The sequence below is a fragment of the Amphibalanus amphitrite genome, unplaced genomic scaffold (assembly GCF_019059575.1).
Source record: "Amphibalanus amphitrite isolate SeventyFive unplaced genomic scaffold, NRLGWU_Aamphi_draft 000198F_arrow, whole genome shotgun sequence".
Lineage (NCBI taxonomy): Eukaryota > Metazoa > Arthropoda > Thecostraca > Balanomorpha > Balanidae > Amphibalanus > Amphibalanus amphitrite.
The window spans coordinates 452,617-655,639 of NW_024881693.1; the positions used below are offsets into that span (position 1 = coordinate 452,617).

Sequence of the window (203,023 nt, forward strand, 5' to 3'; positions counted from 1 at the left end):
TTTTCTCATTTCATATGTGAAAGAGCATGCCGCATGCTAATGGTTTAGGTTAAGCTTGTTGAAAATTACAAAAGTCACGTTTTCCCTTTCCTCGAGCATTCCGAATGTATAGCAAAAATAAAGAAAAAAAAATGGACGGTTGACAAATAATGTCCGGACGAACCGGTAGGAATGCAATAATCGCCAACTGAAGTGGGCAAGCTTTAGGTATCTATACAGCTAATTAGGTGTCTTGTAACTAACGTATCCTTTAATCTCAGCACGGCGTCTGGTAGCACGACGACACGGGATTCGACAGTTGTGATCAATAAAACGATTCTTTTGGGGCTTTGAATGACGCCACGAGTGCCACGGGCACGCGCACAAACCACTCTTTAATCTGGACCACAGACCACTCAACCATCGCAACACATGGACAACAGACTTACTGAGAAATCAGATTTACATACCTTATAGCCTTTTCTGCGCAATAATCTCACGACTCCATCGTGCACTGCTGGCAAAAACAGCCCGAGAGATTTAAAAATGGTTTTTGAATTTACGGTACTAAATAAAATACCTATTGGATGGAACAAAATTACGTTAGTCTAACCAATGCAGATGTCAGATATTCTCTCTAGCGCTGGCTAACGGGACACATAAACTTGGAACAACTTTTAAATTTTTCTTGGAATGCGTGACACGGGCTGAAGCGCAGCGAACCCGAGGAACCCGCTGCGCTGTTGGTTCCCAATTAAAATTTGCGAGACAGACATTCACGGCAAGACCGTCTCATCCATCTTTCCCAACCGAAGCTTGAAACCAGCAAACTGCAGTTTGAGTGCCGATCTTGAATCTTGAATCTTGATCTTCGGCTTCCCAGCCTCCAATAATGCTTGTATATGGCCGAGTCGCGGAGCTGTTTAGGCTCTCACCTTGATCGTCCCATTGCAGATGGTAGAATCTCGCCCGATCGGCCAGAGCCGCGCCGGCGAACCGTCTCCCGTGCGGGCGCTGTCCAGTCCACTAGCGCCATCTACTTGATTGCAAACCGCCGACTCGGAGCTCCGCTCGATAGATGGCGTTTTTAGTCGCCGGTTCTCTTGCCGTCGTCAAGTGGTGGAACGGTCAACGGGGAACGATCATTTGTGTTTGCATCTTCAATCCTCAGGGCTTGAGCGAACCGATCAGCAGCCTAGACCATGATTTTCCGATGATTTCCTGTCTCGAGATAGCAGTCAAACCACCCGATAACCACCGCTGGAGGCTGGAGCCAACACTTGGACAGAGCCACCAAAAGGACAGAAAGGAGCTCACTCATCCCCGAGGTGACTGGGTGGCCCCACATCTGTATCCCCCTCCCCAGATGATGGGCTCAGCGACTGGCCACTGGGGCGCACCAGAAGGTCGTCCACTCAGCCCACTGATCGCATTCCCTCTTTCATACCATCCATACAAACTACCTTCCATGGTCTTGAAGCGTTCTCAAGATCGGAAGGGTTGAAAGTGTGAAACCAACAAAACAAACCAGTGGCCGAAGATTTAAGTACCTACCTACTTGAAAGGTCATAATGGTGAATGCTGAGCGACACTTCCCGCATTTTTGGCTCAATTCAAGATTGAAGATAAGATCATGCCGTTGCATGTTTTTCAATAGATTTTGCTAAAATGTCCAAATATACCTAGCTCGCGCTGCAATCGACTCCGATTAAATCTCATTTGTTATGCCAATTATGCCGAAAATCCGGATATGGGTTCAGGCTTCACCAAAAATACAACTCATTTCTGAGTTCTGCAGTTTGCTCCACTCCAATAGGAATGGTAAACCAGTCTTTTTTTTTTGCTCCGCCAGCCTAAAGCCAGTCTGGAGCCGGGGGTCATTACATCTGGCAATTTTGGCCAGGAACAAAGTTTTACGTTAAGCCGGTTTATGTGAACCCGGAAGCAATAGCAACGTGGGAGCCTATCCTTAGTGTGTGTGAGCAAATCTAATGGGGGAACTTACTTTTGCCGAAGTGCCGAAAAAGCCGGAACAAAACACAGATGAAGAAACGGTAACATTTATTTACATCACATATTCATACACTTGTGTACAGGGGCGTAGGCAGGGGGGGGGCCACTGGGCCATGGCCCCCCCCTTGGGCGCCGAAGGCGCCCTTTGCGATTGGAGGGCGCCGAAGGCGCCCTCCAATCGCAAATGCAATTGTGATATAATCGAATCGAAAAACAATCGCGACTGCAGGGCGCCCTCCAATCGCGAATGTGTTTACAGGGAAAATACGGATGGAGGGCGCCCTCGGAGGACGCCCATTCCAAATACGCCCTCCAAATACGGTTGGAGGGCTCCCTCGGGCGCCCTCCAACCACATTTGTAGGCTGTAGCTCTCTAAGCGTAACGGTGGTCGCCTATGTAAGCCGCTGTCCTGTAAATAAGCGCCCTCTCACCCGAAGGCGCCCTCCTGTAGGTCGCCACCCTGCTACACATTGCCGCCCTTCTGCTGATCGGCGTCCTCATAATTATTGGCGCTCTCCTACCTATTGAGCCCTCATGTGAAATTTTGAAGGCCGCCTTTCTCCCTTTTGGCACCCTCTTGTTCAGTGCCGCCCTCCTACCTGCCGTTCCCTAGTCCTTCCTGTTGAATGTTAATCGGGGCCCTCCTCCTATTGGCGCCCTCGTGTAGATCGCCGCCCTCCTAACCACTGGCACCCTCCTGTTGATCACCGCCCTCCTATCCACTGGCACCTTCCTGTTGACCAGCGCCCTCCGCACAGACGCCCTCCTGTTCGTGTCATCCTCTTGAGCAAAGGCGCCCTCCTCACCATTGCCACCCCCATTTTAATCGTCACCCTTCCGCTCATTGGCGACTTCCAGTTGATGACCGCCCTCCCACCTATTGGCGACCTCTTGTTGATCGCCACCCTCCTATTGGTGCTCTCCTGTTCCTCGCCACCCTCTTACCTGGTGGCGCCCTCCTGTTGATTGTTGATCGGCGCCCTCCTACCTATTGGTGCCCTCCTGTTGATCGCTGCCCTTCTATCCATTGGCGCCCTCCTGCTGCTCGCCAACTTCCTACCTATCGGTGCCCTACTGTCGAAACTCGGGATGTTGATCGGGGCTCTTCTACCTATTAGTGCCCTCCTGTGGATCGCAGCCCTTCTACCTATTGGCAACATCCGTTGATCGCTGCCCTCCTATCATTTATTTACTCCTTTGGCATGTTTTTCAACTTAGTCGTTCTATTGCACATAGTTGATGTCTTGCCTGTGAAAACTGCCACAAATGAACGTGCATTCAGCACAATGAATGAAGTATCTATACCTACCAAAACTATCTACGCTCTACGATGCATAAAACACGTCTTTGGTCTTAACGGATTGATCCTACTTTACGTGCATCATGGCATCTGTATGGATTACGATTAAGTATTGTCAACAGGTTCGGGCGCAACAGCAGGCATCTGAAGTTTCGGTGATTGAAACTGGTTATGTGGGTACACTGTATGCATCTGTGAGAAGGCTATGAAGGCTGGTCTGAGGTAATTTGGATGATGTTTACGCATCTCGCGCTCCGGTATCAATCCGATACGGTGATCTGGTGCGTAGATATGCCACCGCCAATAAACTTTTATACATCGACACCCATGAGCCAAGCTTTCTGTACAGTTTGTGTGGCAGCGGCCCGACCAAACCTTAGGTATTTTTTACACCTTCAAATTTGGTAAAAGAGCGAGAGGAGCTTTGAACAGTGATCGTATAAAAGGCGTGCCTAAAAAGCGGAGGAAAAGGTTGTTTTCAAAAATTTCGCGCGCCTTCGGCGCAGCATTTCAAGAACACTTGACCTTTTGTGACCTGGAGTATAAAGAATACACACGATGCAAAATCAATGCAGCACGACCTATACGAGGTTACGCAAAAAAAAACTGGTGGCATGGTAAAAAACGCCTCCCAACCCCCCAACCCCCACTGAGCGATTTTTTATCTCGCAACCGTATGGCGCCCTCCTTGGGTGAGGTGGCGCCCTCCAAACCCTTGGCCCCCCCCTTCGCGATTTTTTAAATACGCCGCTGCTTGTGTAAGGTGTCAGTGTACTGGTGTGGGGTGTATTGGTCAGGGAAAAAGTCCTAAATAACAAAAAACCTGACGCCTATATCATAGAGCAATTTAAAGTGCAATTGCACATGCGCAAATTGCACATAAAACGCCAAACATAATAATATAGATTCTGTGCCGTTCTCCCTTCGCCAGGCTATGAGAACTCCCAGCTGACGCTGTTAAATGTGACATAAACCAGCCTCCGTTCGTCCCATTTGTAAAACACTCCTGCGTCCATACGTAAGCACGTGATGACAACTGAAGACAAACGCAAACAAGCATGCAATCACTTGGGCCTCCGAGAAGCCGGCTTGTGACGTGCCGATGTTTCGGCTCTGTCTTCGCTCGGCCTTTGTCACACAGACTCTCCCTCCGCCCCTCCCCGCTCCTCTACACCAGCCCCCGTAAGTCCCCTCCCATCATCACCCCTCCCTCAGCAGCACGGTATCTCCCAGCCCCTTCCAGTCACTGAACTAAACAAATGACCCGTCACACGCCTGACCGAAATCGTACGCCCCCAACACAGCACCCGTACAGACACTGGGCGAGGCCTTAACCTAGCCAAGGCCGTTACTTTACTAATGAGGCGTCTGACGGCTCACAAACTGGGCGCTCTAAACCAACACAACTGACAGAGACCCTCCCAGAACCCTCGGCCGGGGCGCGGACATCCCCGATTTGTCCACCGAGTAGGACTGGTTGGCAAACAGGGCAGACAAAGACGCGGCTACCCGACGAACTTAGCTCTTACGGCAAGGTGTTATTGTGGCCCTGTTATGATAGCCTCATGGGCACGTGTGTGCACTTTGTCCCGTTTATCCCCGTGCTAATATTTGACGCACACGCTAGTGGATGGGTGCGTGTAAAAACAGCGGCGGAAGGGCTGACAAGACAGGTGGGACTAGGGATGATAGCCGGTGATAACTGATAACTGGTATGTTTGTAAGCTTCCAAATGGTAGAGAGAGACGGCACCAAAAATGAACATAACCGGCGCCCATGCTAAGCGGGATTGGGTGATGGCCTCGGGCACAGCTGAAGCTCGTGCATAGGCACAGTCTGCACAGATCTTATACCGGGTGGCCCCCCCCCAAAAAAAAACGTTCCGAACTTTGGAGGCCTATATCTCAAATTCGAGTGCAAATAACGAGCCAAAATTTTCATCAAGTTTGCGTCACTTCTTTGCACATTGGTATGCCAAATTATAACACTGTACCATCATTTTCAAGCCAGCAATCTTATGTTGAATCAAGTAAGACGTTTTTGCTTTTTTTGCCGTTGTTGAACGGAAGTAATGATTGACTTAGACGTACCACGTTAGAAAAAATACAAAAAATAAAAAATAAAACGGCTTGAATGATACCAGCACGTGTGTTGCTATTTTATATATTTTTGTCACACTTATGTGCCAAATATTCAAATACTAAGCCAATGTTGTGTTAATGGATGCCATTCGTTTCAACACAAGTCCTGTTTCGAGGCGAAGGAGTGGCACGGTGCATGGGTTACTGCTGATCGCCCTCCCTTCAAGAAGATCAAATAGTAAATCGACCGAATAAGGAAAAAGGCTAGAGGGAATGTGTCACCCTGAGGCCTGAACCACCAATGAGACTAGTTGCCAGTAGCAGTCATCGTGGTGCCGAGATGGAAGTGGCCCGTTCACTCACATTTTTAGTAAACATCAGAGCAAAAAAGTGATTTTCACATGGCATGCTAGAAACACGAACCGTTTAAAAAGTAATTGACCGAATAACATAAAAATCATACCATTCACTAAAAATATATGTCGCATTGACTATTGAAAGTTTCAATGTTTTATCTTTATCACTTTCTGAGAAATATTGATTTGAAATTGGGAACGTTTTTTTTCTGGGCCACCCGGTATAATATTTTGATTTAGCTTTCGACATAGGCGACAGGCAGGAAACGTTCGATAAACTGCAACAAGAGCCCTTTGATTGCAGTGCAGTCCCATGGGTGACAAATAGGACACCAGGTCACGACAGCCTCTGCCCACTGCGTCCGTGAGTCTGATGTAGCCACTGTGAAACCGAACGCTCGCGTCGCAACTGGTAATTGAGTGGTCCGTGGTCACGAGGCGTTCACAATGCCTCGGGACTTCTCGTGAGATAGGTATATTTCATCGTCGTCAAAACGACAACCGGCCACTGAAACCAATTCACATTGCGTGAAACTTCTCGAATTGAAAAGAGGATGAAATAATTATCATAATGTCAATGAAAAATGGTATCCAGATGGGTCTCCAAAAAAAACGACGATTAGGATATGATTGAATGACATTATGACGTCAAAAAGTTGCATCAATAGGTAAGCTGAGTCTGCTCGCATGCCTCCGTCAACGACATTCAAAGCGCATACATTAAACTAATCCGTCTCAAGACACGTGCCTCTTGTCTTATTACGTCTAACTAGGTGAAACACGATTCGGCTTTGTTTTCCTGTTGTCGCTCGCCAGCTTCCAACACTCGGCAGTCGGTTCTAGATTATGGTCTCACATGTCACCCGCGCAGTGACACCTGCGCGGCGCGGGACCCCGAGCGAGATACGCCTCGTCCGGGCCCCGCAGGCGTGGATCACGTGTCTTCCCTCTCCGTACCACCCAGTCCCCGCGCCCCTCCCCGCCCTCAGGGGGGGGGGGGCAGACGCCGCACCGTCCCGTCCCTACCGCCCGCGGCCGATCACGTGACCGGTCGTGTTTTCGCCCGGTAGTGCGGCGGTCGGCCGGTCGGTCGACGTGAAGAACCTAGCAACCGACACGTGGGCCGGCGTCACCCTCCCAGTCCGGCGGCGTCCCTCCCCCTCTCCCCTCCCCACCGCCCCCGGGCGGGCCTCGCCCCAGGGCAGAGGGCCAGGGGACGCGAGCGAGAGGGGCCACGAAAGGCGCGGCTAGCTAGAGGATTGATCCATGTTATTCTTAGGTTATATTCTCTTATTTTGTGTAGACTGAAAAACCTCCAAGCAAAATGTAGCTTCAACAAATAATGTTGAGTTTGACAGCATATTTTGGTCGGTGGATGATTCCGTATTTAGTGCTTGTACCTATATGTATAAAGAACCGTAGACGAAGCTATAAATTTAGAAACTACAATTTGTGATCCGTAGCCCCATGGTGTCTATAATGAAGTTGGCCCATTCAAATTACAAGCCGAAATTAGAACAAAAACGAGATGGCGTAACCATGCATCCAATGCAGACCGAAAATCTTCACAGCTGAGTATCCTCAAGCACAGACAGCAAATTATCCTAAAAAGCCGGCCTTCCTCGCAGTTTTAAATCGATTTAGATCTAAACCTGTCATGACTCATGGAAAAGTAGATATGTAGAACTAGGCAGAAAAGTAGATGCCACAGTCAATCGGGTGTAAGAATACTCGTAAAACACGCACCTTGAAACATAACCGACCTAAACTGAGGTTGAACAGCCTTGCTTACCTGACAAAGACAGGGCGCATATAAAAGTCTGCGAATAATTCCAGAATGAGGATTGTGGATACTCACCATGTCTGTGGCGAAAGTGAAGAAATGTTCAACGATCCAAACATTTGAAGAGACAGCATAGCCGAAGATGTTTCCTTAGAGAGCAGCAACAGAGTCGATACATCTGTAAAAAGTTTATGGAATGTAAGGGTAAGAGATAAAAACGTTGTTTCAGTACTGTAAGAATCTCAAGGGCTTTTCTTACCAGAGCCAGTAATTTTTTTATAATTCATAATTCCCGAAAGTGTTCGAAGCAGGTTGCACCTGATGAGGATGTATATTTACCATGTGTTTTTATTTACCTTCTCGGCCGCCTCCCAAATGAATTCGAATTCGTCTAGTTCAACATGAGCGATACAACTCAAATGATAAGATAAAGATATTCTACTTAGACCAATAAGAATCTAAAAATATCGGCTTATTGTTCAGGTATTGTTTCTTTGTATACCTAAGACTATGAAAGCACTGTCTCCTAGAAAGATACAAGCATCTTTCCTTGATTCGTATTGGAAATGTTATGCCTGAATGTAGCAAATGGTCATCACTCAGCTCTGTCAGCACCCAGCACCTTGCTTTGGAGCCAGGGCTGCACATCAAAACTTCTTTCCCACAGCACGCGCTTTCACAGATTGGGTAGTACCAGCGCGGCATGATCTGATGAACTCTTATCAGCACGCTGTCCAGCCTGTCCGATTTTCCCACCACTTTGGTCCCTGGCTACCCCCTCCCGCCCCCACCCCGCGGGGCAGACGGCGCGTCGGGCGGCGACTTCAAAGGGGCGCGCCGTGCGAACATCAAACACCGGCGGCACCTCTAAGCGGCCCGCGCCACCCCCTTACCGTCCCTCCCCCTACAACCCCCCCCCGCTGGAAGGGTAATTAGCGGAGAAACACACGAGGGGGCCCGGGGCCGTCCGGCCGGCCGGGCGGCCGGACCGAGGGACACCCTCCGTGGCCACGTGCGACGCACTCTGCGGCGGTGTATGGGTTTGTTTTGACGCGGGATTTCCGGGAAACTGTGATGGCGGCTGGCAGAAAACGATGATTGGAGGCGGCACCGTCGGCTTACCACAATGGCCGCCGACCAAGGGACGTGCGGCGAGTGGTGTTCGCTCGGGCTGCGTCGGTCGGGGACCGACCACAGGCTCGGGCTGGCACGGCGGCGGCTCGGGTCGGGAGGTCATATGAGTTATATGACGCACACGGCTGGGGAGAGGGGAGACGCTCGCGGGAATCAGAGACCATGGAATTGGATTCGGCTGACTGAGATCACGTTCCGTGCGACAGCTCCAGAGACGGACGGCTCTTTCATCAGTAATTAATTAGGTCATAAAACAGACCCAGAAACGTACCACGCACTTGTTCATTCTTGGTGTAAGTTATCGACTACTGTTTCCGCAACAAAGCAACGCTGGAGCCGGTGATGTGATATGCGAGTTGAGAAAGAAAATTAGGCACACTTTATAATAACACCGGTAACAAATCAATAATAAAGAGCTTCCATACATTTTGTAAGATTGCCAGATCGCTTCGTCAAAGGCGCGTTGGCATCGTCGCATGGCATGACCTGTGATCCCACTCAGCTCTTGCCTCCCCACACGTGGTTTACCTACCGAGGTGGGACGGCCGTTTGGGGGCCATACGAACAGCACGACCGCCGAAATTATGCGCCTGCAGAGTCATGAACGCCAGCCCTGGACTCTACTCTGGTTGGCTCGTTCACTGGTCATCATTCAGATAGAATGTCTGAGACAGGTCGCAAATAATGTTAGCAAGCGCGATGCATCATTATTTCAACGAAAGAGACCCAATACACGCTGAAAACAGCAAAACCGCTTCCCTCGAGCAACTGTAAGTAACGATTGGCCACTATTCCCGAAAACTGCTGGTATGGGGAAGGGCGCGACACCCAGCAGGGCAGTAGCGGCGGAACACCTTCGGGGGGGGGGGGGGGCACTGCCGACTTTTGGTCCCATTCTTTCCATGCAACGCCCGTAGGGCTAAAGTTAAAATGCCAAAAGCAAAGGGGGGGGGGCACGGTGCCCCGGTGCCCTCCCCGTTCCGCCGCCTATGCAGCAGGGCCCAAATTTCCTCCATCTGACCACAGACCACCGTTAAAGCATTATGCTCGCTGACAGACTGGACGGAGAAGTCTCCGCCCTAACCGAACCAATCGCTCTGTGTCAGACATGCCACCGTGCCTCCGACACTCCAAATTTAATCACATTCCTGCGGTTTGTCATCTTGTCGACAAAGGACGCGGCACTGGGCCGGGCAGACTGCCTGGCGCCGGGCGTGCCCCTCCCTGACGGCGGCAGCACCCTTCCCGCCTCAGATAGTGTTCCCAGGGCACATCTGAAACCCATCCATCTCGTCGGCCCCGCCCAGCCCGCGCCGCGCCGTCACACTGACCGGTGCCCGCTCGGGTCGGCCGAGGGGGCATCTTCGGTACCGGTCCATCGGTCAGAGGTAATGCTTGACGTGACAGGCCACCCACGGCCCGGCCCGGGGACACCTGCTGAGCACGCTCCCCGTGTCCCCACGTCCCCCTACCCGCCCGCCCCGGAGCGGGACGGGTAGACAGCGGGGCGTCGAAGGGACCCCCGTCCCCCGCCCCACCGGTCACCCCTTCCGGCTGGGAAGGTGCTCCGCGGTGTGACCGGTCACAGGAAGGGACGGGATGCAGAAGGATTGAACCGATAGGAGACTGGGAAGATTTGACACAGCTGGTGACTTGCGGTTAACTTCACTGTGATTGTGCATTGGATGCTTTGGTGATACGAACCAAAGATGCTTACGAAGGCTAGAAAACAAATGTCAAGTCTCAGCATCAAGCGAATAACTGGGGCAATTTTTTTCTCTCTCAGATAAATAATCACAACAGACGACAGGGATCAGTTTTCTGGAAAAGTCAGGCTTCAACTCGGTTCGCCCGAGCTCAGATCAAACAACGATCAAGTCTGCAATATCAACATCAAACTCGAATACCCGTCATACCTTTACCATTCACTGGTGAATCCAGGGGGTGGGGGCATTTGATGCAAATGCTCCCCGCAGCGCCCAAAATCGACGAATAGCTGCCTTTTTCGAAAATAAAAAAATCACATATTTTGTTGGGAAAAGTTGAATGTAAACTGCACAGCAGTGTGTAAGGAAGCGAGACCCGATGAGTTTTTGGATTTTGAAGAAATTTTGGAGGGTATGATGTCCCTCCACAGCGTCCAAGAACCTCTTTCTGGATCCCCAGTGTTTTCATTAGCAGGCAGTAGGCACAGATACGGGCCCACTTAAATCATTGATTATAATTTATTCTGTCTTATTCCGGATAGACGCACACACCAACATGCAATTGCAAATGGTATATTCACTCAAGAGTCAAGAGTCACACAGGAAGGAACATATGTCCCTCCGATTTGACCGCTTAGATGGCTGAATCCAATATGTAAAGATTAAAGCAGCTTAATTTAGTTGGATTTCTTATTTCTCGTAATGAAGGTGTTCGACTCATCCTGTCATCCCGAATGAGTCTCAAATCTCAAATATCCCTCCTCACCAGGACTGCGGAGTCAGAGTCTGAGTCGAGAGTTGTGATCGGAGTTGGAGTCAAAATAGGAGTCGATTTAGGAAGTCGCCCGGAGCCGGAGTCGGAGTCGGAGTCGTCTAAAATCCATCGACTTCGCAGCCACGCCAGGTCTGCGGAGCTGGAGTCGGCCGGAGTCGACAATTCTGCTCGGAGTCGGAGCCTGAGTTGGCCTTTGAAAGCCGGAGTAGGAGTCGGCCTTGGTTTTTTAAAGCAAGAGTCGGAGTCGGAGTCGCCGAAAATCCATCGACTCCGCAGGCCTCCTTACTAACGAGGAACTCTGAGCTCACTGGTTACGGCCCTTTACGGGCTTCTCTACACATAGGTAGCAGGCTTCCTCATCCGCAAGACACCAGAAGCGACACCTGACAGATACATCTAGGCATAAGATCACAGTGCACTTCGTATGTCTTAACATTGGTCGTAATTGGTTGCATTGGTCGTACCAATGCGTTGCATTGGTACGACCAATGCAACGCAGGCTTGATGCTCGATGCGAATCAGAAGCGGCAGGCATTGTCCAATTCCATACCGGCAAACGTGGGCCAAAATTGCCGATTTACCGGTATGCATAACCGAAGTGGTGTGGACGCAACCTTCATCTTCGACATAAAAAAACGTTTTAATTGAACTGAGCACTAAACACATCTATTTCGATGTTAATAAACTCTTGCCGAAGCTCGAAGTCTCCCGCAATCTAAGCATTCAACCGCAGGAGGGTTCGTATGCCGACTCCATTCTGAAGACTCTCCTAGGGAACGGGACCAACTAGGAGGGGAGGAACGCACAATTAGCTCATCTTCAGACTCCATACAGCGCCATTCACCCAATGTTGAAATTTGACATCTGGCACCAATTGAAAAAGTATGATCCCGTGTCGTGCTCTGCTGCTGCGACAAGTGACCACCAACTAATTTGTTTCGTTCGATCACAAGGCACAGCCCTGGCAAACTCATGTGGGATTCAGTCCCTCCTCCCCAGTCCCGACATCTCATAACGCTGCAGAAGCGCTGCAACAGGCATCTACTACCCACTACCCCTTGCGCTTATCAGTAAGCCCTGCGGACTAACCTTCCAATTGGACTTCCATTCCATATTGATATTTGTTGAAGCGCTTGGACTACCGGAACAACGCAAAACACTTCCTGTAATGCTGCCTTTCTCGGTAACCCCTAACAATCAATATGACAACCAATGCAATCCCAAACATGAATTTGTTTTGAAACTAGGTGCTTTCCTATCTCACCACCGAGGGCGCAAGGTGACGGGACCAGCCGGGCTCAGGTGTCCGACCGTGCGGCTAAGCTCCGCCCACCGGTCGCTGATTGGCTGGCGCTGCGCCCGAGACGGCTCGTGGGCCAGCGCCCCGGGCGTCTCGTGCGGATGGCTACCGCTAGGGTGACAGATTCCCGTGTGAAATGCGTTAGTATCGTTGACGTGTTGTTGAGCGTCGGTTGGTCTTAGCTATTCGTTAGTGTTTCAACGGAGGGTGACCTGTGCGGTTGGTGAACTACGTTGGGTCAATTGCTGGTAAGTTCCTTGTCATTCGGGTATAGCGCCTGGAGGCCGCGTTTGCCGGTCCCTGCACGCGGGGCCCGGGAAGCATGTTTTGCAACTGTGGTCATCCAAGGCTCAACCAAGGATAATTGATTTCTCTTGTCTTATTAGCTGATGTGTATTTTGGCATGGACGATGAAATTAAGGCATCAAAATGCCATTTTCGTACTAGCCAAGCCTATATTGATATTGTACTTGTGTCACTTGGATACCATAACTGCTATTTCTTAGGGCTGCGGAGTCGATGGATTTTAGGGTGACTCCGACTCCGACTTAGACTCTGGCTTCAAAAATCGACTCCGATTCCCGACTCCAACTCTGACTCCGACTCCGGACGGTTCTATTAAAATACATATGATATTATAATGGATGTTTTTTATCTTGCCTGATACGGTCTCTTGCGCGTTCCAAGGATTTTCGTTGCAAATATGCATTAGAAATGATATGCAGAATTAAAAAGTAGGTTCTGGGGAATTCACCGTCTTCAGCTTTTTTCGCTGAAAACGTTCGTCCAAAACAGCAAAATGCATAGACCCGGGAACAGGGGGGGGGGGGGGCAGCGGGGGCGCTTGCCCCCCCAACTTGGGAGCCGAGGGGGCGGCGCCCCCTCAACATTGAGGCAGCGAGAAAAGATCTTTCCTCCCTTTTCCGGACTTCTTTCCTTCTTGTTTCTTTTATGCATCTAAACATCAACACACGGCATTTTCCTTGCCATCTGAATGGTTTCTGCTGATACAATGTCGATTTGACAACATCTGCTATTGTCATCCCGCTTTGATTTGGGCCTGACCTTGGCCATAAGTTTGGCAGGCCAGATTTTATACTGTACCAGCTTGAGTCAGCTTTGAGAAATACATAACGTACAACGGTGGTAAAATCGTTGCTATAGGTATAACACAGTTTACCCGCTCCGGGTGAGATGGAGGGGTGTAGGGCAATGAGTGCACTGACGTGGCGCCCTCGGAGGGCCGGTATGGGATTAAAGCTCAGCGACACTAAGGGCTTATGTGGTGCCTTCAGTTATCGGTAGCACCCTCAGAATCACCGGCGTAAGGGCCCTCAGAGCCGCCGGTAAGGGGCCTTTAGAGGCACTGATCATGGTGTGGGGCCGCCATACACTATGCAGGTGCCGGTGTGGGCGCTGAGGTGCTAGTGTGATTCTCTCAGAGGCGCCGGTGAGGGTCCTTACAGGCGTTGCTGTGGGCCCTCATAGACGCTGGTGTGGAGCCGTTACAGACGGGTGTGGGGTCTTTTGAGCTGCTGACGCGAACCCTCTACAAGGCGGCAGGAGGTTCTCAGTGATCGGCAAGGGGCCCTTAGGCCGGCAGAAGAAGTCCTGTGGGGTCCTTGGAGACCGGCATGGTACTGTCAGACGCCGGTGGGGGCCCTCAGGGCTCAGAGTCGCCGGTGTGGGGCCCTCAAGTCACCAGTGGGTGGCCTTTAGATGCGTAGGTGTTGGTTGGGTCCCCAGAGCCGCCGATATAGGGCTTTAATAGGCACTGGTGTAGGCACTCGGAGTTGGGGGTGTGAAACGCTCAGAGGCACCGGTGTGGGCCCTCATAGGCGCCGATGAGGGCCCCCACAGTTGCCGTTATGGGGCCCGCAGAAAAATAAGTGTGTGACCATCACAGGCGGGAAATGCCCCTAGAACTGGCCCCTCATAGGCCGGTAGAACTCTCAGAGGCCAGTAACGGGCCTTTGGAGACCACCGAGGGGCCCTTTAAGTCTGCAAAAGGCCCTCAGAAGCCGGCGTGGGGCCCTTATGGAGATCTTAGTGTGGCTATTTAGGGTCCATGAGGTGCTCTAACGAGCCCCATGGGGCCCTTCTGAGTAGAAATATGGCCATCGTTAACTCTCAGCGGTCAAATGGCGCCGCAGGGCCCCTCGGACCCGAGGGTCCCTTTGAACCCGATGGGGGGGGGGGGGGTACGTGTCCCCTTAGACTCCTAGCTACGCCACTGTTTCATATGCATCATGTCAGGCATTTTAGGCTCGCCCCCCCAACTTGAAAATCGTTCCCGGGCCCCTGGCAAAATGACCTTTTTTCCCACAAAGTCTAACTTCGAGCGCAGTATCGTCATTTAAACAGCTGCAGTGCATGACGCTGAGCCATGCAGCGTTAACTCCGACTCCGACGAACTGTCGACTCCGACCGACTCCAACTCCGACTCCGACTCCGCAGCCCTGTTATATCTGATCACAAAGTGCGCTAATACCCCTATAAAGTTGTAAATTTGCGGAACCGTTCATCCGACAAATACCTTTGACCCTCCCGTCCCTTGTGGTGTGACCTCTGTTCGTGCTGAAACTTGCTGGTTTTATAATAACCGGCCTTAAAATGACATTGAATAGCTTTGGAATGCCTGTTTCATGCAAAATAATATGTCTGTAATGATAGGAATTGATTCAGTGTGGCATTTTATTCAACTTTATAATCGGACATTGTGGGTTTGACGACTTTTTGCCCCACCAACTTCCCTGGAAAAGCTCCACCCATGCGCAGAACGGATCTTAGCACACAGCTCGCGCGCCGATGCTCCTGAATTGGAAGCACGCTGATTGATTTCCTGCACGTGCCCATACAAAATCACTACCGGATGCACTTTGTTTTTCGTTTCCGGTGTCCCGTCAGCTGATGCCTCAGTCAGCTGTTGTCAATCATTCGTGAAAGAACGTCGGTGGTGGGGGGGGGGGGTGCTCTGTTGCCTGTTGAGTGTTTGGCTAGGAATCAAGTATCAACCCTTTTCATCATCTGCGAACTACCGGTTTCTGAATAACAGCTGGTTATCTTTCGTTTTTTATTTCGTTTTGCAGGTGCTGAACGATGGCGATGCTGCCGATGCCGATGGGTCCCACTCCCGGTGGACCGTTCTCATACGGCTACCCCCCGAGCACCTTCTACGGCGACTTCCCCGTGTTGGAGGTGGGCGGCCTGCTGCCGCCGCCGCTGGACCCGCTCTACTTCAACTTCATGCCGCCCGTCTGCGCGCCGGGGTTCTTCCCGGCGCGCATGGAGGCCGTCCAGCCGCCGGCGGAGCAGTACGGCGGGGTGCTGCTGCCGCCGCCGCCGCCGCCGCCGCCGCCGCCGCAGACGGCGCCGTTAACGGTCATGCTGACCAGCGCTGACCGTGCCTGCTCGCCGCCGTCACCACCGCCGCGGCAGACGATGGCGGTAACGACGATGCCGTCGTGCCTGCTGACGCCGCCGTCATCGATGCCGTCGTGCCTGCTGACGCCGCCGCCGACGATGCCGTCGTGCCTGCTGACGCCTCCGAGCACTCCCGAGCCGGTGGTGTGGGTGCGGCCGCGCCTGGCGCCGGCGCCGGTGGCCGACCCGCGCACTCTGGCCGAGGTGCACAGCCCCGGCTGCGTGCAGCAGTGGACCAAGGGCCTCCGGTTGGGTGAGTACAGCCGTCCGCCCGCTCGTCGGGCCGGGTTGGGGGTGACAGGTCGGCGTGGGGTTGACTGTTTGAGTTTGTTGATGATCAGGGGTTGTGGTTGGTGATCCAGGGTGTCATACGGTGCTGTTTCAATGCTCCACTTCAGCCGGTTTTACGACGGTGGCCTCATACACATTTGGTGTGATTTGGCCATTCATCAACTTTGCATGGTGTGTGAAATTTTTTGACCCTGTCTAGTATCTACATTAGGTCAGGTCACCAGGGTATGTTAACCTTCGCCCGGGTGTGTGTGTGTGTGGGAGGGGGGGGGGGCGTTTTTGATTACACCTGACTAGTTTTTTTTGCAAGTGTTAAGAAAACCGCGGCGTGCATCGCCCGAGAAACTTTGTTTAGTTTATGATACACCAATTTCGCATCGTGTGTATAAATATTAACCCCAGGTCACATGAGGTCATGTCACCAAGTCAAGTTATCTTACAATGCCTTTAAAAAAGTGTGATTCAGTCATTCCTACAGTATACATCCCAGAAGTTTCGATCTCAAGCTATTGCATGAGGGAATCAGTACCAACAATATGTTTCTCTCGGAATTTTGATGCCGGTGCCCTAAGGGTGAGGTCAATTTTGTGACCTCGCCATTATAAGTCTGGGGGAAAATTGAGACGCTCCTCATTTGGCCGAAAACACTCAAACATCGGGACCCAGATGAACATGACCCACTGAACAGGAAAATTGCACATGTGACCCCGTGGTCACCCATGAGGTCATCTTAGGTCATGAAATGTCTACAACAGTTTTTTGACTAACTTGAGCTAGTAATATGCTAGAGCGCTCAATTGAAATTCCATGAATGTGTTCAGCTCAACAATGCAAATCGAGTGACATGTAACATGACCTTTTCCGTAACCTTGGCCTGAGGTAATTTTTTTTAAGTTGACCTCTGTTCATTCGACGCGTCTCGACGAGTCAAACGTGATGCCGGTAAAATCAGTGAATACAAGCTCTTAGTCCTAAGCTATACAAAAACCTTTTTGCGCTTAAACGTTTAATTTTGAGTTTTTGTGCTCTGAAGGCTAAGGTGAAATCTGAGCGCAACACACAGAAAGTCATTTGAAAAGGCTATCGAATGCGCTTTTCCGCAGCGCTGTAGCTCTATTGGCTCCCGACTTATGCGCCGGTTTGTGAAAAGGTGTTCAAATGGGGAACAGGAATTCGTGAAAATTTTACATTCGGCGACCTCGAGTGACCTCAGCGATCACCTGATCACAAATGACGTATGATTCTGAAAGATCTTGTAGCGAGTTATATCTTGCCTTTTACCTTGTCTTTGTAGCTCGTTAACCTTCGGAGATGATAACCCGGTGACTGGTGTGGCCAAGAAGGCCCCCCACCCTGGCGAAGTTGGCTGAGAGGCCCATTCGGTCGCGGGTTAGGTGGCCATGCCTCTATAACACTTCTTGAGTCTGCAATTTCTGTAGTTTATCTCCCTAGCCTTAATTGGGGAATGGCATGGTGTAATCGGTGCCAACAATTTGTATATCTCGGAACTTTGATATCGATGGCAATATGTCAGATAATTTTTTTTTCGGCTTCTCCATTATAAGCCAATAGGAGAAAATTGAAATCTTCTTTCGGAGGAAAGTCTTACTTAACACTCTTAAACATTGAGACACTAAATCGGAAACTTGCAACCGTGATCCCCTATTATGCCCCTGAGGTTATCTCAGGGCATGAGATGTCTCCAGCTGTTTTTTTTTGTCAACAGCTTAGATAAACTTTACGAATCGACTGATACGCGACATGACCTTTTGCGTGACCTTGGCCTTAGGTCAAAATTGTAAGCTGATTTTTCCCAGGTCAACTTATAGTTAATTATGAACAGTCTCTACGAAGTCGAACAAAAGAAACTCGATGTCGCCGCCGTTAAAATCATGGTGATACAAGCTTGTTGTCAAAAATTAATTGAAAAATAACTCCCGCCAAAAAGAAAAGAAAAATATATTGACGGGAGGTCAAATGCAAGAGCATTACTCAGATTGTTTCGAATGTGATTTTCAGCAGGGCTGTAGCTAGGTATTCGTTACTAAGTGATGTGCCAATATTACATTCTTTTTTTTTTAAAGTTTGCCTTGGGCCAGAGCGATAGTAGCCGTTTTCACGACGCGCTTTCTGGCGATTGCACCAAATTCTCACCAAATCTGCACCTAATCTCTATTATAACAAATATCTTCATATGATGAGTTTATTTCATTGTTTCATTAGATGACAATGTGTGATGATATGACGAGGCAGGTATACAAGCAATCATAGCTGACTGCTTCTTAGAAACACAAAGCCTAATTTCACCAAATCTGAACCAAATCTGCACCTATGTAATCTCCACCAAATGCGAACCAAATGTCCTGTGAAAACGGCTAATATGACTTGGCCATCATGACACAATGAGGTAAATATGGAGCTTGTTTTATAGCGCTGGCTCTGCCCAACTTCATACACCTTGCTTATCAATGACATCACTCGTCAAACAGCGTGTTCGGCGCCCCGTCTCCCGCATTGCTCTCGGCTGCAGACATTCAGAGCAGTCTCAGTGCATCGATTGGTCGTTCGATAGCGCTGCAGCGCTGTCGTCAGGACCAAGTCGGCGACAGTGCGCGTCAGGGAGTCCCCGACGAGTCCCGTCGTTCACAGGCGGGTCAGATTCACTTCCTGCGCACTGGCGGCGAGATATCGGCGCACTGGCGGCGCGCCAGCCGGCCGCAATGGTGCCGATGACGTAGTGAGCGGCTGAGCGCCTGTGTTGTCCTCGAGCAATAATATGGTGATTCGGTCCTGGTTTATTTACTGTTCCCGGGTTTGCTTTCTTGTTTTGATATTGCTCTTATAAACCGGTGACAAAAAAGATCCAGTTCACCTAATGCTAAATCATATTAAATTGTTATCCGAAATTTATTACGTGGGCAATGGGTTTTGGAGCTATGACCCACAGAAGGCAAGTGTTGGACTGACTTAAAGGAAATAGTTCACTTTCCTGAAATTAGTATTTTGCTATGGATTCATGTTTTTTTATGCTCAAAATGATCAGAAAATAAAACAAAACGTTTTTGCAAAAAGGATTATTTTCTATATTTTAGTATAAGAAGAACTATATTTTATATAAAATAATGTTTGACGCGGAAGCTTATTACGCGTTGACCAATCATATTGCGTAGGACAAACCCATCGGCTGTAAGCAGCATTCTGATTGGCTGACGATGACGTGACTGCATTCCTCAGCAAGGCACGCATTCCTCTGCAAGGCACTCTTTTCGGAACGAAAAATGGAATATCTTCGTCTAGGGTGATCGTTGGGCCGTAAAAGCTTCTGATTTGTGCTAGTCTCAGCGCAAGCAACAAAACTGCTATTCCAGTTCCAAACCCCATGTTAAAAGTGAACTATTTCCTTTAAGATTTAAAAAAAAACATTTGTGTAGATTGAGACATGCATTTTTTTCTTTATAAATTGTGTATGTGTATGTAAATTGATTTGCAACGTTGTTTTGAGCGCAAGTATTCCTTTTGCAACATTAGCGGCACATTGACCGCAAACTTTACGACACTGGGCCTCACCCCTCTCCATTCCTTCCATCCCTACTCCTCCCTCCGAGCGACCCGGGGGGGCGGGGGAGGTCAGCACGCGCTGTCTCCCCTCCGGCGGTGTGTCGTGGTGTCACCTGACACCCGTACTATGTCAGCACTGAGCTGGCGCCGGTGCCGTGTCGGCCGCGCCAGAAATGGCCACGGTCAACGGCGGCGGCGCGACGGGGGCGGGTCGGGTCAGATGAGCCACGGCACGGCTGTGCGTTGCAGGTTGGCGTTGTCCCGTCAGGATGGCAACAACTCGTGATTATTGGGGCAAGATTTGCTGGAAATTATAGCATACTTTGAAACAGGGAGAGGGAGTTGGGTCAATGACCTGTTTTGCAATGTTGTCATATACGGATGTCCGCCGTCTGCTCGGAATCTTAGATCGCCCTTCAAAGGCTTGGACGTACGCATCAAGCCGTGCGTGGGTTCCAATCGTTCAGAATACTCAATTCTAAAAGAAGTGCAAGGTCGTGACATAAGTGCGAAAATAAAACATTTAAACTATTTTGAAATTTGATTTGTCGCTGTCTGTACCATTGCCATTGACAGCAGGTCACTCAAATCACCTTGCTAGCAATGTTTATATACATTATATACATTATTATATATTATGTATGTTGCTCTACACGGAGCCTCCAATTCCTCACCTCACCTCGCTTTGCGGCCTCATCGAATAGCCCTAGGTGCATGAAGGGAAGGGATGGCGTCCCCCTACTCTGACGAGAGACGCCTGGGCGCTGGCCGTACCACGCTAAATCACCGCGCTGGTAGCACGCCGTGGAAGATTTAGGGGGTGGGTTCAGGGTGTCGACCTTTTGGTGAGGGCGGCGTCTCGTCGCTCCCTCAGAGGTCGGGTGGTGTGCCCTGTTTCACGGGTCGAAACAGACCGTTTGGATCGCCTTAGTTACATGGTGAGATCAGGTTGCCAGTATGATTCAATGGGAGTCGATATGCTCAGTGGATAAGGACCGTGAGAGTCGCGTAGTGTACTGTGTAGGCTGAGTCGCTGACTCTTTGTACGGCCAGTAGCTCATTTGTTGAGGCGTGGGAACGGTGTAATAGTTGAAATGTGAAGCTTTGATAGCACATACGGTTTTAAGGTGATTGGGTGGGGTTTGACTGGACAGTGTTACACTGAATTCGGGGGTTAGGGTTAGTGGTGCCAGTTTTAGGAAATGTGTGTCCAATGTCCGTACAACGCCCGGAATGTTTGTCCAACAATATCGAAGCCAGACATTTTCCAAAGATGTCCGAAAACTACGCATTAATTTACACTCCACACTGTTATTTAATTCGCTTTAAAGTTAATATTACCAGCCCAAAAGCGTTAATCATGTCGATTAATGATATTTCTATTCGCCAATCAATATTATACCTATACGATGCTTTTTAATTATTTTAAAAATGCTGAGGTGTAACAAATGACCGTCCATTGTTATCCAAAGCCTGCTGCCTTTGTATAAACCAAATTTCGAATTGGATATTGGCCAAAGTCGGAATTCCGAAGGTCTAAGTTCCGATTGGCACCACATAGTTAGGATGTCTTTGTCTTTCTGCGGTGCACCAGCTGGCGGTCGGCTCGGCCAAACATCCCCCAATATCATGTCTTCATACAATCCTGAAATGGTTAAAAGTGTGGATGGTTCAGACTTGTCATCAGTGGACGCTATTGCAATTTGCTATCGAAATAATGACGTACAGCTATCAGCCGTTCTCTGATACAAACACCCAAAATTTCTTATAGTTCGGTACTCCTCGTTATCTACCTCATTCAGTAGGCCACACATCTGACGTATTTAAGAGCCGCTTTCAATAACCGAAGGTTTGTTGTCAATAGTTAAAACACTATTCTTTAGAATTGTGTTTTTCTATTGAAAAACAAATCTGAGTTCCCTGACAATTTGGCAAATATCAATCCGGACGTCCTCCCCTGTGGCTGCTTTGACCAAAACTCAGCACGACCGTCCCCAGTTCCCACCGGGGTCTGATTGTTGCCGTGCCGTCACGACCCTCACAGAGCTCCGTCGTCACTATGTAGTCTCTCGTGCTGTCTCATGGGCGTCGTTCGGCCTCCCCCTCCTTCCCCTCTTCCCGTGGCAGTTTGGCTCGGCTCTGTCGTTCCCGGTGACACCCTGACCAATGACTGCTCCCGACTCTAAAATATAACGCTCGGACAGATTTGCGATTTACGTGATGATCTCCTCCAGGGGACTGAGGAGGTGGGGGGGGGAGGGGGAGACTCGCTCCTGTGGGGGTTTTAGGATGGTCTTCGTCGCTACTCAGGGGAAAGTTGGTAGTTCGTGGTCCAGATGCAGCAACAGGGGAACTTAATCGCTCTTTATCTTGGGGCACATGATTACGGAGCGAGCGAAGCGAGCGCAGTCTTTCCTTAGATTAACGGAAATTTCTGAGTATGAGCGGCCGGCCGGCCGGCCGGCCGTGCGGACGCTTTTGCGAGGCTTATATCTCAGCAACGCAACCACTTGACCCGATTTACACGCGGTAATTTTTGTAGGGTAGCTTCATTCCTTCTACCAAGTATTGGACTATTCCCGATGCATGTGGGTGACCCCTTATGCACGTGCCACGTGCAAAACGAAGAGGTGTCAGTTTTGTAATTGTTTCAATATCTCGGTAACTACTTGGCCGATTGCGCTGAAAGTTGGCATGTAGGTAGGCACCCACTAGGCAATGCATATCCATGTGCCAGAGTTGGGGTGCTGCTGCACGTGCGCACGTGCAGGGGGCGTTTCCAGATCTCGAGAACGGCTGGACCGATGGCGCTCAAAATTTGGTACACGGTTAGGGACCAGTTAGTAGGGTGCCGTGCACAAGTCAGTTGGGACCCATTTTGCACGTGCGCACGTGCAGGGTGCCGCTTCCAGATCTCGAGAACGGCTGGGCCGATTGTGCTCAAATTTGGCACATCGCTAGAGACCGGTTAGTAAGGTGCCGTGCACAAGTTAGTTGGAGGTACCCCCTCGAAATTTCGCACGTGCAAGGCCCACCCTCTCGCTCGCTCTGTTAGTCGCCCCAAAAGGCGTTATACTGGTAGTACTTACCTTTTCTTTCTTTGGCTGAAAATAACGTTTCCCTGTGAAGAGTATAATATGTTAACGTTAAGGTCTCGCCGTATTTTTTCATGCAATTGCTATCCTTTAGCGCCCCACTCTAATGTAATGTAGTCGCTAATGCTTAATGTCTCTGCTAATGTGCTCGCCATTATTCTGGTGTCGACGCCTGTCCGTTTAGCCATCCACACCCGGCACCTGTTCAAATGATACATGCGCTCTGCCCGCACTGGGCTGTTTTTTGGACGTTGTGAGGGGAGGAGCCCCCTCGTTCCTGCGAGTTAGGAACAGCCCGGCTGGTGGCGGTGGCGGATATGTGGCGCCGTTTGACGGGCAGTCATGTGCGTGCTCGCCTCGGATACGCATGGCGGTCAGAAATTGCCAGGGATGGTGAAACAGCCACGCAACACGTGCGGCTGTTTCATAGTGATAGGAAGGCGATGGAGCATGGATGACGTCATAGCAGAGCGGATAAAACATTGTAAATGGTTGGGGAGTTGCCGGTATAAAGCGATTTGAAACTTGCAATGGGGGTACCTACAGTGTCTCTCCCTTATCCTCTACATACAGTCGTGAAATGGTCTCAAACTCTAGCAACAGCTGCTGTAATGTGAAACCGAACACGTGCCATGCACAATGCACAGTGCACAGTGCACACTGCTCAATCCACCCCCACCCCCAGCAGCTGTTTTTAATGCGCTCATCGCTAATATCCGGGAAATCATGATGACACCACATGTGTAGCTGGCCGCTGACCTAACGCCATGCATCTCGAGCCGCGTCCGGTTCTGGGACCGCCGCGCCGCCCCGCCGTCTGCGACCCCGCCCCCATCCCCGCCCCCGCCGGGGGACCCGGAAATTACCTCCGTGTGTCGCCCACATGGTCCACAGCAGAGCACAGGCCTAGTTTACACAACACGAGCTCATGGCTGTCCCGCCGGTCCCATCGAGCTCCGAGCGACGCTGGGCCGTCGATCGTCGCTGGTCTCCGAGGCGAGTCGCTACTGAGCCTGAAATCAGTGCGTCTTGCTCCGGGCGACAGCGAGGTGCGCACGTGGTCCATCTGCTCGCGATTTTGTAGCTCACTGATGGCCACTTGTCCCTGTTTGTCAGCTGACATGAGTGGGTCTTTGTTGTCCTTTGGGATGGAGGCCGAGCTGTTGGCTGGAGAAGGTGGTATTGCTGAGGAGATTGGCGGCCCCGGTAGGGTAGGACGCCTGGATGGGGGAGGAGCGGGGGAGGGTAGGTCCTACCAGGCGGGATGGTGGGGATGGGTAGGGAGGTGGGCGCAGTCAGCTGGACGCCGCGCTAATGGCGTTTGGGTCGGGACGAGGGTCGTGGGGGAGGGGAGGTTAAAATACTGCCGGCCTCACGGGTGCGATATTGGGGCCGCGCCGCGCCGAGGGTAGACGTGGGGCGGGTAAACAAGGCGGATGGTGTGACATTGGGGCGGGGCGCGACGGAAGTCGGTCCGATTTAGGGCCATTTGGGGCGGGCTGGCCGGCCTGTCAGCTGGCAGTCGAGAAGGACTGAGAAGGACTGGAAGTCGACTCATGTCGCTGGGACATGACCTATTGACCTAAGTCATCTTGGAATAGATGCGCATTGCGCATTACAATATCCTTCTTTCTCAAATAAGCTCCATACACCCCACAGATGCTCTCATCTTGCTTCAAAAAGGCTCTACTTAAAGGTAGTGTGCCAGCTTTCTTGGACCGTATGGAGTTAATGGCCCAGATAAGGAGAACCGGATTTTTAGAACTTATCCATACCTTCAAAACTCATGGAAACGTCTTAAATTCTTCAAATTTTGAGTACCCCAGTGCGAAATTCGCCCCGACGGGTTGTCGGTCGTACCCCAACCACATTTCACACCACTATGAACAATAAATGCACACACTGAAATCGCTATTACCGATATGCTCATCCAATCAAGTTTCGATAAACCCGTTCATCATCATCTCCTGCGGTTTCGAACACGCCTGTTAGGTGGCTTCTGATGCTCGTCGAGGTCGGAATTTCCAAATACGCGTGGTGCGTCGGGCCGCGCGCTCTGACTTCGGCCAAGAAAAATGCGTCAGCTGATCATTGTCATTTCTGCCACTTGCGTGTGGTGAAATGGGGTCATAACTTATAAGACGGCTTTTTCATATCAATTATTTCACATAAAATCATATTTCAAACCATAAATAATGTTCGACAGCCAAATAAAAGAAACAATACCAATACGGGCTTACAGTTTAAGGCTCGACATTGTGTTGTCTACGATTAGACAGCTGATAACTCATTCCCGTACGTCGTATGGTCGTAACACTATAATGACCTTTGCTTATTGTCACAAGTGCGCCGCATTCGCGATTGTTGCCCGACGCCTGTTTGCAGGTGAGCCCACTACAGTTGTTATACATATCTAAAAACCGAAAAACTTTTAGGCGAAAAAGGCACTATTCCAGGCCCATTTTTGTTTTTTTTTTGCGATATTAGGTAAAAACAGAAGCTTCTTATCCTAGGAAAAATAAAATGGGAAATCTTTCAAAGGTGGCACACTACCTTTAAATTTACATGGCATCAGTAAACTGTTTCCTTTGCTGTATAACGATCTTCCAGCCTCATATATTGCTACTTCCCATGCATGATCATTGATCATTGAGACCACATCTGCGCAGATAAGCTCGTATGCGTTTCAGCTCAACTTTACGTGCGCTGTCCTGCCGCCGGCCGCCTGTCCGGCGCTCTCTACTGTGACACGTAGCCGGGCCGAGACGCCGCACGGAGAGCATGTCTCGTGTGTCTGCAGCTGCAGTCTGAGCCGGGAGTGAGCTGGACAGTAGTAGCCCCCTCCCCCTCCCCCTCCCCCTGCCCCGCTCCGACCGACCGACCGTCTCTTTGACACCGGACGCCGCGCCGCCGGCCGCTGCACTGGTTTATGGTCAGCCTGTTGTGATCCGGGCCGACTGACTAGGGCCGGCTGGAATTTCACGCGTCGCCGAGGCTGGGAGACCGAACAATGCTTGTTTTTGTAATCGAGTGACGATTCTATCAGCTATCCTGCCAATGTGTTCTATCAACTTACTATCAGCCATAGCCGCGGGGAAAATGGTCATTGATAAGCAATTGAGACCGTATACATGTCGGCCTGGAATTGTAGCATAGCTTGGAGCGTTGAAGTGAAAGTGACATTGCCGTGCTGATGAAGATACTTTTCATATGTTGTTATTTTATCCACCAACACTCTTTGTTTAACTGTCTTTTTGCTAAAAGCCGTCCAAATTATTGCATTTTCATGTGCATGTGCTCCTTGTAATTGCTCCTCCATCATCGGTTGGTCTGCCCATGAACGGTTTCTGTTGGTTGTTTGTTTTATTCTATTCTGCTCACTAAAACTTGTACTCATAGTGCACTGTTTTTGTTCATTGTGTACCTTCCGCTCCGTTCCCTATGTCCTCCGCGCTGTTCACTGACACTGACCACACGTGCCCCCTCCGCCCACAGACGACGCGCTGGTGGCGGTGCACGTGCGCCACGAGGGCTACACGGTGGAGCCGGCGTTCCCGGGGCCCGTGCCGCGACACCTGGTGACCGACCCGGCTGGCGTGATGCACGTCTGTGTGCCCATCAGCAGCTTCAAGTCGCAGGTGGACTAGTGAGTACCGCACCGCGCCGCCGCTCCGCGCGACGTCCTGGAATCACACCTCCGTCCTCTAGCTCAGCCCGCTCCGACCGCGCCTATTAGTTCGGTTTGCGACTTGTGTGTGTGGTTCGCCGTACACTGATTTTATTTACGTGATCCGTATTGGCTTTGATAAGCTTGTGGCCTGTGGGACTGGGTCCGCTTCTCTGGGGTAGTGGTGCCACCTGTGATAGCTAGCGCCATCTGTGGCGTTTTGTTACGGGGAGCTCGGAGCCGGCCGGTACTCTCAACTAGTGGCGCCATCTACAAGGTCCCAATGGAACTATCGATTGTCAGTGGATGCCGTCGTGCTCAATATTTTCCAAGAATCACCCCCACACCACACCTAGGCTGTGAAGTAGCCTTATGCGATGAGCTACGCTGATTTCAGCCTTTTTAACAAAATGGGAGCAACAGTGGTATCTGTTCCGTGACCCAACGCGAGCGACCAGAATCTTTGGTTTACAAGTATTTCGGTCCCAAAATGGTCCATCAAATGTTCGACTCAGTGACATGATCCATCCATCATGGTCTGTTAAATAGTCAATTCTCTATTCACTATTTTAGCCTGAATGATCGATTTCCTCGTGACCGATTATCCATGCATTGGAGCGATACCTATTAGCTATCGTCCCGATATGGCGTCCAGATACCAATCGCTACCTGGACAGCAATCCTTATTCCTTGTTTTTCTGTTCGCATATCACGCCACATTTCACCGTAGCTACTAGCTACTGTCATTGCTCATGCACCAATTTTTCTCTTCCACCTCTTTAAACTCAACAGTACCTACAACAATGATAACCACTTCCAAGTTGCGAGGGCATCATCGTGGTTCTTTCGTCTTTCCATTCGCCAAAGATGGTCGTCGGCGTTACTAACACTGCAGTTCCAGCACCGAGCCTCCATGCTCGCTGGTTTCTCGGTAGCCGAATTCGTGCTCGCTCGGTTCCCGGCAGCAGAGTTTTCGGTGGCTCTGCACGTCATGCGACACGCGATATCTGTTGTCATACGGCGCTGGGCGCTTGATAGTGCTAGCTCCATTCCTGCTTCCCTCCCCTCCCCCTCCCCCTCTTTTGCCCATCTTTTCACTCTACCGTTTCCTTTCTTACTGGAAATGGTCTTTTTCTCGAGATAAGGCTTGCAATGAAATAATTAGCTAGGTGAGGGGCGATACAAATAGTTTTTACCCTGATGTAGTGGAAGTGCGTTTGCTTTTTCCTGTTATACACCATCGTAGGGTCTATCGTACTCTGATATTGTGAATTGCTAGCGTAGTGCTGTGCCCCTGATTAGACCCAGCGAGTGGGTGTGAATTAGAGATGTCAATCGGATACCAACTTTTTAGTATACCGATACCAAACCGATACCAACTTGGTATTTGGTATTTTAATCCTTATGTGTTTGGTATTTTGTTGGTGTCATGAACCCTCCCTTATGTATAAAAGGCTAAGAACTTCGGTAAAAAGTTGGTATTTCCCTCATGTTCCCAAATTGGTTTGGTTTCGGTATTTCCCCGCGGTTTTGGTAGGCATTTGGTTTGGTTTCGGTATTCCAATTTAAAATTTTCCGTAATTGACATCACTAGTGTGAATAGAGCTGCTGAGTATCGCTCCGGCAGTTGGGGGAGAGTAGGGGAGGGGAGGGGAGGGGAGGAGGGGGAGGGAGGTGCAACTGACGGAGCCGTGTTGACTGGACTATGTCCGGTACTGGGATTATTGACAAATGACAGCCCGGGATGAGTGGTCACCCGGTCACCGGATACAGCCCGATACAACACTTAACAGAAATTCACTTTTATCGGCGGTGATTCTTCGGACTCCATGCTCTTGAATCACTGCCGGATCATCAGAAATATGCACTGGTATCTATAGATCTCGGGGTTTTCTATCTGCAATGACGCTTGACCTCGTTTGTGGGTTATTATGCCATTATTATCACATACCTATTTTTGCGACTGGCATCCTAATTCCTAATTAACCTTGCTTATTTGACATAACAAATCACCCTACATCACCAAGTTTTCAAATGCCACTGTTTTCTTTTTGCGCCAAAGTTCTCATTACACATGACTTCCATTGGTTTGCTGATTTACCGGGATGTCCGTACTAATGACGTCCAATATATGTATCTTAAGCCATAGTCGTGGACCTGATTCTCTCCCGGTTCATAGCATGATCCTTGACCTTTCCCCGGTTATAGCTCACACCTACCCGATTCAGGTCGAACTCGTATGCTGCTGCTGGTCTTTGTATCACTCAAATCACTGCCGTTGTTTGGTCCCGCCCTGTTTCCGATGTTGCGCTGTCCTGGATCCTGATCACGACCTTGCCGGCTGCCCTGGCCCAGTTGATCTCGCTGTCCTGCTGCGGGTCCGGCTCAGGCTGACCGGTGGGTGCAGCAGGAAGGATGCGATGGGCGTGGTGGGCGCTGGCGGGGCGGGGCGGGGAGGGGAGGGACAGTCCCGGGCGTGGCCGGGCCACTGCGCGTCCGGCTCGCCCGCTCGCGTCAGCTAATTGAGCGCCGAAAGGTGCCGGCTTCGGTGCCGGGTTTGGAGCCGGGTTCACACCGTGCGCCGGCCGGCAGCAGATGACGATGGAGCTATTACGGAGCCCCGCCGGCCGCCGCGCGCGCTCCAGATGAGCGCCAAATGACCGAACCGTTGACGTAACATTCCTGACGTAATGGCGCTGCAGGCCATGAAGCCGGATCAAGCACCCGGTAATTGCCCTTCGTCTGGTATACATCGTTCCATCTCGATAACTGCTGCTAAAGAATGCTTCTCTCACGTCACGAATCTCGAAAAAAGAGTGAACGATCACGGTACAGTGGGGCAGTGCATCATTTCACGGACGTAGCGTTAGAAATCAGATCGGCACCGGACTGCAGACTCTGCCAATTAACCGCAGATCCTCACCATCGTCTGTTTAGGGGTTCCGGCTTAAGGGGCGGTCCACATGCAAGGACAGTTATTGGGCAGTGCTGGCTGAACCCACCGACTCCTTTCTGATCGGTGTGGTGCGGTGGAGCGCGTTGGTTTGGTGGCGCTAATCCTCCGGAGGCGGATCCGCGCCGACCTATCGGTGATCGCCCCGGCGCCAAGAGTGACGTCATAGACGGCGGGTGACGTCACCAATTTCTGGCACGTGACGTCACACTGCAGGTGCGGTCGTGGGGAGCTGTGGGGAGGGAAAAACGGCTGTCACTCGAGTCGCGTGACCGACCGGCCGACCGGCTGAGCTGTCGGCCGCTGTCGCCATCGTATCCGCTGACACGCGACGTTCCGCGACAGTCTGCGCGATTTGCCGTGCATTGCAGGACTCCCCAGGGTCACTGGCTTCATCGCGTGTCAGCTCTCGTCGGTCAGAGATTCTCATGGTGCTACAAACAGGGCAGCTCTGGGCGCGGTGCTGGGCAGAGGGCCGTGGTTTCGTCCGGCCAGGGCGGGGCGGGCCGCACGTGGCGGGCGCGTGGCGGTCCCGTTGCAACCGCTCCGGGCTTTCCGAGATCTCTTCAGCAGCCGGCTGCACTAGTCCAGTCCGGAGCGACTATTTTAGCTCTCGTCTGGCGTAAGCTAGCGGACTTGCTGGCAATGATAGTGCTGAAAAGGATTAGGGCATCTTTTCCCGGGATCGGGCCTCGGTCAATTCGCCGCCGGCCAGTTCTTCTGATGCCGCTGGTTGGTAGGTACTGAGAAAACATATTCGTCTGATGCCACTCTATCGTCCAATGAAGCTTGTTGTGGGCGGGCGATCATTCGAAAAGAGCGTCGCGTGGGTCATTTTGGTGATACATGCGAAACGGAAAGTTTGTTTTCGATTAGGTTGTTGGTAGTGTGGCTGGATTCAGCGTACTGGCCGGCGGGGGAGTGGCGGTCCACGGATAAGTTATTGTGGCACTGGTAGTCGGGGGGGGGGGGGGGGTATGTCACGGCGTGCAGTTTATGATGGCCGAACAGTGCACGGACATTGCCAGGACAAGCCGCTGCGGGCAGGGCAGACGTCGTTTCTGAGTAGGAACGTCCTTACAACCGTTACGACGTACCGAAGTTGTACAGCCTCTCTTCGAAAGTACCACGCATCGGTGCATCGGATCCATCAAGCCCAACCGAAAGAAGGCTGCTAAAATTAAGTCACCGAACCAATTGACCTGCAGGGACTCAATTGGGGTTCATTGGTTCGGTGACTCTATTTTAGCAGCCTTCCTTTGGTTGGGCTTAATGGATGCGGCGTACCGATACGCGGTACTTTCAAGAGAGGCTGTACGGCTTAGGGGCTTCCTGCTGGCGTTTCATCCGTCGCGCTGAAATGCCGACATACATACTTTGTTGTCGACAGAAAATTGATGCATGCTACATTTTGTCATTCATGCTTTTTGACTCGTGCTTCGGGGCTTTCTGGTAATGGCTAAGTGATTTTTTGTTATTATTTCAATATAGTTATTCGGTGAATAGAAAAATACAGAGCACTTAATTCAAGACTGACTGAATTGTTCTGAGCACGGAATGCGCCACCATTGTTTCTCTCTTCGGCATGCTGTGACACTTCAGGCATGATTTCTGCCACTTCCTGGTGGGCGTTTAGTCACATCAGGTAATTCGTGGTCTAAATCTGCACGGTGACGCAAATAAATTTCCTTGTCTGTGAGGCATTTAGACGCTATCCTACTCCGGGGAATGAGGACGATTCTGCGACATGGTCTGTAGCGTTTCCCTGTCGTAGCGGTCGGCGGCTCATCGCACACGTGTGGGCCGGCTGGCGGCTGTACGGTGAAGGGGCGCGGTCTCAACACCTGGCGGTTACTCACGGGTCACAGACTGACTTCCGTCTGTTCCGGCCGTCGGTTATGATGGCATAGATGTCACTTCCCTCCCGCATGTCGACTTTTCCCATGTGTCGCGAATGAGTAAGCATATCTCTCGGTAGTAGCGGTTTTCGGGTTTGAAGTCCTGGTGCAAAGTTTAGAGCCGTGCGGTATCTGATGCTGCTGACTATGTCTAGGCTGGCTCGAACAGATAATGCGAATCCGGAATGCTGCAAAATGAGTTAACGGATGTGATACCAAGTTAATTTTATGTAAAAAAACATCCTGTTACTGAAGAGATGACTATTTCCGTTGCTGGAAACATTGACAACGTTTTGATCAACATCATTATTCGCCACTTTATCTATGCTGCTTAACGGTGACGGATGTGTACACTGTGTGTTGTTTACCGGTCTCGGTCCGGACCGCTCGGCACCTGCCCGTTACTCACGGGGCAATTCCGCCATCAGGCGAGTTTTCTAACGGCCGGGGTGACAGACACGAGAGGGGGCTTAGCCAGCTCCTCTGCTTATCCCTGATTCAGATAGCATTGGAGCCACCCACTCGCTGACTTATAACTCCGAATCGCGTGGGTGGTGGTTGACATGCTAATCCACCTTCCCAATAAATAGTCTTGGGATTTTCTGTACGCAGTCGGCTATTTTTAGTGCTCAAGGACCTGACATGCTCTCGGAGCTTTTCCATGGCGTCATGAATGCTTTGCATAGTGATTTTTTCCAAGACTGCGGTTTCGATAAGTCTCGTTGCGTATGTAGATTATTCATACAGTGACGTAGGGATAATTGGCAGCGATAAATTAAGCGTCGTAGCGTCCTTTCAGAGTCCTTTCACCACGAGCTCGACATTCGTGAGCTTGGATCGAGCTTATCTGCTGACATGCTTGGAATGCTGCGCACTCTGAGCATTGTTGACCACACCAATCTTCTGGCCGTTTCTTTACTGGCCGTTCTTTTAAGAATGTTGTGACACCGTGGCGGTTGGAATGTACGCAGGCAAGCCATCCCTACTAGTGATGTCAATTTCAGAAAACATATGTCCAATGTCCGTCCAATGTCCAATACTTACGTCGACTTTCCGTCCAAAAATGTCCAAGCCAGCCATTTGTCCAAAGATGTCCGACATCTACGCAATAGTTTACACTCAACACCGTTAATTAATTTGCTTTTAATGTATCGTTACCAGCTCAAAAGTGGTAATCATATCGAAAGCTGAGCTTTCTAATAGCCAATCAATGCTAAACACGATTACTTTATAAAAATGTTGAGGTGTAGCAAGCGATTGTCCAAAGTTGTCCAAAGTCTGCTGTCATTGTCCAACCGAATTCCGAATTGGACATTGGACAAAATCGGAATTCCGAAGATTCAAGTTCCGATTGACACCACTAATCCCTACCAACATGCGTTATAACTGCTACTTATTCATTGGCCATTCTGCCGAAGTTGCGTGTTAACACTCATTCTATGGTCTGAGGTTTGGTTCGTGGTTTAGAATTTCTTCATCGAGGCTCGAGCCAATGGATGAATTGCGGAAAAGGTGGTGAACGTTTAAGTAATGAAATTATAAAGGAGAACTGGGATCCAAGATGGAGCTTCAAGGTGGAGCAGGGTGGATCTATAGGATTGATTACAAGCAAGATAAAACGAAGTAAAAAAGTCGCTGTTCGATGCAGCCGGAGTGCTCTGAAAATTCAAACCGATTATCCAGGGTTGGCCAATTTCAGTCAGGGACTGCATTAAACCGGTTTAAACTATGGTTTAACCTGGCTGGCATGAACTAGTTTATGTCACACTGGTTTAAACCACCTAACCTCAGGATAATAAAAGCCACTTAATTGAGGTTGTTTTGTCGTGAAGTGATTGTAATGTGGCCACACGATGCTAATTTTTATCATGAAAACTACATCTTGTTTACTTAATTCATGAAAAATTCATTAAGAGATAAAGAAATATGTTAGGAAAAATTTTGTTTTATTATAGCATGGGGAAAATATCGTGACAATGATAGATAGTTAGTACGATGACTGCATAGCCATACAATTTTTAAAACAGCTGATGCAATTGCCATGATACTGCTTAGATCCACAATTGTTTTTATTCCTTACCTACCCGTAGAGGGGAGGGTTTGGTGCCGCCCCGACGGCTTTTCCAGATTGTAAATACAAATTGGGTGGGATTTTCATAGGTCAGGGCCCGGGGTCGTCAACCTTTCTTGAGGTGCATCAAATTGGGTGGGATTTTTTTTTCAGTCAATATGCAAGGTAGAGGACTTGCAGTTTAAAGGAAAATAGGACGCTGGGACAATCAGTGCCTACCTACTCAAACAACATTGGCACCTACACATGCCTTAACAGTATACACCAATCATCTATCAACACTATCAATGAACATTTGGTTTCTAGCTGCTGATTATCTCTAATTGAGATGGATCTGTTTGAAGTGAAAAGCTATTGTGCTTGGCGGGCATTTTCTTAGCTCGTGAGCTTGTTTGTTATTGATGTTGGTTATGTTCTGACTTTTATTAATTTATATCGGTTTAAACCGGCCTAAATCCTGCGACTATCCCAATGAAGTCACTAAACCTTTCCGGAATCGTTTACCGAAAGTTGCCGCAGTAATAGGTACCTCATTTCTTGTTTTTTCGCCTCCGCTTACTTTTATGAAAATCGCTTACACTATTTAATAGCACTAAACGAGTAGCACTAAAATCACCATGATCCTTACAGTAGTGTCTTAGGCAACAAAATCGTTCTCAACAGTTATATAAGTTTGTCATTGACATGAAGTAACCGTGCCAGTACAGCTATGACTTATAGGTGCTCATTACACAATCACCTTGCGGTCAACATGCCGAGCTGGCTAGCTAGAATAGTCGTGGAATCAAACTCATTACTTGTCATAGGTCTCTCAGCGCTGTGATTTTTTGTACCTTTTTACGCACACAGGCTCCAGAACCGGTCTGATTATGCCTGGTGTAGCTTAGGATGAGATGGTCCTGCTCGGACCCGATGAACCCAGTATCGGGACCCATCAGTAACTGTGGTCCAAACTCATCTCGGTACGGGAGGTTCATTTGTCATGCGTATGTAATTATGTTCAATTTACCGATCACTTGTTATTGCAGTCCCATAGTTTGGCAGGGGTATTTGACCCAACTATTTGTTTTTACTTTAATTAAGTTTTTTCTTTAGAAATATTGTTTGCTGTCTCGAAGTCGTCCTTATACCAAGCAAACGTCTTATTGGCTAAATTTCAGCGATTCACTGGTTCGCTGTTGAACTGTTCCTAGTTTCTCTCTCACTGACCATCCCCGTCTGAAAGTGTAAGAACTGAACATCGCTTGGTTCATGTGATCTCTCATCTGAAAGTGTAAGAACTGAACATCGCTTGGTTCATGTGATCTCTCATCTTATCTCGGTAAGCTATTTAGCATGCGCGGTGGTTCATGCATGCTCTCTGGGATAATCCGGGCTCAGAGCTCAGCTCAGACGTGAGGCGCCGACATTCCTGTCTCGCAGACAACGAGGAATGCAGACATCGGCTCCTTTTTTCTTTCGTGGGATATGCTTTTGTGTTCTCATTACATTACATGCGAGTCACCTACGCGCTTATTTGGAGTCCGTAATTGTTGCATGACATTTTTTGGTTGTTTTTTCCTTGCGATCTACATTAGCCTCTTAAAATGCAACTCGAGACATTCCTCCTGGAATCTAGAAGGTGTTTACAAGTAACTAGGTATGTATTTCTGGATGGTTGTTACTGCTCACTGTCACTAGTTAGGTCACCGAAGACTGAACCAAAAATAATGTAATAACTTTGTTCGTACTCATGCTGTATCTAACATTTTCTAAGTAAGATTTTAAAGCTGCTAATAAATGCGCCTTAAAATGGGGTGTTTTGGACTCTGCTTGTCTTGTAATTGTACGTTTTCGCCAGTTCTTTCGAATTGATTTGGTACAGGTCACGGCCAACTGGCCTTTCTTCTGTATTTAGCGCTACCAAAGCGACCTCACTTGACAGGGCTTTTCGGGATCCGAATTTGCCCATTCCATGGACCACAAATTGTCCAATTATCATGGGAACCCCGCACGAACGCACGACGGGCCGTTTAATCCGGCCGGTATTACCGCTTTGAGGCAATGACCAGCGCGTTGCCAAACCGATAGAAGTAGCTATGTGCGACCAAACGTGGTGTCGCGCCGGCGGGCTAACTGGTCGCGGACAGCGGTCGCGCCGTGGGCTGCAACTTCCTCGAACCGGGCGGGCGGCTCGGAAATTCCCCACCGGGGTCCGCCGGGCGGCTAGGCTGTGCCGCCGCACCCGCTGCCGGCCGGCCGGGCGACGCGGCGGCGCGCCGGCGCAGAGCCTCCTCCTCCTGCGTGGGTGCCGGCGGGCCGAGTGGCCACCCTCGTGCCGGACATGAGCGCCGGTCCTGGAAATTGGGCAGTCCCGGCCGCGGGCGGCGGCGCCGGTGGCCGGCCGGCTGCTGCCCGTGGTCGCCGCCGACACTCTAATGACGGACCGACCATCGGAGGCGTCGGTCGGAGCGGCGCGCACACGGCGGCACCGAGACACCTCGTGCCGCTGACTGACTGGCGACGGCCGCCCACCCGGGAGAGCTGCACCGCGGCACCAACGGACTTCAGCGAGTGCGGTGTTGGTCGTCAGACAGCGCCGACTCCTTGTCAGCTCGGACATCAGTGCGCTTCAAGTTAGAGCCACCCTCTTCAACATCTCGTTCTCTTCATCTTCTATTGTGATCAATCTAGCTGTGATATCATCACCATCCGGCTGGACCTTCTCTGTGCCCATCTTCTGAACATCCAGGACTCTCTTCACCGGCTTCGTCGGTCGGCTGTGACGTCGGTGCCTGCCTCTCGACCAGCGCTCAATGGGCATGGCTGAGCCGCGACGGGCCTTCGAGGTGGGCTACTACGTGCCGCCCAGCATCCATCCGGACGACCGATACGGGTAGGTGGCGTACTTGGCGGCTCGTATTTGGTAGGTAGGGGGTGCTTGGTTCTTAGCGATACTTGCGTCGCTTTTCCTATGGGACTTCCTATAAAAATGGTATGATGTTGACAGGCTTATGTAGGTGTGCTGAGTTTATACTAGAGAATACGGTAATTGTTCTGCTCGCACAGTTGAGTGTGGAATAATTTCTTCGTTTGGTGGCTCGTTTAGATGATATAGTCAGCTGAAAAATGGCTCCGCACAGGCTAGGGATATGGGTAGTATCGGTATTATTACATTTTGGGATTCCTTATCTCAGGGCTGTTTTTTTAATGACTAGAGGAGATAGATCGAAATTATATACCAACTTTCTACATATACCTATGTCGAAATTGTGTACCATCTTTCTGAACGTCATCTGATTAACTTATTAGTCGCTTTCTTCCGAAACAATTATTCTAAGGGTAGGTACATGCATGCATCGTATGCTATTATTGATCTGAAATGACATTTTAGCCGTCTTCGACCTTGTTAAAGATATCATCATTGCTGGCCGCAGTAAAATTAGCTGTTAAATGGAACAATTAGGCTCTCACTTTTTAAAACATTGTTCCATGTTCACAAGGAAATTACTGTGTTTGAGCTGCTTATATTAAAGTTTCCCTGTGGTCGCCAAGGAATGTAGGAGGCTTGTGAATTACACGTATTTCATGGTCCATTACACGAATAATTAAAAAGTATAATTGAAGTGCATTATATCGGTGCGGATCCTAAGCGTATTTCCATTCTGTTCGGGCCATTAGCATCATGTTTTCTGGTCTCCGAAACTGTTTGTACGTCAGTCATTTATCCCTGTGTCCACGGTGAAGGAGAACATCTCTACGAGTGTTTCCCAATCCGGACTGTTTTCTCTGTCCCGGCGAACAAAGAACGAATCGTAACTCCTTGGTGCCTTTTAGTTTGTCTTGCCGCCATAAATTTATTGACACTTCCCTAGACAAATATGCAGTTAATATGCATCACATTTTTTCGTGGATTTACCCCCGAAAGGCGACTATGACGTACGACCACCATCGAAAACTGTTCCCAGGCGACCCCTCTTTCCTGCAAGACACGCTCGTCTCATTGCCTGTTGATGTCGCGGAATTTATTCAACAACATGTTATTACTAACAAAACATTACAGTCCTAATTCGCTCAAGGTCACTCACGCCAGTTTTCCGGAGATAAGAAGCCTTGAGTGATGAGCTTTCTTTGCGTACTCGTTTGCGGCCGGCCGGCACTCACGATGTCTGGTAGATTGCGGTGACGACGTATTGTTCCCCCGAAGCATGTGATGTTTACGGACTATCCTTGTGTTGTTTACGGGGTATCTGTGTGTATCCGGGTGACAATATCTGAGACGACGCAGCCATCGCTTGCTTCTGTTTGAAAGGAATGATGTCACATGTCACTTGACACGTACAGAATCCACTACCATAGTTAGTCCAGTCGCCAAGACACGAGTTTAAAGTTTTTTTTTTTTTAAAGGTTTCATTTTCTTTTCTGATCATTTTGAGGCGCGATTCCGGCCAAACATGGTCTCGAAAAGTAGGTCAGTCAAAGGTCACTAATGTCAGGGTCATTAAAATTTCAGGGTAGGTGTTAAGTTGATAACGCGAGGGTACTGAAAGTTTCGTCGCGATCGGCCGCTTTTTACGCGAGTTATTCGCGAAAAACCGAGGGGGGTCCGTTTGCCCCCCCCCTATACGGGCGAGGGTTAATTCGTAATTCGGGGAATGCTGTGATAGTGTGATGTATGCCAAGTTTTTCTCGATATATTGTTAACTTTTGGCTAAGCATTGTTATATTATATCTTAGTGCTCTTTTGCTGAATATACCTAACAGCTCGCCAGCAATACCTACTTTTTACATTCTTGCTACCACATTTAATACACTTAATGCGTAAGTTGTTACAGTTGATTCGTAATAATAAGGTAGTACAGTATTCAGTAAATTTGCATGAACTGTTAACCCGCGCCCCACTGGGGTCTGTGTATAACACGCCCCACTGGGGGGGGGGGGGGGCTGTTCATAGCCCCCTCCTAACTCCGAAACTACTGGGCCGATCGTCAAAATTCAAACGGCGTCTGATAGCCCCGGAAAAAAACTGTCGAGCGAAACCTAATTTCATTGACCTCGAGGTCACCGATGACGTCACAGGTCAGGTCAAAGTAAAACTTATCGATATTTAGCTTGTTCACTTTTTGGGCTCTGGCTGCCGTCGTACAAGTCAGATCAGGCTGATTTTTGGTTTACACACTCGTTGAACAGATGCTTTAGATACGCTGAGGGTACGAAACTTGTACTTTGATTTTCAGTTCAGGGCCAGGTCATCATGGGTCACGGAAATCGTATGTCATAAGTCGGTCACGTGACACATGTTTTATGGTCCATTTAGACCATAGATTTCGAATTCGGTGTCGCTTGTGTCATTTGAGGCCATTTTCATCTGAATATAGCTGAGGTCAGGTCACTTACAGGTCAAAAAAGGTCAAATTTCAAAGTTGAAATTTTTTAACAAAAACATGTCTATCGGATGCAGTTTGAGCTCAGGAACACGATGGTGCTATTTATATTGATCTACGACATCAAATTCGTACAGAAAATTGATTTGAAAAATTTATAATTGTGAAGTTTCTGCTATAATGCGTATAACTTGGCCATTTTTGATGATATCTGGCTAAAACTTGCTAGAGAGTCATAAGCATGTGTTCTATCATATAAATTTCGGTTTTAAGTCAAAAAGTTAAAAGATGATACAAATTCTGAATTTTCATATATATAATTTTCGAAATTTTCAAAATTTTGAAAATTCGAGATAGCAGTTTGATAGCGCAGTCCATTCTGAGTCCTCTCATGCAAAGAAATTGGATCTAGCTCAAAAACTGAGCTCTTGGGAGCGATTCCCGTGGTTCAATGTTTTGCGTCGAAATCGGCCGAACATGACGTCACTCTGACGCCATTTCCAGCCGACCTATGATAGATACGAAGTTCAAATTTTGACACAAGGTGTCAAATTGATGCAGCCGAAGGTACTGAAAGTTTGGCGGCGATACGTCAAACGGTTTAGAAGTAATTGCAGAAAAACGGGAGGGGGGAAGCCACTGGGCTTCTATGTAGGTAGTAAAATTGAGCTCGGCGTGAAGTGCGCACATACAGGTATAGCGCATACGTACTGTATGTATATGTCACGCAGCCAATTTTTGTTCCGGTGGGTTTTAGCTTAATTAATTGGCTGCAATTTCAAAACGAGGCGTGTTTTGAAGCAAAGTTTGTTATTTTTGTTCTGTTGCTATGTGATTGATCCGCATATACATACTGTTTAAATCCCTCAAGAAGGGCGGGCGTTGCTTTAAAGCCACTGCTGCTCGTGGACACGCTCGGGTAATATAGTAAAAAGTATCCGCTAGATTTTGTGTTTGCGGAAACATGTCCAGAAATCCCACCTTTGAATAGGTCACCCAGATCGCATCGGCATGCTCTCTGACATCACGGCCTAGTTATGCTAGCGGTTTTATAGTTGTAACAGCTAACGCCGCGTAATCCCCAGTGCGTGCTCGACGCTGGTCTTTTGGGACAGGAAGAATGTTTTGTACTTACCGGCCATCGCCAGATATTAATGGGTTCTTATCGTCTCAAGATAACATGTATGACACGGCATTCTTGGAATCCCGTCCACTGGATAGCCCAGTCCGAACTGCGCTATTGCCGCATGCCACCAGTGCTCTGCTGGCCGACCGATCCAAAAACAGTCGGCATTTTAATCGCCTGCGGGCTCTCAAATTGCGCCATTTCAGGGATAACCCGTCGGAGGACCTTCCCATTGGTACAGGGAGCGTCTCTGCAAGGTTGGACGCACGTTCGGGGCGTTCCCGTGCCGGACTGTTCTTTGGGGACACTGACCGATCGGAAAACTCCATGAGGGTCGGTCTCCTTTTGTCAGCGGGGGCTTGTCAAGCTGCGCAGTGAGGTCTGTAGGTATGTCTGCGTGCCTCGCGACACACGCGAGCCACATTCCTCACAGAGAGTGGCACTTGGATGGTCTGTCGTCCCTGCAGGAAAGTGTACCTACGACCGAAGCGATGTAAATACTTGTGTCGATCGGCGGAAGATCGAGGGTGTGCGCGTCATGTGGTGTCTGCTGGGTTAGAATTAGGACGGTGGGTCATTAGGAGGTGCGTCACGTTTAGAATCAGGGATAGCAACTTGTAATTTATGCATTTATCAAGCATATGTATACCAAGGCATTTTTACTGCGAGTTCGTTCAGTAAGGGCAGTTCATTTATTGCGATTCGGCATCCTGAAGAGTGAAGAGCCGACCTAATTCGGCTCTCTGATGTGACCCACGTCCCATCTTCCTCTAAGATTCTCTCCGGGAGTCGTTTCTGACATTTCCCCACGTGCAGCAGCAGACCTTTACGACCCTCATTGTCTCATCTGGTGGAACTGACTCTGAGACCTTATTAGCCCGGACGGGAAGCCCCGAACGTCGGCACGTGTGCTGCAAGATACTATTTTTAGCATTCTGAGGTGGTTAAAAAACGCAGACGGAGTGTCTACCGGTCGTAAAAAGCGCATGTGCTAAGGGGCGTAGTGGGCACTGCGGAGGTACTATGCTCCAGGCGAGTTGACCGACATTGAATGTCATGCAATGCGTTTAGGCTAGGCGAATATAATCTTGGACCGTGTTTTGCGATATGGAAGAGATTGCCTTGAGTTTCTCACTTGCCCTTTGACGCTCCCGCGGATAATCCGTCTTATTTTGTCCCGTTGTGAACCGATTCCCTCGCGCTCTGCATGTTCTTGGGTTATCGTAGGTGAGCTTTAGCTTATTTATATGTTGTTGCCGCCCTTGTCGTGTGACAAGAATATCGTGTGAGTCATGGGTACCGTTTGATGATCGGATTTTCCGTGACTATTTTGGGTCACCTAAAGTTCTGCTTATGTAGGTCTTCTACATAGGAGGTGTTACGGGTGCCTACGCGACTATGTTGCATATATATTATATTGCACACATGACAATTAACCCGCGCCCCGCTGGGCTATTCAGCCATACGCGCCCTGCTGGGGGGGGGGGGGGCAGATTCTGCCCCCCTCCCTGTCTAACTTCCGAACCGATGGTCGTAGAAAGACGGGGAAAACGGCAATCGAAAGCTCTCAACAAGGCGGATCTTGAGAGCCCAAATCTTTTTGCTTAAGTAGGTCAGAGGTCAGGTCAAGGGTACAAAATGCAAGTTTCTACAGTATCGGCCTTGCACCGTAGTTGCCGAAGAATGGACTGAGACTGATTGCCCAAAACGTGTTCTTAGACTACCAAGACAATATTCATTGCATACAATGTCATTCAAATGTCAAGGTCAAGGTCAGGTCAGGTCAGGTCACCAAAAACCAAATATAGAAAAGGGCATGTGCGACACAATGTTTTATGGGTCATTTTACTCAGATAATTCAATAGGCACACTCAATAAGTGATGTGGACCACCTCTGGATGAATTTCAGGTCGAGGTCAGGTCAAGGTCAGGTCAAGTGAGGTCAAATTTTGAAGTTGGTTGTTAAGGCCTAAAAAGGTGTCTGTCTGATGCAGTTTTCACGGCGAATCGAATGGTGCTATTTTTGTTTCCGTGCGAGGTCTAGAACTTAAAAAAAAGTCATTTTTCAAAATTTGTGTGTGTCATGACGTCATAAAATTTTGAACAACTCCCACATTTTTGAACCGATTCTTCTAAAACTTGGTATGTAGGTGCACATAGACCACTTCGCTGACATATGTTCCGTTTTTTTTCGATACACTCAAAATTTTGGATTTATAATTATTTTCCCAAAAAAGTCATTTTTTTTTAATTGGGCCGAAATCCAAAGTTTTCAAAAAACGCAGATAGCCATTTGATAGACAAAGTAGAATCACGTATAACCTTTTTTGTTACGTCTTGATTCCTTTAAAAATGAAGATGTTAGCGGCGTTTGAAATTTTGCCGTTTTTGAGGCGAAAATGGCGAACATGACGTCACTAAAACGTCAATTTCTCAAAACAATTCCGACGGATTTCGCTCAAATTTTCAGGGAACGTGTCAAATTGATGTATGATAAGGTACTGAAAGTTTGACGTCGCTGGCGTAACGCGTTTAGAAGTTATTGGCGAAAAACGGGAGGGGGGCAGATTCTGCCCCCCCCCCAGCGGGGCGCGGGATAACGGCAAAGCGCCGTCACGTGCCATTCTCGGCCCTGAGTAGCGCTCCACCATAAGACTTTGTCAAATGTTCGTATGGCCTTATTCCCGGTCTGGTTAGCTTCGCCAAGAGGTCAGCTCTGAACCTGACCGTTGCTAGTTGAGGACTGTTCAGGGGCGGCGCCACGGATTTTTGCCAGTTGTGGCAAGCCTCTGTATAAGGGGGCTTACTCTTCGCGTAAAACCTCTGTTTTGACACAGGAACCTCCTATTTGGGCTCAGGGGCCTCCTGTGCGGCACAGGGGCCTCCTGTGTGGGCACAGGGGCCCTGTGAGGCCATATGGGCCTCCTGTGCGGGCATAGGGATAGTTACGGGCCCTGGAGCCTCCTTTGCTGGCACAGGGCCTCCTATTTGGGCACAGGGGCCCTATGTGAGAGCACAGGGCTCAGGGCCTTCTGTGCGGGCATAGAGGCCTCCTGTGTGGCGACAACGGTCTCTTAGAAACTTCCCCTGTGTAAAAGGGCCTCATGTATTTATAGAGGCTTCGATCTGTTCATAGGAAGGGACTCTTTATCTCCTTTCAAGTTTTTTTTTTAATTAAGCAAGCTTAATATCTTATCATATTAAGTTCACTGCCACTGTTGTTAACGTAAGGTTCTGTGTGTCGCTGGGATAGAGGGAGGGGGCACTCCTGGTCACTTGTGCATGGGTGGCGCACTGGCGGTGTAGAAAATAAAGCAAGGGCGGCCATCAACGCATGTAGTGTTGAGGTCATAGGGGCTTGGAATAGTTAAGACTAGTTATGTGAGTCTTTTTCGTCGGGGATGTTTCAAATTTGTCTCATCTCAGGGATGGCAATGCTACCCCTGCCTCGCGGCAGGGTGCCCCTATGGTGGCACTGGCGCCGCCACTGACTGAGTTTAGGGCCCGACTGGCCTCACAAGAGGACCAGTCTGCACCGAACCAACCAGACCCAGCGTAGGACCAGTCTTTGTTTTGTTTTGTTGGGTTAGGCCCTTTCGGTCTGGCAAGACCATTTCAGAGCCGGGAGGATGATAGGATAAAGGGGGAGACATTGGTCTGGGCAGGCACCCTAGTGAGTCGCCGGGGCTGAGCCCGTCCAGAGGACAGGCCACCCAGCCCCAAGGCACTCACTGCACCCGGCTACGGGGTGCGCTCCCTCGGGAGCAGCGGTGCCGCTCCAAGGGAGCAGCCCGCATGAGATAAAGTTACCTGTCCAGCCCGGAGGGGGGTTGCGGCGTGGAGGAGAAGGATTTCTGTATCCTGAGGATAGAAGCACGGAACGGTCAGGACCAGTCCGGACCGGACCCGCCCCAGCGGAGGACCAGTCTGCACTGAGCCAGCCCTGCAGCGGAGGACAGTGTCTGGATCCGGGCGGAGAACAGACAGACAGACCAGACGTGTGCGGTGTAGGCGCAGACTGCAGTCAGAGCTCCGTGAGAACTGGAAACCGGCCGCTGGAAGGCGGACGCGGCGGCGATTTTTGGCTGGCCAGGCGGCGAGACCCAGCGCCCCCTGGTGACGGGTTTCATATCCGGGCAGACAGTCTGAGCAGGGCTCTTGGACACCGCTGCTGGGGTGTGAGCGGTACACTGTTGAGAGGGGAGCGGCGGACGGAGATGGTATCTTAGGTGTTCTCTCTGCACTCTTCTGGGGGGAGGAGCGATAGTCACTACAGAAAAACCGCGGTGCAGTGACGGATCTAGGGGGAATGTTGCTGTGACGGATCCTTCAGCTAATCACGGACACCGCAGTTCCGTATGTGCTTTCGATCAGACGGGCTTGCGCCGCTCAGCACTACTTTATTGGAAAGATCAGCAGTCCCACGATAACCTGGGTCTTCATTGATCATACGTTCTAGTTATATAAGCTACGCCCAGTTCCCCAATTTGCCCTCGAGCTGGAGGGGCCAGAACGTCATCAGCCATTTGAAGTGCGTGCCACTAGTCGCTTGTTTCTTCTGAGGGGAGAAGCGGCGCGTGCTACGGACCGTTGCACGGTGCGATGAACGGCCGTGTCGTGTCATGGGTAGTTGTGTACCCAGTTGAGTCGTAGACTGTATCGGAGTCGCCATTGAAGTCGCCTTTGAATCTTTTTAGCGCAGTTTATTTATAAGAATGAAGGTTTGGAGACACAGGCGCTGCTGATCCAGGCCGCTGGATGTTGCATTAATGAGTGGGGTTCGGGAAAAACGCGTCTGCGCCTCCGACTTGGAGTAGTTCCAATGTCAAGCGTCCATGCCAATCTGCTGTTGACCGTCCGGTCGTGTATAACTCATGACTCATTCATGACTCGCGCGACTCAAAGTCGGGAGATACATTGACTCAGTGGCTCATCGGGCCGTCCCCGGGGTGGGGGCATGACAAAGGCTACGCCCCCGTTCCCCTGCCACGGCCAGCTGAACGATTAGCCTACACCCTGGCTGCTGAATAAGACGTCCAATGAACTTGCCGCCATAACTAGGCCGATTGGAACTTCCGGTCCGGCCGGAGTCAGCTGATAAGTGTGATGTATTGGCGATGGCCGATATGCGATCGCTTCTGCAACGGATGAGGCTCTAAACCGCGGATGATAGTCGTGATTATCGGCGATAAATGGCCTGGCACCTCCTGCTAGCGTCCGTCCACCATTTAGAGCCCTGCTATCAGATTATTTACTTAGATTATTATTTTTTGGCCCGCCTTGGAGCCCAGCAACAAGATGGCCGCAACATCGCCTTAGCAACCGTTCTACATTGAAACTTTAACACAGGTATCCGTGGTTCATTCTTTGGTTGGACAAGCTCTCACTCACTCACTCACTCACAGGGCTGCGGAGTCGATGGATTTTCGGCGACTCCGACTCCGACTCCGGCTTTCAAAAACCAGCTCCGACTCCGACTCCGGGCAGAATCGTCGACTCCGACCGACTCCAACTCCCGACTCCGACTCCGCAGACCTAGCAGGGCTGCGGAGTTGACAGATTTTCGGTGACTCCGACTCCGACTCCGGCTCGGGTTTCTAAAATCGACTCCGACTCCGACTCCGACTCCGGTCACAACTGTCGACTCCGACCGACTCCGACTCCGACTCCGACTCCGCAGCCCTGCTCACTCACTCACTCACTCACTCTACCTGCCCCGTTCGTGATGCTCTGCTTCCTGTATCGCTGGTGATACGGGCGTATGCTACATTGACTTCGCCACGCCGCAATCTGGACCAGCGGTAGGTGGCGTGTTATAAACTCCCACGGCCAGGCACGTACCCAGGATTTCGCCCAGGAGGGGGCCACCTGCTTTCGAAGGGGCCCCCCAGGTTCCCCGGGGGCCCCCGGGAGTCATGAAGAACCTTTCGATGGTGGGGGGGGGGGGGGCATAGTGGGTCCGGTCTCTCCTGCAGACGTAGGTGAGAAAACGCCACGTGTGTGGGAAAACGCAATTCAGTTCTTTACAACCTAATGTAGCATTTGGTTGTGATTTCTCGCGTTCAACTTCATCAAAATCAATTAAAACGGTCTCTGTAACGGTCTAAGCCTTGAGAAAATGTGGAAAATTGGAAAGTAAAAATATTTTTGCTTGAGGAGTGTGCATGAAACGCACGGCATTTTATGAGCGAGCGCCTCAATTACTGAACATCCTCCAATTCCGGATATGTAGGTATATAATATAATAGTGGGGAATAAATGTCTCGTTATCGGAATTCCACTATCTGGCAACTAGCCCTATGTAAACGCGGCTATTATATGTTCCACTAGGAATCGAGCGCAATTGTACTTTTAGCCAGAAAATGAATGTTTGGGTAATTCTGGGACACTCTGTATTAATTGGAGGAATAGGACTTAGGAGGAAATGCGATTGCAAATCGACCCACATCCCTGTGTTAGCCAATGACGCCTTTGGGGCCAAGGTTGGGGGTATTCAGTTTAGCCTTTTTGTTTTTCTGTGATATCTCCGGCACCGTGAAAGATATCGGCTCCTTCAGATGAGTGCCTACTCCAGTCACTACTTATATCCAGTAGCCAGTAGCCACTCAGATGATTTGGGATCAATCAGGTGATAAGCGTACTTTCAGACGACCAGGGGCCCCCAGTCGACCAGGGGTTCCCAGGCGACCAGGTCCTCCAGATGACTATTGGCCCCACTGCCCCAGGCGACCAGGGCCCTCCAGGCGACCAAGGGCCAATGCGATCAGGTCCCCAAAGCGATCAGGGGCCCCCAGGCGACCAGGGGGCCCCCATGCGACCAGGGGGCCCCATGCGACCAGGCCCCCGGCTACCAGGGGCCCCCAGGCGACCAGGGGATCCCAGGCTACCAGGGGCCCAAGGCGACCAGGGTCCCCGAGGCGACTAGGGGCGACCGGGGGCCCCAGGCAACCAGGGGCCCCCATGCGACCAGGCCCCCCGGCTAACAGGGGCCCCCTGGGCGACTAGGTACCCCCAGGCGATCAGGGGCCTCAATATCATGCAACCAGAGGCCCCCCATGCGACTAGGGCCCCCTAGGCGACTAGGGGCCACAGACTATCAGGGGCCCATACGACCAGGTCCCGGGCTATCAGGGCCCCCTAGGCAACTAGGGGCCCCCAGTCGATCAGGGGCCTCATGCGACCAGAGACCCCCATGCGACCAGGGCCCCCTAGGCGACTAGGGGCCACAGGCTATCAGGGGCCCCCATTAGACCAGGCCCCCGCTACCAGAGGCCCCCTAGGCGACCAGAGGCCCAGGAAACTGGGGGCCCTTGGATGACTGCAGGGGCCCCTCGGGTACCCAGGGCACATAAATGAAACTTTATCATCAATTTTTCTTCCGAGTAAAAGACGTTTTATCCAGTGTTTAAAAAAATATCCTGGGGCCTGAGGGGCCCCCTGAGCGCCTTCGGCGCTCAGGGGGGGGGGGGCCTTGGCCCCCGTGGCCCCCCCCCTGGGTACGTCACTGCCCACGGCGCTGCTGTAGGCATTCAATTTTCCTCTATTCTTCATCTCAATGCCTTAAGCGTGTTTGTCTCGGCCCCACGTTTTCGTCTTCCCGTGCGTGTTTGACAATTATGGCTTGAGTGCTTGTCATTATCGTTACATCGACACTGCAATAGTTTGCGCTATGGAATGGAAAGTGTATGATTCTGACGCTTCACGCTGGGTAGTTTCTTCGCCACAGCCCATCCCGTGTCTCAATCTCGGGGTCTCGGCGAGCGCCACCCCCCCCCCCCCCCCCGACGCCGTCCCCTGTCTCAGCGATAAGGTCACGGCGGGTGTTGTCTCGCGGCGATGACGGCGCGGTGACGGCTCCCTCCGCTGCAGTCTGGTTACAGCCCGTATGTTTTACGAGCGGTGGCGGCCGAGACTGCGGCGCCGCATGCACGGACGCCGATTGTTTCTCACTGCAGATTGATGGTGTGGCCGGGGTGATAATTGCCACCATAGCCCGCTGCGGTCATGGAGCGCACCACGGTTAGCAGGCGCGCTTTGAAGTCGATCCGCTGATGAGGCTGACGAGTTACTTTCGGTGGCTCGAGCGACTGGGAAATGATATGCCGCATGGTCACAGCACAGCGCTCCGGCCGGACACAGATATACGATGTAATGATGCCACTTCAGGTCGCGCAGATGGACGGGGAACTGATGTCGGCAGGTCTGTGTTGGGGTGTTTATTTGTGTGTTCACAGCCCATTCGAGTATTGATGAGCGGAGTGGTTAGGAGAGGGGATGTCTGACAGTTTGAGCAGTGGTTAACTAGCTACCGCGCGAGGGGAGAGCGCTGATGAGGACGGGAGGAGGGTAGAGGCGCCGTGCAGGTTTCCGGCGGGTGCTTTGAGCACCTGTCGTCAGGGTAATGGGCGGAAGCTGTTGCAGCGAGTTTGTGTTGTCGCGGTGTCTATGATCAGCGGCGGTAAAAACTGACGGGAGGGACGATCAGTCACTCGCCTTTGTCACGCCGCACGGCTGTCTGTACTGTGTTAGGACCCGCCTACTTTGGCCGTCTAGTGCCCACCCACCGACCCGTCCGTCGTCCGTGTGGTCAGGTGCGACCGAAAACGGCACCGGTTTCGTAACCAAACCGATACATGAATGGATACGAGCACCGGGATTGAAATGTGACCGAGACCGGCCGGCGCCGACACCTATCCCCAACGCTGGGAACGACTAGACAGCGTGGCGTGCAGTGGTGTATCTGCGCCGGTAATCACCTGGGAGACTGGGAGGGTGGGTGGCCGCGGCGGTGACAGGGCCGGCGCGGCGTCCCCGTGTCCCCTCCGCCGGTGGTGGCGGCGGGTGCGGGTGGTCCGCCGGCCGGTGACGGCCCTGCAGCGGCCAGCGACATGCCACAGAGGCCGCCGCGGCCCGTCTGGGACCGACACGCCCGGCCGTTTTTGGGTGATTGCAGACCTGTGAATGGACTGCCGGGCGCCTGGCAACGGAGGACAATGGCACGGCCGGCTCACTATTCACGGTTCATCGGCATGAAATCGGGATGGTATTTGACGTGGAGGGCTGCGGTCTGCGTCCTTGCATGCACTCGCCGGCGATCTGGCGTCCCAGACAGGCATGTTGTCACTGGATGAAACAATGGCCTGTGGCTAGAACTTCCTGTGTGCGCCAAGTACCATTTAATTGATAAATATCCTGAATTGATATTACCAGACAAAGGAGGAGACTCAAATTTTCTCCAACATCCTCCAATTACTGCAATCGTATGCCTGCCTGTACTTGAACTTTGCTGTTACACTGAACCCCTTTTACACCGTCACCGTCATGCTCCTGGGAATTCGTATCACTTTCAAGCCGTGTGGTGTAACATCTCTCATCCGGTCAGCCCACCTCTCATCCGTCACATCTCAAACTTTTTAAACGCCCATGCTTGTCCTCCCCCCCCACACCACCACCACCACCACCCTCGTTTCAGCACGTTCTTGTTCTGCGTGTTCTAACCGCGCCCTCGTTCCCCCGCAGCGGCATGTACGTAGTCTGGGTGACCGCCTTCGCCGAGCTGTTCAACCGGACCGGCCAGCACTGGGCCCTGGTGCCTCAGCCTCCGTCCACGCCCAAGCCCAGCCACATCTGGCGGTGCTTCAGCACATCAGCCAAGATCCGGTTCAGATGCGTGAGTGGCCTGAGGGGTCAGAGGCGGGAGAGGGAGGGCTAGAGGCGAGAGAGGGGTGGTGTGGAGGCGGGAGAGGGGTGGGGTGGAGGCGGGAGAGGGAGGGTTAGAGGCAGGAGAGGGGTGGGGTGGAGGCGGAAGAGGGGTGGGGTGGAGGCGGCCATTAGGCAGCAGGAGTTGTGACATCGTTATTGACTTGTATGTGGTATGAGAAAGTGAGCTAGTTAGAATAATGTTACTTTGGTTGTCAGATTTAAGATGTGGGCAGCACCAGTGACTACTGACTACTTATGAAACGTGTTGTGAGCAACTGTTGTGCTTTTATTTTAATAAGCTCTATGCCCTTGTTCGCATTCCGTTGTTTTTACACCGTGCCTAATCGTGACCGTTTCTTGTCGACAGGACACATGCCAGAACGCCTGGACGTCCATGCACGGCCAGGTCACATTCCAGTACTTCCTGCATAAGGGACCAGGCGCCGGCACCGTGCTCTTCCAGCTGTACGGACAGAAGTGCCGCGTCTGCGTCCGTCAGCGGCAGCGCGACCGGGCCCGGGCGGCCGCCGCCGCCGAGGGAGCCGGGGTAGCGGCGCCGCCGACACCGCCGCCAGAGGCAGAGGGCGCCACCGCCGCCGGGCCTGCCGGGGCTGTCGGAGCTGTCGGCGGACCTGCGGGAGCTGTCGGAGCTGTCGCCGGGCCTGCTGGGCCCGCTGGAGCTGTCGGCGGACCTGCCGGAGCAGGTGCCGCCGCCCCGGCGCCGGCAGAGGAGGAGGATGACGTGCCCTACTCCAACCCGATGTGGTACCCGGACGAAGTGCGGCGGGTGAGTAACACGAGCACGAGAGCTGATCAGTGCCATTGCAGTACAGGGTGACCCCAAAAAAGCGGACCCCAAACTTCTGATAAGCCTCACACCCGTATTTTGTGCAAGAATAGAATGAAACTTCGGTGGCGAGTACGCTGATATGTTGGCAATAACATACCAAAAAAAAAAGAATCTTCCAGGGTATTTCTTCTTTGTACTGCATTGTTTTAAATGTTGTGCCGCAGATTTACCGCCGTGCTTTTTCGTGCATTGCCTTACCAACAGCATGAAGTTGTTTACGCAGACAGCTCAGCTGCACGCTTCCTGGGGTGTTCTGAATGGTTTGGAAGGTTGCAGTGGGCTGCAGTAATGTTATCTACCGTCCCGTTTTGTTCTTGAAGTGGCATATCCAACCCAGTGCTCTGCTCTTAACCCGCATTGAAGCGCGAATGTGACCTTCGGGACGCAATTTGGGCGTCACGGGACCCCCTTTAGGAGCAGAATAAAGGCTCGGATGGACCAAATTTCGAGCTATGTAGCAGGGGAAGGCCCCAAAGCAGCTTTGCACCTCAAGAAATGCACGGTTCCAAAATGCAGCCATCTCGAAGAACTGTTGTAGAATCCAGAGCTGGAACTGACCTAGACAGGGTTCCCAAATTTTGATGATGTTGCCAACATTTCGAAGTAACTGCCATGTAAGTTTCAATAGATTTAGACAAGAGTTGAGAAAATGACAGAGCTATCGAAAGTTGGGGGCCCGTTTTTTGGAGTCACCGTGTATTGGAAAGGTGGCGGTGTTCTGTGCGTATGGTAGTTGGGTGGGATTGGGTGTGTTTTGTCGGTCAGCGAAGGCCTGCTATATAACACATAACTAGACCTGTTTTTGAAGCGCACCGGGGATCGGCAGTGGTGGACGGATGGCCGGAATTTTGACGATAAACAGGGCCAGTCTAGACAAGAGCGACTATATCATTCCATACAGCATGGACCATACCGAACCCTGTTGTGTTGAGATCTGCTTCTCAGTAGATCAAAGCGAAGTGACTAGGGGACGAGGAACGTTATAACTGAATAAGATAGATTACGCCTGGCTAGATGTTGCTGACCCCGCACGTCGTCCATTAGCCATGGTTAGATCCGTTCACTTCAAACGCCAATCGATCTGCTGAGCTAACGGTGAAAGCTTCCAACTGCCAGCCAGGTCAAGATCAGTGTCACGCACGCGGATTACGGTCGTGGGTGGGAACTAGCCGCTCGGTCGGGGGCGGCCCCACACCCCGCCCCCACCCCCGCTCGAACCGGACATCCCCGTGACCCGGAACCTGTCGGCGGGGGCGGGGCGGGGGCGGGGGGTGGCGCCGCACCTGGCCGCAGTAGTGGCACGTTCGGCGAACATAGCGGAGACGGGACGGGGGCGGCCGACGCCGTCCGCGGGTTTTCCCGATAGTGGGGTAGGTCTGTGAGCGCCGGCCGCCGGCGGCGCAGCGCGCCGTGATACAGTGAAAATGGTCTGATCGTGCCGGATCAGGTGCCCAGCCCGACTCCGTGGCACCGCCGGGACGGACAGGCGGTCGAGGTGGATGGTTGGGCACTTAAGATCTTTTTGTGTGTTGTTCAAGGGGTTTATCATTGATATTTGTAATTTAGAACATTTGGCTGCATTAAATGTTCATGCTGGTAAATTTTCATGGAATATTTAATGTTTGGTGACAGCCACCATGCCACAACTTCCGACGATCAAAAACGCATCAAGTTGTACCTACTGACTCGCAGTTAGTGAAGGGAATTTTGCCCTGTGAAGTCCGCAGGCCAGTTCCGTTTCGCCCGACCCCAATGAGCGGAACGTTTACCGAACCGTGAGACAGCAGTCAACAGGGCAGCAGTCTGAAGTCCGTGACAGGGCTCCCCGGGAGTTCTGTCACCGTGACGCGCGGGTCTAGTGTGTTTGTAATCTACTGGATGCTCTTTTAGAAGGGAGGGGGACGTATGGCGAAACATTTCTGATTCGTAGCGCAGTTAAACAGCGGGTACAGGAGGGAGAGGCTTCAGAGGAAGAGAGGAGCGTTGCGGAATATGCGGCAGACGTTTCACGGTAGTAGACGGAGCACGGAACAAGCCGCTGTCTATGGTCGTAGCTGGTCCCTGTTTTGACCGTTTGGTGTCTCGATGTGCTGCGTATCTGCCCTACCAGTGACCGTGTCTTCGTCTCTGACCGCTCCCTCCCTCTCCATCTCCAGGTGCTGATGGAGCTGTACTGCCAGGTGAGCAGTAAGCTGTACCCGCACCTACCACGGCCGCAGCCGCCGGCGGGCCACCAGCGCCGCTTCGGCCGGCCGCAGCAGGCGCACGACCCTGCGCTGTGCCAGGGCTGCGCGGCCGGCACCTGCCGCATGGTGCGCCGCTGAGAGGACAGGCGAGTGAGGACCGTGAGAGGGAGTGCGGAGACAGATGCGACGAGTGATGGACCGCGGGGTGCGAGGGGACGGTGCTTCACTAGGCGTTAGAGAAGGTGTTCCTCCGCGGGGGTATGGTGCGTTTCTTCTGCGAGGGGAAAGTTTTCCGGTGTGTTTCCTCTGTGTGAGGGAAGGTGTTTCCTGTGCGGGAGGGAGGTGTTTCCTCCGCGAGGGAAGGTGTTTTTCGTGCGAGTGGACGTTGTTCCTGCCATGTTTCAGTAGTTTACCGCGCCTGAATCTCTTCAAGTTTGAGCTGATTGACCAACAGTGGTTTTATGTCTGCAAGTCTTAGATTTTTAGACAAGAAGTTTTTGTTTTTGTTTGCGACGCCAGCCTGCGCCGATCATCATTTTTATAACCCTGTGTACAATCATATTCATTATTTATCGGTGTGTTATAATATATGCGTGTGTGGTTTGTTTTCACCCTGCGTGTTTTGGTGGCGACGTAAAACGAAGGGGCGGCAAAGACGTAGATGAAGGAGACTAGAGGAAGGTGTCAGCGTACTTTGGGTAAGACTCAGTTCGCTGGGCATATTTCTAAGTTATCTACTGGACGCTATTGCTGACAACACGCACCGGCATGGGAACCTTGTCACGGAAAGGAGCTGTCATCATCGATATTCCTTAAATGTAATGCGTACACTGTTCGAGTTGAGTTCGCTTCACCGATACCCACGGTCGGTAATTGTTTGACCTACCACACAGCCCCGCGGTCACGTCCAATAGCTGGCTACTCTCACAACGCTTAGGAAGTAGCCGACCTTCTGATCTGAAACAATCGTCGTGCCAATGACTAAATTTGCCTTGCCGACTGCTTACTTCTTTTTTAACTCTGTTGGCAACAGCGTGGGCTTTGTGGTACATTTGCTGCTGAATGGAACTCGGCAGGACCCGGAGACGGCTTGGTGATATCACCAGGCACATTTTATAGACAGTATTATGATCGAATCGCGACCTCAAAATAGCGTTTGATGCAGCTAATCGACAAAAAATACTGATCACCTTACTGGTACATGTGAGCAGCAAAGGATATGGCGGAGGATGGAATTTCATACACCTATATTTTACGGCCGCGATTCTCGCAACAGCAATTCACTGCAGCCTCAGAAACAAGCGACTCAGTAGGATATCCGGTGGACGCAGCTAACTTGCTTTCTTAGATACAAGCCCGTGCGGCTCTTAAAGAGGTGCATTCAATGTTCGCGGTGCCAGATCAGGCTGAAAGAAGTGGTCTTCAGGGAGGGGGGGGGGGGATTCGCGGACGTCCTCCCAGCCGCCATGCTATTAAATCGCATTGACAGTGCCTTCTGTGTCACGCATGTCGGCCGATTTTGAGATTATGAGCTCAGTGCCGCAATAGGTGCTATGCGTCATCTTTAACGAGCATAACGTAACCAGCTAGGCCGAGACCACTGGAGGGCGGGGGGGGGGGGAAGGCAACAAAAGGTCAAGTATTAACACTTCAATTTTGTATTCATGTCATTGTAAACATTGAAATTACGAAATCCATGTCAGAAACATAACTAAAATTCAACACTGCCGGGAATGTATGAAGGCGGCGCGACTTGACAACACACAAACATCCAACATTGTAAAGTACAACAGTAGGCGTGTTCGAAGACAAGTGACAACCGTGCCACGGGCCGGGTGACTTTCCTCTGAACAATGTATAACAACCAGACGACATGATTGTTTTCCCCAAAACGCTGCCCAGTCCCCACCCCGTTTACCACCACCCGTGTTCATATGCACACAGACGCAACACACGATAAGGGTAGAATCACCATATATCAGCATTCTCACAAGATGCTGACAAGTAGCGACTTGATACGTCGCGCACGGGGTGGATGTTTTAATAACGGTGAGCTCTCAGAAACTGTAGAGGAAAGGAACTTAATGAGGTGACTACCTTGGTCAATCTGGAATATGCGTTTCGAACCATGATTGTGCTATCGTTCAGGTTCTTGCCTCCATAGTCTGCTTGATGAAGGAACGTGGGACACAACCCCCGCACACGATACAGGTACAGAAGAAACACGGGAGCCCCTCCGTACCCCTCTGTGGGCGTCTAAAGATGGCCACACATTGTGCTACGCGGGCTGTGCCTTAGCTGCCCCACCCTGTGAGACGGTTATATGGCGAAACAACAACCCGCCCTGTTCAAAATAACAATAAACTTAAATACTTCATACACAAACAAATGTGTCATCTGTCAACTTCATCCAAACACGTGGGACCACCAGCGGCCCACGAACACAACCCACAGACTGGACCCTGTGTCACACCTCTGTTCCCACCTCTGGAGCCAGTCTGACCCACCTTCCATGACTTTGGTCCACCGCCAGTGACACCAAGTGGTCCTATACCGCGCGGGTCGGATTTAATAATCACACACCAATTTTCCTGTACCGCCACGCCGATAGATCTAGCGACTGAAGACGCAGCAGCCGGTGCCGGCCCCAGAGCAGCCACAGGAAGCCGAAGCAGGCGCACGCCAGACTCTCGATGTAGTAACCGTCCAGAGTGGTGGTACAGAGGGCCGCCTCGCCTTCCCCGCAGTCCTGTAGGGGGGAGAGGAGGGTTAGACACCGCGGACCAGTGCTCCATTTTTCAGACTTTTGGTGGCAAATCACACCTAATGGGGAAAATATTTTCATCCCTAAAACACGAATGACCGACTTTACTTCATCTCTGAAGAGTTTCATGTATTCCCAACAGACAGTTCACATGCCACTTGACAGTTGATGCACTCACATCCTTTTGTTCCACACCCTGTCAAGATCCTGACATGAAATCCTGGCTTATCAGTTGGCATAAAAATTGGCATTAGATCATTTTGCAAAAATACTTCAGTTATTCACTTTCTTTTTTCTCATCCTAGGATTTTTTTCTTCATCGGCACGCCCAACCAATATCCAATTTTAGAACACTGCCGCGGACAGTCTGCAGTGGAGACACGACACGCGCGAGGCACCGCGGGGTCATCAAGTATGACAATAGGGATTTCTGGCGAATACCAGAAGTAGTATGTCATCTACAACCGTGAGCACAATTTTCGCGGTATTTCACCTGTGGTATCGATCCAAGCGACATTGCGGTTTACGTGAGGCACCTCAGTTATATAACTCACACTGGTGGGAAATATACTACCGAGAAGGAGCTATCCAGGCATCGAAAAACTGACCAAGGCTATAGCATGGTCCGTAACCCGAACTGACGGCCGTCACAGAAGAAACAGCGTTTCGGGAATCGGCGCACGGTGTGGCTAACAGTTAACCTGGCACCGCCTGGGCTATTTCCGTACCCACGACAGCCTGGGGGGGGGGGGGGTCGGATCCGACCCCCCCCCCCTGTTATCTCGAGAACCAATGGTCGTATCGAGCCCCGCGAGGCGGCGTTCGAAAGGTCTCTACGAGACCTTCCCAAAGCACTCTTAAGATTTTAAGATTGAGGTCAACTTTGGGGCAAGGTCAGGTCAAAGGTCAAATTCTGGGGTTTTGCATGATTAGGCTTACGGACAGCGGTATCGATAGCTGCTGCTCGAAACTCACCAAAAATGACCTCAAAGGCCTAGTGAAGGTACCATGAGCGTATAGGGGTCATACTAAGTACGGGTCAAGGTCAGGTCAGGTCACGAAAGGTCACGGATTTCACTTTCTGCTACATGGACGTGCGACACATGTTTTATGGCTTATTTTTCACGCCGAATCCGATGGCAATGGTTATATGTGACCCCAAGTCACTGTGCTGGTGATAAGTGTGCATTGAAAGCATAAAAAATCGTTTATACCATACATAACTAAACGAGGGCTGAGAAAAAAGGTCATTTTTTCAACTTTTTATTTTTGACATAAAAATGCACTTTTCTAGACGAGCTTTGTCCCAGGAATCTAGTGGTGCCATTTGTTTTCACATGCGATGTTCAGAAGTGCCTCTAATTCACGAAAATGCTTATGACGTCACCATGCCCTATGCATGTTGAAGCTATTTTTTTACAATTTGGGGGTCAAAAATCAAGATAGAAAGTTGAAATTTGGGACATCTAATGTTCTAATAGAGCTCTATAACATGTATTCCGGTTTTTTTTGGAAATTCCCAAAATTTTGGATTTTATTAGCTGTTTTCCAAAAAATGTAGTTTTTTGAATTTTTAGGGGTAAAAAACGCATTTTATGGAAAATCCGAGATAGCCATTTTAAAGAACTCGTTGAGTTGCGTCTATTCATGTCCTTAATTTGCAATTTGCTTCAAACCCTGATTTTTTGCGATTTTTTTAAAACATTTACCACTTTTTGACTAAAAACGCCATGTAGTTACATCACTAAAATCGATATATCTCACAAATTTTTGGAAATTTTTTCTTAACAATTACACAGAAGACGTCAAATTGATGGGGGAGAAGGTATGCCAAGTTTCAAGTTGATAGCGTAAGCGGTTCTTGAGTTATTCAAGAAAAACGGAGGGGGGGTTCGGATCCGACCCCCCCAGGCGGTCGCGGGTTAACCCGCGCGGGGCTGGGGGGGGTAAATTTTACCCCCCCCCTCGCGAATTTTTGCGATATCTCAAAAACGGCGGCGCGCAGCGCCGCCAAACATTCAGTACCTTTTCTTACATCAATTTGACACGTTCCCTGAAAATTTGAGCGAAATCCGTCGGAAAATTTTTGAGAAATTGACGTTTTAGTGACGTCATGTTCGCCATTTTCGCCTCAAAAACGGCAAAAGTTCAAACGCCGCTAACATCTTCATTTTTAAAGGAATCAAGACGTAACAAAAAAAGGTTATACATAATTTTACTTTGTCTATCAAATGGCTATCTCGGTTTTTTGAAAATTTTGGATTTTGGCCTATTTTTTTTCAAAAAAACTGACTTTTTTGGGAAAATGATTATAAAATCCAAAATTTTGAGTCTGTCGAAAAAACCGGAATATATGTCAGAGAAGTGGTCTATGTGCACCTAGATACCAAATTTTAGAAGAATCGGTTCAAAAATGTAGGAGTTATTCAAAATTTTATGACGTCACGACACACAAATTTTTTGAAAAATGACTTTTTTGGAAGTTCTAGACCTCGTACGGAAACAAAAATAGCACCATTCGATTCGCCGTGAAAAATTGCATCAGATAGACACCTTTTTAGGCCTTATCAACCAACTTCAAAATTTGACCTCACTTGACCTGACCTTGACCTGACCTCGACCTGAAATTCATCCAGAGGTGGTCCATATCACTTATTGAGTGTGCCTATTGAATTATATGAGTAAAATGACCCATAAAACATGTGTCGCACATGCCCTTTTCTATATTTTGTTTTTGGTGACCTGACCTGACCTGACCTTGACCTTGACCTCTGAATGATATTGTATGCAACGAATATTGTCTTGGTAGCCTAAGAACACGTTTTGGGCGATCAGTCTCAGTCCATGACTCCATTCTTCGGCAACTACGGTGCAAGGCCGATACTGTAGAAACTTGCAATTTGTACCCTTGACCTGAACTTGACCTTGACCTCAAACTTTAAATTAAGTACATGTTTTTAGTTGTTCGTGATGAGAGCTTTCGATTGGCGTTTGAATTTTCCAAATCGGATCATTAGTTCGGGAGATAACAGGGGGGGGGGTAAAATTTACCCCCCAGCCCCGCGCGTTCGGCTGGAGACCCCAGCCCCGCGCCCGCGCACCAACGAGGGTCCGCGCCATCTTCGCACCAACAGAGGGGCGGGGGGGGGAGGCGGATGCCTGGCAAGCTAGCGACAAGCGGTAAACGGCATGGGATACAGACGCACAAAGTCTACATTTTTTACCGAGGTCATCTTCAGGTCAGGCCAAATGTGACGTCAGGTCAGGTTCAAAAAGCAAAAAATAACGGCGCTAAAGAAAAGGAGTTTTAACGAAAACTCATCAACCCAGGCAAAAATTAATAGCACCATCGTGATCCTCTCGTCAATCCGCATCGAAGCATGCAATTTTGACCTCGAAGGTCAAGATCGACGGTTGACCGTGGGTCACGTGACCAAGGTCATCATGGATATCAATCGATGCGCCTTGACGACCTGAACACAATGAGACCATTCCCGGGGCTGCATCTCAGCTTTTCTGTTAGGAGTTATTAGCAAAAGACGTTTGGTGACCTTTGATGACGTCACATGACCTTACAGTTGACCAAGAGCACACAAGACATCACAGAAGTCAATGTCAGTCATATATAAACTCATCCATTGCATAATTGGCCATTACGACGCGTTTCAGTGGAAAAATCAGGCAGTTGATTTTATCCCCAAATTGACCTCCTGACCTTAGGTCATCGATATCATAATTCCGAGATAAACAAGCTGTAGCTAACAATCACCTTGCGATATCCCGCATTTTCAAACCACTCGGTCATCTACTGTAGCGCTGACACGGTAACAAAGTTGCAAAAAGTGAATGAAGGTCGGATCATTCTAAGTGGCCTGGTGACCTGAGCTTGAAAGTTAGACGGTTCAAACTTGCATACAATGTGTAAAATTGATGAACGAATAGTCATGCCAAATTTCGAGGCGCTACGCGCCGCGGTTTTTCCACTAATGATAAAAACCTCTGAGCACGGATTACGAGAGTATAGTACGTCTTTTCTTGAAGTTATCTTCAAAATAACTGCTGGAGACCTTACATGACCTGAGGCGAGCTGAAAAACACGAAGAGGGGTCACGGGAGCAGTTTTCCAACAAAATTCCGACCAAGGGGTGCCGAGCTGTGATGCAATTTTTACCATTTCAGCTCAGCCAGGAGAAACAATGCGCGTTCCACTTCCGGTAGCTATTCTATCACCGAAACAAGGAAATTTGACTAGAAATCAAGATATTGACATTCTTTGGACAATTTGCTATCGATTGAGTGCCATAAGAAGTTAAAAATCCAAAATTCGTTGCTTAAAGGGAGATAATGAGCTTTCTTTTTTCTTTAATAAAAATTACTCGACATCTATACTATTTCTACTGTAGTTTCTATAAAATATGAAAATTTCCTAGCACATTTTCGTATGTGAAAAAGGTTTTTATTTTTGCAAAAAAGAAGCAGTACTTGCAGTACTTGTAACACCCACCGAAATGCGTTGTCCTTCTTGTCCTTCTCTATAAAAAAGTCGCAGTATATGGCGCTTTTGTTTCAAACAGCGACGCTTGGGTTTTTGTTTATGTTATCGCCTTGTCGTTGCTTGGTTGTAAGGATTCTAATTTGAATTAGAGTTAATTCGGTTTAGAATTAATTAGATTCGTACATAGTGCCTACTCTTCTTTGTTTCCAAGTATTATTTTGCGCCACAAATGAACGGCATGCGCCAGAAACGCAGCCAAATCTTGCGATTGCGACTACGAAATTCATTATTTTGGCCTCAGAGCCTGAAGCGAAAAATACAAGCATATTTATTTCAAAAAGACTTCAGGTTTGTCGAACGGTGTTATGAGAATTTTGATAACAGTACTGCATAAGTTTTTCAGTGATGCCGCAAAAGTGTTGTATCTATCTTCTTTTATTGTGCAGTCGGCGGGACCGATTCAAAATTGAGTCGTTGCTACTAAAATAGCAGCATATGGCCTCAGATGATGAACAGGAAAAATAGTTGCGTAAATTTAGACATAAACAACCTCCAAACCATGAATATCTTTTGAAGGCACTATAGACGACCATTAACTAACTAGATGTGATGAAGATCAAATGTAAGGAATACGCTCATTTTACAAAATTACATGCAAGTACCAAAAAGTGATGTAAGTACTTATTCAACGGTCATTTTCAGCGCTCCCCGCTAACGTGACTTCAAGTTGAGATATTTGCGGCAAGGTACCGCATTGAGCAAAATGGTTTTAATTTACATTATAACTTGTTGTGTTTTGTCAGAAAATGATCCTAACTCAGATTTTGTGGAAAAAGGTCATTATCTCCCTTTAATTATGCAAAATTCGCTTAATTAACATTTGGCCACACTGTGCGGCGATCTGGATAGGCGTGACCGACTGCCGCCATTTCCAATCATCATCAGTCACATTGGCGCGCCCAGAAATGTCCCTCCGCCTGGTCACGGTAGGCACTAACGGCGCCGACTACGCCGGCTAGGAAAGCCCGGGAAAGGCACACCGCGCGTGGCACACAATTTCAGCGTCACCCGTCCCTGAACACGGAGAAACACTGACAGCGGCGGAAAGGCGGCCATTGTGAAAGGTCGCCAGAACGAGAGGCCGAGCCGGGGCGGGACTGGGGTTCACTGAGGGCCGAGGGGAACCGTGGGGTGTACCGCGCGGGGGCGGAGGGTGGGGAAAGGGGGAAAGGTGGACGGCGGGAAGGCCCAGTGGCCGGCTTTTCGGGGCATTCACCGTGGCTGTCCACCCCGTTCAGGCCCTCCGAACCACCCACGCTAGCCAGCAGAGCGCCAGTCTCCTTGGCGACTGTTATATAACTAGCTGCGACTCACAGCCGAGGAAACCCAGAAGTTCAATAACACAATGCAACACACACAAAAAACTTCACGACAAATTCCTTGGCTATCCATGGCATACCACAAATACTATGGATAAAAGTGCACAAACCGGCCACTTAATCGAAACCCCGGATTATATGCCATTGGTCCCCAGCACAAAAAACCTTGGCATGCACACTATTCCACAAAAGCCTTTTTCAGCATTCACCAATAATTGAGACTAGGAGTGCAGCCCCACCACAGCCGACCCTCCCACCACCCACCACCGCCCACCAGTCTCGCACAGCGGACACTCTGTCCCCACTCCTTACCGCGTTAGTCGAACAGCCGAGACCGGAGGGACACGTCTTCCAGGTGAGCTGGTCCACCATCCACAGCATCATAGTGGCCGGCCAGTTACCGCCTGGGGGTGAGGACGGGGCATGGGTGGGTCAAAGGCGGATCACGGCAGGTCAGACAGTCAGAGACATGTCATATACAGGTCAGAGACGGCGCCGAGCGAAGGGGAAGTTAGGCAGTAGGCAACAGACAGGACGGTGGATTATGAGCCGGTCGCGCAAATGTTATTGGCTTGACAGGTCACAGAATGGGCAGTGGATCACTAACAAATAACAGGTCACGGATGGGTCTCAACAAATCGCGCACAGACTACGGATGGATCAGAGACAGCTCACAGCCAGAGCACAGACGGACAACAAATAGTTCACGGGGAGGTCAGATAGGTCGAAGGCGGATGAATCGCAGGTGGATTATAACGTGTCGTGGGCGTAATGTGAATGGGTAACGGGCGGGATCGCGGAGAGGGAGAGGTCATACAAAGATAATGCCACAATTACACCGCACATTATAAATCGTCACACAAAAATCCTTCTGCTAACCCACAACACCCTTCCTATCTCCCGGTCAGCCCCCTTCAGTCCTTCACTCATACCTTCTCAATTTCCCCACTCTTTCTACACGTCATCCTTCACCTTCATCCTTTAGCTCTTACCCCCTGAACCCTCACCCTCCGCTCTATCCCCCTCTCCTCACCGAGGTTGGTGACCGTATTCAGGAGCGTCATATAAGTCCCTCCGACAGCCGGGTCCGAGATCCGAGCGAAGAACGCCATCACTGAGACAAACATGGAGTAGAGCGCCACCTGGTGCAGCACGAACACAACCAGGATGAGGCCGTAGTAGCTCAGCGGGAACGAGGCGTCCTCCAGTTTGAACAGGGGCGTGACGTACACCAGGCCGGCCATGATGAGACCGAACAGCAGCCTGACGGGGGAGGGGGGAGGGGGGTCAGGGAGATAGGGCGGTATAACACCACGGTGCAGGGCCTTTCACGATATTGGGTCGTGGGATCGTTTAAGATTGGGTCAAAGACATTTGTGCTGATTTTAAACACGGATATTTTACTCAAGTACATGGGTTAAAAATCCCTGAGCCCAAGTTTAAGCTGTCAATATCGTTGATCAAACTCAGCACAACACATAATATCCATACACACTCAGAATGAGATGCGAGTCTTATAGCACTCAGTGAAATATCACAGAGACATGCCACGTCACACATAACACACGTAAATGTTCCTGTCTCACATTAACTCACCTACGCCTGATCGCACGTGTCGTTCCCTCCCCTACCACCCTCCCCTGCTCCATACGTGACTGACCTCCAGGGCATGGCGCGCAGGAAGAGGCTCATGGGTCTCGGTCCGGCCGTGTACTTGCTGATGAAGAAGGGAAGCAGCACCTGCAGCGGGCTCATGGGCACGGCCATCAGCGCCAGCCGGTCCTTGGGCACGCCCGCCTCCACCAGCTTCAGACCGGTGACGGCGTCGGCAGCCGAGAAACCGATCTGAGGGACAGCCGAGGTGAGGTTATCTGGGTGTTGACAAAAAAGAACGATGGTTGCGATTGGCGCTGTACGGAGAGTGGCTCGAATATAATGACTAAAAACCGTAAGATATAGTTCAGCCGCACGGCTAGCTTAGTGTCGGCAAAAGGTGCAACTTCATCGGTGCCATTATCGTATTCACGCCCCACGCCGGGTCGGCGATGGCTTTTAATGAATAATGAAAATTTTTCTTCCTTTCTTCCATTGGATAGTTGCTAGACCAGATACGCCAGTCGTTTCTGACTGGTCAGGCCGTAACGCATGAGCGATTTGTCGCAAAAGGTCACGGTGACCAATACCGGTAGTTTCTGCCAATCATACTGACTGTCTCGTCACGACGGATATAGGTCAGAAAGCGCCCAGAGAGGACACTGTCACTGGGACCGTGCCACTCAACACGAACTGAGATACAGAACTATCCCGCTGATTAGGATGCATGCTGCATGTACTGCAGTCTGTGCCCTACCCTATCCTACCCAACATACTTAGCTTCTCTATCCAACACCCCCATCCTGACCCACTGTAACTCAACCCCACATTCTCACCCTATCCCCTCTTTCTCACCTTCACAGTGAGCAGAATGGCGATCAGCGTGCGCACCGGCTTCAGACTGGTGATCCGCACCAGCTGTGAGTAGGTCTCTCGCACGTCCAGCTCCGGGTCACGCGTACCGTCTCGGTTCAGAGGGGACTCGTGTTTGAACAGAGCCACCGCTGTGGTCGTTAGGAGGAACACGACCGCCCAGAAGAACATAAAACCTGGGGGTGGGCGCGGGGTGGGGTCAGCTAAACACGGCATCACTATCGATAAACCGGCGGTATTGACGAATAACTTGATGTGGCTATAAGAAGTGACAGCCAATGCTATTTGACTACGCAAACCCTAAAAATGAACCAATTACTGATGAGCAGACAGACGAGAAGTAAAAGCAGAGTCACGAAACAGAGAGCAAGATAGGAATACTAAACAACACCCAGACCCACACTCTCCAAGTCTCTCCACTTACCTGAGAATGTGACTAGTCCCTGAGCCTGCGGCACCGCGCGCAGGTACTTGTTACAAAACTCGGCCGACTCCAGAGCTATAAACACCACAAAGCCGAGGAAGTAGCCGGCGCTCTGCCCAACACTATTACAGGTACTCGCGTGTCCGACGTTCCTCTTCTGCAGGATCGTCAGCGCCCATCCGTCCACGGCAATATCCTGCGTGGCCGCCAGAAAGTTGAGCGAGAAAAACACCGTCGTCAGCTGGGCCACGTTCGGCTTCTCGTGCTCACCACCGATCAGCGACTCCGCTCGTGACGAGAGCACCAGCAGAAACAGGCCGATCAGATACTGCACGGGCACCAGCCACGACTTCCTGCGCCCGAACCGGGACACATAGCAGGCGTCCACGATGGGCGCCCACAGCAGTTTGAGGCTGAACGGCCAGAAGGCGAAACTGAACTCTGCCTGCTGCGAGTAAGTGACGCCGCGGTTCTGCAGCATCATGGGGATGGCGGCGGCCAGGCCCAGCGGGATGCCCTGCAGCACGTACAGCAGCAGCAGCAGGCAGATGTTGGCCACGTCACCGCGCAGACCGCCGCCGCCGTGAGAGTCCGACTTGTCGTGCCCAGCGTCGGACGGCGCCCCCGCCATACCGTCCTCACCCACACGCTTCCTCATTAGGTGGCAGCTTGGGAGGTGGTGAGATTAACTCAGCTGGAATTGAGAGAACAGAGGGCAGTGGTGAGGTCAACTGGTGCCTGTAGAAGATGGGCCTCTCAAACAGACTGGAATACCAACTACAGGCCTGAAAACAGGTGTTACAAGAGTCAAAATTACAGTGACACTTTCATTAAAGTAGGTGTGTGTTTAAGTAAAAAACAAAAATGTCAAATTGGGCAATGCATATTCCCAATCCCCATAAACTACATCTATATTGTTTAACTTATTGTGCTTGCACTATCTGCTTGTCAATGGCAAATTTATTGAATTAAAGCTGAGGCAACTAGAGGCTAGAGTTTGAATCAGACAACTTCAGCTCATAGAAGTCAGTGATTATTGACTTTAAATAATCATGTTTCATAGCTAAACTGGGACTTGTGCTTAGTCAATCCTGAACCTGGCTACTTGAACCTGGTAAGTACCTATTCTGAGTGTCCACTCAGTGAGATAGAAAGCCTAACAGCCTAACTGGTGAACACCATAGATAGGTGTAACCATGGGCTTATTTCAGATTGGGAAAGAGGAATGCAGATGACATTATACCACAATAAGCACTCCTTTATTGTTATGGCACCAAATAAAGGTATAAATGCAGATGGAACATAGAAATGGAACATATGCCATTATCTCATTGGTAATACAATGCCAGACAATATCTTGATCTGTCAGCACAAATATTCATCAATTAACTTCTCTTGTAAAACTTCCACATTGGCTATAAAGCCTAACTAACTAGGGATAGGATGTGTAAGGTAAGGTTAGGTAAAGCCAGGTCAGTTCAGGTTAGCCTAGGTTATGTTTATTTTAATTATTCTGGTTGAAGATGGCTGAACAAAGGCTTGTCCTAGAATCTCAAAGCAAATTAATAATGCTTAGCTCTGAACTAATTCAATATCCAAAATTCAATCAACCAGCTAAGAACCTATTTTCCATGACAGCCTTACTAGCTCATCAACCTATCAGCTGTGGTAACTAGGGTGTTGTTTCACGGCAGAGCGCTGCAGTGCCTGCGCGCGTCGGCGTGTTGGGTTTCCATGGCAATATCAACAAACTTCACTCTGACGCTAAGCTATGACAAAACGCTGGCGCACCGCGCCGCCAGCACCAGCAGTACACTAGCAGCATTTGCACTCAAATTTCTGTTCTCTTTGTACTTGGTTCTTTAGGACCTCTGTTCGAGTTGCTTCGTTTTTGGTTATGTTTTCGTCATTTGTCATTGGTTTGTTATGTTTTCGTCACCACATCGTCATTCAAGTGGCGTCAGGGGTATGCCCATGGATGAAGTATTTACTGGATTGGCAACTCTCCCTCGATTCGCGACCAAATATCGCAGTGCGCATGCGCCAACTCCAGATAGGACGCCGGTGTTTGGCGGCTATGCGTTCCAATGATGGGACGGGGTGGTTGGGTGGTTTTTGAGCAGTTTATCTTCGAAGTTCAACTGATAAAGGATAACGGCACTGTTTTTCATAATCTTTATGAGTTGAGAAGGATTTAACTTTAACACGGGGAGGGGCCGACGGGGAGGGGGGCGGGTCGACGTCGCCCCACTCTGACGGTTTTTTTCGCGATTGATCGTATGGCGCTGGGGATAAAGAGCTGAAACTTGGAACACCAGGCCTTTGATTCAAGCCGGATCTTGTGAAATCAACCACATTTTCAGGTCGGGTCAGATCACTGACCTATGACGTCATACGTAAACCTCTGCCGTTCTGCACGGTCCTAAAATAGTTCAGTGCTGCAACTTCGCAACGCCCTCAGTGCCAGACGATTTTCACTGGAAGATGAAACTTAGCAGGGCTGCAGAGTCGATGGATTTTCGATGACTCCGACTCCCACTTCTACTCCCACCCCGGGCAGATCTGTCGACTCCGACCGACTTCAACTTCGACTCCGACTCTGCAGCCTTGCCAGGTCTGCGGAGTCGATGGATTTTCGGCGGGACTCCGGTTCGCAAAATCGACTCCGACTCCGGCCCCGGTCAGAACTGTCGACTCCGACCGACTCCGGACTCCGCAGCCCTGCTCCAAAGACCTCTTTACTTGTATATATTGGATTTTTCTTAAAGGGCACCTGGGGTCAGGTCGCTAACATCATAACATGACCTCACCATTATAAGCCTCTATGTCATTGCGGGGAACTATGGAAACTGTTATTTTGGCGCCGGAAATGATATCAAATCGAGTTAGCGAGTCGCAAAAGCCATCAATGGACTCAGGAAGACCATTGAATCGAATAATAGGTATGCAATACAACCTCCTTCAACCAACTTCGTGACCTTAGTGACTTTAATCTGACTGACCTTGACCTGAGGTCCACACTCGAGTTGACCTTAGGTATTCATCCACCAAGCAAAGAATATAGCATTTGACGTGCTGAAGTAAGAAGAGCCCGTTAGTGCGGAAATCGCGGCTCCGAGATTATTTTATAGGCGAAGTGATTTGTTTCTTTGTTTGTTTTGTTGGGTTAGGCCCTTTCGGTCTGACGAGACCAGTTCAGAGCCGGAACGATGATAGGCAGTGGCGGTGAGACAACTTCAATTAAGGGGAACTGCCGACTTTTGATCCCATTCTTTCCATGCAACGCCCATGGGGCTAATGTTAAAATGCCAAAATCAAAGGGGGTACGGTACTCCCCCCCGTTCCGCCGCCTATGATGATTAGAATTAGGGGAGACATTGGTCTTGGCAGGCACTCTAGTGAGTCGCCGCCCGCCGGGGCTGAGCCCGTCCGAATGGACGGGCCGACCAGCCTCCCAAGTAGGTATAGGTCTCGCGAGATTAAGCGGTAGGTTTTGCACTTTTACATTTCCGGTTATATCTCAGAAACTAATCGATCTACGATGAAGCCATTTTACACGATCATGGCCGGCTTGTTACCCAACAAGTCGATCGCATCTTCAACACTTAAAAGCTTAAGACGACGAAGATATAGCCTGAAGTACACTAAATTTTCTAGGTGCAAAACCTACCGCTAAAACCCGCGAGACCTGTACGTATGTACTCTATGCACCCGGTTACGGGTGTGCTCTGGCGGAGCTGCCCGCATGGGATAAAGTTGCCCGTCCAGCCCGGATCAGGGGGTTGAGGCGTGGAGGAAAAGGATTTGACTATCCTGAGGATGGAAAAGATGGAACAGTGTGTTATCAAAAGATGGTGATGCGTGCATTTTACGCCGGCATAAGAGCTTGGCGACTCGTATGCACGTCCTCTGCCGAGACAAAATGTTCTTACCCCAATGGTCCGATTACTTCGTTGAGGACAATATGGACTTACTGGACGTTCCCGACACCATAACTTCGTTTTAACGCACCGCACCCAGCCGTTCAATCCCCAAATTCGATTGATCTTGGCCCGCAGTTTACCACAGGGATTAGCGCCCAACCCTCCGCCGTCCTATCTCACCAAGCTTCACCACTCCGCCGCTAGGTGGCCAGCCGTGGTCGCTTACATCAAAGGCGCCGACGGAGAGTTGCCGATCCAGGAAATCTCTAATCCATGGTATGCCTTAGCTTTCAGTGTGCTGCAGCGCGTGCAGCGTCGGGCGGCGGTGAAACAGGGCCCAGTTAACAACAATACCTTTACAAAAAACATAACTATGAACTTAGGTACCTACCAAAGGCAAAGGCAGGCGATATCAACTTGAATAACACAATCGATCACTGAAGGCAATATCAGTATCTCTAGATTACAATGAACATCAATGAACTAGAACCACAACGAAATAATTATCACAGCCACACGCTCCAAATAAAAATTTAATTGAAAATATCTGATGCGGAAGTCGTATCAGTGGTCTGCTAAAATAATGCTACGTAAACAAAGCTCACCGCACGAGACAACGCACTTCAAATTAGTGTGTGACGTGTTCATATTTGCTGACGTCTTTTTGTCAAAAATGTTTCATTTAATCCCTTAACTGGTAAGTTTTATTCAATTTAAGATCATAAACTCTCAAAACATTATTGTTTATCTTTATCAAAGTGCAATTTTTAGTTAAAACATCAAAACTACACAAATAGAATGCTATGATGTCTGATGACGTAAGCATCTTGATCATCATATGAAATGAAATGTAGGTAAAACTCGATTGTCTCTTACGCACCATAAACGGAGCAAATGACCACAACGGCCAAAAACTTGTAACCACTAAAATAAAAGGATATATTTTACATGTCTTATTGCATTGCTGGAATACAGTGTCAGCTTTCAATGACATTGACACCGCGTTCGATGTCTCTCGGGCGACGAAAATTCTACGTCGTCCGGCCAATCCCGTTCCATTCCCGCAGCCAAGCCCCCGCTGACCTTGAACGGGATTGGCCGGACGGCGTAGAATCTTCGCCATCCGAGACATCGAAGGACGAAGGCGGGGTAAAATAATATTGATCAGTCACAAATCAAGAAGCCGAGTGCAGCTTATAGTTTAAGCCTTACAAGTCAATGATAGCTTGTCATTCACAGTGTGAGGTTTGAGGGTGGCAAATAAACGAGTCTCGACAGAGGTCGTGTCGTGTAGGCAGCCGTTCCTTTCCACATGGAGCAAGCTCCGAATGTCGCTGAAAAGCACACGCTCGCAATACCTACACCTCACAATAATGTTGGAACGTTTAAGCGACGGATGTCTACAAACGACAACAACATGGCATACTTGGCTGTATTCACGTATACAAATAATCATCGGTATCTGTACAGTCGGCTAATCAATAAATACTAGCTTTACAGCTGACCAGGCGCTGCTGTCACCAGAAAAGTTACGTCACAGTTCTCCCGGCCCACATTCAGTAGCTGTCGCCATTGACTAGATTACATCCATGTTCGCGTCTCGTGCGCTCTCGTTTCGCCATACACATCTCTCGATTCACTCGGTGCGATCGAACATAAATCGCATCTAACCAACCTCGCCGAAATCGCTCACACAACAGGCAGCTCTCCGCTTACGTAACTGGAAATTTCTGAGACCGTGAAATCTCCCGATCGGGAGAGTCACAAACGTGTTGCCTCCTGGACCCAGCACGCTCGTCGTCAACTGGCAGTGCAACCCAAAGCAAGCATTCTGAAACAGGGCGACGGCAGTGACACCAAAACACGCGACATCGCACGGCGGTGTCCGCGCGGCTCTGAGCAAAACGGTAACAAAAACGAAGCAACTCGAACTCAGTTTGGCACGTCCCTGTCGGCCCGACGTGAGCCGCCGCGCCTGGCGGCACCGGCGGCCGCAACAAAACGCCGATAAACATTCAGACCCGCGAGCAACCGAACACTGTCCCGTCGACAGGGAATTTGGACATCACGAACAGTGCAGGGCACAGCACGCTTCCTTGCGCCACCCCATCGACATTGCATAGCTGGGTCCCTTCTCTGGGCAGTCAGGCCCTCGCGGCCGGTCACAGCTCCGTCAGTCACCTCCAAACCCTCGCAGGTATCACTGGCAGCACCAGCGTCACCAGTAGGGTCACCAGCAGGGTCACCAGTGGTGCCGAGGTCGGCGCGGCGCTGCTGGTCCGGCTGGAGGCCGTGCACCCGCCGCACTGGTAGCTGCCGCAGAGGTCACACAGACCGTACCGGGACAGCTCCGAGACGTCGAACATGGCCGACGAGCGGCGCTCTGAAACGGACCGACGATAACCGGTCAGCGGTCAGCGGGGAAAGGCTCTGGCTGTTGGAGGAGTGCGGACTTACGCGAGTTCGGCATTCGATTCTCGCTCAGAGTATAGCATGTTACCGAAATGAATCGGATCGTGATACCAAGATCAGTTAAGAGGAACATCGACGCTAAGGTCCAAACAGACTCAATAGACTTACTGGTAAGAAATTCACTTTACTTATACTAAACACGAATCAGTTTTGAACAGTCAACGTATCCGTCTCCGTTCACTTGCATGCATTTACATGCATTCACAAACATATGCCGTTACGATCGTTTATAATCACGACACCATCAGCGGCGAAACGGTCCGTCCGCCCACAGTCACACACTGACCGGGCTCATGAAGCGGGTACGCCTCTGCCGAGAGGCTGCGGGACATGTTTGTCACGGCGAACCATCGGACTACCGTGATGCGCGCGCACACCGGCGCTGAGACCAGCTGGAACGAGACAGACACAGGGGTAAAAATGTCACTGCTATTATATCGATGGAAGTCAATTTATGGCTAAAACAACCTTTTTCCCGAACGCATGTTAATATGTCTCTGGACACTGGTGCCTGGTGCAATAATTGATTTGAGGACCCTGCATATGCGAATCTGATTGTTTCGCTGTGTTCATCTGAATCATCATCGATGAGGACTGAAGTCTGAACTAAGCAATCATTTCTTATCTTCTAATCAGTTATCCCCCTTTCCCCACCCATTCTCCCATTCTCCATTAATATATCTATCCACTTTTCCATTCTCCCTCCCTCTCTCTTACCGAGCTGAAGACGAGCTGCAGTCGATGTGCTGCGGTGAGTTCCGCCGCCACCAGTCGCGGCACGGCCCCGCTGTGTACGTACTGACGGAGTGCCGCCGCTGACACGCCGTAGCCCGAGGGTACGTCAGCGAGTACGGCCACGGCGCCCGAGACGCGACGCTCAGATAGGTCGGAGAGTCTGGGAACGGGGGAGGGGAGAGAGAGGTTAGACAGTCCAGTCGTGTGAAATATACTGGCGAAAATGCGCTTTTCTGAACTTAACTCCACATAAGTTGGGCGTTGGCACATAGTTGACAACTCGTTCACAAAAGTTAAGTTTAAGTAGACGGTTCATACGAATACACGAGTCTTGTGGCATGTGTCATGACGACCAAAGCCCAAAGAAAATATTCCAATACGATCACATTATTTCGACCAAGATCAGCTTCCACAACCCGTCTCCGGGCTACCGACCTGACGCAGAGTCCGATGGTGACGTGCGATCCGTTCGGACTGTGGTGACCCGCGTCCACGTCCAGCAAAATGTCACCCTCCTCCTTCCGAGAGAAGAGTCGGTACTGAACGCTCAGCTGAGCCAGGGCCACCCCTGACCCGGTGAATCGCAGCTTCAGACCCTCGCTCGGGTCGGTGATCTGCGGGGGAGGTAACAGGGAGGTCAGGATGAGGTCAGACCCTCGCTCGGGTCCGTGATCTGCGGGGGAGGTAACAGGGAGGTCAGGGTGAGGTCACGGAGGTCAGACGGTCATATACGGTGACTTGAGTTGTGAACGTATGCAACTATGTAGACAGCTGGTGAGGGAGCTTTTTGAGGAAATTCAGTCTCAGATATGTCGTCAAATACCGGTCAGCAGATGCGTTCCGTTGCACGACAAAAAAAAGAGTCGGACCTTATGAAGCGCAGGTATTCTATTATCGACAGTCGACATCGAGACTGTTCAATGCCTAAGCACATCGAAAGACGTCTCCCGAGCCTCAGCAAACCGTCAGCGGCCGGCCCACCCCGCTCAACCAACCGGTACCATATCATTCAATTTGCCACCGACCTGCAGCTCCTGCCGAGCGCCGGCCGTCTGGTCGTGCGTGTGTAAACTGTCCCTTCCACCGGCCGTCTCCACGTCCATCTGAATGTCCGCCTCCTTTTGAACGTGCCGCGCTTTGGAGTAGTCCATCAGCGCTTCCGTCACCGCTAGGGTGTCCTGAAAACAGGGAGGGAGCCAAGGGATCAGAAGTCTTTTAAACCATACAAAAAAAAAGAGATAAATATAAAGCAGAGGGCTGTTCACGGGCTCTGTGTGCGGTCGGACCGCACACAGCCTCGAAGCTCCGCCCACTGCGTCCCTACGTCAGCCTTCCGTCACCGCACACAGGCACAGCGACCGCTGTGGCCGGTCGGGACTGGCCACAGCGGACCCGGTCCACCGCACGCAGCCGTGACGTCAGAGCCGCCTACCCATCCCCTACCCCCACGCCTGCTGGACGCACCGCACACACCGCACGCAGCAGTGTGCGGTGCCCGTGAACCTGAACATCCCTCAGGTTAGCCACGTGTCCACAAAAATTGCTATCAGTGACGAACAAAACAGCCTTTTCGACCTTGAACTACTTTTCGACCCCTCTCACTCACTCCTCGATAGTATAGTGGTGAGTATCCCCGCCTGTCACGCGGGAGACCGGGGTTCGATTCCCCGTCGGGGAGCTTTTGCTATTTCCGTAGCACCGTTCACGAGGCCTCCGTAATCGCAAACACAATCCGTAATAGTAGTTTTACGTAATAGGTAGTCGGTAGTTTTACCAATCACCTTTTCTTATATTCGTCCCATACCTTCTGTACGCAAGATGTTTCGACAAGTAGTGCTTTACCCAATGATCCCTCAGCCCGCTCCAGTCACCCACCATGTATCCAATCCAGCCGAAGTCTGTTGCCCTCCTGGCCTGTAGCCAGCGGACGATGGGCTCCGTGCGGTGTTGACCCAGGGCCACGTACGCCCTGAGCGCCAGCGCCGTGGTCAGCACGTTCTCCGACTCGCGGCTGAAGGTACGCCGCGGCTGCAGGTACGGCACATGCTCCTCCAGACGGTAGGCCGGCAGCGGGTGCGGCTCGCGACTCCAGTACATAAACTCGCCTGGAACGTAGGGAGGCACGAATTAGCGACCGAAAGACGAAGAAGGCTAAACGAGACGTCTCTGTCTAGATATTCATTGAAAATACGTTCGAATGGTCTAATCACTGCACGTGGCCACAGTGGAAAACAAAGACGTAAATACCACACTTCTCTCGGCCAATAACAAGCGAGAATAATTAATATCACAATTGACAATTCATTGAAAACGGTCAAGCAACAACAGCCTGACAGTTGTATGCCCTGCCAAGCCTTATGTCCCCTGCAAAATGACATAAACATGCACTCCCTCTCCCCGTCGAAATACCCCTCTTCTCAATGACCCATCCCACCTCTATGACCCTCACCCCTTTTCTCCCCACTCACCCTCATCCCTGAGCTGACTGGAGAGCAGCTCCCGCGCGTCGCTGGCCGCCCGGCCGCCGCCACCAGCCAGCGCCAGGGCCGCCAGTGCCGCCTGCAGGGCTGTCAGTGAGCCACGGACCCGGACAGATAGCAGACCGGTGGCGGAGGCCACGCCCTCGGCCAGACCCGGCACGGCCAGACGCTGCCGAGAGGGAGGAGAGGGCAGGTCATGGGGAGGTGGATAGATCGGCCCTTGGAGACAATAATGTACAGGGCAGCTTGATTTGGAAAGGCACAAAGATCATTCATTTCGACCTAAATGCACTAAACTGGGCTTGTCGGGCAGACTGACGCTACTTTGATTCTTCACAAGAGCATTGTAGATGCAGAATTGCGGAGCGAAACATCATTCTACTCTAGACCATCAATTGTCGTTCCCGATGGCAATAAATCGGGATTGTTCGAAAGGAAATGACACAACTCTCGTATCAAGGCAGCTGCTGCTGCTGATCACTGCAGTAGAATAAAAGCGCCACGCACCTCCAGTGTCTCTAAGCCATCAGCAATATCCGCATCCTCATCCTCCTGCAGTTTTGCCACCTCGGTCAGCGCCATCAGCGCGTGTGACGTCAGCATTACGTCACCGGTATCATTGTACCGCTGGTCAGCCGCCACGGTCTCTTCTCGGAACAGACCAGAGCTCTGCTGCGCCTGCAGCAGCCACCTAGCGGCGCTGGAGAGAACCTTAGTGTCGAGTAGCGACCGCTGGCGGCGCGGCGATCGGCGCAGTTTGGCCAGAGCCAGCGTGGCATGGGCGGTCATCCAGATACTGCCCGGCTGGTCACTGCTGGGGAAAACGGAAAGGTGACGGTGAGTTCACTAAACGTCCCTCTTATGATATACGGCAAAGAAGACCTCCAAGGAGTGGGTGGGTGGAGGCGCGTTCGGCTTCAACGCAAATGCCAGCTATGCGTAAAACGGTTCCTTTACACTAACAAAATTCATTTTCTACTGCATATTCACACTCTCAGAAAGTTTCCTCACGTCATCCCAGGAATTTCAAACACTCATTGACAAGTGTTTGCAGCATCACACACATTTCACAACCCTCTCCCTCTCCCCCACCTGTACAGCGCGAAGCCGCCGTCCGTTCGCCGGAAGGTCAGCAGGCTCTGGTAGGCAGTGGAGAGTCGGCTCATCAGGGCGTCAGCGCGCGGCCGCTCCGGCGCCAGGTACGTCATCTCATAGAGCGTCATCAGCAGGCGGCTGAGCGCCGCGTCGGCGGTCCGCGGCGCGGTGGGCAGGTCCTCTGTGGAGCAGAAGGGTAGGAGAGATCCGTGTAAGACGCCCAGGGTCGGTAAGAGGCCCCATCGCTTTTTTACCAAACCAATAATGTTATTTATTTTTTAATGTTCTTGTAAAGCAGAAGCCCTCTTGAAACAACAACTCACGAAACCTGAGGTATCAGGTGCGTCGCAGCGACTTTTGGTAAGCCTGTTTCTGTTTTTGCCCCTTTACTTGCTAGATATATGCATCTTTATCACCCTTATATATCTGAAAAAAAAACAATGGCTATCAAATGCAATCTTATCTCATCGAAATTGTCACATGCTAGCTTCAGAATAGACCATGTTCTGGTGCGCTGCAAATGTCTCATAAACCATAAATATTGTGACGTTAAAACACTGCATTTTTTAAGAGGCCCTCCCTTCGAGGATGATAAAACGCCCCCCCCCCCCCCCGATAAAAAACGCCCCCGATGCTAAAACGCCTGCACCTGCGGCAGGCGTGGCATTCTTTTTTCAAGGAGTTTGTTTTTGTTTCTTTTTTTTCTGTTTCCTTTCTTAGAGGTAATAGGTACAATTTTCGTTGGTCATCAGCGTTTGGTTGTGCTAGTTTTCGCATTGTGTGAGCGCTTTGGAAGTGTTATTGGTTTCGATAACACCGTATTTGCTTAGCTTTTCGAAATAAAAGGCCTTGCAGCTGTGTTCGCAAAGCGTCTTTTACAAGTCGACTTGACTTGTAAAACGCCCGAGGGGTAAAACGCAAATTTATTTCTTACCATACCCATAGTGTAAGAGGCCCTTTTGCAACTTTTTCCAAAATGTTAAAGTTTACGGTTTGTGTACCCCCTAGATTCATTTTGAATGCAAATATGTATGGGAAAATGATGCATGCACACAGCGCATGCACACGTTAGCTCTTAAATATTATCAGTTGTCTAAGAATAGCAACTGAGCTAAAGGGGGGGGGGGGCCTCCTGCACCACTCTCCCCTAGTATTCGGCAACTTAGGAGACAACGGTTCGTGAATATAACTGTGCTTGGTTGTTGAAACGTGCACATATGTGGGACGAAGCTTGGCTTGGCTCCGAGACATGATAAAATATTGACTTAAACATTACAGCATAAGATAAGCAAACCAACGCACACCGGCAAATCACTTCAATTACAATTACAGTTAAAATATTATCGCCAGGTCCCGCCCAGCGCCCACTCTGTACCGATTTCAAGTGGCATTCACCATCCCGTCTCAGTCCAATGCCGTACCTGCATCAGCCCACGGTCCGACCACACCGCCGGTGAGTGATATGGTGGCGTGGTACGAGTCGGGTACCACCAAATGGGGACGCGGTACGTCCAGGAACTGGTACAGGTACGGCCGGGCCGTGACGTCCGCTAGTAGAACCGTGTGCTCCTCCGAGGGTACGCCGGGTAGCTGACGGGAGGGAGGGGGGGGGGGGGTAAGTCTCTATTTCCATGGAGGGAAAGATCGTCAGAGGAGAGGGCAGATGATGTCGGTCAAACCGAATAATTTATCCCATTGATACTTTTGACGAAAATATCACGACTTTTGAACAATATAAATAGATAATGCTGCACAACCGAAAATATACCGACTTATCACTAAATACTCCGTGTTTAACGACTTAACGCATGCCGGCGACCATTAATCAGAGAATAAAGAGAAGAGAATAAAGAGATTATTAGAACATATTTCTAAAATTACCTGATTTACCTACCCTTGTCGCTTTATTTAGCAAATTAAATATTACAGAGCAAACAAGACAAATATTCTACGTCGACCCGCAATCACAAAGCCCTTCTTCCCCTCCCACCTCCCTCCCCGCCCCATCCTCACCCTGACGGAGACCGTCTCCCTGAGGAAGTGTTTGACACCCTGGTGCTCCGTGTAGAGCGTCACGGTGACGGTGCCCGTGACCAGCGGCTCCACGGGCAGCGTGACGGTCCTGGTCTGCCGGGCTGCCAGCGCCACGGCGGTGCGGTGTTCTACCAGGGCGTCATCCGAGCGGCGCACGCTGCCCGGCTGAGCGGACCGGTACCGGTGTCAGGGCCGGGAGTGAGGCGGAAAACTGAAGATCTTTCCTCATAAATCTCATCTTCTTACATCGTTAGAAGTCGTCAACGATACGCCATTACAAATGCATTCCTACGAGTATAATCGTAGGTACCGTTAGCGAGGGTGAAAAGCTGACGCTAAACCTTACGCTATCAAATGCCTTCGCTACCAGTCAAATAATCTTGCGCTGAAAGGCCAAACTCCACGCATTGCCCTGTGTGAGCTGATTATTCACAGGGGCTCTAACCTGTTTTCCGAACTCTGCCAGACTGACGAAGCGGTAGCGGGGCGACTTGGCCAGCACCAGGTTGACGGTGACGCTGCTGTTGGCCCTGCTGCGGAGGGTGACTATCAGGCCGAGCTGCTCCCCGAGCACACAGGCGGTGGGCAGGCTGGCGGCGGCCTCCAGCTGACGGGTCACTGAGTACTGGAGAGACGGGGAGGGAGAGTTAGTGGTACATTGCAGAGTACCTAGAAATGGAGTTGAGAGGAAAGCACTGGAACACCGCGAGTACTGGCGAGAGGGATGAGAGGAACAAGTGGAGGCTATACGGTAGCAAAATGTAGGCATCTCAGGTCAACAGATGCGTTTTTATCGACGCACGTCGGTAGGACTCATTACCAAGTGGTCATAAATTAACCAACCATTGGAACCGTACATTACTAATAACACCGATCCAACTGTCAAAAACCAATGTGAGCAAAATACTGATAACAGATCTGATAAGACATCGAGTAGCTATTCCTGTGACTACGAGGACACACAGCTCCTTCTCCCGTCACCCCGTGCCAAGTCACCATCGTTCCCAGCGGGACCAGACGTCTCTCACGGACTCCTCCCCTACCCGTCCCCGCCAAACTCTGAGCCAACATCCACCGACGACCGACGGGCCGACGACCGGCGGTCTGTCGGCGACCGTGACCGACGAGCGAGCGGGGGAAGGGGGGGGGGGGAGGGGAGAGGGACAGCCAGGGTGCGCCACCGCAGCCCGCGGGTAAACTACTTAGACGGTCGCGGCTACCAGAGTCTTTGCGATACCAAACATTAGCAGGTTGGTGCGAATTATTCGCTTCACATGGCAATGGAAACAGAAGATATCAGTGCGTTTTTTCATTTATTCATAAGCTTTCTCTACGATATGCATTATAGATAATAGCTGGTAGATTTATTATCTGTCTGACATTTATCTGTCTGATATACTTGACATCTATGGTGGCTTATGGTGCAATACAACATGATGACGTGCAGTGATCAGTCTTGTTAAAAGGCATAAACCTGCAGACGTGGCACTGCAAATTCGAAAGCTTGTTCACAAAACTCATATCACAAGCCTTCGGAAACCAAAACTAAATTCGATTAATTCCCCCCATGAACAACCGAAAAACAATAAGCTATAATGAGTTCCATTGACGCGACGTAATGATTAATATAGCTAGTACCTATTATATAGTTCACATTCAATCACATTCAAGCAGCTTCATGGCTGGCTGTGATGCCAGCCTCGCCCGCAATATCTGTACATCACGGCGTTCTCATCACGGCAATGTGAATCAAAGCGCTGTGTAATGTGTATGTATCTCGGAGCACTGGATCAGGGCGTCTCGGACATCTTGAACTGCGCCACCACGATGATGTAGGTGGCGATGGTGGACCAGACGCTGAGCAGGGTGGAGCGCCGCAGACGGAACAGGCCCAGGTCGCCGACCGTCTCCAGGTCGTGCTCGATGTTCCTGAGCAGGGGGCCGACCGTGCCGGCCAGCTGCGGGCGGTGCCACTCGAGTCGCAGCAGCAGCCGGCGGCCGGCGTCCAGCCGGTTCAGCAGCTGCTGGCAGGTCTCACACGGTCCGCCCATGGAGACGGCCGCCAGTGGCAGGTAGCGCAGCAGCCAGCCCATGTCCTGCACAGTGGAGAAGAGCAGCGCGGCCAGCATTACCTGCGACAGCACGCCCACCGCGATCAGCATCGTCAGCTCCGGGGACATGGCCGAGCACAGGCTGGTCATCACGTCCGACAGACGGCGGTGCAGCCGACCGAGCCGACGCAGCTCGGCCTCGTCAGACAGCGGCGGCTCGGCGACGTCGGCGGCGGCGACACCAGCCTCAGTAGCGTCCACAGAGGTGACACCAGCCTCAGCGGCGGCAGCAGCTGAATCAGCAGTGGTGGCGGTGTCAGCGGCAGCGGCGGCGGCGGCCAGAGCCTCCAGTCTACCGTTCACCAGCTGAAGACCGTGCGCCAGCAGCAGCCCGGCCAGGATAAACTTCATGGCGACAAAAGCGACAGATGAGATGTTGAAGAAGGCGAGACCAAACGTCAGCGCCAGCCACCCTGCGCACGATTCCTTATATGCATCGGCCGGCGGTGTTGTCACTCCGCACATCCACAGGGTGGCATGAATCTTAGTGGCGAAAAAGCTGACTACCAGGCCAGCAGTAAGGGTCCACATGGCCGTGCCGATGCTGTTCGGTCGCAGCCACGAGGTGACGGGCTGCGGCAGCAGCTCCAGCTCCTTCAGAACCCGGGAGAGGTCGGACATCACACGGCTGTAGCGGCGCCGGCCCACGGCCAGCGACAGCACCACAGAAACGTACATCAGTGCCTGCGGGATGCCCATGAAATTCGAGTGAAACAGTGATGTGAAGAACGGTTTCCCAGCGTGCTGATCCTCTTGGAACGATCTGAAACCCAAATAGATGTAGAAGAATCCAATGCTGGAGTGTACGACGAAGGCTAGCAGCGCGCCGACGACCGGAGTCCAGCCGCGGCCGGCCGACAGGCCGACGGTGCTCAGCAGGCGGACGAACGAGCGACAGGCACCGGACGGCAGCTCGAGGTCCTCCTCGTCGGCACGCTTCGTGTCCCCAGGTGCAGGACGGCCGGCCGGCGAACCCCGCTGCGACGGCTCCACTCGCAGAAAACGAATCTGCATTTCGGTTAGAAAGTTTCACCAAAAACAAGGCTAGCTTTGTGTCGAAACGGCTTCCTCCTGTTAAGCCGCGTTCCCACTACGACCGTTCAATATCGTAAAGTAAAATAACGGGAGAAAACCGGCAAGATCGGCAAAATCACAGCATGCATTTTTACGATCTCTGCCGGTGGTGGTGGGAACCGGGTATTTGACACGTGTTTTCGGGTGGAGGCATTTGTAAGGTTTTGAAAGTTTGCTCCCCATGTTGGTTGGTTGGTGAGGTCGCCAAAAAGTTGAACAGTGTTCAACTTTTTGAACGTTCTTGAAGGTTTGTGCAGTTATTAAATGACACTAATAAGCATTTTTAGGCAGTGCATAGAGCAGGAAGCCATTTTTGGGAAGTTTCTTGATATTCAAAGTGAGACGTCAAGCAGCAAGGCATGAAAGGTGGTGCATTTTTGCGGATAAAAGCTACATAACTATAATTATATACATAGATGTATAAGGCGAGCGCTAAGTAGCGATGAATAACTTAACATTTCGGCAGATTTACCGTAGGTCTAGTGCAATTTATTATTTTACCTACCATCAGCGCCTGGAAATAAGAATCCTACAAATAATTTCATGCCACTGCAAATGCGGCGCAAATAACAAACGTTTATTTACATCATCTGACAGCGATACATGCCGTAGCAGCACTTGCTCTTGTGAAACTAAAGGCAGAGTTTCTGACCATCGTGGCCACCGGCGTCGTCGCTCACTTATGACCTCAAGCGGTTCAAGACACGCAGCTTCCGCCGTCGGATCGTCACTGAGGGCCTCATTCGAGGCTCAAACAAATCACAGTGTCTTCTGGATCAAGGCCATCTGGATCGCGCCATGTGATTGGGACTACCACAGATTGTCATTGGGCTGTCTGGCCTTGTTATGCACATCGCATGCGACTCTTGAGCGAATGATCCTCGCTAAGTCAGAACAGGTGCGACTTGCACTTCTGATCTCCCTCTTTTCGTAGCAACGCTCCGCAACTCAGAATATCGGAGACAGATAAAGAAGCCATCCGGTTGCGCGCCAGCTACCAAGAGTTGCATCGTAGATTCAGGTAGATAGGCCTGGGATCTCAAACGCTTAGGCCAAGCTCTCCTCTGGAAGACCGCTGCATTGTGATGCCACGCCACACTGCAGAGCTGTCAGACAAACGTTGACAGTTGCCACCATCTGCTGTGAACTGTGCTCGAATACACTCGCTTGTCTTCATTGAGCACACGGCGTCAGTTTCCTTGCTAAACTCATAAGTGCTTCTCGTCTGTTCAGTTGATATTATAATTGCCTTTATAATACAGTTCTAGCATGGCCTGACGAGATGGCGTAGTCACATGACGATGGTGACATGAGCTGTGGCACTGCTGTAAGCTGAATGCCTGCTCCGTATAGGTACTTGTAGGTACTCGTATACCTAAATCGCTGAACCTGTGTCGACAAATTCAGTTGTATTGCAGCCTGCTTCAACTTGCTAAATGTTTTATCGAGGGTTGCCATAATAAACTGATAGGAAATCATCGGAACTTGCAATTTATCGGTTACCGCTTCCCGAAGGTATTCACAGCAAAACCACAATGAGTTATATCAACTGCACACATTTTCGCTTCAAAAGTCAATAGATTGTCGTTATCACAGCTGTGAATGCTTTTCGCTGGCTTTGTTGATATATTTTCTAATGCTCGCGTACTTTTAACACGCTAATAAATTTAAAAGGCATTCTAATTTTATCATTCATTCAGTTGCATGGGATCTTTTACCACATCAGTCATCAACTACCTATAGTCTGAACATTATTTTTACAATAGCTTATTGTGCCGATCCCTCCTTCATCATCGCTCCTCTCAACTGGCTTTGTCCAAGCCGTTTGCCGATGTCTCACGATGTTTCCCCATCTTGCCCCGTATACCAGATCTAGGGAAGTGTTCAACTTTTTTAGAAAAGTCTCTAGATCAACGATCTCGGCCGTTTGCTCCCGTTCTTGCAATTTACGATGTTGAACGGTCGTAGTGGGAACGCGGCCTTAAAAGTTTTAAAAATGCCAGCAGCGTCACTTCAACAGAGTTAACCGACGTAGAGCTTGCACTAGACTGGTGAAACTTATGATGGGTTCGATATTCAATACCTCAGCAGCAGCAGCGACGTTGTACTTGTCAACATGCCTGCTCTAGTCAACATACCTGCTCTAAGGAGCATCACAAGAAAACGTCAAACAAAAAGGACAGCGTGCCTCCGCCGTGCATTGAATGTCATGCCACCGTCGACCATTCAGAGGCTTTATAGTGTTTGCGGTCAGCCCATAGCTTATGGGCCATAAGGCCATGTGCACTTCAAAACGGCTTAGTTAATTCGATGGAGTTGTATATCTTTAATCTTTTAAGTGTCTAATCGCTCTTCAGTTCCTAAAAGCAACACTGCTATTCGCCAACAACTTCGACCATCTAGCAGCATTCAGCAGTGCCGATATAGCGCAAACAGTGGTTTGGTTCTTTGTCTTTACGCGAACAAGAACTTGAACTCCAACGTTAGGTTCAAGTAGCATCGTAGGCATGTATAAGAATTTTGAATTTGGCACATATTCTGCACTGCGGATTCTGCAGTGTGAGGGCAAGCCCTCTGAAGCCGGTGAAGTCGGTGCCAATCGTCTCCAGATCGATGTATAGTCCATGGCCTAATTACGGAGCGAGCGAAGCGAGCGGAGTCTTACGTAGAATAACGGAAATTTCTGAGTATGAGCGGCCGGCCGGCCGTGGTCACGATTCTGCGACGCTTATATCTCAGCAACCACTTGACCGATTTACATGCGGTATTTTTTGTAGGGTAGCCTCATTCCTTCTACCAAGTATTGGACTATTCCCGATGCATGTGGGTGACCCCTTATGCACGTGCCACGTGCAAAACGAAGAGGTGTCACTTTTGTAATTGTTGCAATATCTCGGTAACTACTTGGCCGATTGCGCTGAAAGTTGGCATGCAGGTAGGCACCCACTAGGCAATGCATATCCATGTGCCAGAGTTGGGGTGCTGCTGCACGTGCGCACGTGCAGGGGTCGATTCCAGATCTCGAGAACGGCTGGACCGATGGCGCTCAAATTTGGTACATGGCTATAGGGACCGGTTAGTAGGATGCCGTGCAAAAGTCAGTTGGGACCCATTTTGCACGTGCGCACGTGCTGGGTGCCACTTCCAGATCTCGAGAACGGCTGGGCCGATTGTACTCAAATTTGGCACATCGCTAGAGACCGGTTAGTAGGGTGCCGTGCACAAGTCAGCTGGAGGTACCCCCTCGAAATTTCGCACGTGCAAGGCTCACCCTCTCGCTCGCTCCGTTAGTCGCCCCAAAAGGCGTTATACTGGTTCAATATACCTACCCTGGTATATTGAATTAGACATAAGAGTATGGTCTACCACACAATTTGAGAGAGAGAGAGAGAGAGCAAGTTAGCTGATAGATGTGCACAGTAAAACGTGATTAAGACCCCTGCTTTCCTCGTCAAAAAGGCTTAAACATCTTGAGATCTTCACATAAATCCAGCAACATTGGTAACACTTGTCGCTTTATCATGCAAAAAGTCCATTTTCGGTCGTCGCAACTTGTACGGACATTCCACACAAGTTTTTGGACCTTGCAAAACCTGTACGGACACTGTCCGTAGTGGTGGTGACGCACATGCGTAAACAAAGTTTTTAGTCCGGATTTATACTATGATATGCATAAAGTTTACCGCGCATGTGTATTGGCATACATAGCTCAAACGCCTTGCCTTTAAACATGCTAATTGCACCACTATAGCAGCAAACATTCCAAAGTCCGTGTTCTTCTACTGGTAAACTTTTCTTCCGGTCTCAAGAGGATATAACATAGCACCAATCCACTCTCTGCGCTTTACCGCCACCGTTTGATAGATGGTGGAAGTTGGACCTTGTTGACGAATAGCAGAGTTGCATTCGGGAACTGAAGAGCGATTGGACACTTAACGAACGACTCCATATCGTCTTACTCATGTCGTCATTTTGACGACTTGTTGAGCACTTAGCTTATGGGTAGAACGCAGACAACGCCACACCTGGAAATGGTCGACGGTGACATGACCTTGAATGCACGGCGGCAGCACGTGGTCATTTATTGGTGCTGCTGACGTATTTTATAACAACTCATCATAAGTTCCACCAGTCCAGAACGAGTCATACGTCGCTTAACGTCATTGAAGTTGCGCTGCTGGCATTTTTAAAACTTTTGGACAGGAGGAAACCGTTTAGACACAAAGCTAGCCTTGTTTTCGGCGAAAAAAAAACATATGACGGAAACATTTTGACCCGTTACCTTTCACTCCTGTCCCCTGAGCAGTGACTTCTGAGTTCTGACCTGATGACCCCCGCCCTCCGATTACTGTCTTCGGACCTACAACTCCTGATATCTCATTCCTGAGTGATGTTGGACCGCGAGCCTCGTTTATCTAAACCCTGATCACGTCTGAATCTGCCGCACGGATACGGTGTTGTATTTCTGCGTGCCATTTGACACCGTCTCATCACAGCTCGAGACCGAATCCGATCGCCGGCGGGGGGGGGGGAGGGGGGCAGGAGGGGCACGACGCGAGCGGTGATTGGCTGACAGGTCAGTAAGACGACACCCTGAGGGCACAGTTTGTCTGGCCGGCGCGGCAGAGGAGGCTCCGTGTCGCTCAGTAGTCGGGGAGCGCTCAGGAAAGGAAGACGGATGCCCGCACGTTTGTGGAGACGGGTGTCCTTTCCAGGTAAGTGACTTCTGTGGCACTTCAGCTTATCATCTTTTTAGTGTCATAATTATTTTGATAGAATAGAAATAAAAGTGAATAGACGTCCAACAATTGTATCGTTTGCCCTACCTTTGCCGCCGTGTGCACGTAGCCGAGACCGTTCTCCTCGCCCACGCCGATACTGGAGACGGTCCACTTTGACGTCACGTTCGGCCCGTCCGCCTGCACGATGATGTGCCCGTTCTTGCCAATGGTGACGTCGCGCCATAGCCAAGTCGGCATGAAGTCCGACAGCACCCGACTCCGCCTCCGCAACAGGAACTCGTCCACGCCAGAGTGAAGACTAGAGTCGCCTGCAGACAGAGCGCCAACGACTTTAACTCCCGCGTGGTCTAGTGGCTAGGATACACGGCTCTCACCCGTGAGGCCCGGGTTCGATTCCCGGTGCGGGAACGCGTTTTGACTTCAGCCAAGTTTTCCTCCAGTGGAATATGAACTGAGAGCCGCATGGTCAGAGGCAGAGCACAGGCAAAAAAGCAATACCAAAGCCCTCAACCCACAAAATTCCACACCAAACGGAAAGCTAACCAACAATCGTGCCTGAGCAGAGTGAATTGCTAACCACAAGCTATCACCACTTCCATTCAACTCACACCCTGACTCGTCGGACATATCGTCACAGTCGAAGCGGCCGTCGCAGCGGGCCGAGGTGGGGTAACAGCCGCCCGCCCTGCAGGCTCGCCGGCCCCCCAGAGTGCAGGGAGGTGGCGGCGGCCGCGGAGGAACCCCGGCATCCGTGAGCACAAGCAGCTCCGAGTCTCTGGAAAAGGGGGTGAATGATGACTGTCAGGCGACTGGTGATGATGTTAGTGCTAGGTACCCCCTCAATGCTGCGCAATGTACCACCTGTGACGTTGACCTTCAATGGAGATGTCATTCCAGACTCAGGAGTAGTTAAAAACCTCGGTGTTCAACTTGACAGGCATCTAAATTTTGAGGCTCAGATAGACAATATGTCCCATAAGTGCGCCGGTATTCTGATAGCCCTAAGTCACGCACGTCACGTCATACCTAGACCTGTGTTAAAGGGCATCACAGAAGCTCTAGTGTTATCCATTGTGCGCTACTGCATGTCGGTGTATGGGTCTTGTACTAGCACACAGCTGCACCGTGTACAGAAGACCATCAACTTCTGCGCACGTGTCGTGACCGGGAAAAGGCGATGTGATCACATCTCGGGTGCCATATCGAGCCTCGGCTGGCTCACGGCCGAACAGTTGGTGGCTTACCATACCTTGTGTGCAGTCGAGCGGACGATGAAGTCAGGCCATCCGGACTTTCTTCTTAAGACCTTCGGACAGCGAGCCCACCAGCGGTATGATCATAACACCAGGCGAGCGGACTCGTTTACCCTTCCGGCCATCCGTGTGGAGGCCGGCAGGCGGCGACTCTGTTACCGCGGTGTGTCGCTGCTGAACGACAGCGGCATTGAGCCTGGCACTTTGTCTTTCCGGGCAGATGCCAGGCTGTTCGCTGGATCTCTCTGATTCACGATATCGTTTCTGGTGCGAGTGTATGCATGGTATGCGAATGTTTGTAGTCATTTCCGTGTGCCTGTTCCAACTTCCCATTGTATTACCATTCAGACGCGAGTAAGTGAAAAGCCATGTAATCGTGGATCTTATTCAAATAAATCTGTTCTGTGATGACTGATGAGGTCCGAGGTTGGATGAACTAAATCGAGGGCAAAGGTACCTCGAGGGCATGAAATTTAGAGCATGAGCTTGAAACAGAACGTTATGTTGTGCGAAGTAACCAAAGGAGCATTTTTGGGAGGACAGCTATACATGCGCACCAAACAATAGCACCGCACCCGGATGGATCATGGATGAGATTCAGTGTGATTGATATCACAGATGAAGTCACAAAAAGCTCCCCGACGGGGAATCGAACCCCGGTCTCCCGCGTGACAGGCGGGGATACTCACCACTATACTATCGAGGAGTGGATGAAAGCGGTCGTAAGGGGTTTCAAATCCAAGACACCATTTGAGAAATGCGTAATTCAGTAATTGCCCTGAATATCTTACGTAATAGAACTATGACATCATTCGACAAGCTGTTTTCTTACTCGAGCGTTTCGTTGAAGCCAAATGCTGTTCGGTGAGAGGCCAGATGAACGGTAGGGCCGGGAAGGCCGTCGTCCGTCGTCCACTGATGAGCAAACTCGCCGCTAGAGGCGCTGTGGTCGAACTTCTGCATGGCTCGCATCAGCTGGGAATGGACACAAGACGGCGTGAGCGTTAGTTGGCGATGGCCGGTGGCAAGCGCCTTTGGCGATACCAATACATAAACATCTGACATCAGCCAAGAAGATTCGCTAATAGGCAGGTAAAATCAGGTCATGTCATGATGCCATATCCAGCCCACAACATTCAAAATGGACATTGGCCGTTTCTGATAATCCGGATGCGCAACGCTCATGATCCGCGCTGAAGCAGGTGCGCCCACATACCTTGAAGCTGGAGACGTCTGTTCCGGCGGCGACCTGGTAGAGGTGCGACTGGAAGGCGGCCAGGCCCACGGTGGCCCCCTGGCGACCTTTGACCGACACCTCGACCCCGAACCGGGGCTGGTTCGGGTGCGTGGTGCGAGCCACCGACACCGTGAACTGTGGAACCGGTTAGAGCGGGCGTCAGATGGAGAGGTAAGAGACAGCTCGATGGGGAGTGGGCAGGGGCGTCGCCACGGATTTTTGAGTGGGGGGGTCGGGTTTCTAGTCTTCACCCGATGGGTAGGGGTGTTTTTTTTTTTGCCACACTTCCCAGTTTTGTGCGTGCGTATGTGTGTGTGCGCGTGTAACAAATCGGCGCGCAGCGCCGCGAAATTTGGTATAACCTATTAGGTAGGTATACCTACCTACATCACTTGCGTAAAAATTATCACTGGTCACTTAAGGTCAGGTCGCCATGTCAAGTTCAGTTATACGGTATACCTCTATCAAACTTAACCCTCTCGCCATTCTTGTAGCTTTTCTCCCATAACTTCGAAATTTGGTACACTGTATACCTAATGTAAGGGGTTATAGGTACGTGTCAGCAATTCATGATTCTGAGGATTTACATCGATCTGGAGGCAGGTCAAATACGTGACCTCATCATTAGAAAATAATCAGAAATTGGAAAAAGCACGAATGCCTCCTGCTTTCAAAAAGTTCGTCAGAAACGCAAAATATCTTTGGAGCCATGTCAAATCAGCTCATCATTGCCAGGGACAGGGTGCAACTTATGGCGAGTGATGACTCGAAAGGTCATTAGTGGAAATGTCCATCGATGGCCACCAGCATTTGTTTTTTTCTACAACTTTTGACGAAGACGCGGTAGAGCGATGACAGCACCTGGAAGGTGTTCACTGTTCAGCTCAACAACACGGATCCATTCATATGCAGCAAGAGGTCCTTTTTCGATCAGGACATAACGTCGACCTGAGGTCGTTTTAACGTTAATTCTGAATGGTCAAATTTTAACTCATGTGACGCGTCTCAAAGAGATAAACACGGTGGTGACAACTGACAAGACAACGTATGTAAATACCATACAAATTCACGGAATCTTAAGTTATTGCAAAGCAAATGTTTCGGCACAATCTGTCCAGTTAGCTGCTTGCCTTCTATGGGCAAAACATAGACCTGAGATGAAATCTGACGCGAAGCTAGCGAAAGAGCGTTGAAAGAGCTATCGAATATGCTTTCTGCTTCACTGTAGCCCTTCTATTGGTGGGTTCCCAGTCGCTAACGTATAACGTATACTAAAGTAACGCTGAGGTATGCTTTCGACCCCTGATCGATCTAGAGGTTTGCGGAAAAAAAGAGCATGCTGCCCGTGACGAGAGAAAGCCGATGATACCCATTTACAAGGTTTCGGGTCATCTCAGGACTCACGTCATCGCCAATAAGTAGGGAAACTCGGGACCTGCTAGAACTTTGTGAATGTAAGTTGTGATGGTTTTTCGAGGTTCTGATTACGAATGTTATCTTAGTTTTGAACGAAGATGAAGACTCCATGCATTTGGGGTAGATCAGGTCAGGTCAGATCGACCAGTACCTAATAGTGGATGACCACCACCGATTGCTTCCTAAGTTCCTAACATGTTATATGTATAAGCAACACAACTACTTCTTAAATGTTCAGATGGGCGCTAAGTTCAAAATCAGCTCCAAAAACTATCCTATACCTAAATTAAAAGCATGTTATTAAAAAGTGAACCAAGGTCATCTTTATTTTAATCAGGGATATCGATTTATTTTTAAGTAGGTGATTAACTCGAGCGCACCGGAAGTTTCGTTGCAATCGGCTCCTTTTTGCGCGACTTCTTTGCGAAAGCCCGAGACGGTTTCATCTGACTCCCTTTCCCCTACATGTGCACTGTACAGCTAGTTGTGACGGTAGCCATAGGGCTGAGGCTAGTTTGTAGTTTTGTAGTTAGGTACTGATCCGACGAATCGACTGCGACCATTTTTTTTTTTTAACGATCAGACGAACGCTCGGGGCAGTTTTGGCGCGTCCAATCCTTTGAGGGATAAAAAGGTACTAGAATGGTGGCTACTTAAAAGTAAGTATTGTTGTGCTGGTGTTCCCCGCCCACAGCTAATTGAACTTTAGGTAATTGGCTAATTGGCTTTAGGGAGCTCTTCAAGCGATTCTGAACAGTGGCGGCGGAAGGTAATTTTGGATGGGGGTGCAAAGTTTTCCTAAGGGGCCCCTCTGCAAGTTTTGGGCCCCCCTCCAGTTTTTTTAGTGATTATTATTGATTCATGAAAAATGCAGATTTTGGAAAACTATCCCCATACACACAAGTTGTGTAAAAGGTTTGAAATTGCAGTGTATCTACTATCTACCTATCTCAAATAATGAAAGCATAAAGAAGCAAATGCAGCTAGTTGTTTATCGGTTAATCTTTTAGTCTAGTCACCACCCGCAGCGTCTCAGACCACTTTTCTGGATCCGCAGTGGACCATTGAGTGCCCTACGAGACCGTTCCAAGAAGACCGTGTTTAGAACCCCCTTGGAAACCGACCACATAGAGACTCCTCCAGTCCAGAGACCTACATGACTCCCCAGACTGAATGAGCCCTCCGATCAGGGTCGGTCCCTTGAAAGTTGCTGAAATGTTTCAGAAGGCAGTATAGGCTCGAAAGTCTTTTGAGGGCTCTCAGAAACCGGCATCGGACCCCAAAAAAGCCTGTATGGAGGCCCTCCAAGTCCAAAGCCGGGATGGAGGCCACAGGAGCCGATGTTTAGCCTAAAGAGCCGGCATGGAGGACTAAGTAGAGGAAAGGGGTCTCAGTGGGGCCTTCGGGGGCAAGCGTTTGAGCCCCAAAAGTATGTGTGGGGTCTGAGAGGCATGTAAACCTCTGGGGTACGCACGGGGTCCCAGGAGCTCGCGTGTGAGCCCTAATATTCGGCTGGCGGCTACTAGAACCAGCACGGGGATTCTTAGAAGCCGCTTAGTCCCACATTTCATGGGTCATGAGTCCCAAGAGTCGATGTAGGGGCTATAAAAGCCGGTGTAGGGCCCATGGCCCTATAAGTTCCGACTTGAGACTCTCAGAGGCCGGCAACGGGGCACCAAGAGCAGATAAAGTGCCTCAACAAGCCGACATGGGGCCTGAGAATCAGTGTGGAATTTCAGGAGCCTGCGTGAGCTCTCGGAGACCTTCGTATTTCGTAAGGTCCACAAAGGTCGTTGGATCCTCTGAATCTCTACTCTGTGGGGCCCTCAGAGGCCAGCATGTCTCCTGGCACCTGCCTGCGTTGAGTTGAGACCCTCTGAGGCCGTCGTAGGGTTCTTCAGAGGCCAGCGTTGGCCCTTGAAGCCTTCGTTAGGCCCTAGAAGCCGTCAAGAGGGCCCTCAGAGGTCAGCATGGCCCTGGAGCCTGCCTGCGTCAAGGCCCTCAGAGGCCGTCGTGGGGCCCTCAGACGCCAGCGTGGGCCTTTGGAGCTTGCGTTGGGTCTTAGAGACCATCGTGAGGGCCCAGAGAGGTCGTCGACAGGGCCCTCAGCCCCTCAGGGACCGTCCTGGGGTCCTCAGAAGTTGTTGTGAAGCCTTCGAGAGGATCATCAGAGGTCGTCATGAGGGTCCTTGACCATAGTGAGGGTCTTCATGGGCCCTCAGATACCTTTGCAGGGCTCTCAGAGGCCTTGGTAAGACCGCTAGAGACCATCGTTGTTAGGACCCTCAATAGACCGTTGTAGGGCCCTCAGATGCCAGCATAGCCCCTGCAGTCTGGCTGTGTTGGGGCCCTCAGAGGCCGTCGCTGGGCCGTCTGAGGCCAAATGGGCCCTCAGACTTGAGTTGGGTCTAGGGCCGTCACGAGGGCCCTCAGATACCGTCTTAGAGGCCCTCAGAGGCCAGTGGGGCCCCTGGAGTCCTGTGGGACCCTCAGCGGTCGTCATGAGGGCCCTTAGTGGTCGTGACGACCTCCCTCAGAGATCATCGTAAGGGCTCTCAAAGGTCGTCATATAGGGGCCCTCAGAGGCCGTCATATAGGGGCCCTCAGAGGCCAGCGTAGCCCCCGGAGTCTCTTTGGGGCCCTGGAATCTTTGTGGGACCCTCAGTGGTCGTCATGAGGGCCCTAAGTGGCCGTTGTAGGGCCCCAGGGGACAGAGGTCGTCGTGGGAGCCCTCAGAGATCGTCATAAAAGGGCCCTCTGAGGCCGTCGTGGGGGCCCTCAGATGCCGCGTGGAGCACCAAACACGGCTCGGGACACTTCTAGGTCGGTATGGGGGCCCCAAAGACTAGCATGGGACGCTCCTGACCATAATTGGACATCCCGGATGATTCCACATCAGTGTTCGTTTCCCGATCACTGGTTTTCAGGAGAAAATGTATTGGATGGTGCGACGGGCCCCTTGTACGGATTTTGGGGGTGCAAAAAGATATGTTTGCACCCCCATGTTCTTCGATGGGGGTGCAGCTGCACCCCCTGCACCCCCTATTCCGCCGCCACTGATTCTGAATCTGATTACGGAGCGAGCGAAGCGAGCGCAGTCTTTCCTTAGATTAACATAAATTTCTGAGTATGAGCGGCCGGCCGGCCGTGGTCACGCTTTTGCGAAGCTTATATCTCAGCAACCACTTGACCGATTTACACGCGGTAATTTTTGTAGGGTAGCTTCATTCCTTCTACCAAGTATTGGACTATTCCTGATGCATGTGGGTGACCCCTTATGCACGTGCCACCGGCCACGTGCAATACGAAGAGGTGTCCGTTTTGTAATTGTTGCAATATCTTGGTAACTACTTGGCCGATTGCGCTGAAAGTTGGCATGTAGGTAGGCACCCACTAGGCACTGCATATACATGTGCCAGAGTTGGGGTGCTGCTGCACGTGCGCACGTGCAGGGGTCGATTCCAGATCTCGAGAACGGCTTCGACCGATTGCGCTCAAATTTGGTACACAGTTAGGGACCGGTTAGTAGGGTGCCGTGCACAAGTCAGTTGGGACCCATTTTGCACGTGCGCACGTGCAGGGTGCCGCTTCCAGATCTCGAGAACGGCTGGGCCAATTGTGCCCAAATTTGGCACATCGCTAGAGACCGGTTAGTAGGGTGCCGTGCACAAGTCAGTTGGAGGTACCCCCTTGCAATTTCGCACGTGCAAGGCCCACCCTCTCGCTCGCTCCGTTAGTCGCCCCAAAAGGCGTTATACTGGTGTATTTGTTGGTGTTGCTGACGCCTGCTTCACTGACATGAAAGCTAAAAAAGCATACTCAGCATCGCAAAAAGTGGGGGGGGGGTCGACACCCCCAGTTTTCAAGAGTGGGGGGGTCACGACCCCCCCGACCCCCCCGTCGGCGACGCCCCTGGGAGTGGGTAAGAGGCTGATGTCTGGTAGAAATTCAGCGCAGCAAAGTAGAACCGGAGGTTCAAGCGATAACTTGATAAAGCCATCCAGGAGATGGATAGCAAACACAGGAGTGGGAAGACAGACGAACGATACATCATACAAGATGTCGATTTCAAGACTCGGTGTTAAAGTAATACCAGCTAGCGGAACGTTTAACCTCACAATACAACAAAATAAAACAGCCTTGATCGACTTCGAAAGCGGAATGCCTCGTTCTTTTCACGTAACACCACAATTGAACGTAAAACAGCCTAGAAAAACCGTTCACGACTGCTTGAGTGAATGACAGCTACCCGATAACACTGCTCATCTGAAAAAGGGTTCAATGTTCTACTACAAAACACTTCCAACTCCTTTTGTCGTATCTAAGTCCCTGACCTCAGTCCTCCGGTCGGAGAAGAAGTCCTCGTACCACACACGACTGACGTATCCGCCCACCCGGCCCTGCCCCGAACAAATCATCCAATCGTATCCATCACCCTCGATGGGGCCACATGGCACCCTACGACTCCCTCTCTCCCCTCCTCCCCTCTGTCACGGCCGGCGGTGTTACAGAAAATGCCCCCACGCAGCAGCTAAACGCTCCTTCCGCGTCAAAGACTGGCGCCGCCGCGAGGTAAATCGAGCGACAGAGGGCATTCTTGGTATTGACAGCAGGAATGTGGCAGTTCAAAGGAAACGGTGGCGGCGGTGGCGGTGGCTGTGGAATGAATTACAGGCCGTTCCGGAACAGATAATACCCCAGACGCTATGAAGTTGTAACACAGCCATTGTGGTCCTAGACCGGATGTTGGAACAGAAGGGAGCGAGAACCTACCTGGGGGATACAAGAAGGGCGTCATGCACAATAAAAGGAAACAGAAGAGCGAGCAATAGGAAACCGCAAAAGTGTCAGAAAGATGAATACCGAAGAAGACCATTGAGACACAAAATCAGGCGCAGCAGAAGGCCAAACTCGATACTACCTTCTACGACATCCACCCTACAGCCGTTGAAGCACAAAATATAAATGCGTTTGGAAAAATTCCACTCACATTATTTCTGGAGAGTCCGGAGACGGGGAAGCGGAGTGTGTCGCTGACCACCTGGCCGTACGGGGTCAGGTGGAAGATGAGCACAGTGGCCTCTGGCGCCATCTGGGGTGTCACCGGTATGGGGAACGTGTGCAGCGGCGCCTGTGGGTCAGAGGTCAGGTCACGGGTCAGGTCATGGGTCACAGGGGAGGATGAGAGAGATTGTCAGTTTTGGTGTCATCGTCCCAAGCTGAGTCCTGAGACGTGGTAGAAGTTAAGATTGGAAGAGGCGCTAAGGTTTGTGGATAAAGTTCAGTTGTTTACGTGTGTGGAGGACGACGTCAACTGATGCTGAATAATGTAGATAAGTGGCGAAGTTTGTGTTTCGTCGCGACGCGGTAAAATGTCGTTGCTTCAAGTTCAGCCGCGGCATCAACAACTTGAGAAAGTCTCATTCCAACCACACTGCATTTTAAAGTTGGCAATAAATTTGCTATCAGTCAATTATCGATAAAGTCAAGTGGAAAACCGCAAACGTTAGCTGTCCGCGGTATTCGGCTTCCTTGACGAACACCAATCTCTGTAAGCTATTGGTTGGTGAGCAGTTAACGGCAAAACGCAAATACCAGTGAGCTCACCTAGAAGCATGCAGTATATTCTGGAGTAGGCCTACTGACCTTCATTTTGACGAGGCCGTGGTCCAGCAGGATGCCTTTGGAGAACACCACGTAGCGGAAGTGGTCGATGAAGAAGTTGCAGCGCACGTGTAGCACCAGATATTCGCCCACCTGAGAGGCAAACAAAAAAGTTCTTTTTTACACTGAATGACAAGGAACTTGAATAAGGGAAAGGAAAATGTTAATATGACATTGATATAGGTTCTACAAGACACATGGGGCACAGGTTCCGGCGTGGATGAGCTGACATCAAACATTATCGATATCAGGAGTCATAATGCGAACGAATATTGCGCTAGTAGAAGAAAATGCACGGAATTAACGAAGCAATAAACTGAGGTGTCGCAGCGCGTGACCCGTCCCTGTCAGATCTGACATCGCCGGAGTGATGGGTTATACTCGGAGTTGGAAATTCAACTCGCACGCCACGGCCGTGAGTGGGCTGTCACAGCCGCCAGCCTCGGGTGATTTACGGACGTGGTAAAACACGGGACGACCCAGATAATACAGAGAGCCTCCCTCGGCGATACAACTCGACACACGGAGAACTTGATAATCAGGAACGGCCGAACTTCTGAGAGGCTTGGAAATTAGATAAGCCCAAACGATGTTGTGAAAATAACATCAAGTTCACAGAAGTAGAAACTAAAGACACAAACTTCCAAAGAAGCGTTGAGGCGGTTCAATAATATCGTGCAGCTATTTCAAAGCAACTTAAGAATTATTTAGCTACTCTCTTCAGCAGCAAAAAAAAAGGAGCAAAGCACAGCAGATCAAATAACCAGTCGACAGCATCCTATATCCGGATGTCTAATAACATCAAATCAAGAGGTCCCTAAACCCGCAGCGTCCCACCTTAGGGAAGTGTGTGGAGGTGGCCAGGTGCAGGTGCAGATTGGAGGGCGTGTGCACAGCAGCCGCCACCGCCTCGGCACGGGCCGTCTTGCCGCGGTAGTCCTTCAGAGAGGCGCTCAGCCGCAGGTAGCGCACGTGGTCCATACGCTGGTTGAAATCTGCAACGGTCTCATCTGTCATACCGACCCCAAATGGAGCACACGTGCGGACAAAGCACGAGCGTGCCACCTAGGAAGAGGAGATAGGAGCTAAATTCGCCTGACATACCACTGAAATAGCGACATAGTTCTGGTTAGATCAAAGCCAAGGCGCAATAGCATTACATCATGGAATCAACTATATCTGTCGCCAGCCGAGACGTTAAATTCTGGTCATGATTACCAGCTGGTTAGGAGCCGCTTCTCGGGTGACATTTTTACGTGACACTTCCTGATTTACGGGGCACCAGGAGGAGACAATGATTCAGCCGCTATCCTCACGAGTGTTCGCGGCGCCACATCAAATTCTGCCGGCGTCTCTCAGCGACGGCGTCTTCAGAATAATGCCAGACACAAAAGCGGGCGCTCGGTTTAGCAGCCCGGAAGCAGCGCCAGGGGCATTCCACGTCAAGTGGGACAAAAAATGATCATTTTGAACCTCACCTCCTCCGATTTTTACGAAACTTTGTGAAACTACTCATCTATATGTGAAAAGAATGGAGACATATTTTTGTCAAGATTTGACGTCACGTTTCCGAGATACACGTCATCAAACATTGACTTAGGCAAGGCACATTATCATCTTTAGAGCGTCATAAAACCATTGAAGTTTTAGACATATCACCACGAGACAAAGTGTGAAATGGAGGGAATAGGTCAGGCTTTAATTTTAGGATAACAATATTGACGTAATTAACTAATTAGTGAACTTAATTAAAATTCAAAAAATAAATTTTGATTTTCTGAAAAATGGGTACCCTTCGATTTTGCTGATTTTTACATATTTTATTCTCCTATAAATAAGCTACATCATATAAAAAATCCAGAATGGGCCGACGTCTACGTAACTCTCTTTTGGACTTCGGAATGTCTGGCACTCGCGTGTTTCGTTTTAGCAACCAAGAAGAGGCGCTACCCGGAGATGCTTCTTTCTACCCCAACCAAACCAAAGCAAACCCAACCTGACCTGACGTGACCTGACCTAATCTAACACGCGTAAATATGTACAGCCCTCACGGCAGTTGCCCACTGGCCAAATCCTACCTAGATACGAACATTAGCCCTCACGACAGTTGCCGGCTGGCCAGATGCTACTTAAAAAACAAATGCGTGTTTAGCACTTCAGGCTGACCCGCTGCAAGCCAGCGACCTTTAGATTTCGAGGTGGGTACACTCGGCACATTTACTACTAAGCCACGAAGATAGCTGGTCATCGTAAGCCAGTTTTTAATGATGAAATTGGGCATTCTCCGGGCAGCGCCTCTCTTTGGTTGCAAAAAGAAAATACGCCTGACTCTCCCAGCGCTAGGGGAGAAAAGCCCGGTTTAGCCAAAAAAGGTACTTAAAAAAACGGAATTTGAATTGTAGGCGGGGAACTTTATCGTGTGACAATTTCATGGTCCTAGATCAATATATTCAAGATCAAATGAGGTTAAACGTGATCAAATTTGCTATAGTGACTATTTTGCGTTTATACCTACGCCCATAGCTCTAAGAGATACTGGCCGATTTTCCTATTTCTTCCTTTATACGACATTTGTAGTGTTATGAGAATCTCTAGTTAATCTTACCATAAATTTGGCAGTTAGTGGCTTGCTAAGAGTAAGATGTCGCCGGCAGAGGCGGGGATCGGCCGACGCGGGAAACGTCATAGTCACATATTGTGTTTGCACCCTAATAATTCATTTTTACCAGTTGATTTTCGTATTTATTTGAACATTAGATTGCCTGTACATTTTTAAGCCTTCACACAAAATTTGACACGAATCGATCATAATCAGCGGTAAGAAGCGCGGTGCAAAGATGGAACCGTCCCGCGCCGGCACAGTCTACCATTCAGGCGGCAACGGCCGGGGCCGGCCGCCGAGCCGCTCCGACAGGAATGTTTGACTTTACACCGCTATTACTAGAAAAGTTGTGGACCGATTTACCTATTTCTTGCGCGGGAGGATTTGCAATTCGATTCTGGACAGATACTGAAAGTTTAACGTTAATGTAATAATTATGTCGTGAGTTATTGGCGATAAACTGGTGGGGTTAGCGAAATCGGCCCCTTCCACCGCCCGTGCTACGTTGCACTACTTGTTGCTGTATCATCCAAAGTTATCGTTGGCCCACTCTAATTTTCTCAGCACCTGTGCCTTACGTGTAGTGGAAGACAATATCTAAATTTGAGCGAAATCGAAGGGTACCCATTTTTCACAAATTACATTTTCAGAAATAAATTCAAAATAAAATAAATTCAAAATCACCGAAAAATGTAAAAATTGTCAAATTTTACTAGCATTACTCCTTATGTACACGTTTCAGTTTATTTGAAATTAACCCATTAACGCCCGTAATTCCCCAGCGAACGCACACGAATGCCCATTTGCCGATTTAGAGGTAATGGTCCCCTAAGGGTACCATGTGAGTTTGGTAAATGTGCGAATTCTAGAAATATCCTTTTTTGAAGTGGTACCTTTTGGTACCACTGGGCGTTAGTGATATCATTTTTTCGCAAAAACATGCATTTTAGCAGCATACAAGATATGTTGCCAAGAAGACTTTGCAGCTCATTCGTGAAAATTGGAATATTAGACGACATACTGATCGGCAACATTATGGCAAACGCTCGCCGCTTATGTTTTTCAAGTTGTCAGATTATGACGTCATTACTGCATGCTATGCCTAACTGCCATAAACGTCAATGCTATTATTCACCTGGTGGTGGGTCAGTCTAATGAAAAATTGTGCTGTTTCAAGCAATGCTGCGGAGTTGATGGATTTTCAGTGACTGACTCTGACTCCAATTCAGACTTTTACATTTCGACTCCGACTCTGACTCCGACTCCAGGCATGATTGTCGACTCCGACCGACTCTAACTCCTGCTCCATCTCCGCAGCCCTGGTATATCTGCAGAGTCGCGGGATTTTCGGCGACTCGAACTCCGGCTTCGGCTTCCACAATCGACTCCGACTCTGACTCCGACTTCAGTTAAAGATATCGACTCCGACTGACTCCCGATTCCGATTCTGCAGCCCAGGTTTCAAGGCTTGTAGAGTTGCTTACTTTCCTAAAATGCACAAATATCTTTATACAAATGACAAAACAAACACCACCCTACAATCTGTTTTATAATTTTTTTTCAAAATTATGAAAATAAACATGAAGTTCATAGTCAAGATCCAGCACAGTCTGTGCTTACAGTTCATGCACTGCAAGACACGCGCTATACCTACCTACCAAATCTAATCCAGCAATCAACGAGACAGATCTTCAAAAATGGACTTCAGCCGGATTGTGCAGTGCTGGTTGCGCTGAGGCACACGTTGCAGCAGTCAACACGTCATGCTTCTAGGCTCTAGCCGTTATACTTCTCCATGTACGTCTCCGGGCAGAGCGCCACGCGCCCCTTGCCACAGATGACTATATGTAGTGACAGCCGCATAAGTACAATGCAAGCGCCAATTCATGGCGGAGCCCACTCTTATCCAGTGTCTGCATCAGTCGCGGCGTACGCAGCATTATCAGGTGCACGTACCAAGCAGGTCTGCAGGAACACGTCTGTCACTACCATCAGGATCAATATTTCCTTCGTATACTACCGCACAAACTGCACTGGGATGTGACGTCGTTACCCACATCTTCCTGAACAACATCAACAGCCTTTCTAAACAAGACGATCTCAAAACCATGCCCCTCCCCCTCCCCCAAGCAATATTCATTTGGGCCTTGACCACATCTCTGCTTGGCAGGGATACCCGCAATAATAATAGCGATTACAGGGCAAATATCCTATCCAACATCAATGTGTCACGTCAGCGGTGAATAACTTATCAGCAATGAATGCACCAGTTTCAAGCGACGAGGGCGACGAAGGCACTCCCCTCCGAACTCTTTTTAGATTCTGTTTGCCGCAAACGGCACACCGTCCCTGAGAAACGTTACACAAACGACTCTCAGCCTACACAGGCGCCCCTTTTTAGCATAGAGACGTCCCCTTAGGTTTCATAGGCATCAAAGGCGCCTCTTTAGACCTAACAGGCGCCCCTCGTTCCCACTGAGGCGCCCCTAAGGGCTTCACAGGCGCACCTCTTTCTATAGGCCTCAGGGGCGTCCATCCTTAGGGATGCAGTGGCCAAGCTTTCTTATGGAAGCTCGAATTTGACCTTCATGGGCGCCCCTTTTGCATGGCGTCGCCCTTTCTGCGTGTTGGCGCCCCTACACATACTATAGGCCTCATGGACCTCAGAGGCACTCCAGAGGCTTCACGGGTGCCCCTCTTTCGCATGCAGGTGCTCCTTTGGGCATCGAAGTCGCTCCTATGGACATGCTCATTTGCATTGAAGCGCCCCTATGAACTTTATAGGTGCCCCTCTTTCGCATATCGGCGCCCCTATGGCCTCACAGGCACCCCTCTTACGCACCCAATGTCTTTAGGCGGTGGCGTCCCCTTGAGGGATGGCGCCCCAAATGGCAATTTGTCCGCATCACTCCGTTGAGCATTGTTACGCGTCTGCACAGAACGCGCACGCATGAAATTGCGAAAAAAAACGCTTAGCTTAACGCCCAGTGGTACCAAAAGGTACCAACAAGAATTCTTCCCCTAGGGACGCCAGGATTCATGACGAAACATCGGATATTCTGCTTAACTGCAGCTGCGAGTTCTTCATCTTTAATGTAAACACACTTTGGCCAAAAGAATATTCACAGACATGCAAATACAAACGTTTCTTTCTCCTAACGTCAGCCAATGACTGTGGCGCCTCGAAACACTCCTCGCTTTTCTGCACCTCACATGAAGTTCTTTGTATCAGCACGTTATTTTCATCCAACAGCATACCCGGAAAGGAGGCGATTATCCAATGACAGCATCTATGTGGCGAAAAAACGTATGGTCTCAAGTCAACGCAGCGGGCCAAAATGTGCGTTGGTACCTTTTGGTACCGCTGGGCGTTAATGGGTTAATAACTTCAAAAATGTTGAAGCTATAGAACTTTCAAGATTGCAATACACGTCCAATTCTGCTCATAAAGCAGAAGTTTAGCGACTTGTATCTCTGTAGCCCGAGGGCATATGACAAAATCCTTTCACTCTCAGAGGTTTCACCCAATAGCCAATAAGTATACCAAGTTTGAACAAAATCGCAGAGGTGGCCGATTTTGGCTGTCCCGGTTGACATGGAATGCCCCGCCAGTGACTGCGCAATATGTCAAGCTATTCTCCTTTCACTATAAAATTCTGAAGTGGAGATTTCCTAGACAGAAGACAAGCAGCAACTAGAAAACTCACCCCGCTCCTCATACAGAACGACCTCCACCTCCCAGACGCCCGGGTGGTTCGGAGACATCTGAGCACGCCGCTTCGACATCTTGAACCGCTTGCCGTCCCTGCACGGAGGTCCGATCCGGAACGTTAGCTCATAAACGAAACAGTCTGCCTTTTGCTGAGTCATTTGATGACAGCTTGTTAATCAAATAATAAAGAAAACATTCATTAGGCGGCAAAGACGTCAGGACTATCACACACACTACATATATGTAAAAATAACTGAAATTACCAGGTGAGACCGTCAGCTCTGCCGGCGCACTAACCTGAAGACCAGCTCCGGCTGGACGTCCAGCCGGTGTCGGACCAGCCGCTCCGGACTGAGACGGGAGCCGTCCGTCATATGGGCCACCAGCTGACGACAGAGGTCATGGGTTAGGTCATAGGTCACGTTATAGGTCACCGGGTCGGGTAAACGATCAACTATGAGTGAGGAGTGGTCGGTAATATGCAACACCAGGCTGGCGATAGAGGTCGCAGGTCTGGTGGGTAATCACAGGTCAACAGGTCATGTCGCAGGCCAACGAGCCAGATTACGTGATAGCAAGTCTGACAAAATCTCAACCGATACATTAAAACATGATAGCTTGCTAAATGCTCAAGAAGACAGTGTAATCGTAAACACAATGGCACACAACGGCAATGTCATAGCAGCGTCCCAATATTTGTCGATTTGGGTGAGAGACGACATCCAAATGAAAACAATTTTCAACTCTCACTTCAAACTTTTGAGAACAATTTTCCACTCCCAAGTTCAAAAACAAAGAGCATCTGCAATCTGGCATGCATAGTCTTAAACTTCATGGTCATACACACATGATTTACATCCTTTTTTACATCCTACCACATTTGTGTGGAAATTAATGTTACGAAATCCTCCGTTCTCCGTTATCCCTCCGTTCTTGCCACTTCCACGTGTTTCAGCTTCACCTGACCGCCAATTTTCCACTCTCATCTCCCTGTCTACTGAATAATTTTCCTCTCTGACACCCAAGCTAAAATATGATTTTAGGACACTGTGTCATAGCGGCGCCTAGCGGTCGTGGTTCCGATTTCCGGTCATTCAGGGATCAAATTGCTTCAGAATCTGCACCAAACCCACCGCCATAGCAGAACAATGCCCCCCCCCCCACCCCCACACACACACATTCTAACGCCCACCAAAAATACAAAACCGATCTAGCCGAGCGACACTAAACACTGCGCCATACGCTCTCTGAAACGCCGGCGCGCCTGTCCGTCCATGAAACCCATGTACCCGACATCCAATGACCCGCTCCGTAATTCAGCTCTGCGACTCCGGGGCTGACGGGTCGCGGACTCATCAATCGCTTCTGACACAGATATGTCCGGCGGGCTGCGACTGGGCGGCCCCCGCCATCCTTTGTCGCAATGTCGGTCAATGTAACGCCGAATGGATAATGAGATGGCTGGTGGGAAACGATCCGCGCCTTCGTGAGAGGGTATGCAGGAGAGGCGAAAATGTGCGACTGAAAGATGCACGTCACTCGTCAGTACTTTTTGTAGCAACTGACCTAAAGAAAAAAAATGGCAGTGGCAGGCAAAGACCGTAAGTGAAAAAACACACACACAAAAACCATCCACGCTGAAAAAAAACAAACAACAAGCCCCAAAACCGAGACCACGCCTCAAATCAAGCCCCCCACTTGCACAAATCTATCGCCCAGCCTTCTTCCTAATCTGACTCACATGTGCCCTGAACGGCATGTGCGCGCGGAACACCTGGCTGGGCCCGCCCAGGAATTTCAGCTGGATGGTGTCTCCGTAGACGCGGGTGGCGCTGTGACCCTGACCAGTGACCTGCAGCTGGTCATCCACTAGCTGCGCCGTGACCTTGACCTCGGAGCCGTCCAGCGGCTGCAGCAGCTGCAGCAGCTGAGACATCGGCACGGACGTCTGGTGGCGGCCCGAAAACTGAAACGGAAGAACGAGGGTGGCCGTCGTGAGGGAAACGGGCGGTTACAAGGCACTAACACAATGGTGCATTGGAAACGCATTCAGTCGAAATAACGTACATAGTTTCAAAGAACGTGAAAAGGAACTAAAGCCATAACAACTTCGAAATATTTCAACTGCCTGCCTTTCGCCGTCCTCTCAGATTCAGGCTCCGTGATTCTAAGCTTCAGAATCCCTCCCCAACATACACCGCAATGTCCTTGCCCTCCCAAGCAGACCCACCCTTACCGAGTGGATGGTCTCGAGGACGACCTGTTTGGCCCTCCAGCCGACGTGTCGGTGCAGCGGGGCCGCCTCTGCCAGCAGGGTCAGCTGACCCGACACGGCCCCGCCGCCGGAGCTGTAGTCGGCCGTTACAGTGACGTGCAGGGCCGGGTCAGAGGTGCGCAGCAGCGCCGGCGTCTCCACCAGCACCTGAGGGGAGGGGTGGCAGGGTCATATCAGAGGTCAGTTCTGGGTCAGTGCGCAGCAGAGCATGTTGAAACAGAGCCTGGGGCTATCGCAGGAGTGGCAAGGTCGTAAGCCAGACCATAGGTCGGCTGGGGTAATAGAAAGCACATGATCAACAAACAAAAATGTTTCAGAATATTAAAAAATCCTGTTTCAACGTTTGGCATTGTGGCTGTCATCGTGGCGAAAATGGCTCACCATTCTACCATTGGAAAATATATGTAAGTTAAGTCTTTCATTGAGTTGCTTTTTCTATTGTTTTTTTCCCAATCAACCGTTGCTTTCAGATCACAGTTTTGTCACTGAAATTAGGGCCGCTATCACTTCTTGCTCTGCTAATTTGTCGAAGGCAGAAACAATTTCTTCGTTCCTTCCAACTTTCGTTTCAGCCGTGATAAAAGATTTGGCGGCGTATCGGCTTTTCATAGAATGAAAAATGAAAGATATTTTGCCCCCAACGGAGATGTGAAAGGCAACAAAAGCCCAAGAGGTTCACATATCAAATGATGCGTCGGCGAAATATAGCAAAAGACGTTGAGAAGAAGAGCGACATCTGCTGAAAAGTAAAAATCTTTACCTTAAAAACAGCAGTCGGGGCAAAAATATTGCATTAATTTATCAAAGCTGTCATCTCTTGACACAGACATCACTCAACACAGAATTCATTTCCGTAAGGATTTCCCAAAACACCAAAAACGGGACGGACTTTCCGATTAATATTCAAAACGGCGCACAAACTTTTCTGGCACATCCATCCGCAAGACAAGACCGAAGGGTACGTAACCAGCTCTTCTTCATTAGTCTTTTACTGTTTTTTCTTTTCTTTTTACTATTTGCCTTGTTTTAGCCGTTTCACCTCACAAATGATAACCCATCCATACACCACTCACACGCTGCCTTACCCCAATGTGACTTGTCTGAAATTTGGGTGACAACAGAGTCACTTACCTCAAACTTTGGCGGCTGGTAGACCTCCACCAGGAAGGGTTGCTCCTCAGTTTGACCGCGAGCCGTAACACGCACCTTCCAGCTGCCCTCGACCGGCTGATCCCCCAGCGGGTACTCGGCAGACACCAGGCCAGTGTTCGACTGTGGGAGAGGTCAGAAAAAAAGGTCAGTCAGGTGAGGTCAGTGTGGGCACTCGGCAGAGACCAGGCTCGTGTTGGACTGTGGGGAAGAGGCCAGAGTCAGGTCAGTCAGGTCAGCGGGTACTCGGCACACACAAGGCCCGTGTTGAACTGTAATGAGAAGCAGAAAAGGTCAGTCAGGTCAGCGGGTACTCGGCAGACACTTAGCCCGTGCTGAACTGTGGGAAGAGGTCAAGGTCAGGTCAGTAGGGAGTGTTTGGCAGACGCTAGGCCAGTGTTGGACTGAGGGAGATGTCAGAATCAGGTCAGTGCAGGTATGGGCAGACACCAGACTCGGGTTGGACTGTGAGGAAAGGTCACAATTAGATCAGTCGGGTCTGTCGAGGTAATCTGCAGACACAAAACCCGTGCTGAACTGTGGGATAGGCCAGGTCAGATCAGCAAGAGGTCAGATCGGTGGGTATTGCAGTAAACGGACAAGAGACTATTGTAGCATGGAGTGTCGGGTTATTGGAATATTGAGCGCTGACCAGGTCAAATAAGGTCCCACACGACTGATAAAAAACACATAGTTTGGTCGTGCGATGATTAGAATCAGGTCAAAATCGAAACGAAACATGGTGCTCGTCCCCAACGAAAACAATGGCCACACGGATTCTTAACCAGGTTAACATGATTACAGCACCTCGCAATTTAGCCCCGCGCCGGTAAACGATTAACAACAAAAACAGTCGTGGTCGCATCTGTCCGTAAAAACCCTGCTGCGCGGCCGCGATCACAACGGCGGGCTACCGTTTCCGCCAATATGAGTACAGGGGGCACAGCGCCGGTCTGACGATGGCAAAAACGGCGCAGCGGTGACGTGATAAAGACGGCAGATGGCCGTAAACGCGGCGCAAACAAGACCAAAGTGGCGTCTTCCGCGCGACTGCGGTTACCGAGATCCCAGCCCCAAATATTATCCGCCCCGAACACGGGATCGTTCTGAAATGCCGACAGATGAGTGAGACATTACGGTGGTCATATCGAGGCACGAGGATGGAGTCACATTAGGCTACGAAGAAACGTCACTGGTAATTTACAGCCGGCCTTGCAGACCGACAACATCCTACGTGAAACAGGCTGTCCTTCCGTCTGTGGTCTCACACTTGACTGATAAATCCTTACTGGTAGACACCCCTCCACGCAGCATTTCCTATAGGAGGCTCGAACATAAGACACCTTACTATACAACTTAGCAGCTCAAACTGAAGACCGTATAAGGCCTCGGGTACCTCAAGCACCTTCCATATCAGGTCTACAGACTTCAGACCCCGACAGAGACACAAACGTACGATCATGTCGACCGGCAGGGCCGAGCCCCACGGAACATCGTCATTCGTCACGTGACCGTCTGCCGTCTGTCTCCTCACACTTGGTCGTTAGTCACGTGATGTTATCTGTGTACCAAAAGGGCATGAGAGCGACGGCCAACGGCATGAGAGCGTCGCTGGCCGGACTTAGGGTCGTTACGGAAACGAATGAACCGCTTCATTCGCTCACCCAGGACATAAATTCCAGGCTCTAGAGTCGTGGTTTTTGTGTCTCTCCTGTCCCAATCGATGAATCCTCAGCACATTGCCGCTTTTTATGCAAATAATCCTCGTTTATTCCACATGTTTATGGTCCAAAACCTTGACATCAGGGAAACAAGGTGTCTAAAGATGGTGTGACAACAAGTTGATGGTAGTTGATGACCTAGTGAGTGTAAAACCTGACAGGGAGGTCTAGAAGTGTCTGTCGGCCCAGGGGAACATTTCCGCAACAAACAACGCTGAATGCCTGGGGAATGTTTGCAAAGTGACCTCACGAATACTGGGTCGATTGCATTGTGCCACTAACCTAGTTTGGTGTAAGTAAAGAAAACTTGAAAAAAACTTTTGCATTAATGTTTTCTTCAGCTTATTGTCTGATCATCAGATACACAAAATGTTCAGAACGAGTGCATGTTTTTGAGAGCATGACACTGTAAACCGTCCATCTGTAATATGTCTCGAAACCGATGCACCTCAGCGTAAGCTCACACCACCAATCTCTGACCTCCTGCATAATCTACACGTCCAACCTCAGCGATCCCAGCGCCACCCCATCCTCCATGTCACTGTTCGTCACTGCCGTGCGTGGCCTATGTAACATCGTATTCAGCCGAGGTCCCGCCCGGGTCCCGGAGGCTCGACACGCGCCCGGGCTCCGGGCGGACCAGCCGCTGCATTTTTAACACGCAATTTAGGCCCGGGGCGGTGTGGGCCTTGGTGGGTCGGTATCGTGCTACCATCTCTCTTCCACCCCCCCCCCCCCCCACCACCACCACCACCATTTCCAAGCGAGGTAAAGTCAGTGGGGGCGGGGGGCGGGGGCTGGAGTTGGCTACGGTTAGTTACCGAGCAGCAGATTTGTACTTGTAGGCACTACATTAACAAGCTTTGTTATGTTGATGGTGGACGGTGGTGTAATGAAAAATGCTTATTTTGTAACTAGACAGTTGAGTTTCGGCCTTTGTCTAAGCTTCCATAACGTATTATTCCTCTTCCACAGTAAAACCCGCTGGAAAGGTTAGGATCCACGGTACGCTTATGAATTCATGAGTGAATTGATGAATGCTGAGGGCGAGGTCTACTTTGCCTCACCTGTCATCATATACTTATTGTAGGGGAAATTGGGGGAACGCCGAATACTTTTTTTCTGACGCCCGTAGCACGCAAGGTAGACAACATAAGCTATTCTTGTTGGCGTCATTCGAGAGGCCAGTCTTTTGTCTTTCAAACATAGGGGAAGCCGGGGGAAGCCCGGGCGCGGGGGAAGCCCGGCCACCCCGTTTCCGGCTAAATTATTCACAATAAAATGCTCAACTGTTTGTCCTTTCAGCGTGGCAGCTAAGGTAACGCCAGCAAAAAAGTTAAGGCTAACAAAAATTGCATATTGTTAAAGTTATAGAGCAAAAATGATATTTTAAGGGTTTTTAGCTAAAAAGTGAGATATGTTGCACTGTTAATGTTATACCATACAGTACTAATATTTATACGAATGTTATGTAAGGACCGTTTAAGTGTTTGTAGTGAGGGGTGACGAGGCTGGCTGGCTTAAGTATGACATTTTTTCGAACATCGCTGTTCTAAAATAAAAATAAGCACATTGGGGTAACCCCGGGCGAGTGGCCAAGCTTACCCCCAACCGAGAGCAATACCACTAAACCACTGTTTTCCATGAGATAATAGGTACTGAGCAGGTTTCGTTAACTTCTAGATCAAAGATAAATTTCGAAAATAAACATGTTATCATAGACAAAGCCAGTCATGTCACTTAAGGTCAACTAGGGTCAAACTACGTTTTTGCAGATAACGCGACAGACAATGAAGCTAGAGCTTCAAAAATGGTGTCGTTGTGTTCTTCTTCATCAGCCGAGTCGAATGATATGCAATATGATGCATTAAGGTAAAAAGAAAAATAAATTTTAAGGAATTTTGAAATACACATTTTTAATCAATTTTGCATCACGATTTTCATCGACCTGTACTGTATATGTGGTAGACGCTAGCTAAAATACCAGTAGTGACATAAACTCTAAGATGTCCAGAGCTAATCAGTACCTTAATATTTCACTTTCCGTTAATATTTGGAAGACACATAATGGTTTCATCAACTCGTTGTAAAGCGCTGGGGAGGTGGCCGGCGTTACCCCTATGCCAGGCTTACCCCAGAAAAATCAACACTTTTTTAAAACTCGATTTTCTCAACCTTATACTTGTTCCACGAAACCGAATTTTTGGGAAGACACGGCCAATGAACTTGGCTAGCTAACAGGATATCAAAATTTTACACAGCACGTATGGTATGTAATAAAAATGAAAAAGAGCTTACTATGCCGGGCTTCCCCCGGCTTCCCCTACCAGGCGCATTTGATGAATTCGCATACCGTTAAGCGCAAAAACTAAAAATATCAAAGAACTGACTTTTTCGGCGTTGCCCCGGACTGCGGGGAAAGCCGAAAATGGGATAAATGATCTACGAGGAATGCAGACATTGATGTTTTGCCAATTTATCTCAAACTTTATCCAAAATTCATCAAAGCTGACACGCGTTTTAAGAGCTTGAGGACGCTTGGTGCACACTGGAAGTTATAATTGTGTGATATAATAAAAAAAAAATGCTAGGCAAATCATTCCTTATAGGTAACAGGCCGTTGTGCCGGCTGAAAGTGTAATTTGTTTGACTAAAAATACGCGTTGCTATTCTACAGCAGTAAAGTCCACGTAGCGTGCTTTAACGTGCGTAATTGCACGTTTTCGGCATTACCCCAGCCAGCCATACTTTCATTTGCAGGCCCATAACTTTTAAACGTGCTGTATAAATTTCAAATAGGCAGCACACTTATGCAAAGACATGCTGAAGATTACTTGACCGAATTGGCCAGACAAACGGTAGCATAATGAGTAAGAAATGCAGCTTCAAAGGCGCATGTAGTACAAGGGAAACGTACCTTGAAAACGCTTTTGGCGCCCTCACAGCCGAAGTATTCCAAACGACAACTCGTAACAAACATGCGATAATTGTAGTCACTTAAGCTTCAGAGCATCACTGAGACGTGGCAACCATGTCGTACGGTTTTAGAAATATCTCGAATTTCGGCTTTGCCCCAACTCCGGCATTGCCCCAACTTCCCCTATTGTTTTGATCTGTCCTTGAATTCCATGGATGTGCCAAATGATCAAAACGAAAAAACTTCCCGTGGGAAAAAATGCGGCAGATAAAAATGGGAGATTTGCATGGACCATCATACGCGCAGGTGCCGTTCCACCAAAAGCAGATTTATGCGGGGATTATCCTTCGGATAACCACCACATCTGTCTCCCAGCTCCCGTTTTGTGCCGAGACCAGCTACGATGGGCCATCATGTGTCATTGTGTCATTACTTGTCGCACGGGACTTTGCACTCTACTGCAATGGTCTCGTGCAAAATACGTGTAGTGTCGTGTCTGTGATGTTGCCGCTCCAGTAAGTCCGGTCGCTCCCACGAGAGTGTTATTGTCAGGGTCTATGGGCGAGGTGCTATGGCCAGTTCCTGGCATTCAGCCTAATATAGGATAGGAAGTTATGATGCATGCCATGTGACATTATGAATTCATGATACTGTACCGCTATGCTCTTCGATACTGATACAATTGCAGCAATTTTATTACGTTTAACCCGCCGCAGAGTGAAGAGTTACGCCCATTTTGGAGCATGGACAATGCATAGCCAGCTAACAGATTGAATCGCAAATCACGCATTGAGTTTTATCACAACAAGAATTGTCACATTAAGGCAATAATAATGAAACCATTATCGGGTTATGAAAAAACGACGCTACTTTCCACGTCAATATGCAGCCTCAATATGGAAATGAGGTTGCTTGATTGAATCGGGATGCACTTTTTGGCGCCATAAATGATTCATAGTCCAAAAATCTATGTAAACGGCTATGTAGCTAAGCTCAGGGACATAACCACCATCGCATACAGGGACAAAATCGGGCCCAGTATCGTGAAACAAATCCCACAAAGCGCCGGTAAGCCGCTGGCTGATCCTGCGTCAGAGAAATATGACGCTTTGGCGCACCAGCTCCACTCCTCGCTAACCAAGGCCATATATAGCTCGCTAACCACAACCAGTGTCAGACGTGTGGAAATTGTGGACAAAGTTTCAACTTTCAACTATCTGTCGTGAAGTAGCACTATAGATTCCTGTAGTTTTGTTTCGAGCTTTCAGCATCGACATCGACCAGCCACATTTGTCAATGTTCAGGTTAAGTATAGCACAATCGCGGGGCCATTTGACCGAAAACAATTTTCATTATTCTCATGCTGGCATGAATCAACAATTGATCCACCGTTTCTACCACCACCCCACTCGGCCCCGAGCTCACCTGCAGTGACGGCCATCGCTTCATGATGATGCCGTTCGGATCCAGCAGCCGGACGTCTGCCGATGACTTGAACGACTTGAGATCGGTTCCCAGCAGTACCACCCGGAACCGGACTGGAACATACGATAGACGGGCATCGGTTAGATTTGGCGAGTCGAGTCCTGACCCATTACAAGCAAAAGGCAGGCGAGGCAAAGTTTCAATAATAGAACTGGAGCCAAAGAAATGTGAGTGAAGCAAGGTCGCTTGAAAGAACGTTAACGTGACCCATCAAAGCGCGACTGAACTGTACTTTAAGTTTGATGCTCAATCTAGGAGCATTCTGCATATCACTAGCAAAGTTCCACTTAGCTATCAAAAATATTAGTGGACCGTCTCGTAGAAGCTGTACAAATTCATCCGCTCGGGGAAAGCAGTGCGGGGAAAGGACCCGGTCACAGGTGCTCCCTTCAAGCTGGCAAGAATAGCATGTTTTGTGGCCCATCCCAGACGAAAAACGCCGCCCCTTGTTTACTTTAGCTTCCGTTGTGCTTAATGGTGTTGTGATTTCGGCACAGAGTGGTGATCGTTTTCGTGTAACACGAAGCAGCAGTAAATATTAAACGCTCTGCTGAAATTACGACACAATGCATCTAAAAAAATGGTAGTTAATTAAGGATCTTACACGGGATTCAAAGAACGTCAAAATCTGCACCTTATAAACAAAGTTCCCTTTCAAACCATAACTTTACGCCATTCTCCATAACACATACGCAACAGCAGCAGCTGAGGCAAGCTGCACCATCTTCTTAACACACACACCCTGACCTCTCGTGGCATCCAACAGGCATCCCATCGATGCACTGCTCATCAACCGGTTAAACTGTGAGGCGCACGGCACGCAGGGTATGTCAGCAGTGCGCCAGATTCGCCACCGGCAGCCCGGCCCGCCAAGACCGCCGAGAGTGCGACTGTAGATACTCCTGGCACACTCACTTCCGCAAGAGACACTCTGCGTGACGTGTGCTGCGGCGTCCGGGCTCGATTTGGCTTTGAATTCAGCCCTACATCTACATAGTGTGCTGCATCTTGGTTTGTTGAGCTCATAGGCATTTTGAGCTCCAGTCAGGAGTCAGGGCTATACACACAAACACAAGTTGATCAAAGACATCCCAGTTTTACGTTGGACAGTCTCAGCAATCAAAGTGACGAATGAAAATAAAATCACCATCAAGGGTTGGACTTTTATCTCGAACCAGCAGACGCTGGTCTGCCACGGTAAATCTAGTGATCAGTCCCGAGTATTTATCCGCGAGGATGGACAAAACTGGTACGAGCGCCACGAATAAGCAGGTGGTGGGAAATGATTGATGATGCGTGCGTCGTGCAGACCGGGACCAGGCGGTACCCCACGCGAAACGGGTCCACACTGAAAGGGCCATCCATGACCGACCTAATTGGTTCGTTTGGTTGGAGCCCTGCATGGGTGCTGATAAAAGGGCGCCGTTAAAAGAGCACGTAACGTCACAAACAGCTTTTGAGATGTGTTGTCAATTGGGTGAGCGCAGTGAACCTTGTCTGGTGTAGAAAAGCCAAGCGATCGTCCCGTCTATTTAAGGTTACGTGGAACAACGGTCCCAAGAAACAGCTGGTGAAAAAGACACAAGAGAACACCCGCTACCCACGGTCATGAACTTCAATTAGAGACGATGACTTTCACCATGGCCAAATGCTTCACCCTTCCTCTGGCGGTCTGGTCCCATGGGTACCGGTCCGGCCGCTGCCCCGCCACCCTCCCTCCTCTGACCCCAGCTCAGTCCGCCAGCTGCGCCAGCGCGCGGGGTGTGTGACCCCTGCGACCCCGGCGGCGACCGGTGTCCCCTGAGGGCACTCGGCACCGCCCCGGGCGGTGGCACCGACCGGCCAGCCCCAGCGGAGCGGCCTCCCCGCGGCCGCTGCCGGCAAAACAGGCCCGCGGGCGGACAGTTGTGACTCCCATAGGAGACCAGCGGCGCCGCTTGTTAGAGGGAAATCCCGTAAAGGAGCGATGAACAAGGAAGAGAGACAACAAACATGGTAAGAAACCGACAGAAGAAAATGAAATTCCTCCCGGAAGATTGGATATCCAGTACTAAAATCTGAAACAAAAAGTATACAACGAAATACCAATATGCAATAAGTTTTGAGGATTCAACAAAAGTCAATTCTGCCTTCTCGAAAAAATTCAACTTGAAGACCATAAAACCTTCCAAGTCTTACATGGCGTTAGGTCTTGAAAGCGATGAGCGCTGATAACTTCCTCCCTTTCCCCTCCAATCACCCATCGTACCATCGTCAGCCTGCTAAGTCATTTTTAATTTCTGTCTTTTCTCTCTCTTCTCGGTTCCTCCAACTTCCCGCTACGCCCCACGCCGTCGCACCATCCCGAGCACGCGCCTGTCTCAGGCCGCGAGTTCAGCATTCTGGGTAAAAACACGTCCCTCCCGGCGGCGTGTGCGTTAATTGACTCTCGGGAGTGATGGCGGCCATTACTCGCCTTCCGAGGGCGGCAGCGAAGAAGTCATCAGTCGACTGGGACACGGCTCGGGTGGACACGCACCACTCCAATGGGAGTGTTGAGCCCCCTTACAGCGGCGGGGTGGACCGGGCAGCGGGAAAAGGACGTGAAGGAATGGAAAGGAAGGAGGATAAACGTCAAGATGGGGTGTGAGTGCACGCAGACAAGAGACATAGCGGCGCAGACTACGGCAAGAAACTGGTTGAAACCTCCAGACAAGCGACCCCAAAAGAGCCATCGATCTGCCGTTATAGCAACAATTCCGTCATCCCAGCAGAAGCCAAACCCTATCGATCCGAAATATGCCATGAAGTCAGAACATCTGAGCTGAGAGGCAGGAGCGGGGCAGTTCTACGAAGATAACGCCAGAGGGGATAATCACAGTCTCCAGAGGGTGACTGATCAGGGGAACTCGGGGTCAACAGTGCCGGTGGGGGTGACGATTACAAACCCCTCAGGGCAGCTGCCGATCACCGGAGCAGGGGACGAATCGGCGGGGACAGTGGATGGTTGCAGATAAAATATAAGTGACCACTGCTGCATAACACAGTTGCTCTACACGTGTATTGGCTGTCCTTTTCATAGAAGGGAAAAACGATCCAAGAGAAGCGTCATTTTAAATACCGAAGTTCTGAACCAGACAGCATCAGCCATCATGACTCGAATACTGATAACAGCGCTCCGTTTCAGCTTCACCAGTCTCAAAACGGCACCGGCGGCGTACTCGCTACCCCTACAGAGAGCGCGACACAGGCCTTAAATCAAGCGACGATTCAACAAAGCTGTCTGGCTACGTGACTGAGAATCTAATGGACGGATTCGTCTTTCAGAAGGGTTCATAAGCCCTTTGGATGACATCCTGCTGGGTTATGAAGACATCTTCAGAAGCCATCTTCTCGGTTTCACGATAGCTTCAGCCCCTGCTGCTACAAGACACATGCAGACTTTGGTTGAAGGAGAAACGAAAACAGAAAAAGAAACGAAAACAACGAAAACACTGATTGAAATGAAAATAATACAAAATTGTAACATCATAAACAACTGTTTGAAGTTATATCAAAACGGATAACGAACATCGACTCCATACAGATGACAGAACGAGTGTGAGTAGCCAGATGGACCGAAAAATGAACGGGGAAGGGCCATGAGGGGAAGGGAGCCCATAAGGGCAGACAGGGGCGGCCAGCACTGGGGGAGGGGGGGGGGGGGTCACTCGTGCGGCACGTGGCACGTGGCCGGCTCAAATTTACGTGGCACACGCCGGTAATCAGCGGACGTCCCACTGATTTCCCCTCCCGTGCCCCAGTCGACCACTACCCCCTCCCGCACAGGAACAATGCCGGGTAATGGCGACTGAAGTGCCGACCGGCTGGGGTCGGCTCGTAAAGAGGGGTCTGCTCGACAGACTGTGGGCCCCGTGTGCCATGGACACTGGACAGGGAAGGGCAAACGTGAAACAAACGAACACTGATCGGCAGTCGTTTGTTCAATGGGCGCAATTTCATCAGCGCAGCACATGGAGCAATGGGTGAGTGATTCAACAGCGGTGTTGAACGAATGAGTTACTGCAGCAGCATCGCATCACAATCTTTCAAATACCATCCTGTGTCCCACAAGCTCGCTCCTGAGCAGGGCTCGTTCACCCATGACACAAGAAATAAACTCGACGAAAGTCATGAACTTCAAAGGTTTATCGCATCCGTAAGTAAAATAAATTCGCTAACGGTGAGCGCACCCAAAACTTCCCTCGCGTCAGCAGGTGTGACCGGAATTTCCGGTTGCGTGATGCCGCGTGCCAGTGACATTTATCGAATAGCGCGTGGGTCGGCCGCGGAAATCGTTTTTGTCACCTTAGCAACCACAAGGGCGTTCTGAGGGCCAATAATTCCATGACATGACTGCACCAATGAGTCCCAGGGCCCAGCTCATATGCATAGAAAAGCCCGTAGGCTAGTGTCACTTTATCACTTTGCAAAAGTGCCACTTAGTTACTCAAAGGACACTTTTGATGACGTTGGTGAGGTGTGTATTGTGTAAGGGTGGCTATAAGAACCCATCTGTCGGGTCACCCTTTGCCATACTTTGTCTCACTTTTCCAGCAAACTTTTACTTTTTCCACTTTTCTATGTATAATGTATATGAACCAGGCCCTGTCGTCTTGACCCCGCAGTCAGCTCCTCACCTGTCTGCAGCTGCCGGTAGACGGGGCTGTCCATCTGCACCAGCATGGTCAGCGAGCGGGCCTCAAACCGCAGCTCGGTCTGGTTACGGAACAGCGAGCCCTCCAGCTGATCCGGCTCGTTCCCCTCCACGTGTAGACGGTACCGGCCCGGCCCGCTGTTGGACGGCACCTGACGAACGGTAGGTCAAGTCAGCTGGGTCGGATAATGACAAGGCGTAAAGAATAAGTTACAAAGTTGGGTCTGGCTTTCTTTTTGTTACTTGCGCGAGTGTGTATCTCAAAGAGCAGGCTAAGCATGATCAAGTTGGGATTAACCACACTTCCTCATATCCTCTGTAAATTTGTAACATACGTACACAAAGAAGACGTTATTGGTCAGCTGCTGTCACTTGTCAGCGGCCAGCCAGCTTCATTTAAAGACCTCGCAAGGAATTTGCGCAATCACTGTTCTAATCCAAGGCTCGGGATTTTTACCCATGCAATTGCAGGTATAAAGGCCTAGTTCACTGACAGAACAACTACCGTTCGAAGCCCCATTGCGGGTAGGATCTGAAGCAAACACACCGCGAAAACAGCGCATTCATCACCTATGACCAGAAAATTGGTCAACATACGTGACGGTCACACGCGGGAAGGCTGTGGCTTCTCGTGGTGAGAACGCGGGTGGTTCAAGTGGCTAGGTTGCCGGCACAAAGGGTCACGAACCTGGCCTGCGTGACACAATGCATGAACAATGCCCTCTACTGTAGGCACGACCCGTAGCGGTTACAGCGGGTACACAAGTCACGTGACCGGTAGCCTACCGCAGGGAGACATGTCTGAATTGTCTGAGCGAATTACCGTTAACTAGATGAGGAAAGTTCCTGACACGCGTGATCAGCCAAAGTCGTGTATCTGTATTTTATCTGGCGATACAGGTAGCTGAGGTAGGACACGCGAATGACATCAACAATCGCAGGCCTGTTGTGAGACTGCATAAATAAATCGTTGATAATCCGGAGGTTCAAGGAAATCGAGTGAGAGTGCCTAAACGCCTGGACCGGGGAATTAAAGAAACGTACAAAAAATAGGTATGTGCCTTCTAATGTTCAACAGTCGTTAAGCGTATCTACTTCATTTTATATCTTACGTATAATACGTATTGTCGGTTGCGTACTCATATGCAACATGCATGAAGTTGTGAACAAGGAATACCTCCCCCAAGTTATTTACAGCAGCGTCTTTTTTCAGCAGCCCTATTTCATTACAACCAACAGAAACTAGAGAAATAAATCAGCGATTGGATGTAATCACCGAGCACACACGACAACAACCGGACAAAAGAAAATATACTCGATAGATAACAGCCTGCCGAAAAGCTACGAGCAGCGCTCCCAAACGGAGGCAATAAACCTCGTCTCTAACCGAGATGAAAAGAGCTCGCAACGAGGCGTACTTCAGTCAACATTTCCTCCGAACAGCACCACTGAAACGTAATAAAGAAGACGCCCGATTGAACTAGGATAGGACACTGTAATTTGGTCATTTTCGCAACATTTTTCCCAGTGAAACGTCGACAGCTAATACACTGCGCGATGTGGAAGAACATAAAGGTCTGAGAGTAAGCATACCTATTACCTACCAACCAAACTGTTTGAAAGCTGATTTCCATAATGTGGCCCTAAACATGAATAATAACATCGCGCTAGAAATGTTCCTCTCGGCACTGACCCACAACTCATGCGAGTTTATGCCTCAATTCTTGTCCTCAGTCCTTTATCATAGAGATGGAGTACCTATAACTGAAACAGCTGGCATCAAATCGATAAGAAAATAAGCGAAGTGGAAGCGTTGATGACAGACAGAAACAACTCATTTGACGTTTGATTTAGGTACGAAGTTTCGACAATTGTTGAAGAGCGTTGGGTGAATCCTTTAGCAATACATCGCCTCCCAAAGTTCCCAATGCAGCCGCCTAGACCGCTCGGCGCTACCTACCCCTTCTCCACATCCCCCTGCTCCCCTCCCTCCCCACCCCGACCCCAGCGGTGGCGGCGACGGGTGTGTTTCCGGGTCGGAAGGAAGCCGTCGGTCGCGGCCGGCGGCACCTCTGTCGGCACACACACCAACAAACAACGCGATCACCGCTACCGACCGCTTTCCACAACACAGAGCGGCCGCGCCGCGCGCGCGACAACACGGCCACCCGCTCGTCGCATTGTGCGTAATGCGCGTGTCGCCCCACCGCCGGGGGAGCCGCACGCATACGGGCCGCTCTGCGCTGGCACGCGCCCGGAGCTATGCGGCGCGTTTGAGGTTAGGAGTTGTGAGAAGCGAGTGACACAAGTTCAAAGGATGTGGAAGAAAGGCGTTTGTAACTGACGAATGTTTTCGATGGTTTGGAAGCTTACAAGATCGGAATCGAAGGATGGAACAAGATAACAGCATCCAACAGTGCTACACAAGTGCACACGATGTTCTACACTTCTACAGTTCAGATTCAGGCAGGCAGCTGCACCACTGAATCGTTCACCCTTTATCCAGCGTCCAGCGAGGCAGCGTGATCGGTGAAGGCTGCCACCCGGGCTTTTGAATGCATTTTAGGCATAATGCGGCGACGATTGATGAATCATCGTCTATCCATTAGCGCACCTCCCCGTCCGCACAGGCAGCCGCCCGCCGTCGACTGCGGCAGCCCGCGCCGCACAGCCACCCTCCCAGACGGGCCGCATTGAACCGTCAGGCCGATCGGGCGCGCGTCGCCCGGCCGATTGTTGGGCCGCGCACCGGATTATCCACGCGTGCGCCGCATCTGCCCCCCCCCCACCCCTGCCCCCTCCGGAGGGGGTCTGTTGTCCGGCCGCGGCGCCAACGGAAGCCGCGCGCGCGCCGCGCGGTTGGCTCACCCCTTCCGCGCCGCGGCGCCGAGCGGGGATCATGGGCCGCTTAGCTCACCAGCCGTGTGGTGTGATCCCACCAGCCGGGTATCGGGCGGAGGGTCGAGAGGACTGAGACCGCCGCCCCCACTTGGCGAAAGGCTGACGAGGCGTGCTGAGAGAGGGTGAGAAGGGTTGGACGCGGCGGGTGATTGGATGAAAATGATAGAGACGGTATGGGTTCGGTGGTGCAGAAACGTTCATTGATTGAAAGTTCCATCTGCTCTTGCAATGCCTCTGAGTTATACATGTAGCTACCATTGCAATTTCATGCATAAAACAAGTTTCCGTCGGCCTGGGGATTTTTTTTTTGTTTACTCATAAATATTTTTTTTTTGAAAGAACATAAAATTGTTGCGCGCCAGTAAAGTGGATTGGTCGGAGAGTCCAATGAGCACAATGAACATCTAAATGTGACAAGATCATTAATTTTACTTACACCACTGCCCCGCTACTGCACCAGCAAGACCACATTCATTCCTCCCCATTGCATCCGAAAAACGCAAACAATCTAAATGCCACTGGGGTCCAACGCAGAACCTTCCCTTGCCAGACTCGCGGGTGGCCAGGATCACATTATTTGATAAGACAGACCGCTGCTAAGTGTTTTTCTCTGGCGCCTGTGCCTCTTATGTCTTACTGATGCAGATCACCAGAAGCTGTAATGGTTTAGAGTGAAACTATCAAAGCACATAATCTGTAGAGCAGGATGCGCACAACATTAATTTCAGCAGTCCGGATGGAATGAATAAGATCACAGTGCGAAAACAGCGTGCAATGTTTAATGGCAGGGGAACGATAAAGTAATCGGTGCACAGAAGAAGGGCGTGCATTCCTAATATTATTCGCTCATTGCTAAGCATAAGCAGGACCACACAGCGTCCCATCGCCAAAGACCAAATAATAATTGATAAGCTAATCGTGTTGCTCTTACAACAACGGTAACTTTATTATAATGATGAGAGAATAATAAAGGGCGAACGGAGACTGGTTGTGAGATTGATTATCGTGAACCGACTATGAGAAGCATGGAGACGACTCAGCCACCACTGCTGTTGACTGAATGACACTGGACTGATAGCGATTACCGAGTCCGAACACCCTCCCCCATTTAATATGAAGAGGATTGTGCCTCGCAACCACATCCACTGCAGTTCCAATCCAAAACCCACCGTACTACAGCACTATCGCTGCCTTATTTCCCCATCCCTCATTGATGCTGTCTAAGTAATCTAATTGTCTAATCTAATTCACACTCACCGGTATTTCGAGCAGGCTCATGCTGTTCTCGGCACACTCTCGCTGCACGCCGCTCAGTCGCACCGAGTCCCTGAACAGGGCGGCGCGCACCACCACTGGTTGTCGGTTATCCAGCACGTTCACAGAGAGGCGGTACGGGTGGCCGGGACGCACCACGCGGCTCGACAGAATCAGGTACCGCCTGAGGGGACAGAAGACAGGGGTGGTGGTTAGCAACTGTATCTGGAGCGACAGGGGCTGGGTGTGACATGACGCAAAGGAGCATACTGGAGATCAACATCAGGACACGACAATGAAGAGGGAGCAATTGCCCTAAAAACATTGGATGAGACCAAATATTAGTTCTGTATGTGGGCCTGAAACAATTCAAAAAGCTCCCGCAAGAAAGCAAGCCAATTACATGCCGCAGTAAGCAGCTTCAGAGCGAAGCAAAAACCTCGATACAATACGCTCCGGCAGTTTGCAGTAAGCCCGTAAGATATTGTCTATTAAAATTGCAAATAAAAGTTCACAATGCACCTGTCAGGAGCAATAGCTACAGCTGTCACCTCGTGGGGTTTCTAATCTGACACTGAACATTGGACTGGCAGACAGCTGACCGAATCGTTCAGCGTCTTTGGAACAGTCGAGGCTTCGACACCGAAAACGAAGCCCCTGATAACTCTTTGAGGCGCCAGTAAGACTGCGTTTTAATAGCACGGCTTTCAAAACCACGAAAGGCTAAATATCGAGTTATCTAGCCCGTAAGTGGTTCAAAGTTGGCCACTCTACTAACCCGCGCCCAGATGGGGTCTGCCGAGCAACGCGGTCTGATGGGGGGGGCCATTTTGGCCCCCCCCTCAGATCTCGAGAACCACGCAACATAGCGACAAGCGGTAAACGGTGTTGGATAGCCCCAACGAGGAACTACCTTGTGACCCAATTTCATGGACCTCGGTCAAACCGATGACGTCACAGGTCAGGTCAAAGGTCGAATTTTCACCGTTTACAGGCATTTCAAGAAATGCGTTGTAAAATCGTGTAAAATGCATTTCATTGAAAATCATCGATGGGGAAATGTTCTTCAAACACATATTTTGCTATTTGAGGTCACTGATACCAGGTCAGGTCACAGAGGTCAGGTCACTGGGGGGTCACAATATGAAAGTGTCGTGTGATACATGTTTTATGGTCCATTTTACATGACAAATGCGATTATGTGGGTCAGACAGACTTTAGGGCTAGCTTAGGTCACGTTTTGGTCAAGGTCAGGTCAAGGTCAGGTCAAGGTCAGGTCAAATTAGGTCAAATTTCAAAGTTGATATTTTTGCATAAAATGGGTATTGATTCGATGCAGCTCGTCACGGGGAGTTCAATGGTGGTCTCTGTTTTGCGCTACGAGGTCTAGAATTGCTAAAAATTGAGTTCAAAAATTTGACGTCATCAATTTTTAACAGTTTTTTCGCTATAACTTGGCCAAAAAAAGAGGTATCGATCTAAAATTTTGTATGTATATCGAAGAGCGCAGGGACTATCACATATATTCCGGTTTTTTTCGAAATTCGAAAAAAAAATTTTGGAAATTTTTTGAGTTTTTCTAAAAAAATCATTTTTTTATTTTTTGGGGGTCAAAATCCAAAAATTTCGAAAATCCGAGATATCAGTTTTGTAGCGCCGTCTTTTCTCTACACAACCACATAAAGAACTTTAAAATTGCTTGTTAACTGTAGAATTGGTGAGCGTTTCAAGATGTCATGTTTTTTGCTCATTTTTACTCGAACATGACCTCAGTTTGACCTCAATAACTCCTGACCTGAGGTGACCTGTGACTTGAAATTTTGTGTGAAGGTGTCAAATTGATGTCCGGTAAGGTACCCAAAATTTGGCGGCGCTGCGCGCCGCCGTTTTCTCGCTATTTAAGAAAAACCACAGGGGGGGGGGGGCCAAAATGGCCCCCCCCCATCAGGGCGCGGGCTAAATTAGTCTGGCATAACTTCCTGAGCTGAACCTCAAACAACTCAGAATATCAGTCATCCCACACAGGACTAAAAGTTACGCACAATTCGTTCGCGGAAAAGTGAGGTTAAAACCCATATCAGAACTTGATGACGACGAAACTTTCACAATTTAAATCTACTCTGTAGGCTAGCTCGTAGCACCATTTGTCAAAACCTGCAGAAACATGTCACACAGTGTGATGTTAACGTGACTACGCGGATCACCCATCATTCTTTTCCCTTGTCACTCACATCCCACACGCACACGCAGCCCCGCGCCCCGAGTGAGCCGACTCCGGGCCGCCAGATTGGGCCAACTGGTCGCTTCCTCTCCGGTCGACTGGCCCGCCCGGCAATGAAACTATTGTGCCGCTGATGCAGTCGGCTCATCCGGTCACCGACTCAGGCCACCATCAGGCCACAGTGTACGAACTTACAAACCGGCAAACACTCGACTCTGTCCTGCGAGATTCGGGGGTGTATGTGGTTTGTAGTGCCGTCGATAGATGTCGTACTCGTAATGTTGCTTAAGTGCGCCTTATTCTGATTCTAATACGAAAGAAGAGATGAAGAAGAGATGATGAATACGAAGACAAGATACGGGTTGCAGTTTCTTTTTTGAATCGCAGCATACCACGTCAGAGCCCTTCCCACCTATACACTATACACATTAAATCCGGTCCACATGAGACCTGCAGTAACGGATGTCACACCCCTGGTTCCGGTCCCTCGGGCCAGGTGAGGATAAAAGAACTACCCCGGACTCCCCTGTGATCCTGAAGGGCGGATTGGAGCAGGAACCCGGGTTATTTATTGGCAGAGACCGCCGCCACAGCCGGCTTAGATATGTTGAGGACACCCATGGGACGCGAGAAAGGGCTGAAAAGAGGTGTAAAAACGGCAGGTGTGGGTTCCGTGTGATAATGCGGATGCCAAACGAAGGATTGAATGTGTCCTGAGGCACATTATGAACACATGGACGGGTAAAAGGGTATGGTGAGCACCACATCACAGACGAACCATGAATAATAAATATTCAATTACTTCATTCTTCGTGTAAGCATCAATCGATTTACACGTCATTTCATAGCCTTCAACGGATCAAGATTATTGCATCGACTCTCCCCCTATCCAAGAACCTTCCATCAAATATCGCATCATATCAAAACATTCCTGAGCAAATCATAGCTCCCCATTCCTCGCCAATGAAATTCTCCCCTTTCCTTTCGCTTGTAAATTGACATCACAAAGCGCACTTTCGCTCCCTTTCTTCCCTGCACTTTGAGCCAAACTAACCGAAAAGCGCCATTTTTCAGGAGACGCGGCGCCCATTCGAAGAGCTCCAATACGCATCTGGGGGTGACTGCCAGCCCTCTGCCCCGTTCCGGGCTGATCTAATCAGTTTGTGAACGTTCTGGGGCCTGTCGGCTACTCGCTCTGATTCCAAACAAGGCCTGAGGCCACCGCCCGAGGACGAGCCCGTTGGAACGTCGATAGTCAATCAATGGGTCGCGTGAGAACAGACCACGGGGTGTATTGATGTTTGGTAAACGAGCGGCGGACTTTAATCTTAGCGTTGGGCGCCTGATCTTAAAAGCCACGGGACTTTGGTACAGATCAGAGTGTGCTAAAATATAGCTTAATATGCAAGCACGAAATAGCGATGTGTTAGCAAGCACAGCTGGAATGCTGCCACAAAACAGCACTGATCAATACTCTGATTAATGACTAGAGACAGCTACGGCATATCCAGGAAAGATCTGTGATATCCCGTTGATCATTTAATCCGGCACCCCATCCCGAATAACAAAAAACACTCGCAGCTCTTCCCAGCACAGTGCGCCGCGAACCATTAGCGGTTCACATTACCGGTAATGACTCGGAGGTCTCCCTGCCGCAATGGCGTCCATAAAAAACTCCGCCGCCACAGGCCCGTCACTGCCACACATGTCCCCGCTCCCCTCTCTCATCCCCCTCCCTTTGAGAGCGCCGGCCGGCCCTGACCTATCTCTCAGTCATCAGAGTTGTGCTCACACCGAGACAAGAGCGCCGTGCCGCCAACAGCAGTGCTGCCTCGTCTGGACCGCAGCCAAACAGGAGCATGTCTGAAGGGTAAATGGAATGGAGTTCGATCGACATCCGAAGGGATAAAGTATCAACTACATGTTTCGGGAACAATTGGGTACAAATTTGTGCTACAACAAAGCATTGGCATTTGTTTTGCCATAAAGAAATTAAGTGAAAATGTTTAATGTTGCCTAATGGAAATTCGGACGGCTCGGGCAAACAACTTAGGAACATAAAATCGAAAAACAATTCACCGGCTAGAAATAAAAACACACTTATCCAAATGTGAGTGGAAGCAAGCGTCCAGGCGCAGGTAGCTGTAGGTTGATAATGAACTGAGACCACCTGCATTTCTGACCTACCGGATCAATTGATCTTGTTTGTGCGATCGCTGAGGTCAACAAATCACGACGTTGCTTTGTTTTGACGAGTCCGTTTGAAACAACATTTCAGTGGCATTGCAAAAACAAACAGCTCGTCAAAAGCTCGTTCTGGCCATCGTTAAAGCGGTATTCCGGTGTACCGTTTACAGAACATAGCAAGCAGTCAACTGCATGACACGTATAAGTTCCGATTCATTTGACGATACCCTCTGACCATTTTAAGAACTGTGTGAAACCTACCTAAAAAACCACAGTCAACCAGAAACAAAGGCAAAAAAAAAACATCAATCCTAACGACAAAATAGCAGCATCAGCGGCAGCCACTCCGTCCCCGCTCACCACGCCCAATAAATCTCCCATCCCGACCTGACCACTGTCCCGCCCACGCGGTGCCCACCACCCTCCCCACCCCTTGGGCACCCACCCACCCCGGCACCCCGTCTCAGCCCTGCGGGGGGCCCGGCTGGGCAGCGATGGAACCAGCAGCGTACGCTACGGGACACCGTATTGATCGGCGTGGAAGAACCGAGCAGCCGCTGCCACTGCCGGCGGCCAATGCCGCCACAGCGCCGGCTGAAGCCAGAGTTAGCAGAGCCATTCGCGTTATTGTTAGAAAATGGTTACCGAGTTCCATTAGAGAAGCAGGGATGATACGACGGAAATAGTGGTTTGATGGGATAAGGGTGAGGGTCACAGGGAGCAGAACATCATCTGTCTTCAGGTGAAGACAGATGAGCACGGAAGAGAAGTTTTCTTATTAGACTTCCCTGGGCTGGAGAGGACCTAAAGGTCAAGTGCAAGTTTTCAAGTGATTGGCCAATGGCCATGGGTATGAATACGAAAGTTAAAGCCAACTTAGCACCTCCGAATAAAACATCTCATAGATATTGCCTCGAAATACGCAGACGATAACCGTTGATCACTCCCCACAAATCGGAGAGCAAATGCCTGATCTCTGACCAACAATCATCAGCGCCCCTCTACGTCTAAACGAACCCCTCCTCCCTCCGATCCTCTCAGTCCACACCACATCCCCGGACCCCACAGGGACTCCACAAAGGACTCCGCCAATCCGCAGCACCCCGCTGGGTCCCCTCCTGGGCCCTGTTCTGCCGGCAGGCCGCGACAGACGGAGACGCAGCGGGTGACGCTGCCGTAAGTGCCGAGGAGATGGATGGCATCCGCGAGCTCGCAGGACCCACCGCGGCGGGACACGCGCGGTGTCGCGAGCGGAGTGTCACAGTGGAGACGCATTGCGTGTGTGGAGTGAGTGAACAACAATGTTCGGCGAAGGCTTATTTACATATGCACAGATGTGACACCTTAATTGGGACGTTTTTTTTTCAATCATTTAACTGATAAGGAAAAGGCGCTACATCATGCGCTGAGGGAGAGTTGATGCAAGCTAAGGCGGTGACCTCGATCAGCGAAAGAAATGGTAGCGACATCCCCAAAGGCACTCCACGAACCCATAAGCACTTTTCGGCTCAGTCACGACCAACTCACCGATTTGGGGATCCTGGCCATTAGTGTGAGATTGGCAAACCTCAATGGATGGCCCGACAGCACGCAACAGTGACAAAACGGTGGGGCTGCGTGACAGGAACCGGATTTCTCGGCAGATATTACCGGCTAATCAGCGCGCCAGTCCCCATAGTTCGACCAACTCCTGCCTCAGACAGATTGAGACGAAACGATTTGTGCTGAGCTTTGTCAAAACGTTTGCTAATGGGTGGCCGTTAGACGTTCATGGGCAATGGTCAAGTTCCAAGTAATCGGTCAAACTCTGTAAAGGGCATGATTTCTAAAAATCACCCAGAATCAGGCTATTGGTCACCGGCGTGATGCACACAATTACTCTGAAGAACGCGCTATAGCCACAGTCAAAAGATCATCAATAAACAATACGCATTTGTTTATATGTAAAGGACTTGGAGCTGCTTTATCCCCAATTTCCGTTTTCATGTCAAACTCAAACTCTCACTCACAGAGTCTCCAGACTGTCTCCCGGGTCGCGGTACTCAGCCAGCGCTGGAGACAGATCGCCGATCCACGCGACCCATGTGCTAGACAGATCGCCGATCCACGCGACCCACGTGTCCTCTATCGCCATCGCCCATAAAATCTGGCCTGTATTGCCAATTGGCCCGGACGTTATCCCCATTGGCCTGAGGTAATGACATTGGCCGGGCGATGGAGCGAGAGTACGGGACGATTTTCCGTGGTACGGAAGGGAGGTGGACGAAAGAGCCTCCGGTGGTCTAAGAGCATTTTTTAAAATAAATACACTTATGCAAACATGTTTTGAATTCATCGTACTTATTTCCGGGGCAAAAAAAAAACGCTTATAAAATGCAATGCTTCGGGTTCATCTATAAGGAACGAGACATCCCCGGGTCTTCCGAGCTGTGTTTACGAGCCTGCAGTATTGGAGTGAATTTACAGGACTACATCCGTGGCTGATATTTCCCCAACATGAAATTGAAGTACAGCAACAGATTGGTTTTGAAGTTTTGCACCGACACTGGAGACCTTGCGGCAGAAACGAAATGAGCCGGACTTATTGGATATTGGATTATTGGAAAATAATCGGAGGATTTATGAGAAGATCAAAAGTTTCATTACCGTGAGATATTGCAACAATTCGTGCTCTCCCGGACGGCCAGCGTAGGATATTTCCGCAGATATAGAGGATATAATCATTGTTCTCGAGATGATGGCCTCCTCTTGAATAAGGTCAAGGGTGTGCTGTCAAGGTCTGGTCAAGGGCTTTGGCACCGCTCTTATGACAATGCCCATAAGATTGGACTGTATAAGTCTGCCGAAACCGCAAATATTATTGTTTACACCTTTCCTTGCTCATTTGCTTGTTTGGCAAAGCTTTGAACTTCTGCAGTTATGCCAAAAAGTAGTAAAAACTTAACGTTCGCACATGCTTATCATTTCCAGTCACGCCAACCCGTGATGAGAGATGCAAACAACAGCCATTGGTGGCCACCCGGTCGACGGAATAGCCCCGGCTTCTTGGACGCCCAGAATTCCTGCCGAATGTCCCCTTCCCGGAACCCCCCGGCGGCCTCTGTCAGATATGCATCTGCCGTCATCCCACACCACCCAGCATCCAATAAAGCGGCCGACGGTGACAGACGACGCTAATCAGGAGCAAAAGAGCGCGCGCTCCTTGTCCCCACTTATATCTCATCTAAACAAAGGGACCGCCCCGCCGCGAATAAAAACGAGCCTCTCGGAGCACGAGCAGTATCGATGGAGCATCCCCGCACGGGGTCTTCAGGCAAGAAGCTGCCCCCAGGCGAGCGCGGTAAACGAACCGGAAAACGAACACAGGCCAGCTGGGGACGCGAGATCAGCTTGGCACCGCTCACTATGCTCATTCGCGCGCGACACAAGCTCGATCGGAAACGCAATCATCGAGAACTTGCGTCTACGCGCAGGCGTTAATTGCGTCAACAATTATCGACCCCTTCGTGGGGTCCCGCGAGGGCCGACCGGCCTAAGAGGGGATCGTGCGGGAATTCAGACGCGGCTTTCGACGAGGGAGACGAAACCATTCAGGAAAAGTACGCTGTGTGAGTAAGCTTTCGCGGGGTGAAGCAAACACAGCTACCACAGGATACCGAATGCGGTCCACTGGAACCCCGTTTTCTACCCTCCCGTCGGTTCGGCACGCGTCTTCTGACGGATCCCCGGCTGTGTTCACGTTTAGCCTCGGGCCTCATCGATCACGACCGGACGTCGACGGAACAGCGGCGGCGGCACGACGGGAGGTGCGCTGGAGCTGAGGTGGGACGGCGGTGGAGAGGCGATGGGACGGCAGAGAAGCGTCGATGGGACGGGTAAAAACACTCTGAAGCTGTTTGGATAGACGGGGATGTTTAAAAAGATGAGCTTGGTCGATCGGTCTATGCCGGGTGGATATGGTGATATTGGATTGGCAGGACAACATGGTAGAACTTCACAACATATCGATTTTATCTATAAAGTGGGGAACTTTACGACAGATTAACACCACCCCATTCCAAATGACACCGCCGTAAAGAAGCCACCCACCGACATTTCGACTTCCTCCCAGGGTGACCAAAGCTGCCAACTTCACTCAAAGTTCCCCAGCAGCTCACCCGTTGAGAAGTCACCGCGTCGCATGTCAGCTATCTCGGTATTTGAGGAGCACTTCCTCGATAAACGCAGGGGAGCGCAACTGATGGGCCTGGCCATGACGATCGCGTGAGGGCGCCGTCGTCGGACGGGACGTTACCGACTATTCCAAATGCATCCGGAGCCGTTCAGAGGCATTCCGGAGCCATTCACAGCCCGTTCCGGAGGCGTTACGGGCTCGTTCCTCCTGGTCGGTTTGAGAGCAGTGAGGATCTACGGCCGATCTACCCACTGACATTGGCGGAAGCTCTTGAACTAGCTTGGCTACGCATGCGCGAGAAACGAAATATGGACGCCGAGGTCTGTGCGTGTGAGACTGCGGCTCCGAATTTTGAAAGCCCATAAACTTTCATCTCTACTAAATTCCTAGAAACTTGAAAAGGCCACAACACGATGCAGCTATAAACTACGCTTTGGAACTTGTAGAGCGACGCTTTCCAGAAGGCAGAGGCGCAGCGCATCATCAAGGAAGCAATTAAATCAACTGCACGTCCCCGGCCGCCTCCCAGCCTCAATAACGAACGGCTCCGGGGTTTTCATTACGGCAGTCAGTCCACACACCGGAGATGAAACCCGATCCGGGGATGTGGTCTCATCAAGGCGCAGTAGACATCGACACACGCCAGTCTGGAAAAGCTTCAGAAGACAGTCGAGGAAGAGAAGGAAAAATAAGAGCGAAGCAGAGCGATGGCGACGGCGACCCCGGCGGCGGCGGTGACAACTGACAGCAGTGGTGGCGGAGGCGGTGGCGACTATCCCAAGCGATTAGTATCGCGTTCAACCCCTCGCCCCCCCCCCCCCCCCGTGAGGCCGTCAGCTGTCGCGAATGGCGCGTGCGCGCGGCGCCGGCGCGCCGAGACCAAAGCGGCGCGACGGTGACAATGGCGCGACGCTCGGCGGCCGCGGCTGTGGCGGACAGGGGCGGCGGCGGTGTGTCCCCTCCCCTCTCGGCAGACTCGCTTTGTAAGTACGAGCGTATGGCTGCAGTCCGGCCGTAGCTGCCATTCGTAGCATGGGAACAGCTACAGGGCCGTGTTACGGAGAAGGGAGGTTATCACAGGGGCAGCGCCAGGAGTTCATTGTGAAGTAAGAGGTGGACCAAGTACCTATTTAACGATCAGTCAGAATTTAGTCGATCGACGATCAGTGCCGATGCTGGATGATTCAACAAACGCTGCATTTCGATTTCATTGAACAAAATGTATTCTATTGACCAGTCGCTCATCGCTAGGATGAAAAGACTAAAGGTCCCTCTCGCATTCTCCTTCACTCCGAACCGAAACCGCCTGGCGGAGTGCCGTGAACGCAGGGGTCCGTCCGGCGACAGGGGACAGGAGACAGGGTCACGCCAATCTGTCCCCCTCCTGACAGCGTTTAAATAATTCCGGAAGTGGCGTCCACGGCAGCGGGGGAGCGCCCTGGTCAGTCGGCACGTGCCGACGAGCGGCCATCATCATTACTCCCTGCCATCTATCACGGCATCAGGCGTCACCCTCGGGCGTCGAGCAGGTACTAACAGGTCACGTGATAGGTAGCCCGGGGGCAGTTTACGGAGGGAAACACGGCAGTAACTGGCCACGGTGCTGTGGTCAGCGAATACAAACCAAAGCGCAGGTCGACCAGCTCTATCGAACAGATACGTGGCCACTGGCCATAGCCGATTCAGCAGAGCCAAGGATTTCGGCATCGTTTTATGGGTAGAAATGGGTAAAAAGACGCTTACCCGGTAAGCAATATAGAAAGTGATCATCATGGGAGGCATATGGGAACCGCTTCGAACAAAATCATGGCGACGAAAGGATATGCGCGAACATAAAGGTATCTACGGATGCAAAAAAAAAATGTCGAACACGGTACCAGGTTTTCAAACACACGACCTGCATTGCTTACACATAACCTCCAACAACCCTTACGCCAACAATCAACATCGCGTTGCCAGGAATTCCCATGGCGTCCAATCACCTGCACGGCAGTGGAATGTAGCTCGGTTGGCGCGCGGTTGCTGCTGAGGTCGATACGGGTCGCCCAGGGTTCGGTGCTTGTCCCACCCCGACAGCGTCACCTCACGAAACAGGTCGGCGGTCGGTGACGGCGCAGTTTAAATCGATGTTCCCGTGGGGGAGCGTGAAAACGGTGCGTCGTGCTTTGAGGGACAATGGAAGGCATGAAGTGGTGGCGACTCGATGTCAAGTCGGCCAATTACCGCTAGTACTTTGTAGTGAGGAAGGGTGCCAGCGTGGTGTAGCTAGAACTGTGAGCCATTTACAGTTGATTTTATTGTAGGACAAACTCCCGACTCGCTGCTTATAAATCTCTTGCACGCCCAGAGAAAAAAAGATTTTAAATCAACAATCGAAAATAATATGACAATCAAAGTTGAGGTACATATAGCTTTTCAGGAAACATCCATAAATTATTGATTAATTGGGATATTAGACGGTTGAGACAAAACCAACGCATCTGCGAGCTCCTCCCCTTCACCGAAAGTTATTGGAGCTCACAAAACAAGGGAATCTTTGACGTTTAATCATAACTTTCATTCCAGTAAATCCTCGCTAGTCCGAAAATCCGACTGTTATCGAAAGTCACTGTCAGACAGAAATTCCCGACTAGCGTCGCTTTTCGACAACACCCTCAAATGGTACGATCAAAAACAAATTGGAAAGCGGCGAAGCCCACCACACCGATCAGAGAATCCACCGCGATCCAACACCTCTCCTCCGACCCCTCCCCACTCAGCACGCACGCGACGCACACCTGCCTCTGAAGACCCCCAGGGGGAGGGGCGGGGAAGCCCCATCAACGCACGCAGTCCGCTAGGAGCCCGGCAGCCACAACTACCGCCGACTGGCCACACGCACACGCACAATTAGCAACGCGATATCCCGCACCAGGGGGACATAAACCCGACATAAGTCCCGACACATGGCAGAAGGGGCATTAGGGGACGGCTGGCGTGCCGTCGGGCATCTCTTGGGCGTTGACTACCGGTATGTGAGTACCGGTGTACACCGACGTATGACTGAGCTTTGATAATAAGGACAAGCAACTTAGGCGTCTGACCTGTACTAGAACCTGAGGGCACACCCCGTTGTTTTATACAGCGTCACAGATCAGCGAAAGTGATGTGGGTTACTGCAAATTAATGCCGCATTGGTTTTCAAAATGTATGTGTTATTACGCACAATGCGTAATACGACTGTCTACAATATTTCTTACGTGTACATTGGTCAGAAACTGAAACAAAAACAATGCTTATGCTTATTGGTTCATGAATCATGATACAATTAAGGTTTGAATCCATTGTTCAACAGGCATGTACTGAACAACATCATTTTAATTGAAATGGCTCCATCAGCCTCAACCGATGTAATTATTTTCAGTGAGATTAATGCCCTATCCTCACCTCCCCAAGAGCAATTTTAACGAGCGCGGGATGATAAATGGCTTCAAGGGGATCGATAACAACCGAGGAACACCATTAATTAAAGGGTGCGCCTTCCTTCTCCCACGCCATAATGAACTAATATTCCGGGTAGGCCTCCTGTCAGTCATCGCGAAAATAAATGACAGCACAAACAGAAACATCTTGCAATTATAAAACAACAGGAACAGGGGACTGTCGGTGAAGGGTTCCAATTAAAATGATCGTGACGGTTGTCGGTTCGCCTGAGAATAGTGATGGCGAGCGAGAAACAACCAAGTCAGTTGTGGATAAGAAAACAGAATCGAGCGTTGCAAACTACTGATCGTGTCAAAAATGATAATTACATATGTAATAAGAATCTATGTTTTTCATCTAAAACGAGAAACGACAACAAAAGACGACAACAAAAGATCTCTTAACTTCAGCAACAAGCCAGGCAATCGACAACCATCGCATCCATAGCTAAAATTTCGACGCGCACCTACACAGAAACCTCCCGTAATGCAATCATTCCCACATTACACCTTTCCTAAGCAAAAAGCCTCCTTCCAGCTGCCGTTCGCGTGTCATCTCGTCATCGACTGCCCCATGAGTACGAGGACGTGCTGAAGCCACCGCTGCCATTGACGGTGAGGGAGGAGCTGACAGACACAGCGCACGCGAGAGATCCTCGCCCGCGAGTTCGGGGGGTGGGGTCCCATCTGCACGCGCAGCGGTGTGCACACTCGCACCGCGAGAGAGCACACACGGGAGAGAATGGAGGGAGGAGGGTGAAAGGTTGGTGGTGATTGTGTGTTTTGGACACACATTGTGTTGCTGATCACTTACAGGGCGGGGAAGATGCTATTATTGATAATTGGGTGGAGACGATTTGATGCGGTGATGCACGTCTTCCTTGGACGTTGTTGAAGCGTTGGGGAAGATGACTTGCAGCTAAATACTGTAAAATTATATTTAATTAATATTTTCTTCCAATTAATTAATAATTTTCGATATCGCAAAAATTAACCACTCCAGGACCTAATCAGTTTCAAGTTCCGGCAGCCACACGGCGGAGCCACACAATCCGAAGCCAAAGTAACTCACTTCATGGCTCATAACACGGAGAAGCCGTACTAACGCTGCAATTTAATCAGACCCACAGAACAACTCACTCACCCATCCCGTCCACACCGGCGCACCCTCCTCCCCTTCCAGTAATAACCACCAAGTTGCAGACAAGCATTGTCCCAACCTCACCGCGGCACCGGGGCAAGACCAGGGTCTCCTATTACAAACGCGTGCCGCAAAGTTGCAGGCAGCACACTCCATCCACGCCAGGGGTTCGCGACTCGCTGGCAGGGCTGCGTGAGGACCACGCACGGCTCAGCGTCTAGAAAGAGGCTTGAGGCTTCTGGAGCTGGCGGAAACGGCGCTAGTGCGTGCGCCCTTCCGGTGCTGGGTAATCTAATCAGACTGAGTCGCGCGCCGGTCCGGGTGGGTTACCGACACCATTTCCCGCTACCGTTCGCCTGCTGGGAAGAGGACAGAGAAGAGGAAGAAGGAGAGGGAGGGGATGAAGGGAGAGAGGCGAGAGTAGTAGCACAAGCGACCCAGGCAATGAAGGTAATGGTGGCAATTGGGAGAGACAGCCCAGAGAAAGATGCATTTCCGGGAACGGGTCGCGGCGGGCACACAGCTGCAGCCGCGTGGTGTGTGTTCGAGATAGGCTCCAGGCCAGCTGCAATGCCCTCGCGGCAGATGCATGCTTGTGTTTGCCATATTTGTGGGTCACGACTTGGGTGGTCAAAACAATTTCATTCCCGATGAGTCTGAAATTCTCGTAGGGAAACCCAAGAACAACAGAGCCGGAAGACCAAAGCAGCCACCATTTGCTAATCTGGAAATCAGAAGTGTTTACCACATTATGCACTATAAGCAACAGGCAATGACAAGAAGCTTTCCACTTGTGAACACCACGACCAGAGGGCATGAAACTGCCTGTAATCTGTGTTTAATGAGACTACAAAAGCCACGGTTGGAAATTACCTCCCTCACAGTTATCCCAAGTCCGAGCCTGACAGACGTCGTCCGCGAGTGGGCAGACCCGCCCTGACCAAGAGCTCTCGGACGTCTTCACGCTCCCCAGCGCGTGGCCGAGTGTCTCCGCGCCTCTCATGTGTGTCCGAGGGTGGGCAGGGCGCTTTGCGCTCGACTTCCTCCGCACAGACCATCCCACTCCGCGCGGAAGGCCCTCCGCCGCCACACGACCTGCGGAAGCCCGCAAACCTAGTCGGAAGTAACCAGAGTAGCCGAGGGTGCTCCACCAAATGACGCACCGGCATCGAGGGTCCACAGAGAGGGCCTGGATGAGTGGAGGGTCACTGAGAGGGTCCAGTGGCCGCAGAGGGTCCCCGGACCGCCCAGCGGGGAGGCGGGTCGGCGCCGCCCCCGCCCTCAGCTCTGCGGCGGCGGGCGGCAGCGCCAGTTGACGGCACAATGGGGAGCTTTGTGCGCGCCCGGGCGGCCCGGTTTGCTCAGAGGGTGAGAGGCGCGGGCGTGTTTGCTTCCGCCGCTGGTGGGCCGTCAGAGAGGCCGCGGGAGACCCTCGGCTGTAATTGGCGACCGGCAGCCGGCCCGGCCGACGATCTGTTGCTCGTTGGACGCGGGTAAACAGCGGGGAGCAGCGTGATTGGAGGGAAGCGTGTTGACGCCAGCGAGCTGCCGCCTTTGTGAGCAAGAGCTGAGAGCACTTTGAACACATTTGGGAGCTCTTGTGACAAACACAGGACAAAGAACGCTATGCAGCTTCGCGCTGGACTGATTCTGTTCAGAACCGGGGCTACGCAAAATTACCTCAGCTTACAACCAGCATAACGAGCTTCCAGCCAAACAAAAGCATAGCTTAATCCTCTCATTTGCTTATCCAAACAGCAGTTATTAGCTCGGCTTTGTTAAATGCCTCGGGAGGGCTGCTTTGTAAACAGACCTCCGGGCGAGCCCGAGTGCCTCATCTGAGCCACCTATTGATCACACAGTGCCACTGTGGCCCCCAGAGCACGTACCCAGCGAACTCAGTGGAAGGCCATGTGTATTAATATCTGCTGTGTCACCTCGTCACAGGCAAACGCTAGTGACGGCAGCAACTGGATAGAACAGCGACCCTGGTTCGAGCGGAACGGATGAGGTCACGTTCAGAGCTTCAACATGTGAGCCGTGTAAACGTTATTTTAAAGTCGCATTGGTCGCGACCTGACATATTTATGCTTTGTGATAAGCATAAGATGAAGACATCGAGTTTGTTGAAATCAGACATGTGCATTAGAGTTGCAAAATTTCCCTACCGCACTACCGGCATGCCGGTAATTTTTAACTACCGCAGGTTTTTTCGTGGTATCTGGCATGTCTTGCCGGTAGCATGCCGGTATTTTTGATTTTGCACAAAAAATTATCAGCATATGATTCAAATTTTGGACACTAAGAGGCTATTGAATTGTAATAAGTTGGACAATGGGTGGCTGCTGGGTGGGGCGGTTACTGAAATTGCCAAAATGTGGCATCTCATGTAGGGGTAAGCCAGAATCAAGAATGCAGGTTTTTTTAGCATGCCGGTAATTTGGCGGTTTTTTTGCTTGGGGCGTGGTAGCATGCCGGTATCCCAGAAAATGTTTGTGGGGCGGGGCGGTGCCGGTAGCAGCCCATTGGGAAAACTTTGCAACTCTAATGTGCATGGATCCGATAAAATGGATCTGGGATCTGATCCCACGGATCCTGATCTCGGATCCGACGGGATCATAGATCCAGCTCTGTAATTTATCGAGAGATCTGTAGGGATCACAGATCCGAGTCTCATTTTTTTGCTTGAGATCCAGTGAGATCATAGATCCTCACTTATTTTTTGTCAACACATATATCCCAAAAAAGCACTTGTTTCAACTCACAAACGTTCTGTTTTAGTGATTTTATGTGATCGCACGTCATTATCCTGAGTTTTGTGTCACTTATTGGCATATAAAGCCTTTAAAACATGGTTTCAAATGTGGTGCATGGTGGGATCCACTCAGATCATAGATCCATGTTCTAAATTTATCGTCAGATCATATGAGATCATAGATCCAAGATGTATTTTTCACGCCGGATCCGGTGGGATCATAGATCCCAACCTGTACTTTGCTTCGAGATCCACTGAGATCACAGATCCATCACTCGGATCCATGCACATGTCTGGTTGACATTCGGTTTGACGTTACTGTTCAAAGAAGTAATTTTTCCTGATTACGGAAGCCGACTTCAGTGACATTCATTCATCAACTAAAGGTCCTGAGAAGCTTACTCCATCTCTTTGCCTCCCTTCCGAAGCAGTTTCAGCTCAGTTCCAGCAACTCTGCCAAGCATGCCCCATGTTCCGTACCCCTCCCCTCCCTCCCCATCGAGCGACATTGCCCGAGGGTATCACAGATTGGCACCGCTAATGGGTGTCGTGACCCGGCATTTAAAGCGCCACTCCCGAGGGGGGGGGCACTCAGAGGGGGCGACATCGAGCCGCCGGCGGTTCACGCACGGGGAGGACCGGGGGAAGGGGAGGTAGCGTGCAACGACGGCTCAAGCTATCGCGCTACCGAGAGAAAAGGTGTCACTCACTGACTCCATGAATATAAATCATGATTTAGATATCGTGTAAACTCCTTGCAACTTGCACTCATTCATAAGTTCAGGTCACAAGCCCTCACAACTCAGTCTGTTTCGTTCAATGATGGATGTTTTGGTGGGACACCGCCGTACTGCAACGCACTATATCACATCCCGGCAATAACTGCAATAAACATCACATGCACAGGATGTTCACAAAGCACAACATACGGTGCACACCAACAGCTGCTGCTATTCAGCTCTAAACAGACCATAACATACCCGGTTTTAATCAACAAACAACCACCGCCAACACAGTACCTACCTACGCATAGAATGAAAGGGCGTTTCGTAGCTTTTGTAGACGGAATAGCTGTTTATTTTCTATCAGCATGCGCCGTTTCAACAATTCCTTTATAAACTCTGAACTAGTACGAAATTAGTCCCAAGCAATGCATTTTTATTACGAATATCTACTTTCGTCCGACTTTGTTGCCTATAGCTCCTAGTGAGGACACCCAAGCTCGAGAGCACAGGCAGCAGGCAGCAGTGTCCCTGGCAATGTCCCATGTTTGATTAACGGCGATATCGGCTGAGCCGATCCAATAAACACGTGCACCTATTCTTAGCCGTCCCCCGCCCGCCTGGCAGCCAACCGAGCCGAAAATCCGGCCGGCGCCGCCGATACCGACATCGATATACGGCGCGTCTCTCCCCACCTCCACCGAACTCCCTCAGTCTCCCCCGGCCGGCGTCTTCCCCAGCGCGCGCCAAATCGGCGCCGATCACGCTAAATCATGCAGGAGACGGCATCTGAGTGGCATCTGACGAATGGCGGGGGCGGCTGCCTCCAATATCGCCTCCAATTGCCGCCGAGCACGCTCCACTGGAATAATTACCCGCCAGGAGGTGATCCGTCTCTGCACCCTCCACTGTGCACCCGCGAGCCGGTCGCACCCTCCCCGGCACCCGGCCGCACCCTCCTCGGCACCCGACCGCACACGGGAGACGTGCTCAGTAATGCGAAAATGAGCCACAGACAAGGCGTAAGCCGTAAGGAAACGAGGAGACAGAAAAAGGCGGCTAGTTGACATTTAACAAAAAAGGTGTCCAGAATGATTTGCAGGTGCTGGCAGGCGGCATCGAAGTTGAAAAAAGCCAACATCACTGCATTGAAATCAGGGGGAGGCACTCGCCTTGGCCGTATATGGGCCAGAACAGGGGGGCGACACGGCTATTCGCGCAATGTATTAATTTATGGGCCGCGCGGGGCCTCGCGATGACGCGGCTGGAGGCAACTGCTCAGCGCGCTAGGATACTTCTGGCGGGGCGGGGCGCTGAACGGTGTGCAATGAATGGGTTATGGTCGGGCCGACAGAGATGAGGTATTGAATTTGAATTGACATCAGCAATCGGGTGGGGAAGGAGAACGTTCCTAATCGAGCTTGGGTTGGGGAAAGCCGAAAATATCGCGATCGGCTCATAGCTCAGACAGGGCCGGGTGCCGTACCATGTGTTGTATACATATTTAGGCGGGCAGACAGAGATGAGTTATTGGATTTAAATTCACCTTACCATCGGTTTCTGGTGGGGTTTGAAAATGGTTTTAGTCAAGCTCGGAGTGGGGCAACCCACTGGCGGATCCAGGGGAAGGCATTTGGGGCAAATGTCTTCCCCCACATTGGCAGCGCCCGAAATCGCTTTTCGAGAATCAAAGAAAACTTCACAACTTTTCTGAGGAAATGTTGGTTAATCACACTGCACAGCAGTGCGCAAGGAATCGAAATCAGAGTTTTTTTTTAATTAATTCCGAGAAACCTTTTTGGGGTAAGCCCCCGCAGTGTCCAAGACCGCTTCCTGGATCCGCCAGTTGTGAATAAGTCACGGTCGATACCGAGCTTCGGCGGGACCAGGCGCTGTATACGTTGTTCTTTCAAAGAAGAGGTGGACAGACACCTAGCCCCACATCCTACTGCTATGCCCGTGCTTCTGTGGGTGAAGCACTAAAGCATCACGGAATCCCACAGGACCTGCGAGTCGACGAGGTGGGCCGCTTTGGCCGCCGGGTACTGCAGCTCCCTGGAGTTGCCTGGGACCGATGGCAAAACAACAGCTCCGGCGGTGCCCCTATGGGCCGTAGTAATTAGCGAATTCCTGTAATGTAGAGATCATATCCTCAATAATCTCCATTACCATTTTATATTCCTAAACAGTATGACAGAACAATTATGCTTGCCTACGTTCAGGCATTACCTCTGATGGTCATACGTCCAGTACAACATGTGTTGTCTGTCAAACAACAATCGACGACGGGATCTCTTCTCATTATCTCTTAAGCCATCGGTTGTCAATTCACCCACCCCGTTTCCCTAAAAATAGACGGTCAGATTCGGCCTGGGTCCTTACGACCCCTCTAGATTCGCCAGAGACGGGATCGGATCGCCGTTATTGCACCCGTCTTAGTGTCTTTAATACTATGACAGCTTCGACCACGGACTTCGGACGGGGTGATCGTTCCACGAATGTACGAACCATCCAGGCCTAGAGTGCATCGAAGTTTAAAAGAATGCAGTCTGTAGATCAATAAACATAACAATGGTGGTATACAACCACATTAAAATATCTCCCCGGCTCCCGCAACGTTCCAACGCCCCTCCGTTATGCATTCGCCTTGTGTGTCCGCCGAGCCGGCTTGCCTCCAATGACGTCATCGGCCGGCCGGCGGCGTTCAAGGTCAAACGGCTGGTGTCCTTACCTGGAGTTCTATAGCCTTGGGCCAGAATGTCTAACGATTTCCGCCATGTTGTGTATACCAAAGTCTTGAAAAGTTGATCACTGCAATCAAACTGCAAGCATGAAGCAGCAGCACTTTTGAGTAGTGTACCTCTCACTTAACTGCACCTCTGCTACCGTACATGCAATTTATATTTCTGGTATACACAACATGGCGGAAATCGATAGACAAAAACAAGTCACCAATGCTCCTTCCAGTATATATTAGAGTTCAGTGATTGAAATGCATCCTGTTTATCAGTAGGACTAACACCTCATATTCATCAGCAATGTTTGAAGCACAAAGGTCCCAATGAGGAATGCGCAGAGCCCTAATAAATTGTTCCAAAGCTCGCCTTGGTTACTCATTAGCACTCCGGCAGCACCCTAACCTCCGCCCCAGCTGACACCCCGCCGCTGACCTTCGACCCCTGCTGACCAACACAGAGGGGCGGCCGCTATTCCGGGCTGCATTCCAGGGGCACGTGTGACCGGGGCGCACCAACAACCCATCCCTCACACCGCTATCACCCACATCGCCCCCACCCCCGGCCTCTCCCTCCCCCGGGCGGCGACCGCGGTCACAGTCGACCCTCGTCGGCCGGCGCCGCGCCGGCGGAGGCCGCCCGTCCGTCGCGTCCGACGCGTCGGAGCCGTCGGGCCTCGGGGACGTCGCCGCCCCTCCCCTCAGCCGAGATCGCGGCGTCGCGTGCCTGACGAGGCAGAGAGCGCGGTCCGTCCGCCGCAGACAGTCAGCGCCGGCCACTGTTTGCGCTCCGTTTTTGTGAGAGCGTCCCGAGGTGCAAAAAGGCCGCCATGGGGGCCACTCGGGCGGTATTGATCCCGAACTTCCAGCTGACGGCCCCAGTCGAGCGGATTCAGGGGGTTTCGCGAAACTCGAGGCCCGGGGGGGCAGCTGGGTACGGGATACATACGGGGCAGCCGGAGGAATGCATGCTCAAAGGCTTCCAAGAGCTCAAAGCGTTATCTCTCGGACTTTGGGCGAATAAAGATCGATGCAGTTCTGTTGAATCTAGCTTACAGGGGGCTTTCAGTGCAATCGCAGTATTAAAGGAAATAGTTCACTTTCACGAAATTATTTTTTTTGCAACGATTTATTATTTTTTATGTTCAAAATAATCAGCAAAGAAAATAAAACCTTTTTATAACAAAAGATTTTTTTCTCTATATTTTGATATAGGAAGAACTTTTCAGTTTCTGTAAGGCACACGCGATCCAGTATGAAAAGAGCATGGGTCCCGAAAATTCTTCAGAAACAGAGAAATTATCGCAGCCACCGGCATTTGGGCGATCTGCTCGATCTAATAATGTTCCCCTGAATGTCCTAATTGATCAGTACGAGAATTTCTCTAGAGTTCCCGTAGATAATTTCTCTAGTTTCTGAAAAATTTTCGGGACCCATGCTCTTTTCATACTGGATGGAAATATATGCAAGGCACACATCCTCAACGCAAGACACCTTTTTCGGGACGAGAAATAGAATATCTTTGCCTAGGGTGATCGTTGGGCTGTAAAAGCTCCTGATTTATGCTCGTCTCAGCCCAAGCTACGGAACTGCTATTCCAGTTCAAAACCCATGTTAAAAAGTGAACTATTTCCTTTAACTAAACCTGAAAAGATTTGGACGTAACAGACAGACCCTAATGGACGCCTTTACCGCACTGACTGACCACACTGCTGCGCCCAGTGCAAGTTCGGAAAACCACTCAGTTGCATCATTTATCATCCCAAAATGTCCGGATACACATTACACACGGATACAAATTTAATCGAAACCACACCAATCACAGCTGGTTGTCATTCAAACTTAACACAGGAGGACATCAAAGAATTCGAGCAAATCATGCTGTGTTAAACGTGTCAAGAGTAGACTCCATTAAAATCAATCTCCACAGTTGACAACTACTTCTTATGTTGTTCTCTGTTGTCCCTAGACACCAAGACACGGAAATAGGTCCCAAGGAGTCCCTACTCCCAGGACCACACACCACGCCGAACAGTCTCAGACCGCTCGCCATCAGTTGGGTCCGGCTATAAATTGTCACTAGACAGCACCTGTGACAGTACAGCTGAATGTTTCACCCGGACGGAGACAGCTGAGATTTCCATCCTGTACTGTCGCTGACCGGACCTCCCCATCTCGCCGGGACACGGGCGGCGGCATAGTGTGGCCATGGCTGAAATTAGAACAGACATTTTCTGAACAGGGAGGAAGTCTGAGGGGCTCTTTCCCGGGCGATTCTTGATGAGAAAACACAAAAATTAATCCACCATGTCTCTCACCGCTCGTAAGTCATGACCTACAAAGAAGCTAAGTTCCAAGGAATGACTGGCTGAAATCCCTTTGGAATGAGCTCCGGTCTGACCCCGGCTCCCCGTAGCACGTATCTAACACGGCTCGTGCTACTGACCGTGGCCCAGCAGGGTTAATGGAAATTGGGAGCGTCTGCGCGGCATTAGCACATTATTAGCCATCGATCGACACTGGGGCACCGCCGCAGAGCTGGGAGTGGTTTATACCAACAGTCCGGCGGATATAGGTCTGTCCAAGGCCATGGGGTCTGCCGGCAACAGTCATTGGGGGCGCCTCACGGTATGGTCAGGCAGAGGACCACAACCAGGGACCAATGCGTCCCCAGGGTAACATTTTTGAGGTTCTACCCCTATTGCCCGTGGGGTCGCGGACCACATTTGGCTGCCTAGAGGTTCATGTTTTGACGCGCGAGAGGTGAAAGGATAGCAGGGAAAGGGTACCCGTGATATGACAACCTAGCTGATAGTAATTACATTTGCCATGGTCAATTTCGGGTTTCCCAAAGGCTGCAAGCGATCCCGTAACGATAAGCAAAACACTTTCAAATGTTGAGATGGTCGACAGCACTGGAGCAAAATCTCCTGAGCCTTTTAAAATCCCACCCAGTCGTATCGATTTCCGTTGCAGCTTCCGGCTTTCCAACGGGAAAGTTGACAAATGTCCACACGATGTGACATTGCACGCAACATACCATAAAAGCCCATCAGCTTGCAGGTGCTGCAACATAGCGTGAGCGTAACTATGGCAACGTGTCACGTCGTTATGGCAACAAGGTGCAGTTTGCAGCAGAGATCAGCGAAAAAGCTGCCGAAGGGACTGTCACCGGGGAGGAGGGGGTTAGACATCCGAGGGGAGTCGCAGGGGGCCAGGGGACGCCAGCAGGGTTTCCACTAGTGATGTCAATCGGTTACCAAAATTTCGGTATACCGATACCGAACCAATACCGATTCGGTATTCGGTATTTTATACCAAAAGCATTTGGTATTTTGTCGGTATTATTAAAGTCAACTACTGTCATAAAAAATTGAAAACATTTTTTATAAACCTTCTGAACTCAAATTTGATTTGCTAAATGACATTGGATGAAGAAAAAGGACAATCATGACACATTTCTCCCAAATGCATGTGATGTCACAAGAAATGGGCAAACACATTAACTGTAACATCAAACACATCAGTCTACCAATGTTAAATGGCAAGTTATCAGTGCTAGCAAATTCCAATACCATGAGGATAATCATCTTACAAAAAAAAAAACTAATGTGCAAGACATAAACATGTATCAATGTTTAACTCACTGTATACTGGAAAGCATACTTCAACTACCTTACTCAAAATTTCCCAAGCATTCATTAGTAACAAATTTGACTTTGTTTTGATGAGTCTGTGATTGATCTTGACCTTGTCTTGCTCTCCATTTCACTGCAATGCAGTTACATTATCCAAAAGCCAAAACCCTGTTTTTTATAGCACTAGCTTCACCATTATCATCTAATATTGAAGGCAGCATTTATCACTTTATCAGCACCCCACAAATTCTCAACTTCGCTCAACTTCAAAAAGATCCTGTGGATAATTTATTTTCTTTAATTAGTGTTCTCTTTCCTGCTCTCCTCAAGAGATAGAAATCGCTAGCAATGTAATCAAAAGCATTCCTAAAATATAATTGGGTCTTGGCTTGATTCGCAACTAGCAGTTTAAAAACTGAACACAACTAAGAACTTGATGATGTCGCAGCTGCGCCAAAACCCGATGTACCTCAATAGCTAATTAAAAATAATTGAGCAAATTTGTTTTTCTGGTTCTTCATTTTTTATCAATAACAGCCTACAATCTTTCTTAAATTAATTTTAAGATGCCAAAATATAAACATCATATTAATAACGTAAGTGTTCTTAAGCAAAAAAGGAAAAAACTTTGTTAATTCCGTGCGTTTCGTGCCTAAATGCAAATGGCCGCCGCCTGCAAGGCTGTTATTTATAGGTATCTTGAGGCTGCCATTGTGGAAGAGATGCCACGTGACACGTGTCAATGATTCTGTAAAATTATGAACATTTTACCTAGCTTTCATCACGATATCATTACAGTGGTGTCTGCTATCTATCAGTGTGCCTCGTAAGTAATTATTTATCAAGATTTGTTGTGTTAAACATTTGTTTATGATGAAAAATTGGCTGCGTCACTATCGTCACCATCGCTACTTGAGTTGAACTGTAGGTATCATGGATTTTGTTTACATTAATGGTATAGCCCAGCCCATTATTGTCATTTGGTTACCATTTTTGGATCATGATAGGACACGTAACCCTGTCTTGACTGGACTTGAATTGAGTGACTTGAATTGAAAGGACGTTTGATGGTTCAGGCATGGATGAGATTCAGGGTTCAAGTTCTTGTCCTATATCACCTCATGCAGATGACTTGAATCCACATCCCAGTTAAGTTACTGACCTGAATTTTTGTTCATAGTTACACAATACAGTTATTTTTTTTTGCAGTGCAATTAATTTAGAGATTTCCTGACTTGTTTTGGTTGCCTTATTTTAAAGTATTACTTTTCAATGCTTATCATTTGTTTTGAAAAAGTTTGAAGCATTTGTTTGATGATTCCCTGAATTCGGTACCTAGTCGGTATTTCACCCTATTTCTGCAAATCGGTTCGGTTTTGGTATGCTCTCAGTGGTTTTGGTCGGTATCGGTTTGGTATTGGTTTCCAAAATTTCTGAAATTGACATCACTAGTTTCCACAGACAGGGGGACCGGACAGGGCGCACGAGGGCATGATTAAAGGCGCGGCGTGCGACCGCCTCGATACGCTGTCGGTGGGGGGGGGGGATGGTGGGCGTCCCCTAACGTCCCCCCTCCAGCCCTGCCGAAAGCCGACACCGTTGCAATCGGGCACACGCCGGACGGTAGGGGTGGGGATGGGAACAAGGTAGGGGTGCATGAAGACCCATGTGTTGGTGCATGGACTGGGTGGATTGGGGCCGGGCTCGGAGCGAGCCAGGAGTTGTTGTACTATCGAGAGCATTTTATGAAAAAGAGTGACGCTCTGACCTCAAGAGAACCAAATTCTCGAAAATGATTTTAGTAGTCGGAAGAGCAAAACATGAAAGACTACAGAAACATCTCTCTAGACGATATGCCCAGATGCACCGGTGATGGATCAACAGCTTATTGATCAGACGGGCTTCACTCCACTGAACTTCCTACGAAATCCAACCTACATCATCCAATATCTGTGCTTCATCACAGAACTCAGGCTCTAAACCATCACAGACGACACCACGCCGTCCGTCCGTCGAATTCGACTATCGGCGTGACGGACCGGGTGGGCGGCGGGACCGCCAATTAGGCGCCACCGGGGAACGGCGGACCATCCGTCGTCACCGGCCTGCCGTCATCCGCCCAGGAAATGGCGCGTGGCGTCATCAGTTCGACACACCTCGGGCGTTTTGGTCATCAATCACAGGGAGATGAGGCCGAGTGAAGAATGTATCGAGGGGATGAACAGTGACTGTGACGCGTGCGTCACATTTCTCACATTTTAGGCTAATTATCAGCATCGAGTTTACGTAGTAGGTATCGATCTGACGTCCAAACTAGCACGTCTAATTATTGAGGCCATGGTGGCACTAACTCCACGTGAACAGGGGGAGCGCTACGGCCGGTGATCATGAAAATATCACATAAAACCTGCGTGATACCCGCCAAACCATCATGTGCGGCGAACATGATCCATTAATTATGCACACACATAACTATCCTGTGTTGAGTTTGTTTTAAACTACTCAAGAGCCGACATTTAAATAACTAGAAGAGCGCGGCTTGTGAACAGGGATGATGCGCTTTTGAACGGTAACTCATACAGGGGATTTTAACAGACAGACCACGACACGTAATAGAACCAACCACATAATTAAAAAAAAACTCGATAGTAAAACGAAATTAGTTAGCACTTGATGGTGGACAGCAATGGAGAAAACGAGGTAGAATTGATAAAACCGGGTACGAAACATCATTTTGTTTTCCTTCATAAATGATAAAAGTTCGCCATAGATTACTCAAGCCCGATTACCGCAGCCTGATTTCCCAAATCATCAATCCAGCCTTTCCACCCCTTAACAGTTCGTGAGCGGGGTCGTTACCAGTCGTGAATTCATCACGCGGCAGTTCGTGAGTCGTGAGTTCACCACGGCTCGGTAAGCTCAGACAGGCAGTCGTGAGAGCTGCGGCGCGTGACACGACGCCCGGCGGTCCGTGACAATCATCCAGTAGCTGCATGTGGCATGAGGGTTGTGGCGTGTGGTCTGAGGCGTGAGGCGAAAGGCATGTGATGTTGTGGCGTGAGTTAATGCTATTGTGAGGGTTCAATGAAGGGCAGGTGACTGATGAGGTTAGGATACAGCCTGACTGTTGTGGGGTTTATGAAACGGATAAGGAAAGACAAAACTCGATTTGTGCAGAAGTTGACTAGAGTTCTAACTTCTACACAGAGGGAGGAGTTTCGTGGAAAATTGTGCTTGTGGGGATAATGAAAAGCGTGTGATCTGTAGCACTAAACCATGACGTTACTGACCGGCAGTGACGCATCTTGCATCTGATAACCAGATTTAGATAACAGTTTTTACAATGCTTTAGTCTGTAGTACTCTGTACAATATCTTCCTTGAGGTCTTCCACTAGTACATACCTACGTTCCTACATCTAATTACGTGTGTCCTGATTTAATTAGTATCGCTCTACTGCTGTCAAGTGTTCCAACGTTCCGGGCAGGGGTGGTCAACCAGTCGTCACACCTCATCGACCAACAGCGTCCAGGGGTGACTGACCAGAACTCCACCGGCACCACCCAGCAATAGTCTGGCATCAATAGCAACCTGTTTCGATAATTTCATTTCCATGGTAGAAAGCAAGGACCCAAAGTTATCAAATATGAAAGATGATTTCATGGGCACACTTTTCCAGGCCGGTCAGCTACACTTTTTTAAAGAAATTTTGTCCGACTGGATGAAATTCTTTTTTTTAATGTCCGAAAGGCTTTAGGCCCCGCTAAGCAGTGCTTGTTGCGAATAACACCACAGACCCACCAAGGAAATTGACCTCGATATCTAAGATCAACCAATCTCTATGGAAAAGGTTTCGAATTCTGAAATGAAAAAGTCATAATGCAATCCGAAACGTTTAATTAGGTATAATCCAAAAACAAACGACCAAACGACATTGATAACAACGCTCAGCCCCACGAAGAACGCTTCCTCCGTCGCGATCACTTGGTCATACTCCACGAGCCGTGCAGCACCGGCAGTGAGTCGTCGGCGTCTTTTCCGGCGTGGGCCCGCCCCGTGACCTTGGGGTCAGCGCCGCAGGGAAGCGACCACTTCCCTCCGGGCTTGGTCGGCCGAGCGAGGAGGAGACGTGGGGACGAGGGGCGAGGGAGGAGAGGGGGAGGGAGACCACCGATGGGTGGCGGGGCGGCACAATGCCACAGCCCGCACGAGGCTGAGGGGTGCAGTCGCAGCGAGCGGCCGCGAAAGAAACGAAACACCTGGGATAGGGAGGTCGCAGTTATAGCACCATAAGATACAAACTAAAATCTTATGTTCGCATTAAGCTGAACAGTGAACAACAGTCCATGCGGCCAAGCTGACGGGCCTTCGCGATTCATCTGGCCACGTATGCAATGGAAAAATATGCTCCCACGCGATCTATGAAAAGATCAAAGCAGACATCACAGAGCCAGCGGTAGTTTAAAAAGCGTCCATGAGCCCTTCATATAACATCCCCGTAAAACTAACTCGGCAACCCTCCTGTAATCGACAAAGCCAACCTATCCAACTGACTCCAACCTCCACGACGCCGCCCCTCCCCGGCTGGGAACGCTCCAGTTGCCATCTCTGCCCGTCCTGGCCCCGTCACATAGATCTCCAGCCCTGCGGCGTCCCTATACATTACCAAACACGCCCCCAGTCGGCACACCTGGATAGATGGATGGCCGGAGGGGTCGGGTCAGGGGACTAGGGGAGTAAAACAACGAGGGGCTGATGTTAGAATGAAACACGCTACAGGGGTCAGTATAGTCACAGTGATATTTTAGGTAGGCAAGCACCTATGCCTACTACCCACATCCCTTAGGCTAAGCAAGCACAAAAAGCGCAACTAGTTAGATACGCAAACTTGGAGAAAAAAAAAACGATGCGGGAACAATAGTAGCATCTCTCTGAGCTTTCCTGCAACCTCTCCACTACCAGCAACATTCACGATAATCTTGCAACTTCGAAACAACCGCGGCAAAAAAAAAACTGGCATTCAAAACGTCACACCCCTTACGGCATCAGCCCGAGCGGGAAGTAGTAAACCGCGTCAATGAAACACGCGCATCCCCGCACGGGCGACTGAACAGCTGTCGTCCAGGATTAGCGATCGCCCCACGAGGACTTCGTCTCCTCACCACAGATTAGCAGCGGGCCCGGGAAACCGGCCTCGAAAATAATCTGTCCTCATAAATTGTGGCAACGCTTTGAGGAAATGGTTTTCCAGCGGTTTTACGAGCTCGCTGATCGGTGACAGGGTGCAGATGTGGGATGGTGATCAGAATACGACTTCGGGAGAAGAACGAGTGAATTTCGAACGAGGTTTGACGAAGAAACTCGTGTTCCACTGCGGAGAACCCCGTCGGGCGGCGTGTGTTCCATCTGTTCCTGTCTATCCCCATCTGTTCCTGTTCCCGCTCCGATGAGGCCGTTTGACATCCGTGGGAGCGTATTGAAAGGGAGAGCCGGCCGTCGCGCCGCGCCGGTCCAGTCATGGAAATACGGACAGAGGGACAGAGGAGAGGGGAGAGGGGTTAGAGCGTCAGCCAACGAGAGCCGTGGCTGACTAGTCGGATAATCCATAATGGCTCGACTACATGTCGTCATCTGCGAGTTGGAGTTCTCCAGATCGCTATGGAAACGATGTCTTTCGTGACCCCATGGTCATCAGAGATGCTGAAATTTATCGCGATAAACTGATGCAATCATTTTTCGTTCGCGATAGCAGAAAGAAACGATAGAGGAGAACCGCAAAAATTGTTCGTGTTATAGTTACATGTCAGTTTTCAGCATTCTAGAAGCCAAGCCATTTTGTATTGCGAAAAAAAATTGTCAAATGAAAAATGATGAATTACAAATGCCAGCATGCCATTCATTCCCTGATATTGTGATCAGGAGCCGTGCCTTATGTTCATTTTTCAGTCAGCTGGTCATCCCGACATCGAGCGGAAAACATTGATTGAATAATCAATACACAGATTAGCCGGGCCAGCAAAAAAGCATCATCCGACCAGCGGGCCTACTCCAGAGACACCCGACTACTCATCGCCGGGCCGTTAGGGAAATTGGACAGGGTGAAAAATGATAATTGATTAATTAGTCCTCACGTGCGGTCACCTGTCATCTTGATATCCCGCGCGCTGCCAAGAACAATATCAAACAGCGATTTTTCAGGTCCAGACGCAGTGGATAACATCTAGCGAAACAGGAACGGTCATTCGAAGCAGAAGTGTAATATCCACAGCTGCCCCGGAAATAGTTAAATCGTGGGCAATCTCCAACATCCAATATCCCACATAACTATCTAGCCCGCTCTTGGAGTTCAGGAGTTCGCGTTGCGAAATGAAATGGCTGGCCCTTCCTTGCCTGCCCGTATTACGGAAGTGCAATGGCATAAGCTTAGGCTATGATATATATGCAAGGAAGTTCGCATAAACAACATAAAGCAGAGATGAAATGAATGTGTATAGCAGAGTACCTAGATGCAAAATCATGGAAAATATATTTTCTTCTAGTAGAGGGAATCTGGACTTCTAGGCATATCTGGCTGGATAAAAGGAAACCAACTAAGCAGAGCTCTCCCAAGGGAATCGCAGCCAGCAAACAAAAACGTGTCCAAACGGAGAACCATCGCAGAGGGAATAAGAGCCAGAGGCAAAAATAAAGGTCAGAGTGTGCGCTCGATAGAGAGAGGAAATGGCGAGACAGAGAAACAAACAGGATATAGGCCCAGCGCGACTGCGGGAACGAAAAACAGAGGCAGAGAGCCCAACAGGCTAGCACTAATGGACGGAAGAGATGGATGCCACGGCATGCAGGGCGGGAGTGACCGAGACCCAGATAGGCGGGGTGACAGCGACAGAGCAGCGTCCATGGTAAGCATTAGCAAAGGTAAACGGGTTGTGAGGAATCGCAGTCCAGTAGAGGAGTTACAGTCCAGCAGAGGGAGGCGGCGGAAGGATACATCAGCGGTCGGGACCATGGTAAAAGGAAGATAATTCGTATATGATGTAAGATAAAAGGAAGATATCATTAAAAGGAAGATATCGTAGCATGCATCTGAAAACCTAACAGGGAATAAGAAAGTAGAAATGGTGAAACAAAAACAATCTAAAAAGGCAATTTTTTTATACCCACGTCCCACGTAAAAAATACTTAATCATATATCTGGATTGGACGAAAACATTGACCTGGCCAAATCGGCTTTGCCACAGTCCATCCCCTGAGCCACGACGCCGACCGCTGTCCGGAGACAAAGACCGAAAAGTAGGCCGCGTCGGCGGCCGAACGGCGCGTCGAGGCCGACGATGGTGTGCGTCGGGGCCGACGGGGAGATAAAAACGTCGATGTAGCCGCATCGTCGCGGTCCATCGGTGTCCAATGAGAGACGAAGAGTTTTTGTCTCGGCGAGAGAAGGACGTGTGAGAAGCCACGAGCCACACATACGAGTCTCGTAAAGCCGGCCGGGACGATAATGGATTTGGAGCTGACGAAGTAGGTAGTTGAGGGGGTGGTAAGTGCGGGGTGGAGCGCTGAATAGGAGGCGAGTCGGAGGAGATGATAAGACTCCAGAATTAGAAGGAGGCCAGGCCCGGAATAGAGGTAGGTCGTCGCCAAAGGATGATTTCGGAAACTACAATCCAGTAAAGCAAAATTGGGTGGGACAAGTGAAGGAAATGAATAAAGAGTGAAATGAGATTGAAAATAAATGAGACAGGTAACGAAAACAAAACGAACAACAATGACCCAGCGAAATACAGCATGGGTAATGAGTAGTGGTGCATGTCAGGGCGACCAACAAAGCATGTCCATGGTAAATGGTTAGTGCACAACAGCAAATTATAGGTCAGTGGGGCCAATATAGGACAGCCCCATTTGTGATGATTAACAATGACGTATTTTTCGTCTGGAATTCGGACATGGCATGCAAATCCACTGACAGCGCCACGCGACAGGCCGAATCACAAAAAACTCCACTATCAGTTATACTTACACCAAAAAAAGTATGTGCTTAGCCGCAATGACTGAAGCGAACAATTTCCGTCTACGTAAATCGGGCAATCTCGTGTCCCTGCGCCCCATGTTCGGATAGCCGGTGCTCTAATCCAACGAGAGGCTTACGAAAAGGCCCCGAGAGTTGAGCGGACGGTGACTCACGGCACTTCAGACGCGTGCAAGTGATAGCGGGGAGCGCAGTGGATGAACAGAAAAACCAGCGGAGGGTCTACCGCCCTCCGCCTCGTCTGTCGAGTGGATTCAACGACAATGTGACAAGCGGGCGCGTCGCTGGCGACGGAGGCGATACCGCGCCGCCGTCGGCCGCTCGCGTCGCTCTCGACACGCGTAAACACGCACAGCAGACGTGAAAAATGCCGCCTGCCGAGCGTCGAATCAACATCGTCAGCACCCGGCGCTAGTTAAAAACGACCGGGACGTAATGGATGTGTTTGCCCCCGGGCTGGCCGGGCTTTCGCGGCGGTGGGTCGAGGTTTGTCGAGTCGCGGACGGCTGTTGCGGGTCTGTCGTGGGAAGAATAGGTCGATGATGTGCCGCAACCGCGAATTATAGCGGAAATGACGATTTGAGCTACCGGAAATTTGGGACAATGTGATCTGAAGACGTCGTTAGTGTAGTTTAATGACGGCACCGTAAGCTTAGACTAGTTGGAGGAATATTAGCTACCTAAACATGGGAGAAAATATTGGAGTGATTTGCCCATCAGGTTCATCAGGGCCATAAATAGTTCACCTTAAACGCCGTCTTTACGATTGTGGAGCCCAGCCACAAAAGCTGACCGACCGTAGATCTTGATCAGAGTTTGATACTACCGCAATTCGATAACTCGGCGACCCGCGGTGAAAAGAACCCAAGGTTTACTGCCGATAAATACATCTTAGTCTGACAAGTTCACGGAGCTGGCCGACAGCCCGTTTATTTTGGCCCACTCCGCCCTCCGACGACCAATACGCCATGGCTAACTTGTACAAATCTTGGACATGAGCACATCAAAGTTCAGGAAACTACCAGCCAACTTTTACCATTTTCGGGTGTTATGAGATTCGTCAGCCCGGACAACCCAGGAAGAGATCACGCCAAACTTTTCGAGTCAAGGCTTGGCAGCGACCATGGACCAGTCTTTCCGTGGATTAATCTCGCAATTGCTGTCTCATGAGCGATTTCATTGATCATACAGGCTGTGGACTGTGGATCCCTTACCCCTGGGCAAAGCCAAGAAAACTTACATCAAAACCTTCCGCCGCCTTCAATCAGGTCAAATCTTAAACTCTCCAGAACACCACCACCAACCATGTCAACACTGGTCTTAATGCAAATAAGTCCAAGCCCATAAGGTCCAGCCCGTCACGTCCAGATTCCCCTCAGTCCCATCAATATTTCACATTCAGTCGCTACTCGCTGTGCCGACCAGTTGTGACCCGCCAATCTCTCTCACCGGCAGTCGGTGTTTCGGCCAGTTGTGACCTGACAATCTGTCACACCGGCAGTCGGTGTTTCGGCCAGTTGTGACCTGTCAGCCCGGCCGCCCGGCCGCTGTCACCCTGCTGTCCCAGGCTGACATTGGCACTAATTACTGTTTGTTGTGGTTGCTGCCGCCGCCTCTGTTCTGGCTGACACGAGCCGGCCCCGGCGGATGCGACAGGACTGAGGCAGGGGAGGAGGGGCGAGAGAGCAGCGGCTGACCGCCACTGATGCTAAACGGGCTCTGATGAAGCTTGTCGGCGTCGATAATAATGCCAGCCATCAGTAGCGAAGGTGTAAAAATAGCGAACACCTCGACGATGTCAAGCCTGACTCCTCTTTAATCAACTGAACAGGGGCAGAAGGACTGATGAGAGGGGTCAACGATGCGCCGGTGGGAATTTCGGGAAGGGGGCGTCCGTGGCAGTGGGGATGAGGAAGGGGACGGGATGGGGAGGGGAGCGGCGTCCCGTAGTACGCGGCAGCTGTTCAACACGACCCAGAGCGTCCGGCACACACGGCACAAACGGGGGCGCTGAGAGAAGAGAGGGGGACGCACGGATTGTAAACAGAAGTTGGGTGACGAGTGTGGCGTACCCAAACGCACCATGTATCGGTCTAGACATGAGAGAGGCGTGAATCAACACAGCCATGTGGCGGTTGCATAACGTAATGCACCGCTGCGAGCGGGAATTTTATGTTGTTTTTATGAACATCGACAACGGTATGGAAGCCTGGAGTTCCATCTGGATCATCTCACGATCAAATGCAGATGTCTGAGCCCCTAATCCGAGTAGATTCGCCGATTGGCGGCTAACATGTGTAATTATGAGTTGGTGAAGAGAAAAACAAGAGCGATTCGGGACTGAATCACCCGACTCTACGAGGATGTGCGGTAATCGCTCTCGATCAGTCGTCCGTTACAGAAACATCGGGTCAGGGGGATCAACTGCGATCACCGGCCGAGCCTTTAATTCCAGTCCTCCAAAAGAGAGCATCTCAACCGCGCAGGCGAGCCCCTATCAGACCGATAATGATCCGTCTTTTACCGCCCTAACAGCCGGTCTCGATCGATCCATCACAGGGTCCATCCCGGTCCGAGGCCGGGCAAATATCACATACATCACCATGCAGCAGGCGCATCAGTCACTGCCAGTGAGCCAGGGCGCCAGGCGCCACTCACACAACCGCCCCAGTCTTCAACCGGATAGAGCTCAACTTCAGAACGACTTCTTTGACCGTGATGTCACTCATGATTCACCGACGAGCCAACTCTCTGCGACCAGCGTTGACATCCTTAGCACGATCAACCAGGGACACGTAGACACGGGTCGCTTTGTTTTCCATCGGGGACACTGCTCTTCATCCTGCCCCCTGGGGTCGCGGAGACAGGCCCAGCCGGCAGACGGCCCCATTGTGACGTGATAAAAACGCCGGCGACCACCGGGCCAAGCCGCCACCTGCCCGCAACTAATGGTCGTGAGCCAGATCGTCACGGACCGTCAGAGGGCGTCAGACAGCGTTACGGGGCCGTCACGGGGAGCGCCGTTACGTTGCGGACCACCAGAGGCGTTACGAAGGAGTGGAGTCACGCCCACCTAATGAGGCTCGATATTGAGGCGTGAAAAATAACGGTGGCATCTGATCCAGAAAATCGACTGATTTTCGAACATAGAAATAGCGCCTATGCTGTATTTTAAGTCCAACATATAACGCTAAGGTAACGCAGCACATGTGGAATGATTCAGCAAAGCAGACGTTAGTACACAAAGTCTCATCACACCACCACATTCCTCAAATCGCCCAGTTAGTTGAGCGCTGACAGGCTCGTGACATACCACCCCACACCCCGGTTCCCCGTCCCGCCCCATAATCACCCCACGACCAAGCTCCGTTCACCGGTTCAACCGACCACGCCGCGTTGACCACACAGTTGGCAGCGGTCACACCGACCTCCGGGTGATGACGGCGACATTTGGCAGCCCTGCCGACACCATCTGGCAGCCGTCTGAGCGCCGGACATACTGGCAACACTGGCGCCGGCATAGGTAACGCGCTCGGCTCGGCCCGGCGACTGACTGGGGGAGATAGCGCGTGCGGTGATGACGTGACTGACACGCCCGAGATGAGCGGCCAGATACGGACGCTGATGACTTTCTGGACGGGTCGAATAACACTAACAGCGAAAAAAGTTTATTCGAGAGAAAAAAAAATCATTCGGATGAGCTGGTAAAGTGAGGATCATATATGTTGCAAAATTGCAGTAAATCAAGCTGCTGACTGAAAGCATATCATCATGGACAGTTAAAGTTGAAAATTAAGCAAAACTCTCCTTCCTTCCGCTATAATTCAAATCAATTATCTACAGGCAATATAGATGTCTCGATAGGTATTTACATGGGTAGTTAGGCATTTAACCTGGTGATCGCCCACGGGATCTATTTTAAACCAAAAACATAGCTGACCACCGGCGATTCGTCTTGGAGACAGGGACAAATGGGCGGAGAGCTGCCTCGACTCGATAGTCCCATACCTAATCAGTATCAGTCTGGAATTACTCGGAAGGCTTTCCAAGGTTTCATTCCTTCAAAACCTCCGTAACCATCAGACCAAACAACCCATTACCGAGCCAACCACACAGGATAGACCAGACAGCACATCTCCCGGCCGCGGTCGACTGGACCCGGCCGAAAATCGATGTACCGCGCCGCCCAGCCGACCGCCAGGCGCCGGTCATATCCCTGGGCTACGACCCAGTCAGCTGGTCATCGATGACCTCTGGAGGTCACTGAGTCTCGGCCGGGGGCGACAGGGAGACGCTGTATGTAAGAGGGTTCCGTCTAGAGCAAATACCTCTGCCACAGACAAACCCAGCCTCATCTCTAGCCCCAGCTGAGCCGAGCAGCCCCAGCCAGACCAGACCCGGCCAGCCAGTCAACACAGCTCCGGCGGAGACTGCAGCAGCCCTCGCTCCTCCCTCTCCCCGTCCTCCCTGCCTCTCCCCGACTCTCAGCTCATCGATTTTCAATCCTTACGGTGACGGGGCACGCGGCTGGCCCCTGCGGGAGCAGCCAACCCCGCCCAGGTGTTGTTTGATGATAGGGAAGGAGGGAGATGGGAGAAGACCGATAGGCGATGAAGTGATCGGGAGAGAAGTAGTGATGACCACGAAATATATCACCTTCTGTCGAGGGAGTCATTTTGCATGAACACAAATCATAGACTAATGACATGCTGAAAATGAGAAGTTGGTTCCATTTCGGTGAGTCCTGTACACAACGATACTGATACAGGCAGTGTCAATGTCTTGCCGTAATGCCGCATCCTGAGCCAATAAGTATACCAGCTGCAGGAAAAGGTATAAGGACATGATCCCAGTACCTTTACCACCCTATGGATGCCATAGAGGCCAACCCACCTCCATCCCACCCCCAGGCCAGCCGGTCTACCTCGCGCAGATGGGCCTGTGGTGTGGGTGTGGGCCGTTCCACCACCACCACCGCCGCCTGTGTGTGGTGCGCACACAGCGGCACGTGGCTGTTTGTCATGTGATCCGGTTACAGACGCCACAGCCGCCCCGGGCAGTATGACTGCCCGTGCCCCTCCCCGTCACCCAAATATACGCCAGGGAAGACCTATACCCGGAGGAGTGCGCAATGGGTATGGCAGAACTGATGCTGTTATTGGTGAGAGAGGTTATGTACGGTACCTAACGTCATTTTCAGACTGCTGAGTGCGAACTTTTGACTCAATTGGTAATCAAGTTTAAAAGAATGCTATTCACTTGCAACACAAGTTGAAGTAACGGCATTCCAATAAATAAATGGAGGCATGCTTAATCAGTGCAATGACGTTCAGCCCAACAGCTCTCATGACAGTTAATCCCAGAACTCAAAATTCAAAAGCCTCCGACTCCCGAATTCCAAATGAACACCAGCGACGGCCCTGGTGACAGGTTTTCATAGTTCTGTCACAGCTGTAACCATGTCACCACCCGGCTGTCATCTCCGACCGACGCGGCGGCGACAGCGCGGCGTCGGTGGCGACGATTGGCCGTCGATGACGACGACATCGCGTCGGTACCGTCGGCATGCGGGTACAGGTGCTGAGGAGTGGAACCTAATCGCTGTCACGTGCACAGTGTGGGGTCCGAGAGAGGCATATAGCCGGATGGGAAGAGGAATCGAACGCAGGAACCGAATACGGGGCGAATAGGTATGTGCGTGGAAAAACGCAATGGGCCTAGATTATGATGCAGCACAAGCCACGGCGCTTTTATTTTCCGAGTAATAGATAGTAACATTCAGAAGGCAGAAGGAGTCCAAATCGGTAACAGCTCTATTGTTTTGTATCGTCATGAGAGATTGTATGCAATGGCTTCATCGTGTTCAGGAAATGAAGCGAAATGCGTTTGTAAAACGTGAGGCTTTCCTTTTTCAAGAAAAGACATGAGCCTGGCTCATGTAAATATGATAAATCCATTTTTGAAGACTGACTTTACAGGTCGGACAATGATTCCAACTTCCGACACATGTAAAAAAAAATGCAGGGCCAGACACATGGGATGCACTTGATCGTATTATTTAGAACAGCACAGGAAGCGAGCCCCAGCGGAAGAGACCCAGGGATCTCCGTGTGGTACTCACGCCGGCTGGCCGGGGATGCGGTGTGCCTCGCGCGTCAGGTCCATAACCTGGAACCCGGCTGGAACCACAAAGTCGGCCTGCGCGTCCGGACTGACGAGGAAGTTGCCCTCGCCGTCGGCGTCGCTGCCCCGCCAGCCATCGTCGTTTGTGACGAGAGAGGCGGCAGCTGGTCCGGCAGAGACCGCGGCGGCGGCGGCAGCGGCGGTGGTGGAGAATGTGGTGACGGTGATACAGCACAGCACACACAGTGGTGCAGCCGGCACCAGCCGCATCTGTGGGGAAAAGGGGCGTTAGTGTGAGAGCGAAAGGAGCCAGTGGGTGAGCTAAAGCTGAACTAGGAACATGTAGGCGCTAACGGCAATGACAAAGTTTGGGTAGAAAGACGAAAAATGCGAGTGAACATACGTCTATCGACAAGCCTGAAAGGTCGATGAGCAATAGCATGCCGGTCAGGGCAGCTTGACACTGAAGCTGGACAGTTCAGAGGCTTCACGATTGGGGGCCTCGCGGACGAGCTGTTCGCTGCAGCCTGAGCGTAAAAATTGCAGCTGGAGCCCTGGAATCGTTGTTGGAGGCCCGGGGGTGGGGGGAAGGCATTTGGGGCAACCGAATCCCTGCAGCGTTCGAGTCACGTACGCCACTTGCGGTCTTCCTACCTTAAAAAACCTAAACGTTTGCACGAAAGTCTGCCATCGATAGTCCATCGATAGATATGTTCAAGAACATTTTGATTTTTTTGGGGGGGAGAATCCCGCGGCGATCGGCATTCTAAACCACTTTTCTAGATACCTGCGAAAATCGCCAAGTTATTAGTACACAGGTGGTGGGTACAGGAGTGATTTGAAGGTAATGCTCAATTTTCGTCCGCCGTCTTACAAGTTACAACATAGGAACAGGAAGTCGCACCATGCTAGGAAATTCGAATTAGAACGCGCACACCCTCCACTCGTTGGTGCGAACGCGAGCAGCATCTCGGAAAACGTCTATCAAATTTCAGATCGGCATGTTTGGACTCTGCAGGTCTGCTTTGATGCATGTGTCAGTTGACAGTTTGCATAAGAAAATAACACACGACACACAAATACAGAATACCAAAATAAAATGCAACCGATCCGATCCCCAACTGTCCCACGTGATCAACGGATATCATAGGAAAAGCGCGCGCCTGCACTGACCTTGAACCGAATTTCCGTGCTCCGTCTGTCCGGCAACTAGTTCGACACAATTGCCCACAAATTTAAATCACTGAATGTTCCATCCTGCACTTCCACTCTCAATTTCCGCGTCCGATCCACTCTCACACACCCACAACAACAACCAACACCGACGACGGCCGGGCAGCGACTGCTTTGATTTCTGCTGCGCCGGGAGCGCCGCGGCGCGCCACGCGCCACACCGCTGCGCGCCAAACTCCAAGCCCCGCCCACTTTGAACGAGCGCAGCCGGCGGGCGCCGCCTGTCGGGGGATCCCACGCTGAATGACAGGATGAACGCGTGTGAAAATGTGCTCGCGGTTCGCTCAGTCCAGATCGGTCCCAGACCCACGGGCACCATTCAGTGGACGGTGCACACCTGTCCTTTGTGGTAGAGCGATAGAGAGCCGAAAGGACCGATAGAGAAAATTTACTCGTATCGTATTAGCATAAGTGGGATTTGAAACGGTCTTTATTCATCATGTAGGCAATGATCATTGATCGTGGCCCGTGGGTCGTCCGTTTGAGACGGTATAATATGAAAGCGGCATAGGGATAATTTGATGAAACAAAATAAAAAAGAAGTTATCCGTCACCATGGCATCTCGTAATCCGTGCTGGATAGGACAGGGCCCCGGGCATATAGGACTTTAGACTTATAGGATTGAAACATATAGGATTGCATATAGGATTGAAAGGTGATTTGGTGACACCTTTTGTTGGACGTTGGCAGGCGCGCACACAGGATTTTTGAATGGGGGGGGCACGACCTTCGAACTGGGCCCCCCATGCCGAAGGCCCCCCCCCCCCCCCCAAAAAAAAAATACGGCCCACGGGGCTATATTTCGGTTGGTTTGAAGCTTGAGCAATTGGTTTGTCAATGCATGGTAGGTAAAACAATTATTTCGGTACCAGCTTAATTTTCAAAACATATATATTTTTACGCTAGCATGTTTTTTAGTATGTTTTTTTTTCGCGGATCCCGGATCCGCGAGTCACCCGGGGGCCCGGGGTCAGCTCAGGCAAGGATGTATCCTGGACCTTTCGATGAGGGAGGCACGGTGGGTCCAGTCTCACTGGCAGACGGGTCTCTTTAAAACGGTCTTTGCATGAGAAAATGTGGAAAATCGGCAAGCAAAAGTATCATTTATGCCCGAGGAGTGTGCCTAATGTACACTAATGCCTAATTTACATGGTATTTTACGAGCGAGCGAAGCGAGCGAGCTCCTCAGAGTCACCGGTGTGTGGCGCGCTCAGAGGTGCCAGTGAAAGGCCGTCAGATGCGCTGGTGTTGGGTCCTCACAGGCGCCGTTGCGGGGTCTTAGGGCTTAGAGACACTGGTGGGGCCATCATTGGCATGTGTGTGGCCCTGCAAAATGGCCTGCAAGTGGAAAGTGGCCCGTCATAGGCTGGCAAGGACACTCGGAGGCTGGTAAGAGGCCCTCAGAGTCACTGGTACGTGGCCCTCAGAGGCGTCGGTGTGGGGACTCTCAGAGCCGCCGATGTAGGCCCTTAAGATGCGCTGGTGGGGGTCCCTTGGAGGTGGGGCGAGGAGCCTCGCAGTTGCCGTTGTGGGTGCCTTTAGAAACACTGGTGTGGACCGTGTGTCTATCACAGACGGATGTGGAGCCATAGCAGCCAATCCCTCGTTGGCCGTTATTAGGGCCCTGAGCGGCCGGCGAGGTCTCTCAGAAACCGGCATTGGGCCTTTATGAAGATAATTGTGGCTACATAGGAGCCAATAACGTGCCCCCACAAGCCCTGTGGTGTCCTTCCGAGTTGAAGTGCGGCCAGCGCGAACCCTCTGCTACCAACTGGCGCCGCAGGGCCCCTCGGTTTCGAGAGGAACCCTAAACCCGAGAACGGGCACGTACCCCCTCGCTCCCTTGCTATGTCACTGAATCCAAGTGATTAGGGACCCTTTAGGTAATCAGGGGCGTTTCAGATGACCAGGGGTTTTCAATTGATCAGGGGCCCACCAGGTAACCATGGGCCCCTCTGGTAACCAGGCGCCCCTTAAGTAACCAGGGACCCCATCAATAACCAGGGCCCCTCAGTAAACGGGGGCCATTCAGGTAAGTGTAGGAGTCCCGCAGATAACCAGGGCCGGCGAGGTTTCTCAGGTCCGTTTTTTGACAAGGCTCTTATTGACTCAGGTGCGAGCCCTTTGCCATCAGCAGAGGGCCCTTTCAAGCCTTTTGAGGGCCGTTTAACGTCTCTTGAGTTCCCATTGAGGCCTTCTAAGGGCCCTTTGAGCAGTCGAGGGGCCTTTGAGGCCTTTTGAGGGCCTCTTGACGTCAGCTGAGGACCGTTGGACGCCAGCTGAGGATCGTGTTTTTGGGCCTTCTGATGGCCATTAGACGCCAATGGATGACCCTCTGACACCAACTGGGGCCCTCTGACACCAGCTAAGGGCACTTTAAGTTTGACGCTAGCTCAGGGCCCTCTGGCATTAGCTGGGGGGCCCTCTGACGCTAGCTCAAGGCCCTTTGACGCTCTTTAAGGCCTTTTGAGGGCCCTTGAGGTCTTCTAAGGGCCCCTTGAGGCTTTCTAAGGGCCCCTTGAGGCTTTTTGAGGGCCGCTTGACGCCAGCTCAGGACCGTTTGAGACCTTCTGATGGCCATTTGGCACCAGCTGGGGGCCCTCTGTCAACAGCAAAGGACCCTTTAGAGCCTTCGGAGAGCCGTTTGACGCAAGGGCATGGCCCTCTGACGCCAGCTCAGGGACCTTTGACACCCTTTAAGGCCTTCTGACGTCCGTTTGACGTTAGCTGAGGGCCCTTTGAGGCTATCTGAGGGCCCTTTAAGGCCATCTGAGAGTCCTTTGAGGTCATCTGAGGGCTCCTTAAGGCCATCTGAGGGCCCTTTGACACCATCTAAGGGCCCTTTGACACCATCTAAGGGCCCTTTGACACCAGATGAGGGCCCTATGACGCTAACTGAGGGCCCTTCGAGGCCATCTGAGGGCCTTTTGAGACCATCTGAGGGCCCTTTAAGGCCATTTGAGGGCCCTTTGTACACGGTCTTCGGTGGTCTAAGGATTAGTGAGAGGCCCATTTGAGGCGGCCTTCGGCCGCCTCAAATGGGCCCCTTCCTTCGAGTTGGGCCCCCCAACTCGAATGGGGGGGGGGGGCACGGGCCCGTGTGCCCCCCCCTTGTGTGCGCCCTTGGACGTTGGCTTATTCGGTAATTCGCACAGCTCGTTTTCCCTAGGAAAAAGCAAGTTTACCAGTTAGGAAGGGAAATCAAATAAAACAAATATTTCCAATCTTCAATGAAAAACTGAAAGCCTTCCCCCGTTCTCACTCCCCAATAAACGACGACTGTCAGGGAATATTCGTACAGGTGCTGAGATCTATAGTAGACTCACAACGCCGACGCTTGGCTGGACGCTTGGTGCTGACGCTAGGTGGCGACGAGTGTTGTTGATGGTCCATGCAAGATGAATGAAGACGAATCCTGGCCAGTACCACCGCCACCGACCAATTATGGCCATTGAACACAACACATGTCCCTTCTACGGAGTGCCAAATATGCTGAAACTTGAACATGTTATTTGCTGCCACAGTAATTCAAGTTAACACGAACTTAGTCATCTCTAAAGTGTAGGGTTATGAGCTCAGCTTTCATGAATCTTGACTCTTTCGTCCGAGCATCGCTGGCAAGGAAGTAGCCCAGGGGAGTTCCACTGAGGTCACGACGAACTAGTGGAAATGTTTTGAAAGATATGTTCCCGCAGTGTCAAACATGAAACAATATAAGCAAGCATCGTTATCTTCGAATATAGAACGATAAAGGTGATTGAATATAAAACGATTTGTTTAAGAATATAATAAAAAAAAGTAACCGTACTCTCATAATTAAAATCAAAAATCTTAAAAAAGGCCAGATAATCTCGAGGAGCTTTCGGCTTAAGATTTTTGATTTTAATTATAATGAGAGTACGGCTACTTTTTTGATTATATTTTTAAATATGCCTCTTTCTCTCAAAACAGTGCTCACAACAATTCAGAGTAAAACGATTTGTTTTGAATTTAATTGCTAAAATGTGTTGGCCCGGTCCAAACAAAATCGGCAATTTCCTTATCGCAGTGCAGAGCAGTGATATATAACTTACATATTCTAGTGAGCACATAGGCGGCGGAACGGGGTGGGCACCGGGGCACCGTGCCCCCTTTGATTTTGGCATTTTAACCCTCGCCCGTATTGGTGTTTTTCCAGCCGCGAACGTATAAGGGGGGGGGGGTCCGTTGGACCCCCCCCCTTGTCGTTTCGCCCCTGATCGAGCTAGAACTTCGCGGAAAAAACGAGCGTGTTGCCCGTGACGAGAGCAAGCCGATGATACCCAATTTTAAGGTCCTAGGTCATTGGTTGACCTTGCAGGTCAGGTCAATGACCCCAAAGGCGGGAAAATCGGGTCCTGTTAGAACGTCGTAAAGTGTGGCTGCTATGGGGTTTTTCGGGGTGCTGATCACGAATATCATGTTAGTTTTGATCACAGATAATGTCTTCATGTATTTAGGCCAGGTCGGGTCAGGTCAGGTCAGGTCAACCAGTAAGGGTATTCGTAGTAGGTGGCAACCGCCTCTGACAGCTTCGTAACATGTTACGAAGGCACCAAAACTACTTCGTAAATGTTCATATAGTTGCTAAATTCGAATTCAGCTCCAAAAACTGGCCTAGAAACATGTAAAACTCGAAAAAGTGAACCGAGGTCATCAAAGGTCAATGACCTGACCTGACCTTCAGGTGACTTTGACACCCACCCTAATGCATGGGAGCAACATCATATCATATGTTTCAACGCTTGAAACCACGAAAAGACTGCAAACGCGCGGCTAATGCGAGCCGACATATACCGAATCTCGATTCCAGCCAAACATGGTCTCGAAAAGTAGGTCACAGGTCAAAGGTCATTTGGGTCAGGGTCATGACATTTTCAGAGTAGGTGTGAAATTGATGAACGCGAGGGTACTGAAAGTTTCGTCGCGATCGGCCGCTTTTTACGCGAGTTATTCGCGAAAAACCATGGGGGGGTCCGTTCGACCCCCCCTATACGGGCGAGGGTTAACATTAGCCCTGCTGCCCTATGGGCGTTGCATGGAAAGAATGGGACCAAAAGTCGGCAGTGCCCCCCCCCAGTGCCCCCCCCCCCCTCGGCAGTGAAGGTGTTCCGCCGCTACTGAGTGAGCACCCTCAACTTACCCCCTAAAACATCGGGATCGGTTAACCACAAGGCTGTGCGTATTCATACACCCACGAGCTCGGCATGTTAGTACAGTTATGACGGCAAATTTCCCGGAAACGGCAATGTATATCCTCGTGGCAGTGACAGTTCATTAACCCGCGCCCCGCTGGGCGCGGGTTACCATACCATATGCCCCCCCCCCCCCAGCCATACGCGCCCTGCTGGGGGGGGGGGGGCAGATTCTGCCCCCCCCTGTCTAACTTCCGAACCGATGGTCGTAGAAAGACGGGGAAAACGGCAATCGAAAGCTCTCAACAAGGCGGATCTTAAGAGCCCAAATTTTTTTGCTTAAGTAGGTCAGAGGTCAGGTCAAGGTCAGGTCAAGGGTACAAAATGCGAGTTTCTACAGTATCGGCCTTGCACCGTAGTTGCCGAAGAATGGATTGAGACTGATTGCCCAAAACGTGTTCTTAGACTAGCAAGACAATATTCGTTGCACACAATGTCATTCAAAGGTCAAGGTCAAGGTCAGGTCAGGTCAGGTCAGGTCACCAAAAACAAAATATAGAAAAGGGCATGTGCGACACATGTTTTATGGGTCATTTTACTCTTGGAATTCAATAGGCACACTCAATAAGTGATATGGACCACCTCTGGATGAATTTCAGGTCGAGGTCAGGTCAAGGTCAGGTCAAGTGAGGTCAAATTTTGAAGTTGGTTGTTAAGGCCTAAAAAGGTGTCTATCCGATGCAGTTTTTCACGGCGAATCAAATGGTGCTATTTTTGTTTCCGTACAAGGTCTAGAACTTCCAAAAAAAATCATTTTTTAAAAAAATTGTGTGTCATGACGTCATAAAATTTTGAATAACTCCCACATTTTTGAACCGATTCTTCTAAAAATTGGTATGTAGGTGCACATAGACCACTTCTTTGACATATATTCCGGTTTTTTCGATAAACTTAAAATTTTGGATTTTATAAATATTTTCCCAAAAAAGTCAGTTTTTTGGAAAAATTTTGGCCAAAATCCAAAATTTTCAAAAAACCGAGATAGCCATTTGATAGACAAAGTAGAATCACGTATAACCTTTTTTGTTACGTCTTGATTCCTTTAAAAATAAAGATGTTAGCGGCGTTTGAAATTTTGCCGTTTTTGAGGCGAAAATGGCGAACATGACGTCACTAAAACGTCAATTTCTCAAAAATTTTCCGACGGATTTCGCTCAAATTTTCAGGGAACGTGTCAAATTGATGTATGATAAGGTACTGAAAGTTTGACGTCGCTGGCGTAACGCGTTTAGAAGTTATTGGCGAAAAACGGGAGGGGGGCAGATTCTGCCCCCCCCCCCCCCAGCGGGGCGCGGGTTAATAACTCCTCACGAGACATGCTGACGGCCGGGGGACGGACGGCTGGGTGAGTCATGGTGCGGCGCCGAGACAGCCGGACAGGACAGTTGTTATACCTACCTTCTTATCGCCCCGGGCTGTCGACAAGAGCAGCTCGGGTACGCACGAGGTCAGGGCAGGTCAGGTCAAATAAGGAAAAATGAAACAGTGCGCAATGATTGATAACTCCAAGAATGGTGATTGATGGTGGCTTAGTTTCTATATTTTTTTTCCAGCGTTTACCTTCTCTACACTTTTTAACGACATTATGCTTTTACTCGTAGACAATTTGAATAGATAATCTTAGCATAGAGTGAACAGCTTGAGCCACTCAACGTCTAAATAACATCAATTCAAACATCAGTCAACATTATTAGCAGGACAGGCAACCATTTTTGTGGACTGGGTCCAGCTTTGAAGTCAGTATGAACAGCTTAACCTACATAGGTATTGGAGCAGCTGTGTCCCCTCCTGAAAAAAAAACTGACGGAGATCAAACTTGGATCAAACTATGCCCGAACCCGAATCTATCGATTCATTTCATTATTGCTCTCTTATTACGAGCTCTTCGTACCTACAAAAAACTGTCTGGGTCTATCGATAAGTGCCTAATTAATGACTTTCCAATGCAATCATATCATTAATTACGAAAGCAATAATACAACGTCAACATGCATTAATGTGTCACACCAGGCTTTGGTACATTAGTCTGCAGTTTCGGCCCTAACTGAATAATTATATTTAATTATATATGAATCGCCAGTTGGGGCCAATGACCCCGGTCATATTCCCACGTACTCCCTTCCTCATTTACCGCCCCCCTCCCCGTCCCCGCTTCCTGGCTCCGCCCGTGCGCCGCGGGGGCCTCCCCGCTCCCAGACGGTCACGGCTCCCCCGTCGGCAAATTGTACCGGTCGACCACGTGCGTCGTTCACGACGCTCGTCGACATCGATCCCGAACGTCGGTGCGCAGTCATGAGGAGGCCAACCCCACCGGCCGGTACCGGTCGACGTTTACCGCGGCGGCTCGACGATTGTGACCGGCCGCTATCACCGAAACCACCGGGAATAGCCAGTAACACACATCGAGACTGTTTATCGGACCAAATCGGCGGAGTGTAGTTACAGTTCGGCAGTCACTCGGCAGGGAACGGGTGGACAGGGGAGGGCGACCTGGGCCATTAGCAGCAGCGCCGCCTTGCCCTTGCCTAGCAACCGACAGCGACCTGTCGACAACAAACCGGCGACCAGAGGCGCCCTCGACGGCGACGGCGGCGGCGGCGGGACCGGCCGCGTGCGCCATGTCTGCGGGGCATGCCCTGAGGCCGACACGGGTCAGCGGCATGCCCTGAGGCGGTCCCGGGCTGCAGGGGACAGACAGGAACGTGTGCGACACTGCAGCGTGTGGGAGATTCGTGATCGGCGCGCGGGTGGACTTGAGAAGTGAGTAGAAGTGGTGATCTAACGATTTGACCCGCGCACTGACCTGCGTAGCAGCGCGGATATCGCTCGCGATGAACGTCAGTGGCAAACGGAAGCCCTCCTCTTCCTCCAGTAAGAGTGAGGAGGATGACATTCCCCGGATCCGGGAGCCGGAGTCGGGAGCGGCGGCGGCCTCGGACACGGCGGCTCCCGCGGAGCCGGAGGGAGCCGTGGGAGCCAGCGCGGAGCCGTCGCAGCCGGTGCCCCAGCAGCTACCGCCGCCCAGCACAGCGGGTATGTGGCCCGGCGCCCGACAGGGCACCCGCACCAAGACCTCGCACCAGAAGAAGAAGAAAAACGTGGTGTCGGTGGACCAGCCGCCCGAGGTCAAGGACGAGCCGGTCACCGGGTCAGCCAGGCCGCGACAAAAGCAGAGAGGTGAGCTGAGGCAGGACGATGTCCCGACAGACATCTATGATCCCGATAGAGATATGTAACGCTATGCAGATGATGCTTGGCAAGGCTATGGAAGCATGATAGTGCTTCAAAGGTAGACAGTAGATGAAAATTTGTAACAAGCGTTGTATTTTTTCCCCTCGGAAAGTTTTTTTTTCCCGATATTTTTGGTCCGAGCTGACGGGGTGACGGCCGGCTGGCGACGCGAAAGGCGCGCCTGACATCGAGCGGCAGAATTATATAATTTGCAATTATAAAATTATTATGGCTTGAGTGTGTTTCTCTGCTCCAGTATGAGCGAATATTTATGTAGCAGCCACCCATCCACAAAAGCAATCGCTTCCGCGGTTGTACGGGACGTCGCTTTGCCACAGAATCTTCCCTAAACAGCTCGATAGATAACTTACGAGCTCGATAAGTCGTATGGAAAACGAGATCAAGTAGTTATGAAGGGTCGTACACGATGGACGATGGCAAATGACATGTCGTGATCCAATACCCGTTCAGCCTTCACGTGGATATCGTCATTCATGGTAGCGTGGGGATTCAGCGGGTAACTAGTTCCTGGAAAGACGTCCGGACATAATCGATTTCTGATGAGAGCCTCATGTTTTTGTCGTTGGCCTTTCAAAGTACCGTACAAATAGGCAAGGGTGGAGGAAACATACTTCCGAAAAGTAGATAACCGAGTCTTTAGCTTGTGCTGTTCGAGGCATACTTTGTTACGTAGTTTGGCTTGGCCATTTCCTCAAAAGGACATAAAACATGAACGAGAGCAATGGATCAACATCAACGCAAACGAAGGGACCTATACGGAAAACGTTGGTGTTGGCTTCATGGGACTAAATACAATACTGAAACAAACACAAGGCTTCCTTATGAAATTTCGACAAAATAACCCGATGCATTCTTATGATGTAACCGAAAAATGATCGGAAATAGACGTTTCCACGCTTTCCCAGGAACGTAAAATGCTCAGACGTAAATGAAGTTTTAGTTTGCCAGCCTAAGGCAGTCATAGTCCGGTCGATATTATTAATTCCTTATGATGATGCCCAATCTTTCAAGAAAGACCTGCGTGTTTATGAAAAGAAAATTAAAAAGCCGGAAGGGGTAGGCTGACACAACAGGTCGACGCGGGGTGCGGATGGGCAATGGACATTGAGTTAACTGTTGTAGGCTGCAGTTGGCTTTTTCCAAACGTTCATTTGCAATGGAACAATATGCGAAAATGATGTAAATAATAAACCAAATTATTACAAATGCATTCAAATATATTCAAAAAGATACACAAAGCTTTCGGTTCATGGAACCTTGATCACTGTGCAAAAAATGTGTTTTTTTTGCACAGTGATCAAGGTTCCATGAACCGAAAGCTTTGTGTATCTTTTTGAATATATTTGAATGCATTTGTAATAATTTGGTTTATTATTTACATCATCATCCAACCTGTCATGGATACTCAACAAATATGCGAAAAGCTTAAAGTAATCCTGTAAAAACACACGTTTAAAGATTCAGAAAAAAATGTCGTTTTAGTGCAACTGCCGCCGGTGCCCGTATCTGACTCGTGGCCGTCAGTCTATCGGGCCTATTTGTCTTCTCGAGACACCCGCGAGGCAATTTGTACCACTGTCTGGAGGCCCAGTCGCGTGTGGGACGATACCGGACATCGCTAATGAGCTCGACGGCGACGACAGCGACCAAAGCGGCGCACCACCGCCGGCTGCGGCGTGGTGCGGCGCAGTTGTATGGAAATAACACCCGACAGTCGGCCGCGGCGGCAGTGGCGACAGCAATGTAAAGCGTGCTTTAGGACTAATCAATGCGGCACTGTCAAGGTCATGGGCGACGACCGCTGGTGACAGGCAGGTTGAATGCCCTGAGGGTACGTTCGACCCGGGCGTGGGTCATGACCGAAGGCAGTTTCCGACTTGAGTGACAGTTTTCTGTGAGGCAGCCATTTGGCACGATTGTACATAATTATACAGAGCGGCGCCGAATGATAACGACACGCGATATTTGGCGAATCAAAAAACGACTTACGTTATGATAGGTAGGTATATGGGTACCTACATCAGACTCGCGTGGGCTCAGTATTATTGCTCTGCCGAGAGACAAGGGGGCATTTTAGTGAAAAATAATAATTTTGTTGTTGCGTGAGTGACGTTGAAACTAACTTGAATGAAGCGACTTGCTTAGGTATAGGTATACTAAGTGCCAGTGGCCGAGTTGAATAACAGCCATAACAGGACTGGATGAGCCATAGCATGGTGATAAAATATTATTACCTCATCTATTATTATCTCAGCATCTCATTATTACCTACCAGCAAGTACATATAATATTATCCATGGCCATAGTTTGAGAACGGCAAGGTATAGAAGCAGTTGCTCCTGTCGTTAAGAACGGTTCGCTCGCATTGCCTCGGAGCTAAGTGCAGCTAAGATGAGCTGATAAACCTGCATGGATATTATCTCCATTCACAGTAGATTGTAAACGCCAGCTTCGAGTGTTTTGCTTTGAGCTTCGATGAGTAACGGGGTTACCATGCCCATTAATTGAGATGACCGGGCATGGCAATGCCCATGAATTGAGATGTCATTACTACAGTTACATAGTAGATTGCTTGTCCGTCAATGACAGCCCGTTAAATGACTGTGACATTATGAGCAAACTGACGTAAACATAAAACGCCCCATCTATGCTATGGATTTCCCTTAAAACTGCACAGCAGTTCAGTCACGGTCGATTTTCAGCTGTTGCCAGTTGCTATATGGTTTTCTACTCATTTCAATTATGACGGGCGTGTACTGTGCATCATGAATATAAAATGAGTGTACTGGTGCGGCAGGAACGAACTCCTGGAGCTTAGAAGGCTAGCATCAGTCATTTTGCGACGACGGGACACGAGTCAAATAACACTTTCCTTTTTGTATTGTAACCCAGCAGGCCACTTAGACAAATTGCCTTTCTGCAGTCGAAAAGCAAAAGGGTAAAATGGCCAGTTTGGCTGCATTTTATATAAGACAACTAACCAATTCTAATCGATTATGTAATACGCTGTTATAATGGAGGACATGTACGCATTATCCACATAGGCTTTTTGGTGAATGCTGAGATTGTCTCGTTCCACTGCCATTAAACCAAATCCTATATAATTAATTACCTTTACCGAGTCTATAGCATGGCGTGGATCAACGTTAACCTGACCACCGACCTGACCTGTGACCTGGGTTACAGAGCTGTCACGAAACTGTAGCCCTATTTGACCTGACTTCGCCGCTGACCTGACCTGTGACCTGGTCACAGAGTTGTTACGGACCTGTAGCACCGTATCACCTGACCTTGCCGCTGATCTGACCTGACCTTTGACCTGGGTTACAGAGCCACTACCGATGAAGCTGCGGGCGCTGCCCCAGTCGTTCTGGCTCCAGCCGAACGATAACAGCACTTCTCCGAACACGGGGTCGCTCCCACCGCTCGTCACAACGTCCAAGGACGCGCAGGATATCAATGGTAGGCCAGCGTGGTGTTCGCAGCGCAGTGCAGTGGGCTAATTGTCATTACATGCAACAAGAACGTCAAATAATAATGGTGGTTTTGATTTATATCTATGTACCTTGTATCACCTGGCCAACACCTGCGATTTCAAGTCTTCATTCAACCTTGTCGGGGCCAGACTGATCATTCGGATGTCAAATAATCGCTCTCCGACGAGCCAATAAAAGCGCTCCTTCCTATTTGGTCCCACAGACGTCGCCCCGATCACCCCTCCCGACCAGCGGAGCCTGCGGCGCTCTCCCGAGCAGACCCGGAGTGTGAGTGAGGGTAACCCGGACCTGCTCTTCTCGCTGTTTGACGCCGTCAGCCACGCCGGGGAGAAGAAGAGGATCACGCTGTGGAAACGGAACAAGTGAGGACGGGGACAGACTGCGGGGACAGGCTGCGGCTAACAGGGAGTGAACAACGAACAGTCGATGACACCAATATGCATAGACACTTGACTTACTGTAATTGTAAGGTTCAAGCGTGCTTTACCTACTTTTAAAGAGGTTAACTGCCCCATTTACCCTTGGATTCACTACCCATAGAGTTATTGCAGCATGTAGCCGTCAACTTTGCCCATCAATAAAGATTAGCTCGTTAAAATAAATGAGATTTGCTCCACTATTTACTATAGTAATGGTAAGAACCAAACACCAAACAACGTTTTATGCTTGAAAATGAGCTAGCACATACATTTCTGCAGGTCAAAGAAGCCGTCATCGACCGACCTTCCGCATGACGAGGACCCGTACATGAGCAGCTCGGCCACCGAGTCTATACTGCCTCTGCTGCCGGACCGGTCCAGCGGGTCGGGGACGCCCTCCAACAGGGGCACCCAGGTCAGTACCGAGTCTGTACTGCCCCTGTCAGTACCGCGTCTATACCGTCTCTAGCAGTACAGTTATCTGCTGCAGGACTGTCTCCTGCCGGACCGATCCAGCGGGTAGGGCACGATGGATAAAGATAAATGCCCTTATTATATGGGTGGAAGACGATCGGAAAAACTTCTCAAGGTAAGCAATCTAGCCCTGAGCATCAGCGAAAAACTTAAACCCGTCTATTACCGGAGCACCAGCTAACAGCGCCGTCCGTTTTCAGATTCTGTCTGTGGTACAAATCCCCGGCACCACGGACCGTGAGACCATCTGTCTGCCTTCGCTGAGCGTGGAACACAACTACGCCAACATCCTGTCACAGCTGGTGATGAAACTGTGAGCTGAACGTGCAGCAGGACTGTGGGAACAGAGCAGCGCGGCGACTGTGAGCACAGTGGCGCCCTGGGGACCTGGAGCTTGGTGGGAAGGTCCAGGATAGCTGATGACTGCTGTACATGAAGTGGGGATTCAATGGTGTGTGCCTTGCTGAGGTGGGACGGTTCATAAACTTACCTTATCTGCGAAGACTGTCCAGTGGAGACAATATTCCGAATAGTTTGGCTGGCCCAGCTGCATTCGGACACCACTATGCATGGATCGAATTCCTCTTCTTTGTTTGAGAGTTCCTTCTCAGCAGAGCTGTAAATGCTTACCGGGGTCGGAGGCATTACCCCTCTGAAGTGTTTGTACATATATGTTTCACTTACATCACTCGGCCACGCTCTCACACAGAACAAAATTAAAAGAGCATCCGATTTCAGCAACGTTAAGGAAACTTGCAAGCATGAGGCACGATGCTTTTTAAATTGACGAATGAGCGTTGCTACTTGCTTGTACCCAATTCGGTGAGCGCTATTAAAAATTATGAATTTCCCCTCGAGCACAGATACACGGAAATGCTTTGTTTGTGAAACATTGAATGCTAGGAACACAGAAGTACAAATGCTTAGGTCACGTCTCACAAGTTCTTGAAACAGGCGAGCGCTTGTGAGGGCCTTGAAATAGTGTACAGTGCATTATGTAACTCTGTGTTCAGGGATACGCTAGTCACCTACGCCAACGCTAAGTCAGAATAATAGGCCGAAGCGTAAGGTATTAGGAAGGGATAACATGATGTAAATATTCGGTAAAAAGAGACGAGACACATTTAGCATTCGGTATCTTTAGAAAATGTGGCTGTCTAATCTGCCGGACAATTCTTTATTTTACACAAACAGGTCTATAAATAGGTGCTCAGCAACAGCCTTCATGTTTTAGAATGCTAGCATGCAAGCGATTGCCGAAGATTTAAATTGTGTCACACAGATTAGACGAAAGCAGAAGCAGCCCGTAGCATTTAACTGCTTAAGACCTTTTCCACACTTTGCCAATTACATGATATAATTCTTTCGACAATAATATCGTTAATTCAGCAGACAGAACAGCCGGTATTTTATTGCTGTCACGCCATTTATTCCGTCGAGGGAATCATGTCCGTGCCCGGCGGCACAGCATGCTTTCAGGCGCTCACCACTGCTGCCATCTATCGACAAGTTTATAAATAAGAGCTGGTACAATGACGATACGGTGTCCGTTCGTCGGCGCGACACACCGTGTTCAGAGTGTTCCGGTGTATGGCTCACGGATGCACTGCGCACTGTACAGCGATGCATGCACACAATAATGGAGGCTGCAACACAGCTAAACAGGCGCAAAATGTGGCCTTACAGCGCTGCTACATGTACCGTTTGGGTATATTCACCCGCCTTTAAAATCCGTCCAACACCCGTTTAGGCGGTTCTGTGATGTGGGTGCTTTGACAGTCGCTATTCTGTAAGTACATTGTCTGTATATAAAATATGTATATAGCATACTTATCTGTGCTCTCATGTAACGTGGTCTACGAGTGTTCCATGGTCGGTGACTTTTGTTTTGCATCGGCACACCATTCGCCTAAACATACATGGTTTGTGGTTGATGAGCTTCGTACGTAACAGGTCTATGCAATGCACTATGCACATAAAAACATGCCGAAGCACATGTTGGTCGTCTTTGTCCGAAATATTGTGAAGACGTCATCGTTGTATACAGCCACATCGTGTATAATTTGTGTGCTGAGCATTTGCCATATAAATACGACTTTCGCACAGCTGCTTGCGAGTGACGTGTGAACATTGAGTGGATAGAAGACTTCTTGACCATAGAATGGATGCCAGGTCTCCGTTGTATGTGCTCTGTCTTGCATGGGCGGATCCAGCCGGACGTTTTTTTCAGGCGGGGAGGGGGGAAAGCCGAAGGGGCAAATGGCCGAAATGGCCCCTTTCCTTCCATGCACCGCCGTAGGCGTAATGTTAAAACTCGGGTCTTTTTGGGGGAGGGTGGGGGCAAACGGACTTTGAGGGGGGAAGGTATGGCCCTAAATTCCCCCTGGATCCGCCAGTGCTCTCGTGTGCTTCTCGACTTTTTTTAAACGATGGTTTTGTTATATGCTCACGTGCTCTGGCAATATGTTGACGATTGTTCGCTGGTTAGATTATTCTGGCGTGCTGATCCATCGGTGCTAATTATATTCTCCGATCAAAAGTCATCACTGACAGATGACTCAGAACTACTTTATCTGCCCGCAACAGCCGACGCAGTCGTGTTGGAAAAATAAGCACATTTTCATCTCAAGGAAAAATATGCACATTTTCATCATTTTCATCTCTTCAACTTCAATAATGCCCCACGGCTCCCGCTCATTGTAACAGCTGTTGAAACATATAGGTTTTTTCCTGTGGCTGTTGAGCAGCGTTGTCTCTGTGTTGTGCGTGTCACAATCACTTAGCATGGCCCCTCCAAGGCCTGCAGTATGGTGCCGTGCGTCCGTTCTTGCGTGACGATTCTGTCCCAGCAAAACATAGTCGTATTTATTGCAGGTAGCACGACAAACGTGTTTGACACTAGTCCACGGTGCCGTTTTTATCGTTATTTTCTTTCTCTCCATACGAGCTATTCAGCCGCAAATGCTCGAAAGTCAATTATCTAATTCTAGTCGTTGAGAAGTTTTAAATGCAATATTTCGGTAAACAATATAGGTACCCTTATCAATTTGTTTTGTGTGCGCTGATAGGAATATTTTCGTTATATTTGCGATACATAGTTAGGAAATACGTAAGTTGATCATGCTTGATGTAATCAGTGCACGGAACTCACTCAACTCACCAAGTCTGTGAGTTTAGAGCTGAGTTACTCCGAGTAAGACATACACGTCAGACGATAGACTGGTCTAATCACCGATTAGACCAGCTCTGTCCGAGAAAGATTAAACAACTGAGAAGCCCTGCACACGTTTCTGGCGACCCGCTAAAAACACTGTGCTTAACATCCCAGTGCAAGTCAGCTGAATGAAAGAAGCAGAATGTAATACAGTCGCCGAGAAATGTCACTAATGTTCCTATAGACTAGTGCAGTGGAGTGAGTCATATTTGTGATCGCCTCATCGTGTATGAAATGAATGAGTGTTGTTCAGTCGCAATGCACATGCCTCGCTAGACACAGCTAGACACTACAATCGTGAGTTGAATATGGCGCAATACAACTGTGGTGCGAGCCCGCCTTTGCCGCCCAGCCAATCGAAGAAAAGGTTACAGGTCGTTCCGCCGATCGCGGGGGACGGTGCCATAACCGTCACGCGACGTCGGTTAGCCATCGGTTTGGAGGCGGCGTAAACGGTGCTAGTCAGGGTAATACATACAACGCGATAGTGGGAGCTCGGGTTGGCCGGCACAGGTCACACGAAAAGCACTTTTGCGAATGAGCTGCGAGGCAAAATGTCATGGGCTCGGTGGTAATTAATGGTAATTAAGTGTACACGGACTTGATTAATTTTTCCTGTTAAGCGTAACCATTTTTACTAAGCGATGATCTAAATACATGACTTGTAACATCGCTTCCAGCCACACTTACAACACATATGTTCCAGTGTCTCTTACGCCTGATCATATATAATACCACACGGGGCCGGTAAAATGTTTCATTCAGGACCGAGGGATTTGTTGATTTTCCGAACGAGACCGAAGGTCGAGGGCGGAAAATTCAACAAAGCCCGAGGTCCTGAATGAAACATTCCGGCCCAAGCGGAATGTTCCGGCCCAAGCGGAATGTTAAAGGGACCCTCCCACCTTAACATTAGATTTGAGTTGAGATAGCCAAAATGGGGTCCCTGGCTCACAATTACCGGTTTCAGCACTCACAACATCGAGAAATGCCTTAAATCGGAAATATTGAATTTCAAAATTGCAGCAATTTGATTCAGAGGGGCTAATGCATAGGAATACCCCTCTGAATGTGTGACGTCAGCGCAGATATCTAACGATTTTTAAATATTTGACTAAAACGTTTTGTAGCACGCGGTGGTATTTGCTGCTTTGCGCGCAACAAATGCCGCACTTTCAAATAAAGTCGCTAGGAACAGCGGAGATCCCAAAAAGTAAGCAAAAGTAAAAGCCTAATATCTTGAAAACCGGTGAATATTTTTCGATGAAATTTGGTAGATATTCGTTTTTGCTCTTTCTGAACCGAGCGACATCACTTTCATGCCAATTCATTAACTTTTTTGAAGGTGGGAGGGTCCCTTTAATACTATATATGGCCTTGGGCCCAAGTGTGGTATGATTTTTACCGTATGTCGGTCACAGACATGGGGGATAGACCACATTTTCCACCCTACCTGGGATTTGAGCTAGACTTTGGCGACGAAAATGAAGACGAAAAAATTAAAAGTTTTATCGAATCGAGCCGCAACAAGGAGACGTCAAGAAAGATAGAGTTTTGGCTATCACGCCTCCAGGAACACGGAAGAGCAATCGGCATCAATGATTACCAGCCTCAACAAGTTTCGCTGAAACTCGCTTCTCTGCTCATTTCTGGACGACGCAAAGAAAATGGACGGCCAAAATTGCGAAACTAATACGCTTCATTCCTTCTTCTCATTGATTGGGCGATACATGAAGGACAACAAAATCGGAGATCTGGACACTGATCAAGAATTTCGGCATACGGTAGGCCTACTTGAGTGCTGTATGACATATACATACACCTTTGGCGTTATCAATACATCAATACATGTCTTAGAATGCTTTTCATAGAAAACAGAACGAATGGATTATGGATCTTTGATTGAATGAATGTTCCGAAAGGCGAATGGGATTGATAGGGCCTTGGATGAAATACAGCTGTATTCGTAATATTTTACAGTTGTGCGTTGCACAAATTTAAGTCACTTTTTAATATGCAAAACTATTTGCGCGTGTTTTGGTAAAAGGTTTTTGCCCACGGGCAAAAATGTTTTACCGGATCAAATAACACGCTCGCGCTTATTGTAAAGGGATGTCTCGGCATACGGTAAATGATCATACCACTCTCACTCTTGTGACCGCAAACACACCGAACTGTACATACCACACGCATATTTCAGTACGAAAGCAGACACCGTGGGAATAAAGCACACATTCTCTTCACTCACACAGCCAATCTAACACAGAACTTTCGCAGAACACCGAAAAAAAGCCAAGGGATAAGAAGAGTAAATGTTAGTGATAGCCGGCAATGTACAATCTGTAACAGAAAACCTCTACGCAGTCGGGTTCCATCACGTTTTCTCGTTACCAATGTGAGACAAACTTTCAAGCACGTTATCATTATTATACCAGTATCGGCTAGGTTCTTCCCAGTCCTTTTGTGCCGACACTGTGCATGCGTCTCACTTCTCACAAACCACACAGTGTTAACTCATGTTACTTGCCACACATATTGCGCTCCGTCACGTATTATTACGGTTTGTCACGTCAAAACATTGCGTCAGAATTCTACGAACCTACGCCGCCGCATCAACACAACAGTTATCCCCTGAAATAAAACACTGTCCGGACAGTCCGAAGCTGCTGTCTTCGCGTTCGTTCTTCCATAAGACAGCACGAGCACAGCATGACGTCATTTTCTCGACATCTAATGATACTGGTCATTGTGGTGAGCATCAGTTCAAACGGTGCAACAAACAGGGCGGCAAGTGCCACCACTTCTTTCCGCACTTCTCTATACAGTACACACCTATCACAGAGTCCAAAACACACAGAGGTCCAATATGCACGAACGCACGTGGCTGCGGGACATCACCGGACCTACTGAACGGATGCCCGCTCCATGCCACACCTCAAAGTCCGCGTCCGGGTCGCACAACGGCGATTGCACAAAAATCAAACGTAAAAAGCGATGCTCTGCCACTACCCTGCACATATGGTATCACATGATGGGGAGGTGAGCCAGCACTGAAGGTGGTGTGCACTCACACAATCAATACAACTCCAATCGACCGAGTCCAAACGCTGTTGGTGCTGGCAGTGCCGCGGCCGACGCGCCTGCTATCTGGCGGCGCGCGGCTCAGTCACAGTGCAGCTTGGGCCCGCTGCGCGGCGCTGCCAGCTGGCGGCCAACACTGCCAATCGTAATGCCGGCGGAAAAGGCGACGAAAGGGAACCACGCTTTGAGGCGGGTCAGCTCCAGAGAAGACTCGCTGTGACTGAAACAGAGGATAGGTTTGTAGAAATAGAGCAAAAGGCAAAGTGAAAAATGTAATTGCGAAAAATCACAAGCCACGACCGTCGTGGCACGACCATGGCAACTGACATCGAATGCAACTGTAGTCTGCAATCGCAAGCGTTTCCATTCAACAGAGCGTTTAGTACAACTTACCCGCAGCACTAGGAAGTCGTAAGTTCTGAGCCACTCAGCCCGACAAGCGTGCTGCTCATTAGCAAATGCAACCGACCTACACATTACCATATCCTGCACACTTCCAGCTTCCTCATACATCTTAGCCATAATTACCCAGCTGTAGTCGTGCTCAACAGCTCATTATGTCACTATCAGCAAGCTAAACACGTCCCGACCATAAGCTATTCAGGACAATCATGCATAATCTGAGCATCTACCGAAACAATTAAAACACCTTTCACGAAAATGCAGCACTTTTGATGACGTGATCTTTATATAAAACCACATGCTTCAGTAATATGAGCCGTTTTTAAAAATTGCATAGCATGAAGGAAGCACTTTACTCACATCTAACTCGCTCCAGTAGCTCCGACGAACACACACTATAAATGCTATCCCGGAAAAGTACACCAACCCCAACCATTTGACCCACCTGAAGACCAGCCGCAGCACCAGATAATAGGCGACCACGTGCGCCACAGCGGCCGCCAGCGAGGCGATCACAAAGCCGCACGTGGTGCGGTCGAACGTCCACCAGAGCGCCAGGCTGAGCAGCGCCAGCGTCCACGCCAGCTCGGCGTCCGTGGCAAAGTGGAACCGGCTGTTGGCGTGGTTGATGCCGACGAAGAGGGCCAGACAGCGCGTGACAGAGGCCCAGTCGCGGCCCGACGCCGGCTGGGAGTTGAGCCACCGGTCGAACAGCGGGTACGCCAGACCGACGATAACTGAAGGGAGGGAGACGTGGAGTTACAATGAGCACGTGGGGGGGGGGGGGTCTGGTAGTGAGGGTAGAATTACTTGTTACGGTGTATTGGGTGTATTGGCGAGTCGATTATATCAAGATTATATGGTTGTTATGCGCCCAAAGCGACGTAACGCTAGGGGTTAGGTGGTGATCGGTAAATGGTAAACGGCGAAAGGTGAGTCTGTCAAACGTAGTGATAAGTGAACGCTTAACATAATACAGCAATTAGCCCTAATAAGTTATCTGACTTGCCTGAGCACACGGCAATAAGTGAAATTAAATATTTTTGGGCAGCATAAATAAAGCTTATTGACTTAAAATGGACACGATTCTCCAAGAAATCAGTAATCCAAAAACCGAATAATTCATCGTTATAATGCGAATTGTGACAGACGGAGACGACATATGATATCATTGTCGGCTTCGTTGAGCGGATGTGCCACCCGGGAGCGCCTGACCAACGGAAACAGATCACAGGAAGCTGATCAGTCCACTTCTGCTTACTCAACATAATAAAACAACCAACGAAATTGAAACTGTTCATGAATGAAACGAAACCACCACTAGCAAGCCGGCCCCACGACACACCCACCGTAGTTCGAGCAGGGATGCCGATAGGCGACATCTCATTGAGCCACTCAGGCGTTATCAGGGCCTCGAGATGTAGGTACGCAGCGGGAGGGTGTGCAACAGACTGGTGCGTGTGCACCAGACCTTCGGTCATCTCAGTGCACGGGCACGGCAGAGTGGGTCTGGGGACACTTGGAGCATGACACGAGCGCTGTGATCATGATAGAAGGTGAAGCCAAGTGCGTAGTATGAGGCGACATTCTAGATAGGCGCGGATTGACGTTCAAAAGAGAACAAGACCTAAAATAGACTGGCGACCAGTGACTGACTACAGAGCAAATCACGATCTGATTTGTCGCTGTTATCACTGGAGCAATAAGGAAATACATAACGCTCTGAGTTCATGCACCGATAAGCCCGCGGCGCCAGTCATGGGGTCAACAACCCGTCTGAGGTTCATGGATATGTGATAACAACGGCACTTGAAGGACTAGTCAACACAGAGACGATTAATCACGACCATCTACATAATGTTATAATGTTTAGCAGGGTTTACGATGTTAAATAAGACGCCTAGAAGACATTACCGTAATAAGGAAACCCGGCTGCAGCCTGCAATCACATCCTGATTCGGATGTGAGCCACGTCCTAGTTCGTAAAGACATATCTATCCGTAAGCCACGTACGAAATTTCGTAAGCGACGTCAAAGTCTCTAAACAAAATCCTCATTGTAAACGACATCCAAATGCGTGAAAGACGTTACAAGGCGTGAAAGACGTGCCACTTCGTAAGCCACACTCCGAGTCGTACCACCGTGCAAGCCGCTACAGACATGAGGTTGGCGTCAGCAGATAAATAAAACCCACTCCCAAACACTTCCAGGCATCTCAGCTAGCGGAAATCCCTATACAGTATAGTACGCTACAGTATCTACCTTGACCAGCTCTCGCGGAGAGAGGGGACGTGGCCAGGTCACGGGGAACACTTGGCAGAGGACGGGGGTGAGCGGGAACACCGCGGCCCGTATCAGCGATTCAACACATTAGTGGCGAGGCACGACTGCCGGAGTGGCCAGTATGTAAATACTGGTCAGACAGAGGACGCCTCATGGGACTACGGGGTCGGTGATTGGGTAAACCGTGTGGACGAAAACACTCAACGAGGTTGACGGCGGTGAGTAAATACATATACCGTAGGTATCACTTTACAGTAAACATGAATGCCGAATAGTATTAGCAAGCAAAGACACATAGATAACTAGAAAACCAGATATATCAGCAGAAGAAATAAACACAAGTGAAAGAGGAAGAACGAACTACACCAATGAGTTTGGCCCAATGTCAGTTCGATAATACCGCGTAACACAGCTGAACCAACAATCGAGCGCAGACTCGTCTGCGTCGGACATGTTTCAATTGTGCTCTCCGGATAAATTTGTAAATCATTTTCGGAGCTAGATTACCAAGTCTGAATCACAAACTTGTTGGGGTCTCGAAACACTTCATCTGCTAACAAACAGCGCAAAAACCGCAAGAGGCTTTGTGATACAATTTCCTGCATAATTTTGCAAACTTCACAGAAACATTACCCTGTAATCCATGAGGGTGCCAGAAAAGGGTACTTGAACTAAATCAAAATAAGAACTTTAACCTCAATAAATTTTTCCTGTCACACAATATATCCCAACCGCAAAGCTATCATTCAAAAGCCAAGGGTCATACCCCACCCCAATCAGTCCCGGGCTCACGTACTGGCGGCGACGCCGGCGAGCGGTGCGACCAGCAGACTCCAGCGGAGGAGCGCCGCCCAGTCGAGCGGCTCCTCGCGGGCGTGCCAGGAGGCGCGCATCAGCCGCAGCACAGCCGTGGCCACACAGCCCCACGAGAAGAGCACCGAACCGCGCCACAGGTCCGACATGGCCGCTGGAACACGGACATCTGAGGTCAGACAGGGTGACTGGAATAGGAGTCCTACAGATAGGATATAATCATATCAACTTAAACATGGGTAGTAAGAGCATCAGAAATGGCAATTGAAATAGGAGTTATGGCTCACACAGGTCGGACATAACAGGACAGCTGGAACAGTCATATCCCGCGCCCCGCTGGGCTATTCAGCCATACGCGCCCTGCTGGGGGGGGGGGGGGGGGGGGCAGATTCTGCCCCCCCCTGTCTAACTTCCGAACCGATGGTCGTAGAAAGACGGGGAAAACGGCAATCGAAAGCTCTCAACAAGGCGGATCTTAAGAGCCCAATTTTTTTGCTTAAGTAGGTCAGAGGTCAGGTCAAGGTCAGGTCAAGGGTAAAAATGCAAGTTTCTACAGTATCGGCCTTGCACCGTAGTTGCCGAAGAATGGACTGAGACTGATTGCCCAAAACGTGTTCTTAGACTACCAAGACAATATTCGTTGCACACAATGTCATTCAAAGGTCAAGGTCAAGGTCAGGTCAGGTCAGGTCAGGTCACCAAAAACAAAATATAGAAAAGGGCATGTGCGACACATGTTTTATGGGTCATTTTACTCATGGAATTCAATAGGCACACTCAATAAGTGATATGGACCACCTCTGGATGAGTTTCAGGTCGAGGTCAGGTCAAGGTCAGGTCAAGTGAGGTCAAATTTTGAAGTTGGTTGTTAAGGCCTAAAAAGGTGTCTATCCGATGCAGTTTTTCACGGCGAATCGAATGGTGCTATTTTTGTTTCCATACGAGGTCTAGAACTTCCAAAAAAATCATTTTTCAAAAAATTTGTGTGTCGTGACGTCATACAATTTTGAATAACTCCCACATTTTTGAACCGATTCTTCTAAAAATTGGTATGTAGGTGCACATAGACCACTTATTTGACATATATTCCGGTTTTTTTCGATAAACTCAAAATTTTGGATTTTATCAATATTTTCCCAAAAAAGTCAGTTTTTTGGAAAAATTTTGGCCAAAATCCAAAATTTTCAAAAAACCGAGATAGCCATTTGATAGACAACGTAGAATCACGTATAACCTTTTTTGTTACGTCTTGATTCCTTTAAAAATGAAGATGTTAGCGGCGTTTGAAATTTTGCCGTTTTTGAGGCGAAAATGGCGAACATGACGTCACTAAAACGTCAATTTCTCAAAAAAATTCCGACGGATTTCGCTCAAATTTTCAGGGAACGTGTCAAATTGATGTATGATAAGGTACTGAAAGTTTGACGCCGCTGGCGTAACGCGTTTAGAAGTTATTGGCGAAAAACGGGAGGGGGGGGGGCAGATTCTGCCCCCCCCCCCAGCGGGGCGCGGGATATAAGATCAGAGGGAGCAGCTGCAGCTAAAACAGAGGTCACACAGAACCACACAAACAAGACTTCTGAAATACTGCTAAAAAAGACATAGTATTGTCATATGCACATTGCACATGCAAAGCAGTCCAAATGGCAGCAGCACACAGGGTCAGAAACACAGTCTAAAAGAGATCACACAGGGCCCAGGGGTCAAATGACTTGACTTCTGAAGTTCTGAAACAGGGTAGATGTCACAGAGTGGTTAGGAGAGGTCACATAGGGTTAAATTACAAATATGACCAGTCAAGCTTCCAAGCAGGGCATATGCATGAAATTTCACAATTTAAATACTTAAGCATACTGACATGCATAAAAATAGGTAAGATCTGGTACCACATGTGTATGATTCTTTTAGTAAGTCACATATTTCAGTTCATTTACTTTTTTTAGGCTTGAGCCTGGATTCTGAAACACAGCTTTTATGCATGCTTATCACAGTTCCACTCCTCCCATTGGAACAAATGACACATTTATTACTACCAACTGGAGGTGCTCCAGGCTGCAATTTGGGAGGAAAACATGTGCCATGTATTTCTTTGCCGGGAGGACTCAGACTGGGGAGTGAGAAGCAATTTGCACAAGTGCAGTGAAAGCTGTCGTGTGGATGTTCCAGTAGAGTAGCCGGACCGCAACACATTTCCTAAGCAGTTTAGAGACAGTGAGCAAGGAGCAGTTGCCTGACTAAGCCCAGACAATTTTGTAGGATCTTTTAGGTTAGTGTAGGTTAGAACTTTAGAGGGTTCTATCTCGAGAACGGTCAATATTTCCACTCTAGAGATCATGATTTTCGGAATCAGCGTGCCGAGAAGGCTCTGTGAGCCAATTTTCAGCCAAATCGGGATGGCCCGGTCATGGGTGGTAAGAACTTTAGAGGGTTCTATCTCGAGAACAGTGAATATTTCCACCCTAGAGACCATGATTTTCGGAATCAGCGTGCTGAGAAGGCTCTGTGAGCCAATTTTCAGCCAAATCGGGATGGCCCGGTCATGGGTGGTAAGAACTTTATAGGGTTCTATCTCGAGAACGGTCAATATTTCCACCCTAGAGACCATGATTTTCGGAATCAGCGTGCTGAGAAGGCTCTGTGAGCCAAATTTCAGCTAAATCGGGATGGCCCGTTTCTCGCTGCTGGACTCGCTGCGAGGGTTCTATCTCGAGAACGGTCAATATTTCCACCCTAGAGACCATGATTGTCGGAATCAGCGTGCTGAGAAGGCTCCGTGAGCCAAATTTCAGCTAAATCGGGATGGCCCGTTTCTCGCTGCTGGACTCGCTGCTCGCTGCTCGCTGCTAGTTTGACAGACGTCAATATATGATGGCCAACAAAGGATTCCAGGACAATTCTTCTTATGGCATTTTTTCGTATCGCAATTCTTCGTCTGCAAATCTTCGTCAGGGCATTTATTCGTATCGCATTACTTTGTCTCGCATCAGGGTATATGAAAATCGGCTCGCATTTCTTCTTCAACGCAAATATATGCAAGAGTAAGCATTGATGGACAAATAAATGCACCGACGAAGATTCGTAGACGAAGAAATGCGGACGAAGAAATGTCATGCGAGGATTCGTTCGGGTACCATGACATTTATGTGATTTCAAATTCAAGGTTCACAGCTGATCTGCTAAATCAAGCCAAGAATCCAAACTATCAAAAAAAAACTATAAATATTTGTTTGTCTGTCACAGAGGTCTCAAGCAATATAAGGTTGACATATGTTGAATCAAAAATCTACTGCCACAACTCACATCTCCTGCCTTAGTTTATCATTGTTGTTTTAACTTGCTTTCAAGAGAAACAGAAGCCAGTATCTGATATCACTTCAGATGATTGTTTCAAGATCTGAGTTCAAATGGAATTAAAAGCAAGATCAAGATGAAACAGGGATTATTGCTGTTAAAGTAGTTTGGCCATGATACAATAGGCACATAAATCATTAGCCAAATCAAATACTGGTTGGTTTGTCAAGCTGTTTGTTGTCTGTCGTCTGTCGAGCTGCTATGAACACTGAACGCTCTCACTCTTACTTTAAAGAGAGTAGTTTAAGTTGAATGGTAGTGAGCTGTAATTAGACAAAGCAGCTATTCAGTGCTCACATCAAGCCAGGCTAGGAAATGGCATCAACTGTAGTGGGAGGAAGCAGGTTCGGCAGGCCTATGTTGTAAACTTCTGTTGTGTCTTGTGTTTGATCAACTGATGTTTTCTGCTCTGTTTTGTGCAGTGATAGTAGCAGGTAACTGCATGCTTGTCAAATTATGTGAATAAACGAATTCATAACATTGCATTTTTCTCTCCATGTAAGGAACAAGTAAGATGTTGTAGAAAATGTAATAGAGGGCTGCATTGCTGATTTCATGCACTTTATCAGAGCTTTATTTAGAATTGCTTTCCTGAAAGCTACACACAGGCCACAGCACTGAAATTCACAATGTCATAGCTTTTGGCAGAAAAAAAGAAAAGACTTGCCTAGGTAAAATTGGCTGAAAGTATGGCAGAGCAGGTCTTGATGCGTATGCCCATCCGTGTGCTTGCCGAAGCCGAACTGACTGCAACACATTAACTCTGACCCACCATGGTGGCTGGCATATCCTGAACTTTCACCACTCTAAACAAGACAACTTTCAGCCCTCAGCATTGTATTAAAACACTGTACATGGCAGTTGACACTCAAAATTTGTTTCAGTGCCATCCACGGACAACATCAGTCGCCATTCACCAGGCCAGTAAAAACAGAATACCTAGATAATAGCTTCAAACCCATGTAGTCAGAGATACTAGGTCTGCACCTCAAAACAAAATCCAGGTGACATTCACCACGCCAGTAAAAAAACAGGTAGGTACTTAGGTAACGTAACAGCTTCAAATCTGGTAACATGTTGGTCGGACTTAACACTACCTTATGTACATGGAATAATATGATACCAAACAATAGTGCAACCATTCTGGACAACAAAAGTGTATGATAAAATTAATTTAGAATACTTTGGCAGCATGATTTACGAGCACAGGCAGGTGTTACCTACCAGCCTTCTCAATGCTCGTAAAACCAACATTGTAGTTTTGATTTTACCTTACATGATAACACACTTGGCTGCAATGGCACATTTAATTTAACACTGTGAAAAGACCAGTTATAACCACTTCACAAGCACAATTGCACCTCATGCCGACATCCTTTTCCAAAGACAGTCAGCAGCGTCTTTCGTCAAAACTGGAAGATCAATCCCCTTTCAACTGTTAACATCAAAAATATTTCTTCATGGTGTGATCTCCTATGGAAACCTTGCGGGAAAAGAATTAATGTCAATTGTCAGCTCTTCAAATTTCTTTGGACTTAAACTTGCAGTACCATATCCAGTTTGCTTTGATATTTTGTTTTTCATTCCATGTTGAAGTTGAACACCAAGCTCCAGGTCCAGATATAGCAGGCAGCTTGATCATCTTCGGCCTTGGTATAATATCAGTCCAAGTTCCAGTGGTGGGTATCTTCTAATATTCAAATTAAAATGAAAAGCAATAGGCTTTCTCAGCGCCGACGACGGATTTCACGTTGATAACAAAGGGAGCTCAAGGTCAGCAAAACTCGGGTTCAAGGAATGGCGGGCGTTGAAATGACTGCTGACGTCATCAACAAACCGCTAATGGTTAAGAGATAGGGACTAAGCTGGTCCCACCCTGCAAGTAAAGGGAAGAAATTTCTTGAACACCATAAAGCTGCGGGGGTTGCGACCAGGATAAATGGTGGTTTCTGAGCCTGGCCGCAAACTTGGCTATCTCAACTCAAAACTAATGTTAAGGTGGGATGGTCCCTTTAACCCGGCGGCCGCTGGGCCTCCGCGCCACCCGCCGGCCGCTGGGGGGGGGGGGGGCATATAGTTGCCCCCCCCCCTTTACTTCCGCGACGATATCGTCGCAACGCGAAGGGATAGAGAAGCGAAACTTTGCACACATCTTTCTGAATACCTAGCGGAGGTTGTGTCTGAATTTGGTGTCGATCCCATTTGAAATGACGTCACAGTGACGTCATAAGTCAAATTATAGATTTGCGACTCTCAGTTTCCTCACGATACATTCGGGGGAGGTTTGGTCAATCGTTGTCATTTTTAGCACGTGCTATTTTTGTCACACGTGCTAAAAATGACAACGATTCTGCTATTTTTGACAACGATGAGGCCGATTTCACTCCTCAGCGAGGAAATCAAGATTTTGGAAAGATAAACACTGATTTTGGAAAAGAAGTGCTGCCACCTGGTGCAAGACGAAGAAGCCAGCTATAATATGCCCGTTATTTGTATGGTAGTTTGTTTTGTGGCCTGAAGTTGGAACTTAAAATTGAAGCATCCGAAAATGATCGATATTGATCGAAAACATGATGTTGATGAAAAAAATAATATTTTAAGTTGAGAGAGGAGGCCATTTTATCCAGATGCAGTAGTTTACTTCTTGAAATTATTTTTGCTAATGACGGCTGCTAATTATCCCTCATTACATGGCAGTCGTCGTAAGCAAAAATAATTTCAAGAAGTAAACCACCGCATCTGGATAAAATGGCCTCCTCTCTCAACTTAATATATTATTTTTTTCATCAACATCATGATTTCGATCAATATCGATCATTTTCGGATGCTTCAATTTAAAGTTCCAACTTAAGGCCACAAAAAAGGGTATACTTCAACGTTGGACTACCATACAAACAACGGCCATGCTGGTTTCTTCTTCTTGCACCAGGTGGCAGCACTTCTTTTCCAAAATCAGTGCTTGTATTTCCAAAATCGTGATTTCCTCGCTGAGGAGTGAAATCGGCTTCATCGTTGCTAAAAATAGCTGATAGCGTTGTCATTTTTAGCACATGGTTGCCAAAAATGGCATGTGCTGAAAATGACAACGATTGACCAAACCTCCCCCGACTGATATGGGACCGAATATAAAGGGCCAATTATTGGTTAGGAACTAGATGGAAGTGTACTTAGATGTTTTAGGATGACAGCAGATGCTGTCTAGTTCATTTACAGTTGAGTTTCATGCTCAGCGTCATCAGAAACGGTCCATATCGGAAAACGACAAAACTTTATGACGTCACTGTGACGTCATCTTAGGTGCTACAACCACCAAAATTTCCTCAAACATTGCCTAGGTATTCATTTGAAGCTATGCCAAGTTTCACGTTCGTAGCTCATCGCGTTTCGGAGATATTCCACAAAACGTAAAGGGGGGGGCAACTTTATGCCCCCCCCCCCCAGCGGCTCGTGGGTTAATGTGATTGTTACGTAAGCTCGAAAGGGACTATGATTAAGGATTGTTTCTGAATTCTGAATTTCTGGAGTCACAAAATTAAAACACATGGTAACATAAATGGGTAGTACAGAAATATGAAAATAACCTAGCTTATTTACCTTTTAGTCGGGACATATATTTATATACACTGTGGTCGGGACAATAAATCCTATTTCTAAACACAGTGACGGTCCTTGAAACTCAAAATGCAGAAAACAGAACTGGCTCTTGTGTCGATTTCTAGCTAACCAGTGCCTGATCAAAATAACGCCGATAATTGGTACAGTACGTAAGATCTATCCCATTTCGCCTATGCACAACACAAACGATCCACACACAACCACAACAAACGGGACATGCCTAAGAGCTGGACTTTTTGCACGCGTTCCCCGCCAGGGGGCGCCACTGAGGAAGCACCCTCTGACGTCACGATAAAACTGCGCGCACTGTGCGCACGGTTCTGTAAGCAAGTAATATAGTGGTGGTTTCATGGTGGAATTTGGAATAAGTATTTTGACGTTGTAAAATTTCAAGCCGTTTTTGTGAAATTAATTAGCAAATGCATTTCAAAAGTATTTATTTAAAGTGTGAAATGAGAATAATTAGAAGAACATGGATATTTTTGTTCCAATAGCTTATTATGTGAGACATGATCGGTACTTACGGGTACTTCTAAGAAGTAGTGAAGAAGTACCAAACAGCCTGCTCGGCTACGATCGTCAGCTGTCCTTTGGAGCTGGACTTCAACGCTGTAAAACAAAATATGTGCTGAATTAATTTTTAGTTTCACCAAAATATAAGCAATTTATCATTTCTTTTTCACTTTTGTAATTATTGTTGAGTGAAGAGACATGTTGCTAGCTCTGACAATATAAATTATTAATTAAAAAACCGAAATGCGACGGTAAGTATCTGCTACTAAATTATCACTGTAACCAAATACATGGAGAATGTTGCTACCATTGCTTATAAAACGTGCTTATCAATACACAAATGTTTTATTTCAGACAAGAAGGATTTATTTGCCTGAAGTCTTGCGTCATGTGCTACTGCTTTGATTCCAAAGACGCTCTCCGGGTCGGGGTAATTTAGTTCTTCATCGATCGATGAGATTTTGATTCCATTGATATCCAAATTGATAAGCTCGGCACCATGGAGTAAGGGCGTCCCCACAGGGGTGACGCAGGAAATATGAATGGCGCTTACACCGACAGTAGTTTCCCACAGCCGGCAATGGGAATCTCCTGTCGGTGTAAACGCCACTATAGTCCCATCCAACTCAAACACTGGGGAATATCCCCGCACTTTTGAGGACGGAAATCTATGGACCTGCTCGAAAAATAGTGGATAAAATACGGCGAGCTTTCAGTTTTATGGTTGGGTCTCCCTTCCGAGGCACATATTTACGGGGGATATTGGGTCATATTCCCCGGCGTCCTGATGATCGGCGCCCAGCTCAACGTCGAAGGCGCCCTGATACGCGGCACTGCTATCTGTGAAGGTGCCCAGGTTGCTGCCGCTCGAATTTTGGTCGCCTACTTAACAAAACCTCCGTTGGTGCCATCTCAGTTTCCTCGAGGTCAGGCAACCTTCACACGCCGTTGGCTACCTTGGCTGGCCGGCGACTCGTTCCCCTCGTGGCGACGCTCTTGACATCCAGTCAAAAGTTGGAGTGGCTGGCGCCCCCAGTGGGGGCCGGGGAAGGGGCAGTGGGCCTCCACGTTGCTCTCTTCCCGAGCCTATGGTGACTTGGCTCAACTCTCCTCAATAGAATCTGGATTCTGCACGCTGTATTAACATGGGCGTAGACACCACTACGGACAATACGGACAGTGGATGTGACAATCAGTAGTGCCATTCATATAGAGGGTGTCATATATGAGCGGAGAGGCAACAGTACAGCTGAGCGGAGAGACAACATTAAAACAACAGTACAGCTGGCGTTGCATGGAGCTGCAGGCAACCGGACAGCGGAGGCATGCGAAAAATAAACAATTCGTCACTTCAACGCATAAACAATAGTATAAAAAGCAACATAAACACATATTCTCATGGTCGAACCCATGCACTAGCGGCTCACGGCGGGCACAGGCACGCAGTGCGGTAGCGGTACCGGATCACACGTCATGGGCGTTGTCTCAGCATAGGTTGTTATGAGCGGAGAGGCAACAGTACAGCTGAGCGGAGAGACAACATTAAAACAACAGTACAGCTGGCGTTGCATGGAGCTGCAGGCAACCGGACAGCGGAAGCTTGCGAAAAATAAACAATTCGTCACTTCAACGTACAAACAATAGTAAAAGCAACATAAACACATATTCTCATGGTCGAACCCATGCACTAGCGGCTCACGGCGGGCACAGGCACGCAGTGCGGTAGCGGTACCGGATCACACGTCATGGGCGTTGTCTCAGCATAGGTTGTTCGCAATCTAGTTGAAGCCTAAGAAGACGGCCAGTGGGGTCTCACTGCTGCTGAGGCGACCTCGGAGACGATGCGTCGCCCCTCCTGTCGGCGACCTGCGGTGAGCAGGACTCCAGCTAGCTGACTGGCACGTTGCCGACACTGCCAGACGCTGTCAGCAGGCCTCACTGCTGCAAGTGATGTGCAGATGGACGCCAGGTGACTTCGTCTGCAGGCGATTCCGGAGACCGCGGCCTCACCAGGCAGTACCACCTGCATCGCCATGTCGGTGTTTCTAGAAATGGAAAAATAACAGCATCGGTGAAGGACAAGCAATACAATGTATTCTGTTTTCCTCTCTTGCAGGTATACGTAATCTACAATTATCATTGTTCCTATTTCATTCAACTGAACCTGAAAATTCCATATTGGCACATTGTTTGACTAAATTTGTGTAGTTGGGAACAGGGGCGACGCCACGGTGCGACGACTGGGGGGGACATTGACCATTTTGGAGGGGACGAGGACCATTTCAAGTCGATTCTTTCCATGCAACGCCATAGGCGTAATGTTAAAATTTTAAAAAGTGGAGGGGACGAGATCCCCTTCGTCCCCCCCCCTGTTGCGACGCCCTTGGTTGGGAAGCAGATTGTTTGAAATACATGTTTGGTTGAACAGTGCAGAAAATATTTCATTGATCACTATAGCTGCAACAAAAATACTGAGACAGAAAACATTTGCGCTTACCTGGCTCCTTAGTCAGTCCCGCACAATGGAAGTAGTACCATTTATCGCAGCCGTCGCATCCGACCATCGGTGCTGCACTGATGCTGCTGCACTCCCCACATTCCCAGTACCTTAGGAGCGTCTTGGCTGTGAAAAGATTACATGAGTCATGGCGCATACATGAATAGTAAGATGTTTTATATGTTTAACATCGCATAGCAAAGACACAACAGCTGGGAGTCAAGTGTAAGCCAAAGTGTAAGCCCTGCCATGTTTTGCAGACTGGATTTTAAACAAGAAAAGCTTTGCTAAAAATGACGCTTGACGAAGCCTCATCCTACTGGGCTGTCTGACATGTCTCCCTGTAAAAAGCATGTGGTCCTTATATTGTATATATGATGAATATGTTAATAATGCAGAGAAAACACAGTATAAATTATACCCAACGTTTCATCTTAATCGACTTTGTCAAGGGTGTTTGAACAGCTTGAGATAAGTGAAGTGTAAGGGTACCTAGGTACATCTGAAAATAAACTGAATCTGCGTTCAATAAACATTGATTTTGATAATACATTTCACAAATCAACTGCTAATAACAATCATACTAAAATAGCACGACAGATAACTAACAATCGCATGAAGAACTTCCCCGCCTTGACATTGTCGTCCGAACGAATGTTGTCTTAAGTTACACATTTGTCTTTTCTGCGCAGCATTTGTGTTTGCCATTTACCGCACCAATGTTCGCCAGCGGTGGTGACTTTTCCTTACCTGCTCACGAAACGTCACACAGGACATGACGTCACCCGAAGACGTCATCAAAAAGTCCAGCTCTTAGGCGTGTCCAACAAACGCCGAGGAGCACTAGCAGCGACCGGTATGCAGCGACCGCCGGCGGCTCCCATGCTGCATATTTACGTCTGGACAACGAGTTGCGTTGGAGAGGCCGGAAATAGTGGCGATTTCAGGACCGCAAAAATGGACCGTCATTGGAATGATTCTTTTTTAAACCGTGCACTGTTTTCGGCCGGAATTTAATAGTTACTACAAAATATTTTTTAATTACGTTTCCACCAAGAATGAATGCCATCAGGACTAAATTTTTACTACTAATGCATTTTATCAAGAAGCATATAGTGCTGTTATATTGCAGTTTTAGCGCGTTTGTTACAAAATATTAAGCGAATAAGCGTCAGTGTAATTATTCATCAGTTCAGTTCATCAGTGCCAGAAGTTAACTTGAGGGGGGGGGGGGGCTATGCTAATTGCTCTTGTCCATCCACTAAAATTTATTAAATATTTTGCTTTGTGTATTCCAAAAGGTGACGGAACTATTTCATTTGTGCCTTCATGTCAGAATTGAAGGTGGATCATTAAATTTTCAACGCAGTTTACAAACAAGCATTTCAATTTGGTCTTTCTCGTATATACATAAGCAGTGGCTAAGAAAAGGTTGATCAATCCTGAAGTTCAGTCATCGTACCTCAACTTGGCAGCAAGATCCCCAAGGACAGAGGATGTATTGTACCTATACTGATACATGTCCTGTAAATCAAAACAAACAAGCATTTGGTCTTTCTTGTGTATAAGCAGTGGCTAAGAAAAGGTTGATCAATCCTGAAGTCCAGTCATTGTACCTCAACTTGGCAGCAAGATCCCCCAAGGACAGAGGATATATTGTATACCTGTCCTGTTAATCAAAACATTTTTGTGCCTGCAAATGAATATAACTGTGACCCTGTGCTTGTTTTTATACTTACTATGGTCAAACAGGGAACAGCACATGCACATAACATACTCACCTAGCATCTAACTCATAGCTGTACCCTGCAGGATCTGTACTTGTCTCGAGCATTAACAAAGCGCCAAAGTAGCTTAGTAATCATTTCCCACATTTTCTGAGCAGTAACATGACATACAGCAGTGCAGAGCAGCTTCAGAGAAGAAACACTTTAAATGCACAGACTAACACCAGCCACCCAATGAGCCAGTTCCTCAGTTGACTGTTTCCCTGGATGCAGCTTGGCAATGTGAGCTAACTTTTGGCAAGTTGAAGGTTAGCAGGTAAGATTGAGTTAGGGTGAGTACCTACCTATAACTGGGTGCTACTGCTATGCAGGTCTTGGGTAGGCTGCAAATATGTGTGATGATTGAGGTTAGGTCAGCTGTCAGGTTAGTCAGGTATGCTCATTGCTCAGGTCACATTTTTATGGACACTTGGCGAATTAAAAAACTAACAATCTAATCTAAGCTAACCCGACTAAGCATACACAACTACTGACTATGGGAACTAAGCACCTACCTACTTGTGCCTACATCTCATACCATGTCAAAGTAGAGTTCCTTGGTGGAAGATTACCCTCAGTACTTTTTATCCCAGCCCTGTGAAGAAAACTAATACCTCTAAGCTCTGAGTCACTGCTGGCCATCCACAGGAAGAAACACTGAGACTGAGAGCTTTGCCATTGTATATTGGACCAATAATCACTATCACGAATGACTATGAACACATTATATGATCATATCGTTGCATGGATTGTCACATTGACAATTTTACTACAATCCTTTTTTCAAGAAATACAGTGATGATTAACATCAAAATCAACATAAAGTGGATTTAGTGATCCAAGCTTTCTCCTCCAGTAGCAATGGAATGATCGCATGTTTCATTTGCCAGACACTGAGTAGGTACCTGATGCACATTACAATCTGCATAGCATCTAAGCATAGTAAAACTGCCCAAGTCCATTCACTGTAGATTTTTAACTTGATAGTTTGCACTAATTTATCTTGCTGTTGTAAGTTATTATTCAATATTCATACCAATACATCAATATGCGCTCATCAGTCAACATTTTCTGGCATGATCCTGCTCAGCGTGCTCTTCAGTATTGCTCCAAGGTCTGCAATATTATAGCTTGTTTTTGGCCAATAAGCTCTTTTAATTTTACTTTTTCTTGCTGACATATGAGCCCGATCAACTTGTGTTTATCAACCAAAATTTCATAACTTCAAGTTCAACTTGATATTGATATTGTTCAGGAGTCAGGACCTCTGTCAGCTTCCTGGATACTTCGGATTGTTTTCAGTCACATGCTTCTTAAATATGATGTAAGTCAATCTTAAAGGATTCAAAACATCCAACAAAACGACGTACAAGAGTACGGAAACAACCAGATAAACTTAAAAAGCGCCTTGGAACAGAGCCAAGTGGTGCTCCATTTGTTTGTTTACAATGATTGTAGTGCTGATGTATTTTTAGGACTCTGAATGTCGGCTTATAAAAAATGAAACGTTTTTACAAAAGTTGTAAGGTGATTAATATTTATCTGAAAGAACTAAAATATTCAAAAGCCAAACACTATGAAATACGTGAATCGGAACGAAAAAGTAACCCCAAAGTCCAGCCTAATCACCGGCTCCTAAAACTGCAACAGAATCAGCACTTTTCCCCGCAACTCGTTGTCCAGACGTAAATATGCTCCCATGCTAGCAGGCAGCAGCAGCAGCTGATCCTCGAATGACCAATAAGTGACCAATCAGCGAGCGAGATCGGTCTACGTCATGCGTCAAACTGGGACGTCCTTCATTGGTGGGCTCGGAAAGGCTGCACTTTTAATAGATGTCGCTGTAAATACATCGTATAGGTATATAGGCAGGATAGGTGTCGCCACTTTATGTTCGTGAGCCCAGTGAGGGATGCCGACGCCGACTGCTGACTGCTGAGCGGCCTTGGTGGCTATGGAGTCGGAGTCGGAGTCACCGTTCCGTGCTTATATCCTCAGGATACTGAAATCCTTCTCTTCCACGCCGCAACGCCCTCCGGGCTGGACAGGCAGCTTTATCTCATGCGGACTGCTCCCTTGGAGCGGCACCCCGAGGGAGCGCACCCCGTAGCCGGGTTCAGTGAGTGCCTTGGGGCTGGGTGGCCTGTCCTCTGGACGGGCTCAGCCCCGGTGACTCACTAGGGTGCCTGCCCAGACCAATGTCTTCCCCATCCTCCCGGCTCTGAAATGGTCCCATTGAACCGAAAGGGCCTAACCGAACAAAACAAAACAAAACAAAACAAAACAAAACAAAACAAAACAAAACAAAACAAAACAAACAAACAAGGAGTCGGAGTCGGAGTCGGAATCGGAGTGGAATTCGAAGTCTGATTCTGAGTCTGACTGAGCCTGAGTCTGAATCTGAGCCTGAGTCGGTCGAAGTCGACCGTTCTGACCGGAATTGGAGTCAGAGTCGGAGTCGATTTTGGAACTTGTAAGCCGGAGCCGACGTCGTAAACAGAGTCACCAAAACTCATCGACTCTGCAGGGCTGTGGAGTCGGAGTTGGAGTTTGGTCACCGAAATTCCATCGATTCAGCAGCCCTGTTTGGTGGATTCATAAATAGGTCTACTTGAGGCGGCCTCGACCAGGGCCCGACAGCTTCGGGCCTTCGGATGTCCGTGAAGTTAGCGTCAGCAACAGCAACGAATACAGCGTCGGATTCAGAATCGCTTCAAAAACTGCAATCAGGTCAATTGGGGGACGGGGAACACGAATATGACATTTATTTTGCCCTAGCTCCCTTCCTTCATCCCTTAATCGTCCCTTAAAGGACGGGGCGCGTCAAAAGTGCCCCAAGGCTTCGTCTGATCGCCAAAATAATGGTCGCAATCGATTCCTCGGGTCAATATCTAACCTCAGTTGAAGGTTCCAGACCTGTGGCTCCTATCCCTCATCCCTTAATCGTCCCTTAAAGGACGGGGCGCGTCAAAAGTGCCCCAAGGCTTCGTCTGATCGCCAAAATAATGGTCGCAATCGATTCCTCGGGTCAATATCTAACCTCAGTCGAAGGTTCCAGACCTGTGGCTCCTATCCCTCATCCCTTAATCGTCCCTTAAAGGACGGGGCGCGTCAAAAGTGCCCCAAGGCTTCGTCTGATCGCCAAAATAATGGTCGCAATCGATTCCTCGGGTCAATATCTAACCTCAGTTGAAGGTTCCAGACCTGTGGCTCCTATCCCTCATCCCTTAATCGTCCCTTAAAGGACGGGGCGCGTCAAAAGTGCCCCAAGGCTTCGTCTGATCGCCAAAATAATGGTCGTAATCGATTCCTCGGGTCAATATCTAACCTCAGTCGAAGGTTCCAGACCTGTGGCTCCTATCCCTCATCCCTTAATCGTCCCTAAAAGGACGGGGCGCGTCAAAAGTGCCCCAAGGCTTCGTCTGATCGCCAAAATAATGGTCGCAATCGATTCCTCGGGTCAATATCTAACCTCAGTCGAAGGTTCCAGACCTGTGGCTCCTATCCCTCATCCCTTAATCGTCCCTTAAAGGACGGGGCGCGTCAAAAGTGCCCCAAGGCTTCGTCTGATCGCCAAAATAATGGTCGCAATCGATTCCTCGGGTCAATATCTAACCTCAGTCGAAGGTTCCAGACCTGTGGCTCCTATCCCTCATCCCTTAATCGTCCCTTAAAGGACGGGGCGCGTCAAAAGTGCCCCAAGGCTTCGTCTGATCGCCAAAATAATGGTCGCAATCGATTCCTCGGGTCAATATCTAACCTCAGTCGAAGGTTCCAGACCTGTGGCTCCTATCCCTCATCCCTTAATCGTCCCTTAAAGGACGGGGCGCGTCAAAAGTGCCCCAAGGCTTCGTCTGATCGCCAAAATAATGGTCGCAATCGATTCCTCGGGTCAATATCTAACCTCAGTCGAAGGTTCCAGACCTGTGGCTCCTATCCCTCATCCCTTAATCGTCCCTTAAAGGACGGGGCGCGTCAAAAGTGCCCCAAGGCTTCGTCTGATCGCCAAAATCATGGTCGCAATCGATTCCTCGGGTCAATATCTAACCTCAGTCGAAGGTTCCAGACCTGTGGCTCCTATCCCTCATCCCTTAATCGTCCCTTAAAGGACGGGGCGCGTCAAAAGTGCCCCAAGGCTTCGTCTGATCGCCAAAATAAGGGTCGCAATCGATTCCTCGGGTCAATATCTAACCTCAGTCGAAGGTTCCAGACCTGTGGCTCCTATCCCTCATCCCTTAATCGTCCCTTAAAGGACGGGGCGCGTCAAAAGTGCCCCAAGGCTTCGTCTGATCGCCAAAATAATGGTCGCAATCGATTCCTCGGGTCAATATCTAACCTCAGTTGAAGGTTCCAGACCTGTGGCTCCTATCCCTCATCCCTTAATCGTCCCTTAAAGGACGGGGCGCGTCAAAAGTGCCCCAAGGCTTCGTCTGATCGCCAAAATAATGGTCGCAATCGATTCCTCGGGTCAATATCTAACCTCAGTCGAAGGTTCCAGACCTGTGGCTCCTATCCCTCATCCCTTAATCGTCCCTTAAAGGACGGGGCGCGTCAAAAGTGCCCCAAGGCTTCGTCTGATCGCCAAAATAATGGTCGCAATCGATTCCTCGGGTCAATATCTAACCTCAGTTGAAGGTTCCAGACCTGTGGCTCCTATCCCTCATCCCTTACTCGTCCCTTAAAGGACGGGGCGCGTCAAAAGTGCCCCAAGGCTTCGTCTGATCGCCAAAATAATGGTCGTAATCGATTCCTCGGGTCAACATCTAACCTCAGTCGAAGGTTCCAGACCTGTGGCTCCTATCCCTCATCCCTTAATCGTCCCTAAAAGGACGGGGCGCGTCAAAAGTGCCCCAAGGCTTCGTCTGATCGCCAAAATAATGGTCGCAATCGATTCCTCGGGTCAATATCTAACCTCAGTCGAAGGTTCCAGACCTGTGGCTCCTATCCCTCATCCCTTAATCGTCCCTTAAAGGACGGGGCGCGTCAAAAGTGCCCCAAGGCTTCGTCTGATCGCCAAAATAATGGTCGCAATCGATTCCTCGGGTCAATATCTAACCTCAGTCGAAGGTTCCAGACCTGTGGCTCCTATCCCTCATCCCTTAATCGTCCCTTAAAGGACGGGGCGCGTCAAAAGTGCCCCAAGGCTTCGTCTGATCGCCAAAATAATGGTCGCAATCGATTCCTCGGGTCAATATCTAACCTCAGTCGAAGGTTCCAGACCTGTGGCTCCTATCCCTCATCCCTTAATCGTCCCTTAAAGGACGGGGCGCGTCAAAAGTGCCCCAAGGCTTCGTCTGATCGCCAAAATCATGGTCGCAATCGATTCCTCGGGTCAATATCTAACCTCAGTCGAAGGTTCCAGACCTGTGGCTCCTATCCCTCATCCCTTAATCGTCCCTTAAAGGACGGGGCGCGTCAAAAGTGCCCCAAGGCTTCGTCTGATCGCCAAAATAATGGTCACAATCGATTCCTCGGGTCAATATCTAACCTCAGTCGAAGGTTCCAGACCTGTGGCTCCTATCCCTCATCCCTTAATCGTCCCTTAAAGGACGGGGCGCGTCAAAAGTGCCCCAAGGCTTCGTCTGATCGCCAAAATAAGGGTCGCAATCGATTCCTCGGGTCAATATCTAACCTCAGTCGAAGGTTCCAGACCTGTGGCTCCTATCCCTCATCCCTTAATCGTCCCTTAAAGGACGGTGCGCGTCAAAAGTGCCCCAAGGCTTCGTCTGATCGCCAAAATAATGTTCGCAATCGATTCCTCGGGTCAATATCTAACCTCAGTCGAAGGTTCCAGACCTGTGGCTCCTATCCCTCATCCCTTAATCGTCCCTTAAAGGACGGGGCGCGTCAAAAGTGCCCCAAGGCTTCGTCTGATCGCCAAAATAATGGTCGCAATCGATTCCTCGGGTCAATATCTAACCTCAGTCGAAGGTTCCAGACCTGTGGCTCCTATCCCTCATCCCTTAATCGTCCCTTAAAAGACGGGGCGCGTCAAAAGTGCCCCAAGGCTTCGTCTGATCGCCAAAATAATGGTCGCAATCGATTCCTCGGGTCAATATCTAACCTCAGTCGAAGGTTCCAGACCTGTGGCTCCTATCCCTCATCCCTTAATCGTCCCTTAAAGGACGGGGCGCGTCAAAAGTGCCCCAAGGTTTCGTCTGATCGCCAAAATAATGGTCGCAATCGATTCCTCGGGTCAATATCTAACCTCAGTCGAAGGTTCCAGACCTGTGGCTCCTATCCCTCATCCCTTAATCGTCCCTTAAAAGACGGGGCGCGTCAAAAGTGCCCCAAGGCTTCGTCTGATCGCCAAAATAAGGGTCGCAATCGATTCCTCGGGTCAATATCTAACCTCAGTCGAAGGTTCCAGACCTGTGGCTCCTATCCCTCATCCCTTAATCGTCCCTTAAAGGACGGGGCGCGTCAAAAGTGCCCCAAGGCTTCGTCTGATCGCCAAAATAATGGTAGCAATCGATTCCTCGGGTCAATATCTAACCTCAGTCGAAGGTTCCAGACCTGTGGCTCCTATCCCTCATCACTTAATCGTCCCTTAAAAGACGGGGCGCGTCAAAAGTGCCCCAAGGCTTCGTCTGATCGCCAAAATAATGGTCGCAATCGATTCCTCGGGTCAATATCTAACCTCAGTCGAAAGTTCCAGACCTGTGGCTCCTATCCCTCATCCCTTAATCGTCCCTTAAAGGACGGGGCGCGTCAAAAGTGCCCCAAGGCTTCGTCTGATCGTCAAAATAAGGGTCGCAATCGATTCCTCGGGTCAATATCTAACCTCAGTCGAAGGTTTCAGACCTGTGGCTCCTATCCCTCATCCCTTAATCGTCCCTTAAAGGACGGGGCGCGTCAAAAGTGCCCCAAGGCTTCGTCTGATCGCCAAAATAATGGTCGCAATCGATTCCTCGGGTCAATATCTAACCTCAGTCGAAGGTTCCAGACCTGTGGCTCCTATCCCTCATCCCTTAATCGTCCCTTAAAGGACGGGGCGCGTCAAAAGTGCCCCAAGGCTTCGTCTGATCGTCAAAATAAGGGTCGCAATCGATTCCTCGGGTCAATATCTAACCTCAGTCGAAGGTTCCAGACCTGTGGCTCCTATCCCTCATCCCTTAATCGTCCCTTAAAGGAGGGGACGCGTCAAAAGTGCCCCAAGGCTTCGTCTGATCGTCAAAATAAGGGTCGCAATCGATTCCTCGGGTCAATATCTAACCTCAGTCGAAGGTTCCAGACCTGTGGCTCCTATTCCTCATCCCTTAATCGTCCCTTAAAGGACGGGGCGCGATTATTATTTTGACCGAGGTCATTATTTTAGACCGAGGAATCGATTGCGACCATTATTTTTGCGATCAGACGAAGCCTTGGGGCACTTTTGACGCGCCCCGTCCTTTAAGGGACGATTAAGGGATGAGGGATAGGAGCCACAGGTCTGGAACCTTCGACTGAGGTTAGATATTGACCCGAGGAATCGATTGCGACCTTTATTTTGGCGATCAGACGAAGCCTTGGGGCACTTTTGACGCGCCCCGTCCTTTAAGGGACGATTAAGGGATGAGGGATAGGAGCCACAGGTCTGGAACCTTCGACTGAGGTTAGATATTGACCCGAGGAATCGATTGCGACCCCTATTTTGGCGATCAGACGAAGCCTTGGGGAACTTTTGACGCGCCCCGTCCTTTAAGGGACGATTAAGGGATGAGGGATAGGAGCCACAGGTCTGGAACCTTCGACTGAGGTTAGATATTAACCCGAGGAATCGATTGCTACCATTGTTTTGGCGATCAGACGAAGCCTTGGGGCACTTTTGACGCGCCCCGTCCTTTAAGGGACGATTAAGGGATGAGGGATAGGAGCCACAGGTCTGGAACCTTCGACTGAGGTTAGATATTGACCCGAGGAATCGATTGCAACCATTATTTTGGCGATCAGACGAATCCTTGGGGCACTTTTGACGCGCCCCGTCCTTTAAGGGACGATTAAGGGATGAGGGATAGGAGCCACAGGTCTGGAACCTTCGACTGAGGTTAGATATTGACCCGAGGAATCGATTGCGACCATTATTTTGGCGATCAGACGAAGCCTTGGGGCACTTTTGACGCGCCCCGTCCTTTAAGGGACGATTAAGGGATGAGGGATAGGAGCCACAGGTCTGGAACCTTCGACTGAGGTTAGATATTGACCCGAGGAATCGATTGCGACCATTATTTTGGCGATCAGACGAAGCCTTGGGGCACTTTTGACGCGCCCCGTCCTTTAAGGGACGATTAAGGGATGAGGGATAGGAGCCACAGGTCTGGAACCTTCAACTGAGGTTAGATATTGACCCGAGGAATCGATTGCGACCATTATTTTGGCGATCAGACGAAGCCTTGGGGCACTTTTGACGCGCCCCGTCCTTTAAGGGACGATTAAGGGATGAGGGATAGGAGCCACAGGTCTGGAACCTTCGACTGAGGTTAGATATTGACCCGAGGAATCAATTGCGACCATTATTTTGGCGATCAGACGAAGCCTTGGGGCACTTTTGACGCGCCCCGTCCTTTAAGGGACGATTAAGGGATGAGGGATAGGAGCCACAGGTCTGGAACCTTCGACTGAGGTTAGATATTGACCCGAGGAATCGATTGCGACCATTATTATGGCGATCAGACGAAGCCTTGGGGCACTTTTGACGCGCCCCGTCCTTTAAGGGACGATTAAGGGATGAGGGATAGGAGCCACAGGTCTGGCACCTTCGACCGAAGTTAGATATTGACCCGAGGAATCGATTGCAACCATTATTTTGGCGATCAGACGAAGCCTTGGGGCACTTTTGACGCGCCCCGTCCTTTAAGGGACGATTAAGGGATGAGGGATAGGAGCCACAGGTCTGGAACCTTCGACTGAGGTTAGATATTGACCCGAGGAATCGATTGCGACCCTTATTTTGGCGAGCAGACGAAGCCTTGGGGCACTTTTGACGCGCCCCGTCCTTTAAGGGTTGATTAAGGGATGAGGGATAGGAGCCACAGGTCTGGAACCTTCGACTGAGGTTAGATATTGACCCGAGGAATCGATTGCGACCATTATTTTGGCGATCAGACGAAGCCTTGGGGCACTTTTGACGCGCCCCGTCCTTTAAGGGACGATTAAGTGATGAGGGATAGGAGCCACAGGTCTGGAACCTTCGACTGAGGTTAGATATTGACCCGAGGAATCGATTGCGACCATTATTTTGGCGATCAAACGAAGCCTTGGGGCACTTTTGACGCGCCCCGTCCTTTAAGGGACGATTAAGGGATGAGGGATAGGAGCCACAGGTCTTGAACCTTCGACTGAGGTTAGATATTGACCCGAGGAATCGATTGCGACCATTATTTTGGCGATCAGACGAAGCCTTGGGGCACTTTTGACGCGCCCCGTCCTTTAAGGGACGATTAAGGGATGAGGGATAGGAGCCACAGGTCTGGAACCTTCGACTGAGGTTAGATATTGACCCGAGGAATCGATTGCGACCCTTATTTTGGCGATCAGACGAAGCCTTGGGGCACTTTTGACGCGCCCCGTCATTTAAGGGACGATTAAGGGATGAGGGATAGGAGCCACAGGTCTGGAACCTTCGACTGAGGTTAGATATTGACCCGAGGAATCGATTGCGACCATTATTTTGGCGATCAGACGAAGCCTTGGAGCACTTTTGACGCGCCCCGTCCTTTAAGGGACGATTAAGGGATGAGGGATAGGAGCCACAGGTCTGGAACCTTCGACTGAGGTTAGATATTGACCCGAGGAATCGATTGCGACCATTATTTTGGCGATCAGACGAAGCCTTGGGGCACTTTTGACGTGCCCCGTCCTTTAAGGGACGATTAAGGGATGAGGGATAGGAGCCACAGGTCTGGAACCTTCGACTGAGGTTAGATATTGACCCGAGGAATCGATTGCGACCATTATTTTGGCGATCAGACGAAGCCTTGGGGCACTTTTGACGCGCCCCGTCCTTTAAGGGACGATTAAGGGATGAGGGATAGGAGCCACAGGTCTGGAACCTTCGACTGAGGTTAGATATTGACCCGAGGAATCGATTGCGACCATTATTTTGGCGATCAGACGAAGCCTTGGGGCACTTTTGACGCGCCCCGTCCTTTAAGGGACGATTAAGGGACGAAGGAAGGGAGCTAGGGCAAAATAAATGTCCTATTCGTGTTCCCCGTCCCCCAATTGACCTGATGGCAGTTTTTGAAGCGATTCTGAATCCGACGCTGTATTCGTTGCTGTTGCTGACGCTAACTTCACGGACATGGCCTTCGGCCAGTTACCGTCCACATATAGCAGAATGATTCGGAGTCGTACATATTTTGAGCCTTCATGGTGGTTTGCGCGGTGCCTTGGTGTTGTGATGGTGATGTGGCAGGTAGATAGTAGATGCCTACCTACTTACCTACCGTTGAACTTTTTTGGTCACACTCCAGTTTTTTTTTTTTTTAAAGGACGTTTGAGTCTGAAGAAACCATATGTTTTTTTCTAATACCTAATTGAACGTGCATTTAACTTCTAAAAAGTTGTTTGAGTTTGATCGGAAATCACTTTGCCCCCACCGGACGGGGGAGGGGGGGGGGGAGAAGGTGACAGGGTCCACCCCATGTCTATACCTACATTTTTTTTCGCGATTGCTCGGAACCCATTGGTGATAGGGCTATGCAAGTTGTTAGAGCTTTTCTATGATTCATGAAGGATCTTTTTATACATCAAACTCATTTTCATGCCATGCCAGTTCACTGACATATGACACGCCATACCTAAGTGAACCTCCGCGCGGTCCTATAATAAAATGTCGCATACCGCAACACCCTCAGTGCGAGGTCAGCCTTTCGCAGGGAGATGAAATTTGCAGGACATATCTCCAAGACCCCACAACTCGCTTATCTCGGATATTTCATTAAGATCACTTTAGGTCAGGTTGGTCACGTAACCTCACCAATAAGGACACTGTTATTCTGGTGCCAGGAATGATTTAAACCTCGCATGTGTAAGGGGGTGGTGGTGGAGGGGGGGGGGGGGTCGGATGGACCCGCCATGGCTTTTCCCGAATAAATCGAGCGAAACGCGGCCGATCGCAACGAAACTTTCAGTACCCTCGAGTTGATCAATTTTAAAATTTTATGTCCGT

The 203,023-nt window shown here is 49.7% G+C and overlaps 5 protein-coding genes and 3 non-coding genes across 14 annotated transcripts; 4 read left to right on the plus strand and 4 right to left on the minus strand.

The window, feature by feature from the left end:
• Window positions 1–12,575: 12,575 nt before the first annotated feature.
• On the plus strand, window positions 12,576–53,222 carry LOC122384785. The gene is made up of 6 exons (XM_043372525.1): window positions 12,576–12,676; window positions 15,518–16,104; window positions 26,291–26,441; window positions 49,393–49,543; window positions 49,943–50,362; window positions 52,582–53,222. The coding sequence occupies exons 2-6, from the start codon at window positions 15,528–15,530 to the stop codon at window positions 52,747–52,749; spliced, it is 1,467 nt and encodes a 488-aa protein (XP_043228460.1). The 5' UTR covers window positions 12,576–12,676; window positions 15,518–15,527; the 3' UTR covers window positions 52,750–53,222.
• Window positions 53,223–54,251: 1,029 nt separating this feature from the next.
• Window positions 54,252–68,655, minus strand: LOC122384780 (acetyl-coenzyme A transporter 1-like). 6 transcript variants are annotated; one of them, XM_043372513.1, is made up of 7 exons: window positions 68,454–68,655; window positions 64,140–64,833; window positions 63,698–63,891; window positions 62,910–63,094; window positions 62,283–62,512; window positions 61,562–61,653; window positions 54,252–55,360 (listed from the first exon to the last, which is right to left on the minus strand). In XM_043372513.1, exons 2-7 carry the CDS (start codon window positions 64,795–64,797, stop codon window positions 55,187–55,189), a joined length of 1,533 nt encoding a protein of 510 aa, XP_043228448.1. In that variant the 5' UTR covers window positions 64,798–64,833; window positions 68,454–68,655; the 3' UTR covers window positions 54,252–55,186. The 6 variants fall into 6 exon arrangements, with proteins under 6 accessions (XP_043228448.1, XP_043228452.1, XP_043228450.1 ...); XM_043372517.1 differs by lacking the exon at window positions 68,454–68,655 and adding an exon at window positions 68,114–68,136; XM_043372515.1 differs by lacking the exon at window positions 68,454–68,655 and adding an exon at window positions 65,813–65,879.
• Window positions 68,656–69,477: 822 nt separating this feature from the next.
• Window positions 69,478–157,615, minus strand: LOC122384781 (CD109 antigen-like). Of its 2 annotated transcripts, none has more exons than XM_043372519.1 (29): window positions 157,421–157,615; window positions 156,246–156,517; window positions 119,070–119,250; window positions 114,895–115,063; window positions 110,177–110,289; window positions 104,096–104,236; window positions 102,926–103,111; window positions 102,431–102,655; window positions 100,987–101,075; window positions 100,685–100,782; window positions 95,213–95,370; window positions 94,358–94,468; window positions 93,702–93,842; window positions 87,275–87,430; window positions 86,891–87,033; window positions 85,414–85,580; window positions 84,890–85,113; window positions 77,324–77,503; window positions 76,858–77,043; window positions 76,266–76,434; window positions 74,842–75,025; window positions 74,257–74,563; window positions 73,738–73,918; window positions 73,145–73,374; window positions 72,295–72,447; window positions 71,705–71,883; window positions 71,252–71,429; window positions 70,821–70,926; window positions 69,478–70,445 (listed from the first exon to the last, which is right to left on the minus strand). In XM_043372519.1, exons 2-29 carry the CDS (start codon window positions 156,515–156,517, stop codon window positions 70,240–70,242), a joined length of 4,833 nt encoding a protein of 1,610 aa, XP_043228454.1. In that variant the 5' UTR covers window positions 157,421–157,615; the 3' UTR covers window positions 69,478–70,239. The 2 variants fall into 2 exon arrangements, with proteins under 2 accessions (XP_043228454.1, XP_043228455.1); XM_043372520.1 differs by having other exon boundaries at window positions 74,257–74,560; window positions 157,421–157,593.
• Trnad-guc lies at window positions 72,876–72,947 on the plus strand. The gene has a single exon. It is a non-coding gene; the product is annotated as a tRNA-Asp (tRNA).
• Trnae-cuc lies at window positions 85,142–85,213 on the plus strand. The gene has a single exon. It is a non-coding gene; the product is annotated as a tRNA-Glu (tRNA).
• On the minus strand, window positions 86,693–86,764 carry Trnad-guc. Its single transcript has one exon. It is a non-coding gene; the product is annotated as a tRNA-Asp (tRNA).
• A 7,678-nt stretch (window positions 157,616–165,293) lies between the features above and the next one.
• Window positions 165,294–173,881, plus strand: LOC122384782. The gene is made up of 5 exons (XM_043372521.1): window positions 165,294–165,871; window positions 169,277–169,408; window positions 169,646–169,805; window positions 170,142–170,277; window positions 170,537–173,881. Exons 1-5 carry the CDS (start codon window positions 165,526–165,528, stop codon window positions 170,651–170,653), a joined length of 891 nt encoding a protein of 296 aa, XP_043228456.1. The 5' UTR covers window positions 165,294–165,525; the 3' UTR covers window positions 170,654–173,881.
• Window positions 173,882–175,722: 1,841 nt separating this feature from the next.
• On the minus strand, window positions 175,723–187,301 carry LOC122384793 (insulin-induced gene 1 protein-like). Its single transcript, XM_043372538.1, has 4 exons — window positions 187,075–187,301; window positions 180,113–180,283; window positions 177,479–177,770; window positions 175,723–176,851 (listed from the first exon to the last, which is right to left on the minus strand). Exons 1-4 carry the CDS (start codon window positions 187,088–187,090, stop codon window positions 176,713–176,715), a joined length of 618 nt encoding a protein of 205 aa, XP_043228473.1. The 5' UTR covers window positions 187,091–187,301; the 3' UTR covers window positions 175,723–176,712.
• Window positions 187,302–203,023: the final 15,722 nt, after the last annotated feature.

Excerpts from the sequence above, each read along its gene's own strand:
- LOC122384781 (XM_043372519.1), bottom strand. The coding sequence starts at position 156,517 with ATGCGGCTGGTGCCGGCTGCACCACTGTGTGTGCTGTGCTGTATCACC. Across the intron at positions 104,237-110,176 it reads AGCGATGGCCGTCACTGCAG|TCGAACACTGGCCTGGTGTC; the intron begins GTGAGCTCGGGG and ends CCTCTCCCACAG. Across the intron at positions 103,112-104,095 it reads ACCAGCCGCCAAAGTTTGAG|GTGCTGGTGGAGACGCCGGC; the intron begins GTAAGTGACTCT and ends CCCTCCCCTCAG.
- LOC122384780 (XM_043372513.1), bottom strand. The coding sequence starts at position 64,797 with ATGAGGAAGCGTGTGGGTGAGGACGGTATGGCGGGGGCGCCGTCCGAC. Across the intron at positions 63,095-63,697 it reads CCATTCTGCTCACTGTGAAG|ATCGGTTTCTCGGCTGCCGA; the intron begins GTGAGAAAGAGG and ends GCTGTCCCTCAG. Across the intron at positions 62,513-62,909 it reads CTGCGCGCCATGCCCTGGAG|GCTGCTGTTCGGTCTCATCA; the intron begins GTCAGTCACGTA and ends CTCCCCCGTCAG.
- LOC122384782 (XM_043372521.1), top strand. The coding sequence starts at position 165,526 with ATGAACGTCAGTGGCAAACGGAAGCCCTCCTCTTCCTCCAGTAAGAGT. Across the intron at positions 169,409-169,645 it reads GGACGCGCAGGATATCAATG|ACGTCGCCCCGATCACCCCT; the intron begins GTAGGCCAGCGT and ends TTGGTCCCACAG. Across the intron at positions 169,806-170,141 it reads ACGCTGTGGAAACGGAACAA|GTCAAAGAAGCCGTCATCGA; the intron begins GTGAGGACGGGG and ends ACATTTCTGCAG.
- LOC122384785 (XM_043372525.1), top strand. The coding sequence starts at position 15,528 with ATGGCGATGCTGCCGATGCCGATGGGTCCCACTCCCGGTGGACCGTTC. Across the intron at positions 16,105-26,290 it reads GACCAAGGGCCTCCGGTTGG|ACGACGCGCTGGTGGCGGTG; the intron begins GTGAGTACAGCC and ends CTCCGCCCACAG. Across the intron at positions 49,544-49,942 it reads CCAAGATCCGGTTCAGATGC|GACACATGCCAGAACGCCTG; the intron begins GTGAGTGGCCTG and ends TCTTGTCGACAG.
- LOC122384793 (XM_043372538.1), bottom strand. Across the intron at positions 177,771-180,112 it reads GCTCGCCGGCGTCGCCGCCA|TTATCGTCGGTCTGGCGTAC; the intron begins GTACGTGAGCCC and ends CCCTCCCTTCAG. Across the intron at positions 176,852-177,478 it reads GTGCTGCGGCTGGTCTTCAG|TCACAGCGAGTCTTCTCTGG; the intron begins GTGGGTCAAATG and ends CCTCTGTTTCAG.